This window comes from Sorex araneus, chromosome 2 (genome assembly GCF_027595985.1).
Source record: "Sorex araneus isolate mSorAra2 chromosome 2, mSorAra2.pri, whole genome shotgun sequence".
Lineage (NCBI taxonomy): Eukaryota > Metazoa > Chordata > Mammalia > Eulipotyphla > Soricidae > Sorex > Sorex araneus.
The window spans coordinates 273,088,483-273,362,220 of record NC_073303.1 but is presented as its reverse complement, the minus strand read 5'-3'; the positions used below and the strand labels follow the sequence as shown (position 1 = coordinate 273,362,220).

At 53.8% G+C, this 273,738-nt stretch overlaps 5 protein-coding genes across 6 annotated transcripts; 3 read left to right on the top strand and 2 right to left on the bottom strand.

Annotated features, from left to right (window-relative positions):
* Window positions 1-6,191: 6,191 nt before the first annotated feature.
* On the bottom strand, window positions 6,192-6,632 carry LOC129402324 (60S ribosomal protein L36a-like). The gene has a single exon (XM_055128402.1). It carries the CDS (start codon window positions 6,603-6,605, stop codon window positions 6,285-6,287), a length of 321 nt encoding a protein of 106 aa, XP_054984377.1. The 5' UTR covers window positions 6,606-6,632; the 3' UTR covers window positions 6,192-6,284.
* Window positions 6,633-9,925: 3,293 nt separating this feature from the next.
* On the top strand, window positions 9,926-28,009 carry ANKUB1 (ankyrin repeat and ubiquitin domain containing 1). Its single transcript, XM_055128217.1, has 6 exons — window positions 9,926-10,015; window positions 13,675-13,818; window positions 16,761-16,977; window positions 18,916-19,030; window positions 20,770-21,597; window positions 26,195-28,009. The coding sequence occupies exons 1-6, from the start codon at window positions 9,926-9,928 to the stop codon at window positions 26,325-26,327; spliced, it is 1,527 nt and encodes a 508-aa protein (XP_054984192.1). The 3' UTR covers window positions 26,328-28,009.
* A 3,907-nt stretch (window positions 28,010-31,916) lies between these two features.
* On the top strand, window positions 31,917-36,812 carry COMMD2 (COMM domain containing 2). Of its 2 annotated transcripts, XR_008628550.1 has the most exons (6): window positions 31,917-32,074; window positions 32,510-32,587; window positions 33,762-33,844; window positions 33,940-34,113; window positions 36,009-36,320; window positions 36,400-36,812. XR_008628550.1 is itself a non-coding variant. In XM_055127229.1 (5 exons), exons 1-5 carry the CDS (start codon window positions 32,008-32,010, stop codon window positions 36,204-36,206), a joined length of 600 nt encoding a protein of 199 aa, XP_054983204.1. In that variant the 5' UTR covers window positions 31,917-32,007; the 3' UTR covers window positions 36,207-36,812. The 2 variants fall into 2 exon arrangements, 1 of the variants encoding a protein (XP_054983204.1); XM_055127229.1 differs by having other exon boundaries at window positions 36,009-36,812.
* A 55,042-nt stretch (window positions 36,813-91,854) lies between these two features.
* Window positions 91,855-208,631, top strand: WWTR1 (WW domain containing transcription regulator 1). Its single transcript, XM_055128621.1, has 7 exons — window positions 91,855-92,199; window positions 92,700-93,136; window positions 170,786-170,922; window positions 192,343-192,545; window positions 201,736-201,869; window positions 203,495-203,607; window positions 205,224-208,631. The coding sequence occupies exons 2-7, from the start codon at window positions 92,703-92,705 to the stop codon at window positions 205,406-205,408; spliced, it is 1,206 nt and encodes a 401-aa protein (XP_054984596.1). The 5' UTR covers window positions 91,855-92,199; window positions 92,700-92,702; the 3' UTR covers window positions 205,409-208,631.
* A 4,089-nt stretch (window positions 208,632-212,720) lies between these two features.
* Window positions 212,721-225,077, bottom strand: TM4SF4 (transmembrane 4 L six family member 4). Its single transcript, XM_055128729.1, has 5 exons — window positions 224,753-225,077; window positions 223,976-224,065; window positions 216,586-216,734; window positions 214,396-214,591; window positions 212,721-213,073 (listed from the first exon to the last, which is right to left on the bottom strand). Exons 1-5 carry the CDS (start codon window positions 224,924-224,926, stop codon window positions 213,056-213,058), a joined length of 627 nt encoding a protein of 208 aa, XP_054984704.1. The 5' UTR covers window positions 224,927-225,077; the 3' UTR covers window positions 212,721-213,055.
* Between the last annotated feature and the right edge of the window lie 48,661 nt (window positions 225,078-273,738).

Sequence of the window (273,738 nt, the reverse complement as noted above, 5' to 3'; positions counted from 1 at the left end):
TAATTATTGTTTTGTTTGGGGGCAACACCTGGTGTTGTTCAGGAAGCTGGTCTAGGTTCTGTGCTCAGGGCTGCTTCCTGGTGGTTTGGGGTTACATGCAGTGCCCCAGGTTAAACACTGACGTCCTGCACGCAAGGGCTGCTCTCGGCCCATTGAACAATCTCCCTCCCACTGCCCAAGAAATTGCCTTTTTTAAAAAAGAAAACTGAAACTGGGTCTCAGAGAGGTAGTGCAGGAAGTGTGGCACTTGGTACTTGCCTTACATGTGACCAAGCCCAGTTGATCTCTGAGCATCATCAGGGGTGATTCTCAAGCACCGAGTCAGCAGCCCCTAAGCACCATTGGGTGTGACCCAGCCCCCACCCCACCCCGGGATTAACAGGGAATCTAAAACTAGACCTTAAGGGGCCAGAGCAATAGCACAGTGGGTAGGGCGTTTGCCTTGCACGCGGCCGACCCGGGTTCAATCCCCGGCATCCCATATGGTCCCCCAAGCACCACCAGGAGTAATTCCTGAGTGCAGAGCCAGGAGTAACCCCTGAGCATCGCTGGGTGTGACCCAAAAAGCAAAAAAAAATAAAAATAAAAAAATAAAATAAAACTAGACCTTAAAAGAATCAGTAATCTGGGCCGGAGAGACAGCGCAGTGGGTAGGGCGCCTGCCCTGTGTGCAGCCAACCTGGGTTAGACCCTGGATCCCGTATCATCCCCCAAGCACCACCAGAACTGATCCCTGAGCATGGAGGCAGGAGTCATCCCAGAGCATCACCGGGTGTGGCCCCCAAACAAACAAACAAATAAACAGAACCAGCATTCCTTGCAAGTCAGAGGTACCCAGTACGATAGCTAATTTCAAATGTCTAGAAAAAAGAAACTCAAAGAGACCCCTCCATGCGAAAACAGGCTGTTCCTAGGTTGCCACTAAGCAGAATCACAAGCCTGATCCTGGTCAGGTCCAGCGTCCCTAGAGTCAGAAGCCTGAGCACATATACCTCCCCTCCTCCCCCCACCTCCCCACCCATTGTATAACTGAGACTTAAACCTGAAAGCTTTGTAAAAATAAATAAATGAATAAATAAAATGTGGGAAAAAAAGAAAATTTTAAAAATAAAAATAAATAAAATATAAATAAATAAATAAATAAAATAAATAGTGAAAAAAATAAAATAAAAGTTAAATAGTGAAAAAAAAAAAAAAGAAGCCTGAGTGACCCACCATGTCCCGGTCACGGAGCGACTCTCCAGGCTACCCCTCTAGCTCGTCAGTCAGGTGGGCTGGGTCAGGCCCGGAGGGATAAAAAGGAGGCAAGACTCACTGGGAAGCCCGTTGATGCTGCGGAAGCCCCCGTGGGCTGGAGCAGGAAGGACCAGGAGCTGAGCGGAGTCGGGGACGCGGAGGGCAGAGAAAGAGCCCGACTGCCCCAGGGAGGTCAAGGAGACTTCTGCTCGCCCGTGTCTTGACCCTGGGGTCTCCCCGGGGGGACTCAGAAGGTGCTGGGGCCCCACCAGTGATTCTCAGCCCCCCAGCCAGGGCTTCGGGGAACAGGCCTGAGGTTGTGACAGTGATGGGGCCCTGGGTGCAGGATGGGGGGCTGCGGGGGGATCCTAGTGGTCCTTGGATGGGTGTCGGGAGGCTGCTCTGGTTCTGGGAATCGAACCCCGGCAGCCACGCCAGGCACGTGCCGTAACTGCTGGACTTGGAAAGACTGAGTTTGGGTGTTTAGTTTTTCTTCACTTTATTTCTGCTATGAAATTTTTACTGGTAAATGCACCCACGGGCTCTTGTCCTCCCCACCCCCCGCCCCCTGGGTGCATCTTTTGGGTTTTGTTTTTGAGCCACAAGAGGGGTGCTCAGGGGCTACCCCTGGATTACCGTTTAAGGACTGCTGCTTCTGCTCAGAGGACTGTGCTCATTGCAAGGACCAACCCTGGGTGTCCCAAGGCCACAGAAATGGGACAGTGAGTAAAGGCACTTGGGTTGTTTTTTTTTTTTTTTTTGCTTTTGTTTTTTGGGTCACACCCGGCAATGCACAGAGGTTACTCCTGGCTCTGCACTCAGGAATCACCCCTGGCGGTGCTCAGGGGACCATATGGGATGCTGGGAATCGAACCTGGGTCGGCCGTGTGCAAGGCAAACCCCCTATCCGCTGTGCTATTGCTCCAGCCCCAAGGCACTTTGTTTGCATGTAGTTGGCCCCAGTTTCATCCCTGGCACCATATCTTGCCCCCTAATACTGCCAAGAATGACTTCGAGCACTGCCAGACAAGATCCAAAGAGGCAAAAGTGAACAAAACAAAGAAACAAAACGGAAACACAAACCTGAATGTAAACAGTCATGCAAGGCCAATACTTAGTCTTTTGAACTTCTCCCTCACCCTTGGTTGGTTGGTTTTGATAAAAAATATATATTGTACGTTTGCCTTTCACGCGGCCGAACCGAGTTCAATTCCTCCGCCCCTCTCGGAGAGCCCAACAAGCTACCGAGAGTATGGAGCCCGCGTGGCAGAGCCTGGCAAGCTACCCGTGGCGTATTCGACATGCCAAGAACAGTAACAATAAGTCTTTCAATGAGAGACGTTACTGGTGCCTGCTCGAACCAATCGATGAGCAACGGGATGACAGTGATACAGTGATTGTGATTACATACATGATATATATTTCACTGTCACTGTCACTGTCACTGTCATCCCATTGCTCATCGATTGGTTCGAGCGGGCACCAGTAACGTCTCTCATTGTGAGACTTATTGTTACTGTTCTTGGCATGTCGAATACGCCACGGGTAGCTTGCCAGGCCCAATATATATATTAATATATATTTAAGAAATATATTTCTGGGGCTGGAGTGATAGCACAGCGGGTAGGGCGTTTGCCTTGCACGCGGCCGACCCGGGTTCGAATCCCAGCATCCCATATGGTCCCCTGAGCACCGCCAGGGGTAATTCCTGAGTGCATGAGCCAGGAATGACCCCTGTGCATTGCCGGGTGTGACCCAAAAAGCAAAAAAAAAAAAAAAAAAAAGAAATATATTTCTTAATATATGTATTTTTACATATAATTTCTTTCTTTTTTTTTTTTGCTTTTTGGGTCACACCCGGCGATGCACAGGGGTCACTCCTGGCTCATGCACTCAGGAATCACCCCTGGCAGTGCTCAGGGGACCATATGGGATGCTGGGATTCGAACCCGGGTCGGCCGCGTGCAAGGCAAACGCCCTACCTGCTGTGCTATCGCTCCAGCCCCTAATTTCTTAATATGTGTAAAAAAATTCTTAAATATATGTAAACAGAATTGGAGCAAAAGCACAACAGGTAGGAATTTGCCTTGCACGAGACTGACCCGGGTTTGATTTTTCCGCCCCTCTCGGAGAACCCAACAAGCTACCAATAGTATCTCACCTGCACGGCAGAGCCTGGCAAGCTCCCTGTGGCGTATTCGACATGCCAAAAAGAGTAACAACAAGTCTCACAATGGAGACGTTACTGGTGCCCGTTCGAGGAAATCGATGAGCAATGGGGAGTGACAGTGACAGTGATATAATTTAAATAGAAAGATAATGAAAACAGTAATAACTCCCATGCTGGTGAGGATATAGAATCATCAGAAATTCCATTCATAGGTGGTGGGTATGAAAAATTGTTCAGCCACTGTCAAAGGCATTTGATGTTTTCCTGAAAAACTCACCCTAGGGCTGGAGCTATAATAGCACAGCGGGTAGGGCATTTGCCTTGCAAGCGGCCGATCCAGGTTCAATTCCCAGCATCCCATATGGTCCTCCGAGCACTGCCAGGAATAATTCCTGAGTGCATGAGCCAGGAGTAATAATCCCTGTGCATTGAGTGTGACCCAAAAAGCAAAAAAGCAAAAAGCAAAAAAAAAACTACAACTCTGACCCTACATATGAGTGTAACTACATTCCTTGGTGTTTATCCAAAAGAGTTGAAAACTTGTTTTCATACAAAAAGCTGTACACAAATGTTTCTAACAGCTTTATTCATAATTGCCAAAACTTGGAAGCCACCCAAAAAGTCTTCAATTAATCAATAAATGAATAAAAAAAATCTACTTCAGCAATGAGTGCATAAATGCTGATTCATCAAAACACTAAATTATTATTTGGTGATAAAAAAAAAAAAGAGTTCCTGAGCTTCCTCTGAAATGTGACTGAGGAGCAGAGCACTCGCCTTGCATGTGTGAGGTCCTGGGTTCAAAACCTGGCATCACAAAATAAAAAATGAAACAAGAAAAAAATAAATATGTGAGCTCCGAAGCAGGGTCAGCAAGTTAGTGTCATAGTACGTGCATGAGTCCGTTGCATGCAGGAGGCCTGGCTCAAACCCCAGGACTACGTGATCCCCCAAGCATCATTGGGAGTAGCCCCAAGGCACAGATCAGGCGGTAGCCCCCTAGCACCATTAGGTGTGTCCCCCAAACAGACAAATGGGTTGTCTCGGCAAGGAAAGATGTGGAGGAAATGAAACATGAGAGCTAGGGCAGGGGGTAAGACTCTTGCCTTGCGTGTGGCTGACCTGGGTTCCTTCCCTGGAACCCTGACGATTCCCTGGACTCTGTCAGGGGTCACTCCTGACTCAGAGCCAGGCGTAGCCCCTGGGTACCACAGGGTGTGGCCCAAACCACCTCAAGCTCCAAAAACTATACATGCAGGAAAAAAACAAGGCACAGCAGTGAAGGAACCAACCTGATCCCACTGTTTCCTGTCCTGAAAAAGCCGAAACCACGGAGACCGTCAAATGCTCGGTGGTTTCCAGGGGGAAGGGGAGAGGAAGTAATGAGGAGGCCGTGGGCAGAGGCCTCTAGGACAGAGAAACTCTTCTTTTTTTTTTTTTGCTTTTTGGGTCACACCTGGCAATGCACAGGGGTTACTCCTGGCTCTGCACTCAGGAATTACCCCTGGCGGTGCTCAGGGGACCATATGGGATGCTGGGAATCGAACCCGGATCGGCTGCGTGCGAGGCAAACGCCCTACCCGCTGTGCTATCGCTCCAGCCCCAGAGAAACTCTTCTGGAGGACATGTAATGGTGCTCCGCCTCATTATACGCGTCTCGATGCATAAAATGCCCCCCCCCCAGGGAGTGCCCTAATTAAGCGGGACATCTGTACTTGGTCTCTGGGGCTCGGGCAGCCGCAGCCCTGGATTTCCCTAGTGGGGTTGGTCGTCACGTGTGGGAGCAGCGAGGGCAGGAGACCGCCACGGGCCTCCAGCTCCGCTGTGATGTGAGCCTAAAAGTGCTCTGAAGGGCTGGAGCAATAGCACAGCGGGTAGGGAGTTTGTTTGCCTTGAATGCGGTCGACCCAGGTTCGATTCCCAGCATCCCATAGGGTCCCCTGAGCACCACCAGGAGTAATTTCTGAGTGCAGAGCCAGGAATAGCCCCTGTGCATCTCTGGGTGTGACCCCCCCACCAAAAAAAGTGCTCTGAAGAGACTCATAAATCTCAAAGAGATTAAGAAGCTGCAGAAATGCCTCCACGCCTTCTCCAGATGGAGCCCCGGTGACACTGAGCTTCTACTAACATGGCCCCGGTATGCAGGACTGGACATCTCCATACCTGGGGGTGGGGGACTAGAACAGGGCAGCGCCAGCCTAGTTTCCAATTCGCCCCGGTGCCGGAAGTCACAGTAACTCAATTAAAAAATAAATATATATATAAAAAAATGCCTCCAGACCCCAAAGTCACCATCCAGTTAAAAACTTAACTCTGGGGGGCTGGAGCGATAGAACAGCGGATAGGGCATTTGCCTTGCACACAGCCGACCCGGGTTCAATTCCCAACATCCCATATGGTCCCCTGAGCACCGCCAGGAGTAATTCCTGAGCGAAGAGCCAGGAGTAATCCCTGTGCATTGCTGGGTGTGACCCCAAAATTTAAAAAATTAAAAAAAAAAACTTAACTCCAGTTGTATCGCCCCATTCAAAGTTTTAGAATTCCAGGAGCTTGAGTCTGTAAACACGACTCTACACCACTGTGATACTAGGAGTAGCGTACCGTGTTAGATGGGAGGTGAAGCGGAAGGCAACAATCTCAGTTAAGGAAATACTAACACACGGGGCTTAACCTGCAACAAACATGTTAGTAATCTCTTATACAAGGGCTTAATGAATCCAGAGTGAGATACATCTTCACACACTTCTTTTTTTTAATCAAGCAAATTTCCCCTCAGGGAGTTTATTCATGACACTACTTAATTTCCCTCCTAAAACATGGATTGTTCCATCAGTCTGTCACAGCCCAGGATTTCTGTCTTCATAATAAAAGATGAAGCTTAGGACTGGATCACTTGTCCCTTTCTCTTTTTATCGCCTCCCAGTTCAAAATGCTTGCATCTCTTAATGGCCAGCATTCTCTTAGATCCGCAGTTGGGCTCGACACATTCAAGTCTCAACACAGTCTTCTTTGTAGTTTTAGCCTTTTTCCGGAAAATCGGCTTAGTCTGACCTCCGTAACCACTCTGCTTCCCGTCATAACGACACTTTCCCTGGGCACACAGAGAATCCTTGCCCTTCTTGGACTGTGTGACTTTGTGGGGCTGATGTTTGCCACATTTCCTGCAGAAAGTCCGGCGGGTTTTCGGTACGTTCACCATGCTTGCGGCAGCGGTGTCCGAGAGGAAAGGAAGGAGCCTTCACACACTTTTTTCTAAAGAAATCTTTTTTGATCACTTATAGAGAATTATTCACAACAAGCAATATAAAATAAATCATATAGGGCTGGCTATTTGGGCTGGTTTGGGTGGTAGTTGGGAAAATTGGAATGGGGGTGGGAAGGTGCAATGGTGCTGGGATTCAGGTTGGAATATTAAATGTAATAAACCACCATAAAAAACTTTATAAAAAATGTTTAATTAAAAAAAAGAAACTGGACTTATTGGTTAACCAATAAATAATGCAAAAGCACTCTGAATATTGTCTATGAACAAATACAGTAAAACATATTGCTCTTGTTCCGAATCTCTGGCAGCTGAAGTCTCCGCCCCCCAGACACCAACGTTTCTTGTTTGCTGAGCCTATTTCTGGGGATTTTTGAGAAGTAGACAAACTATCCCATGTCCTAGCTGTAGAACATAATTTCCTGTTGCGGGGTGGATAGAGGCTTTGGGGCCACACCTGGGGGTGCTCAGAGCTTCCTCCTGGCTCTAAGCTCAGGGATCTCTCCTGGCTGGGCTCAGGGGCCCATCCGGGATGCTGGGGATTCAGCCAGGGCACACACGCAAAGCAGACACCTACTCACACTATTTCTCTGGCCCTGCAGATATAACTTTCTAAATGGTATCATGCGCACACTCAAAAATTTGCCATTCTTGGGCTGCAGCTATAGTACTGAGGGTAGGCTGCTTGCCTTACACACAGCCGACCCGGGTTTGACCCCTGGCATCCTATACCTGAGCACAGAGCCAGGAGTAACCCCTGAGCATCGCTGGCATGTCCACAAGCAAGCAGTTCAGGGCCCACTTTGTTGTTGCTTGTCCTGCTTTTGTCTGGAGACCACACGAGGCTCATGCTCCCAGCTCTGTGCTGAGGGTCACTTCCGGCAGTTCTGGGGGCTGACCCAGGGCCTGCAGCATGCAGCACATGTGCTCAAGCCATTTCCGTGAACGCTCCAGCTCTGCACCTGAATTTTTGTCACTTCATGATATTCCCCGAGGATTTTTCCATACTGGTATAGAAAAAAAATTCCTTGTCTTTTTTATAACTGTATGCCTCTAGTGCACACTACAACACCCAGAAGGAAAGAGAGAACAAAAGGGAATGCCCTGCCACAGAGGCGGGGTGGGAGGGAGTGGTGGGAGGGATACTGGGATCATTGGCGGTGGAGAATGGGCACTGGTAGAGGCATGGGCACTTGATCATTGTATGACTGAAATGCAAGCACGAAAGTTTGTAATTATGAAACTGTACCCCACAGTGATTCAGTAATAAAAAAATTTTAAAAAATAAATTAAATTAAAAAATATTTTTCTTGATAAAAATAAAATAAAATGGGTTCGAAACGTTGCCACATGCCAAGGCAATGGCTCAAAGGGCTGAGGCGTGTACCAGGCTGGAAAAAGACCCCGAGTTCAAACACGGGCTCCCTAACACGGGCTCCCTTTGTTCAGCTCAGGCTGAGCCGCAGGGATTGGTGAGCAAACGTACTGAGCACCTGCCATGTCGTGCTATGTTAAGTATTAACAAGGAAAAAAATCCAGGGGCTGGAGCCATAGTACAGAACAGGAGTTGCCTCGCATGAGGCTGACCCAGCACCCCGGGGAGTCTCCCAGCCCCGCCAGGAGTGATCCCTGAGTGCAGAGCCAGGAGTCAGCCCTGCGCACCATGGGGCATGGTCCCCAAAAAACAGGGGGAAAGGGAAAATGCGAGAGGAAGATCCTATCATAAATCAGGAGGGGGTTAGGGAGGATCCACAAGTTACACAGGTGGGAGAATGGTTGACTGAAACCAAGTCTAGTAGATTAGGGAGCTGGAAAGTAGCTTACCAAGTTCCAGTAAAATGCCTCCCCTCCACATTTCAATAATGCTGCCCAGTACCTTTATGTATCGAGTGACCTGGTTTGGTTCTTTTTCGACACACCTGGCTATGCTCAGGGCCTCCTCCCAGTTCCGAGCCCCCGGTTGTCTCTGGGAAGAGCTCAGGAGTCACAAGGTGTTGGCATCAAAGCCCGACCCTTAGCGTGCAGCGCGTGTGCGAGACCAGAGAGACAGAACAGTGGGGAGGGCACTTGCCTTGCACACGGCCGACCCGGGTCCAATCCCCAGCATTCCGAAGAGTTCCCTGAGCCTACCAGAAATGATTCCTGAGCACAGAGTCGGGAGTAACCTCTGAGCACCACCAGGTATGGCCCTAAACCCCAAATCAATCAATCAAGCAAAACAAAAAAGCATCTTTCCTACTGCCCGTGGGTATCTGTGTTAATTATTATTTACTGGGGGGCGGTGGGGGGGAGGTTCAGGCCACTCCCGGTAGTGCTCAGGAGACTGTGTGGTGCTGGGATTCGAACCAGGGTCTCCGTCTCAGGGTCAAACAGAAGGCCAGCACTTCACTCCCTGTACTATTTGCCTGACCCCAGGCGGGGAGGCGTTTCTGTGGCTGGGTTTTTGTTTTGTTTTGTGTCTGAGCCACACAGTGATGCTCAGGGCCCAGGTGGGGCCAAGGATCGAACCCAGGCCTCTTGCGTGTGTGACTCCCGCCCGTGAGCGACCGCTCAGCCTCCTGAGAGGGATCTGATGCATTGAGAAAGGCTGCAGAAGGTCACGGCCCGTTGCCAATGGCACTGAAGCGAGGCCAGCAGGGGGCGGTGGCTGAGTGGGTGGGGGGGCGGAGGGGACTGTGTTCTCCGGGACAAGCGGGAAAGCCGCAGCATGGGCTTGCACATTCCTCTGGCCTGGGTGGCGATTGTTCCCCACCCACAGCGGGATTAGAGAGGCGGCCCGGGAAACCAGTACACAGAGTTGCTATGGAAACCGGAGCGCTTCTCTCTGCGGGGAACTTTCGGTGGGGCCCTCTCCCGGCTCCCGTTTCCCTCCCGCCAGCAGCCCGGTCCAGCAGGTAAAGATTCCAGTGCCAGGAAGCCGTGAGGGGTCCCCTCACCCTGGGGGGCTGGGGGTGGCGTTTCTGGATGCCCCACGAGCAGTTAGCTCACTCCTGTCCCCCCCCCATCATCAAGGCGGCAATTTCCCTGACATGGGAGGACGCTGGCTGTGGCTGCAGGAACGTATGTTCGGAGCTGCTGCCCATGACGCTCCCCCAGGAACTCGACCCCCTCGACGGCTCTCACTCTGCCCTGGCACCCGAGGCGAGGCGAAGGGCAGCTTCCGGGCCCCCATGTTTGTCCCTCAGGGGGCTTTGCGAATTTTCCAGATCTTTGAAAACGGTTGTTTCATTTTTGTCATTCTTTTTCCCCCCTAGAAAATGAAGATTTACGTAGCCTTTGAGGGGGCTTTTGAAGCGTTTGACGTTTCCACAGATGAAACGGTAGCTGCCGTGAAGCTGATGATAAAGGTGTGTGTGAGCCTTGTCTCTGAGTCTCCGGGTGTGTGTCCATTCCGACTACGCGGAGACGTGTAGACGTATTTGTCAGGGTGAGGGACACGCCCAGTGGTGCTCAGGGATCACCCCTGGAGGGACTCAGGGGACCATAGTCAGTGCCAGGGATCAAATCCAGGTGGGCTTCAGGGCCAGAGAGATAGTCCAGTGGGGAGAGTGCTTGCCTTGCACGTGGCCTATTTGGGTTCGATCCCCAGCATCCCATAGGTACCACCAAGCACCCCCAGGAGTGATTCCTGAGTGCAGAGCCAGGAGTGACCCCTGAGCATTGCCAGGTATGTCCCCACCCCCCAGTGAGCCCATGTGGGCTGCATACAAGGCAGGCACCTTGCCTGTTTACTGTCTCTCCTGCTGATGAGATGCAACTTATTTATTTGTTTTGGTTTGGGGACAGGGCCACACCCTGTGATGCTCAGGGATCTCTCCTGGAAGGCTAGAAGGACCGTATGGGATGCTGGGGACCAAACCGGGTCAGCTATATGCAAGGCAGGCGCCTTCCCCATGGTACCTTCTCTTACCCGCCGAACCATCTCTCTGGCTTCACTGCAATGTAACTTGCACCAAACATAGGCTGTAGCGACTACTGGGAACATTTTCAGCAAACAGAAAGCTAAAGTTATTTGAGAATGTAAGTATCTACTTACAGGATAATTTGATTAAGATGATGACTAGAAGGCTGGAGTGATAGCACAGCGGATAGGGCGTTTGCCGTAAACTCGGCCAACCCAGGTTCGATTCCTTGGTCCCTCTCAAAGAGCCTGGCAAGCTACTGAGAGTATCCCACACACACGGCAGAGCCTGGCAAGCCACCCGTGGCGTATTCAATATGCCAAAAACAGTAACAACAAGACTCACAGTGGAGACGTCACTGGTGCCCGCTCGAGCAAATCGATGAACAACTGGATGACAGTGACAGTGACAGTGACAGATGACTAGAGAACACTGAGACGGGAGCGGGGGTGGGGGAAGCAAGTCAATAAATTCTCACGAAAACCAACCAACCTACCCTAAGTTGTCTTTACTAAGAATTGGTGGGGTAGGGGGTGAGGGCACACTAGCTCCCAACTGTGTGCTCAGGAGTCTCTTAGCCGATGCTTGGGGACCTGGGGACCGTGCGGTGCCAGGTGTCACACCCAGGTCTCCCATGTGCACAGTGTGTGCTCAGCCCATTGAACTCCCTCCCCCTGACCCACCTTTATTGCCTCTGTGGGTTGTGGGGCTGGGCTGTGACTCAGAGGCAGAGTGGATGGCTGGAATGGGAGCACCCAGGATTTGATCCCTGGCATCCTCCCTGCCATCCTCCCCGTCACCACCACCAAGTTTACGTGCTGCGGAGGGCAGTGAGTGTCACTGCAATTCTTCCCGCAGGGGTACACGGAGCACCAACTCTCGCCGATCACCTAGGTGGAGCACGCCAGTTGCCAGGGACACGGCTCGTTGGGGGACCAAGCCACATGAAAGAACCAAAAAGAACTGACGGGTTTGGGAGATGGCCGGGAGACTGGACACTGCCCAGGGGCACAGCCATAGTTTGGGTCCAGGAGAAATCGTCGTTCAAAGAGATGGCATCCCACTCAAAGTCGAACGAAGGGGGCCGGAGGGAGAGCACAGTGGGGAGGGTGTTTGCCTTGCATATGGCCGACCCGGGTTTGATCCCTGGCATCCCACATGGTCCCCGAGCACCACCAAGAGTGATCCCTGAGTGCAGGGCCTGGAGTAAACCCCGAGGATCGCCGGGTGTGACCCAAAAAAGTAAAAATAAGAGCGATAGCACAGCGGGTAGGGTGTATTGCCTTGCACGTGGTCAACCCGGGTTCGATTCCCAGCATCCCATATGGTCCCCTGAGCACCGCCGGGAGTAATTCCTGAGTGTAGAGCCAGGACTTAACCCCTGAGCATTGCCGGGTGTGACCCAAAAATAAATAAATAAATAAGGACTTTTAATTTAAAAAAAAAAAGAAAAAATGTCAAACTAAGACATCACCTGGGCCAGTTCCTTTTTATTTATTTTTTTTTGGGGGGGGGGAGGTGGCACACCCAGCAATGCTCAGAGGTTACTCCTGGCTCTGCACTCAGGAATCACTCCTGGTGGTGCTTGGAGGACCGTATGGGATGCTGGCATTGAATCTGGGTCGGCCACGTGCAAGGCAAATGCCCTAGCAGCTGTTCTATCATTCCAGCCTTCTTTTTACTATTATTTTTTCTTCTTGCTTTTGGGCCAAACCTAGCTGTGCTTAGAGTTTACTCCTGACTGCACTCAGGGATCACTTGTGGTGGGTTTATGGCCACGGGGATTGAGGCCAGATCTGCTGTGTGCAAAGCAAACGTCCTACGTGCTGTGCTATTGCTCCAGCCCTGGGTCCACACCTCTTAAAGTTTCTTAGGGATATTTACTATGGCGGGGGAGGGTTCAAGGCCTGCAGCACTCACTCTGCAGTACCATGTGGTCCTCAGATATCCCTGGGAGGGGCCTCAGCACATGGGGGTCACCAGGAGTAGCCCCTGAGCACTGCAGGGTGTGATGCAAAAATGAAAAAACAGGGGCTAGAGTGATAGCACAGAGGGGAGGGCATTTGCCTTGCATGTGGCCGACCCAGGTTCGATTCCCAGCATCCCATAGGGTCCCCTGAGCACTGCCAGGAGTAATTCCTGAGTACAAAGGCAGGAGTAACCCCTGAGCATCGCTGGGTGTAGCCCAAAAGAGCAAAAAACAAACAAGCAAACAAAACTGCTGTAGAATGGTAAGATTAAGTCACCCGCCTTGCGTGCAGCTAACCCTCAGCACAGAAACCCCCACCCCTGCAAAGCAGTTAAACCGTCAGGTGACTGACTTTGCTATTCACTTCAGTTCCATTCAAAGGTTTGATTCATGTTTCACAGGGGCTTGGGGGCACACTCAGCAGTGCTCAGGGCACCATGCAGTGCCAGGAATTGAACCCAGGGCTGCCCTGTGCAAAACCCTTACTCCACCCATAGACTCACCTCCTATGTCTCCCCAGCTCTCATTGCACACTTTTTAGGGTATTTCCTGGAGTAGATGCATTATCTGCGTGCATGTGTACACACAGAGACACATACATACATCTATCTCACGTGAAGAAAAGTCATATTTATTTTGAGTTTATAAAAATAAAATGGAGGGGTCAGAGTGGCAGTCCAGCGGGTAGGGTGTTTATCTTACATGCAGCCCACCCGGAGTAGATCCCTGGCATCTCCCGTGGTTCTCCGAGCAAGGCCAGGGGTAATCCTGAATGCAGAGCCAGGAGCAACCCCTGAGCTTCGCTGGATGTGGCCCCCAAACAAAACAAACAAAAAAGAAAAGAAAGGAAAAGGAAAAGGGTAGGGGAAAGGAGGGGAGAAGAGAGGAGGAGAGTGGAAGGGAAGGAGAGGGGAGGGAAAGGAAGGGAATAAGAGGGAAGGGAAGAAAAGAAAAGGGAGTTTTCTTTGCATCTTCATCCCACCCATCAACCTTTGGCGAGGTCTATAGACTCCAAACGTAAAACGGCTACTGGCACTTCTTCCCTCTGTCTCGGGTAATTTGTCAGGCTCAGTGGGGACCAGTCACAGGGGGCTGCGTTGCCGGGAGAGTCTCATCACCGCTGTTCACTGTGCAGGATCGCTTCCACATTCCTCTCTCTGAAGACAAGCGGGGCAGACGGTGCCTGGAGCTCACGCACGCAGGAGCAACCCTGCAGGACGGCTGGAGTCTCGCGGACGTGGGAATCTCCGCCTGTGCCACTCTCAAGTGCTCTGCCAAGGTATGGGCACCAGCATCACCGTTGTCCAGGAAGCCAGCCTTGCTTCAGGCAGTGCCGCAGACAATCATCACTCAGCCGCAGAAACAGGTCTCCTCCAGCCTGGCCCACGCGAGCAAGCGTGTCCACAGAAAAACCTCAAATTTCAGCCAGGGTGTCACAGACGACACAATCTCTTCTTTTTAACAGCTAAGTAGTATTTCTAGGCTAGGAGAACTCCCTCTGGGAGAACCTGGCTAGCTACGGAGAGTTTCCTGCCCACATGGGAGAGCCTCACAAACTCCCCATGGTGTATTCATATGCCAAAACCAGTAACAATGCTGGGTCTCATTCCCCTGACCCTGAAAGAGCCTCCAATGCGGCATCATTGGGAAGGACAAGTAAAGAGAGGGGCTGCTAAAATCTCAGGGCTAGGACGAATGGAGACGTTACTGAGACCACTCGAGAAATTCGACGATCAACAGGATGATGATGATGATGATGATGATGATGATGATGATGATGATGATGATGATGATGAAGTAGTATATTACTGAGTGTATTGACCGGAGCTGCTTCATCCAGTCAACCATCCCCGGGCATTTGGGTTGATCCCCTGTTTTGGCTGTTGTGAGTAATGCTGCTATGAACATGGGGGTGAGAAGGTAGGGGATTTCTTCTAGGGTGTCTGGAAGTCACACCCGGTGGTGCTCAGGGGCTAGTCCTGTCTCTATGCTCAGGGGATCCCCTGCAGGTCAGCCACATGCTCAGCAAGTGTCTTTCCCCTTGTACTATTTCTCCACTCGTCAACTTACTTTTTTTGCTTTTTGGGTCACACCCGGCGATGCCCAGGGGTTACTCCTGGCTCTGCACTCAGGAATTTCTCCTGGTGGTACTCAGGGGATCATGTGGGATGCTGGGAATCAAACCCAGGTCGGCCGCATGCAAGGCAAATGCCCTACCCGCTGTGCTATTAGTTTTGGGGGGAAATACTGATTAGGAGTGATATTGGTAGGTATGATAGTGTTCACACTTTTAGCATTTTACCATAATGGGGTATAATTAAAAACTTTCAAGTTCAATGAAAATCTTACTGATCTTAACTTTAATAAAATGTCAGTTAGAGAATTTATTATCCCTAATTTGGGGGAGAAAAACACTATTGAGAGCACGTGAGAAAGAGAGAGAAAGAGAGAGAGAGAGAGAGAGAGAGAGAGAGAGAGAGAGAGAGAAAGAGAAAGAGAAAGAGAGAGGAGGGGGGACAGAGAATTTCCTACAAAAGCCCTAAGTACTGGTTTCTGTCCTATTAGCTTCTGTGGCAGCCCAAAGTGCAAGTACGACAACCACAGCCCTTGATGGCAATGCAGTGTTCCTCGGGGAGCCTGCCCAGACCGGCTCTGAGTGGTTTGGTCCAGCTCAGGTACCCAAGAGCTGATTCCAAACTGTGCTTTCATTGCACAGTCAAGTGGATGGAAACCCAACTCGTGCCTTTCCTGCTTTGTAATTCATTATTCCATGCAATTACTTCTGCCTTCTGAGAAGCAACAAAGCCAGGTCTCAATTCCTCTGGGTGCAGCTGAGACCGACGGAGGCAAACCCAAGACTTTGGCCAGGTTCGAGAACTTGGGAAAGAAGCGAGTTTTTTTTTTCTTTGAAAAATGGATCCCTGAAATCTGAGATATTCTATTTCTTTATTTTGGGGGGGGAAGGGGGTTGTCTCTTTCTGTGTCATTACCATATCTCGCTTCCAAGTCAGGAGATGGATGACATAAAAGAACACCCTCCACCTTGGGGCTGGAGTGATAGCACAGCAGGGAGGGCATTTGCCTTGCACACAGCCAACCCAGGTTCGATTCCTAGCATCCCATAGGATCCCCTGAGCACCGCCAGGAGTAATTCCTGAGTGCATGAGCCAGGAATAACCCCTGTGCAATGCCAGGTATGACCCAAAAAGCGGAAAAAAAAAAAACCACCCCCTGAGTAACTCCTGAGCACTGTTCTGGGAGTAAAATGCTCCATCAAAGCACTGCCAGATGTGGGCCTACCCCCCAAAAATTAAGGGGTGATATACTCTGAAATGCATTTTGAAAAATTGTCCATTACACTTTCCATTGTCCCTGCATAGGAAAACTTCCCTTTCAATGGTACTGAGACACATTTGGAATAGGGAGTAGGCGGGGACAGAAGGGCCCCCAGAGGCAGCCTGTGGGGTCAGGTGCTTGCCTGGCATGCGGCTGGCCCTTGTTCCATCCTGGAGTGACCCCTGATCACATCCTCAGTGTGGCCCACACACTGCTCCCACCCAAAGAACATTCCAGAAGACGACAGAGCATGAATATTCGATGGGAAAAAAACACTCCCATAGAAATGTACCAGCTGTGGGGCCGGAGCGATAGCACAGTGGGTAGGACGTTTGCCTTGCATGCGGCCGACCCGGGTTCGATCCCCGGCATCCCATATGGTCCCCCAAGCACCGCCAGGAGTAATTCCTGAGTGCAAAGCCAGGAGTAACCCCTGAGCATCGCTGGGTGTGACCCAAAAAGCAAAAAAAAAAAAAAAGAAAGAAAAGAAATGTAGCAGCTGTTTTCTTGGGCACTCATGTCCGTGTTCTGCTAACATACAGGTCAGCTGGGTCATTCTGGCTTGATTCCACTCGTCACTAGATCCTGAAAAACATGGCTGAGTCACAGCAAAGGCCTGGGTCCCCCGGCTCCCCCGAGGCGGCTGGGCCTCTCCTGGCCTCCCTCCTTCCCGCCTGCTATGGTAGAAACTGGCCGGTGTTGGGTGGAGCAATAGGACAGTGGGGAGGGCGTCTGCCTTGCACAGGGACGACCTGGGTCCGATCCCTGGCATCCCACACGGTCTGCAGAGCACTGCCAGGAGGGATCCCAAAGAACAAAGACACCGTCCTGTGCCTTGCACCGGGCCGGACCCTGAGACACCCCCTCGTCCTGTGTCCCCCTCAGGAGGAAGGTCAGCCCGTGTTCTCCGTGTTCAACACGGTCACCAGACAGAGGATGGCCATCGTGGGGGACGCGGCCCTTGTGGACGACAGAGTGGCGCGTCTGAGGACGCTGGTGGCACTGAGATGTGGCCTTCCCGTGGGCGTCTTCTGTCTCCGGACGCCAGCCGGCCTGGAGCTGTACGACTGCAACCGCTTCCAGGACTACGGCCTGGCCCCGGGTACTGCCCTCCCCAAGGCCCCTCCTCTTCCCCCTGGTTCCGCACCCAGCCGTGACAGGGGATGGCACGGGGTGTCTCTCGGGCGTGTCTCTCGGGCCCGGAGCCGCACTGCCCACATCTCTGGGATCTGCGTTCGCAGACTCAGAACGGCCTTTACAAGGGGCTGGGGTCAGACACTGGGCCACAGCCCTCACCCTCAACTCCTTATTGTTTTGTTTTGTTTTGTTTTGCTTTTTGGGTCACACCCGGCAATGCACAGGGGTCATTCCTGGCTCATGTACTCAGGAATTACCCCTGGCGGTGTTCAGGGGACCATATGGGATGCTGGGATTCGAACTCGGGTCGGCTGCATGCAAGGCAAACGCCCTACCCGCTGTGCTATCACTCCAGCCCCCCCTCAACTCCTTATGAATTTATTCTTATTCATTTGTTTTATTGGGGGCAGGGGTGTTGGGGCTCGTGCTTGGCCCCGTCCCCACAAGGGCCTGTCTCTGCTCACCCCGGTTCCCAGGGGCCTCAATATTTCCAAGAATGAATGAAAACATAGAGTTACAAAGATGCTCAGAGGGGCCGGAACAATAGCACAGCAGGTAGGGTGTTTGCCCTTCAAGAGGTCGACCCGGGTTCAATCCCCAGCATCCCATATGGTCCCCCGAGCACCGCCAGGAGTCATTCCTGAGTTCGGTGCCAGGAGTAATTCCTGAGCATCGCTGGGTGTGACCCAAGAAGCATTAAAAAAAAAAAAAGGGACAAAAAGATGCTGAGTCAGAGTTGGAAAGAGAAAAGTTGGCTGTAGAGAGACTCCCCAACTGGAAGGGAACCAGCACAGGGCTGAGTCTGGCTTGCTTTGGCTGGGGGTTGGGCGGGGGGCGGGGGAGGGGTGGCTATAGGGAAACTGGGTCTTTGTGCTACCTCTCAGGTGACGAGGCACGGATTCCCGCTGGCTCCCCAGGCTCGCGCTGCCGGGTACCCCCCCCCACCCAGGCTCTCCTGGGCCACTCGCCTGGACGGTGCCGCGTGTCTCTGAGCTTCCTGAGCCTGGAGCTGACTCCATCATCCCGGGAAGTGACTCAGCTTCCCACTCTCGGAAAGAGCCCGGGAGTTTGCAGGGATGTGTGAGCTGGCAGGGAACTGCCAGGGGAAACTGAGGCTTCCTCCTTCCCCTGCCCTGCTTGCTGTGGGGGGCGCTTCTCTGTGGCTGCCACATGGCCGGGTCGGCCCCTCGGCCAACTGCAAGGCTGGAGCTCTGGCCTGAGTCCCCTGGGGTGGCCGCTGCAAAGCACTGACCTTAAATGCCCGTGTCCTCCCCGAGCAGACGGGAAGCAGCAGTGCTCAGAGACTCACTGGCTTTTCCTTTGTTTTTTTCCTTTTTGGGTCACACCCAGCGATGCTCAGGCGTTACTCCTGGCTCTGCACTCAGGAATGACTCCTGGCGATGCTCAGGGGACTCTATGGGATGCTGGGAATCGAACCCCAGCTTAGCTGAATGCAAGGCAAATGCCTTCCCTGCTGTGCTATTATTGTTCTGGCCCCTCACTGTCTTTTCCAAGCAGGTGGGAGCTGAGAATAGTGGCTCTGTCTACTTGCTCAAGGTCCCTTTTCCTTCGCATCTAGTTGAGTTCTGTTTGGGCACAGTTCCCCTTCAAAGTTTCATGGTCTGGGGGCCGGAAAGATAGTCCAGTGGGTAGGGCGTTCGCCTTGCACCCGGCCCAGCCGGGTTTGATTCCCATCCTCCCATATGGTCCCCCAAGCACCGCTAGAACTAATTCCTGCTGAGCTCAGAGCCAAGAGTAACCCCAGAGCATTGCCAGGCCTGCCCCTCGCCCTGCCCCACCCTGCAAAAAAAAAAAAAAGAAAGAAAGAAAGAAAAAGGAAAAAACTTCATGGTTTGCCAGGCTCGGCAGGGCACTGGCGCCTTGAGCTGCATCTGACCCACAGGCACGACCCTTCGCCTGGACGTGTGGGACGGATGGAAGGAGTTTCTGCGGGGCTGTGTCCGGGGCCAGACCCTGAAGGTGCAGCGCTACTTGTCCACGGAGGGCCCGGTGCTCAGGTGCGAGACAGCCAACACCCACTGCGTGCACGTTCTGTCGCTCCCCTGCCTGGCGCCCCGGGCCTGAGGTTCGGCCTGCAGGGGGGGTGCTCGCCCCGGGTGCTCCCAGTCACGGCCTGGGGCAGATGTTGCCAGGGTGTCTGCTCGGCAAAGGCGGGGAGGCTGTGGGCCGCGGGGTTGGGCGGCACCGCACAGGGACGGGCTCCCCACTAGACACCCCAACAGACGTGCTGAAGGGAGCAGGTTGGGCCTGGGAGGGAAACTGGGAGCACTGGAGGAGGGAAGGTCACCCGCTGCGTTGGCGCACTGCACGCCTGAAACGGCGGTCTAGGGGCAACTTCGAACATCACGGCGTTGCTAATAAAAATGAATTTTTTTTTCTTTTTGGGTCACACCCAGCGATGCACAGGGGTCACTCCTGGCTCTGCACTCAGGAATTACTCCTGGCGGTGCTCAGGGGACCCTATGGGATGCTGGGAATCGAACTCGGGTTGGCCGCATGCAAGGCAAACGCCCTCCCCGCTGTGCTATTGCTCCAGCCCCCTGGAATGTCCTTTTTTAAAAAATTCATTTTTAGGGGCTGGAGCAATAGCACAGCGGGGAGGGCGTTTGCCTTGCACGCGGCCGACCCGGGTTCGATTCCCAGCATCCCATAGGGTTCCCTGAGCACCGCCAGGAGTAATTCCTAAGTGCATGAGCCAGGAGTGACCCCTGTGCATAGCCAGGTGTGACCCAAAAAGCAAAAAAATAAATAAAAATTTTAAAAAGTAAAATAAAAAAAAAGGACATTCCAACCATCCCAGAGGCCCGGGGGACAGGCCAGCAGGCCGGCACGTGCCGTGGGTGCAGCTGACCCGGGTCTAGATCCCGGCACCCCCTAGGGCCCCAGAGCAGTCGGTCGGGCCAGGGCTTTCCTGCTCTTGATCTTTTTCCTGAGTGTGGGATTTTCCTGAGGAAGGGAACCAGCTCGAACACCGGGTGCCCAGCACAGAGACGACGCCACGCTGAGGAACGCAGCCCAGGCACGCGCGGAGAGTAAACGCCACCCTGTTTCCGGGAAGCGCTCAGTGGGGCTTAGGGGCTGCTCCTGACCAGGTGCTCCCGGGACCAAGTGGTGGCCTGGGTCAACCCCCACCCCATCTCCCGGACACAAAGTGCAGAGGTCAAGGGGCAGAGGTCAAGGAAGGCACTGGCCTTGCAAGGAAAGGGCCACCCCATCTGGCTCCACCAGGAGTGAAACCAGAGAGCAGAGCACCACAGTGTGGCCCCCAATGAAAGATGTGCTACGGGCCTCGGGCTGTTTCCTGGAAAAGGAAGGGAGTTGGGGAGGTGATGATGGGTGAGTCCTAGTAGTGTTTGTTTGGGCTTTTTGGGGGTCATACCTGTTGATGCTCTGGGTTACTCCTGCTTCTCAGGGGTCACTCCTGGCTCTGCACTCAGGAATTAGTCCTGGCAGTGCTCAGGGGACCATATGGGATGCCGGGGATCGAATCCAGGTCAGCAAAACAAACACCCTACCCATGTACTGTTATTCCTGGCCCAGTGTTTTGGGGTGTGGGGGGGGCGCTCATGGTGCCATGGATGCCCCTGGGCTCCTGCAGTAAATGTTCTTGCACCCCCTGGCGTGAGGGGCCCCGGGAAGAGTCGCTTTAGCCTGCGTGGGGAGCGTGGGGTGCAATGACCTTCTCTCTTTGCCCACTGGAGCTAACGCCCACCCCCCAATTCTTTCCCACCTGCAGGTACCAGAAGCGGGTGGCCCTGTACGTCGCCGCCTTCCACGGCCACGTGGAGCTGACCGAGTGGTCCCTGGCGCAGGGGGCGCGGCCCCACGAGGCGGTGGGCGCGCACCCCTACCGCGAGTGGTGCCAGGACGCGCTGCACGCCGACGTGTCCAAGTGCCCGGTGCACGCGGCGGCCGAGGCTGGCCAGCTGCTCATCCTCCAGGCCTTCGTGCGCTGCAGCCCGCTGGCCCTGCAGTGCCGGACGGCGGCCGGCCGCACCCCGCTGGCCCTGGCCTGCGCGCACGGCCACCTGCACTGCGCGCGCTTCCTGCTGCGGACGCTGGCCTCTACCGTGTCCTTCCCGCGGGTGGCGCTGCCCATGCGGCTCTACATCCAGGTCAAGCGCTGGCTCTGCCGGGCCCAGAGCCGCAGCCGCGGGCAGCTCCGCCGGGCCAGGCTGCGGGGGGCGCGGGTGGGCGCGACCGTGCTGGTGGACGGCTTCGCCGCGTCCCCGATGACCTCGAGGAGCTGGCGGGGGGTGGCGGGCGAGGCCGGGGCGACCCCCGGGGTGCGGCTCCCGCCTCTCCGGGTGCAGCCTGGTGCCGTCGGCCAGCGGCACCCACGGGCGGGGGTCCTGCCGCTGCCCCCCCTGCCCGCCGCCGTCTCGGACGCGCGGGGAAGGCAGCCGCGCCTCGCCCGCGCTGCCCCGCCGCCGGGGCCATTCCCAGCCGTGTCCGGGGCTCGCTGCCCGCACCCGGCCTGCTCCTCGGCGGGCCCCGACGCCCCCTGCGCGCACCGCCGGAGGACCCCGCGCGACAACGCCCGGCGCTGCCTGGAGGTGGCCAGGTACCGCGAGCGCGCGGGGTCCCCACAGCATCCCCGGCCCTGGGCCCCCTCGGATGAGGGTTTCGAGGCTGTTGGGGCTTGGGGGTCACGCCCAGCGGGGACCAGGGCTTCTTGATGCCTGGCTCTGCGCCCAGGGATGGCTCCTGGTGGGTGTGGAGGGGACCCGGGTGGGCCAAGAGCTGGTCAAGCGCCTTATCCGCCCAGTGCGCTGCGCGGTGCCGGCGCCCCAGAAACGCTGTTGTGGACCAGCCTGCAGGGCTCTTTGCCTCCCGGGGTGTTCGGGGTGGAAAGGGACCTTGGGGGTTGCATGCGCAGACCCCGGGAGGTGGCACAGGCCGTCAAAGGGCTTATCCTGCATGCTGTTCCCTTCCCCTCGATCCCCCCCACCTCCGTCACTCCTGAGCACAGGTGTAGCCCTGCAGCACCCCTGGGTGTCGCCACTACCTCCCCTTCAAAGAAAAACTTATCTGTCAGCATCAAGGCCCCCTATTTTTGGGGGGGCATAGTTAGGCACCACCCTGAGGTGCTCAGGGATCTCTCCTGGCAGGGCTGGGGGACCCTCTGGGGGTCAGGGATGGAACCCAGTCAGGGCAGGCAAACGCAAGCGGCTGTACCGTCTCTCCAGCCCTCCCCTCTCCCCGGCCTCTAAAATATAATCATCTTTGGGGGCCTGGAGCAACAGCACAGTGGGGAGGGCATTTGCCTTGCACGCGGCCGACCCCAGTTCGGTCCCCAGCATCCCATATGGTCCCCCCCATCCCCCGCATCGCCAGGAGTAATTTCTGAGTGCAGAGCCAGGAGTAACCCCTGAGCATCGCTGGGTGTGACTCAAAAAGCAAAAAAACAGAAAATCATTGTAAACATATACTGGGCCACACCCAGCAGTGCCGGGGTCTTCCATCCCACTCTGTGTTCAGAATCACCCCTGGCAGGGCTCGGAGAACCGTATAGGGTCCCTGGGGATGGAACCCAGGTCAGCGGTGGACAATGTCCACTCTACTCTCCTTCCGCCTTCTCCCCCAATGCCCCCTTTTTTTCAAAGCTCATAAGAAGCTGTTGTAATTAAAGGGGGTTGAAAGGTAGTGGGGAGACCCGTGAGTTCCATGCAGGGTGGAGAGGCAGCTCACGGGTTGGGTTCCACCAGCACAGCAAGTGGTTCCCTGAGGACGGCCTTTCGAGCACAGAGCCGGGCGGCGGGGATGAAACGAGGGACCGTCTCAGGAACGATCAGCTCACACACTGTTTGGGGACGGGTGGGCAGGACATTGATACTGATATTTCAAGTTAGCTTTTTCTTTGTCCTTTTCTTGCGGGGTAGGGACACACCCAAGGGGTGGTCTGGGGTCTCTCCCAGCTCTGGGCTAGGGGTCACTCCCAGCAGCAGCATTTGGAGGACCACCCCTAGGTGTCCTGCATGCAAGCCATGTGCTCTGCCCTTTGACCTCTTTGGTCCCTAAAAGCAAAGACAGGATCACATTTCCAGAGAGAAACAGGATTTTATACACATTCATCTGAGAAGGCAAAATTTCTTTTACTTTCTTTCATTTTTTTTTGGATTCAAAAAGGTTTTATATTCTTTAAACTAAGAACAAAATTCATAGAGTATAGATTTTACTACCCTTGTACAAAAGAAAATTTAGATTTACAACTTGTCTGCTACAGGATGCTAGAACTGGGGCTGGAGTGGCAGCACAGCAGATAGGGCGTTTGCCTTGCACGTGGCCGACCCAGGTTCGATCCCCGGCATCATCCCAGATGGTCCGCCAGGCACCACCAGGAGTAATTCCTGAGTGCAGAGCCAGGAGTAGCCCCTGAGCAATGCTAGGTTTGAGCCCTCCACCAAAGCACACAAACAAATTTAAAAAGGATGATAGCACATAGTTGATGACACCTCTGATATACAAAATTCCTTTACAAAAATGCCTTTATATACTATTCTTCTTTGTAAGATTTTTTTTCTTTTAAGTGAACCCCTGTGAGATAGACCCTTACAACGCTGTTAGGGCAGAAGGCAAAATTTCTGTCTAGCAGAGCTGAGATGTGGCAGTGTTCTGGCACTTGCCGTGCAGGTACCTGCAGCTCTGGGTTCAATTCCCTGCTCCCCGTGGTCCTCTGAGCATCCCAGGGAAAGCCATCTGCAAGGAGCTAGCTGGCAGTGGCCCCCAAGAACCAACTGTGTGCTCCCCGCACAACCCCCGATCTTACATGGATTTCAGATTGCACTGAAATCGCGATTCTGATTAGTTCTTAGGGATACTCATGGGATGTTATTGGGTGTTGATTTTCGAGGGGAGATTTGGACTGGTGAGCAAACACCTTTCTCTCAACCAGAGGGAAGCTCCTAGCCTCGGTGGTCAGAGCATCTCTCCCTGATTTCCGAGGCGCTGTCGCCACCTAGTGGTGAGACTCATTGGAGCCTTTTGGCATCCGCCTTGGGGAGATTGAAAATGTGCAGTTTCAACCTTTACCGTTGCTAATTCTCTGACTAGGATCAGCACAGAGTCTAGAAAAGGTCAGAAAATAATTAACTCAAAAGGGATACAGCCCCTCTTAGAAGCAGGCTGGAAGGCTAAGAAAAGAAGCGCGGGTTTACCTAGCCACAGACACCCCTGAAATAAGGAGTTTCTTTCCCAAGTGTCTGTGAGCTTCCAAAGTGCCCATAAGCCCAGTGTGATGCAGGCACACACACACACACACACACACACACACACACACACACACAACTGCAGACGGTCTGTGCGCTGAAGGTGGGAGCTCAGGCCGAGAAGGCTGGTCTGGGGGGCAAGGGGGGGAGGGCTGGAGACCCAGGCCAGGGGAAGGCAAGAAGTGAGTGATTTTGTTATTGTTGCTGGCAGGGAGTCGAGGCCCAGAGAACCTGGGGAGGGGCGTGTTCTGTTTCTGATTTTCACTTGGTTTGGTTTCATGGTGCCGGAGACGGGGTCCCGGGTCCCCGCATGTGAAGCAGGTGCTCTGGCCCCTGGTGACACCAGCTGTGCTGACTGTAACCAGGCAGGTGTCCTCAGGGTGCAGGTGAAGGGAGCGGGAGCAGTTGGGAGAGGAGGCGCCCAGGATGGGGTGCAGGCAAAGAGGACAAGGGAGGGTGTCTCCGAGGACGCGGGCGCTCCAGGGAGGGTCTGCAAAGGGGCCATCGGGTCCGCACCCAACGCCTTGTTGGCAGTTAGAGGAAACCGGCAGAGACCGTGGCTCCGTCGTGTGCCGCTGAGGGCCCTGACTAGTCTGAGCAGCGAGAAAGCCTGCACGTGCGTGGGAGGAAGGAGGGCCAGGGGCTGCTTCGCATGAAGGGGGCCAGAGTTTGATTCCTGACAGGGCGTGGCCCCCAGATCTCTTAGAAGGAGGGCCCCTCTGGGGGTGGGGAGGGAGCAGGCTGAGCGGGGGTGCTTGCCCGGCCGCACTGGGTGCCCTGAGCCGGGCCAGGAGTAGCGTGTGCCCAAAATTTAACAACAAAAAAAGGAATTTCCTGGGGCTGGAGCGATAGCACAGCGGGTAGGGCGTTTGCCTTGCACATGGTCAATCCGGGTTTGATTCCCAGCATCCCTTATGGTTCCCTGAGCACCTCCAGGAGTTAATTCCTGAGTGCAGAGCCAGGAGTAACCCCTGTGCATAGATGGGTGTGACGCAAAAAGCAAAAAAAACCCAAAACCAAAAAACCAAAAAACAACCCCCCCCCAAAAAAGAAGTTCCCCAAGTAACCAAGGGGCCAGGGGTAATCCCCAAGTACTGCTGTGCTCCACCCCACCCCCAGAAAGGCAGACGAGGAAGACAAGACCAGAGAGTCGAAGGTGTCTGGGGGTGCGGAGGGACCAGGAGGACTATAGTCCATCAGGGAGGGCACTAGCCTCGTGCTCGGGCAACTAGTTCCATTCCTGGCGTCCCACGAGCTCCCCCTGCTGTACTGTCACTCTGGCCCCATCTAGTTGGGGGTTCTAGGTGGGGGTTCTAAATGCACAGCCCATATGTGCCTCACAAGGACCCTATGTTTTGTTAGTCGGTGTTTTATTACCTCGTTTTACAGGGTGGGAGGTGTGGGGGGTGTGAGGGAGGGGGGTGAGTGCAGCACCCAGGGCTGCTCAGGGACTGTTCCTGGATCTGTGCTCAGGAGTGACCCCTGGTGGCCAGGAGCCATATGCAGGGCGGGGATTGAATCAGCCGGGGTTGACCAGAGTGGAGGCAATCGCCCTCACCTCCTGCACCACCCTCCCGCCCCAGGGGGCTGCTTTTAGAAAGATGATTTTCTCCTCTGTTGCATACCCACTGTCATGTCACCGGTTCATAGAAACACCCAGCAAAATCCACCCAAGGCTTTTCATCACGGGGGGTGGGGGTGGGGGTACCCTCAGCAGGGACCAGCAGAATGGCTTCATGGCCCCTGTCTTGCTTTCATTTTTTTTTTGGTTTTGGGGTCACACCCGGTGATGCACAGGGGTTATTTCTGGCTCATGCACTCAGGAATGACTCCTGGCGGTGCTCGGGGGACCATATGGGATGCTGGGATTTGAACCCGGGTCGGCTGCGTGCAAGGCAAATGCCCTACCCGCTGTGCTATTGCTCCAGCCCCTCCTGTCTTGCTTCCTTGCAGCGCCTTTAAGGAGAAGAGTTGGTTTCAGCAGCTGGAAATCGCAAGAATCCTCGCCAGGAAGAGCGTCTCTAGCCTCACGGCCCGAGGAGGAGGCCTGTCCGCACTGGAGAACCCTCTGGAAGTCGTGCTTTGAAACGTCCTGACGCTCCCGTCTGGGAGCAGACCTCACTGGGGGAAGCTGAGCCTCACTCCTCACGTTAGTGTTTCTCAGAAACAGCCCGAGCCACCGGGCGGTGGGAAGGGTGTGTGATGTCCAGCGGACTCCCATTTTTCAGATGCCATCGCCCACCTGGAAACGTAGGCAGCTCGTTTGCAGATGGGGTCTAAGGAAGGACGGCCCAGAGGCTGGGCCTGGGGCCGCTGCACCGTGCTGGGTGGAGACTTTGCACAGGAGGGCCTGGGAGACACGCACACAGAGACAGAGACAGACAGATCTAGAGAGAGAGCACAAAGGATAAGCCTCCTGTGTTGCATGTGGCCAGTCCCGGTTTGATGCCCAGGACTGCATCTTGCCTTGAGCGCCACTAGGAGTTACCCCTGAGCACAGAGCCGGGAGAATCCTCGAGCACTGCTGGGTGTTTCCAAAAGAGAGGGAGAGGGAGAAGAAAAAAACAGAAAGAGGAAGAGAAGAAAGAAAAGGGGACAAAGAAAGAGAAAACTAAAATGAGTGGAAAGGGCAGAGGTGATAATATAGCAGGGTGGGCATTTGCCTGGCATGTGGCCAGCCCAGGTTCAACCCCCAGCATCCCACATGGCCCCTGAGCACTGCCAGGAGTGATCCCTGAGTGCAGAGCCAGGAGTAACCTCTGAGCATAGCCGGGTGTGAACCCCACAAAGGAAAGAGTGGGAGAAAGAGAAAAAGAACAGAAGAGAAGAGGAGAGAAGGAAAGAGGGGGACGGGGTGGGAGGAGAGGGAAGAAAGGAGCTTACAGGACTGGGAAGGTGGAAACAAAGAGTCTATAGCAATTTTCATTTGTGTTTGTGTTCCCGGGGAACTGCATCAAGGCTTGCATCCTCATAACGCAGGAGTCGACAGATGCAGCCCAAGAATTCTGACCTGTTCCTTTCAGTCTTCCAGGACCTTTCCCCAGGACTCTTTGATCTAAAAACCTAATGCAAAGAGCCGGGGAAACAATGTCAATGATGGAGCGCAGGCTTTGCATGCAAGGGGCCTGATATCAGCCTGGCATTGTGTGCCCATCATGCAAAATCTGGGCAGGAGCCAGTCAGGAGAAACCCCTGAGCACTGCTGGGACACGCTTTCAAATGCTTAATCATCTGGGGGAGGCAGAACCGGCCCTGCCTCCTGCCCCAATGAGACCCTGAGCGGTCGCCCATGTACAGCTCCTCCGCTCCTGAACAGCCATGATCCCAGCGCCACAGAAACCAATCTCCGGGGGCTGGAGAGATAACACAGCGGGGAGGGCGTTTGCCTTGCATGCAGCCGACCCCGGTTCAAATCCCTGCATCCCTTATGGTCCCCTGAGCACGGCCAGGGGTAATTCCTGAGTGCAGAGCCAGGAGTAACCCCTGTGCATCGCCGGGTGTGACCCAAAAAGAAAAAAAATAAAAGAAAGAAAAAGAAACCAATCTTGGAATGCAGCGGCTGCTGGCAGAAATACCTCTGGACTCAATACCAGAATTCCAAAACTGGGCGGCCGCTTTCACAACAGTGCAACATCATATGCTCTCTGTTACCAACAATAGAAAACATAGAATCTAATGATGCCATTCCGACAGGTCTGACTGTTGGGGTTAAACACCAAATAATCATAGTGAGTTTCTTGTCGAAAATTGAATGTAATCAAAGTAAGGAGAGAGTAAAGTTAAAATCATCTGCCACACAGGCAGAGGGGGAGTGGGAGGGGGGTATGCAGGGGTTCTTGGTGGTGGAACATGTGCACTGGCGAAGGGATGGGTGTTTGAGCATAGTAGGACTGAGACTCGATCCTAAAAGCCCTGTAACTGTTCTCATGGTGGCTCAATTAAAAAATAAATAATAAATAAATGCTTAATCATCTATTTTTGTTCTCAGATTGCTGTGCTCCCCCATGTCTCGAGTGATGGGTGTGGTGGTGGGGGGGGATATCGTGTGTTTTCTTTTTCACTCCTGAGTTCAGCCCAGGGCCACACCTTCCTTCCGTAGCTGCTGTGAACTGTATGATTAGGGGCTTCTCCGGCAGACTTTTTGTTTCACACACCCGGCGATGCTCCAGGCTTACTCCTGGCTCTACCCACTGCCCTATCGCTTTGGCCCCTGAACACACATTTGAATTCCTTTCAATACCGAGGTGGGATTTCTGGGGAATGAGGTGAAAGTCCACTGATCACCGTGAGAAGGGACACAGGGCAGAGTGAGAGGCCGGGGCACATGGGCGGTGCTAAGGGAAGGAGCCGTGTGCACCAAAGCTGTCACTCAACAAATAATGGATTTTGGGGGGAGAAAGTTTGGGTGAGAGGTGACAAAGGGACAGAGGTGGAGTCACGGGCACTCTGGTGGCGGGGCTGTGCAGTGATCTGGCACATCAATCCTACAAGCTTAGACACATTGTAGCAGCTACTTTAGTAACAAAAGAAGCCGAGTAACACTTGTCCAGATTGGTTCTATGGTTTTTTGCTTCCGCTAAGAACCTACAAGCTTACTAGTTGCTTCACAGTCTTGCCCAATGTGGGTGTAATTGGGGCTTGAGCTGGCTCGGAGCACTAGTGGGTTTGAAACAATGTCTCACTGTGGTTTCCGCCAGCGGGGCCCTGAGGACTAATGATTTCGGATGGGCCATAAACATAGGAACCCATATGTTTCGGGGTTGGTGTCTTCTTTTATGAAATTCAAGTTGTTTGCTCATCAAAAAGAAGATCAGGTTGGGGCTGGAGATATAACTCAGAGGAAGAGCCCCGAGCACTGTTGAGTGTGCCCCCAAAACATGAAAAATGGCAGGAGAAGGCATATGATATTTGCAAACTATTGTGTTTATTTGTAAATTCACACCAGTGCTCCTTATGTCCCATATACCTACTGCTGTGTGTGTGCGTGTGGGGTCAAGGGGTTTCACATCCGACAAAGCTTAAGGGCTATTCCTGGCTCTGTGCTCTATGATCACTCCTGGTGGGTTCACAGACCCTACAGGGTGCCAGGGATAGATCCTGGGTCATCCTACAAGCAAGCACCCTGGGTACTTGCTGTACTATACTATGTATCCAGCCCAAACAACGTTATGATCTTTTACATCTGAACCACAGCAAGTGAGGAGAAAGAGTTGGGAAAGGAACCAACTTTTCAACCCACCCTCCGCCGACAAATACATTGTGGATAATGCTTTCATGGGCTATATGGCAGTTTGAAAGCATCCCTAGACCTGTCACCCTCTCCAGACTTCAGCCCGCTGTAGAGTGGCCTGAGCAGGTGGCCAAGGAGTGGCCCCCTGCAGTTAGAGGTTAAGGATGATGTAATCTATGACCACAGCTTGTTGCATTGTCTATAGGAACTCCAGTACATCGTCTGTGAATGAGAGACCATGGCTATTGCACGTAGCATTCAACGAGACAAAGTAAATAAGACAATGGAGAGAACAGCTTCTGGGCAAACCAACACTTCTCTATTATGTCAGCTGCAAGAACCCTTCCTTTTCCTAATCTCAAATAGGATCACGTAGAAAAAGCCTCTCAAAGAACTGAGTGCAGGGAGAGTTCAGAAATGTTAGCCCTTCAGAAATGTTAGCTGTTGCGGCAGAATCTCCTGACCCCACGCCAGGTAGTCTTAACCGGGGCACCTTGGAGGGGGGCGGGTTGAGTTTCCCAAGAAGAGCCCTGTCAGCCAAAAATCTCCAAAACCCAGCCACAGCCATGCTCAAGGCCACTCTCCTCACACTTGAATGAGCCTCACCCATGAAGGAACCAGCAGAGGAATCCAGGTATGTGGGACCCGGGGCTGAGATCTCCAAGCCTGCTCGAATTGGATCTGGGCCTCCTCCACCCAGATCCCCAGGTTTCCAGTAACTTGGCAGTCACACCCACAAACTGCCCCTGGCTCCATGTAATCTCACCAACTGCCAAGATCCAGAGACTATAAAACAAAGCTCCCGGAAGAGAGCAATGCAAAATCTCCTGACCCCGTGCCAGGCTGTCTTCATCAGGGCACCTCGGAGTGGGGTGGGTGAATGCGGCTGTACGACCTCTTATACTCTAGCCCACTGATGTACCTAAAGTAGCACATGTGTGTTTGGTTTTAACATACTTGCTTGTATTCTTGTATATGCGGGCTTAAATGGCCCCAGAATGAAATACAACAACCTTCACACACTTCCCTCTTATTGTGGAGGGAAGATGCTCGCTGGTGGGGTGGGTGTTTAAATATTATCTGCAATGAACTATTGTGAACTACTTTATGAAAATTAAATGTATAAAAATTGTTTTAAAAAAAGGAAAAAGAAATGTTAGCTGTTGCAACTTTTCACATAAAACTCCCAAGGGGCAGATACAATTCTAAACATCCCTCCTTCCATAACCCTGTTCATCCGGGACCCTGACAGTCACTCCATGGACTGCCTCTGGTGCCATGTAAGCTCATTAATGGGCGTGATCCAGAGACTCACAGATACATCTCAGGAGAGATCAGCAAGCTACAGAGGTACCTCAGACCCCAAAACCGCCATACAGTTAAAAGTTTAACTCAGCTATACCACCTAATTTTTTTTTTTTTTTGCTTTTTGGGTCACACCCAGCAATGCTCAGGGGTTACTCCTGGCTTTGCACTCAGGAATTACTCCTGGCAGTGCTTGGGGGACCATATGGGATGCCGGGGATCGAACCCGGGTCCGCCGCATGCAAGGCAAACGCCCTACCCGCTGTGCTATCGCTCCGGCCCCTATACCACCTAATTAAAAATTTTAGAATTCCTGGAGCAAATGTGGCCTTACGACATGTACCAGGAGTAGCACGCATTGGATAGGATTCCAAGTAGACGGTAACAATCTCAATTAAAAAAATATTAGCACACAGGCTCAACGTGTAACAACACGATAGTAATCTCTGATACAAGGGTTCCATGGCTTCAGGGTGAGAAACAACAATCTTCACACACTTTCTTCTAAGGAAGACTTTTTTGGATAATTTTTAGAAACTTATTCATAACAAGCAACACAAAATAAATTCTTTAGGGCCTGCTATTGGGGCAGGCTTGGGTAGTGGTTGGGAAAATTGGAAACGATGGTGGTGGGATTGGTATTGGAATATTGAATATGATGAATTATTATGAAAAATCTTATAAAGATAATATTAAGTTAAAAATTTAGGTATCAAAAACTTTTCAAGACTCAAATTCCATATAAAAAATAATCATTGAGGGGCTGGAGAGATAGCATAGCGGGGAGGGCATTTGCCTTGCACGCGGCCGACCCGGATTCGATTCCCAGCATCCCATATGGTCCCCTGAGCAGCGCCAGGGGTGATTCCTGAGTGCAGAGCCAGGAGTGACCCCTGTGCATCGCCGGGTGTGACCCAAAAAGCAAAAAAAAAAAAAGAAAAAAATTGAAAAAAAAATCCTTTCCCCTGGCAGGAACCCACGCCCTTGGGCGCGGGGAAAGCCTTCTGGCCGCAGCCTAGCCCACTAGGGGGCGCCAGAGTGCAGGACACCCAGAGGCCGGAACCTCAAAGCCGGGAGCCCGAGGACGCACCGGAGCCTTTTCGCTTAGGGACGCACATCCCGGAAGTGTCAGGACGGGGCGACGCGCATCCCGGAAACAGCGGGGCGGAGCCGCGCGAATCCCGGAAGCGGCGGGGCGGGTCGGCCGCAGGAAACGCGCCGAACAGCCAAGATGCTGCTGGACCTGTCGGAGGAGCACAAGGAGCACCTGGCCTTCCTGCCGCAAGTGGACAGCTCGGGTCAGGGCGCGGGGCCGGGGGCGGGCGGGGCGCGGGGCAGGGGGGAGGGTCAGCTGCAGGATCCGGGAGCGCGGAGTGGGGGCGGGTCAGAGGGCTGAAGCCAGGGGGGGCGGGTCAGGGGGCGTGGGTCAGCGGGCTGGGGTGGGGGCCTGGGTCAGGGTGCGGGTCAGTGGGCTGGGATCAGGGGGGCGGGTCAGGCCGCGTGTCAGCGGGCTGCGGGCGAGGGGCGGGTCCAGGGGGCGCGGGTCGGCGGGCTGGGGTGTGGGGCCAGGTCAGGAGGCGCGGGTCAGCGGGCTGGGGTCTGGGGCCAGGCCAGGAGGCGCGGGTCAGCGGGCTGGGGTCTGGGGCCAGGTCGGGGGGCGCGGGTCAGGGGGCTGGGGTCCGGGGCCAGGTCGGGGGACGCGGGTCGGGGCTCACTCCGTCCCCCCGTTGCAGTGGTGGCCGAGTTCGGGCGCATCGCCGTGGAGTTCCTGAGGCGGGGCTCGAACCCCAAGGTCTACGAAGGCGCGGCCAGTAAGCGGGGCTTGCGGGCTGGACGCTGCGGGGCCGTCCCCGATTGCCAGGGGCCCTGGGGGGGGGGGTTCGAAGCACCGGGAACCGGGAAGCGGGTCAGGGCGTCCGCAACTGCTGCCCCCTCCCTGCCCGGACACGCCCCTTCCTCTGCGCTTCCCCGTGCCCCACCCTTGCTTGGGGTTTCTTGGGGGGGTGGGGGGCACCGTGCGCTGCAGGGGATCCGAGCGGAGTGCGGCCTCAAAAGCCGGCGCTGGTCCCCCCACGCTCCTGCGTTTTATTTATTTTTATTTGGGGGCGTGGTTGGTAGTGATGGGCGTCCTTGGTGATGCTCGGGGCCTTACTCCTGGCGCTGTGCTCAGGGATCGCGCCTGGCAGTGCTCAGGAGACCCTACGGGTGCTGGACCTTGTGCAAGGCTGGCGCCCTGCCTGACTTTGCGTTTCGCCCTGGGCTCTGTAGCACCATGCCCCCAGCACCCCTCAGGGTCAGCAGAGTAGCTGCTAGCGGTGCCCCTGTGCCCAGCAGACAAAGGTTAGGTGGCTGTGAGGCATTTGATGGGGTCGAGGGAGCTGGAGTCTGGGCCAGGGGCGGCCCTGTCTGAGTGGTGTGCAGCGTGTCGGGCTGCCCTGCCCTGCGTGCCGCCAACCTGGATGTGACCCCTGGCACCCGTAGGGTCCCCCACTGCACCCTGAGTAAGCTGGGGACTGAGGCAAGCCGAGGGCAAGGCGGGCGCCACCCCCGCTGCACCGTCTCTGACCCCTCCACCTGCCCTTTGTGTTTGTTTGTTTTGGGAGCCTCTGCACTCGGGTCCCGCGTGGAGGGGATCAGGGACCCCAGGGGGTGCCAGGGCTCAGGCAGTGGCGGCTGCGTGCGAGGCAAGCATCCTCCCTGCTGTACTGCCGCTCTAGCCCAAACCCAGTCGTTTTAATTTTTTAATTAAAAAATTTTTTTTTTTTGCTTTTTGGGTCACACCCGGCGATGCACAGGGGTTTCTCCTGGCCCTGCACTCAGGAATTACCCCTGGCAGTGCTCAGGGGACCATATGGGATGCTGGGAATTGAACCCGGGTCGGCTGCGTGCAAGGCAAACGCCTTCCCCGCTGTGCTATCGCTCCAGCCCCAACCCAGTCGTTTCTAAGAGGAAAAGTGTCTCGGCTGCTTCTTTGCTGTTTTCCAGGGAAGCTGGGCGTGAGCAGCCAGGCGGTGCAGCATGGCGTGGAGGGGCTCACCTACCTGCTGGCCGAGAGCTCCAAGCTCATGGTGAGCCGCCGTCCCGGAGTCTGTCCCCGCCGGTGTCCGGTGTCTCGGGCCGCAGAGGCGAGCGCTGACGTGCTCTTCACCCCGACTCCTCCCAGATTTCCGAGCTGGACTTCCAGGACTCCATCTTTGTGCTGGGGTTCCCCGAGGAGCTGAACGCGCTGCTGCTGCAGCTGTACCTGGACAGCAGGAAGGAGATCAGGGCGGTCCTGAGCGAGCTGGCGCCCGCCCTCACCACCTACCACAGCCTCGAGTGGCGGCTGGATGTGCAGGTGCGCCCGCGGCCCAGGGTGCTTGCCTTCGTGCCGCTGCCTCGGCTCCATCCCCGGCAGCTCCACGGCCCCCTGAGCCCGCCAGGGCTGATCCCTGGTCTCCACCACGTGTGACCTAGAGACACCCCCAGCGGGCTGGGGCTGCCTGCCTTTGGCCCACTGGGTCTGTTCTGAACCACATGCGGTTCCCCCGGGAATGATCCCTGGGCTCAGCGTGTGCCCTGAGCACCGCCCGGAGAGCCAGCGGGCTGGGCTTGGAGGGGGCAGGGAGGGGCCAGGGAGCTGGCCTCGGGGCCAGGTCACCCCAGCACGCGTGGTGCCGCCTGCCAGCCTCACCGGGTGGCACTGCAGGCCCCGAGCGGTGCTGACCCCCCCAGAGTCCCTCCCCGGCAACACCTCAGGGGATGGGAGACTGCGCCATGCCCCCTCAGCACCCCCTCCCCCCCACCTAACCGCGCTCTGGTTTGTAGCTCAGGGCCAGGCGGGCGCCTGCGTACGTAGCTGTGCTGTCGCCTGGCCCCAGCTGCTTCGTTGCTGATCGTTTCAGAAGCTCCGCCCAGGGGTCTGTTCCTTTGCTTTGTGGCATGTCCGGGTAGTTCAGCTGGGAAGGCTTAGGCGAAGCGGGCTCGTTCCCGTGCCTTGGATTACAGACTGGGGTTCCCGGGCGGGGGGGGGGGGAAGAGAAGGACTGGAAGGAGGTGAGGGCGGGGCCTGCGCTCTGCTGCTGGGCTGCGTGGCTGGTCAGCGCTGTGACAGCCCCGTGTCCCGCCTGCTCCTGCTCTCGTCCTCTGGGGAGAGGGGCCGACCAGCCCACGCTGGCTGCCCGCACAGCAGGGGCGAGGCGAGGGGGCTGCTCGCCTCTCGGAGATCATCATCTCTCCGGTGCGGGATTGTCTTCTGACTTTGGGGCACAGTAGGCCGAAGATGTCCCCTTCTGTTCCCCCTCCTTGCATTTCGGGCTACACCTAGCTCAGTGCTCAGGGGACCACACCCCGTCCCTGCGTGCACAGCCCGCCCGCGGGCCCCACCCACGCCTTTTGGGGCGTTACTGATGTGCTTTGGGTTTTTCCGTTATGAGGAGATTTTTAAGAAAGGCTTTTGGTTTTTCTACAGTCACAGTCGAGGGGCAGGGACTTGCCCTTGTAGGTGCGAGTCCCTTGAAGGGAGGTGGGGAGGTTACAGACAGACAGACAGACAGACAGACACCTCTAGTAAGATGAGACCAGGTGTCTGGGAGCCGAGTTGTTGCAGAAGCTTCTATTGAAGAGTCGTTTCAGGTCGTGAAATGTCTGTCTCAGCTGCCCTGATACACGACTCATTTCCATTTGTTGAAATCACCGAAGCGTTTTATTTTATTTATGTGTTTATTTATTTGCTTTTTTTGGCTCTGCACTCAGGAATGACTCCTGGCGGTGCTTGGGGGACCAGATGGGATGCTGGGAATCGAACCCCGGTCGGCCGTGTGTAAGGCAAACACCCTACCCGCTGTGCTTTCGCTCCAGCCCCCAATTAAAGCATTTTAAAAAATATTGTTTTGAGCAGGGTGAGCCCGGCAGTGCCCCAGGGATGCCCTGTGGAGGGTCTCACACACTGAGCGTCCTGGAGACAGGCGGTTCCTTTCTGACCGGCTAGTGTCCTGGAGGCTGGGAATGAGGGGTACAGATTTTTCTTTTTACGGTTTTTGAGTTTCCTGAGCGGTGCTCAGGAGTTCCTTCCGACTCTGGTGCCCCGTCTCTGCGCACTTGCACCCCTTCCTCCCCAGGGACTTCTGTGTTGTCGGCGTGGGTGTCTACGGGGCTGAAACTCGGGTTTCCTCCGGGGCGAGGCTGGGGCAGCTGCACACTGCTGACCCGTGACCGTGACCGCTGTCCCCTCCTGTCCTGTTCCCTGTCCAGCTGGCCAGCCGGTGCCTGAGGCAGCAGATCCGCCCGTCGGTGACCTTGAAGCTGCACCTGACCCGGGACGGCGAGCGCAGCACCCACGTGCTGCAGATGCACCCCGCCATGCTGCTGGCCGTCCTGCGGCAGCTGGAGCAGGCGCTGGAGGAGATGCGGGGCCGGCACTGCCTCCGGGCACTGCGCAGCATCAAGTAGCCGAGACCCCGGGGGCCTGCGTGTGACCCCCATGTGTGATGCCCGGCGCCGGCCATTGTCCGATCCCTGGGGGTGATCACAGAGACCCCCAGAGGGCCCATGTGTGACCCCCATGTGTGACGCCCGGCGCCAGCCATTGTCCCATCCCTGGGGGTGACCAGAGACCCCCAGAGGGCCTGCATGTGACCCCCAGTACCAGCCATTGTCCTTCCCGGCCCTCCGCCCGATCCCTGGGGGTGACCACAGAGATTCCCCCCGAGGGCCTGCGTGTGACCCCCGTGTATGACCCCCCAGCGTCAGCCATTGTCCTTCCTGGCCCTCCGCCCAATCCCTGGGGGTGACCAAAGATTCCCCAAGAGGGCCCGTGTGTGACCCCCATGTATGATCCCCCAGCGTCAGCCATTGTCCTTCCTGGCCCTCCGCCCTGAAATTTTGACAAAAATCAGATGCTTTTTGTTTTTCAGATCTGTAAATAACACATCAGCTACTTCTGTCTTCTGTATATGTGAATAATTCTGGGGTTTAACCTCTTTTATATTTTTCTTCCTTTTATTCTTTTCTTCCTTATTAACAGACCAAAACTTGATAATAAAAGTTGCAGTGTGATCACTGGTGTTCAGTGGCTCTGGCCTTTGCTCTCCCCCCCCCCCATGCCGAGCACCCGCCTTGCAGGGGTCACGTGCACCCCCCACGTGCCAAGTGCTGTCCCCAGCACCACAGCCTGCCTGAGCCCCTCAGAAGGGGCAGCGACCCCCACTCGCCCCGAATCCCAGGAGGTGTGATTAGGTTTGGCGGCCACGGTCTTGAAGACTGGACTCAACCGATGGAGAACTTTGGAGAAGAGTTTTTATCTCCTTCACGAACTTGAAGCAGGGTCTCAGGAAGTGGATGCCTCGGCAAAGGGCACTGGGAAACGAGGCTTCCCTGCAGCTTGTGGCCATTTGAAAGCCGGCAGCTTTCAGTTCTTTTTTTTTTTTTCTTTTTGGGTCTCACCCGGCGATGCTCAGGGGTTGCTCCTGGCTCTGCACTCAGGAATCACTCCTGGCGGTGCTCAGGGGACCCTATGGGATGCTGGGAATTGAACCCGGGTTGGCCTCGTGCAAGGCAAACGCCCTCCCTGCTGTGCTCTCGCTCCAGCCCAAAGCTCTCAGTCAGATCTCTCCTGGTCACTGTAGTGGACACGGGGCTCACTGGCAGGAGTTGCAGAGCTGTGGGGCCAGGCCAGGCCCCCGCTGGGCCTCAGTCTAAATTGGTTCCTTCTCCTGGCAGAGACAAACTGGGGGTGACAGGGATGTTGTGGGGCCCCGGAGCAGCCGCGTGCGTGTCTGCAGCTGCAGGCTGATGCGCCCCAGTGGCCCTCCGTCCCATCCCGGCACCTCTGAGCCCAGGCACAGGAGGAGGGGTGCGGCTTCAGGGGGCCTGAGCGCAGGGTGGAGGCCCGACCTGCTCCCAGCACCTCCTGGTCCCCGCAGCTGCGGCCCCCAAACAGATGCACACCATGTCTGGGGGTCCGCGCCAACCTCTGAGTAGGGGTGGAGGCTGGAGAGACGGAAACAGCCACAGGGAAAAGCCGCTTCCGTTTCCCGCTCGATAGCCCTCTCTCCAGAACGTTCTGCCCGGCCAGAGAGGAGCTGGGTGGGAGAGACAGAAGCAACACGGAAAGAAGACCCGTACCCCTTTCTCACCAGCCATAGAGAGTCTTTCCTCTCACCCTGAAGTTTTCCCTTTATTTGGGGGAGGGGGAGGCAGGGGCGGGGCTGGGGGGCCCAAGCAAGTGGCCCGACAGGTTGTTTAGCTCAAGAGCCCAAAGAGGCTGTTCTGCTCATGTGAGCAGTACCTGGGCCACTGCAGCGGTGTTGGGGCCCCCCCGCACGCTGCTTGGGTGGGGGGGTCCCACAGGTGCTGCCAGGGAGCACGGCCCGCGCCCTAACCACTGAGCCATCTCAGTCCTGTTCTCTTTCCGTTCTCCAACATCCTGCACTGACTTATTTTTGCTTTGAGGGCCACACCTGGCTATGCTCCTGGCGGGGCGCTGAGCTCTCTGCAGCCCCCCAGTTCCCCTCACCCCGCCCCTCATTTGGGTCTTGGAAAGCCCTTGCTAGTTCTCTCCAAGTTTTCAAGTTCAGTTAAAAGATCCAGACGCCCCCCACGCCCCCACCCCCGGGGCCAACCCTCAGGGCGGCCCAGCCTGGACAACACTTTGCTCCCTTAACCGGTGCCTGCAGGGACGCCGGGCGGCTCCTCCCCCTCCCCCCTTCTTCAGCGGGGTCCTGCGGAGACCCAGGCCCCGGGAGGCGCAGCGAGGAGCCGTCCCCACCGTGCACTGGGCTCCGCAGGCCCCCCGAGGTGTGAGGGGACAGCAAGTGGGCTCCCTTTTTTTTTTTTTTTTAACCGTCGTGCCCGTGTTGCGGTTGTCGCCCGGCCAAGGAGGAGTGGATGCCTGTGGTTTGCAAGGAATGCGCGCGGCTCACAGGGGCAGAGCTCTCTGCCCGCTCCAAGCCCCACACCGCCTCCTGAAAATGCAGGGAATGAGGAAAACGTAAATCCGGGGCCTGCTGCCTTTCACTGGGGTAAGGCGAGCCACGAGGGCAGGGTTTCCTGGCCCGTGCTTTCACTCCAGAGAAAGGAAAGGGTTCGAGGAGCTCGGGCAGTTTAAGGGCTGCAGCTTGCAGCTTCGCTCTAGCCAGGCAGAGGGGGGACCGAAGCAGGGGGCGGGCAGTCGGCCACCTCCTCTAAAAAGGTGCAGACGCCCCTTTGAAAAAGGTGCGGAAGCTCTCTGCTCTCACACCGAACTCCGCTTTTATCTGGACCGCTGTGAGGAGGAGGTAATGATTAGACCTAAGGCTCGGTTTCTGCCTCTTGGTCTTCGCCCATGCATAAACACCCAACAGTGGGCAGGGTATTTTATTTTTTTTTGGTCCCTAGAACACTTTCTTTTCACGCTCCACCTCTCTCCAAGTCTCTCTCCCTTCTGAAAAAGCTAAAGCGTTTTTTCCTTTTTTTTTTTTCTTTTTGGGTCACACCCGGCAATGCACAGGGGTTACTCCTGGCTCTGCACTCAGGAATTACTCCTGGCGGTGCTCAGGGGACCATTTGGGATGCCGGGGATGGAACCCGGGTCGGCCGCATGTAAGGCCCATGCCCTCCCCGCTGTACGACTGCTCTGGCCCACAGCGTGGGTTTTTTGTTCCCCCGAAAGAAAGATGAGTTCCCACAGCATAAAGCCCACCCCTTGGGGTGACACCAGCCCCTCCCGCTGCCAAGATGTGATCCCGGAGGCCACAAATGTGTGCGGCCTTTCCAAAGCTGCACGAGCGTGACTCCAGACGCCAGCTAAAGTTTTCGGCATGGGCAGTTCCTCGCAGAATGTCTCCAGACTGAGAACTAAGCCGCAGCCCCATGCCCGCCCAGGAGGGGAAAGGTATTAAGGTATTTCTCTCTCTCTCTCTCTCTCTCTCTCTCTCTCTCTCTCTCTCTCTCTCTCTCTCTCTCTCTCTCTCTCTCTCTCTCTCTCTCTCTCTCTCTCTCTCTCTCTCTCTCCTCTCTCTCTCTCTTCTTCCTTGCCGGGGGTGAAGGGCGTGGTGACCGCCATATTATGACGACCACAGATGGGGTTTACAAGCTTGCAATGATCCAATATCTGGAAGAAATCTCCCTGGACTTAGTTGCTAAGGTACAGAAATCCAAAACCTCATATCTCTTCACAACAGGTCTGACTAGTGGGGTACTCCTAACAATAATAGTGAGGTTTGTGTTGAAATATTGAATGTAACCATAGTAAATAGAGAGTAAAGTGAAATTTATCAGTTACATGGCGGCGGGGGGTGTGTGCTTGGGGGTGGGATGGGAGGTGTGCTTTTTTTTTTTTTGGTGGTGGGATATGGGCACTGGTGAAGGGATGGTTGTTTCAGCATTGTATAACTGAGACTTAAGCCTGAAAGCATTGTAATTTTCCACATGGTGATTCAATAAAATAAAATTCTTAAAAAAAATAATAAATAAATAAATAAATAAAAAGAACAGGGGAAAAAAAAAGCCCACCCCTTCAAGGCGCACACCTCAGTGTTCCCGGTCTGTTCACACCTGTGGGCACCCTCGCCACGATCTAACCACAGAGTGGCCTCTGCCACTGCACAGAGGAGCCCCGACCGCCCGTTCCCGCAGCCCTTACAGGCCGAGACCACTCAGCCAAGCCCCCTGCGCTGAGCAATCCCACAATCCAGGAACCTCCCCTCGGCTTCCTCTCCCTCTGCTTCACGGTGTCAGGCTTCCTGTGGTTGCCTGCATTAGAATTTCAAACCCCTTTTTCAGGGGCCAGGGGGATTCCCAGCCTGGGCCATACCCCGTGTGGCAGCTCAGGGAATATTCCTGTCTCGGTGCTCGGGAGTCACCCCGGACAGGGCTCAGAGGTGCTGAGGTTGAGACCAGGGTAGGCGCGTGCGAGGTCGCATGTGAGGTCTTCCCTGCTGGGTTAGCTGTCCACCCCCAGACCTCCGCATGGCCGAGTTGTCTGCCGTGGTGTGGGTACGCCCTTGACTGTTACATGATTTCATTGATCATTGTTTCTGTCCTTACTATGCAATCCATCTGTCGCGTTTATGTCAGAGGGTTTATAAGAAGGCCGGAGACAGATTTAGCCATTTCTTTTGTTTTTTGGGAGGGGTCACACCCGGCGATGCACAGGGGTTACTCCTGGCTCTGCACTCAGGAATTACCCTGGCCGTGCTCAGGGGACCATTTGGGATGCTGGGATTCGAACCCGGGTCGGCCGCGTGCAAGGCAAACGCCCTACCCGCTGTGCTATCGCTCCAGCCCCTAGCCATTTATTTTCTACAGTGGTAGTTTTCTAGAATTATCTCCCCGGATACTAGTTAGAAAAATCAGAGGAGGGATTGGAGCAGAACAGAGTTTGTATGTAAGAGGGGGAGCTCCTCTGCACCCCAGCAACTGTCCCCCAAGTACCGGGCAGGGGGTAACCCCGAGTGGCCCCCAAAGCAGAAGTAAATACAATAAAACTGGCCGGTGATCTGAGTGGAGGGTGGTTTGTTAGTTTAGCCTGATTCAAGTTATGCGGGGTCAGGAGTTTGTCAGCTAAACTGTTGGAGTCTTTTAGCTGAAATTTTCCTCAAAGTAAAATTTAGGTTATGATGGTATGCTTTAAAATTTAAGTCCTTAAAGAGTTCGGTATCCTTTAAACAGCACATGGATCTCAGTAAGCATAAAATAAAAAACATGCCTACTGAGAATATCCCGTCTGCACAGCAGAGCCTGGCAAGCTACCCGTGGTGTGTTCGATATGCCAAAAACAGTAACAACAAATCTCACAACAGAGACGTTACTGGTGCCCGCTCGAGCAAATCGACGAACAGCGGGAGGGCAGTGCAGCGCAATGCTATGACTAAAATGAGGGCACTGGGGCCAGAGAAATAGTACAGTGGGGAGGGCGTTTGCCTTACACACAGCCGACCCAGGTTCAATCCCCGGCATCCCATATGGTCCCCCAAGCACTGCCAGGAGTAAGTCCTGCCTGTAGAGCCAGGAGTAACCCCTGAGCATCACCAGGTGTGACCCCAAAAAATCAAAAAATAAAATAAAATAAAGTAAAATGAGGGCATTTTATAGATTTTTGACATCAGAAAGCAATGAAGAATTTGTACTCCAGTATTCATTTTGTGTATTTTTCATGTTAAAGATAAACTATGAAGGGCTGGAGAGATAGTACAGCGGGGAGGGCATTTACTTTGCACACAGCTAACCCAGGTTCCATCTCTGGCATCCCATAGGGTCCCCCGAGCACTGCCAGGAGTGATCCCTGAGTGCAGAGCCAGATGTGGCCCCTGAGCACTGCCAGGAGTGACCCCTGACATCCACGTGTGACGCAGGGGATTCGAGCCAGGGTTACAGGAGCAGAGCAGGGGTGAGAGAAAGGCATGAGCACCTCCCCCTGTCCTTTCTCCAGCCGCAGGGCTTCAGCCCTTCTGCACACTCAGGCGCCAGCCTTGTCCCCGCAGTGCCGACAGACTGTGTGTGCTGACAGCACTGGCTCATTCCCACAGACACATTTCCGCATCCTCCCCGCGGCTCGCCCTGCGCCCGAACGCAGCGGGATTCTGATCACCATCAGGTGTCGCGCGAGAGAAACTGGGACAGAAACTTGGCTGCAGAGCCTGCCACGGCGGCCCATGGTTTGTTCTGTGCTATGGCCTCGTTTAGCCCCTCCGGAGGGTCACACCTGTGGGTTCCCAGACTCCAGCCGAATGGCTCCGTCCAACGGTTGTCTGTGGCACCCGGGTTTTTAGAGTTTGGATTTTGTTTGTTTATTTGTTTGTTTTGCTTTTTGGGTCACACCCGGCGACGCACAGGGGTCACTCCTGGCTCTGCACTCAGGAATTACCCCTGGCGGTGCTCAGGGGACCCTATGGGATGCTGGGGATCGAACCCGGGTCGGCCGTGTGCAAGGCAAACACCCTCCTCACTGTGCTATTGCTCCAGCCCCTAGAGTTTGGATTCTGACAGCGACATCCCACCCCGTGGCACGGTGTCACTGAATCATGTAACATGGGCGCTGGCCTGGCGGACGCCCTGTGCACCAGGAAAAAGAACACCCCCACCACATACACACACACCGGTCCCCCCAGCCCCCGCCCCCTGTGCAGGCACCCCCAGGGAAGCCGCCTCGCCTGCTTGAGCACTGACCTCTCGAGCTCACTCTCACTCAACGCCCTTCTGAGCATAACTTGGCTTCACACGCGAAGCTTCCCCTCGGGTGAGAGGGCGCTGACCAGGCAGCGAGTGAGAAGGCGCTGACCAGGCGGCGTGCACCAGGGCTCTGCTCGTCCCTAACGTTTCCCACCGTGAGCTCATTCACGGGCGTCCGCCAGGCCTCGGGTCCCCTGGGTGTCCAGGTTGAGAGAGACGGGGACGGGAGAAACGGCCCCAAGGCCTGGAGCGTCGGCTTTGCATGCGGGGTGGGGGGGGTTCTGGGTCCATCCCCCAGCACTGCGTGGCCCCTGGACGCCACCAGGGGGTGGCCCACAAACCGGAAAGAAATGTGAATAGATGAAACGGAAGACTGCCTTCTCCACCCCGCAGGGGCAGGGAACTCCCCAACTGGCAGGGATCGGAGATGTCACCTCTCCTGGAACCAGCCAGGCGTTCTTCCATCACCCCCACCAGACGAAGTCCCGTCCAGATAACGCCCCCCAATCCTGGCGAAAGGCCAACACGATGGCCATGCGCCCGGCCGATTGGGGTTTGGTCTTTGGCATCCCTGAGCACTGCCGGGAGTGATGCCTGAGTGCAGAGCCAGGAGTAGGCCCTGAGCAACACTGGGTGTGGCCCCCAAACAAACAAATCACTGTAGCACTGTATCACTGTAGCACTGTATCACTCTATCACTGTAGCACTGTAGCACTGTATTTACTGTATCACTGTATCACTGTAGCACTGTATTTACTGTATCACTGTAGCACTGTATCACTCTAGCACTGTATCACTGTAGCACTGTAGCACTGTATTTACTGTAGCACTGTAGCACTGTATCACTGTATCACTCTAGCACTGTATCACTGTAGCACTGTATTTACTGTATCACTGTATCACTCTAGCACTGTATCACTGTATCACTGTAGCACTGTATTTACTGTAGCACTGTAGCACTGTATCACTCTAGCACTGTATCACTGTAGCACTGTATTTACTGTATCACTGTAGCACTGTATTTACTGTATCACTGTATCACTCTAGCACTGTATCACTGTAGCATTGTAGCACTGTATTTACTGTAGCACTGTAGCACTGTAGCACTGTATCACTCTAGCACTGTAGCACTGTAGCACTGTAGCACTGTATTTACTGTACCACTCTAGCACTGTATCACTGTATCACTGTAGCACTGTATTTACTGTATCACTGTAGCACTGTATTTACTGTATCACTGTATCACTCTAGCACTGTATCACTGTAGCATTGTAGCACTGTATTTACTGTAGCACTGTAGCACTGTAGCACTGTATCACTCTAGCACTGTAGCACTGTAGCACTGTAGCACTGTATTTACTGTACCACTCTAGCACTGTATCACTGTATCACTGTAGCACTGTATTTACTGTATCACTGTATCACTCTAGCACTGTATCACTGTATCACTGTAGCACTGTATTTACTGTATCACTGTATCACTGTATCACTGTAGCACTGTCATCCCATTGTTCATGGATTTGCTGGAGCGCGCACCAGTAACGTCTCCATTGTGAGACTTGTTACTGTTTTTGGCATCTGAATACACCACGGGGAGCTTGCCAGGCTCTGTGGTGTGGGCAGGATACTCTCGGTAGCTGCCCAGGTTCTCCGAGAGGGATGGAGGAATCGAACCCGGGTCGGCCGCATGCAAGGCAAACACCTTAAAAATTAGAAACAGACTCTGGGGCTTGAGAGAGAGAGTACAGGGAGCCTGTACTACATGGCTGCTTCCAGCTCAACCCAAGCACCACTGGCCACGAGCCCTGAGCACAGAGTGAGGGAGAGAGAGGGGGGGAAGGGACGGAGAGAGGGGGGGGAGGGAGAAAGGGAGGGAGAGAGAGAGAGAGAGAGAAAGGGAGGGAGAGAGAGAGGGAGAGAGGAAGGGAGCTCGGGGGACCACATGGGATGCCGGGGTCCGAACCCAGGTTGGCTGTGTGCAAGGCAAACGCCCTGCCCGCTGGACTATCACTCCAGACCCTGTTTGTCTGTTTCACCAGGCGGGGCACGCCTAGGCGCTGCTCCAGCAAGGAGAGGCCAGGGAGGACTCGTGCTGCCAAGGATGGAACCCGGGGCGCCAGGCCACTGCTCCGTCCCTGGGCTCCCGCCTCAGCCCCAGCTCTGGCCGCTTCAGAACTCCCGTGACTGCAGAAGGCTTGCAGGGCGCAGCGGGGGCGGCTTGCAGGAAAGTCTCAGCTGAATCTGGTCACCGTCTGCCCTCAGCCCTGTTGGCGGCCCCTGGCAGGCAGCCCCGGGGCCTGGTTCCTGCAAGAAGTGCCACTCGGTTGGCGGGAGCTGGGGGGACAGGAGAGGGCCTTGCCCTCATGATGTCCAGGTCACCCGCTGCTGCCTCTGGCCACGGGGGGCCGGTAATGCCACGGTGGCCAGTGGGTGGCATTTGCTCGTGGTGACCACAGCTGAATATGCCGTGTTTCATGATACATTTCGTGTCTGCTTTGTTTTACCATAATTTAAAAAGAACCTGAGAGATAGCACAGTGGTTAAGGCGCTTGCCCTGCTTGCAGCCAGCCCGGGTTTGAATCTCCACCTCCTGCCCCCTCCCACCCCCCCCCCACCACATAAGGTCCCCTAAGCACCACCAGGGACCACTCCTGAGCACAGAGCCTCGAGTACCCTAAGAACCACTGGAAGGGGACCCCAAAAACAAAACACTGGTGAAAGAAAGAAAAGGAAAGAAGGAAGGAAGGAAGCAAGCAAGGAAGGAAGGAAGGAAGGAAGGAAGGAAGGAAGGAAGGAAGGAAGGAAACAAGGAAGGAGAGAAGGAAGCAAGGAAGGAAGGAAGGAGAGAAGGAAGCAAGGAAGGAAGGAAGGAAGGAGGGAAGAAAGGAAGGAGAGAAGGAAGGAAGGAGGGAAGGAGAGAAGGGAGGGAGGGAAGGAAGGGAGGAAGGAAGGAGGGAGGGAAGGAAGGAGGGAAGGAGAGAAGGGAGGGAGGGAGGGAGGGAGGGAGGGAGGGAGGAAGGAAGGAAGGAAGGAAGGAAGGAAGGAAGGAAGGAAGGAAGGAAGGAAGGAAGGAAGGAAGGAAGGAAGGAAGGAAGGAAGGAGGTCCAGATGAGTTAGTCAGAACAGCGAGGGAAAGGCCCGGAGAGACCCAGGGCGCGGTGCCGTGGCGAGCACGGATCTGCTCATTTGACCCTTCACCCCCAGCCCCGAGCAAGCTCCCTGACACCCCCCAGTGTGCCACTCTGGGACCACAAGAAGTGCAAACTCCCACCCCCTCTGCCATCTCGGGCTAGTGGCCACAGAGGAAAGGGGGACAGTGGTGTCCTGTGTCCCACCCTCCACTTCCTTCGCTGCCTCAGTCTTTTTTTTGATCTGAGTTCCCCGCAGGAAAAAAAAAAATCTGCATTTTCTGGAGTGATTTTTCTCCTGAGTGACTCCGGAACCCGGGTGGGGGGGAGGGGGAGGGCTGGCACAGGCGTGAAATACTCTACTTTTCATCATAGTGATTTTTGTTTGCTTGTTTGGTTTTGGCTTTTGGTTTGGGGGCCACATCTGGCGATGCTCGGGGGTCAATCCTGACTCAGGACTCAGGAATTCCTCCTGGCCGTGCTCGGGGGACTGTATGGGATGCCGGGGATCGAACAAGCTTGGACCCATGAAAGTGCCTGGAAGAAACCGCTAAGCTTCCTGCCGTGCGGTCTCTCCGCCTCTGCTTCTGTTCTGTGGCACGTGCGCCGGTCTCACTGACGTGCTGTGACCGCTCATCCTTGCTTAGATTGGCAGTCGCCGGCATAGTGACATGGCGAGGAGCACTTCTCATAGGCCTCTGTCCAGCTACTTGTCTTCTCTGAGGCACTACCTGTCCAACTCTTCTCCCCGTTTTCCGATGTTACTGTTTGCTTTTTTGTTGTTCTAACTTTGGTGAGCGCTTCCTGTATCTTGGATATGAGCTTTCGGTCACACGGGCGATGAGCAAATCTTCTTTCTGAATCTGTGGGTATCTTTTTCACTCCAACCCTTGTGTGTTTTTGTTTTGTTGTTCGTTTGGGGGCCATGCCCGACTATACTCCTGGCTCTGTGCTCAGGCATCACTCCTGGTGGGCGAGGGGGACCATATGTGGTGCTGGGGATCAAACCTGGGTCGGCTGTGAGCTAGGCTGTACCCCTTGTACAGACTGGAGAGATTGTACAGGCCGGGGAGATAGTAACCCTTCTACAGGCTGGAGAGATGGGACCCCCTGTACAGGCTAGAGAGGTCGACCACCTATATAGGCTAGAGAGATAGTACAGGCTGGAGAGATGTACCCCCTATATAGGCTAGAGAGATAGTACAGGCTGGAGAGATGTACCCCCTATATAGGCTAGAGAGATGGGACCCACTGTATGGGCTGGAGAGATGGGACCCTTTATATAGGCTAGAGAGATTGTACAGGCTGGAGATTGTACAAGCTGGAGAGATAGTACTCCCTATAAAGGCTGAAGAGATGGGACCCCTTATACAGGCTGGAGAGATGTACCCCCTGTATGGGCTGGAGAGATGGGACCCCCTGTACGGGCTGGAGAGATGGACCACCCCCTTCTCAGCCCCTACTCACTGTTAGTTTTGCAGGAGGCACTTACCTTTGAGCGTGGATACAACCCCTATGACGTGGTGATTCCCGTCCTTTCCCCAACAGGGAGAATGATATTACTTGCCTTGTGAGTGGTGAAATCAGATCTTAGAAGCATGCTTAGGAAATCTCTGGATACGGGGTCCAGAGTGATAGGACCGCAGTAAGGCGCTTGCCTTGCACGTGGCCGGCCTGGGTTTGATATGGCCCCTGAGCTCAAAGTCAAGGCTCAACCCTGAGCACCACTGGGTGTGGCCCCGAAACAAACAACAAACAAACAAGTCTGGCTACTTACAAGTTACTACAACCTTTTTTAAAAACCTGTGCTTAGTGAGGCCTTTCAAGTGTGTGCTTTTGTTTGTGCTGGCCTGGGGACCACACCCAGCGGTGGGTGCTCAGGGGCTGCTCCAGCCTTGTGGGTGGGGGTGGGTGTCCTCGCTGAGGAGGGCACCCTGCGAGGCTGGAAACTGAGGCCAGCCTCCTGCCTGCAGAGCAGGTGCTTGGGCCATTGGACGTGTGAGTTTGTCTTTGTCCCAAACCTCCAATATGTCCCCTCCCCCCGCCCCCCCCCCCCGCAACACACACACACACACACACACACACACACACACACACACACACACACACACACACACACGCCAGAGAATGGAAGTCCTGGGTTCCCAAATGGGTCCCACTGCAGTCCACACCCCTGTCCTTCCCACTTGGGGCACTAGAGGGCAGGCTTCTCAGGTTTTCACTTGATCTGGGATGCACAACTTTTTGCCCTCAGAGTTTTTATTTCTGGGTTTGCCCCAGGGCCTGGAAGAGACTTAAAAGAATAGTTCAGCGTTGCTTTTCCCGGTAATTAACGTCTTTCCTGGTGGTTTCACACGGCCACCAGAGTCAGAAAGCAAAGATTGCTCTGGAGACAGCTTCTCTTTAGCAATAGACAGGACCAAAAGAATTGTTTTCGGAAATAATCTTTGCCAACCATCTTTCCCTAATCTCCTCTCTCTGTCTGTCTCTCTTTCTCTGTGTCTTTCTCTGTCTCTCTCTGTGTCTCTGTCTCTGTCTCTGTCTCTGTCTCTGTCTCTTTCTCTCTCTCTCTTTCTCTCTCTTTCTCGTTTCTAGGCCAAAGGCAATCCAAAAATTTTTTTTCTCACTATCTAGCTTCAAAGCTAGAATAGTAGAAGTGAAACTGCTTTTCCAAGGGAAACGAGTCCCACCTAACTGCAAAGTAGAGTTTTGTTTGGGAGATAAAGCTCCCACGAAAGTTGTCGGAGGTCAGCAGGAATTTCTGGGGACCATTTTCTTCAAAGAGAAAAATGTAATTTTGGTCTTTGTAGGTGTCGCTCTTCTCTGCTATTTTTCCCCTTCAACCCCCACCCGTGATTCCTCTGTGAACACATGGGGCTGGACCCTGCGCTTTCAGAGCCCCCCGCTACCCGCCTGTTCCCTCAGCAGTACCGAGATGATCGAGCACGGCACAAGTCGGGCTCGGAGAGGCGCTGGCCTTGCGTGGAGCTGACCTCAGCCGAGCCCCTGCACAGCTCCAGGGGGGTCACTCCTGACCATGGAGCCAGGAGTAGCCCCTGAGCACGGCAGGGTGTGCCCCCCAACCCTAACCAAAATATCTATAGAAATCGAATTTGAAAGTTAAATATGATTCTTGCTTACTGAGGGGAACCGAAATCCAACCACTAATGAGCCAATGGTTCCGAGAGAGAAGCGTAAAAGGAAGAATGTTTAAATATCATTTCCCTCGTCCCCAGCGAGTTCTGCTCTGCCCTCCCTCACCACAGAATAGGGTAGAATTAGAAGCTTCAGATTGCTTCTGTTGGTCTCTTATTTATTTTTTTTTCTTTGGGGGGGAGGCACACCTGGCAGTGCTCAGGGCTGACTCCTGGTTCTGTGCTCAGAGATCACTCCTGGCAGGGCCTGGGAGACCATGTGTGGTGCCGGGAATTGAACCTGGGTCACACACGTCAAAGCAAGCCCCTTATCCGCGGTGCTATCGCTATGGCCCTGCTGTTTGCCTTTTTGTTCCTTTTATTTGATTAGGTTTCAGAGCTGAGCGACTTCAAAGCGTTAATACAACCATTTCCGGGTCTGGAGAGATAGGACTGAGGCTAAAGCCTTGTGTGACACTAACCCCAGTTTGACCCCCCGTACCATGTATGACATCCCCACCCTAGTACAGAGCCAGGTATAAGCCCTGAGCACCACCAGGAGTGACCCAGGCCCCTCAACGCCCCCCACCCCAAAGACCATTTCTCATTCCAGCATAAATAGAGAGAATTTCATGCCCTGAGTTTTGTCCACCCTTCCTTTGTAAGCCACCTTGGAACCAATATTCCTAGAAAACAGTGTTCTAAAGGTTGGCGGGGTTCCCGTTCAGAGTTCCCCTCCCCAGAAGGAAGCAAGGACGCATGTTATCCAGTTCAGCATGTTGAATTCCCAGAAAGGCAGCTGCGCCCAGTGAGAATTTGTGTATTTGTGATTCGTAGAAGTCAAAGCCAGGTAGGCAACAGATCGGGGAGGGCGCTTGCCCCTTGCACACAGCTGAGCAGGGTCACCCCATGTGGGGTTCCCTGAGCACGGGCAGGAGTGATCTCTGAGCATAGAGCCAGGAATTACCCCTGAGCATCACCAGGCATAGCCCAAGAAAACAAATAAGCCCCAGGTATGCGGGACCCCTGGCTGAGATTTCCAAGCCTGCTCAGAACGGGACTGGGCCCCTTCCCCCAGCTCCCTAGTTTTCCAGTAGCTTGGCAGTCACACCCACAAACTCCCCCCATCCCCACACCATATAATCTCATCAATGGCCAACACCCAGGGACCTATGAAATAAAACTCCAGGGCGATACAGAAGTCCCGAGCGCAACCTCTTACCCTGTAGCCCACTGATGTGCCAAAAGTAGCACACACTTGCTTGGGTTTGACATACATGCTTGGAATCTCTTACACGAGGGCTTAAGTGGCTCCAGGATGAGACACAACAATCTTCACACACTTTCCTCTTATGGCGGTAGGAAGGGGCGCGGCTGTGGGATTGGTGTTTGGATATTATTATAATGAACTATTGTGAACAACTTTGGAAATAAAATTAAAGGGGCTGGAGCGATAGCACAGCGGGTAGGGCATTTGCCTTGCATGTGGTCGACCTGGGTTCGATTCCCAGCTTCCCATATGTCCCCTGAGCACCGCCGGGGTAATTCCTGAGTGCAGAGCCAGGAGTGACCCCCGTGCATCGCCGGGTGTGAACCCAAAAGCAAAATAAATAAATAAATACAATTTAATTTAAAAAAATGGTATATGCTTGAATCATTAAAAATTAATTTTAAAAAAGAAAATAAAATTAAATGAAAAAAAAAGCAATACATGAAATAAAAATTTAAAAACTATATAACAGACATCAAAGCCAGGGGGGTGGAGACGGAACACCTGCCCACGGCGTCTGCTCCCTTGGCGCGTCTCTCCCACTTCTCCCGGGGACACTGCACTCCCGGGGAGAGAAACCACACCCCTCCGTGCCACGTGGGCAGGGGCTGAAGGGCGGAAGGAGGCACGTGGCTCCCGGGCCCCAAGGTGGGAGTCCGGCTTCCCGGAGCCACACGGGAACGGGTGAAAGAAGCTCGGAGGAGCAGCGCGGCCTTGAGAGGAAAGAATCTGCCTCTCCTTTGTCCTCGCCTTTGGAGCCAGGCCTGGAGGAGCCAGAAACCGTCCCCCGGGCTGGGCTAGGCCAGGGTTGCCCTGCCGCAGGCTCAGCCCGTGCTTTGGTGCTGGGCTTGTTTGGGGGCTGTGTCCGGGGGTGCTCAGGGCTGCCTCTGCTTCAGGGTCCATCCGGGTGGGGCTGAGTAGAGCTGGGGACCAAATCCAGGTTGGGGGCTGGAGCGATAGCACAGCAGGGAGGGCGTTTGCCTTGCAAGTGGCCGACCCGGGTTCGATCCCCGACATCCCATATGGTCCCCTGAGCACCGCCAGGAGTAATTCCTGAGTGCAGAGCCAGGAGTAACCCCTGTGCATCACCGGGTGTGACCCAAAAAGGGAGAAAAAAAGGAAAGAAAAACCCAGGTTGGCCACAGGTGAGGCGAGTGCCCTCCCTGCTGTGCCCTCCAGCCGGCACAGCCAGCCTTGAATTTCTGAGGGTGGAGGTATGACATGCTATTGGCAAGTCAGATATTTAAACCTGAGACGTCGTTTTAAATTTCCACTGAGCTCCTGGTGGTGGGGGGCGGGGGAGAAGACAGACAGATGCATACATGCATACATACATACATGCATACACACATGCATGCATATACATGCATGAATACATACATGCACGCATACATGCATGCATGCATACATACATACATGCATGCATACATGCATACATACACACATTTGGTTTGCAGCCCACATCCGGTGGTGCCGGAGGATTGGATCAAGGTTGGCCGGGGACCAAACTGGGGGTCAACCATGTGCAAGATAAATGCCCTACCCACTGCGCTATCTCCACTGTGCTCCAGGCTTATCTTTCGAGGAACAGCTATTACCTCAGCCAGGTGAAGGAGTTTGGCAGGGAGGGAGACTCTGTTCCCTGCAACCATTCACTGTTGACAACGCAACTGGAAAAAGAGGAAAATGGTGGAAATGCCTGTGAGCATTCCTCTTTTGGCTTTCGGGGTTAGACCTGGTGATGCTCAGGGGCAACTCCTGGTCTCCACTCAGGAATTACTCTGGGTGGTGCTGGGGGGACCCCGTGGGATGCCGGGGATTGAACCCGGGTCAGCTGTGTGCAAGGCAAGCGCCCTCCCCGCCGTGCCACGGCTCCAGCCCTGTCTGTGGGCATTCAGTGTGTCCCTGTGCAGTCTCCTGAGAGCAAGGAAGCTTCCAGAAACCCAGGCCTGACCGGGACGCTGAGGACGCTGACCCTTGGCAGGGCTGTGGAGCCGAAGGCGGCTGGGGGTTTGATCCCAGTCAGCCTGTGCTCTTGGCCCTCGTCTCCCCGTGCCAGAAGACGCCGCTCCAGGCCCTCCCTGGCTTCTCCGAATCTGCCACAGTGGCTGGGGGGCGGGTGGGGGGCGGGCAGGGGGCGGGCTGGCCCTTCCATCCGCATCAGAGTTCCTGAGATTTGAAAGACAGCTGGCCCGCACCGCTCAGACGCCCGCCCGCCCGCTGGGGTCAGGAAACATCTGGAAGAGAGCTGGAGTTACTGCAGGCCCGAGAGAACAATAGAAGCACGTTCATATGGAAACCTCGGGCAGGCGGGGCCCGTGCACGTACGAGTGGCCCCAGCCGGGGTTCAGCTGAGGAAAGCCGGCCAGGGGAGCCCAGGGGAGCCCAGGGGAGCCCAGGGGAGCCCAGGGGGGCCCAGGGCTTCGGCGCTGCTGCTGATAAGGCTTCGGAAAAGGAAACGCTGGATTCTCTTTGGGAGGCTTATCTTGGGGTTCCTGAGGGGCCCGCCGGCTAGTCCTACGTTGCTGCAGTGTCATGGATGAGGCGCAGAGACCGAGGCAGGGGCCGGAGAGATGGCACAGTGGGTAGGGCGCTTGCCTTGCACGTAGCCTACCTGGGTTAGATTCCCCGGGTAACACATATGGTCCCCTGAACGCCATCAGGAGTGAACCCCGAGCACAGAGCTGGGAGCAAGCCCTGAGCACGGTTCCAGGTGTGGCCTAGAAACCAAAAAGCACAGAGAGAGAGAGAGAGAGAGGGAGAGGAAGAGAGAGAGAAAGAGGGAGGGAGGGAGGGAGGGAGGGAGGGAGGGAGGGAGGGAGGGAGGGAGGGAGGGAGAGAAATATTGAGATTGTGAAAGATTGAGAGAGATTGAGAGAGAAAGATATTGAGAGAGATTGACAGAGAGGGAGAGAGATATTGAGAGAGATAGAGAGAGAGGAAGAGAGAGACTGACAGAGATTGACAGAGATCGAGAGAGAGGGTGAAAGAGAGGGAGGGAGGGAGAGAGACAGAGAGATGGGGGGAGAGAGAGAGAGAGAGAGAGAGAGGTTGAGGATTGACTGGCCTGCCCCCCCCACGCGTGTCAGGAGTGACCCTTGAGGACAGAGCTGGGCGTGAGTTCAAATCACCCCCATCTCCCTAAAAAGTCAGGGACTAGCATTTTCTTTGAGAATCGCTTCTTTGCTGTGGTTCTGTTTGGGGGGCTCAGACCAGTGGTGCTTGGTGCTCAGGGGACCGAGCCCAGGAACCCGGGAATCTGCACCTCAGCCCTTCGCTCTCCCTGGGCTGGGGGAGGGCGGGCAGGGGGCCCCAGAGTACCAAGTTGGGAGCCATCTTTGAGCACCAGTGGGTGTCACGTCGGCCTTCCCCGTCACACACAGAAATACAGGGATGGCCTTTAGGGTTCGGATCTGTCTCTTTCTATTAAAAACTTGGACACTTTGTTTTGTTTGGGATCTTTTTGGTTCTGTGTCTTGGGTGCGGAAGGGCCAGCCCCAGGTCTCAGACAAGCCAGGGGCATGTTCTACCACTGCGGGACATCCTGGGCTCAGTTCTTCCTCCCACCACACTTGGGGGGCCCCTGATGGTCTTGGCATAAGTGGGCGGGCCTTCTGAGGGTGACAATGCCTGCCTCCTTACAAGGTCCCGAGAAACCCCAGGCTCCAGTCAGCGGCACTTGGCTGCCCAAACAGCTGAGCTACAGCGTGTGCCTTTGGGACACCCCAGGGTTACGAGGCCGTCCCCGCTGTCAGCGATTTCTCAACCCAACCCCAGAGACGCTGTGTGTCTGCTTTCCCTTTCTGGACCTGCACAGGTGCGTCTGGGAAGAAAGATTTCTCCCCCAAGTGTTCCCCGAGACTTCTGCTGTGATTTGCCGTCGTTCTGCAAGAAAGGAAGCTAAATTCTACTTTGTGTGCAGTGACCGTTCAAAAACTTTGGTACATCTACACAATGGAATACTATGCAGCTGTCAGAAAGGATGAAGTCATGAACTTTGCATATAAGTGGATCAACATGGAAAGGATCATGCTGAGTGAAATGAGTCAGAAAGAAAGAGACAGACATAGAAAAATTGCACTTATATGCGGAATATAAAACAACAGAATGGGATACTAACACCCAAGAATAGTAGCAATAAGTTCCAGGAGACTTGCTCCATGGCTTGGAAGCTGACCTCACATGCTGGGGGAAAGGCAGCTCAGATAGAGAAGGGAACACCAACTAAAGTGTGGTGGAGGATCCACTCGGGATGGGAGAGGTGGGTTGAAAGCAGACTATAGATTGAACACGATGGCCACCCAGTACCTCCATTGCAAACCACAACACCCCAAAAGAAAGAGAGAACAAAAAGGAATTCCCTGTCACAGGGGCGGGGTGGGGTGGGGGGACTGGATGGGGGGTGGGAGGGACCCTGGGGCCATCGGTGGAGGAGAATGGGCACTCGTGGAGGGATGGGTACTCGAGTAATGTATGACTGTAATACAAGCATCAAAATCTGTAACTGTACCCTCATGGTGACTCATTAATAAAAACAATAATAAAATAAATAAATCAAAGTGTAGTGAAAAAAATTCTATTTTCTGGGCAGGAGAGATAGTACAGTGGGGAGGGCACTTGACTTGCACACAGCTGATTCTATTTCAATCTCCGGCACCTCGTATAGTCCCCTGAGAACCACCAGGAATGATTCCTGCTGAGCACAGAGGCAGGAAACTATATTTTCTTCCCTCTTTTTTGGTTATTTGGGCCATACCTGGCTGTGCCCAGGGATTATTCCTGGCTCTGGGCTGAGGGGGTCTTACGGGGTGAACCAGGGATTAAATTCAGGTTGGCTGTGTGCAAGGCAAGCATTCTACCCATTGCACCTTCTGTCCAGCCCCTACATTCTATTCTCAGGTACTGAAGCGGTAGTATAGCAGGGAGGGCATTTGCCCTGCATATGACCGACCTGGGTTTGATCCCCGGCATCCCATATGGTCCCCTGAACACCACCAGGAGTAATTCCTGCATGCAGCGCCAGGAATAACCCCTGAGCACTGCTGGGTGTGGCCCCCAAACAAAAAGATTCTATTTACGTAAAACATTATTTTTATACCTTATTATCATTTTATAATAGATAAAAGGGCGGTTAGGCCCCATCAGGTGGTAATCAGGGGCTACTCCTGAGTCTGCATTCTGGGGTCATTACAGACACACACACACACCCCTTACCCCGGTGGTCCTTACCCCGGTGGTCCATGCAGAGCCGGAGATCAAACTCAAACCCAGGGCCTCACAACACGCGAGGCCAGCCTGCTACCACCAGCCAGCTCCTACCCCCGGCCCTTCATTTAATATCTTTTACCTGATGGTGTTGACATTTGCTCTCATGAAAATTATCCTGGGAGCTGGAGAAAGAGTACAGGGTTAAGGAACTTCCCTGTTCCTGCCCTAATGCCAGGAGGGTTCCCGGGCACCGCCAGGAGTGACTCCTGACCACAGAGCTGGGAGTAAGTTCTTCCTGAGCACTGGTGGGTGTGGCCAGTAATAAAGCCCCCCCCCCCCGCCCGCAATTCTTTTATTTCCCTGCGTAGCCTCTTTAAAGGAAAAAAAAAAAAAAGAGAGAGGATCACTGTGAAATGCAAAGTTGCTCAAAATTGAGTTTCGGTAGTGCAAGGTCCCAACCCCTCCCCTCACCAGGGCACCCTCCCCACCACCAACTCTGTCTCTCCTCGCCTCTAGGTCTCACTGTTTTCTAGAAATGCTGCTTGATATTGGACTTAGCAAATAAAAGGAAAAAACCCACCAAAATTCTATGTCACAGAGAGAAATCCAAGAAACCAATCAGACCTCAGGAGGGGACCCCCCCAAAGCTGTCTACTGGACTGTCCCCTACTCACAGGAAAACACTCGAGGTTTACTTTTCTTTTTGGCTTTTGGGTCACACTAGCAGAGCTTTGGGATCACTCCTGGCTCTGTGCTCAGGGCTGACTCCTGGCTCTGTGCTCAGGGTTCACTCCTGGCTCTGTGCTCAAGGAATCGCACCAGGTGGTGCTCAGGGACCCATGAGCTGCTGGGATGACCCGAGGCCTCCTGACTGCAAAACACCCTCTCCAGCCCTTTAAGTGGTCTTTCTTCCCCAGCCCCACCCTGATGTTCCTAATGTAATCACCGGTTCTGAAACATGAGCTTCCTCTCTCTCTTTTTATTTTTTATCTTATTATTTTTAAAAATTTATTCTTTTATTGAATCACCATGTGGAAAGTTACAAAGCTTTCAGGTTTAAGTCTCAGTCATACAATGCTCGAACACCCATCCCTTCACCAGTGCACATATTCCACCACCAAGAATCACAGTAAACCTCCCCCCACCCCCCACCTCCCCAGCCCCCCACCCCGCCTGTGTAACTGGTAAATTTCACTTTACTTTCACTTTACTTTGATTACATTCAATATTTCAACAAAAAACTCACTATTAGTGTTTGGAGTTTCTCCCCGCTAAAGTCGGACCTGCTGAAAAGGAAGCGTTTGATAATTTGTTTTCCATTGCTGCCTCTCTCTCTTTTCAAATGAGCCAGACTTCCCTGAGAACGTTGAGGAGGCCAACTCATCTACCTTAGACTCTTTCTGTAAACGATCGATTCACTTCTCTCCCTTAGTTTAGTCAGTCGGCCGTTGTTCCTGCTTCGTGGCCAGCGGCGCTGCATGCTGGCACCCTTCGGGGTCCTTCGTCACCTTTCATGTGGCCACAGATGTAAACAACATGTGTGCCCCAGATGGGCTCTGCATGGTGACACCTGCTGTCACAAAGCCAGCGGCTTCCAGACTCGAGTGCACCTGGTCCCTGCGTTTCTGCGAGGGTCCTGGCCAGGCTGATCTGTGGCTGGTGACATGCCCCCCCTCCCCCCCCGGGAGAGAACATTCCCGCCCAGTCCCTGTCTGGAACGACACCTCCAGGGGGCTGGTGTCTCTTTTTTAATTTTAATTTTTTTATAGTTTTATTCTATTTTCTTTAAGTAGTTCACAATATTTGATTACATTTAATAGTCGAAGGACTGGAGTGATAGCACCGCAGGTAGGACGTTTGCCTTGCATGTGGTTGACCCAGGTTTGACTCCTCTGTCCCTCTCGGAGAGCCCGGCAAGCTACCGAGAGTATCCCGCCCGCATGGCAGAGCCTGGCAAGCTCCCCGTGGCATATTCGATATGCCAGAAACAGTAACAAGTCTCACAACGGAGACGTTACTGGTGCCCGCTCGAGCAAATCGATGAACAACGGGACGACAGTGCGACAGTGCTACAGTGCTAATATTCGAACCCCAATCCCACCACCATTACACCCTTCTACCACCATATTTTGGATGTTTCCCTTTCGAACCCCAAACCCTGCCCTTTCTTTCATTTTTTAACAATTAAAGCAAACGGGTTTTTTTTTTAATTTTATTGAATTACCGTGAGATAGTTACAAGCTTTCATGTTTGGGTTACAATCACACAATGATCAAACACTCATCCCTCCACCAGTGTACAATCCCCACCAGCAATATCCCTGGTGTACCCCCCCCTTCCCCACCCTCGCCAGTCTCCATGGCAGACAATATTCCCCATACTCTCTCTCTACTTTGGGGCATTAAGACTTGCAACAGAGACACTGAGAGATCATCATAGCAAACGTGTTTTTACGGGGCCAGAGATATAGGACAGAGTTTAGGGTGCGGCATAAAAATGTGGCAGGTGGCACGGCATATGGACCCCTCCCCAGCACTGCCAGGTGTGGCCACAAAGCCAAGTGTGACCCTGAGCACTGCCGGAAGGGCACCCCCCAATTTTTTTTAATGTTTTTATTTGTTTACTTATTTGGGGGGATCATCCTAAGGATGCTTGGCACAGCGTGCAGGGCCAGGGACAAACCTTGGGTGGGTCTTCCAGGCTCTGTCCTATTTCCGTGGTGAGGGGGCGACAGTCAACCAAACTTGTGCTTGGGGAGGTGGAGAAACAAGCAAGCAGGGGCCGGAGCGATGGTACAGCGGGGAGGGCGCGTGCCTTGCAGGGATAGATCCGGTTTGCTCCCCGACATCCCATATGGCCCCCGAACACCACCAGGAGTGATTCCCAAGCGCAGAGCCAGGAGCCAGCCCTGAGCATGGTGGAGTGTGGCCCCCAACAAACAAAGACACGAGAACAACAGGGGAAAGGCAGGGTTTGAGTGCACAGTCAATGCTCGGCCCCCCCCCCACCCCTTCCCCCGCTCCCACACACCTTTCTTTCTGCTTCTGGCCCACACATTGGGAGTTTTCTGGGGCTGCTCCCAGTTCTGTGCTCGGGGCTGGCTGTGGCCAGGCAGAGCTGAGGCTGGAACCCGCCCAGCTAGTTTTCCGCCTCCCCTTCCACATTCCAGCGCCTGGTTGGGGTGATGAGGTGTGACTTCTCACACTCGCCTCCTGGGGAGAGGGCCTGCCTGGTGCCCCCCTCCCCCAGCCGAGCAGAACCAGCTGCACAGCCGCAATCGTGAGGAAAGTCGCTCCAGCCCCTTGCTGGCCTCGGGCCTTGAGAGATGCCTTATCCCGCTGGTTGTTTTCCTTTGGGTTTTGTTTGGGTTTGGGCTTTGGGCCACACCCTGCGGTGCTCTGGGGTTCTTTTCTGTGGGGCTCGGGGGACCGTGAAGTACTGGGGACCAGACCCAGGCTCCCCTGTGTAGATGCCCCATCCTTCCAGCCACCCCTCTGCCGGCCTTGCTGGTGACTCGTTAGCCAGCTGCTCTGACCGTTTCTCTCTGTTCCTCGCTGGCTTGTAAGCGCTGGGTTGAAAACGGCCGCTCTGGAGTGAAATCTGGGAGCCACATGAGTTGGTCTTATTCAGGGGCCCGCTGGTGGCCGGACATTCCCTGTCCCTGGTCTCTCTTCCCATCTCCCCGGACTTTGCAGGTCTGCGGGGCAACCCTGCCACCCCGCTCGCTAATGCCAAGTGTGAGATTGAGCAACTCACCCGAGGCCACGGATCTCTCAAAAACTGCGCTCAGGCCTGGAGAGCCGGCCCGGGAGCCCAGCTGGCCCTGCGCTGACCGGCCCACACAGCCTGGTCCCCAGGCGCCACCAGGTGTAGCCCAAAACCCAGGAACAAAACAGAAGGAAGCTGGAAGGAGTAATTAGACAGAAGCAGGAGTTTGGGAATTTGCCTCCCCAGCACAGGGGTTTCTGCACTGCTCCAGGCAGCCCAGCCCAGATCAGGCCCTAACTCTGCAGACAGCGGCTCCCCGTTCCTTTGTTTGAGGGTGACACCCCGCAGTGCTTAGGGCTGACTCCTGGCTCTGCACTCAGGACCACTCCTGGGAGGGTAGGGGGGAGGGGACCACAGGGGGTGCTGGAGATTCAACCCGGATCGGCTGCGTGCAAGGCCTGCTCCCTACCCAGGGTACTATCTCTCTGCTCCCCATTTTATTTTATTTTAAATTAAAAAAATTGTTTTAATGAATCACCGTGAGGTACAGTTACAGACTTACAAACTTTCGTGCTTACGTTTCAGTCATACAATGATCTAGTACCCATCCCTCCACCAGGGCCCATTCTGCACCACCAATGTTCCCAATATCCCTCTCATTCCCTCCCCCCCTCACCCCCACCCCGCTGCGGCAGGCGCATTCCCCCCCCCCCCTCTCTCTCTCTCTCCTGTAGGGTGTTGTGGTCTGCAATGCAAGTATTAAGTGGCCATCATGTTCGGTCCATAGTCTACTTTCAGCACGCATCTCCCATCCCGAGCAGGCCCCCCAAGCATCCTTTACTTGGTGGTCTGCTCCATCTGTCTGCTCCCCACTTAAAAGGCTCCAGAGCAGAAACTCAACAGACAGAAGATCTGACTCCAATAGTTGCTCAGCTCCAGAACCAGTATCGGTCGACCCAGCAGGTGGCTTATTTAGCGTTTATAGAGTGACCCTCTTGGGCAGTGCCATGCCAGTGTTGAGGGTTGGCAAACCATACAGGCCTTTTCTCGCAACCTGGTGAAGGGGTTTTAAAATGTCGCCGGGGTGGACAGGGATATGCTAGAGGGGTGAAGGCCTTGCGTGTGGCCGACCCTCGTTCAAGCCCTAGCGTGCATGTGCTCTCCCCAACACCACGGTCGGGTGCGGCCCCACACCAAGTGTCACCAGATAAAGCACCCCGCCGGCTAGTTGGAGTGGCAGCCAGCCTGCAGAGGACGCTAGGAAGGATGACCTCAGAGGTGGGGCTTCTGAACTAAGGAGGGAGAGCGCTCGGCTAGCTGGAGCAACGCCTTGCATGCAGGAGGCCCGCTTTGACCCCCAGTCCCCCAGGGTCCCCTGAGCACAGCCAGGAGTGACCCCAGCACCAAGGCAGGCAGAGCCCCAGAGCACCGCTGGATGAGACCAACACAAACTAAAGTTGGCGCCTTCTGGGTGTAAGGAAGACAAAGAAGGGGAGTGGGGGGGGGGGGATCCCAGCTGGTGAGTGCCAGGGGACAGGGGACGATCTAGACAGAGGTAGAGGGTGGAGGGTGGCAGGAAGCGCAGGCAGTGGCCCCAGGACTGGCAGAGGCAAGTGGTCAGGCGAGCTACAGGCTCCCGCAGCCACTTGGGAACCAGCTCCCGACTGGGAGGACCACGGGATGGAGCCCAGGGACGTGGTGGTGCCGGGCGAGGGGCCAGGGGCTGTGGTGACGCATCTCCCTAGGGGCCTTTCCCTCGGTGCACTTCTAACCACATCTGGGGCACATGACTGCACACACAAGTGTGTGTGTGTGTGTGTGTGTGTGTGTGTGTGAGAGAGAGAGAGAGAGAGAGAGAGAGACAGAGACAGAGACAGAGACAGACAGACAGGCAGACAGACAGACAGACAGACAGAGACAGAGACAGAGAATGGAACAATCCAGATCCACACCCCTGCAAGGCAAGTGCTCAACCCTTGAGCTAACCACCGCCCGGGGTTCACAAGCTCTTTATTTGAGGGAGTGGGAGGGGGAGGGGGGTCACAACAGTCGGTGCTCAGGGGTTACTCCTGGCTCTGCACTCAGGAATCACTGCACTCAGGGGGACCATACGGGATGCTGGGGTCAGCTGTGTGCAAGGCAAACGCCCTCCCCGCTGTGCTCTCCTCCGGCCCCAAAGCTCATTGTTAAAGACACTCCCCGCCCTCCTGAGCCTCCCCGGACTGGGTTTATCCCAACTGGCTTTGCCCGCCCGGATCCAGCCCGCGCCCGGGAAGAGTGCCTTTCCTGGGGCGCCGACACCTGCTGCCAGGAGGAGGAACTCCAAGGCAGGTGTGGGCCTGGGCTCCTCCTGCCACCTCCGTCCCCGCCCTTCCCTGAACTGGTCTCTCACACTCTCCCCCACCCAGTATAGGGTTGGATTCAGCGCCCAGAAACGGGCTTTTACGGGGGTGACATCGAGAGCAGGGGTTGAACCCGGGTCTTCCACACGCAAAGCATGAGCTCGGGTGGTCAAGTCGCTCCTCAGCCCCAGAAATAGGGCTGTGCTACACAAGGCTTTGGTTAAAAACAAAAATTTCAGGGCTGGAGCAATAGCACAGTGGGTAGGGCGTTTGCCTTGCATGTGGCTGACCCGGGTTCTATTCCCAGCATCCCATATTGTCCGCCAAGCACCGCCAGGAGTGATTCCTGTGTTCATGAGCCAGGAGTAACTCCTGTACATTGCCGGGTGTGGCCCAAAAGGCCCAAAAAAAAAAAAATTGAAAATTTTTTTTAAAAAATTAAAAAAATATTTCAGGACCAGAGCAACAGTACTGGTCTTTTTTTCCCCAAAATTTTTATAGATATACACATAATGAAATAATACAATGCTATAGCTCCATTAATTATGATTAAATAGTTTTATTAATCATCACGGGAAAATACGTACAGCATCAACTTTTAAAAAACTTAATGAAAAAAAGTCCTTCCTGTGTTAGTCTTCTCACTTGAGAGAGATTATTATAACTGGTAGGTGCTTGCTTTGCCTACATCTGACCTGAGTTCAGCCCCTGGCACTCCATATGGTACCCAAACCCTGCCCAGAGTGATCCCTGAGTGCAGAGCCAGGAGGAAGCCCTGAGCACGTTGAGTGTGGCCTCACAAAGATATAAAAATATATAGATAGATTTCTGTCTTTTTTTCTCTCTCTTTATATATATAATATGTATGATAGTATGGGGGCTGGAGAGATCGCACAGCTGGTAGGGCATTTGCCTTGCATGCAGCTGACCTGGGTTCGATTCCTCAGTCCCTCTGGGAGAGCTGGCAAGCTATCAAGAGTATCCCACCCACATGGCAGAGCCTGGCAAGCTACCCGTGGTGTATTCGATATGCCAAAAACAGCAACAAGTCTCACAATGGAGATGTTACTGGTGCCCGCTGGTGCAAATCGATGAGCAACAGGATGACAGTGCTACAGTGATACAATGATGATAGTACTGGCTGCCAGGTTCACAGCCACTCTCCACACGCTTGGGCCGAGCCTCACCCACAAGTGAACGTATACACACCCACCCATACTCCAAGAGTATGCAGCACGTTTGATGGGGTTCAAAGTAGGAGGCAACCAATCTTAGATGCATATTTTTACAGATATATATATTACATAATATATATATTAAAGTACACAAGGTTCAACCTTTAACAACATGTTAGTGATCTCTTATAGATCTCTCATAGATCTCTTATGGAGGGCTGGAGCACAGTGGTAGGGCGTTTGCCGTGCATGTAGCTGACCCGGGTTAAATTCCCAGCATCTCATGTGGTCCCCTGAGCACCGCCAGGAGTAACCCCTGTGCATCGCCGGGTGTGACCCAAAAAGCAAAAAATAAAAAATAAGTAAATAAAAGGAAAGGGAAAAAAAAGGGTTTAATGGCCTCTCAGTGAAATACAACAATCTTCACACTCTTTCCTCTAAAGATACCTTTTTTAAATAGCATTTTCAGCAGTTTTTCATAACAAAAAATACAAAATATATTATTTTGGTTTTGCTTTGGGGCAGGGGTTGGGGTTCAGGATGGAAACATCCGAAATATGGTGGTGGGAAGGTGTCATGGTCGTGGGATTGGTGTTTGAATATTAAACGTAATCAAATATTGTGAACTACCTTATAAAATGAAAAGAACTTTAAAACAAGACACTTGCTCTGCATGCAGAGCTCTGCTCCTGAGCACTTTCTGGGAGTCGTCCCCGAGTCCGGCCAGGCGTGGCACAAATCTGCCCCCCAGTCCAGGGAATAGCGAACACCTCTGGCAGTGAACCCCCCCCTTTCTAAAAGAAAAATACAGGAATTTTTAAAATGTAATTTACCTATCTATTTTTATTGTAGCGAGGTATTACAGAATGAATAACACCTTCGAACATAATCAAGTATAGAATGTTAAATGGGGCTGGAGCGATAGCACAGTGGGTAGGGCATTTGCCTTGCACGCGGCTGACCCGGATTTGATTCCTCTGTCCCTCTGGAAGAGCCCGGCAAGCTTTCAAGAGTATTCCCCCCGAAAGGCAGAGCCTGGCAAGCTGCTGAAAAAATTCAATATGCCGGGGCTGGAGCAATAGCACAGCGGGTAGGGCTTTTGCCGGGTTTGATTCCCGGCATCCCATATGGTCCCCCGAGCACCGCCAGGAGTGATTCCTGAGTGCAGAACCAGGAGTAACCCCTGAGCATCACCGGGTGTGACCCAAAAAGCAAAAAAAAAAAAAAAGAAGAAGAAGAAGAAGAAGAAGAAGGAGGAGGAGAATCTGCCTCTTGGGGGTTGGAGCGATAGCACAGCGGGTAGGGCATTTGCCTTGCACTCGGCTGGACCGAATTTGATTCCCGGCATCCCATATGGTCCCCTGAGCACCACCAGGAGTAATTCCTGAATGAAGAGCCAGGAGTAATCCCTGTGCATAGCCGGGTGTGATCCAAAAAGCTAATTAATTAATTAATTAATTAACGAATTAATTAATTAATAAGAATCTGGCTCTCGTTTTGATGAATAAACAACGGTCCCCCATTGCCTTTGAGGATTTTAGATTCCCATTTATACTGTGGGGGAACAGGGTTGGGGCCCTTCCCAGGATGCTCAGGGACTACTCCTGTCTCTCTGCTCAGGATTGACCCCTGGTGTGGTCTGGGTTGGGGTGACCTTATGTCAGGCCACATGCAAACAAACAAAAACATTCTCCTAGGGGGGTGTGCCGAAATCCTCGGGAAGACTTCAAAGGACCTTGCAAAACTTAGAAGCCAATGATTTCACAGGGGCACGTTGGAGGGGGTCAGTGTGTCCCTCCCACCTGCCCCAAAAGAACCCCGATGGCCTCAAACCTCCAGAACCCAATCGTCCCCTCTCATGGCTGGCCTTCACAGGCTTGCCCCAAGACCCCCACGAATGAGAATGAACCCGCTGAAAAACCCAGGTGTGTGGGGCTTGTGACTGAAATCTCCAGGCTTCCGGAGTCGGGAATGGGCCCTTCTCTCATTCCCCTGTGCTTCAGCTTTCCTGGCAGTCACGCCCACCAACTGCCTCTGGGCCCATTTAAGCACAGTAGTGACCATGACCCTGGGCTGGAGCAATAGCACAGCGGGTAGGGTGCTTGCCTTGCACGTGGCCGACCCAGGTTAGATTTCTCAGTCTCTCTCAGAGAGCCCAGCAAGCTACCGCGCCCACAGGGCAGAGCCTGGCAAGCTACCCGTGGTGTATTCGATACGCCAGTAACAGTAACAACAAGTCTCACAATGGAGACGTTACTGGTGTCCGCTCAAGCAAATGGATGAACAACAGGACAATAGTGCTGCATGTAGTGAAATTACCATGACCCAGTTGCACAAATGCACCTTGGAAGAGAGCACTGTGCTGCAGAGATGGCTCCAGACCCCAAAATCACCATCCAGTTAAAAAAATTTTTTTTAACTCCAAGTCTAGCACCCTATGAAAAAAGTTTAGAATTCCAGGAGCATGTGGCCACAAAAGTGGCCTCATGACATCTCATACAATTACGCTTCTGATATACCAAAATTAGCACATCACATTTGATTAGCACTCAAGAATCAAATCCTATCAACATATTAATGATCTCTCAGCCAGGGTCTTAATGGCTCCGGATGAGATACAATAATTTTCACACACTTTCCTCTAAGGAAAACTTTTTGGATCATTTTTAGTCAATTACCCATAACAAGCAAAACAAAATAAATTAGTCAGCCTCTGCCTCTGGCTTGGGTGGTGGTGGAAAAACTCAATATAATGGTGGTGAGACTGGTGCTGGAATATTGACTGTAATCAATTACTGGGAACAACTCTTAAAAAATCACTGTCACTGTCATCCTGTTGTTCATCAATTTACTCGTGTGGGCACCAGTAACGTCTCCATTCATCCCAGCTCTGAGATTTTAGCAACCTCTTCTTACTCATCTTTCCCAACAATTGGAGGCTCTTTCAGGGTCAGGGGAATGAGACCTGTTATTGTTACTGTTTTTGGCATATTGAATACGCCACGGAGAGCTTGCTAGGCTCTGCCATGTAGGCGGGGATACTCTCGGTAGCTTGCAGAGCTCTCCAAGAGGTATATATGTGTGTGTGTGTGTGTGTGTGTATGTGTGTGTGTGTGTATTTCCCTCTCTGATTTTATGGAAAAGGGGTAGGGAGTGTCTTATGATGTGTCCAGTAATATGTTCGCCCACGCGTGAGGCTCAGCCCGAGTGTGTGGAAAGTGGCCTGGAGTGTGGCGGCAGTTGGGCAGTGGAGGTCGGCTGCTGGGGCCGGGTCCCTTGGGGCAAGGAGGGCTCTCACCTGCCCCTCTCGGGGCGCCCTGAGTGGAAACAGCTTCTGGTGAGGATCTAGTGAAAATAAAATTAAAAAAAAAAATTAAATTAAAAAACAAATTAGAAAAGAAAATTTTAAAAAATGATATCCCTAAATGAGACATTAAAACAAAGTCAAAGTTAAAAATAATAATTATAATAAACAGGGGCTGAAGTGATAGCACAGTGGGTAAGGCGTTTGCCTTGCACGTGGCCGACCCGGATTCGATTCCCAGCATCCCATATGGTGCCCTGAGCACCGCCAGGAGTAATTCCTGAGTGCAGAGCCAGGAGTAACCCCTGAGCATCGCCAGGTGTGACCCAAAAAGAAAAAATAAATAAATAAACAACCTTAGAAGCAAACTCATGGGGGGCGGGGTTGTGTTTGTATTTGTGTTGTTTTGGAAAGCCTGCGTGCTCAGCCCTGTGCTTGGATGGGGGAGGGGGTCGCAGGAAACGGGAGGTGCTGGGAATCGAACATGGGCCTCCCACGCCACGCCTGTGCTCAGCCCAACCTCCCCCGCCCAGCCCCCAGCCCACCTCTCCCTAGAGCCTGAGGTTTGCTGAGCTGGAGGGCCGGCAGGGGCCCGTCCACGTCCCGCTCTGGGCCCCACAGAGAGTGTCCAAACCCAGGCACGTCCGTCTGGCCCAGTCAGAGTCCCGCCCACCTAGACACTCGGCTGCACGGACACTGGGACCTAGTCACCTTCGAGTCCCCCCGACACCTGAGCTTGGCGCTTGCGCTCTTTCTTCTCTTCTTTCCCAGTGTTTTCTCGGGGGCAGTTGTTCCGAGGGCTCCCGAGTTAAACATTGGTGAAGTTCGTCTCGGCGTTGGGCGGAAGGTGCAAAGTCTTAACTGGGCCTGTTGGAGGGGCGAGAGGGTGGAGACAGAGTGGGGGAGGCCTCAGCTGTCCAGGGTCCCGCTCTATGGCTCCTCCTCCCGGAAGCCCCCAGCCCGGCCCTCTCCCCAGCCCCCTGGGCCCAAACTCACCCAGGGCTCCTCACTGACACTCTCTCCCCTCCTGGGTGTCCTCGGGCCTGAGTCGCGGGAGTGATGAGGGATTTCTAGGCTGGACTGGCTGTCTCGGTGCTTCTCTGGGTGCCCCCCCACCCCCCGCACCCCCACTTAAAGGAGGGGACAGGAAACTCTTCCGGTCTGGCCTTCTCGTCTCATTGACCCTGGACGTCAAAAGGAAGTCCACTTCCCCTCCCCGAACTCATTGTCTTCATCTTAAAAAGGAAAGGGTTAAAATAGATCAATTCTTTCTGTCTTTCTTTTTTTAAATGTGGGGTGAGGGCAGGCAACCCCACACCCCAGGTGTTCTCAGGGCTCACTCCTGGCAGAGCTCAGGGCACCATGTGTGGTGCCAGGGAGCAAACCAGGGTTGCCGGATGGCAGGTGTCTGTCCTACCTCCAGCCCCAAGATAGATCGTTTCTGTTTTTTTTTTTTACTTATTTATTTTTTAATTAGTGAGCCACTGTGAGGGTACAGTTACAGATTTATACATTTTTGTGCTCATATTTCCCTCGTACAAAGTTCGAGAACCCATCCCTTCACCAGTGCCCATTCTCCACCAAAAATAAACCCAGCATCCCTCCCACCCTCCCCAATCCCATCTCCCCCACCCCACCCTGCCTCTGTGGCAGGGTATTCCCTTTTGTTCTCTCTCTCCAATTGGGTGTTGTGGTTTGCAATAAAGGCGTTGAGTGGCCATTGTGTTCAGTCTCTAGTCTACATTCGGCATGCATCACCCTTCCCCCGCATGGCCTCCGACCCATTTTACTTGATGTTCCCTTCTCTAAGATAGATCATTTCTGTCATCCCTTTACACTTATCCTTTATTTCCTTTCTTGTGAAGTCCAAATGCTGAAAAAAAAAAACAAAGGTTCTGAAAACTTCAGCAGAGATATTGATCAGGTGACCCTATGTCCAAAGGGACGTGGCAGATGCTGTTTCCAGACAACTCTAAAGGAGGCAGAGCTGAATTTTGTCATAAAGTTCTTCCTTTTGGAGTTCGAGTGAAGGGACAGTGGGTGGGGAGTTTGTCTTGCATGTGGCTGACCCGGGTTCGGTCCCCAGCATCCCATATGGTCCCCTGAGCCTGTCAGGCGTGATCCCTGAGCACAGAGTTTGGAGCAAGGCCTGAGCACTGCCAGGTGTGCCCCCCAAGAAAAGCAAGCAAATACAGGAATCTCCTTTGGTTATATTTGGCTTTTATTTGTTTATTTAATTTTTTTTCTTTTTTAATCGTTTTAGGTTATACTGGTGATGCTCAGGGGTTACTCCTGGCTCTGCACTCAGGAATTACTCTTGGCGGTGCTCAGGGTTGTGCATGCATAAGGTCTTGGGTTTGATTGCAAAGCATATATATATATATGTATATATCTGTATGCCAAAAACAGTAGCAACAAAACAACAAGTCTCACAATGGAGACGTTACTGGTGCTCGCTGGAGCAAATCGATGAGCAACAGGATGACAGTGACAGTGATATATAAACACACACACCATGTACATATTATTTTGAAGGGGAAAAGGCATTTAATGTAATGCTTTAAAATGGTGAGACTAGACTCGAGGTTCCTGGGCCAAATATGTTGCCCAACCCTAAACACTTTTTGAGAAGCCAAGAACTTTGTCTTCATTCCCCTGAACACCCCGACTCTCTCTCGATCTCAGAGAGGGGCAGATTATCATCTCTGGGCGAGGCTCTTCACCCAAACAGATGGGGCCCAGCAGGTGGTACTAATCTGATCCCACTTAAGGGGGTCCAAGTCTTTCAGTTTTAAAAAAATCATTATCATTAGGCGTCAGAGTGATAGTACAGAAGGGAGGCACTTGCCTTGAACATAGCAAAGAAACTCTGTCTTGTTTGTTTGTTTGTTTGTTTTCTTTTCAGGTCACACCCGCTAATATTCAGGGCTTACTCCTGGCTCTGCACTCAGGAATTACTCCTGGTGGTGCTCCGAGGACCATATGGGATGCTGGGGATCGAACCTGGGTCATCCGCGTGCAAGGCAAACACCCTCCTCGCTGTCTTATCACTCCCGTCCCATCCCTGGTACTGTATATGGTATCCAGAGCACAGACCAGGAGCAATCCCTGAGCATAGATAGATGCGGCTCCCAAACAAAAATAAAATAAAATAAAATCCTTCCCAGTAATTGTTTTATTTGGGTAGGGGGTATTGGTTACCCCGGTGGTGCTCAGGGGCCCACGTGTGGCATACGCGGTGCTGGGGCTTCTGACCAGGGGTGCCACAACAGCCGCATGGCCAGGCAATTGCCTCCCAGGCCCCGCTTCCAGGCTGCTGGGCAGAAGGGTCCTCCCACAAACCCATGCCTGGCCTCAAGAGCCAGGCCAGCCGCAGGCTCTCCTCTCAGTAGGACGCTGCTTACTCCAGGAGGGACTTAGTAAACAGGAAGGACCCGCACTGGAGAGTTGATTCCAGAGGCAAAGGGATGGATGGGGACAAGAGTGGCCTGTCCGGGTAGCCAGCAGCCGCCTCACGCACGCCGAGCAGAAGCAGCGGGGAGATGCCGGCCAGGCCGCGCCTCGTGTTCCCCACAGCTGTCCTGTTGCTCTGGCCAGAGCTGGGAAGGGACGGGGACCAGAACCAATCCCATCCCCAGGGCAATCGAAGGCCGGGACTTTTCCTACTCTCGCATGGCTGGAATCAACCCCAAGTTCTCTGGCAGTGGGAGGTGGAGATCTCACAAATGTCTCTTTGACCGTTATCTGCGGTGTCACCTGGAAACCCGTCTCGTGTAGCTGCAGCTGGCCGCGCATCTCGGCTGTCGGAGAGCCACATCGCTGCCGAAGGTGGTGACAGTGAGGAGAGTGTTGGTGCGGTGGTGTCGGCAGCTGGTGGTTGTGGGAGCGATGGTGTTGGTGGAGATGGTGGTGGTGGGTATGGTGGTTCTTGGTAGTGAAGGTGTTGGTGGTGCGATGAAGCTATCGACTGTTGGTGGAGATGGTATTAGTGGTGTTGGCAGAGGTGGCAGTGATGGTGTTGCTGGTGGTGGAGATGGTGGTGATGGTGTTGCTGGAGACAGTGGTGGCAGGGATAATGTTGCACTGGTGACAGAGTGATGGTGTCCGTGGTGATGGTGTTGCTGGAGATACCGAGGGTGTTAGTGCTGCAGTGACGGTGTTGGTAGAGACCCTGATGGTGCCAGTGGGGCAGCAATGGTGGTGGCGGTTGATGGTGTTGGTTGGTAGTAGTGTTGGTGTTGCTTGTGCTACTGGTGGTGTTGCTGGTGATGGAGGTAGTGGTGGTTGTGATGGGGACAGGCATGATGGTGCTGTGGGCTGTGGAAACCCACCTGGAAACCTGCGTGGCTGAATCACTCTACCGCAGAGAGCCTGTAGGTTAGGAGAGTGACTGACACTGCATGGAGTTCGGAAACTACTGAGTTAGTATTAAGAACCGTCTAGGCTGGGGGCTGGGAAAAGGATGCGAAGGATTAAGGTGCACGCTTTGTAGGTCGAAGCCTGGGGCTCACCAATGGCACTACACGGTCCCACAAGCACCACTGATGTGGCCAGTTTGTCAGTTGCTCTTGGTAGTTGCTTTTGGGAGACTTGGTTGCACGTGAGACAGATTTTGAACTTTCTGGTGAAGCACGCTATCCACCGGGGACACGCCGTGCTCGGGTAACTGGCTGCTCTTTCCACAGGGCGAGCACAGCCGCGGGCCAGAACCAGCCCCACAGCAGAAGTGCCCAGACTCCCGCGGCAGGAGGTGACCCGATCTCACCATCTCGGTTCCCAGCAGCAGAGTTAGTGCCGGTTTCTGTCACTTACATAAAGGGAATTATACCCTAGAAACTCCCCCGGGTCTGCCTTTCTTGGCTCCTGCGGTCGAGGTAAGGCTTGTCCACTCCATGTTGGTAGCTGATACTGCCTGGTGCCACCTGGAGCCTCCTCATTTATTAATTCAGTCTTTTTTTTTTTTTTTTTTTTTTGCTTTTTGGGTCACACCCGGAGATGCTCAAGGGTTACTCCTGGCTCTGCACACAGGAATCACTCCTGGCGGTGCTCAGGGGACCATGTGGGATGCTGGAAATCGAACCCGGGTCGGCCGCGTGCAAGGCAAACGCCCTCCCCGCTGTGCTGTCGCTCCAGCCCTAATTCAGTCTTTTCTTGAAGGGCATCTGGGTGTCTTCAATTGGGAGTTTTTGTGCGATAAATAAGCAACTCACCAGCACCTGTTTTTGGGTGGACACATGTAATCGTTCATGTTTGGTTTCACACCCAGAAGTGGAATATCATGGCATTAAGTGAGATTATGTCTTTAGTAAGACTTAAAGACTTTAAGTAAAATTGGCTTTCCAGTGAGTCATCTTTGGCTCTTAGTGATAATGTCCCATGGCCTTGACAGTTGACATGTTGTCCATTGCCTGAACTTCTTAACAGCTACAGTCTAAAAAAAACAAGAGTGAAGCGGAAGGAGACTGAAGCCGTTCACCCCATAGAAAGTCATGACTCCTAAGAGAGACAGTAAGAGGTTAAGGTATTTGCCTTGCGTGCAGCCAACCCTGGTTTGATCCCTGGCACCCTCTATAGTCCCTCAGCACTGCCAGGGGTCACTTCTAAATACAGAACAACCCTGAGCATCCTGGGAGTGGCCCTCGTACACCCACCCTTTAAAGAACAGTCACGATCCCTTGCTCAGTTCCTTGTCCAAGTTCAGTCTGCTGGGATGCACTGGCTATAATGGTGGCCTGGCCCTCGGGAATAAGTGATACTATGAGGATTCTGTCATTTCCCAAAGGAGCTGATGGCTATTTGCTATTCAAGGCACTTCAAGGAAGACTGGGAGACACTTTTGCTATCACCGTTTGCCCACTGTTGCCAGGGGTGGAGCAGGTAAATGAATGGAGCTCACATCTGACCCGGAAATGATTCCCTGGGCCCACAGGACCAACTGGCTTCTGTAGCTCCAACTGAGGGTCGAGTTACAACAGTTACGTTTGCCGGGTGGTTCTAATCCTGCTGTCAGGGCTTCAGCTGGTGTGGTAAGAACTATCATGATGGAATGACTAGGCAGAAGCTCCTTGACTCTCCGTCCATTCTAGTAAGAGGCTGAATCAAAACCAGCATGGGGGGCTGGAGTGATAGCACAGCGGGTAGGACGTTTGCCTTGCATGCGGCCGACCTGGGTTCGAATCCCAGCATCCCATATGGTCCCCTGAGCACCACCAGGGGTAATTCCTGAGTGCATGAGCCAGGAATGACCCCTGTGCATTGTCGGGTGTGACCCAAAGGGCAAAAAAAAAAAAAAAAAAAAAAAAACCAGCATGGCCTGAGTGTCACCACTGGATAGCTAGGGGCTGGAGCCATAGCACAGTGGGTAGGGCATTTGTCTTGCACATGGTTGACCCGGGTTTGATTCCCAGCATCCCATATGGTCCCCCCAAGCACCGCCAGGAGTAATTCCTGAGTGCACGAGCCAGGAGTAACCCCTGTGCATTGCCAGGTGTGACCCCAAAAGAAAAAAAAAAAAACATTAAATAGCTGAAGAGTGCAGGCAAGTAGGTAGGCAGTTCCCGTCATCTCTCCTCTCTTGAACTCTTTTACCAGAATCACGGAAAACAACTCAGTGCAAGTTCAACCAAGTAGCCAGTGTGGCAGCGGCGTGGCCTGTCATTCCGGCAAATGACTTGCTTGCTATTCCAATGAGAAAAGTGGATCCCAAGCGATGGGTATCGGTGTGCCAGGGACAGGCGTTATTGATGGCTTTGCCCCAGGGCCCTGCTGCTTCTCCTCCACTCTGTGACAGAGAGTTCAGATATGCATCTAGAACACGGCTCCCTGGAGCCTCACACGGATCCATTACATTGGTGACCCCGTGCCGGTGGGGCTGCAGGAACAAGCAGTGGCTTGCACGCTGGAAACCTTTGCAAGAGCCATACAGGACAGGACATGGAGATAACCCCTCACAGACACAGGGACCTGCCCATGCAGGGGAGCCCTGGAGGGTTTCATCATTGGGGTACCCCGGGGCAAGGTCTTCAAAGGCGAGATGCAAAGGGCCGTGTTGGTTGGGCTGCGGGTGACGCTGGCTCCATATTCCACACCTGGGGCTGTTACTGTCGCCCCCATACTAGGTGATCCAGAAATCTGCTGTTTTGGATGCCGCCCGGAGCGAGAGGGCTTTCGACAGTGCAGTGCCAGAGAGCTGCAGGGGATCAGACACTTGCTTTTTCATGCAACTGGCACTGGTTTGATCACTTGTATCATATATGGTCTCCTGAGCACCCCCAGGAGTAAGCCCTGAGCACTGTGATGTGGGGGTGGGACCCATAGCCATCCCCCGAAAAATTTAGACAAGACTGGTTGGCTCCTTTTGTGCATGCAAAGTCCGGCATTTGTTGGCTCCTTCAGAAATGGACAGAGAGCGGGGCTGGAGTGATGGTACAGCGGGTAGGGTTTTTGCCTTGCATGTGGCCGACCCAGATTCGATTCCCAGCATCCCATATAGTCCCCTGAGCACTGCCAGGAGTAATTCCTGAGTGCAGAGCCAGGAGTAACCCCTGTGCATCGCCGGGTGTGACCCAAAAAATCAAGTAAAAATTAAAGAAATGGACAGTGACTCAGAGACCTCGTTATGGGTACAGAATGGTCAAGCCCCTCGAGGCCACTCACATTACATGTAAGGAGAGAGGAAGGCTGTCCGCACACAGACATCAACGGTCCCATGCGGTGGCCATGAACTTGGAAGGACTGGAAGAGCAGAGATGAGAAGCAGGAAGGAGCTCAGAGACAGGGAGGCAGGAATGGGGAGGAGGCATGGAGATTTCGGTGGATTTTTTCACTCACCCCGAAATATTCACCGCCAAAGAGGCACTCAACAGTCTAGTGGACAAAACGGACCAGGTCTGCCCCGCTGGCACTGCGCCCACACCACCTGGGCGCTGCTGCCCTGCACATTATACACCTGGGGTTCTCCTGGTGGTGCAAGAGCTTCGGAGACATTGCCTCAGAGGCAAAGGACAGTGCCCAAAGAAAGGGGCACCGGCTCCCCATGATTTATCATCAAGGCTCCTCTATTACGAGCAGTTCCGCTTGGCTCAGGCCTGTTCCCCTCGCTCGGAGGTGATGCTCATTGACTAAGCTGCCCCTATTGCAGTGCTCCCCTGGCTCATGGACTCCCCAGGGACACTCACAGGTCCCCGGGCCTGTGTTAAATGTCTCCTCTGTGCTACATGTCCCTGACTTGTTTCCTAGTCTGCCACTGTCCCCCACTCTCCTGAGGTTGCCCTCCCCTGTATGCAGACTGTGAAATTGGGAGTAAAGGTTGTTGGTTATTGTCTGGCGATCTGTCTGCAGCCCTGGTCTCTCAGTCAAGGGACATTTATTGACCGCCAAACGTGTTCTCCTGAGGGACCCTGTGACGCGTTTCCCGAATACAGGAAGGGAGCCAGACTTTGCATATAGATATGTTTTACTTATTTATTTATTTATTTATTTAGCATTTTTGGGGTCACACATGCTCAGAGGTTTACTCCTGGCTCTGAACTTCAGGAATCATTCCTGGTGGTACTCTGGGGACTGTAGGGGATGCCGAGGATCAAACCTGGGTCGGTCTTTGCTATCAGCCATCCCAGAACGGACACAAGGGGCTGTGGGAAGGTGATGGAGACAGGGGTTATGCCGTGGATCTAGTCCCTGCCACTTCTGATGTCCACTACCAAGGACTGAACTTCCCTCCCATATGTCCTAGTCCTAAAGAGTCAACCAGTCCCTTGGCAAATGGACTGTCGTGGTCCCTCCCAGCTGGCTACCCGCTCAGGAACGGGCGCCATTCTGGCTGGCCATGGAGGCAGCTTCCTCTCTGTCCAGAGCCACCATCAGCAACACTTTTGGGACTTTCGATGCTGGGCTGGAGAGACAGAATAGCGGGTAAGATGCTTGCCTTGTCTGTGGCAGACCACGGGGTACCGCGAGCCAGGAGTAAGCTCTGAAATCCCTAAAAACCAAAACAAAACAACCCAGAAAGGCCCAGGATATCCGACCAGTAAGTATAGAATAAGTCTAGAATTTACACTTATGAATCCTACATTTATGGAGCGTTAACTCAAGGGGCTGAGACAATGCTTTGCACGAGGGCAGCCGGGCTTCCACCCTTGGCAGTGCGCAGTCCCCCAGGCACCTGGGAAGAAACCCCCGAGCACTGAGCTGGCGCAGGCCCTGAGCACCTCGGGCTTGGGGGTGTGGGCCTCAAAATGAAAATAACCGAAAAGAAAGCGAAAGCCCCCATAACAAGGGGTCTGACCCACGGACTCCCTCTGCAGCAGGGGAGACGGAGAAATGGCCTCCCGGCTGTGGGACCTGCTGACTGGACTCCAAGCTGCAACCTCCAGCACCCGCGACCGGCCTAGAAGGCCCCGCTCAAGGTCAGGGTGCAGGCGATGCACACGGCGACCCGGATCCGTCCTCACGGGCGGCAGCCGCTCAAACTCCTTAAGGGCCCGGCCAGTGCTCGATGGGCTGGGGCACAGGCCTGTCATGCGTGGAGTCCCCCACTGGGTGTGGCCCTGGTGACGCCCCCTCCAGGCTCGAGCCACCCCACATTCCTGGGTCCCCGAGACCCATCACCAGCCCCCTGCATGGACGTCATCAGGCTGTACCTGCCTGGGGAAAGTCGTCGGCGTGACCCCTAAGTCCCCAGCACCCTCCCCCGTCCTCACTTCTCTCTCTCCTCCTTTGTTGGATCACATTGGGTTGCCCTTGCTCATCCTGTAGGGAGCTTAGGTTTATGGGGTTACTCCCTCCACAGTGCTCCCGAGGCACACCCAATTCCATCAGGCACTATGGAATTGGTTTGTTCTTTTTTTTAATTGCTTTTCTCTTTCCTTTATGTCATTTGCTTGGTTTAGTACAGACACGGGAAGATAGTTGATGCTATGCTTTCGTAACACGGGAGTTAGTTGACTCCGAAATAATATTTACTCCTGGGCATCTTACCTGAATTCAGCCTCAGTTGCTCTTACTTCCTAACATCCCCAAAAGGAGGGTCCCAGCGAGGGAGCTGGATGGACCCAGGGTAAGCTGTAAGCTAGCCTGGCGTCAGAAAGGGACACGCTAAGCGACATAAGAAGCATAATAAGGGGCTGGAGTGATAGCATAGCGGGTAGGGTGTTTGCCTTGCACGCGGCCGACCCGGGTTCAATCTCCGGCATCCCATATGGTCCCCCAAGCACTGCCAGGAGTGATCCCTGAGTGCAAAGCCAGGAGTAACCCCTGGGCATTGCTGGGTGTGACCCAAAAAGAAAAAAAAAAAGAAGCATAATAAGTTAAGAGCATGGTCATGAACAAACTGTCATGGCCCAAAAGAAGCAACTGAATAAGGACCCTGCTGGGATTAGGAAAACTAACCTGGCCTGAGAACTGTTGTCTGGGGTATATAGAGAGATGTCCTCAGGAAGAGCCAACCTTTAAGCTTAATGTATCTCTTGCTGTGCTCATACAAAATGACTAGAAGTAAATTTACTATGTTTGTTTAAAGGGATTACTAGCTGAGGGAAGGGCAGAGCAATGCACCTTAAATGGAATCCTGCCCTTGAGCAGATCTCCTAGTAATCTGGAGTGCTGAACCTCATATGAATTTTGTATTGGAGTTAATCCTCTCAGACTTCCCCTGAGGGAGGGGCTTTGCCTCTGTTTGTTGTTACGACAATGTTCAACCCCACCTATGTGTACCCCAACCCTTCATGATTTCTACATAACTAAGCTGTAAGGGGAGAGATCCAACTACGTTGGGGAGGAGAGAGAAATAAACTATCTACCAAGTAGCCTGGGGCCTGCCCTCCATTCCCCCATTCCCGTCCTTCCTCCGTCCCTCACCATGTGCCAGGGAAGGTTCTTGGCCGCACTTCATGATACTCACACTCCTTCCTTCCCTCCTTCCCTCCCTCCCTCCCTCCTTCCTTCCTTCCTTCCTTCCTTCCTTCCTTCCTTCCTTCCTTCCTTCCTTCCTTCCTTCCTTCCTTCCTTCCTTCCTTCCTTCCTTCCTTCCTTCCTTCCTTCCTTCCTTCCTTCCTTCCTTCCTCCCTCCCTCCCTCCCTCCCTCCCTCCCTCCCTCCCTCCCTCCCTCCTTCCCTCCTTCCCTCCTTCCTTCCTTCCTTCCCCTGCAGCCGAGAGACCTGCACTGCAATCCACAGACTCTCCATGACTATTCTTCTTCCTTCTTTCCATTATTTCCAGCAGTTTCCCCAACACAGGCGGTTAATGTCTCATTCCACATTGGCATCTGTTGCTGGTGGATCCAAACTGACACACATGTAGTGCTTGTTAGTCTCTCCCTCCCCCCTAAGAAGTTACCCATCTTTATATATCTGCACACATATAGATACATATTTTAATTTTTATTTTTTTAGGGGGTCACACCCGGGGTTACTCCTGGCTCTGCATGCAGGAATCACTCCTGGCAGTGCTCAGGGGACCATATGGGATGCCTAGGATCAAACCCGGGTCAGCCGCATGCAAGGCAAATGCCCTGCCCGCTGTACTATTGCTCTGGTCCCAATATATGTCTTTTTTTTTTTTTTGCTTTAGGGTCACATCCGGCGATGCACAGGGGTTACTCCTGGTTCATGCACTCAGGAATTACTCCTGGCATCGCTCAGGGGACCATATGGGATGCTGGGAATCGAACCCGAGTCGCCCGCGTGTAAGGCAAACGCCCTCCCCGCTGTGCTATTGCTCCAGACCCTCCATATATGTCTTAAATGTAATGTTTTTGCTGTTCCAGGAATCACACCTGTGACGCGTGTGCTCTGTCTGAACTGCTTTGTGAGGCCGAGACCAGAGGCAGACACCAACCTCACGAGCCCAGATACCCCTGCTGGGCCGTTTCCTTCCCTCTGCACAGGAGTTGCAGGCGTTAGAGATCTGCAGAACTTGGACCAGCCTCGCTCATCTGTGAGCAAAGGGCAAGCTTGTTTATAAAATTCCCGTCATTACTTTTCTTTTTGCCGTGTGGGGCATGGAACCCTCGGGTTTCCCCACAGGCGAGGCAAACGCTCTGCCATGGGCTACACCTGGCCCCCTGGATCCCTTGGAGGGGGTCCCCTCCCCCCTCCCCCCTTAGCCAGTTGTTGGTCTCCTTGCAAGCAGCCGAGTGCCAGTTCACATGCAAGGACCTTTGCCAGAGAATGGAAATTCCTGATTGAAGCGAGGCCCTTGTGAGCTCAGATGGGTCTGTGATAACCGAAAGAAAGAGGGTTCTTGTTTCCAGACGGCTGCCCACTGCTGCCCGGAGCTGCCGTCCACAGGCCTGGCACGGAATAAATGGGAGTGACCTTTTCCTTGGTGGGAACTGGCCGCTCACCCCCCACCCCCGCCCCGCAGATGGCCCCTTTGCAGGACCAGCGCCCTGAGGAGGGGCGGCCCCACCTGGAGGGGGGTCCTGGAGCTTCTCCCATCCCGCCTCTCCCCCAGGGAGACAGATGGACACTGCAGGGAGATCTCTGGGTGATTTTTACTGAACATGGGCCTCGGGCACCTGAACTGGGCACTGTCTCAGAGGCTGTGAGGCAGAGCCCAGAGTACCAACACGCGTGTGACTGGTCAGCGGCTCTGTGGAGGGTCGAGCACTGGCAAAAGAGCTTTGGAAAAGCGGGACTGGAGCCATAGCACAGCAGGGAAGGTGCTCGCCTTGCATACAGCCAACCTGGGTTTGATCCCCCGCGCCTGCCAGGAGAGACCCCCGAGTGCAGAGCCAGGGGAAAGCAGGGAATGGCTTCTGGGAGAAGGTTCCAGACCAGTTTCTCCAGACCAGCCTGGCCCAGAGTTCCCCGCATGCATGAAAGCTAATCCGGGCGCTATCACAGGAACAGCCCTGGACTGTTTCTTATTTCCTCGCATCTTCTTATCACCACCTTTGGATTCTCCTGCCGCTTCTCCTTTTTCGAGGGGCCCCACCCTTCCCTGCCTGGCGCCCGGGTTTCTGCATCTGCTCGAGCACCGCAGACTTGTCAGAGATCAGGTGCAAGTGCTGGCTCTGGAAGCGTGGGCCAGTGGGGCAGGAGAGACACCGGGGGGTTAAGGTGCTCGCCTGGCATGCAGTGGACCCCAGTTTGATCACCAGAGCCCCCTCTCCCCCCAAGTCCTGCCAAGAGTGAAGTCTGAGCACAGACCCAGGAGCAGACCCTGAGCACCAACATGGGTGGCTCCAAGGGAAGAAATTAAAAAAAGTGTGTGTCCAGGCCTGTTCCTGGACGACACGGCACAGCCAGGGATGATTCTGGGCTCGAGTTCAGAATGAGGAGGAGGAGCCGAGAGCGGAAGCACCTCCTTGGCTGGTTTGCTGTGTCCTTGCGCCCGGGACAGTGCTCCCTCTTCACCCGCAGCTGAGGGAAATCTGGAGATAGCCCAGGGGCTCGCCTGCAGCTGACTCAGGTTGGATCCCACATCGCATGGTTCCCTGAGCACCTCTGGGGGAGGCCCAGGTAACGCCGGCACCGCAGGGCTGGAGCAGTACCACATACTGGTCTGGTTGGCTTAGGGTCACCAGGATGGGCTCCCAGCCCCCCCAGAGCACCATCTGGGTGGGCGCCTCCCCCACCAGATAATGATAAATAAATAAATAATAATAATAATAAAAACAACAGCAGGCAGGAGTTCATCCATCAGAGGAGAGAGGCCCAAGGTTCCATCCCTGGCAACACACACACACACACACACACACACACACACACACACACACACACACACACACACAGAATTGCTGGTTGCACTTCAGTTCGGGGCCGTGATTCACATCAAAGAGGGTTATCTAATCCGAAGGTAGAGCTGCTCCTTACAGTAACGAGGAGTTGATTGCATTTTAAGTGCCGACAACTCATTTGAGATTTTATTTATTTAATGAGAGGGAGGAGATGACTAAACTTTCATTTACATTTTAGGAGCGTCCGTGCACTGACAGGCCATCTGATGGCAGGGCCCTTGTGAAATGGTCCCGGGAGACAGTGCAAGAGAGGCGCCTTTAAGGGGATCGGGAATGGCTCTGTGGCCAGAGCATCCAGGCTCGAGGCCGAGAGTTGGATCCCCAGCGCCGCCCGCCCTGCTGAGTGTGGGTGTTGTCAGCTGCATTTACCACCCATGGCAACACGACGAAGTGTGTTTTTCCAGTGCGCACCCATTTGGTCATCACGACAGCAAAGGTGTGGGGTGACTTAAAAACTACCCTTTCTTGGAGCTGGAGTGATAATACAGCAGGTAGGACATTTGCCTTGCACACAATCAACCTGAGTTCGATTCCCAGCATTCCGTATGGTCCCCCAGCACCGCCAGGAGTAATTCCTGAGTGCAGAGCCAGGAGTAATCCCTGAGCATTGCTGAGTGTGACCCAAGAAGCCTAAAAAAAAAAACCCCAAAAAATGCTTTCTTGTACATTTGTGGTGTTAATGAATGATAGAGCTAAATACCCAAGCCACAGAGGCAAAAACACTGACATCACGAGATCCAAAATTGAATAATCAGATTTAAAAGGAGACAGGCTGGGGTGAGGTGAGGGGGGCCGAGGTGGGGGGTCAGGAGAGGGAATCTGGGACCCCCGGTGGAGGGAAGTTGCTGACACTGGTGGTGGATCAGTGATGAAATATTGTATGTAAAAAACCCAACCATGATTAACTTTAGAATTCGTGGTGTTTCCATAAAATAAAATTTTGGGAAAATAAAAGAAGTAGAAAAAAGAAAAAGCCATTTCTTGGGGTGAAGAGAGAATTTGCCATGCTTTGCATGCAGGCATGCAGGAAGCCGGCCTGGGTTCTAGTCTTAGCACCAGGTATAAAAACAAAAACCAAGTAGCACAGCGGGTAGGGCGTTTGCCTTACACGAGGCCGACTTGGGTTCTATTCCCAGCATCCCATATGGTCCCCCGAACACTTCCAAGAGAAATTCCTGAGTGCAGAGCCAGGAGGAACCCCTGAGCATCGCCGGGTGTGACCCAAAAAGCAAAAAAAAAAAAAAAAGACATAATAATAAAACAAAACCCAAAACAACAAGAAAAATTGGAAAAATATATTATTTATTATTTTTATTAACTAAAATGCTAACCACTTTTAATAATGATTAGATGGAAAAATCATAGGGTACAATTAGGATTGATTCTGGGGCCATCACTACATGAGAATAAAGTCACCTCCAGGATTATTTGAACGTAAACATTTTAATTTGATCGGTTGCCTTTGTTTTGACTCTTGGGTCACGCCTTGCCGTGCTCTGGATTTACTCCTGGCTCTGCGCTCAGGGATGGCTCCTTGCTAGCTCAGTGGTCCACGTAGGATGCTGGGATCGAACTGGGGTCGGCTTAGTGCAAAGCAGATGCCTTCCCCTCCGGACGGCTGCGCTGGCCTGGCTCCGTCCGTCCTTTTGCCGTCATGTTTGGGCCACACTTGGTTGTGCTCAGGGCGTGCTCCTGGCTCAGTGTTCAAAGGTGGCTCTCTCTGGTGCTTGGGAACCGGGGCAGAGCTGGGTCCTTAACCCGGGGATCCCTCATGCAAAGCCTGCTCTCAGCCTCGGAACACCTCTAGGCCCGGGAGCAGGCACTTAAAGGGGACCGTGCGCTGTTTGTAAGCATGTGTGAGCTGGACGTGTGCTCAAGGCCTCAGCCCGTCTGGGGAGCAAGTTTTCAACTTGGGCACCCCTGCAGCCCTGCTTGGTTTCCTTGTCTTCTCACCGGGTCCAGAATACACATTTCTTGGGGGCTAGAGAGACAGTACAGCGGGTAAGATGCTCACCTTGCATGCGGTCATCCCATATGATCTCCTGAGCACTGCCCGGAGTAACTCCTGAGAGCAGAGCCAGGAGCAGCCCCCGAGCATCACTGGGCACGGCCCCCAAACCCAGCCCAACCCAAACCAGCCACCACTTGCTCAGGCGAGAGGGTGGTCTCACAGCTAGAGACGGAAAATGTCAGGCTCCCTTGTCAGTGGCTGCTGTCACCAGCGCAAATAAGGCCGGAGAGAAGCGTCTGGAACAGCTGGTGGAACCAGACCTGGCACTCATTTGGGTAGAGGGAGGAGTGGATGACATCATCCGCCAATGAGCATCCAGTCAGGTTTCTAACTCTTCCACCGTCGGCCGGAAGGGCTCCTCTGCTCCTCCACGCATTCACTCAGCGAGCATTCAAAAAGGCCCTTGTTTCTAGAATGTACTCATAACACATCATCATCATCATCATCATCATTATCCCATTGATGGTCGAATTTCTCAAACGGTCTCAGTAATGTCTCCATTCATACTTACTCTGAGATTTTAGAAGCCTCTCTCTACTCGTCCTTCCCAATGATGCAGCATTGGAGGCTCTTTCAAGGTCAGGGGAATGAGACCCAGCTTGTTACTGGTTTTGGCATATTATTACACCACGGGGCCCTTGCCAGGCTCTCCCATGTGGGCAGGAAACTCCCAGAAGTTTGCCCAGAGAACTTGGCAAGAGCACTCAAAAAGGCCCTCTTTTCTAGAATGTACCCATAACACATACTTTATTTATTTATTTATTTATTTATTTATTTATTTATTTATTTATTTGAGCTGGAGCAATAGCACAGCGGGTAGGGCATTTGCCTTGCACATGGCTGACCCGGGTTCAATTCTTCCGTCCCTCTCGGTGAGCCTGGCAAGCTACCAAGAGTATCCCGCCCATACAGCAGAGCCTGGCAAGCTCCCTGTGGCGTATTCGATATGCCAAAAACAGTAACAACAAATCTCACAAGGGAGACGTGACTGGTGCCTGCTCGAACAAATTGATGAGCAATGGGATGACAGTGATACAGTGACTGATTTATTTATTTTGTGTGTATGGTGTTTGCAATTTTTTAAAAAATATTTTTTTAATGAATCACCGCGAGACAGTTACAGACCTACAAACTTTCATGATTACATTTAATTCATACAATGTTCAAGTACCCATCCCTCCACCAGTGCCCATTCTCCACGACCGATGTTCCCAGTATCCCTCCCGCCACCCCCACCCCATTCCCCCACCACCCACTTCTGTGGCAGGCACATTCCCTTTTACTCTCTCTCTCCCTTTGGGTGTTATGATTTGCAATACAGCTAGTACGTGGCCTTTATGTGTGGTCCATAGTCTATTTTCAGCATGCATCTCCCATCCCGAGCGGGCCCTCCAACTTAGTGGTCCCTTCTCTATCCCAGCTGCTTTTTCCCCCAGAATTACACATAAAATTTACAACCCCAAACAGTGCTTATTTATTTTCTCATCACACTGAAAATGGTATTAATAATAGAGCTTGGGCTTCGGAGAGAGACTTTGCTTATCTTGGTACATATTTATGCATTTACACAGACCCAAGTACACACATGCATTTATCATGTATTTATATGTTTGGTTTTATTTATTTATTTATTTATTTATTTATTTATTGGTTTTTGGGTCACACCTGGAGATGCACAGGGGTTACTCCTGGCTCTGCACTCAGGAATTACTCCTGGCGGTGCTCAGGGGACCATATGGGATGCTAGGATTTGAACCCGGGTCGGCCGCATGCAAGGCAAACGCCCTACCCGCTGTGCTATCACTCCAGCCCCTGGTTTTATTTATTTTTATTTGTTTGCTTCTCGGGGCCACACCGGCAGTACTCAGGGGTCACTCCTGGTTCTGCATTCAGCAGTTACTCTTTGTGGAGCTCAGGGCAACATATGGGATGCTCAGGATGGAACCAGGGTCAGCTGTGCAAGGCAACCGCCCTGCCTGCTGAACTATCGCTTCGACCACAAATTTATGTGTTTATTTATTTGGGCCTCTGTGCTCAGGAGGCACAGAGCTCCCCCTACCCCCCCCCGCCCCCCCCATCAGTAATCTCGGCCAACCAGACCTGTACTTCAATTCCAGGACCGAAGATCTTAGGATTTGGTGTTGTTTTGGGGCCCTTGGGTGCCAGGATTTCCCCCAGGCCACTGTGGTGATGTTTGGGGGCCTCCAGGATTGCACCTGGCAATACTCAGGGGGGCACATGATGTCAGATCATACTGGTACTGGCTGCTTATAAGGCATATGCCTTCACTGCTGTTCTATCTCTCTGGGCCCGACTTCTACCAGCTATTTTACAAAGGTGTCTCATTTTTTAAAGCGTCCGTTTAAGCATCTTGCTGTGAGTTTACCATTTCCTCTGTTTTTGAACTGGATTGTAATGATGGTGTTCAGAGAGAGAGAGAAAGAAGAAAAGTAAACTGCCATTGAGGCAGGTGGGGTGGGGGGGTGGCAGGAGAGAGACAGGGGACATTGGTGGTGGGAAATGTTCACTGGTAGAGAAATGGGGGTTGGAACATTATATGATCGAGACCCAATCATGAACAAGTTTGTAACTGTGAGATACATCTCACTGTGATTCAATAAAAAATTTTTTTTAAATGATGGTGTCCATACATATTTGTTTCTAGTTTTTTTTTTTTTTTTGTCTAGGGCCATACTTGGTGGCACATGAAAATTGCTCCCGGAAGAGCTCAGGGAACTGTGCGGTGGTGGGTGCTGAACCCCAGGCCTCCCCCATGAAAAGGACACACCGCTGACCTCTCCCCGGTCCTCCGAGGAGGCGGCCAGTCTTTGCTAAATGTTTACAAAATGCCTCATTTCCTCCTATTGCCAATTGTGTTGCATCTGACAGCTCCTGAGCTGGTAGCTAATTTCTAAATGATATTCTATGTTGTTAAAATGTCTTTGATTTGGTTTTTCGGCCACACCCAGCAGTGCTTGGAAGTTGCTCTGGCTTCTGTGCTCCAGGGCCATTCCCAGGGGTACTCAGGAGACCGTGTGGGGCGGGACTGAACCCCGGCCTTGTTCAGTCAAAGCCTGTGCGCAACTTGTTGAGTTTTCTCTTTAGCTCGGTTGTGCAGCAGCATTTTATTTTATTTTATTTTAATTTTATTTTATTTCTCTCTCTCTCTCTCTCTCTCTCTCTCTCTCTCTCTCTCTCTCTCTCTCTCTCTCTCTCTCTCTCTCTCTCTCTTAACCATACCTGGCAATGCTCAGGGGTAATTCCTGGCTCTGCACTCAGGAATTAACTCATGGCTGTGCATAGGGGGACAATACAGGATCAGAGAGGATGCCGGGGATCGAGCCCGGGGTTGGCTGCGTGCAAGACAAGCTCGCCTTCTGGGCCACTGTACCTCTGTACAATCGCTTCAGTCTGGTGCTCAGCATTTTCCTTTGTTTGCTTTTTGAGTCACACCCGGTGATGCACAGGGGTTACTCCTGGCTCTGTACTCAGGAATTATCCCTGGCAGTGCTCAGGGGACCCTATGGGATGCTGGGAATCGAACCTGGGTTGGCCGTGTGCAAGGCAAATGCCCCTACCCGCTGTGCTATCGCTCCAGCCCCAATATGCTTCTGAATTTTGTTTTCCAATTCAAAAGATTTCCCCCTGGCGTTGGAGGATGTAGCTCAGAGCACATACTCTGTATACATAGTACCCTGGGCTCCTTTTCCAGAATCTTCCCCCCTCCAACCCACCATCCTGAAAAAAAAAAAAGAAAGATAAATGACACTCTGTACCCAGTAAAATTGACGACATTGCAGAAATTCCCTTTTAAAAATAATTTAAGCGAGGCAAGGTAGTTTTTATTGGACAAAACTTGCTGTAAAAAATGTGAGGGGAAACAATGGAAATATGTGTTCAGGGGAAAACCTGGTCCTCTGCAGCGTGGAAAGAGCGGGCAAGGAGGCAGAGACAAGCCTTCGAGACACGTATTCAGCGGGGAGCAGAGGCCCGAAGAGCGAGCCTAGGAATCTCTTTCCCTCGGACCCAGCTGCGTGGCTACAGTGAAAGATACTATCAGGTGGGGCAGCAGCACCACCATCACCGGCTCCAACATCCTCTTCCTTCAACTCCGAATTGTTCGCAGTAGCGAAGTGAAGGGAGGTGGGTAGGGGGCAGCTGCAAGGGGCCCAGTGGGTGCAGTCACCTGTCCCTGTCTCCGTGGCCTGCTGCAGACACGTGGGAAAAAACCACCCACGTGTCACGATTGCTCTGCCCAGAAGCCCGTCCACCCTTGCTCTCGAGTGTGGAAATAAAGAAGAACCCAGTGCTATTCTGGGCTTTTTTTTTTTTTTTGGCCTGGGGGTGGGGGTGGGGCACCCAGCTGCGTGGTCCGGGACCACTCGGCTCAGGGGGCCCCAGGGGATGATAGGGATTGAACCTGGGTCTGCTGCCGGCCAGGCAAAACCTTACGAAGTGTAAGAGAACCCCCCCTGGCCCCCCCCCCGCCTGTTCTTTTTCACCCCTCCTCTCGCCCAGGTCCCTGGCCTGGGTCCTCCATTCGTGGTGCGCTGCTCCGGGAATTTTCTCCCTACTGGTCCAACAGGTCCAGGCAGGTTCTGCCCGAGGGCTTCTGGGCCAGCGAACAAATGTCCCCACCCCACCAAGTTTCTGACCATTCTTGATGAGAATCAGCCACTCAGATCAAATCTGTGACTGGAAGGGTGTGTGTGTGTGTGTGTGTGTGTGTGTGTGTGTGTGTGTGTGTGTGTGTGTGTGTGTGACTGGAAGGGTGTGTGTGTGTGTGTGTGTGGTGCTGTGGAAGGGGAGGGAGATACTGTGTGTGGGGGGGGTGGGAGGGGGGGAGAAACCCTTAAGGGTTTCCTGAGGCAAAAGGGATTGGTTCAGCCTCTGGAGGGACTCGACCACAGGGGCTGGGTGGGAGCGGCTCGCTAGGCCTGAGAAAAACAAACAGAAAATGACTCCCAAAGGGCTAGCGATGCAAATCCATCAATTAATTGTCCTGGGCCCTGGGAAGGAGCCGTCTGGGCGCAGGAGGGTTGCAAGGAGGGCACACCCATGGGTGTCCAAGGAGAGCAAACCAGCGCAGGGAAGGCTCTGCGTGCCCGCTGCAGGGGTGGCCTCCCAAGCTCCTGAGAGGAAGAAGGGGTCTAGCTTGCCTGCCGTTTGCAGTTCTGTCGGGGAGGCAGAGAGAGTGAGGTGACGACGGGGCAGTGGAGTGGCTGTTCGTGGGTCCAGGGAGTGAAAAGGACCCAACCAAGCTGAATTGAGGGGCCAGAGGGGAGAGATCAGGGCAGGCGGGACAAGGACGTTTGGAGGGTGGTTCTGAGTATCGCCCGCTGAGGTGGGAGGAAGGAACAGATTCCTGGAGGTAGGGTTGTAGGGGATTCAAGGTCAGAGCGCTATGCATGGGGCAGCTCACTGGGAGGCCTGGGGTGGATAGCTTTGACCTTTATTCTGGTGGGCAGTTGCGACAAGCTTCAGAGCCAGGAGTGACATCACGGCGATGGGGGAGTCTGGAGACAGAGAAACCAGTTTGGAGGCTCCGGAACAATCTCTGGAGATAAGGTTGTGGTGTGGGAGTGGGAAAGCCAGGGAGGGCTTGAGGGACTCCGGAAGAATCAACAGCCACTGGTTGGATGGGGGCTGAGGGTGGAGGGAGGGAAGGTTCTGGAAATGGTGCGAGAGAAGATAGGACAACAGGTGTTCCCTCTGCATGGAAGGTCTCTGTGAGTAGAGCAAGAGGCTCAGAGGCCTGCAGGGGTGGGGGACTCTGAATTGATCCTCTTGTGAGGAGGCGTTTCTTCATGAGATAAGCAGGTATCACAGACCGGTACCAAGAAGCAGCTCCTGCCTCACCCCGCCCGGGAGAGGGACCGACCCAGGGCTGCCCTAGGAGCCCAAACTCAGGGCTGATTTGCGGCTACATGGAGGGATGTAGAGTATCGTGTGGAGTGAAGTCAGACTCAGAATGATCAGGCTTCAGTGGGAGGCTCGAATGGGGTGGGGGTTAAGTTAGGGAAGGGTTTGGGGAGTACAGCAGGGAGGGCCTTGGCCTTGCATGCGGCCGACCAGGTTTGATCTCTGGCATCCCATATAGTCCTCCAAGCACTGCCAGGAGTAATACCTGAGTGCAGAGCCAGAAGTTACTCCTGAGCATTGCCGGGTCATCACCCCAGAAATTACTAGGGGTAAGGGGGGGGAACACTAGGACATCAGAGGAAGGGAAAGGAAGGGAAAGGCGCCTGTCATAGGAGTGAGCTGAGGGATGGGAGGGGAACGGAAGACATTGGTAGAAGGTAGTGGATACTGGCGAAGGGATTGGTGCTGAAACATTATATGCCTGAAACTCTACCATAAATATCTTTGTAACTTGGTAATTACACGGTGATTCAATAAAAACAAACTAAAAAAAAAAAACCCTCGGGGCAGAATCTCAAAAGTAAGTGTACGTAAAGGAACTGAATACTCTCCAAGTTCAAGGCCAGTTTCTGTCTCTGCAAAATGGGGAAGGTTTAAGATTCTTCTCGGGATCTCAGGAGTCTTAGATGACAACCATCACCTGGGAGTGCCTTTATATGTGAAAGGCGTTGTGTTAAGAACTTTAAATGTGTTTTCCTATCAAATCCTTGAACGTGTAAGAAAAAAATGCAGGACCCAGTGGACTGGAGAGCGTGTCTTATCCTGTGGCAAACTGGGTCCTTGTCACTGTTGGGAGTGAGCCCTGAGCAACAAGCCAGAGATAGCCTCTGAAGACTGCTAGTTGTGGCCCTCGAACCAACAAAATCTCACCTGCGGCGGCTTATGGCAATATGCAATTGGCTCCCTTTCCCAGCCTGGGCTGGCCAAGGCTCTGGGGGTCCAGGGCCCATCCCTCTCTCTCCATCTTTTAGGTTTATTTTGCTTTGGGGACACACCTGGCTGTGCTCAAGGCTTACTCTAGGTCCTGAGCTCAGGAATCACTCCTGGCAGGTGTGGGGACCCTACTGGGTGCTGGGAATTGAGCCTGGGTCAGCTACATGCAAGGCAAACACCTTGCCCACTGTACTATTGCTCCGGCCCTCCCCACCTCTCTTGGCCTCTCCCAGGGGTCCTTAGGGAAGCGGTTCGTTCAGTCCTTGAGATGTCCCAGTGCAGAAACTTCATGCCTAGGGAGAAAGGACCCGTGCCTCCACTGCAGTTTAATCTAAGGGAATCCAAGTCCAAATCGAAGCGGAAGGCGCTCCCTAGGGTGTGGCTAACAGCCCGGGGTGTGTGGAAGGGCAGAGGGGGAGCAGAGGAGCCCTCGTGTCTCCAGCGTGTGACCCCATTACCTGGGAGGGAGGGAGGCAGGTTTGCCGGTTAGGGTAGAGGTTGGAGCAGGCACTTTGAGGCTTGGTGCCAAATCACGGAGCAGCAGGAAATGGCATCTAGCGTGTCCACCAGAATCCCGGGTCCCTCCTTCTGAGAGCTGAGTGGCATGCCCCAGGGGACTCCTCGAGAGGGGGATGCTCAATGGACCACACAGCCTCACTCGTGTGCGAAGCCCCAGCCCACTCGAGGTCAGTGTTTTTAAACCACGCACTGTCGCTCCGAGGTTTGGTGGCAGTCCTGGGGCGGGGAGGGGTCCCCTCTTTTATTACTCTCTGAAATGGCCAATTTCTTCCTCAACCGTCCATGCTTCTGCCTTCCATTTTCCAGCTCTCGCAGTCGGGTAAGAATGAGATTTCTGGGTCGGGCACCCCCTGATTCTCAGGGCCCATTTGCTCTTGCGGTGACCCTGAACAGAGCAGGCCTTGCTGCCCGGGTGAGGACCTTCAGGGAGGGCTGGCCTCGAGCTCCTTCATACGTGGGGGCGATGCGACAGCAGCCCTGGGGTCCGTAAGTCAGTTCCACAACAAATATCCTCTTGCCCACAGCATGGCTACTTTTGAGGGCAGAGGACAGAGTCAGGAGGGTCCCTGCTTCCCTCTGCTGGCCCTCTGGGCAGAGGACTTTCTGCAGAGGAAATCTGGGGTTCTAGAATCTTCTGTAACGATCCACGTCTGTTTAGCTGTGGCCTGCCTTCTCCCAGGCTAGTCCGAGTTTTCAGTCTGGGGAGTTCACTTAGAATACCTCTTCCGGGGCTGGAGCAATAGCACAGCGGGTAGGGTGTTTGCCTTGCAAGCGGCAGACCCGGGTTCGAATCCCAGCATCCCATATGGTCCCTTGAGCACCGCCAGGGATAATTCCTGAGTGCATGAGCCAGGAAGGACTCCTGTGCATCGCCAGGTGTGACCCAAAAAGAAAAAAAAAAAAAGAATACCTCTTCCAATATGGATACCTTTTTTTTTTTTTTTGAGGTGGGGGAGTCCAGGATTGACCCCAGGTCTCATGCATGCAAGAAAGGCATTTTGGCACTGTCTTATCCCTGATGACCCAGGTAACGGCCACCCTTCACATGGGTGGGCTCTGTCCTGTGCCAGGGACAGTTTCCCAATACTGTGCTTTCAAGAGACCTGTGGGGTGTCCCTGTCTTTCCTATAAACCTTTCTCTTTCAAGGCTACTGCGGATTTTTTTTGGGGGGTGTCTGGGGCCACACCTGTGGTTCTCCCCCACCCCCCAGTGGAGCTGGGGAACAAACTGGGCATGGCTGTGGCTGTGTGTGCCACGCAAGCCCCGCGTTTGCTCTCTGGCCCTGATTTAAATTTTGACTTGTATTTTACCCCTTTCTTCACGGCTTTGTTTTTGTTTTGTGGACACACCCCAGGGAGCTGGGGGTAGTGGGTGGGTGGAGAGGGGGAACCACGAGATGCCAGGGATCGAATCCAGGGTTCCTGCTGCCTCAAAGCATGCGGTCCAGCCTTCAGAGCCATTTCTCCGCCCCGCACCCTTAAAACAAGTAAGTTAAAAATACACAAAAATGTTGAGGCTCGCTCCCCGCACGCACGCCTCGCATCTGTTGCACGCCACGCAACTGTTTCGTTTAACAGCCGTCTGCGGGGGGCGGGGGGGCGGCTGGGTGCGGGTCCTGGGCTGCGCTCACCTTCCTCCTCCGACTAGCTCCTGAGCTTTGATTCGTGGCCAGCTGGAGCACCGCGCCGCGGGGAGGGCCGGCGGCACCTCCGCCCCGCAGCCGTCTCGCCAGCTCCTGGGGGGGACGGGGCCCCCGCCCGCGCGGCCGCTGGAAGGGTGGGCGGTGTGCCCGGGGTCACGGGCACACCCTCTCGGGCTCCCCGTCACCTGCTCGGGCGCTCGGGAGGGCGCCCGGGACATTCCAAGGCCGCCCACGGGCCAGGTCGGGGTGGGCGAGGGCGCGCCCCTGCCCGTGCCCGCCTGGCGTCGGGGCAGCGTCTCCCGACGGAGAGGGAACGGGGGCACGGCTGGACGGTGCCCAGGTGCTGCGCTGCTCCCAGTCTCGCGGCGGCTGGGCACTTTCTGGGCACGGTGCGCGCCCGGGCGGCCCGGCCGCCTCCTGGCCTGACCAAATATGGGCACAAGCGCTCGGCCGCCTCGCGTGGACAGACCGCACCCGGGGGGCAGGGGCGCGCGGGGCCCGGCGCCCCCCGGCCCTTCCCTCGGCTTCCCCCCCCCCCCCCCGCGCCCGCCGGCCCGGGTTTCGGTCCACAACGCCTGGATGGAACAGGCTCTAGCCTCTTTTCCTTTGATCCCGCCCCAAGTCCGTGGTAAACGCAAAGGAATGCAGAGCCGGGGCTCCGCGGGAGAGGTCCGCGCCCCCGGGACGCGCGGGTGGGGGGCGCGGTACCCGGCCGGCCCCGGAGGTGCGGGGAGAGTTGGAGGAGGAGGAGGGGGAAGAGGAGGAAGAGGAGGGGGAGGAGGAGGACAAGGGGGAGGAGGGGGAAGGGAGGGACAGGGGGGCTGGGGCCAGGGGGAGGAGGGACCGGAGGAGGAGAGGAGGAGGGGGAGGAGGAAGAGGAGGGGCGAGCGGGGCCCGGCCGGCTCGGGCCGGGGCGGTCCTGCATAATTGGGCATCTGGGCTGTCGGGCCCGCCCCGTCCCCGGGAGTGGGAGTTTGCTCCGACTTTGTTTATGGGACAGTCCGGGAGCCGCGGCCGCCGCGCTCGTCGCCTGCGTCTCGTCTCGGCTCCCCGCGCGAGCGCCGGACGCGGGCCCGGGGGCATGTGAGAGGCCGAGCCCCTCGGCTGCCAGGCACCCCTCGGCGTCGGGCGCGGTCCCCGGGCGCGGCCCCCCCAGCCCTGCCGGCCGCCAGCGGCCTCCGCGCGCCCCCTCAGCGCCCGCCCGACCCGACGGCCACTTCCCGCGGCGCCCAGACCCGGCCCCGCCGCGCGCCCAGGTAGTGGGTCCGGCTGGACACTCGGTGGGGGTGCGGGGGGGTGCGGGCGGGGGGCGGGCTGCGGCTTGGACAGTGGCCCTCGGCCCTCGGCCACCGAGCAGCTCCGTGTGGCGTGCAGATAGTGGCCCGCGCGCTTCTTCCTCCTCCCCCCGTCCTTCCTCCTCCCCCGTCCTCCTCCTCCTCCTCCTCCTCCTCCTCCTCCTCCTCCTCCTCCTCCTCCTCCTCCTCCTCCTCCTCCTCCTCCTCCTCCTCCTCCTCCTCCTCCTCCACCACCACCACCTCCTCCTTCTCCTCCTCCTCCCGGTAACTTCACCGCTTCTAGAAAGTTGCATAATTCTCCCGGCAAGGAGGGACCGGTCCCCCGTGGGCTGGCCGTGCCGCGGCGCCCGTCGGCGGACCCGTGTCCGGCCCGCTCCCCAAGGGCCCCCGGCGCGCGCCCCCCGCGCTCCCTCCCGCCGCCCACCCCGAGGCCCACCCGCTCGCCCCTTCTCCCCCTGCAGAAGATGAATCCCGCCTCGGCCCCGCCGCCGCCGCCGCCGCCCGGGCAGCAAGTGATCCACGTCACGCAGGACCTGGACACGGACCTGGAGGCGCTCTTCAACTCGGTCATGAACCCCAAGCCCAGCTCGTGGCGGAAGAAGATCCTGCCCGAGTCCTTCTTCAAGGAGCCCGACTCGGGCTCGCACTCGCGCCAGTCCAGCACCGACTCGTCGGGCGGCGGCCCGGGCCCGCGGCTGGCCGGCTCGGGCGCGCAGCACGTCCGCTCGCACTCGTCGCCCGCGTCCCTGCAGCTGGGCCCCGGAGCGGGCACGGCGGGCAGCCCCGCGCAGCAGCACGCGCACCTCCGCCAGCAGTCCTACGACGTGACGGATGAGCTGCCGCTGCCCCCCGGCTGGGAGATGACCTTCACGACCACCGGGCAGCGGTACTTCCTCAAGTGAGTGCTCCCCGAGCCGTGGGAGGGGCGGGCAGGGTGGCCTGTCGCGGTGCTGAGGCTGGGTGGGAGGGGGGGGGTGTCCGTGCGTGTCCTGGGTGAAGGCGGTGCAGGGGATCAATCAGGTCCGCTGAGGTTCTTGTCTGCCAGGAGGAAATGTTTGACGCAGGGGAAAAGCTGGGGGGCGGTTGCCCTGGGTGGTGGGGGAACACGTTAGTGACTTTTCAGCCGCAGGGCAAAGGTTTGGGGGTCGCTGTCCCGCGTGGTCGGAGAATATTAAGTGACTTGAGAAGTGTGGATACGGGCACACCTTTCTGCCTTCCTCGGCACAGCCCCCAAGCCCAGGGGCATTGAGGGCAGGGAGACAGCAAGGTTCGAACAAGTTCTGAGACTTGGGGGCCCCCAGGGACCCCGGGAGGGCCTGTAGTCGCCGTGTGAGAGCGCAGCCTGCCGTGTTGGCCGGTGCACCCAGCCGGTGACGTAATGAGCTCACAGACACTGATGTAATGCGCCGCCGTGTGCAGGAGTTGCCCAGGGCCGGGCACATCAATGGTGTGGAAATGGGGTCAGGAGTTTTATTATGTCACACTTGGTGGCCGAAAATACCATCAAATCAGGAGCCTCCCTTGCCATTCTTTCCCTCATCCGGCGCTGCTGCCTTTTGATATCATTAGGTTTTGTTGTTGTTGTGTCGGGGATCAACCCTCAGGCCTCGCGCATACAAGGCAAATAAATACCCAACCGCCGGGCTATGTTCCTGGCCCCGTACACTTGATTTGGACTGGACAGCAGACTGGATCCACAGCTGTAAGGAGATTGTTCCGCTCTCCACTGTGTTGTGATCCAGGAGGAGGATGCAGTTCTTGGGGGTGGGGGGAGGAGAGAGAGAGAGAGAGAGAGAGAGAGAGAGAGAGAGAGAGAGAGAGAAGAGAGAGAGAGAGAGAGAGAGAGAGAGAGAGAGAGAGAGAGAATATTATTGTGGTCAACGATCTCTTTTTAGGGAGGGGGAGAAAGGGAAGAAACACACCTGGCAGTGCTCAGGGCTTACTCCCGGCTCTGTGCTCAGGGATCATTCCTGGTGGTGTTCACTGAAACTTACGCAGTGGTGCAGGGATCAAACCGGGTTGGCTGTGTACAAAGCAAGGACTTTACCCTCTGTACTATCTCCCTGGCCCCCATGGCACTTCAGGGGTCAGTACTTCCCGCACTGGCTTGAAGATCAAGGTCCCTAAGGGATAAGTTTTCTAAGAAGTTGCCTTAGGATTCTTTTTCAAGCCTTTGACAGAAGAGCCTTTAAAGTGACTGGGCTAGGCTTTGTCTAACAGTTATATTCAGAGCGGGAGAGCTTTCCAGTGCTGTTCCTGGAGGCCCGAGTTCTTTCTCTGGTACCACATGGCCCCCTGAGCACCACCGGATGTGTTCCAAAACAGAAACAAAAGTGAGTGATCTTCAGATGTTAAGTACTATTGGTAATATCCAATTGACCCTTGCTTCGGGCAGCCCTCTGACAAAGATCTCATTGATGGAGATTGGGTGAATATCTTTGATACGTGCTGGACTAATGCTTCCCTTCCCATCCCAGAGCTGTTGGCGTCAGGTGTGAGAAGGGTTTCTTTCTTTTGCTTCCCGGTTGGTGCCATGCTGAAATGCTCTTGTCTGGAAATGGACCAGTGGGTCCTTTTATATCACATCTCTGGTCTTGGTTAGTGAAGGGTGCTTGACCTCGGTGCTTTGACTTCTGAATGGTCAGTGGGACTTAGGTATGAGATGTAATAACATGATGTTTTTCTAGAAGGTGATACTGTCCTAGAGGATGATGTTGGTTTCTATGTTACGTTAACGTTACAAAATAGCATCTTATATTTGGGTAAACGCAGGAACATTTTTATAGGTTTGTTTTTGAGTGTAGAGGATTCAACCCAAGGCCTCACACCTGCTGCCAGCTCCCTATCCAGCCTGAAAAGGCAGTTTTGAATATGATATTGTTCACAGAAATAGACTTAGAAAGGCGGGGGCATAGTTCAGTGGTTACACCTGCCTTAGAAGTGTGAGGTCTTGACTTATCTTGGCACCAGGGGGTAAAAAAAAGATGTAGTAATAAAATACAGAAAAAACTCACTATATTTGTGATCATTTTAAGGGAGAGAGGAATCTCCACTGATGTCTAATGCTTTTTTGGGGGCACGGGGGTCATACCCGGGCGATGCTCAGGGGTTATTCCTGGCTCTGCACTCTGGAATCACTCCTGGTGGTGCTCGGGGGGAATATGGGATGCTGGGGATTGAACCCGGGTTGGCCGTGTACAGGCAATTGCCCTCCCTGCTGTTCTATTGCTCTGGCCCCTGATGTCTAATATTTGAAAAAAAAAAAAAAACAACCCCAACAATTGGTGGGGGGGATGCCAGGGATGAAAATCTGCACCTCATACCAGCAAGGCATGTGCCGCCAAGGTACATCAAACCCCTCTAATTTTTCCCTGTTTTGGGGGGCCACACCCAGTAGGGTTGAGGAATTACTCCCAAATCAGTACTTAGGGGTCATTTCTGGCAGTGCTCAGGGACCATATGTGCTAGAGGTGGAACCACACATTTGTGCTATCTCCACAGTCCCAGCGAACTTAAAACCACATTTATGAACACACACACACACACACACACACACACACACATACACACACACAGAGGCGATATAGGATCAAACTGTCTGTGGTTATTAAAACTATGAAACGAGAGCTGGGCTTGGCTCATATGTAAGGAAGGCTTGGGAAAGAATCTCTCCTCCCCGCAAATGAAAACAAAACAAAACATTTCTTTCATACACATGTTTTGGATGATTGGGGTAGGTCAGAACTCTGCCAAAGAAACAATGGAAGCCGAGATGGAAGTCGGCCTGGAGTGGAGAGAAAGTTGGCGCTCTTTCTCCCTGCCCATCCCCCTCAACTCACCCGCTCCCCGACCCAAGCAGAAGCTTCTTCATGTCACTGGGCTGGCCGGGGATGCCAACAGCTGAACACATACACGGGGAATTAGTAAGCTAGCCCGAGCAGAGATTAGCCCTGGAACCTTTTTGGCCCACTGGCGAAGGAAATTTAAGAAATTAAGTCATCGCGACTATTGTCTCGCTGGATAAGCGATCTGCCAAGTTCTCCGAGTTTCTCCTGGAGCTTTATGTAAAGCTGGAATAAGGTTATTCTCATCGGTCACAGTTGATCACGCAGCCTCAAAAGGCAGTGCATGTGGGTGCGGTAAACAGAAGCTTGAAACAAAGAAGGCCTCTCACCCGCGTTCATTTTCATGAAGTGCACTCAATTCTTTGCACCCTGTTCTGTGGAGGGGGCCAACCATAGAATCCAAAAATACCCCCCTCCTTTTTTTTTTTTGCAGGCGTGGTGTTTGAGCTCAGCGGTGCTCAGGGTTTACTCCTGGTTCTGTGTCAGGGAATCACACCTGGGGGTGTTCAGGGGACTCTGTGGTACCCGGGAGGGAACTGGGTTGGTCACATGCAAGGCAAACACCCCAAATCCCTGTATTTTCTCACCTCCCCATTTCTTGGGGGCCCACCCGGCGCTTCCCAGGACTTACTCCTGACCCTGCACTCAGGGACCTCTCCTGGTGGGCCCGGTGAGGCATATGTGGTGTGGGTGCTCGACCTTGGGTCAACCTCTTTTTTTTTTTGCTTTTTGGCCACACCTGGCGATGCTCAGGGGTTATTCCTGGCTCTGCACTCCGAAATTACTCCTATCGGTGCTTGGGAGACCATACGGCAAGCCAGAGGTCGAACCCGGGTTGGCCGTGTGCAAGGCAAATTCCCTCTCTGCTGTCCCATCTCTCCATGTACAGGCAATTGCCCTCCCTGCTGTTCTCCCAGCAGCGCGTCTGGGCCCAGGGCTTTGTGAATAAGTAACCGGGTCTCCGAGGACTGGCACGGGCTGTTTCCTTCAGGCCGGGGCCGAGGGACGGTCAGTAATTTCACCGTGAACCCTGGACGGTCCTCCCACGGTGGCTGTTCACTGCGGGAGCCGTTTGTCTGTCCCTTCTGCCCCTTTTCTCCCTGGTGGTCACTTCCTGAGGGGAACAATGAGCTCGGTGGGAGACAAGAGCGCGGCCTGGTTCAGCTTGCGAGAGTTTCTGTCATGTTCCCGGGCGGGCTTGGTGGCAGGTGGGTGACCTCATTGCTGGCTGGTACCCGGTGAAGGGCACCTTGCAGGCCCCCGTCCCTTTCCTGTGGGCACACATTCCTTCCGGGGCCCGGGGCGCTGCCGACGGGGTCAGGTGTTGGAGTACGTGTCCTGGTCAGGACTTCCTGTGCCCGCTCGCCCGAAAAGCTCAGAAACGAGGCTGGGCGTGGAGGTCCCGGACATGTGGCCACGGCCACGCTGGCTCCGAACACGGATTGAAGTAGCGTTAAAAAAAAAAATTCTGGTTATAAACGAAGCAGGTGTTTAGTGTAACCACAGAAAGCTATTGAGAAGGAAACGACTCAGCTTTAGCAGAATTTCTCACCTTTCCTGGTTTTTCTGCATTCTTTTTGTGGTTGTTTTGGGTGGGTGTTAGTTGCCTGGTTGATGCTCAGTCTTGACTCCTGACTCTGTGCTCTGGACTTGCTCTTTTTTTTTTTTTTTTTTTTTTTTTTTTTGGTTTTTGGGTCACACCCGGCGATGCACAGGGGTTACTCCTGGCTCTGCACTCAGGAATTACTCCTGGCGGTGCTCAGGGGACCATATGGGATGCTGGGAATCGAATCCGGGTCGGCCGCGTGCAAGGCAAATGCCCTACCCGCTGTGCTATTGCTCCAGCCCCTGGACTTGCTCTTGGTGGTGCTTGGGGAACCGTATGCCCTGCTGGCAGTCAAACCTCGGCCCCCTGGCCTACATGTAAGCGTTAGCTTTTGTCTGTTGGTCTATCTCTCCAGCCCCTCTACACACATTTTATTTAACTTTATTTATTCTGGGGTCCACACCCGGAAATTTTCAGGGCATACTCCCAGCTCTGTGCTCAGGGATCACTCCTGGAAGTGCTCAGGGCACCAAATTGAGTGCCAGGGCTTGGACCCAGTTTGGCTGTGTGCCTGGCAAATGCCTTCCCCACGGTCCTATTGCTCCCGTCTCTCTACAGACATTCTTGGGGTTTAATTGATTATCAAGTTTTTATTTCCGGTGGTTCGAGGGATCAAGTCCAGGGCCTCCTACATGTCAGGCAGGTGCCACCCGACTTAGGCAGATTCTGGGCCCAGAATAACACTCAGAAATGTTATTATATAAAAAAAAAAGGGGGGGTGCCAGAGTGATAGCACAGCGGGTAGGGCGTTTGCCTTGCATATGGCTGACCTGGGTTCGATCCCCAGCATCCCATATGGTCCCCTGAGCACTGCTAGGTGTAATTCCTGAGTGCAGAGCCAGGAGTAACCCCTGAGCATCGCCTGGTGTGACCCAAAAAGGAAAAAAAAAGTGATTATTTTTTATTTATTCAGGGTCTGTGACTTAGAGTCCTGGCAATAGTGGTGTTTTTTGTGTTGTTACACCACATCTACCATCAGAGTGTCAGTGTCGCTCCGACATCCATTAGTCTGTTTGGGGGCCACACCTGGTGGTCCTCACAGCTTACTCCTGGTTCTGTGCTCAGGGATTCATCATACTGGTGCTTGGGGGGTCATACTTGGTGTGGAGGATTGGAATTGGGATTAACTGTGCGCAAGGCAAGCACCTTCCCTCCTGTGCTCTCTTCCTGGACCCCTTCCTGTGTCTGTAGCCCTCAGTACCTGTCCTTCTCCCTTTGACACACTTCTCTGTGTGACCCACACCAATTCTATCCACGTGTCAGGGAACTTCAGGATTTCCTCCTTTTACAGTGCTGAGTGCTATTCCATTGTATTTTTTTGGGGGGAGATGGTCCACACCCAGCAGTGTTCAGGGCTTACTCCCGGCTTTGTGCTCAGAGGTCACTCCTGGGGTGCTGGGACTGAACGGGGTGCCAGAAACCCAACAAGAGTCGGCCACGTGCAAGGTAAGCACCTTCTCCTGCACCCTCACTCCGCCCTCCAAGTGCCTTTCCTATATTGACACAGCCCTTCCTCGGGCTACATGGGGTTTGTGGCTCTGATAAGCCCAGCAAAGTCATCCTAAGTGGCAAATGTCCTCAGTGGAAAATGCGTGTGCGTGCACTTACCTACCCAGTAGCACAGTTTCCCCCTTTAACTTGAAACCTCACAGCCTTCCCGTTGGTCTACAGTGGGGCAGAGTTGTCCGGCACCAAGTGATCAAGCACTGAGTATCCCGGGCACAGGTGGGGATTTGTCGGCTAGATGGAATTTGAAGACACAGAGCACGATATCAATCCCCCCTTCATGCTATTAGTCCCCCTCCATGCTACCAATCCCCCCTCCACAGTATCAGTCTCTCCTCCACGCTATTAATCCCCCTCCACACTATCGACTCCCCCTTCCACGACATCACCCTCCCCCCAACACTGCCCAGGGCCCAGGTCGAGTGTAGTGTGTCGCCCTGTGACCCGCCCACTGGCCAGTTCTTCAGTGCCTTCCCGTGTCGTGGGAACGGCATTCACCCGAGAAAGGATCAGAATCCAGAATTTCAAAACCAAACAGAATCTTGGGGCCAGAGTTACAGTGCAGCAGACAGGGCACTTGCCTTGCATGCAGCCAACCCAGGTTTCATCCCCACATCCCGTATGACGCCCTGAGTCTGCCAGGAGTCGGGAGTGCTCCCTGAGCACCGCTGGATATGGCCCTTCAGAACAGAAAAGCCAAACAGAATCCAAAGTTGAAGCCCCATTGCCCCAGGATTGCTTTTGCAACCGTGTCAACTCAGGAAATTGCCAGGAGTGGGCCAGAGAGATAGTCAGGGGTCAGGGACTCACCTTGCTTAGGACTCAGAGTGTCCAGCACAGCCCGGAGTGACCCCTGCACGCAGGACCAGGTGGGAGCCCTGAGCACTGCTGGGGGTGACTCCCCCCACACAAGCAAAAACCCACAAAAAGTTTTAGTCAAAGTAGGAGTCGGGTCTGTCTGTGCCTTTTGCCTTTATTATGATCTACCTTTCTTCTAGACGGTCCATCTGATCTGATACCGTTCTGCCAGATCTCTTCCTGTGTTTTGTTTCTTGTTTTTAATTTTTGGCTTTTTGGGTCATATCCAGTGATGCTCAGGAATTACTTCTGGCTCTGCACTCAGGAATTGCTCCTGGTGGTGCTCAGGGGATTTACACCTGGGTCAGCCTGTGCAAGGCAAGTATCTTGAGGCCTGTGCTATCTCTCCAGCCCATGGACTCTAGTTTTTAAAACAGTGTTTTCCTGAGGAAATGATAACAAGTAGCTTTTATGAAGGGTCCTTTGTCGTTTGGAGAATATTGGCGGTGGTTTCAGTTTTTGTGTTCAGAAATCCGGGAGAGTGATACCTGTTTCCTGAGAGGATTAGGGAAGACAGCGTGTTTTTTGTTTGTCTTTTTGGACCACTCCAGAGGTGTTAGGGCTTCCTCCTGGCTCCGCACCTGTGGGTGCTTGGGGGAACCATATGGGATGCTGGGGATCGAACCCAGGTTGGCGGTGTGCAAGGCAAACACCCTCCCCGCTGCACTATTGCTCTGGCCCTGGACAGTATAGTCACAGAGCTGGTGGACTTTTCAGTCCAGGATGCTTTGTCTCCCCTCGGCTTGTCTCTAACCACACACGTGCTGTCCTCATGGCCAGGATCTGTGGGCAGAAGCCGGGACGCAAAGAAAGCTGATCTCAACTCTTGATTATAACTCTGACTTTCTTTCTTTCTTTCTTTCTTTCTTTCTTTCTTTCTTTCTTTCTTTCTTTCTTTCTTTCTTTCTTTCTTTCTTTCTTTCTTTCTTTCTTTCTTTCTTTCTTTCTTTCTCTCTCTCTCTCTCTCTCTCTCTCTCCCTCCCTCCCTCCCTCCCTCCCTCCCTCCCTTCTTTCCTTCCTTCCTTCCTTCCTTTTTTTTTTTTTGACTTTTTGAGTCATACCCGGCGATGCTCAGGGCTTACTCCTGGCTCTGCACTCAGGAATCACCCCTGATGGTGCTTGGGGGACCATATGGGATGCGGGGGATCCAACTCAGGTCGGCCGTGTGCAAGGCACACACCCTCTCAGCTGTACCATGGCTCCAGCCGAAGCTTCGGCTGTCAGTAACAAACTATCTGACGCTGAAAGCCAGTTCTTAAAATCAACACCGAGAGCGATTCTTCAAAGCTTAAATAAGGCTCCTACTTGGGGTGTCCTTTGGTTTCAGGCTTACGGGGCAGAGATTCTGAGCCCCTCTTTTAGCTTATTTGTTTCTTGCATTTTTGGGGTCACACCTGGGGAGATGCTCAGGGTCGACTCTTGGGTCTGCTCAGGAGAGATCGCTGGTGGTGTTTGGGGTGGTGGTTCTGAGGCTTGAACTGGGGTTGACCCCATCCATGCGAGGCGAGTACATTAATTGCCTGTGTTACCATCTGTCCAGCCCTGAACTGCCCCCCCCCTCTTGTTTTGGTTTTGGTCTACACCTGGCTGTGCTCAGGGCTTCCTCCTGGCTCTGTGTTCAGGGGTCACTCCTGGTGGAGCTCAGGGGACCATGCACGGGCCAGGGGTCAAATCTGGTGGGCTGCATGCAAGGCAAACATCAGCCCACTGTACCGTCTCTCCAGCCCCCTGGGCCCCTCTCTTCACAGAGGGGAAAGCTGGCTTATAGTTACTAGCTGGGCAGACTGAGGGGGTGAGAGGGGATGGCTGGAGAAGGGGGCTGAAGAGGGGAGGTCACTGATGTTGGCTGATGACCCATTTCACGCCGGAAAGGCAGGAAATGAGTCAGTGTTGCCCAGAGAGATGGCCCAGAATCACCTTTACGGAGGGAAACCTCCTGGCTGCGTGCGTGTCTATACTCGAACCCTCACAGTGACCCCACACTCAGGTGCAGGTTTGGGATTTCATCTCCTTGTTGAGGAAACTCACCATGACCTTCAAGAGGCGAATCAAATGGCCGAGGGTCACGTAAAAGGTGGGTGGCAGAGATGGGCTTTGAATCAGGCGATTCTCCAGGCTGGGCTCCCGCCGCGGGACCCGGCTGTCTCACGCCAATTAGGGCCCCTAACGAGGCCCCGTAATGAGGTATCCCTGGAGATCAGATAACTCCCGAGTGCTGGACGGGCGCGTTGGTGTCTGAAGTCAGGTTGCGTCCAATTAAGGGCGCTCAGTGTCGGGGAGGCGATGGAACAAAAACCACCAGCCCAGCCGGGGACGGGAGGTCTCGCCACGGCGCCTGTTTCTGTCTGTTCTCGTGAAGATTTCCACCACGCCCAGGCCTGTGTTGGACAGGGAACTCAGACGGACTGGGAGGGAGGGTGACCTACTTGCTCTTGAGAGTGGATGACGGGGCCGGAGAGATGGTTCAGGCGGGAAGGTTCTTGCTTTGCAATGGACTGACCCTGATTTGATCCCCAGCATGGCGTATGGTCCCCTGAGCATCACCAGGAGTGATCTCTGAGCACTGATCCAGGAGTCATCCCAGAGCACTGTTGTGTGGAGTGAAAAAACCAAGACAAGAGTGGATGGCTAAGGACTTGTTGAGAGATAATATTAGGCATTTCAAGGAGGAGAAGGAGCATTGTATTTGGGCCCCACCCGACTGTGCTCAGGCCTCACTTCTGGCTCTGTGCTCAGGAGTGACCCCTGGCTGTGCTCGAACCCAGGCCGGGGGTGTGTAAGGCAAGTACCGTACCTGCTGTACTCTCCCTTTGGTTTCTAGAAATAAATTATTTAAGGCACACTTGGTGGTGCTCAGGGACGAGGCCCAACTCTACTTGGGAGTCACTCTTGGCAGTGCTCGGGGCATCCACCCTGGCCTCCAGCATGCCAGGAGGGTCAGTTCACTGAGGGTCAGTGTTCCTGGGCCCTGCAGGGACGGGGGCAGTTTTGACAAGCCATCACCATGGGACCAGCCTGAGGCAGCTTTGAATCTTAACTTTTACTGTCGATCCATCGAATTAAAATGCTTGTAGAAATTACAACCTTTTAAAACATCAACCCTGCTTCCCCCTCCCATTAAATACCTGGCCAGAGCAGGTGACAGAGGCAAAGAGTGTCAGACCGTTCCATGGGGCCGTTTTTGGTTTAAAAGGGTGAACTGGGGTTCGAGGCATGCTCAGCGAGCTGGCGTGCAGGCGCACGGGCTGTGTGTGTCGAGGGCCAGGTGTGATCCCCCATACCACATGACCCCCTGTCTCCGCAGGGAGACCCCTGGGCACTGAGCCAGGAGTAGGTCCTGAGCATGTTCTGGCTGTGGCCCCCAAACTGAAAGACAGACAAAAAGGAAAGAAAACCACGAATTACAGTGCAGTGTGATAGCATCAGAATCCTGATTTGATTTTATTTAATTTTTGCTTGGGGGGGTGGGCTACAGCCAGCTGTGCTCAGGGATGACTCCTGACTCTGTGCTCAGGGATGACTCCTGGCTGACTGTGCTCAGGGCACCCTCCGTGGTGCCTTGGACTGAACGGAGATGGGCTGTGTGCAAGTCAAGTTCCCTATTGCTCTGCTCGCTCTCTGAGCCAGGCCTGGCTTTATTGGGAAGTGTGTGTGTGTGTGTGTGTGTGTGTGTGTGTGTCTGATAGAAGGATGCACTGGAGCACTGGAGCACTGTCGTCCCGTTGTTCATCGATTTGCTTGAGCGGGCACCAGTAACGTCTCCATTGTGAGACTTGTTACTGTTTTTGGTATATCAAATACACCATGGGTAGCTTGCCTGGCTCTGCTGTGTGGGCGGGATACTCTCGGTAGCTTGCCAGGCTCTCTGAGAGACCGAAGGAATCGAACCTGGGTCGGCCGTGTGTGAGGCAAACGCCCTGCTGTGCTGTCGCTCCAGACCAACTGAAATAGTTGCAATGGTCATTTCTGGGAAATGGGGGCCAGGCAACAACTATTGACTGTTGCCTGGCCCCCATTTTTTTGTTTGTTTTTCTTTGTTTTGATTTTTGTGTCACACCCGACGATGCTCAGGGCCCACTCCTGGCTTTGCACTCAGGCATTACTCCTAGTGCTGCTGGGGGACCTTATGGGATGCTGGGGATCGAATCCGGGTCGGCGGCATGCAGGGTCAACACCTTCCCCGCTGGGCTAACCCTCATGCCTTTTTCTCTACCTTTAGGCATAAGACCCCTGCCCACCTTCTCCTAGGTGCAGGAGGCTTTCCCCAGGTGCCAGCCTAGAGGGCCCCTGGCCTGAGCCCTGTGCCCAGCCAGCATATGCCTCTTGGATGATTATCCTATTCGGGCCTCATTCTCGGAGGTGTTTTTGTGTGTGTGTGTGTGTGTGTGTGTGTGTGTGTGTGTGTGTGTGTGTCGGGGGGGGGGGGCGTTGAGCAGCAGTCCTACAAGAGTCGTCTTCGGAATTTGCCTTTCCCGAGGGTCCCCTGGAGTCCTCCGGGAGCCTCCGAGTGGGGAAGGGGAGTTCACGCCTGTGGCTCTGTGAACGTTTCAGACCCTGAGCTCCTGGGCTTGAGTGCAGGGGTGAGGAGGGTTCAGAGGAGCCTGGGTCCAGGTGTTTGGACAAGCACAGAGCCTTGGAAAAATGGGAAGAATGTGGGCAGAGAGCCAGGAGAGTTAGCAGGAAAGGGGTGGCAAGAGAGATGAAGGCAGGTATGCGTGTGCGTGTGCGGTGGGTGGAGGAGACCTCAGACCCTCCACGGACGGGCCCGCCCTGCCCCCCCAATGACTCTGCCTTAATTGGGGGCCCCACCACGCCGGGCCTTGCCCCTGGTCGCGGGAAACCAGCCGTGCCTGCCCGGTGGCCGCCTGCCAGGTGCTTCGGGAATGAAGCCTCCCTGACTAGCCAGTCTGCAGTGACAGACGGTTCCCGGCCTCCCTCCCTCCCTCCCTTCCTCCCTCCCTCTCTCCCTCCCTCCCTCCCTCCCTTCCTTCCTTCTTTCCTTTCCTCTCTCTTCTTTCTTTCTTTCTTTCTTTCTTTCTTTCTTTCTTTCTTTCTTTCTTTCTTTCTTTCTTTCTTTCTTTCTTTCTTTCTTTCTTTCTTTCTTTCTTCCTTCCTTCCTTCCTCTCTCTATTTCCTCCTTCTCTCTTTTCTTTTTTATTTTCAGGCCATACCTGATGATGCTCAGGGGTTACTCCTGGTTCTGTGTTCAGGAATTACTCCTGGCACTGCTTAGGGGACCATATGGGATGCCAGGGATTGAACCCGGGTTGGCTGCATGCAAGGCAAATGCCCTACTGCTACCTGCTATATTGTTGCTTCAATTTTCCTTCCTTCCTTCCTTCCTTCCTTCCTTCCTTCCTTCCTTCCTTCCTTCCTTCCTTCCTTCCTTCCTTCCTTCCTTCCTTCCTTCCTTCCTTCCTTCCTCCCTCCCTCCCTCTCTTCCTCCCTCCCTCCCTCCCTCCCTCCCTCCCTCCCTCCCTCCCTCCCCTTTCTCTCTACTTCTTTCTCTCTCCCTCTCTCTTTTCCCTCTCTCCCTTTCTTCTTTCTTTCCTCCTTTTCTTTTTTGTTTTGGGTCACACCTGTCAGTGCTCAGGGCTCACCCCTGGCTCTGTGCTCATGGATCACTCCCGGTGGTGCCAGGCTACCACATGCAGTGCTGGGACTAAACACGGTGCAAGGCCAGCACCTTAACCCCTGTGCTCTCTCTCTCTCTCGCCCATACGTAAAAAACAAAAATTCATCCCTACTGATGAAGACAGTGTCTGACTGTCTTTTTATTATTTAAAACGAATGTATGCTCAAACACCACTGTAGGAAAAGACAAGGAAATGGGACCCTCGTCTTCCTGGGTCCCCGTTTGGAGCCGGCCGGTGTGAGAGCTTCTCCGGTCACCCTCTGTACCAAGGGTGACCAAGCCTTGCTGCCTTGCTTACTCTCATCCCGCTTGTCTGTGTCTCTCGGGCATCTGCCGACCCACCTGCCCAGTCCATCTTCCTGCACATCCTGCCGTGTTCTGACTTCCCCAGGGGCTCCTGGGGCAGCTCCGGGTGGTTCTCAGCCAGCGGTGCTGGTGGTTCAGTGCTGACGCCCGCGGACGGAGGCTGTTGCGTCCCGTGGTGCCCTGGCTCTAGCAGTGTGTGGGCGCCCAGGTGGGACTGGGGCGGGAGTGGGGTCGGGCACAGACAGGCCACCCGTCTTGGCAGCCGTCCTCTCTCCCTGCCCCCACACTCACCCCTGCCCTTGTGTAGGGGTGAAGCCTGGTTTGGTCCTCGTGCTGCCTTCCCGGGCTGGGGCCTGGGGTCCCGTGGGACGAGTCTGTTCCTGGAACTGTGTGGTGCCCGCACGGAGACCGCCAGCGCAGCCGGCCCAGCGAGAGCTCGAAATGCCTTTTCTCTGAAGGCGTGTGGGTCTCACTTGGAATGCTTGAGGATTACTCCCAGTACAGTGCTCGAAGGTCATTCCCACTTACTGTGCTCGGACTTATCCCAGGGCCTCCTTTATACGGAGCATGTGCTCCAGGCCTCTGAGCCACCTACCAGGTCACTTTTAGAAACATTTATAGCCAGTAACACGCCGTGATGTCTCCACACGTGATCCGGGTGCTTGTTTTGTGGAATAGGCTAGCTTGGGTGTGCCAGGCTTAATTTGGTGAGTCATGTATGGCCCGAGCAATCAGACCAGGCATAAGTCTTGATGGACTGAAAATAATAACAGCGGCCCTTCAGCAGGGCTGGTTTGAAAAGCGCTTCTCTGCTTGTCTGTCTGCCCATCCCTCATCTGCCTATCCACCTACCCATCCATCCATCCATCCATCCATCCATCCATCCATCCATCCATCCATCCATCCATCCTTCCATCCACCTGTTTTTTTTCAATCTATTGTTTTCCTCTTTTCCCACTTTTTTTTTTTTTGTTTTGCTTTTTTTGGGTCACACCTGGTGATGCTCAGGGGTGATTCCTGGCTTATGCATTCAGGAATTACTCCTGGCAGAGCTCAGGGGACCCAATGGGATGCTGGGGATCGAACCCAGGTCAGCCGTGTGCAAGGCAAACGTCCTGCCCACTGTACTAATGCTCTGCCCCCCCATCATTCTTAAACTTTATTGTTTTAATATCACCATGGAGTACACCAACCCTCCCATACTCTGCATGAACCCAGGAGACTGGGGGCCAGGGGTGGGCTAGTGGGAGAACCCTGACCTGTGTGAGTCTCTGGATTCCATCCCCAGCACCAACCCTGCAGAAAGCTAACAAACCAGCACCCCCAATAGCCCCCCCCCCAAAAAAAAAAAACCAACTCTAAGATGTTGAATGAGTCTCAGTGGAAACAAGTTCCATGACACAGGGGCTGCATCTAATCTATTTTTGGTACATAGTACATTTTATTTATTTTATTTTTTTGGCTTTTTGGGTCACACCCAGTGATGCACAGGGGCTACTCCTGGCTCTGCACTCAGGAATTACCCCTGGTAGTGCTCAGGGGACCATATGGGATGCTGGGAATAGAACCCGGGTCAGCCGCATGCAAGGCAAACGCCCTCCCTGCTGTGCTATCGCTCCAGCCCCCTTAGTGCATTTTATATCTTTGTGATTCTTACACGTATTGTGTGAGGGTGAGTGTAATTATTTTAAAAATATGCTTTGGCACACTTCAGCTGTGGACACTGTATGCAAATCCAATTTCAGTTCTTTTTCTGTGACTAATGTACTTGTCAGGATCGCTGGCATGAGATTCCGGAATCAAAACATGGTGAAGGGGGTGCGGAGGTGTGTGAGGGGAGGAATTCACGCTGGATTGGTTAGTAGAAAGACGTATTCCTTTGTGGTGCTTTTATGCAAATATTAAGACATTGAATATTTGTGATTCTCAGTTGGGAGGGGGGGACACCTAGCAGTGCTCAGGGCTTATTCCTGGCTCTGTGTTCAAGGATCACTCCTGGTCGGCTTGGGGACCATTAGGGAGCCTGGGATCAAATTTGACTTGGGGTGCATGCAAGGGCCTTATCCACTGTACTATCACTCCTGCCCTGTGAATATTTCCTTTGAAGAAATGACTCGTGTGTGTGTGTGTGTCTGTGTGTATTTGGGTCACACCCGGTGATCATGCTCAGGGCTTACTCCTAGTCTGCACTCAGGAATCACTCCTAGCAGGTTTGGGGGACCATATGGAAGCCAGGGATCAAACTCAGGTGGACCAGGTGCATGGTGAGCACCTTACCTATTGTTCTCTCTCTCTGGTTTCAATTTTTTTTTTTTTTAATCTGGTGCCATACCCGGAGCAATAGCACAGCGGTAGGGCGGTCGCCTTTCATGTGGCTGGCCCGTGTTCGATTCCTCCGTCCCTCTCAGAGAGCCCGGCAAGCTACGGAGAATATCGCACCCGCACGGCAGAGCCTGGCAAGCTACCCGTGTGTATTGGATATGCCAAAAACAGTAACAATAAGTCTCTCAATGAGAGACGTTACTGGTGCCCGCTCGAACAAATTGATGAGCAACGGGATGACAGTGACCCGGCTGTGCTCAGGACTTCCTCCTGGCTCTGCACTCAGGGAATCATTCCTAGTGTGCTCGAGGGACCCCATGAGGTGACGGGTATTGAACTGCATGCGAAGCAGGCTCCTTACCCTCTGTACCATTTCTCTGGCCCCCTGAAAAACGATTCTTGTGCTCAGTGCTCAAAGCGGAGGACACAGATGAAGGGTGTGTGGCTCCATGTTGGGGAGTGAGCCCCGCGTGTGTGAGGCCTGGGCCAGTGCCAGCACCCACTGAACCAAACCAAACCAAAAGTAAGAATGGGATCACTGAAAAAACAAACAGTCAAACATAAAACAGGTCTAACTTTTTTTTTTTTTTTTTTTTTTTACTTTTTGAGTCACACCTGGCGATGCACAGGGGTTACTCCTGGCTCTGCACGAAGGAATCACTCCTGGCAGTGCTCAGGGGACCATACAGGATGCTGGGAATCGAACCCGGGTCGGCTGTGTGCAAGGCAAATGCCCTCCCCTCTGTGCTATCGCTCCAGCCCCAGGTCTAACTTTTTACTGATTTTATTTTTAATTTATTTAACTTATGATGATGGTAAAGTTGATACTATCATACTGTGTTTTGTCCCAGTTAAACCACATTCATGTGTGAGCCATTGGTGGCATGCACTGGCATGAAAAAACATTTTTTTCCTCCTGCCATGCCAGGGATCAACCCCAGGGCTTCCTGTGCCAAGACTCTATCCCTCGAGCTACATCCTCAGCCCTGTTTTGTTTTTCAAAGTTTGTGGCTTTCCCCTCTCCCCCCCACACTACAAACTTATTAAAAAATGAAAGCTCAACTCAAGGCTAAAGAGTTAAAAGTAGGGGCCAAGCGATAGTCCAATGGGGAGGGAACTCACCTTGCACACGGCCGACCTTGATTCGATCCCTGGCATCCCGTATGGTCCCCAAACACCACCAGGAATGATTCCTGAGTGCAGGAGTAAACCCTGAGCATCACTGGGTGTGATCCCTCCTCCCCCCAAAAAGAAGATAAAAGAGAAAAGCAAAAATGGTTTTCATCTGTGCCCCTTATGGAGTCGTGTGATTTTGTGATTTAGGAAAGAAACCCACAAAGATTCTGCTGTGGGGATGGATGGGGAGCAGGGCTCGAAGGTTTTGTTTTTAATTTTTTTTATGCTTCCCCTCTCCCCAGCAAGCTGTCAGGTTTTGCTTTGATAAACCTAAAGTGGGTAGCACTTTCTTTTTCTTTTCTTTTCTTTTCTTTTCCTTTCTGTTCCTTTCCTCTTTCTTTCTTTCTTTCTTTCTTTCTTTCTTTCTTTCTTTCTTTCTTTCTTTCTTTCTTTCTTTCTTTCTTTCTTTCTCTCTCTCTCTCTCTTTCTTTCTTTCTTTCTTTCTTTCTTTCTTTCTTTCTTTCTTTCTTCTCTTCTTTCTTTCTTTCTTTCTTTCTCTCTCTCTCTCTTTCTTTCTTTCTTTCTTTCTTTCTTTCTTTCTTTCTTTCTTTCTTTCTTTCTTTCTTTCTTTCTTTCTTTCTTTCTTTCTTTCTTTCTTTCTTTCTTTCTTTCTTTCTTTCCCTTTTGGGTCACACTTGGTGATGCTCAGGGGTTGCTCCCAGCTCTGCACTCAGGAATTTCTCCTGGCAGTGCTTAGGGGACCCTATGGGATGCCAGAGATCGACTCTGGGTCAGCCGTGCTGGGTAAGCACCCTACTTGCTGGACTCAGGGCTCAGAGTTTAGGGGTCGCTCCTCAAATGTTCTGGAATGAAGGCCTGAGAGTTATGTCAGCCCTGGGATGGTGCTGGACATGCACCCTTTGCAGGGGGTTGAGGGTCTCGGGACAGGAGTCAGTAGAGATGGTGGCCCGGGGGTTGCAGAGATGAGCTGAAGGAAGATTGGCAGGTTTCTGACTGCAAAAGTGTGAACTGGGTTTGGGGGCGTGGGGGTCATCCACATCACATTGCTCGTGATAGGGGCAGTGCCAGGGAGCAAACACTGGCCCTCACATATCCAGGTAGCCCCACACCCGCTCCACAGGGGGGGTCCGGAGAAAATGTACAACATAATGATTTTGAGGTGACTTAAAGGTATCCGCTAAGGAAGGCTGGAGAGAGTGTGCAGGGGATAAAAGCACTTGCCTCACACACATCCATCCTGGGTTCGATCCCCGGCACCACATAAGATCTCCTGAGCCCCACCAGGAGTGATCCCTGAGTGCCGGGTGTAACCCCCAGACCCAAACCAAACCAGGTGGAACATCCGTCGTTTTCATCTCTCTCTGTGTAACTGTGTTTGTCTCTAAACATCCATAGCTGTGTCTATAACTGTGCGTTACTATATGACTCTAGAGATGGTTTTAGTCCTGGCGTGGGTGAAGCATTTTCCTTCCATCGAAGAGGAGGTCCTGATTGGCCAAGTGAAGCTGGAGAGATACCGGGAAAACCCCAGAAGCGACGGCAGGAGATGCAGGGAAGGGCCATTTGGGGCCGGAGAGTCAGCCCCAAGGGCTCAGCACGGGCCCTGCATGCGGGGAGCCTGGGGCCTGGGCTTCGTCCTCAGCTCACGCTCCCTAGAGCTCTGTCTGCAGTGCTCCCCAGCCCCAAGTCAAAGCAGGCAGAGTTGTCCCCGTGTGTGCTTCTGTGTGTCCAGGAAGAAACGCGTGTGGTTTTTCCGTGAAGACCCCTTTCTTTCCCCGGGGCCTGCAGACCTCCCCCTGGGGACTAGTGCCTGCAGAGATAACGCAGACCCCCAGGGACTCAGTTAGATGGAGACGGGGCGCGCTCCTGGCGCTCACACACGCTTCGCAGGAGCGAGGCTCTCTCCCAGCTCCGACGACGTGCCGTGCTGTCGGGTCATTGCAACGTCCTGTTTCGTCAGGTTCTGAAATGAGTGTCTTCTAACTGACCGGGAGACGTGAGGAGCAGGGGTAAAAGCGTCCCTGTCACGTCTTCTCCCGTCACCTGTCCGGAGCCACGGGGCACCCTCTCGGCGTGCTCACGGTGGGAACTCCTGGTCAGCGTGCGGGGCTCGTGCCTGTTGTTTGCTGGGCTGTGTCCTGCGTCATCGTGGCCGTGGAACGAGCCGGCTGTGTCTGGACGGTCTCGGCTGCAGTGGGGCGGTGGGGGGTGGGGGTCTTCCGGGAAGTGCTTTCAGGGCACCTTGGCCTTGGGTGCTCCCTTTGCTGGCGTTGATTTGGACACCGGGCGCGGGTGCCCTCTCTCTCCCCGGCACGGCCCTGCTGACTTCAGGCGGGCTGGAGCTTGACTTCTGACGTGCTTTGGAGCCAGAGCTGGTTCTGCAGTGCTCGGCCCCCTCTGGACTGTCCTAATTTGGAGGCCGTGGGGGCCGGGGATCCGGTGAGGGATTTGTTTGAACCTGTGCGTTTAGGAGGAAGGATTAAGAATCGTAAAAGAGGCAATAAATTTCAGCGCTGCTTATAAAATTACTTAGGCTTTCTGAAGACACATTCTTTAATTGTCCCCATGTTTACAGGCCCTGGGGTTTCTTTTTTTTTCTGTTAAAAAAAATTTTTTTTTTTTGGTACTACGTGAAATATATACAGATAGGACTTTTGGACAGACACAACATGATTTTGGCTATTTGTGCTTTTTATTTTATGAATTTACTTTTTTAGGGTTTTGTGGCCACACCGACTTATGCTCAGGGCTTACTCTTTATCTATCTATCTATCTATCTATCTATCTATCTATCTATCTATCTATCTATCTATCTATCTATCTATTTTTTTAATTGAGTCACCGTGAGAACACTTGCAGGGCTTTTAGGATTGAGTCTCAGTCCTACTATGCTCAAACACCCATCCCTTCACCAGTGCACATGTTCCACCACCAATAACCCCTGCATACCCCCCTCCCACTCCCCCTCTGCCTGTGTGGCAGATGATTTTCACTTTACTCTTTCCTTACTTTGATTACATTCAATTTTCAACAGGAAACTCACTATCATTATTTGGAGTTTTCCCCCCAACAGTCAGACCTGTCGGAATGGCATCATTAGAGTGTATGTTTTCTATTGTTGGTAACAAAGAGCATATAATGTTGCATGGTCTCAAAGCAGCCGTCAGGGCTTACTCTTGGCGCCACATTCAGGCATCACTCCCAGAAGTGCCTGGAAGACCAGATGGGGTGCCAGGATCAAACCGGGGTTGGTCATATACATGACGAGGCCTCATAAATCTCGATTGTAGGAAAACACAAGAAAAACACGAGGGAAAGGAAAAAGACAAAACGGGAAAAGAAGAAGGGGTCCTTTGCTGGGACCAGACAGATGGCTCAAAGGGCTGTGTGTGTGTGTGTGTGTGTGTGTGTGTGTGTGTGTGTGTGGGCTCACTTTGACCTGACGCTGCACTCTGCTAGGTGCAGCCTAAATTCTCAAAAAGGAGAAAAGAAAAAGCACAGGGACAGTTTCTGAGTATCTTAAGGTTAAGAACTATACTTTGGTTTTTAATTTTTTTTTTTTTTTTTTTTTACGTTTTGGGTCACACCTGGTGATGCTCAGGGGTGACTCCTGGCTCTGCACTCAGGAGTCATTCTTGGCGGTGCTCCGGGATCTAACCTGGGTCGGCCAGGTGCAAGGCAAATGCCTACCCACTGTGCTATCACTCCAGGCCCCATGTGTAGTTTTGTTGTTGGCGGAATCGAATCTCACCCATGTCAGGCAAGCACTCTAGGGGTCCAAAAACCCCAACCTACCAGTCAAACAAACAGAACCCCAAGGGGCTGAGTGCACATTTCATGTGTAGGAGTCCTGGGTTCGATTCAGGCATACTTGGCCCCTAACCCCCCCTGGCTGAGGCCCTGAAACCAACCGAGCAAACCAACACAAGTCTTTCCCTGTGACTTTGGGGAGGTTCTTGTGATTTTGTATCTGGTCTGAGCGGGGCCGAGCTTTGGCAAGCCCTGTCGATACCGCCTTTGGGTAAGAACGGAGGTGGCTGGGGGGGACGGGCTGAACCTTACCCAGCCCACACAGAGAAGCCTTTGTTTGTAATGTTTGCCCGGAGATTACGTTTTAATAACTATTGAGTAGCGGGTGATTATTAACAGATAATTAGCAGTCGGGCGGAGTGGGGGCCACCAGGGACGATGTGGAGTGTTGGTCAGGAGACTTTTTTTGCTGTGAGGTGCCAGGGATCAAACTCTGGGTCTCACGCCTCCGAGGGACGTGCTTTGCTTCTTTCTCAGGCATGTTACTCCCCCAAAGAAAGAATTTTATTTGTCTGTGTGGATTAGTTTGGGGGCCCCACCCTTTGGGGCCACAAGGCTTACTGCTGCCTCTGTTGCTCAGGTATCACTCCGGGTGGGGCTTAGGGGCCCAGTTGTGGAGCTGGGGATGGAGCCAGAGTTGGCTGTGTGTGTGTGTGTGTGTGTGTGTGTGTGTGTGCAAAAAGAGACTGTGCAAGCCCAGTGTCTCTTTTTCATTATTTCCATTAATTTTTAATTTTTTTAATTGAATCACCATGAGAGACAGTTACATGCTTTCATGTTTGAGTTTCAATCAAACAATGATCAAACACCCAACCCTCCACCAGTGCACATTCCCCACCACCAATCTCCCCAGCATACCTCCCCCCTTTCTCACCCTCCCCCTGCCTCCATGGCAGACAATCTCCCCCATACTCTCTCTCTACTTTGGGGCATGATGGTTTGTAGTACAGACACTGAGAGGCCGTCACGTTTGGTCCTTTCTCTACTTTCAGCACACATCTCCCATCCCGAGATATCCCTCCAACCAGCACTGACTCAGTGATCCCGTCTCTATTCCAGCTGCCTTCCCCCTCCACTCGTGAGGCGGCCTTCCAACTATGGAAGCCCGTGTCTTAAGTCCTCAACTGTCTCTCCGCCCTCTTGCCAAGAAAGGGTTTTAAAATTTAGGGGGAGAATTTGAAGCTTGTGCCGCAAGTGTTTCTCCTCAGAGAAAGAGCCGCATGGTCTTTTACCTTTAGAGGTAGCACAGGGTTTTTTTTTTTTTTTTTTCAGAGTTGGGGCCCTGAAACCCCTGGTGGGCCACAAAGAGCCAAACAGAGTCTTTTTTTGGGTCACACCCGGTGCTTGGAGACTATGTGCAGGGCCGGGATTCAAACCCGGATCACGACTGCAGCCACTTGCTAGCGTGGCTCCGTAACCTCTGTGCTCGCTCCAGCCTTTCAGTATTAACGCCAGTGCCGGGAGTCAAAGCCTGTTCCCCGTCTCCTCACTCAGCCTCTCACGGGCCAGCGCGGTCTGCTGGTTGTGTCAAGGACTCAGGTTTTTCCGGTTGCACGTGCACCGGAATGGAATGTCCGTCTCAGCGTGAGTGTGAGGGGTCTGGCTCATTCAAGGAGCGTGCCCCTATCTCCCTGTCGAGCCGAGCGTCCGTAGCAAGTTGAGTTTGAAGAGTTCTTCTGGGACCTGGTAAACATCGTGGTGGCGGGTACGTGTCTCTGGGCAGTCTAGTTTGAAGAGCAGCTGAAAAGGTGCATTATCCACCTCCCGGGAAGGTGGCGGCTAGGCCCCGGGCGGGCAGTAGCTCCAGTGACAGCGCAAGATCATATTCACGGACACTTATTAGAAAAGGGTTTTCAAACAATGTCTGTCTTGTCCAGTGAGAGTCACGTGTGCCAAGAGTAAAACAAAAAAAAAGTTGTGTTGTAGGCCAGGATAAAAGGACACTGCATGATAAATAACACCGAATACCATTCCAATATAAGGTTTCCTTTGTAGAATGTAAATACGAACTTCTAAATGAGTGCTTTAGAACTCATTTTACCAGCCGGGGCTAGGGGAGGTGTTTTGAAGAACTGGGGGTGCATACTTTGCAGCCCGGCAGGGTACCCCAAGCTCTGCTCTGGGTGATACAACAGGCAGAGAGGAATCCCCACAGTGGCTGTGCCCCCTCACCCTAGTGCATAAAATGATTATGAGTTTGCATATGTATAGCCCTAGACTACTACGGTGAGTGATATCTGCACAGCACACGAGAGGTGGATACATCTCGGCTGGCACTGTTTTTAATGGGAGTGCAGAAAACACGATTTTAATTAATTAATTAATTAATTATTTTTTCGAACCCCTGTTTTCCCTAGGAAAACGCTATTTTAAAAATGATGACAGCTCAAAAATAGTTCTTGGGCATTAAGCAAAAACATTTCATCAAGCAAAACAGTAACCTCAGTTAGTTTCTAAGACGACGACACTACATCTCTGTTTCAAACCGGTTTCATCCTAACCTTTATCCATAGATTTTTGCTTCTGTTTTGAGTGGTTTGGGAACAGAGAGAGGGATGACATGAAGTCTAGAAACTTTAGGTCCTGCTGGGGGACCAGGGGAGAGAACCAGACACGTAGGTCGGAAAGGAATTCCACTTCCCGGCTTTTGTGTTTGCCGTGTGGGCCACGCCCAGTGGTGCTCAGGGGCCACTCGGTCCGGCTCATTGCTCGGGGAGCCTGCTGGGAGGTGCTGGGGGAAGGTTATGTGGTGCGGGGACCACCTGAAGCTTCTCTGTGCTCGCCCATGTGCTCCTGCCTGCTGAGCTTCTCCCCGGCCCTCAGGGATTTTGGGAGAAAGAACATAGTCCGAGCACCCAGTGAGCCTGAGTAAAGGGGCGCCACGAGCAGGTGCGCCTGAGCCTCGGAACAAACTTAAAGGTCACTTTTTTGGGGGGACGGTGGGAAAGAACAGGATGGATTGAACAGGCACCCAGAAAGATAAGGGTTATAGAAGTCCTTGAGACCTTCACAGATGTCCTTTGCGATAGGCCTAAGAAAATAATTGCCCGAGTTGTTATAGGCAGGCAGATGGGTGACTATTATTTATTTATTTAGGAATTTTGGGTCCCACTGAGCAATACTCAGAGCTTGCTCCTGGCTCTGTGCTCAGGGATCACTCCTGGGGGTGGGTTGTGGGGGGGCGGATAAGGGGTGCTGGGGTCAAACGGGGGTCAACCATGTGCAAGACAAGCATCCTAGCCAATGTACTATCTCTTCAATTAATTACTGTCTCCCGATTAATTTTACTTTAAAACCTTTGTTTAGGAGACCAGAGTCATAGTCCAGCGGGTAGCACGCTTGCCTTGCGTGCGACCAACCCAGGTTCAATTCCTGCCATCCCATAGGGTCCCCTGAGCACCGCCAGGAGTGATTCCTGAGTGCAGAGCCGGGAGTCGCCCCTGAGCCCTGCACGGTATGGCCCCCAAACCAAAACAAAGACCGAAACACCCAGACACAACCATTATTTTAGAAGCCGGCTTCCCCCAGTGTCCACTGAGCAGAACCAAGAAGACGGTTCTTGTTTGTGTGTTTCTGGGCAACCCTGTTGGTGCGTGTCAGAGGCGTGTCTGCTCCCGGGTGGGGGTGAGGAGTCGGGGGAGGGGGTGGGGCATACAGTATTGGGGGTCCCACCCAGGCTTTCCTGTGCAAAGCCTGAGCCCATCAGCCCTCGGCGCTTTCTTCCCACGCAGTGAAGACGCGGAGCGTGTGTTGGGGCCACACCTGCGGGTGCAGACCAGACCCGGGCCTCCTGCCTGCAAGCGTCGGCTCAGCCTGTGGAACTACCTTCCCACCTCCCGGGGAAGCCGTATGAAGAGGGGCTCCTGGCGGTCCCCCTGCAGCTGCTTGTCCAGGGCTGACTCGGCCCAGGTGCCGGGGAGCTGCCGTGCAGAGAGCGGGCGGAGGCTGCTGCTCGCTTTGGCCTCGTGGATGCAGGAGCGGGGCGTGAGCGATGCTGCCGCCCTTCCCAGGGCCCGGAGGGACCCCCGGGGCTGCTTCCTGCTCTAGGCCGCCTTCGGGGGAACTTAAAAACCTGTTTGTTTCGCCGTCCTCCAGCTGGGCTTTCCCTTAAGGGGGTTCTTACAGGACAAGTGCGCCTTTGTCCGAGGCCACGTTTGATGCTCCGGGGTCTGGCTCGACTCTCGGGGGTGAATTGTATGGAAACGATTAGAGGTGAAGGAAGCGCCATGTGCTCGTGTTTCGGCGTGCAGACTCGTGGCAAGGATTCTTTTTTAAAATGTACACAGAGAAGAGTGGAGGGAGAAAAACCAGGGCGAGGGAGAGAAGGAGGCACGCACAGAGCGCAGGCGCAGGAGAAGGAGACACGTTTTCACCTTGCGGTAGGTGCAAAGGCCCGCATGCCGTCGGGCTTCCTGTAGAGTCTTCACAGAGAGAAGTCCGCGTCCTTCCCTGTGCTGGGCCGTGGATTCCTCTCTGCAGCTTCCCTGCCTCTCTGGCCTTGGGGAGAAGTAATACTGCAGGGACCTGGGGGGCGCGTGGGACCCTGGTCTGGGAGGGGCCCGCCTGATTTGTTGAGGCCCTTCTCCAGTTTCCCACCCTCGAGGTGCCCGGTAATTCCTACCAGTGGCTCGTCTCTGTCCTGGTCTGGGGTCCTTTCTCCCTCTGTTGGCTTGGTCTGTTTAGATGCTGCCAACTCATGACCAAAGTCTTCCTGACACCCCCCTCACCCCACTCCAAGGTTCACATCCCTGTATCTTTATGGCAGTGTGGCCATTCATCTTTCCTATCACCATCACGATCACAAAATCCCGTTAATCATTGATTTCTTGAGTGGGCTCAGTAACCTCTCCATTTGTCCTTTCCCTGAGATCTTAGAAGTCTCTCTCGACTCGGTCCTCCCAATGATGTCACACTGGAGGCTCTTTCAGGGTCAGGGGAATGGGATCCAGCTTGTTACTGGATTTAGCATATGAATACACCATGGGGAGCTTTCAGGGCTGTCCCATGTGGGCAGGAAACTCTCAGAAGGGGGAGAAGTAGGCTACAAGATATCTGGGAGCTCGCTTTTAAGTCTCTGGATGTTGGCCATTGATGGGATTACACACACCTGGGTTCCTCTGCCGGTACCTTCATGTGTGAGGCCCGTCCATCATCTTTCCTAGTATGCATTAAATGTTGCAGAAGTCTCGGGTAAAGTTTTCTTTTTTTAGGGGGGAGCAAGCATGGCAGAGCCTGGCAAGCTCCCTGTGGTGTATTTGATATGCCAAAAGCAGTAACAATAACAGGTCTCATTCCCCTGACCCTGAAAGAAGCCTCCAATTGTTGGGAAAGACGAGTAAGGAGAGGCTGCTAAAATCCCAGGGCTGGGATGAAAGGAGATGTTACTGGTGCCTACTCGAGTAAATCGATGAACAGACAAGGAGATGACAGTGATACAGTGATGCAGTGACAAGGGGGAGTGGAGACCACAGCTGACAGTGCTCAGGGCTGACTCCTGGCTCTACACTCAGGGATCACTCCTGGCAGGCTGGGGGGGGCCCTCTGGGATGTTGGGGGTTGACTTCATGCTCACCCTACTATCTCGTGGACCCCTGTGATGGTACATTCAGAAAATGTTTTAATGGTGCAGGGATGGGGAGCTTTTCCTTATCGTTTATTCGTTTGTCTTGGTGTCTGGGTGTCCTGGCAGTGCTCAGAGTTGCCCTGTGCTCAGGAGTCACCCCTGGCAGTGCTGAGTGGATCTCTAGGGGGTGCCCGAGGTTCCAACTGGACGGGCTGCATGCAAGCCGAGCTCCTTACCTCCTGCGTTCTGGCCTCTTATATATGTGGTGTCGACGTGGTTTTGGGGGGACGCACACCCAGCAGTGCTGGGCTGCTTCTGTGAGGCTTGGAGCTCGCTGGAGCTGGGGATCGAACCCAGCCTGCAAAACTCTGCCCGCAGAGAACCCACAGAATGGGAAAGAATATTTACCCAACACCCATCTGATAAGGAATTAATATCCAGGATATACAAGACACTAGGAGAATTGTATAAGAAAAAAAACCCTCCAAACCATCAAAAAATGGTGAGAAGAAATGAACAGAAGCTTCCTCAAAAAAGAAATACAAATGGCCAAAAGGTACATGAAAAAATGCTCCACATCCCTAGTCATCAGGGAGATGCAAATCAAAACAACAATGAGATATCATCTCACACCACAGAGATTGGCACACATTCAAAAGAACAAAAGTGGGGCTGGAGCGATAGCACAGCAGGGAGGGTGTTTGCCTTGCACGCGGCCGACCCGGGTTCAATCCCCAGCATCCCATATGGTCCCCTGAGCACTGCCAGGGGTGATTCCTGAGTGCAGAGCCAGGAGTAACCCCTGTGCATTGCCAGGTGTGACCCAAAGAGCAAAAAAAAAAAAAAAAAAAGAACAAAAGCAACCAGTGCTGGCATGGATGTGGGGAAAAAGGGATGCTCCTTCACTGTTGGTGGGAATGCCGACTGGTCCAGCCTTTTTGGAAAACAATGTGGACAGTCCTTAAAAAACTAGAAATTGAGCTTCCATATGACCCCACAATACCACTTCTGGGAATATATCCTGAGGATGCGAAAAAGCACAGTAGAAACGACATCTGTACCTGTATGTTCATTGCAGCACTGTTCACAATAGCCAAATTCTGTAAACAACTCGAGTGCCCTAGAACAGATGACTGGTTAAAGAAACTTTGTACATCTACAAAATGGAATACTATGCAGCTGTTACGAGAGATGAAGTCATGAAGTTTGCTTATAAGTGGATAGACATGGAGAGTATCATGCTAAGTGAAATGAGTCAGAAGAAGAGGGACAGATATGGAAGGACTGCACTCATTTGTGGAATATAAAATAACATAACATGAGACTGACACCCAAGGACAGTAGATATAAGGGTCAAGAAGATTGCTCCATAGCTGGAAGCCTGCCTCGAGAGCGGGTGGGGAGAGGTCAGCAGGAATAGAGAAGGGATCACTAAGAATATGATGGTTGGAGGAATCTGTCAGGATGGGAGTTGTGTGCTGAAAATCATAATGGGTCCCTTCAAAAGTCAACTGTCAGGGCTGGAGCAATAGCACAGCAGGTGGGGCGTTTGCCTTGCACGTGGCTGACCCGGGTTCAATTCCCAGCATCCCATATGGTCCCCTGAGCACCGCCAGGAGTAATTCCTGAGTGCAGAGCCAGGAGTAACCCCTGTGCATCGCCGGGTGTGACCCAAAAAGCCAAAGCTCATAGTACAAGTGTGCTTTGCACGCGGAAGCCCTGGGTTTGACCCCCAGCACCGCAGGGCTGGGAATGACCCCCGAGCACCATTGGATAATGGCCCAAATCTCCTTCCAAAACACAATCTTCAACTGCCACTGTTCTCTTGACAGATATGCTCATCTGAGGCTCACGTAAACCTGGATTATTGTTTCAAAATCTTGCTCCTTCTGGTCCAAGGGGGCGTCCAGCCCTGCCGCTTCTCAGATCTGAGAAGATGTGATATTGAACCCTCATCCGTGTGAACCTCAGGAGCAGCGGGGGTTCAAGAAGCCCAAACCACATTTAAAACATAAAAAATTGGGGCTGGAGCGATAGCCGGTGATAGCACAGCGGGGAGGGTGTTTGCCTTGCACGCGGCCAACCCGGGTTCAATTCCCAGCATCCCATATGGTCCCCTGAGCACTGCCAGGAGTAATTCCTGAGTGCAGAGCCGGGAGGAACCCCGGAGCACACGCCAGCTGACAGGATTGATCCCCAGCACCCAGCTGGCTCCTCAACCCTGCCAGGAGTGCTCCCTTAGTAGGCAGGAGCGAGCCGTGAGCATTGCTAGGTGCAGCCCAAAACAACAAAATTTTTAAGAAAAACAAACAAAACGACACATGTATGTGTGTGTGTGTGCATAGTTTTGTGTGTGTAGTTTTGTGTGTATGTGTGTATAGTTGTGTATGTGTGCATGTGTCTCTGTGTGTGAATGTGTAGTTTTGTGTGTGTGTAGTTGTGTATAGTTGAGTGTGTGTAGTTTTGTGTGTGTAATTGTGTGTGTATAGTTGTATGTGTGTAGTTTTATGTGTGTATAGTTGTATGTGTGAATAGGTGTGTGTGTGTGTGTGTGTGTGTGTGTGTGTACGGGCTGTGTGGCCATCCCTCCGGCAGGGCGGTGGATACCCAACACCATCACAGCCACCTCAAGGTTGGGGCCTGCCTTGGTCTCTGCCGCCCAGGAGAGCAGAGTCTTCTTCCCTCTCTGGAGCGCGGGAGCCCGCCCAGAAGGTTCTGGCAATGCGGGGGTCCTGGCGGGCTCTGAGGTGTGGGGGCCAGGCCTGGTGGGCTTCCCGTGACGAGGCCTCGGTCGGTGACAGCCGGGAAGTTGGGGCCCCTGGTGCTGGGGTCTGAGGCGGTTCCTGGAAAGGGCAGCGCGGGGGTGGCCTGTGGGGCTTGACCCCGGGACTCCGGGTCACTCGGGCACAGGCTCCGGGGCCGGCCCACAGCAGCCCCCGGCCTGTTGCTCAGCTGTCCATTGTGCTCGGGCGGGGAGAGGGGGGCCGTTGTCCTGCACCCTGGCCCCCGGCCCCGGGAGCACCGAGTCTCAAGGTTGGAGGCGCGTCTTTTGCTTCCTGGAACTCGGGGGTGAGGGAGGGGGCGAAGAGTAGGCTGGGTGGGGGTGGGGGGTCTCCATGCTGCTGTCCCCGGCTCTTTCGCAGACGCCGTGACAGGACGGACACGTGTGCCTGGGACCAGACGGCTGCCAGGACGCCCCTCCGGCCCCTCCCGGGCGCGGTGCCCCAAGTCCCCGTGTCCGTGGCCGTCGCCCCACGTTGCTCTGCCGCAGCCGCGTGTGTGGGCCCCGCTTCCTCCCGGGGGTCCTGCACCCCAGGCCGGGCATGGCTGCCCTTCCTGGGGAGCACCCACCCCCGCTTCCTCTCGCTTCCCGGTTCCCGCTCCTGCCTGCTTTCTGGCCTTGGCCTCGGACCCGCACCCCCTGGGAGCCACTGCATAGCTCTCCTGTCCTGCCGCCTCAGAACTCTCTGGCATCCCGGCAGTGCTGCCCCTTCGCCTTTTCTGGTGAAGGACCTTGCTGTTATTTATGCCTCTTCGGCAGGGCCTGGTGCGAATGGAATTCTCTCCTGCCGGCGTTGGGCGCCCCTCTCCGCCCCAGTCCACTGCTGTCCCCCCCTCCCCCCCACGGACATCTCAGCCCCCAGCGGCTTCTCTCTCCCCCTGGGGTCTAAGCGTTTTACAAGCTGGATTATGGCTCAGCCCCCGGCCCCCTCCCATCTTTTTTTTTTTCCGCCTTCTTTTATTGGGTCACACCCGGCAATGCTCAGGGGTTACTCCTGGCCCTGCACTCAGGAATTACTCCTGGCAGTGCTTCGGGGGACCCTATGGGATGCTGGGAATCGAACCCGGGTTGGCTGCGTGCAAGGCAAACGCCCTCCCCGCTGTGCTGTCGCTCCAGCCCCTCCCCCCATCTTTTTAAGCAGCTTTGTATGATTACCAAACATGCTGCCCCCACTTAAAGTTTACGGAAATTTTTATTTTATGACAGTCACAGATAATGACCGTGGCAAATTCCAGAAGCTTTCATAGAGAGAATCCTTTACTATGGTGGTTAGCACAGTCACATGCACACACCCTCCCCCTTTCCCAGCCACCACTAACATCCTTGAGGGCTTTATCGGGCTTTATCATTTGCCTTCTCAGGACATTTGGTATCAGTGGGATCATCTGTTAGATGGTCTTTTGTGACTGGTTTCTTTTACTTGCCCTAGGATTTTAAGGTTCTCTGTGTTTAGCAGCTGTCAGTCCTCTGTGCCTCTTTATGGCCGTGTAATATTCCACCGATGGCCAGAAGCTACTTTCTTCTCTTCATTCCAATTAGAAGGACAGCTGGTCATTTCCAGCCTAGTTCATTTTTTGTGGAAATGCCGCTTCCCTGCAGGGAATACTAGCCAGCAGCAGTTTCCATTCCCTTTGCTATTTTAAGGAATCCGGGCCTGAGGGCTGGGTTTGCCTCTTCAGGTGGGTGGGTTGTTTGCCCAGTGGTTATGGCTGGCTGCAGGGAGCCGTCGAGGGATTATCTGAGCTCTGTGGCCAGACACTTGGGCCTGGGCCACGCCTCTGCCTCTCAGTGGCCTTGCATAAGCACTGCAGCACGTCCAGTGTCCTCCGTCGAGTGGAAACTCCCCTGCCCGCCTGCTTCCTTAGGTCAGAGTTGCACTCGGGGCGGTGGAGCCCGGGCTGACTCGCCCTGCACAGAGCAAGCCCGCGCTGGCTGTAATTTTGTTTGTTTATATTTTGGGGTCACACCCAGCGTTGCTCAGGGCCTACTCCAGCTTCTGTGCTCAGGGATCGCTCAGGGGCTCCGGGGATCGGGGATCGTACTGGGTGCCAGGGATTGAACTTGAGTTGCCCGCATGCAAGACTGGTGCCCTGCCCACTGTGCTACCTCTCTGGCCCCTCACTATAAACCGTTGGAGAAAGCAGGACTGGGGAGCTAGGACAGGGGCTAAGGATGGTGCCTGTATGCAGCCAGCCGTGCCTCAGTCTCCAGCATCTCAGAGGCTTCCCTGAGCACCACTACGAGTGATCCCTGAGCACACAGCAAGGAGTAAGCCCTGATCATGTCCTGGGAGGGCTGGGTGTAACCCAATACTCACTGACCCCCAGTTCTTTGGTTTGTTCTTGTTTTTGTTTTTGGCTGTGCTCAGGACGTACTCCCGGCTCTGTGCTCAGGGACCAGTCCCGGCGGGGTCGGGCGACCGTGCAGGGTGCTGGGGATTTGAACCTGGGTTGGCCACGTGCCAGGCAAGCTACTTGCTGTACTGCCTCTGCCATTGCTCACCCCCAGTGTTTTGTTCTTATTTATTTAGTTTTGGCTTTGCGGGGTCACACCTGAGCTCCTGGCTCTGTGCTCAGGGGACCCTCTGGGACACCAGGGATTGAACCCAGGTTGTCTGTGCGCAAGGCAGACGCCCTCCCCACTGTGCTATGCCTCTGCCCCGCCCAATTGTTTCTAAAGAAAACATGACACTAGGCCAGGGAGGTGGCTCCAAGGCCGGGACAGGTGTACCGCGGGCAGGAGGTTTAGGTTCTGTCCTTCGCAACGCCTGGTCCTCCGAGCACTGCTGGGAGTAGCTCCTGAGCGCCGCTGGGTGTGACTCCCCACCCCAAAACACCAGCAGCAAAGGCAGAAAAGCAAACATGTCAGAATGAAGCTACACCGAGTGCTTAAGGCTGTCGCTTTTCATGAGTGGCCTTTCATAAATGACGATCCCGGGCCCAGCACCGTTCCAGGCCAATGTCCAGAATGGGCCAAACCTCCCCGTGTTGGCTCATCGAGGGCCCCTGCTGTGCTCTTGACTCGTCTTCCTCCTCTGTCTAGATTTCTGCTCTTGGTCTGTTCACGTGGGGCCGTGCGGCTGCTTGGTCTGAGACACCGTCCCTCTGGGGAGAGGATATCAACGAACGGGTGTCCCAGGCAGCGTGCTGGGGCTCCCTCTGATAGCTCACTGCGAGGGGCCCCAGGTCACGCCGTGGCATCAGAGGCTAAGATTTTTCTGCTGTTGGACATCTCTTGACCATTTGGGGTTTGTGTGTGAAGCTCGAGAATGCGTGTTAGGGGTAAGAGGGAGAATAAGGGGAGTGACATGACTTTGTCGGGAATGCAGTGTTCCTTAGACTGTCACTGACTCGGCTGGTAGTGAGACGATTCTGGGAAACCACATATTTTTTGTTTTTCTGTTTGTTTTTTCTTTTTGGCTCACACCTGGCATTGCACAGGGGTTACTCCTGGCTCATGCACTCAGGAATTACTCCTGGCGGTGCTCGGGGGGGACCATATGGGGTGTTGGGAATTGAACCCGGGTTGGCCACATGCAAGGCAAACACCCTACCCGCTATTGCTCCAGCCTGAAACTACATTTTCTGTTTTTATTTTTCATTTATTTATTTATTTATTTATTTTTTTGCTTTATGGTCACGCCTGGCAATGCACAGGGGTTACTCCTAGCTCCGTACTTAGGAATCACCCCTGGCGGTGCTCAGAGGACCATATGGGATGCTGGGAATCGAACCCGGGTCAGCTGCGTGCAAGGCAAATTCTCTACCCGCTGTACTATTGCTCCAGCCCCACACATTTTTTGTTTTTAATATACATAATTTTATTTTAATGTAGTAAAAAACCACAATTGTTGATACAGTTCTAGAATTAAAATTGATTTGATAACAAAGTTGCGATATCAAAATCAATTTATGTGAGCCTGGTTCTATCGGATTGCAGGCTTGTTCAGTCTGTGTCGAAGAGTTTCTTAGCCTGTTAGTGGCTTTAGGTGGTGTTGCATGTCCGTGTAATGGGCCGCGCAATGCAGACACCCCAGGATCTGTGGTCTGGGACAAAGAATTGACTTGCCTGCTGGGGAGAGAGCCCCAGGCTAGGGTCTGACGCCAGATCTGCCCCCATAGTAGAACCACAAATATGTTTCCTTGTGCACAGGAAGTGGGTTTTAGAGTTAGAAACATAGGAGCTGCAGAGGAGGGGAAAAAAATCCATTATTTCCCTCAGCCCCGTTTCCCCGATGCCCCATTGAACTCGTGGGAGGTGGAGGAACTGGGTGGTGGGGATGGGTACCTGGGCTCCCCCTCCCCCTCCCCCCCACTATCGAAACCCAGTCAGCAGTGGGGAGCAAGTCGCCGTCACCAGCCGGGCATGGTGATGGGCCTTGCGTGGGAGAGCCCCACAAAAGGACATTTGTTTCCGGGGGACCCGGCACCCCCCTTTCTCTTCCATCATCTGACCTTTCCGCCTCGGACTGTGACTCTTGTCGGACTCAACCGGAGCTTAGGAACAAGGGAAGAATGAGCGAGGAAATGAAGCTGGCTGCGCACAAAGGCTCCCAGGGCAAAGGCAGATGGACGTGGCCCCCCAGCTGACGTCAGGGCCCCGGCGCCCGCCTCTGACCCCAAGAAAGGAGAGTCGGCACCTCCGATCGGCGGGCGCCTTTCATGACCGGGAGCACGGGGACACGGCTTCCTGCTGGTCCCACTGGCAGCCTGACAAGGCACCAGGGCCTGGGCGCATGACTGGCCAAGGCTCCTTCTCTCTTCCTGTGACGCCGGGAGTGACCAAGAGGGCTTGGCGCCATGGCCACGTTTGGCGCCCAGCTGCCTGGGACACTGGACTGGGCTGGCCCAGGCTGGTCCGGAGGAAGAGCCAGGAGAAATCCTCATCCCCTGCCCCGAACTGAGGCCCGTGTCCCTGGGAGGCGGCCTGGAGACCTCAGCGACCTCTCCACGTCGGAAACGCTTATTTTCAGCGGTTGGTCTGAGACTAGCTGCTGAGTTGGGGGTGGCCCTTTCTGGCGACTGCTGGAAGCACCGTGAAAGACTCTCATGTGGCCCGCTTTTATCTTAGGGTCACTGCTCCTAATTATGGTTCCTTTGGATGAGTGATGAGGATCGCCGGGGAACCTGTTTTGGACTTGAATCTTCTTCAAGTTTATGGAGCATTGTTATATGATTGTGCTTTATCTTTTTAAAAGTGCATGTGTGTTTTTATTGGGCTGGGGTGGTGGCGCAAAGGAACAGGACTCATGTTCTGCAGAAGATGCAGGTTTGGCTCCCAGAGCACCCCCAGGAGCCACGGGTAGTTCCGGATCACCCGTGTGTGTGTGTGTGTGTGTGTGTGTGTGTGTGTGTGTGTGTGTGTGTGTGTGTGTGTGGCCCCCAAACTAAGAAATAAAAGCAAAAGAGGGGGCTGGAGTGATAGCACAGCGGGTAGGGCGTTTGCCTTGCACACGGCCAACCCGAGTTCAAATCCCAGCATCCCATATGGTCCCCCGAGCACCGCCAGGAGTAATTCCTGAGTGCAGAGCCAGGAGTAACCCCTGAGCATCACTGGGTGTGACCCAAAAAAAAGCAAAAAAAAAAAAAAAGAAATAAAAGCAAAAGAGAAATAGGAAGAGAAGAAGGACTGAACTTTGGAAGATCCTTGAAGTACTTCTCTGTGAGGATAGAACTCTAAATAAGTAGGTGGTGAGTACAGATAACGTTTCTGTCCTTTTGTGCAACCAAGGGTCTTGACTGAAAGATCAAAGGCATATTTTCGTGCAATTGAGAAAGCAGTGAGATTATTTTTTTCTAGACCACATTATTTATTTAGTTTTCTTTTGGGGGGCAGGCACACAACGCATGCTTCAGGGATGGGGGTTGCTCCCAGTGGTGCCTGGGGGACAATGAAGTGCCAAGAATCAAAAACATTATTTATTTAAACAGGTGCCTCTGGCCTTACTAGATTTCAGACTTGAAAGTGGTGGAGGCCCTTTTTTTCCTTGAAGACTGGGCTGCACAGAAAAGAAAAGGCTTTTTCTTTTTTTTTTTTTTTTTTTTTTTTTTTTGGCATTTTGGGTCAGACCTGGCGATACTCAGGGGCTACTCCTGGCTCTGCACTCAGGAATTACTCCTGGTGGTGCTCAGGGGAACACATGGGATGCCGGGAATCGAATCCAGGTCTGCATGTGCTAGGCAAAATCCCTACTCACTGTACTATTGCTCTGGCCCGAAAATGCATTTTCTTTACTTTCTTAAAAATAATTTGGCCGACGTTGCTGCCAGAACTTCAGTGGGTCATTGGATCTTCAGATCAGAACATTTTCATGTGCTTCTCTGAAACCACTGAAGTTTAGTCCTTTCCAGACCTCTGAACGGCCAGCTGTGTACTTATCTGGGAACCCATTTGGTCTGTCCTTCCAGTGGACAGACAGACAAGCCTCCTCTTCCCCCCAACCCCAGGAACCTACCAATAGACCCCGAAGAGTGCAAAATTAGGAGCTGGAGTTTGAGTTCACTGGGCATCATTAGTTGCTATCGGGCTGCTTCTTGCCTGAGTCAGGACTCACTCCGGGCAGTGCTTGGTGGCCCTCAGCCTGCTGGAGATGGAGCTTGGGTCAGCCACATGCGAGGCAAATGCCTTAACACTGTGTCTCTCCCAGCCTAGCTGGACTGATTCGGGCATTCTGGTTGGACCCCCAGCCTCTTGGCATTTCAACGGGAGACTTCACTGAAAGAAGCCCTTTCAAGCTTCCTCATTTTAAGTGGAACAGAAAGGCATTTCCCACCATCAGGAGCAATGCCTCTTGCATTCGTTGCTCAGAATCTAGTCAGAGCTAAGTACCCGACTTGGCGCCTTGCAGAGCTGAGAAGCCAGAGCAGGTGTTTCAAGGCGGGGGGGGAGTTAGACTGTGTTCAGGAGGGAAGGAGAACACACGATGGGTATCAGATATGCACCCCAGGTAGGGCTGCTCGGAAAGGCTCAGTGGTACAGTCAGAGAGTAGAGCAGGGAGGGCGTTTACCTTGCTCATCTGGGTTCGATCCCTGGAGTCCCTTTTGGTCCCCTAAGCAACGCCGGGAGTGGCACCTGAGTGCAGGGCCAGAAGTAACCCCCGAGCACCACCAGATGTGCCCACCCCCCACCCCCCTCTGAGTCCCCCCTGGAAAATGCACTGGGGTCCAGGCGGGGGCTAGACTCAGTGGCGCAGAGCACGAGGCTTTCGATGTGAGGTCCTGGTGTGATCCCCAGCATGGCAGATTCCAAACAGAAACCAAAGCCCTGAAGCCCGCAGGGTTTCATGTGCAAAATTAGGAGCTGGACATGGGCCCGTGCCAAGGCGACGGCCATTGGTGTGACGTTCAGATTTCCCTGGGTATCCCTCATGTGATCTGCGTTTCCAGCCGCAAGTCCTAGGAAAGCTCCTCTGTCTCACTGTGCCTGTCTTCTTCGCCTCTCCCTCACTTGGCCCGTGATGCTTTTCTTCCTTTTCTTCTCCTTTTTATTATTATTATCTTTTGGCTTTAGGGTGCTGCCGGGGAGTGGCAGGGCGGGGAGGTCACTATACAGCAGGCGCTGAGAGAGGGCAGGGCGTCCGCGAGGTACTGGCTGAGCAGCTGCTGATTGCCTGGGGACAGAGGAGGTGTCGGCTACCTGGTCACTGTAGGCCGAGGTTGGGAAACGCCTTGTTTTGGATACTATTCTTGGATACATCCTGTGTTCTAAGTGTTTCCTTCGACCAATCACTCAGCCAGGGCGAGGTACCAGCTGTCGCCCTTTTGAGTCTGTAATGGGCACAGTCTTCTAGTGCCTTCTCTAGAAATTTGCCAAAAAAAAAACACCAAAAAACCAAAGAATTTCACCTCTCACCATTTATGCTTTGTCTACATTTAGCTTAAAATTAAAAAAAATTTTATTGGGGGGAGGGTGGCGCTGGATCACAGCTGGCAGTAGTCGGGGCCTCTCCATGGCTTGCTGGTGGGCGTCTCCCACGGGCAGAGTTTGTGCTCTGGCACTTGGGACTCTCCCTCCAGCCCCTGCCTTTGACTTGATTCTATTTTTGTCATTTTATTTTGGGGGCCACACTTGGTTGTGCTCAGGTCTTACTCCTCACTGTGTTCAGGGTCACTCCTGGTGGTGCTGAGGTCCTATCTGTGGTGCCAGGACCTAGCCAGGGTCTACGGAAGATAAGGGAAATGCCTTGCCCTCTGTCCTAGAGCTCCCCCCCCCTGCTTTTGGCTTCTTAATGCAAGTTATTTAATTCAGGGGCGATAGTGCAGCGGTAGGGCACTCGCCTTGCATGAGGCCGACCTGGGTTCGATTCCTCCATCCCTCTCGGAGAGCTCGGCAAGCTACCGAGAGTATCTCGCCCGTACGGCAGAGCCTGACAAGCTACCTGTGGGGTATTCGATATGCCAAAAACAGTAACAACAAGTCTCACAATAAAACGTTACTGGTGCCTGTTCGAGCAAATCGAAGAAGCATATTGGTTCTGATCTTTAACCTTCCCCCCACCACCGAACTCTGGAATATCCGATTGTATACCGATATTCTCTCTGACTTCAACTTAACTTAATTTTGCATACTGACTTACTTCGTTGAGATGGACTTGAGGGATGAAAAGCCATTAAAAAAGCATGATCAGGGACCAGAGAAATAACGCAGGGCTTCAGGCAGTTGCCTGGCTGTGGTTGACTCTCATTGGATCCCCCGTACCCCGGCTCCCTCCAGCCCTGCAGGGGTGACCCAGGAGGACAGGGCATGGGGTAGCCCTAGTGTGCCTGCAGGTGTGACCCCAACCTCCAGCCCTCTCCACAACAGACAGAGGCAGTTATGGCTGTTGTGGAGGTGCCTCCAAAGGGCATATCAAGATCATGAGGCATGTCGAGGCTGCTTCTCCAAGTGGTCCCCTTGATGCAGTGCTGGCTGCCTGGTGGTCTCTGTGGGCCCTTAGATGGTTCTAGAAGTGAATACCGACAGCTGACACAGTGATGACTTCGCTCCCAGTTGTTTCCTGCTGAACTATCTTCACATTCACCGTCGCCCCCACGGCGGCCTGTGTCCCTGGACCCTGGGCTCCCTGAGAAGTCCCTCGTGATGTTTTCATTTCTCGGGCCCCACGCAAAAGCCTGTTGTTGTCGTCAGGAGTGACGAGGCCCTTGCAGGCGTGATTCGCCTGCCCTTGCGACACGGCCGGGGCTGGGAATGGTTTCCGCGTGCGGCCCGGATCCGTGAGCCGAGCGGGGCGGTGCTGGGGCAGTGACTAAGGAGCTGGCGCTGGCTTGAGTCAGGGCTGAGCGAGGAGCCGGGAAGGTCTCACGCCTTCCTCAGGAGGAAGTGCCTGTTTGCGTGTGGCTCTGACTCCTGCGTCATTACAGACAGACAGAGGCAGTTACGGCTGTTGTGGAGGTGGGGGATGCAGGATGGCGGGGGGGGGGGAGAGAAAGATGGTACAGCGGGTGCCTCGCCTGCATTCACCCCCAGTTAGACTCCCAGCGCTGCATGTGGTACCTCCAGCACCGCCAGGTGTGATCCCTGAGTACAGTACCCCCCCCCCCCAACAAACACACAAGGGCAGAGCACGATGTCTTCCAAACAGTTCCTTTCATGGAGGTGTGCACGGAAATAATGGGATGAATTTTTCTGATTTTCATCTGAAATGGAATGAGCGGTTTCTTTCTCCTTTACCGAGCACTGGTGAATAGAGTCAGAATGTCTGTTACATACCATATTGATTGTTGTGGGGTACAGCGGGCCAGAGGGGGACACGCACAGGGTCAGCCATGGTGCTGGCGGGGGACTGACCCAGCTGTGTCTCCAGCCCACGCCACTGAGGGTTTGCAGGGCGGCAGCAAACTTCCCCCCAGGGGTGTCTCATTTTACCTGGAGGTCCCCCACACACCTGGGGGAAGGGGAGGGGCACGGGGTGGGGACGTGGCTGAAGGACAGCATGTGTCCAGCATGCAGTTCTTTTCCCTTTGGTTTTGGGGCCACACCTGCTGTGCTTGGGAGAGCTCCGTGTGTCTGCTTTCAAATCTAGTGACTATATTACACACACACACACACACACACACACACACACACATATATATATATGTATATATATATATATATATATCACTGTCACTGTTATACTGTCATTCTGTTGCTCATCAGTTTGCTCCAGCGGGCATCAGTAATATCTCCATTGTGAGACTTGTTGTTACTGTTCTTGGCATATCGAATATGGCACGGGGAGCTTTCCAGGCTCTGCTGTGTAGGCGAGATACTCTCGGTAGCTTGCCGGGCTCTCCGAGAGGGACAGAAGAATTGAACCCGGGAAGGCTGCATGCAAGGCAAATGCCCTACCACTGTGCTATTGCTCCAGCCCATATACACACACACACACACACACACACACACACACACACACACACACCACTTTGTGTGTGTGTGTTAGTGACTATACATAATACACTACTTCGAGTGTGTAAAACTGCATTTGCTTTCAAATCCAGTGACTATATTTACACTACTTTGTGTGTGTGTGGGGGGGTGGGGAGAGGTGCTGGGATCGAACCCAGGTGGAAACTGTCTGTAAGGCATGTGTGTCCACGACACCACATCCCAGCCCCGATGTCACTGCCCCGCTGTGTCCCCTCTGGGCTGTTCCCGTTCTCCCCTCCAGCTGACGGGAGTGTGCCCCAGGATCGGGTCCCGCGGGATTTGCCCCCTTGCTGTATCTGCGTGAGTGCGGCCAGAGGCTGCAGTGCGCCAGAATCCCCTGGTTGGGAAGGAGAAAAATGCAGATTCCCCGTGGGAGCCACCCCGGAGCTGGGGTGTCCGAGATCAGAGAACAGGAAGAGACGCTCCCAGCCCACGCACTGCACACCCTCGCCTGTGGGAGGAGGTTCCGCCCGGGGCCCTCTCGGGGGCCGTGGGTGTGCGTTAGGCCAAGCGCGTGAACTGAGCAGGGCCGGGAGCAGTTCTTCAGGAGGTCGACAAGGTTTGTAGAAGCGGTTTCTCCCCTGGGCCAGGAGCAGCCCAGACGTCCACGACCATCACCGAGGGCACCAAGAACCTGTGCAAACTTTGAGACTGGGCTCACATACACACAGAGGCGCGAGAAGGTCGAATGCTTGGTCGTGAGTCCAGCCTGGCTGGGAAATGTGTGCGGGAACGTCGTGCAGTGACCGTAGATCTGGGCCAAGTTGAAGCTCAGAAGGAGGAGGAAGCTTGTGCTTTGCTACAGGAGCCCTAGGCTTGATCCTGAGCACTTGACCAGGAGTAATCCCAAGCATGACCAAGTGTGCTCCCCTGCAAAAAAAAAAAAAATTTTTTTTGGAATGTGACCCATCACAGATCTTGTATTAGCCTGACTCCTGCTCTCCCGGACAGAGTGTCTGATTTTCATTCCCGCCTTTTATCCTTTGTCTTCTATTTCTGTTCTGGTGCTTTTTTTGGTTTTTGTTTGTTTATTGTTTTTAGTGGTGCTCAGGGCTAACTCCTGGCTCTGCACTTAGGGCTCGCTCCTGACAGTGCTCAGGGGGACGTTCTGGGGTGCCGGGGGTATCAAAAGGGGTTGGCTGTATGCCAGGCAGGAGCCTGAATCCCTGTACAGTTTCTCCGCTCCCTGCTGTGAAATGCTTTTAGATTTAGGAGTGGCCCCTGGTTCCGTGGAATGGCACCTCCAGAGGGCTGGAAACGCTGGCTGCGATCTCCAAATAGCCTGGCCCCAGGGCGGCCCCCGAACCCTCAAGTCTGCACCTCCCTCTCCGCGCGGCCCTGTCCCCACAGGCCTGCTGCCGCCACCGCTTCTGTTGGGCACCGTGGTTTCCTGAGTCCTTCCAATAACATCACTGCAGTGTGAGAGAAGTCACAGAAGGGGCCTTTCACAAAGCCCGCGGTGATGAGAATTCCCGTCTGGAATTTTCGAAAACAGACAAGGAAGACGCCAGTGTCAGGAGCTCACAACCTGGGAACAAGGAGCGTTTCTTCCCCGGCGAGTCTCCGAGCGCCTGGGGTTAGGTTATTATTATTGTTATTTTTATTATTATTTTGCCCTTTCAAAGCCTGTATTTAGTGCCTCCAGGAGCGGCTCCAGGAGGCCAGGGCTGAGAGAAGCGTGTCCCTGGGTGTCCCTTCCAGGTCCGAGCAGAAGACGGGCTGCAGGCTGTGGTCCGTTCAGCAGAGGTCCGTCTGGGGAGTGCCACGGGGGTGCTCTTCGGGGTCCCGCAGATGCCTGGGAGCTTCCCTCCTCTCTTTCTTGGCAGCACAAGGAAAGGACTTGATGTCCCGCTGGGGTGTTTGGGGCCAGGATGTGGCTCCATGGACAGCCCATGCCCTGCATTTCGGCTGGGGGCGGGGGTGAGTGTTTGAGCTGACCCTCGGGGTAGGGAAAGATTCTCTGGACAAAAATGACCCGGACACTGGTCTCCATAGAAACGGCATCTACCTGGTTGCACTGGTCATTCCCTTTTGTGGTGTGGACACACTGGCTGTGATTTGGGTTGGGGCCACCGTGGTACATGCCAGCATCGTGTGTTAAAAGAAAGCTTTGAGGCTCTGGAGTGATAGTGCAGTCGGTGGGGTGGTGGCCTTGCACGTGGCCAATGGCCCGGGTTTGATCCCTGGCACCCATGTGAGCCCCTGAGCACTGCCTGGAGTGAGCCCTGAGTGCAGAGCCAGAACTAAGCTCTGAGCACCATCAAAGACCCCCCCCCAAAAAAAAAAAAAGATAAAATAAAGAGTGGGCCAGAGTGATAATTCAGCCAGGGTGTTTTCCTTGTATGGAGCTGACCCAGGTTCGATCCCCGGCATCCCATATGGTCCCCCGAGGAGTAATTTCTGAGTGCAGAGCCAGGAGTAACCCCTGAGCACTGCCAAGTGTGATCCCAGAAGCAAAATAAATAAAATAAAATAAAATAAATAAAAAAGCAGAAATCTTTTATTTTTATTTATTTATTTATTTATTGATTGATTGCTTTTTGGGTCACATCCGGCGATGCACAAGGGGTTATTCCTGGCTCTGCACTCAGGAATTACCCCTGGCGGTGCTCAGGGGACCATATGGGATGCTGGGAATCGAACTCGGGTCGGCCATGTGCAAGGCAAACGCCCTACCCGCTGTGCTATTGCTCCAGCCCAAAAGCAGAAATCTTTTAGGCTAGGGGTGTAACTTGGTGGATGAGCACATGCCTTGTTTGTAGGGTGCCCTGGGTTCAATCCCTTACCAGACATACATGCGTGCATACACACCACACACACACACACACACACACACACACACACACACACACACTACTAAAGCAAGTGTTTCATGGAGGTAGGATATGGATGAGAGCAGTGGTGTCAGATCCTGTTTTTGAAGGATTTTCCTGAGAGAACTTGGACCTGAGTGTGAGGGTGATACTCAGTTATCACTCAGTTATACTCAGATGCTCAGTCCCCGAGTATCCTTCATCCTTGCCTCGCCGGCTGAGCTCTGTTTTTCGTTAGATTTCCTGTTCTCTCGGAAGCTAAATCCCCGTGTGTTAGTTAAGGGGCTGGAGGGGGCTTAGCGGGCTGAAGGCACGCTGGAGGTGTGGGTTTGACTCCCAGCTCTGCATGGGGTGTGCTGGCACCTGGGTGTGACTCCGTGAGCACTGGCAGGAGAGCCCGGAGTGGACCCTGAGCCGCGCTGGGCATGGCCCCCAAACCAAACCAGAAAGAAAGAAGCTGAAAGGGCCGCCTGGCCCGGCTCAGGACGCCCCGTGGCCCGAGTGTGCTTCCCTTGGGGCCCCTCGTCACGGCTTAAAGAAGCCAAGTGACCTTTGGCCCTCTCGTGAGGAGGCGGCGCGGGTTCTAGCTGGGACGTCTGGGTTCTGGGAACGGAGGGTCCCTGGCTCATCACCGCCTGTTTCAGTGTCTGCTTCCTCATCCGTAAACGGGTGGGAGCCGCTGTGCTGGCCAGGAGAGCCTCTTTCTCTACAGCCCGAGGCCAGGACGGTGGAACCCTGAACCTCTGCTCCTCTGGTAGCCTCCAGGTTTAGGGGTGTGTGGGGTGATGGGGGAGTGGCACACTGGCTGTGCCCAGGGCTTACTCCTGGCTCTGTGCTCAGGGTTCACTCCTGGCAGTGCTTGTGCGGGGGCGGGGTCCCTGTGGGATGTTGGATCGGACCCAGGTTAGCCTTACCCATTGGACCACCCAGCCCCAGGATCCCCAATTTGGGAAACAGTTGAGATCTCAGCCCCCCTGAGGTCAGACTGTTGGTAGGACAGGGTCTTCCGCTAGGCCTGTCCTGAGGATTCTGCAGGTGGCCAAGTAGGTCATCTGCTCCGGCCACCGCGGTAAGCCAGGGCCTGTCCCCGTGGCTCTCAGTCCAGCCTTGTAGCTGGACTCTAGGCGGCCACTGCAGACCCCCGTCTTGCAGGCACCCCGGGGCTGGGCCTCCTGGGCCTCTCGGGAGCCCCTCCAGGAGCCTGGGCCCGGGTGAGACCCGGCGCCTGGCTGAGACATGGTTCCGGCTCAGGGGTGTGGCGGGAGGGGACTCTTCTCTCCCAGAAAGCTGCCAGCGGCCCGGCCGGGCCCAGCCTGTGCTGTGCTGTGGTGTGTGTCTCGGCAGAAGGGCAGGTTTACTCTGGACTTCCCCAGCTGGCCAGCCGCCCGGAGGGCTCTGGGTGTCACCGAGATGTCACTTGCTTGGTGGCGGCGTTGTTGGCTGCATTTCCTTCTGCTGGAGTCCAGGGGAGCCCAGCGGGAGGAGGCCAAGAAAGCTGGGGGGGTGGCGGTCCCTGGCCTCCCCACTGGGGGTCCCCGTACCCTTCCAGCCTGGCTCCGGAGGTCTAAAGAGGTGCTAAGCCCCCCCAAGGCGCGGGGTGCGGTGGGTGCCGTGTTTGGGCTTCTCCTGGGCCCTGGCGGAGGGTCTCTGCTCTGTGTTTGGGTGGCCGGGTGGGCCGCACCCCACTTCTCTCTGTGGCTCTGTGAGCTCCGATGTGTCGGGGGCCACAGCGTGGTGCTTTGAGGGGTCCGGGTGCCTTCCAGGAGGCCTTCATCGGGCCCCACACCTGGACGGCCGTTTTCTGAGCGAGGGGCCTCATGGGAGGGGTCAGGCCGCCCCCCATCTCGGTGGAGATGAGTCACCCGAGTCAGGGAATCCCTAAAAAAGCTGCTGGGGGTTGGGAAGGCAGGAAGGAAGGGGGTGTCTGGGGAAGGGGAAAGGAAGTGAAGCCCCCCCGCCCCCCCCCCCCGGGCCTTTGCAACCTGAGCTGGAGCTGTGGGAGTGGGTAGGGCTGAGAGGAGGAGGGGGGAAATAGGGCAGGACCCCTCCCCTGTCCCCCGCCACCCCAGCCCTGCGTGCGTGTTGGGGACACTCGGGGCGCCTGTGGAATATTCCCGGTGGGTTTGATGAGGGGATGTCTCTCCCGAGGGTATTGACTCAGGCAGGACGCTTCCTTTTGCAGCCAGGATGGCCTCCACCAGCCCAATATTGTTCTCGGGCTCGCTGTGTTTTGTTTTGTTATCTTGCATAAACAGAGAGAGGCTGATTCATTTTTCTAGAAAAACAGGATGCACTAAAATACTGTGAGTGACAATAAAACAGACATGCGCACGTACAATAATATTTATGGAGGGGCCGGGCGGTCTGCGCAGGGGACACGTCCGCCGTGTGGCTCTCCACCCCCATCGCCCCTCTCCCCTGCACCCCGCACACTCGCCTGCTTTTCTGGAGGCCTCGGCCAGGTTCCTTGGGGTCTCGCGTCACTGCATGTCTCCTGGGCGGGCCCGGCGGGGGATGAGGAAGCCTGCAGGGCGAGAGACAGCCCGGAGAGCCCGAGAGAGCACGGGGAAGGCTCTTGTCTGGCCTGGCTCTTGCTCGGCCTTCCCTCGTTGGTCCCGGAGCACTTCCAGGAGTGATTCCTGAGCACAGAACTCAGGAGTAAACCTTTAACACCACCAAGTATGCACCCACCTCTCAAAAAAAAAAACCCCAACAAAATGACACCATTGACAAATAGCAGCGAGGTGGGGTGGGGGCTGGGGGGTGGGGGACTGGGGGTGGTCTTGACTCCACCTTTGGAGGGCTGTGACTTACCGACTCACTGATGGGACCAATATTGTGATTGTGTTTTTTTTGTGTTGCTGTTTTACTCTATTTTTCGGCTTTTGGAGCCACAGCTGGTGACTCTCAGTGGTCACTCTGGGTCCTCCCTTGGCGGTCACTCCCAGCGGGGGGCTCAGGAGACCTGTGGTGCTGGGGCTGGAGCCCAGGGCTCCAGCATGGGAAGCTTGAGCTCCACCCCCTTATAGAAATTTGTTTGTTTTGGGGGCTGGGGGTCCACCCTGGGGCTTCCCAGTCAGAGCATGTGCTGTGTCCCCGAGCTTTATCTCCAGCAACTGAGTGATTTGAGGGGGGTGCGAGGGGGTAGGAGGAGGGCTGTGCCCAGCAGTGCTGACGTTCTGGGAGCCTCTCCTCGCAGCACTGGGCTCGGTGTGTGGGTCTGAAGCTTAGTGCTCGGTGCCGTGCTGTTGGGTGCTCAGGGCCCCCAGGCCTTCCTCACGGTGCTGGGGACCTCGTGCAGGGGTGTCACTGGCCTCCGGTGTGGGCAAGGCGCGTGCCCAGGCTTCGTGCTGTCTCCTGAGCGCCTTGCGGGGAAGGTCCAAGAAGGTATTTGCGTTACGGAAATGCCCCGTCGCACATCAAAGGCTCGGGAATGACGTCATGGGTGCTTCACGTAGCCACGTCACGCCGCTTGGTCTGTGCTCCGCCGCCCTGTGTGTCCATCGCCTTTCTTTTGAAAATGGTATTAAACTTTTTTACTTTATGGGTCGCACCCGGTGGTGCTCAGGGGTTACTCCTGGCTCTGCACTCAGGAATTACTCCCAGCAGTGCTCAGGGGACCATATAGGGTCAGCCACATGTGAGGCAAACACGATCACTCTGGCCTTGAAAATGGTTTAAAATTTGTAATGATTTGGGGCTGGAGCAATAGCACAGCGGGTAGGGTGTTAGCCTTGCACGTGGCCGACCCACCTGGGATATTGGTTTGATTCCCAATATCCCATCTGGTCCCCTGAGCACCTCCAGGAGTAATTCCTGAGGGAATGAGCCAGGAGTAACCCCTGTGCATCGCCAGGTGTGACCCAAAAGCAAAATAAATAAATAAACAAAAATTAGTAATGATTTGTGTGCTAGTTATTTTAAGTGTTTAATTGAAGTTTCACGGATTTACCAGTGATTTTTTTTTTTAGTACAATACTGATTTTGGGACAACAGGCTTGCACCTTGCTATGGTTATAATGTTCCCTGCACCACATATTTAGTGTTAACGATAAGATTGAGCCCCTCTTGCCTAGTTCACTTTTTTAAAATTTATTTTTGGCCACACCTTGATTTACTTGGAGGACCAGGCAGTGTTGGGGAATGTACCTCGGGTCCTTCATACATAGCACATACATTAGTCCTTTGAGCGATTTCCCTGGCCCTAGAAGTGCTTAAGTGAGTTTTTAAGAGTTTGAGAAAATAGGGCCAGAGTGACAGTACAGTGGGTAGCACTCTTGCTTGCATGTGGTCGACCTAGTTCTATCCTGGCATCCCACATGCTGCCCGGGGCCTGCAAGCTGGGAGTAATCCCTGAGCATTTCCAGGTGAACCCCCACGCCCAAAAGAAGGGGAAAAACAGTTGAAGAGAAACGGTTGAAAAATGACAGACAGCACTAGTTTGAGCCCGGTATCCACAGCTGAGTTTAGGTGTTTCTGCATTAAATCAGGAGCCATTTACAAATATTAGGTTCAAGAGTGCCACTTTGCATGTACAAAGTATTGTTTATTTCACAGAGCTGTGGCTTCACATTTGGTCTACATTAAATCAGCACTTAGGTGCATTACAAAGCGTTTTAGTGTGTGTGTGTGTGGGGGGGGGGTGCGGGCACACCTGGCAATGCTTTGGGGTGACTCCTGGCTCTGCACTTAGGAAGGAATTGCTCCTGGTGGTACTCAGGGGACCATATGGGATGCCCGGGATGGAACCTGGGTCCACTGTATGCAAGGCAAACGCCCTCCCTGCTGTACTATGGCACAAAGCGTTATATATATATTTTATTTCAAACCTGCCCCAATACCAGCTGAGAAAGTGTCATGGCTTCTCCTGTCCCACCAGTTAAGTGGTCCTGTCACCCTTATTGTCACTTCCCCTTTTCAAAGGTGTGTGTGTTGTTTGCAAAAGACTCTGGGTCTGAATGTTCTGAATGGCCTATTTAATTCTGGAAAAGGCAGAGACACTTACACTGCGTTAAATGAAAGATGTTTAATCCTCAATGCCCCAGAGAAGAAAGTATACCAGTGAAACCTCTCAGAAGAAAAGAGTAAAAGCTGATGTTTGAGAGAAGTTCAGAAAGATCTTCTCGAGGCATATAAGCAAGAACAAAATTTGGAAGTATTGAAATGCACTAGGGTCTCTAGGAGAATTTCCTTCCTTCCTTCCTTCCTTCCTTCCTTCCTTCCTTCCTTCCTTCCTTCCTTCCTTCCTTCCTTCCTTCCTTCCTTCCTTCCTTCCTTCCACTCTTTCTTTCTCTTTCTCCTTTCTTTCTCCTTTTTTCCCTTTCTTTCCTCCTTTCTTTCTTTTTAACTTTCCTCTGGCCCTTTTTCCAGATGAACAAACACACAGAAGCAAATTCATGTTTAGTCAGCGCCTTCAAAATGATTTTTTCACTGTAATAAAAAAAAAAAAAAGGCTTGCTTTGATCCTGCGACTCTCTCCCCTCACCTACAAAGTACTGCCTTGTCAGCCCTAACCTCGGAAAATCCCACGGCTGGGGTCTGTGGAAATAACTTCACGGGCTGTCTGTCCCCGTCCGTCCACTTACATCATGAACCCAGCTGGTAGGCGCCTCCAGTTACAAATGGCCTCTCTTCCTTTTAATAGCACATTTGAAGAAACCTAATGTTAGTTTAAGGCGAGTAAACAGCCTCCATGTTGTATAAATAAAGCATTCTTTGAGTTGTAAATAGTAGTTGCTCTGAGGAGTGGAAGGCTGGCCGGGACCCGCCACCAAAGAGGGACAAAGCTGCCGCCAGCCAGGAAGAGAGGACGAGGGGTAGGGAAGGATAGACGAGTAGAACCTTCTAGAAGGACATGGCGTGATCTACTGCAGCCACCGTGCGCTCTCTGCTCATCCCTGGCTGACCGTCACCCCCACACCCTCCTCTCTGAGCCTCAGGGGGACAGCGTCACTCGGAGAGCAAGAAGGCTGAGCCTGGCCCTCAAGGCACGGGTGTCAGGAGGGTCAAAGGTCCGAGGAGCCAGGTGGGCTGTGCCCAAGACTCGGCTTGGGAGAATCACTCCCAGTCGTGCCTGCGGACCAGGTGGAGTGTCGGGGATGGAAGCCGGGTTGCACGCACGGGAGGCGAGTGCCTGAGTGCCTTACCCACTGTACCATCTCTCCGGCCCCCGTTTGTCCGTTGCTTTGGAAGAAAATAGCTTTCCAGAGGAAGAGAACAAAGTTCTAAGAGCGACGCCTGAAGTCTTCACTTTTATGTTCCCTCTCAGGCTTCATTCTTATTTATTTATTTAAAAAAATTATTTATTATTTTTTTAACTATGTTCTTGTTTATTTTTATATTTTTTACGTTTGGCCTTGCTGAGCTTTTCGGCTCTCTTTGCCCTCCTGTGCCGGCGCCCTTGGTGGCCACACTGAACCTGTCCAGTGACATTCTCTGGATCCGGAGCGGGGACCCGGGCCAGACCCGAGCCGGGAACGCAGCCTGGCTTCTCATTCCCCGGGATGGGAGGGAGATGAAGACCTTGGAAAAGGAAGGCTATTATTTCCTCTGTGGAAACTTTTATCTTTGTTTTCCGTGTGAGTGGCAAAAACAATAGTTTGCCGTGGAGTTTCAATAATCAAAGAAGAGGAAATAGCTTCAGCGTGATGGCAGCTGGCTGGCAGGCTGGGGCTGGCTCTTGGGGAAGATAAAGCTTCAACCGTCTCCCGTGCCAGCCCCGCTGAGTCTCCTGTCAAAGAAGAGCCAGCTCTGATCCTAGGTCGATGTGGGGGGACCCGGGGTACCGCTCGCGTCTCTCCAGCTCCGCTGGCCGGGCCCACGGTCAGCCTGGGTGGGGTCTAATCACAGGAGAGGGACTGTAGCACAAAGCAGTTGTTTCTTTGGTTTTTTTTTTTTTTTTTTTTGCTTTTTGGGTCACACCCGGCGATGCACAGGGGTTACTCCTGGCTCTGCACTCAGGAATCACCCCTGGCGGTGCTCAGGGGACCATATGGGATGCTGGGATTCAAACTCGGGTCGGCTGAGTGCAAGGCAAACGCCCTCCCCGCTGTGCTATCGCTCCAGCTCGTGTTTCTTTGTTTTTCGGGGCCATATGCAATGGTGCAGAGGATGGACTTGTGGCTCTGCGCTCCAGGGTCACTCCTGGCCGGGCTCCGGGACCATATGGGGGCCCTGGGGGTGGAACCCAGGTTGGCTGCTTGCAAGGCAACCCTCCCTGCCGCCTAGTGCTCCTGCCTCATTGCTGTAAAACTCTGTGCCACAGGCTGGAGTGACAGTCCCGTGGGGAAGGCACCTGACTTGCAGGCAGAGGACCCGGCCGGGCTTCACTCATGATTCCCTGAGCTCTGCCAGAAATAGCCCCCGGGCACCTGAGTGTGGTGCGACCCCCTGCCCTGCCCACCCCTCGAAGAGATCTTCTCAAACATTGTGCCTTGACACCCACGGTCTGGATTTCAAGATGCCTCAAAATAGTCTTCTTGGGGCTGGAGCGATAGCACAGCGGGGAGGGCGTTTGCCTTGCACGCGGCCGACCCAGGTTCGATTCCCAGCATCCCATATGGTCCCTTGAGCACCGCCAAGGGTAATTCCTGAGTACAGAGCCAGGAGTAACCCCTGTGCATTGCTGGGAGTGACCCAAAAAGCAAAAAAAAAAAAAAAAGTCTTCTTATTTTAGTTTTGTTAACATTATTTGAAAGTGAAAACCTATTCTTAGCTTGCCGGCTGCACCAGAACGGTGTTGGTGATAGGCAGAGGGAAGAGAATTGTGTGTGTGTGTGTGTGGGGGGGGGGGCTTCAATATTAGCTGCGCCTTTCGTAGGCTTGGGCTAGATTCCTTTGTGTTTGTACTGTTGGGGCCACACCTGGCGGAGCAGTGGGGGCATTGGGTTGGGAGGACCCTGTGCTAGCCCAGGGCCATAGCACTGTTGCCAGACCCCATCCCCCGCCTGTAGGCGAGACTCACACAGATTTGGGTGGGACTCACTCAGATCTGCAGGTTGATGCTGACCGTCTAGACCCTTGCTCTCTTGTGCTTCCTTTGGGGAAGGATGCATCCATCCTTTGGGGAAAATTCATTATTTATAAGGAAACAAAGATGCTCTAACTTGAGCGGATTTGCTGGTGATGGTGAGTGGACGGGTTGTTGGGTGATTGGTTTAGAGCCATTCCATGATCCCGGTAGAAGCAATGATGTATTTTCTAGAGGTGGTGGTGGTGTGGGTGGTTTGTGGTTTGGCCCTCTCCTGGCTCTGTGCCTTGGGCTTGCTCCTGGTGGTGCCAAGGACTCAACTGGCTGCAGCAAGGCCAGTGCCTTCAGCCCGGTACTCTCTCTCCGGCTCCGAAAGAATTTCCTCCATTGTGGAACAGAAGGATAGTCTTTCTTTAGGGTGGTGAAACAGTGTATTAATTATACACTTAAAGTATGATAAACACGTGGTTAATTAGACATTAAAATACCGGATATCAGTTCTTGTAGTTACTGTTGATCCTTCCTTATACCTTTATTCATTCGTGGAGCACATTTTGTCCTGAGCAGCTCCTTTCTCCCAGACACTGGTGCAGGTATTGAGGACTGAACACAGCGTCTGTTATACTGGGGAAGGGGATAGATGGGGCAGCCCCCTCCCCGCCGCAGTTACTTGTCACAGGGGTTTGGCTGATGCGCCTCCTGCTTTCCATCCAGTTTTGCTGGGTGTCAGTTCTCTCCTGGGAAATGCCAGGTTCTGAGGGATCCGGGCAAACCTTCCTCACGATGTTCTTTTGCAGGTGTGAACCATCCTAGTCACCGCTAGCGGGTTCCTCACTGACCACGCGTCCCCTCTTTTTCCTTCGCGTGTCCAGTTTGGGGAAGCACCTCAGTCAGCTTCCAGCTTTTGGGGGCGTCGGTTAGAAGGAGTCAGGAGTCCTTGAGGAGAGCCAGGCCCCCTCCATGGGAGCCACAGCCCCACCTCCTGAGTAATATTCTTTTCTCTCCATGGACAAGACCTGGGTCGGGTCATGTGGGGCGTCGGGATGAAGGGCCGGTGGCCCGCTGAGCATGCCCGGTTATGCCCGGTGCCTGCAAACATCCCAGGTGCCACCCTCCACCCCCCCCTCGCCCCCAGGATGCAGCCCCTCAGACCCCCACTATCTCTCCAGCCCCCCGTGCACTCGGCTATTCTGTGCTGGGCGGAAGCCCCTTCCCTCCAAACGTTCCCGTGACCCCCTGGGCTCCGGGACTCTGGGCGGGGGGCAGGCAGCCCCCGGTGCTTCCCTTCCTGTGTGGGCCCCACCTCGGCGCCCGCTTCCTCCTGCCACCTGTGCTGGCACCTGCCTCGGGCCTGCCCGCGTGTCTGATCCGGGCGCCTCCTCCGGCCTGGGCAGGAAAGTGCCGCCCGCGGGGAGCCGGGAGCCTGACATCTGTCCCTGCGTGGCCGGGGCCGGGGGCAGCTGCTCAGCGCGCGGGCCAGGGTGGGTGGGGCCGGGCCGGGCCTGGGGATTAAGCGGCCCTGGAAGCAGCAACTGGGCCCGGACAGCACCTGCCCGGGAGGCCCGGCCGCGCCCCACCCCCTCCCTCCTCTTCCTGCGGCGGCTGCTCTGTGGCCCCCCCCGGAGCACCTCTGGGTGGTGGTTCAGGACGGACGCCAAGTCTCGGGGAGTCCCTGCCAAGCCCCGTGGAGGGGCGCCCCTTCCCCGTCCCGTCTGGGGGTGTCCTTGCAGGCCGGAGCAGCCGTCCAGGGCCGGAGCGTGAAAGGAGTAGGAGCGGCCCAGAGCTGGCCTGCACGCTGTCCTCCCGGGCTCAGCACTGCCCAGGGACCCCGAGCACAGAGGCAGGAGTCCACTCTGAGCACCGCCGGGGGTAGCCCCCAGACCGCAGCATTTGCAGAGGAATCTCCAAAGCAGACAGACTCCCCAGACCCAGAGTCCGGCCCCCAGTAGCCGTGTTGTGAGCGCAGGGAGTTGGGCGTTTTTCTGCCTTTCGGATGGATTCCCTGCCGCAGCCGTCCGCCTGGGCCCTCAGCTCTGGCAGCGAGGTGCCGACAGTGGACGGGCGGGCTTGTGAGGGGCGCCCTGCGCCTCCTCTCCCCTCGCTGACACGGCCGCCTAATCCCGGCATTAGCAGCAGAGACCTTCAGTGGGATCTGCATTTCCCGGGACGCGGACAAAGGCAGCCCGTCACGCAGAGCCACCGAGGGGAGCAGAGACATGGGGTCACCGTCAGATTTCGCCAGTGGGCAATTGCCCGCTGCTGGCGGCTCAGCCACTTCAGGGTGGCTGAGAAGGGAAGGTTTGTGCGGCGGGGAGAGGGCAGGGGCCGGAGAATAGAGAGGCAAGACAGCTTCTTCGAGTGGAAGGCCTGTGGCGGGACGTCCTTTGCCGTGTGTGCGAGTTCAAAATCACCTTTCCTTCCTTCCTTCTTTTCTTTCTTTCTTTCTTTCTTTCTTTCTTTCTTTCTTTCTTTCTTTCTTTCTTTCTTTCTTTCTTTCTTTCTTTCTTTCTTTCTTCTTCTTCCCCCTCTTTTCTTTCCTCTCTTCCTTCCTTCCTTCCTTCCTTCCTTCCTTCCTTCCTTCCTTCCTTCCTTCCTTCCTTCCTTCCTTCCTTCCTTCCTTCCTTCCTTCCTTCCGTCTTTCTTTTCTTTCTTTCTTTTCTTTCTTTCTTTCTTTCTTTCTTTCTTTCTTTCTTTCTTTCTTTCTTTCTTTCTTTCTTTCTTTCTTTCTTTCTTTCTTTCTTTCTTCCTTCCTTCCTTCCTTCCTTCCTTCCTTCCTTCCATGCTACCATTTCCCCCCGGCATGTGAGGTTCGCACAGCCTGGATTCTTCATAAATCTTCATTAGGACGTCAGAATTCCTTGCAAGAAGGCTGGCGTCCATCTGCATTCCTCTGTACGCTGGTTAACAAAGCCCCTTTCTGTATCCACACAGCTTGATTTCAGCCGTGACCTCCATTTTCCTTTTCTTGCTTCATAGAATCTAGTTACTGGGCTGGACTTGGTAAATCATTTCTCGAGGACCTGAGGGCCAGCCGGGAAGCATTCGTGAGGCGGGGACTGTTGGTGAGCCAAGGAGGCTGGGGACAGAGAAAGCGGCAGGTCACAAGGACACATGCCTGAGAGCAGGCTGAGAGCTCTTCTGGTCAGGTTTAAACATTCTGGCCCCCTGGGGCCGGAGCGATAGTACAGTGGGGAGGACGCTTGCCCTTGTACGTAGCCAGCCCGGGTTGGTCCCCAGCATCCCAAATGGCCTCCCGAGCACCACCAGGAGTAATTCCTAAGTGTGGGCAGAGCCGGAGTAACCCCCTCGCATCACCGGCTATGGCCCTCAAACAAACAAAAAAGTCAAACAAACGAAAAATTCTGACCCCCCAGTGAAAGTTCTGCAGTTTGAAAATAGGAGCTCCAAGGCTGTGGGCCCCAAACCCAAAGAAGAATTGCGTTTAAAGCCTTGAGTTATAGGAAACGTGGCTATAATGATCCTTGCTCCTGTTATTAGCATTTCTTCATTCCTTTAGGGAATCAGATATTCAAGACCCGCGTTCTCCTGCTGAACCACATTCCCTGCTTTTGTACTATTGCTATTATTCTTCTTCCTATTTTTAGTGTTGGGGCCACACCCAGCAGCGCTCTGGCCTTACTCCTGGCCCTGTGCATTGGGCTCACTCCTGGCGGGCTCAGGGGATCCTGGGGGGTGCCAGGGATTAAACCTACTTGGCTGCGTGCAAGTCCAGCGCCTTACCTGCTGGGCTCTCTCTCTGGCCAGCCTCTGGCATCCAGCTGTTCTTCTCAGTTATTTGAATATTGTCACAGCTGCTTTAAATAGGACCGAAAGTAGGCGCTTTGGGGGGACTCAGCACCCTGTAATACGCATGTCGTGGTGCTTGCATACCCAAGGATGTCATGTTCCTGCCACGGCCAGTGCATTGCACCCTGGGGGCTGCGGGCCGAGCCAGCCTGTGTATGGCCCAGCCCCGTGGGCGCATGGCCTTTTTTTGTGGTTGCTTCTTCTGGAAGATGCGCTTGCAGCCTTGACATGCAGACGGATTTGTACCTGAGCGTGTGTTTTTCTGAGGTCGCAAGATTTCTTTTTTGCACCCTGGAGGGTTTTGCTGGGCGAGGAAGAGTCGTTTTCCAGGAAGCTCCCACATAGCTGGCCAAGGTGCTCGGGCAGTCAGCTGGTGAGGAAGATCTTCCCCGGGGGGTCTCTGCGATGGGGGGACTCCTGATAGCCGGCCAGCGGGCGCCGTGTGTTTCTTAGGCAGGAGCCCGTGGCCGCACTCATTCTGTTGGACTAACAGGTGAAACACGGATTTCAAACGGGAACGTGCCTCGCTCAAGGCGACTTGATTTGAACTTCTCTCGTGGGCACCCACTGGGTGCTTTGCCCGGTGCGGGGGAGGTGTTTCTATCCCCAGGGAGCGAAGGGAGGTGCCTAGTGTATGGGCTGCCGTCACTCCTCTGTTCCAGGGTCCCAGGGACAGGATTGGGGGTACCCAGATCCTTCTTGAAGCGATACTTGTATTGGGGACAAGTGAGTCAGCCCTCTATCCTGTTCCTCTTGACGCTCTGAGTTTATTGAGATATTAATTGTATGATTTAATTTATTATTATTTTTTTAAGCACACCAGGTAATGCTCAGGGATTACTCCCAGCTCTGGCTGGGGCGACCGTGCAGTGCCGGGGAATCTGAGCCGGGCCTCCTGCACGTGCAGCTTATGTTCAGTTTGCTATCTCTCTGGCCTGGGTGCAACTTCGCGTTACAATTTAAGCAAAATCGAAGGGGCCGGAGATGTGCTTCAGTGGTTAGAGCCTCTGCCTTGTATAGGTGAGGTTCTGAGTTTGATGCCCGGCACAGCAAGATAAAAAAAAAAAGAACAGAACATCACCCCAGACCTGATGTCCTGAGATGCTGACTGTGTTAGTGTGTGGGATGTTGTCCTCCCGTTGTATGTACTCAAGGGGTTTTGTCTTGGTGAGTCGTGTCCCGGGGAGCGGAGCCGTGTGGGCGGGCCGTCTCTCTCGGGCCCGGCGGCAGCCACGGGCCAGCAAACACCGTTTCTTTATTTTGGAAAGGTTTTGCCCGGGCAGAGACTTGCTCTTTTAACCGAATCCTGCTTTCCATCTGTTTGGGATGGCAACGGACCACGTTTCCCAAACACTGCCCGTCTGGCAGGATTTCCTGCGCACGGACCCCAGCGAGACCGGCCCCGGTCAGCTCAGGCTTTTTTTTTTTTCCCCCCCTGAACTTCAGTGACTGACCTGGTTATTTGTTGTCTGTGTTCTGCCACGGGAACCAAGGAGCTGCTCCTTGCGAAATGGAGCAGAGGGTTCCAAGTAGGGCCCATTTGCTAATCAGACCCATTGTTTCTCTAGCCCCTTCCCTTGGATGGGTCCAGTCTCCTCTTCAGTAACCAGCTGGGAATCGACAAGTGAGCCCTGTGCAGAGTGACGGGAAGGTGCCAGGTTCGATTCCCAGCATCCCATATGGTCCCCTGAGCACTCCCAGGGGTAATTCCTAAGTGTAGAGCCAGGAGTAACCCCGGAGCATCTCCGGGTGTGACCCAAAAAGCAAAAAAACAAAACAAAAAAACACCCAAAACTCAACAACAAACAACCCCCCAAAGTGACGGGGAGGTGTTGGGGGAGGTTGGGGGGTATCCAGCCCAGGGCCTCGTGCGACCCTGTCAGATCCACTCAGCCATATCCCGGGCCACCTCGTTGACGTTATGATGCCCAGGATCCCTCATGCTTGGCACAGTGCTTGCATGTTTGGTCGTGGGGGTTGCTGAGGGTCATGCTGTCAGCGGCGTCACTGGGCACGTTACGAGGGGAGGTGCCGTGAGCTGTGCATCACCCGAGGGTGTCCCAGGAGCCACTTCCTTGGTTCCGGTACTTCACATCCTTGAGGGAGGCAGGGCTGCTTTGTGACGGCACCGTGGCCGAGGACGCACTCAAAACCTTCCGGGCCAGAGCCTGAGTCCTGGGCCAGCCCCAGCCCCGGCCCCCAGACCCCAGGCCCCCCATCCCCTCCAACAAGGTTGCTGTGGGACGTCCCGGTCCCAGCAGCATTGAGATCCTTTGTCTCTCCCGACTGACCTCCCAGCCTCAGCCAGTGGGGGATGGTGCAAAATGCATCGGTCACCTGGAGTTCATTTCACAGCACAAGCATCTGTCATTGTTCGTTGTCACCTGTCGTGTCAGCCTCCATAGACAGTGACCTGTCCTTCCTTAGAGTGACCAACAAGGCCTGTGCAGTAGGACAGCAGGTGGATGCTTGCTTTGCACCTGTCCGACTAGGGCTCAAGCCCGGCATCTTGGGTGGTCTCCAGGGCCCTCCGAACCCCAGAGCATCACCAGGCATGGCCGCCAAACAGGCAAACAAACAAACAAAAAACCCCAAATAATAAGATCACTAATTTTTCACCCTGTAGGAACAAGTGAATGACAGATCTCAGGGTTGCCCCAGTGGCTTGTTGGCTGTGCTTGACCTCAAAGGCGGGGGGGCAGAGAGAGAATCGGGGGTCAAGTGCAAACTCTGGTCTTGGGAGCTGACCACTACTGGGTGTGGCCCCCACACCACCTGCCCCCCAAATTAGAAGGTGGAGAGGAACAACGTTCTCTAACCATGGGCGTTTGAGGAGCGCCAGGGCTTGCACCCAGAGGACGCAGTTCTTCTGCCTCGGGCCCTCGCCCTGCTGGAGGGTGGGTTGACAGGGTGTCAGGTGTGACTCCAGTGCTGACAGATGTCACTTCGGCATGCAGCAGTGACACCAGCACGTGCACAAGGACGTCACATTGCACGGCTGCCATATATTATATCCTCGGTATGTGACAACTGTACACGTAGTATATTAAATATATATATAATATATATATAACATATAGCCTTGGTGTGCATGGACTTTGTGTCTGTCTTTTTTAATCTTTAATTTTATTATTACTTTTTTTTTTTAATGTTGGGCCACAGCCAGAGGTGCTCAGAGCCTCCTCCTGGCTCTGTGCTCCAAACTCACGGCCATAGAGGATCATATGTGATGCTGAGGTTCGAAGCCAGGCTGGCTGCTGCACGGCAAACCCCTTCCCCAGTGGGCTCTCTGTCTGGCCTGGCTTTCAAAACCTTCTCGTGGGTTTTGGACTCTACCCAGCAATGAGTGGGGCCAGCACGTGGTGTTAGGTATAAATCTGTGTCCCCACAGGGCACTTGCAGTAGAGCCTTGGACATTCTCCCTGGCCCCGGGAGCTTTCATTTGCTTAGGTTTGGGGAGTGGCCATTGGAGGTGTCTGGGCGCTGGCCTGTTCTGTTCTGGGGGGTCCCGCCCGCCCACGGTGCTGGGCCCCCCGGACACACACTCATCTCTTGTGTCCTAGGCTGAGATTTCAGTCGTCGGGTTAGAGGCCAGCTTGCTGACGGGCCGTATGTCTCGTATGTGCCGTTGGCGACTAATAATAAACCCACTTACTCATCGAGTGAGGTGTCGGCTGCCTACAGGCTTTCTGTAACCGGAGCAGCTGGCGGACACCTGCGTTCCTTTGGGCATGCTGCCTGTAACGTGAGATGTGGTGTCCGGTGCTGGGGAGAGCTGGGCCGAGTGCCCCCCCAACACCCCCGCCATCAGATGCAGCTCTAGGTGAAACGCCCTGACGAGACTCCTCCTCATCTTCAGAGCAATCCCGGGGTCTGCCTTTGGGAGGGTGACTGTCAGGTCCAACAGAAAGAGTGGCTTTTCCTCCCAGGGGCTCTGAAATCAGTGCTGGCCGGAGAGATGGCCCAGGGGGCAGTGGGCGGGGGCTTTGCAGGCTGGAAGCCCCCATGCCATCTCCAGCACTATGGGGGCCCCCTGGACGCTGCTGGCAGTGACCACCGAGCATAGAGCTGGGAGTCGCTCCTGAGCACTGTCAGGTGTGACTCAAGAAAATACAAGCAAGCAAGCAAGCAAACGGAAACACATGTGCAGGGTTGAAGAGAGCATCGGACATTTGCCTTGCAGACAGCCGAGCCCCCTGGCTGCATAGAGCCCCCTGAATGTGGCCAGGAGTGACCCCTGTGCATAGCCGGGACCCAAACTCTGAGAGAGGCGGGGGGCGGGGAGAGAGAGAGAGAGAGGGAGGGAGAGGGAGAGAGAGAGAGAGAGGGAGGGAGTGAGAGGGAGAGAGAGAGAGAGAGGGAGGGAGAGGGAAGAGGGAGAGAGAGAGAGAAAGAGGGAGGGAGTGAGAGGGAGGGAGAGGGAGAGAGAGAGAGAGAAAGAGGGAGAGAGAGGGAGAGAGAGAGAGAGGGAGGGAGAGGGAGAGAGAGAGAGAGAAAGAGGGAGAGAGAGAGAGGGAGGGAGAGAGAGAGAGAGAGGGAGAGAGAGAGAGAGAGAGAGAGAGAGAGAGAGAGAGAGAGAGAGAGAGAGAATCTTGGGTGTCACTCATATACCAAAAAAAAAAAAATTATCAGCCTTAGATTTATTCTCCACCTCCCCCTTTCCCTCCTTGAGAGCGGGCCAGAGTAGTCTCTGATTCCTCTAAAATTACTTATTTTGCTTTAAGAAAAAAAAAACCAAAAAATCCGGAGGCCGCGCTGCTGGCTGCCTCCTCCTCTGCGTTTATCTCCTTGCGGAAGTCTGGGGAGAAAGCCTGCCAGTCTGGACGCCGAGAAGGGAAATGTGGAAAACAGAAATGATTCTCACCCCAGGATTCTGAAATCAGCTTCGAGGTGCAAAGCGCAAAGCAAAGGTCCTTTTCCTGAGCTCAGGTCACCTCAGGTGGAGCTGGTCCTCTCGCTGACGCTTCAGCACTGGACTCTCCTCCTTTGGGGGGGGGGGGCGCTGTCTGGGACACCCCTTGGCAGTGCTCAGCGGCTGCTCCCTGCTCCTCGCTTGGAGGTCACTGCTGGCCGAGCTCAGGGACCCTGCGGAACTGGGCAGGGAATCCAGACTTCCTGTGTGCACTGCATCTTCTCGGCCCGTTGCGCTGTCTTGTGGGCCCAAAAATTCAGATTCCAAGTATCCTTCCCCTCCCGCCCCCACTCAAGGGACATTAAAAAAAGAAACATGAAGACAAATTTTGGAGTGTTTGGCCTTGGTGCTAAGCTTGCATCCAAATTTCTACACTCGGGGCTGGAGCAATAGCACAGCGGGGAGGGCGTTTGCCTCGCATGCTGGCCGATCCCTAGCATCCCATAGGGTCCCCTGAGCACTGCCAGGAGTAGTTCCTGAGTGCAGAGCCAGGAGTAACCCCTGAGCATCACCAGGTGTGACCCAAAAAGCAGAAAAAAAAAACCCCAAAAACCAAATTTCTATAGTCTTGGGCCAGGGAAGCAATCTGAGTATTGAGTGCATGCTTTGCACACAGCTCTGCAATGGTTCTCTGAGCACTGAGATAGGAGTAACCCTGGAGCACCCCTGGATGTGGCCCCCATAATCAAGCTAAAATCACAAAAAAAGGTGGTAACCCCCCAAGTTCCTATGCTTCAAAGGCAGTGTTTCTTATTTTACTTGAATTGAAGCACAGTGGTTTATAGTATTGTTACTGGTGGGGTTTCTTTTCTTCTTTTCCTTTTGGTTGGGGGGGGCCATGTCTGGTGATCTTCAGGGGTCACCCCTGGCTCTGCACTCAGGAACTGCTCCTGGCGGTCTTGGGGGACTTTATGGGATGCCGGGGATTGAACCTGGGTCAGCCGCATGCAAGGCAAACACCGTATCGGCCGTCCCATCCCGGGGGCCCCTGTTACTGGTCGGGTCTGATGGGTACAATGTCCCAGTGTCACCCCACTGCCAGCGTGCCCGCGTCCTCCAGCCCTGCTCTCCCGCTCTCCCAGACCCCCACCCCGCCCACCCTCGTGCCCCGCTGGGGGAAGCGCAGGGCTGTAGCCTAGACCTTTAGATTCGGTTGCGCTGACTGTCCCTTATTCCTTACTGCGGCTCCTTCAGTCCCACCTGGGAAGGGGAGATCACTCAGGACTGTCTCTCTCCGTGTGTTTCTCTCTCCTGCACCCCGCGGTGTGGGCGCGTGGAGACTTTGAGAAACCTCAGTGGGGCAGAGGTTAGTGTGCCCATGTGCCCCCCGGGGCAAGTTTCAAGCCTTTTGCCCTCCTTGGCCTCTTCATCAGTGAAAGATGATGATGATGTTTGACTTTGCTCGCTTCCCAGCGCAAACCACTCTGTTATTAGCATTCCAACCGTGATTAGTACACGGTGCCAGTCACACACACGGAGGTGTTATTAATAGCAGTGCAGAGCGATAGTATTAGAAACTCTGCAAATTATTATTGTGACACCCCCTGGTAATGACTAACATTCAGTGACGAGCCGATAGACAGTCTCCAGGCTTAGCCAGTCACGGCTCTCGGTACCTTGTGTTTTAGAGCAGCTGTGTGGGGCACGGAGGAACAGAGAGCTTTGTGGGCTGGAGCACATGCTATGTCCCATCCCTGGCCTTGCTTGGCCCCTGAGCACTGCCAGGACTATCTCCGGAGCACTGAGCAGGGAGTAGCCCCATCTCTAGTGACGTCCCGTTGATAGATGGTTGGGTGAGAAGCGGCGGCGTGTGAAAATGCAGCATGAGGGTGAAACCAGTCAGAAGGAAGAAGACAGGTAGCGGGACAGCCAAACCGACCACAGACCCAACACAGTGAAAAGAGCCGGTGCCTGCTGGGGAGAGAACACAGGCTCCCGAGGGGAGGAAGTAGGCTGGATTTGTGGCTGTTTGGGGGGCATAATTCATCCAATGTAGACGCAGAAATAAATACCCCCATCAGAACAACAGGAAAGAAAAACCGTCTGGGCCCCGAAGGACCCCATAACTGGCCTCAGTGCAGCCAAATTTCAAATCTGGTTACAGGGGGAAAAAAAAAAACGTGGAGCAGGTGGTCTGCATATGGGGGTCCGGGTTGGGGCCCCAGCACAGCTTGTCCTCTCAGCACCCTTGGACCACCCTCGCCCAGAGGCAGGGCTAGTGCCTGAGCATCGCCCTGTGTGGGCTCAGACTCCTCCCCACCGTTCGACGTGAGCCGGGGAGAGTGAGAGTGTTGCTGTAGCCTGAGCACGTGCAAGAGGCCCGGGGTCCATCCCTGGCACCTTATGGGCCCCCCAAGGACCACCAGCAGTGACCGAAGCCAGAGGCCAGGAGCGGCCCCTGAGCACCTCAAGCTGTGGCCCCAAGCCCACAGGGAAAGTAACTTCGAAGGGGGCCCTTCCTCCCGGGAGACTAACCTTAGCAGGCACGCACGCGGGTGCGAAGTACGCCAGTTGTGAGTGCTCCCAGAATAAGCCACGGTTGCGTGAAGAGCTCTCAGGAAACACATGTTCCCTGTTCCTCCAGGGAGCCCCTTTCTGGTGTTTCCTGGGCACTTGCATATCCCCCCGCCCCAGCCCCCCGCAACGGGCCACCACCGTCCTGCTGTCCAGCGCCCTGTTCCCTTGTGCCGCGGGCCAGGGTCAATACGTGTCTTCGCGTTAGGAATCAGGAGGCGTTGGCGGTGCTGAGCGGTCTATATTTCCACACACAGTCATTCCCACAGGAGCCTGGTCCCCAGTGGCTGCCTCGGCCTCGGAGCGCCGGGATCGCATCCAAAGCTGGAAAGGTTAAGTTATCAATAGGACTCAAAAGGCATTTTGTTTCCCTTCGTGTGAATGGCTGAGTGTTTTTTAAGTGCACGCCTAGGCTAACAATGCAGGCAGTCAATTAAAGGGGAGCTTAGCAAGGCATTCTTTGAGTTCTCAGGGTGCACCGGGGTCTGCTGAGTTGGGGGGGGGCAAGAGCAACTCTTTTCACCCAAGGAAATGATTGTAATTAGCAACTCTCAGCGGAGAATCAACAGGCCAATACTTCTGAGCTCTTCTGGCTTGCGAGCAAGGGATGAAAGGAGTGTGCAGTTAAAAGGAGCCAGGGGGCCCATGTACCGTCAGTTAGATGCGTTGCAGTTATGCCGGGGTGGGGGCCCTTCGGGTGATTGGGTTGTATATCTCATGGTTTGAAAAGTGAGCCTTTTTTAGGGGGGGAGAGGGAGAAACAGAGGGAGAGAGAAAGAGAGACAGAGGAGGGAAAGAGAGAGAGGGCAAGAAAGGGAGAGAGGGGCTGGAGTGATAGCACAGCGGGTAGGGCGTTTGCCTTGCACGCAGCCGACCCGGGTTCAAATTCCAGCATCTCATATGGTCCCCTGAGCACCGCCAGGGGTGATTCCTGAGTGCATGAGCCAGGAGTGACCCCTGTGCATTGCCGGATGTGACCCAAAAAGCAAAAAAAAAAAAAAAAAAAGAAAGGGAGAGAGGGAAAAGGAGAGAGAGAGAGAGAGAGAGAGAGAGAGAGAGAGAGAGAGAGAGAGAGAGAGAGCAGCCCTACTTCTATCCCTGGCACCACGTAGGGTCCCCTCAGGTCAGCCAGGAGTGACCCCCGAGTACAGGGCGTGGGAGCCCAAAGGTCTCCTGGGCTTTTAGATCCAAAGAATCAGACTTCGCCACTGCCCATGGGTGCCTTGCTCATTGGTCCCCCTACTGGGGAGATCTGGAGACCCCCTCGGGTAGGTTCTGCGATGCCCCAGTTTGCCCCCCCGGGGGTCCAGCTCTCTGCCTCTGGGGGTGTAGCTCTAGCGTGGAGTGTAACGCTGTCCCGGGACGGTCCCTGTGACCTGCCCCAGTGGCCCCAGTGGCAGTGGGACCTGCTAAAGTTAGAACAGGAGCCCGGACAGCTGGGGGTGCCGTGCTGGGACTCACAGCTGCGGCCAGCGGGGCGCGGGCAGGCTCCGCCCACTGCCACTTGGTGACAGCTGTGGCCGGAGCCCAGGGCAGCGGCCTCTCGGAATAGCCACCCCCGCGCTCGGGGGCTGCAAGAAGGAAGAAGGTGGAGAGCTCCTGCCTGCTCCACTCACGTTGTTTATTCACTGATTTTTGTGGTGGTGGGAATAGAACTTAGAAGGTCAAGTGCTTTCTGCTGACTTGGTTCGGCTTTTTTTTTTTTTTTTGGCTTTTTGGGTCACACCCGGCGATACACAGGGGTTATTCCTGGCTCATGCACTCAGGAATCACACCCAGCGGTGCTCGGGGGACCATAGGGGATGCTGGGAATCGAACCCGGGTCAGCTGCGTGCAAGGCAAACGCCCTACCCGCTGTGCTATCGCTCCGGCCCCTTGGTTCAGCTTTTAAATTTGAACGTGTATATATGCGTGAAATATGTATGCACACATATACGCACATGCATATATTTATACATAAGGGTTTTGGTCATACAGTGCTCAGGGCTGACTCTGTGCTCGGGAGGTCACATGCAATGGCGGGATCAAACTGTGTTGGCCATGTACAAGGCAAACACCGGCCCCCCTCTTCTTGTTAACCGGGTAAAAGAAGACCCCAAGTTTAGGGCCCGAGAGATGCTTCAAAGGGTGGGTGCAGGCTCTGCATGCAGGAAGTCTGGATTCGGTCCCCAGCACCTCCTGGTCCCCCTGAGCACTGCCAGGAGCCAACCCTGAGCACAGAATTTGGAGTAGCATGTGGGCACTGCTTGGTCTCCTGCCCTGTCTGTCTCCAGCCCCCAGCACCCTGCACCCCACACCCCACACGTGGGATTTCCAGCTTTGCTGTTTGGAAGTGCCTGATACGAGGTGGGTGGCGTGGGGGAGAGGGAGGGAGGGGGTCGCCCCCCCAGACTTTGAGTGTCCCCTGGCTTTACCCGCCTTTACTTCCGGGATGCGCCTGTGCCTGGTGGACGGGGTAGGAGGTACAGTTAGCCAGGACCCCCTGCATGGCACGCGACTCGAACCCCACCCTCACCCCCACCCGACAAGGCAGTCGAGGAGCTGTATTGGCCTGGCTTGGGATCTGCCCCCCAGCCTGAGGGCGGAGTCGGCAGGGGGCCCTGGGGGCCTGGGAGTGAAGGCTGGACAGGGAGCGTCAGTCACCGTCACTGTCACCGAGAGAAACCTCAGGGAAGACAGGCAGGGAAGCGCAGGAGTTTGCTTTTCATGAAGAGGGGAGAGAAGAGGTCATGTGTTCTTCCATCTTTTTTTTTTTTTCTTTCCCCTTTTGAGTCACATCCACTGTTGCTCAGGGGTTTCTCCTGGCTCTGCACTCAGAAATTACTCCTGGCGGTGCTCGGGGACCACATGGGGTCCTCGGATCGAACCCGGGCCAGCCGTGTGCCAGGCAAACACCCTACCCGCTGTGCTACCACTCTGGCCCGCAGCAACGGTCTCTCCGGAGAAGAGAGCCCGGGAGCTGAAGGCAGGCACCCCGAGTGGGGATGCGGGAAGCCCCCGAGGGGAATGTACACTGTTTGCTTTTTGCCAAGTTGGGTTTATTGGGGTTTTCCATAAGCCTTGGGGCTTCTCTCTCCCCAGACTTGTGAGGGCGTGGACCAAGGAAAGGGCTTTGCATGTCGGTGGTGGGGGGGTCTTCTTTCATGTCTTCCCAGGGTCTTCGGTTCCTGCCGAGGTTTCTCCTCTGCCGAGGGGTGTCCCGCCTACTCTGGGTCCGTGCTGGCCACTGTCACGGGCAAACCCCAACTTCTGCTTCTCCAAAGATGTTCTGCCTTTATGCCTTGGGGCTGATTTAGGGGGGCGGCAGAGTGACTTCTCCCCACACTGATGACCAGAGCCCCCATCTCCCTGCCTGCCTCCCGCGTGATTGCCCCCAGAAGGCTCCAGGGATGTGCACCATCCACACATCTGTAGCATAGGTTCCTTTGTGCCCAGTTTGTCTTAACTCGGCTTCAGGCGGGCCCAGAGCAGGCGTGATCCCTGAGCACAGCCAGGAGCAATCCCTGAGAATAGCAGGCGTGATCCCGGAGCACCAAGCAGGAGTATACTATCACCGCCATGACACTTTGTATTTTTATTTTATTTTTATGTTTGGGGCCACACTCGGCCGGGGGTCACTCCAGGCTCTGTGCTCAGGAATTAACTCCTGGTGGTGCTCAGGGGGCCACTCGGGATGCCGCGGATTGAGCCTAGGTTGACTGTGTGCAAGGCCAAAGCCCGCCCCGCTGTGCCGTCACTCCTGCCCTGTCGCGACTCTTCTTCCCGTGATGGGATGGGTCTGATTAAAACCAGACAGTGAGGACATAGGGAGAGGGCACCGACCTTTGCATACGGGGGCCTTAGGTCCGAGCCCTGGCACTGCGTGGTCCCCGCAAGCACTGCTGGGAAACGCCTGAGCATCACGGCATGACCCAGGCCCACCCCGATGCAGGCTGTGAGGATGGTGCTTCTGGCAGGGTTCATTCTCAGGGACGCAGGAGAAACGGGGTGGGGGGGTCTGTGGGTGGCCCTAGCCAGACTGTGCCTCCTCTTTCCTTCCCTGCTGGCAGGCGGCTGTCCACCCCGGCCCCTCGGGGTCACAGAGGGCCTTCGGTCAGGGCAGGCCTCAGACTGACCTCATCCCTCACCTGAGGGGTGGGTGGAGTCTGCACTGCTCTGACTTCGTTTATTCATCTGTTTGGATCACACCTAGCAGTGCTCCTCCTGGCTCTGTCTTGCCAGGCAGTGCCGGGATGTGGGGTGGGGGGGCCATGGCCAAATCCAGGTCCCCCGCCCCTGCCTGCAATGTGTGTGCTCAGCCCTCCGAGCTCTCTCCCTCAGCTTCCGGGACTAAAGGAGATGGCGTTAATAAATGTGCATGTGAGCGTTCCGTGCAGGCAATTTCGAAGCTGTAAAATGCTCCTTAAGTGTCTGCTGTGATTATGAGACAGGCACGACTTGGTGGTGACTACCATGGGTGACTAATCGGAGTCGCTATTACCGTGCCTGGTTACTTGTTCATTAACGTTAACATTACTGGTTCCTGCATATTCAAGTGGTTCATTTATTCAGCAGCTTCCGATGTGTTGGAGTTTTCTGCGAGCCAGGGGAGAGCTCTCGCCAGCTGGTGGCGGGTGGGTCCTCAAGTTCAGTCAACCAACTAACTGAGTGAATCAAACAGGAAGGAACCACTCCATTTTTATTCATTTTACTTACTTATCTATTTATTCCTTTTGTTTGGGGGCCACACCCGGTGATGCCCAGGGCTTACTCAGGAATCACTCCTGGCAGTGTTTGGGTGACCACATGGGATGCCGGGGATCGAACCCTAGTTGGGCACATGCAAGACAGACGCCCTACCTGCTGGACTATCGCGTGAGCCCCTGATTTATTTTATTGTTGTTGCTTGTAATATTTTCACCGTTTCGGGTTGTTGTTGTTGTACTTTGGGGGCCACACCCAGTGATGCTCAGGGCATACTCCTGGCTCTGTGCTCCGGGTTCACTCTTGGCAGTGCTCAGTGTCCATTTCTGGCTCTGTGCTGTGGGATCACTCTTGGTGGTGCTGGTGACAGTGTGTGTGTGTGTGTGTGTGTGTGTGTGTGTGTGTGTGCACGTACGGGCGGGGGGCACGCATATGTGGTGCCAAGGTCAAACTGGAGTGGGCCGAGTGCAAGGTGAGCTCTGTGTCTCTGGGCCTCTCTTTCGGTCCCTCTTCTTCTGTTTTCCTGCCCCCTGCCCCTCCAGTGCTGGCGTCCTGGCTTCCCTCTGACCGGCGGATGGCCCTGTGTCCGCTCTCCTTCCATTTCCACACCCTTGGAGACGTCTCCTGGGTCGGACACTTCTAAGTGTGTCCTGTCAGGAAACCCCGTTTCCTGCACCAGTGAAGCACTCCACTTCCTTCTTCCCCCTGCCCTGAGTCCTGGGAGCCAGTGAGGGGCCGGACAGGATGTGAAGGGGGCCGTGGGCGAAGGGACCCTGCCTGTCACACTAAATCTAACCCAGCATTGGAAAGGACTAGATCGGGACCGTGGGGAGTCTGGAGTGAACAATACAGTACATAGATGTGTGTGTGCATGTGCGTGTGCGTGTGCGTGTGTGTGCACGCGTGTGTGCATACATGTGTGCGTGCGTGCATGCGTGTGTGTGTGGGGGGGTTTCTCCCTTTAATAACAAAGGAAAAGGGCAGGGGTGAAGCAAAGGTAGCAGGCGTGTTGTGTCTGTGGGGTCGCCCACTTACTCTCCTTTCCTAAGAGCCCTCAGAGATGCCTCCAGATCTTTCTGGCTCCAGGGGTGGGTCGTGGGGCGTTAGGGAGTCTTGGAGGCCGGTGGCAGGCAGAGAGGCGGCCCAGCGGGGCCCGTGGAGTGGGGGGTTGCCTGCTGTGGCCGCGTTGCTCTTCCTCTCTCTTCCCCAAGCAGCTGCCAGAGGCGTCCTCCAGGGTTGCCTAATTACAGAATTTCCCCTGATCCTCTTGATCCCTTCCTTTCAGGGCCCCCTGCCTCCATGGGGGACCCTCCTGGGGCATTACCTTGGCGCCATTTCCATCTCGCTGGCAGAGGGGTGGACAAATCTTGCACCCAACCCTGGAGAGCTGGGGGATTCTTCTCCGAGACTGTAATTAGTAGGTTCCCATGTGGAATGTGGGTTTTTTTTTCTCTCTCTCTCTTTTTTTCAATCTAAGCAGGAAGTGGGTTCATGGGGGGTAGGGAAAGGGATTCAGGACAGCTCTCTCATTTTCTTTTATTTCTGATTTAAAAAAAAAATGCTTATTTAGGCCTGGAGAGGTTGTAGAGCAGGTAAAGGCCTTGCACTTGACCCAGCTTCCATTCCTGGCACCATCTGTGCATCCCTGAGCACATAGTCAGGAGTGATCCCTGAGCACAGAACCAAGAGTAACTGGGGAACTTTACTATTCTAGATAATAAAGGAAGTCACAAGAGGTGAGTGATGCCTGCTTCCTGCTCGTTATCTGTGGGCGCAGGTGGGACTCGGTCTGCAGTGGAGGCAACATCTTTGTGTTTGAGCAAACTCGGAGCTTGTAGCCGTCTGTCGGGTGTGCAGACACCGTGTCTGGCTCCCTTTACACCTGGGGTTCCGGCCGCAGCGCCGAGGACCTGGGTTTGACCCCCGGCACCCCCTATGGCCCCATCCCCATGGTGCCAGGAGTGATCTGAGCACAGAGCCAAGAAGTGCGTCCTGAGCCTGCCAAGGGGCCCCGGAGCACAGGGGAGGGATGCCGGGGGCCCCTGAGGACAGCGTGTCTGAGGTCTGCGGGATGTTGCCTTGGGCACAGTCCGTACTTTCCTCTAGAATTAGAATTGCTTTGACTCTTTTTGTAAAAATGGGGGGTATCCTAGTCATGCCAGGGCGACTTCTGGCTCTGAGTTTAGGCCTCTGCTCGGTGGGGTTCAGGGGACCGTGGGTGCTGGGGGTGACCCAGGCCGCCTGCCCCCAAGCACGAGCTCAGCCCGCAGAGCTGTCTCCTGGCCTGCGACTGGCCATCAGGTGGGTGTGGCAGGCCAGGGGAAGGCAGGGCCGCTAGCCACCGAGTGTGAGTGTGTATGTCTGTGTGTGTGTGTGTGAGCGTGTGAGTGTTGAGTGTGTGAGTGTATGAGTGTGGGTGTATGAGCATGTGTGTGAGTATGTGTATGTATATGAGTGTGTGTGAGTGTGTGAGTGCGTGTGAGTGCGTGAGTGCGTGTGAGTGTTGAGTGTGTGAGTGTATGAGTGTGTGAGTGTATGAGCATGTGTGTGAGTATATGTGTATGTGTGTGAGTATGTGTATGTATATGAGTATGTGTATGTGAGTGTGTGTAAGTGGGTGTGTATGTGAGTGTGAGTGTATGTGTGTGAATGGGTATATGTGAATGTGTGTGAGTGGGTGTGTATGTGAATGTGTGTATGGGTGTGAGTGGGTATATGTGAGTGTGTGAGTGGGTGTGAGTGTGAGTATGTGTGAATGGGTGCATGTGAGTGTATGTGTGTGAGTGTGTGTATGTGTATGTGTGTGCATGTGTGTGAGTGTGTATGTGTGTGTGTGCGTATGTGTATGAGTGTGCGTGAGTGTGCGTGTGCGCATGCGCACGTGCTTCAGGGGCCTGTTGTAGCGACCTCAGGACTGCCCTTCCTCTCGCTGGCAGTGGGGACCAGGGTTTGTACTTTGGCTCCTGCCCCTGCTCTGTGCTCCGGGAGTCACTCCTGGCGGTGCTCAGGGAACCATGTGTGTGACAGAGAAGGAAACTGGGTCAGCGCGGGCAAGGCCAGGCCTCACTCCTCGCGAGCTTTCCAGTCCGAGGAGGGTTGTTTGCTGGGTGAGAGACACCGCGTGCGCCCGGGCCTCAGGAGGAGACGCGGGCCGCCCTGCTCACTCCGTCGGTGCATGCGGGCAGGCGCTGCCCATGTTCCCTTTAAGAACAGCTGAGAAAACAGCATGTGGGAGCACGTGTGGGGCCGAGAGCCTGGAAAAACAAAGCTCAGAGTATCTCAGCCTTCAGCCGAGCCCGCTGCCTCCAGACAAACCCCAGAGTTTCCGAACCGATGGTGCGATTAAAGCTGTTCGGCAGATGGCAGATGCAGTTGATACTGGGTGCGTGCGTGCATGTGTCTGTGCATGTCTGTGCATGTCTGCGTGCCTCTGTGTGCACATTTGAGTGTGTGCGCATGCGTGGGTGTGCATGTGTACGTGTGTGTGTGCCAATGCGCACATGTTCGCATGTGTGTGCGCGCATGTGTGTATGAGTGTTCCTTTGTGCGTGTGTGAGTGCATGCTGGTGGGGGTGTGTGCATGCGTGAGTGTGTGTGCATGTGTACATGCGTGTGTGGGTGTGCCTGTGTGCCTATATTCACGTATGTGTGTGCGCATGTGTGTGTGTGTTCCTTTGTGCGTGTGTGAGTATGTGCTTGTGGGTGTGTGTGCGCATGTGTGAGTGTGTGTGTGAGTGGGTGTGCATGTGTGTGTATTCATGCCTGTGTAGGTGTCGTGGGTGTGCATGCTTGTGCACGTGTGTGTGTGCATGCATATATGTGTAAGTGTGCGCTTGCGTGTATCTAACAGGCAGCTGTGGAGGGGGTTGGGTCAGCTGCAGCGACAGCAGGAAGCAGCTCTGTGCTCACTTAACCCCCTTCCCGTCACGCCCTCTGCTGCTGCTTTCCTGCCTCGGCGGCCACCTCCCGGGGTTCCCCTTGCCCCGTCCCTCGGTTCACCCCGAGATGCCCCACGCACTAGCGTCCGTGATGCTGGATTCCTGCCTGGTCAAGCCAGCAGGCCTCACCACAGAGTTTGGGGGGCTGCAGTGTCCCCTCCTTGGGAACTTGACCCTACAGATAGGACCAGGTCCCACGTGGGAGGGACCGTCTGCCTTTTGTGGTTGTTGTTGTTGTTGTCTTTTTGGGTCATAACTTGTGATGCTCAGAGGTTACTCGTGGCTCTGCACTCGGGAACGACAGGAATCACTCCTGGGGGTGCTCGGGGGACCACATGGGATGCCAGGGATAGAACCCGGGTCGGCCCTGGCTCGCAGACGCCTTTCCTGCTGTCCTGTCACTTCGGTCCCAGGACTGTCTGCCTTGCTGGACCGAAACACGCGTCACGTGCCCAAGCCTGGACGACTCTCTGGGACGCAGTGGGCCAGCTCAGGGTTCTCGGTGGTAATGTTCATGCCACGCCACCGTGTTCGCTGATTCCCAAAGACGCTGCGGCCCCACTGCAGAGGCCAGTGAGCGTCAGGGAGGGGAGCTTCCCGCTTCCTGTTGCTAATCCTGAGCTTACCTTTTCCCTCTCGCTTTAAAAAAACCCTTCCTGGGCGAGGGAGCTTCTGGCAGTGCTCAGTGAGCCGGGGGTCCAGCAGTATAAGATTCTGCCACCTGGGTAGGATTGCTTGGTGCTTGTCCCCGTGGTGCTCAGCGGACACTGGGGTCACCCCCCGGGGATGCTGGCAGGGCCACGTGGCGGTGGGGATCGAACTCGGGGTCTTGTGCTCGCCAGGCAGGTGGTCTAACATTTGTGCTTTCTCCCCAGCCTGCCCCTCCTCCTTCTCCAAGTCTCTTTGTTCCCCTTCCATCCTTTTTATTGTGAAATCACAGGGAGATAAGTTAATTTTTTTTTGTCTTTGGGCCACGCCTGTGATGCTCAGGAATTACTCATGGTGGTGCTCGGGACACCATCTGGGATGCCGGGGATCGAACCTGGGTCGGCCACATGCAAGGCAAATGCCCTCCCCGCTGTGCTATCACTCCAGCCCTAGTTGAAAATAGTGTAATAGGTTTATGGATCCTGACATAGGAAGAGGGGGGAAAAAAACAACCTTCTAGCATGTTGATAACGAGCTGGATTCCAGCTCCTGCCTTCGCCCTCCCTCCCTGCTGTAGCCCCCCGAGGTAACAAAAGCCTCTTTCTTTCTCTCTTGCTTGTCTGGAGGCAGGAATGATGAGGTGAAGCCAGCCATAGCCGTGTTAGGTACTGGGGGGGCATCGACTGTCCCCCCAGGTCTTTTCCCACCAAAGGGGGTCCCGAGTCACCCCTCGTGGCTGCTTCCATAAGCCCCCTCTTCTCACTGTTCCCCCGCCCCCCCAGAAGGGGCACCTTGGTGGGGTTCCCACCTTTCCCCGCTCAGAGAGAAGGTTCTGGAGAATGCCCGGGGCGGGAACTCCCCCTGGCTGAGTCAGCCGGGACCCGGTGCAGGAATGAGTCTGCAGAAAAGTGGGAGTGGGGAGCGAGCAGCAGATGGATGGCCACAGCTGGCCGGGCGGAAGTGCCCCCGCGGGCCGTGCCCGCGCCACCGCTGCTAATTTAAACCGGTGGGGGCTCGGTGGCATGTCGCTGATGGAAGTGGAGCATTAGAGCCTGGTCGTTAAAAATACAATCCCTGCCATTCATTCGGCATTCCAGGGAACGCTGGCGTGTTTCGCATGGGCACGTGGAAGGGAGCGACCGGAAGCCTGCCCCCAGATGGTACTTTTGGTCTCCCCCTCATCTTTGAAGAGGGGATCTTCAACAACAACAACAACAACCACAACGACAAAAATCCCCCTAGTTATTGTGAGTTAATATCCCCGTCTTGTAGAGGGCGGCTATGATTCCCTGAGCCACATGCGTGCGAATCTGCCCGGAACCGTTTCCCTGTAAATTCTTTGTGGTTTTGGCGAAGGCTGGGCTTTCTCTGCCCGCTCACGGTCCTTTGTAGCCACAGTCACCTTTGTTGTCGGGCTGGGAGTGTAAGTCAAGAACGGTGGGAAGTTTGGCCGGACGAGTCCGCTAGGTTTAGGTGCGGGCCCACTTTTACAGACTCGGGTCTTTTATTCGAGTGCTTTGGGCTGGCCGGAGAGGGTGACTTTTAAGAAGGGGGCAGAAGAACAACAAAAAAACCTCAGAGCCAGTTCTAGTGTCCTGAAAAGCTGCTTTGGGGCCAAGAATCTGCCGTGCAGTGGGGATGAGAGTGCCCAGGGAGAATATTCTTTGGGTATCTCACCGGGCCGGCTGCGGTGAGACGAGGGGTGAGTGGAGGGCGCCTTCAGTGGGCCTGTCATGGGCTCGCTCTCCATTTGGGTTTTAGGGGGCTAGAGAGGAACTTTCTGGAGGGCCTGGGCAGGGGCGGAGGTGTGAGGGGCCGTCTTGGGTCTCCTGGGGAAGACCTAGCGCTGGTGCTCAGAGTTGTGACAAGGCCAGAGTCCGGTAGGAAATGTCCCTCGGGAGCAGCCAGTGTCGCCCCCCCATGCCCCCCCAAGGGCAGCCGCCGTCCAGCTCCTTCTGGCCGGGGGCAATGCCCGGGCCTGCTTTTGTGCCACCTGGCACGGGATTAGAAGCTGGCACGGCCCTGGTGTGCTGACCAGGGGTCAGAGGGACGCGGCGAGCCCCATCGAGGAATTCAGCGCCTGGCCCAGATGGGGTTCCGTCTCCGTGTGTGGTGTGGGGTGCGGGGCCTTCACAGGCGGCGGGCACGCACCTGGTCCCATCTGGGTGCTCAGGAAGGAGCCTCGGGGGACGCACCTTTAAGCGGGTTGTGACTTAATGACAACAACGTGTCGTGTCTGATTTTATTCTCTTGCAGCGGGGCGGGGACGTCCCTGGTGCTCTTGGGGGACCATGTGGTGGGAGGCCGACCCCAGGCTTCCGTCCACCCTGCTTCCAGCCTAGGGAGGTGTCCGCTGGCCCCCAGTGTCTGAAACGAGACAGCCTCAGGCCTTCGGTCGGGCTTATGGGTATGACGGGGAGGGAGTCGCGTGTGTTCCGGTCTGGCCCTGCCAGCCGTGCGTGGCACACTTGCTGATGCCCACGTGGGGCGTTGCTTCCAAACAGCTTCTGTAGGAGAGGGACAGATGCAGAATGGCGGCACTCATTTGTGGGTATTTCCTATATATATATGCACATAACACATGTTATATATACACACACTGTGACTCAACGCCGCGCCCTTAGCCCCCACCTCCCCAGATTCTGCGACTCCTGCCCCGCGCCAAGCCCGTCTCGCCCCCTTCCTGTGCTCCCGGCTGCACAGATGCCCACCCGGCCCCCCTCCCCCCGGGCTCTGTGGGGTGACTTCCCCCGAGAAGGCAGCCCCAGCAGGCTCGCCCCAGACTTCAGGCCTGTCCCTGGGCTGGGGAGTGTCCACAGCCCAGATGGCATCTTTCTGCCCTTCTTGGTTCCTCGCACTCTGCACACACCTGCACGAAGCCACCCCGGCAGGAAGCGGGTGGGAAGAGCAGGGCGTCTCTCCCGAGGCGCAAGGCGGACTGGGTGGACAGAGGGTCCCCCGAGGACCAGCTAAGCCCCCCAGCCTGCGGTGTGTGTGTGTGTGTGTGTGTGTGTGTGTGTGTGCATGCAGCCTGTGGTGTGTATGTGTGCACCCTGTGGGGGGGTGTGTGTGTATGTGTACAGCCTGTGGGGTGTATGTGTGTGCAGTTGTGGGGTGTGTATGTGTGTGTATGTATGCAGCCTGTGGGTTGTATGTGTGTGTCTAAGTGTGCAGTCGTGGTATGTGTATGTGTGTATATGTGTACAGCATGTGGTGTGTGTTTGTGTGTGCAGCCATGGTATGTATATGTGTGTGTATGTGTATAGCCTGGTGTGTGTGTGTGTGTGTGTATGCAGCCGTGGTATTCATATGTGTGTGTATGTACAGCCTGATGTGTGTGTGTGTGTAACCGTGGTATGTGTGTGTGTCTGTGTATCCGTGGTATTTGGTATGTATATGTGTGCTGCGATGGTGTGTGTATGTGTGTTTGTGTGTACAGCTGTGGTATGTGTGTGTGTGAAGCCCTTGGTATGTGTGTGTGTGTTTGTAGACGTGGCATGTGGGGTGTGTGTGTGTGTGTGTGTGTGTGTGCAGCTGTCACGTGTGTCTGTGTATTTGTGTGCAGCCTGTGTGGGGTGTGCGTGTGCAGCCCTTGGTGTGTGTGTGTGTGTGTGTGTGTGTTGTGTGTGCGTGTGCGCACGCATATGGTGCTTTCTAACCCGTGTCATGGGTGGGACCCAGGAGCAGGCTGGGGAGAGGGTGGACCCCCTAGGTCAGGCAGAGTCCATCTGGCACTCTCTGAGGGCCTGGTGGGTGGCCAGCCCAGTGTGTCCTGCTCGTGTCTCCTCCCTGGGGCCCAGGAAGCCCTGGGCTCGGCGTGCGAGGCTGGGCGGGTGAGGGGAGGGCAGTGTCCCGGGCGGGGAGTGGGTGCCTGGCCCTTTACCTACCCCCACACCTGCAGGTTTGGTGACATTTTTATTTGGGGGCTGGAGGGCCCCCGCTGGCGGAGCTCAGGGCTTTTGTCCCTCCGAGTGTTTGTGTTCTGGAGACAGTGGGAGTCACGGTTACAGCCAAGGAAACAGCCCAAGCCCTCGGCTAAGAAGCAAACCCAGACCCCCCTCGCGAGCCCGACCCCGTAAAGTCTCGGGTATCGTTTCCCTCCTTCGCCCAGGAGGGGTGTGGGACTCGCTCCTTCCAAAGCAGCTCTAAGGGGACGCGGGACCCCCGTGGCCAAGGCGGGAGTCTGCCGGGAGGGGGCCGAGCAGGGACGCCGGGGATTAGCGGGGCTCCTGGGAGCAGCCCGAGAAGGGAAGTGAGTCAGGAGCCGGGACAGGAAGCCGGGATGATTCTGCAGAGAGGGGCGGGGACGTGGGAGCCGGGATTCCAGCGTGCGGGAAAGGGAGTGTTTCGTGCTTGCGAGCCCCCCGGTGCCCGGCACCCCTGCCAGCTGCCCTCCTGCGCCCGGGGCAGGGGTGGGGGTGTGAGGGGCCGTCTTTGTCCCGCTGCTGGCTGGAGAAAGGGCCCTTCTTGTGCTGGCATCGCTGGAGCCCCTGATAAACTCACGGCGGGGGCGGGGGGGGGGGGGGCCGGGGGGACCGCTCGGGCTGGGCCTCAGGGTGCCTGGGGTCAGGCCTGTGGGAGGTGGAGGTGGACGGGCGGGACTGTCCGCGCCTGGGGGCTTTGGGCTCTCCCCAGAGTCAGGCCAGGGGGTCAGCGCGGAAGGGGAGGGGAGGGCCTTGCAGGGTCTTGCAGGGCCCCGAGCGGGCGGGGTCTGCAGGGCCCCGCGTCCTCGCTCCCGTCCCCAAGCCGAAGGCGTTTGCTGCTGGCACAGGCTCCGCCGTGGGCGTCTGGGCCCCAAGGCAGGATCTGCTGCCGCAGGGCCTTTGACTCTGCTCTGAGTGCTGCGGCCACAGCTGCAGGCCTGGCCAGTCCCCACAGGGCCCGCTTGGTGCCCCGGGAGTCCCTGGAAGCTTCCACCCGGCCCCGCTGGTCCCGCCGAGTGTAACCGACACCGCCGTTGCCTTGTTTCCTTTTGTCCGGCTCCGGGAAACGCTCACCGTCCTTTTGGCAACGGCGCCGGGTGTTTTTCTTGCTTCTCTCCTGCGATGCTCCCAACCCGGCTCACGCCTGGCACAGGAAGGCTGCGGGAAGCTGCGGTACCCAAGCCCCTCTCTGGGGCTGCTTATTGGGGGGGCAGAGCGGGGAGCGTGGCGCCCCTCCCCCCAGCCCAGGGCCTGCTCCGGTCCTATTGCTCCGGGGTCATTCCCAGCCCTGTCCGGGGCCCCCACAGGGCTCACACCCGCGTCCCGCATACACACTAGCCTTTTGCTCCCCCTTCCTCTCCTCTCCCTACTTCTAAAAATTTGTAATGAAATTTATTTGGGGGTGGCTGTCTCCCCAGCAGTGCTCAGGAGGCCCTGGGGGGCCCAGTGCATGGTTCAGTGCAAGGATCTGTGGGTTCAGTGCCCTGGTGTGAGGGATGCCCGGGCTCACCCCAAACTGGAGAGCCTCTAAGTTGGCACCCGATGACGCTTTGGGGAGCCCTGAGAATCGAATCCAGGCCAGGTGCGGGCTGGGGGGCTCAGGCCCAGCGGGACTAGCGCCAGGACCCAAGTCAAATTCGTTCCCCAAAGGCCTTCTCGAGTCACCACATCTCAGCCGTGGACGCGTCCCGCCTCGCTCTGACCTTACGGGGCGCCCCCGGGCCCTCTCCGCACGGGAGAAGCCGTTTGCCCTCAAGCGAGTCGCTCTCTCTCAGCCTCTCTCACCCCCTTCCAGTCCCCATCGAACTTTCAATTATTTTTAAAAATTTCAAAATAAATAAGTAAAGCCCTCGGAGAACTCTGAGTTGTCACTCAAGCCCGCGGTTGGTGGTAACATCCGGTCAGGCTGTTGCCCTCCATGGAGGCGTTTCTCCAGGGGCGCCGAGACGTGAAGGGGGACGCAGCTGAGAGCCCCCGGCTGCCCAGGGAGGCTCTGGCCTGGGGGTGGGGTGGAGGGGTGGGAGGGGGCCCAGTTTCCGCAGGGAAAGGCCGAGAGGCGGCTACGGTCATCCCCGATTCGGGCGCCCCGGGCCCTGGCGCAGCCCTGCCACTGTCGCTGTGGTTTTGAAACATTTCTAGAACATTCTAGAACACGTGGAGGGGCTCAACAGGCCAGGCCTGGAACAGTTCTTTTCTGCTTTGTGTGTGCAGGCCGCACTCCTGTGCTTGGGGGTCACTCCTGCTGGTGCTCGGGGAGGCCCTGGGTGGGGTCAGGGGTCACACCTGGGTCGGCCCCCTGCAAGGCCAGCGCCCTCTCTGCTGGACGCTTGCGCCAGATCTTTGAAGCCGCTTCTGTGAGCGGAGCTCCTGGGCTCGGCTGGGTAGGGGAGACTCCTGAGGCGGCCATGGAGGCCCGAGGAAGGCCGGAGAACACATGCCTTTCCCCGCGTGCGTCTTCGTGCATCGCTTCACGCTCGGTTGGCGGTCGTAGCTGGAGTCCAGTGTGCGTACCGGCCTCAGCCCCCGCCCCACCCCCACCCCAGGGTCCCCCACCCGGCAGGCCACCCCCCGCCCGCCCCTCCTTCCACACCGTTCCCTTTGCCCACCCCGAACCACCACACTTTGTACCCTCTCTGAGTTATTTTCGTGTGTCTTGAATATGCTGGTTTTGAAAAGGAAAAGGCAATAAACTCTAACAAAGGGAACTTCACAAAGGGGACCAGGAAGGAAGCTGTGATGTGATTTGCACCGAAAAGGAGGCAGAGGGGGTGGGACCAGCTCCTCCGGTCCTGCTGCTGCTGCTCAGTGCTGGGGTCTGAGTTGGACCCCAAGTCTGACTCTGTCCTCTCCCTCAGAATCTTTCTTCTCTCTCCCCTGAAAATGGGCAGGAGAGATGTACAGGGCGGAAGGCGCGTGGCTTGCACACAGCTGACCGGGAGCTTTGGATCCCCGGCACCATATGGGTCTCCTGAGCCCTGCCAGGAGTGATCCCTGAGCACAGAGCCGGGAGTCAGCCCTGAGCCCTGCCAGGGGCCGCCCCAGTCAGAACCTGGCACTTGGACCAGGTAGATACACAGGCGAATAAGTACTCGCTTTGCCGGTGGCTGGTCCCAGTTCAGTCCCTGGCACTGCATGGCCCGCTGAGCACTGCTAGAAGAGTCTCCCGAGCACAGAGCTGGGAGTAAGCCCTGCCTGAGCACTGCTGGGCGTGACCCCAAACACAGCCTGGCTAAGGGAGCGGTGGGTGGGGGGAGGTCCCAGGCGCAGGGAACGTGGGTTCCTTATGGGGGTGCAGAGGAAGTGCCTGGGATTTCTCTGACTGCTACGGGCGGGAGAGACCCCCTAGCTGCGGGGACAGCTGAGCCCCCGGCCTGTGTTCCCAGGTCCCCGGGCCGAGCCCCGCGGTGGGTGAGCTTGACCTTGAACGGAGCCTGGCCTTGCCTTGGGAGGAACACACCGCACGGTGGGGTCAGCCCCGGGCGGCTGGGCCCGTCCCGCAGAGCCGTCCCCTGGGGAGGCCATCCCGGTGCGACAATTAAATCTGTCATTCTTCTCCTTTCAGTCACATAGAAAAAATCACCACCTGGCAAGACCCCAGGAAGGCGATGAATCAGCCCCTGAACCACATGAGCCTGCACCCGGCCGCCGCGCCCGCCCCGGCAGCCCCGAGGCCCATGGCTGTGTCGCAGCCCAACCTGGGTAAGTCCCTCGCCCCGCTCGCACCCAGGCCCGGTTGGGCGCCCTTCTCGCCGGGCTGCGTCCTTTGTGGCCCGCATTCTCTTTCCTGACCTTTCGCTGCCCGGTAGGAGACGAGGCCCAGCAGGGGAGTCTGAGGCCCAGTAGGGGAGACTGAGGCCCAGCAGGGGAGGCTGAGGCCCAGCAGGGGAGACTGAGGCCCAGTAGGGGAGACTGAGGCCCAGCAGGGGAGACTGAGGCCCAGTAGGGGAGACTGAGGCCCAGGGGGAGAGACGAGGCCCAGGGGGAGGGACTGAGGCCCAACAGGGGAGACTGAGGCCCAGCAGGGGAGACTGAGGCCCAGCGGGAGAGACTGAGGCCCAGTAGGGGAGACTGAGGCCCAGTAGGAGAGACTGAGGCCCAGTAGGAGAGACTGAGGCCCAGTAGGGGAGACTGAGGCCCAGTAGGGGAGACTGAGGCCCAGCAGGAGAGACAAGGCCCAGTAGGGGAGACTGAGGCCCAGGGGGAGAGACGAGGCCCAGTAGGGGAGACTGAGGCCCAGTAGGGGAGACTGAGGCCCAGCAGGGGAGACTGAGGCCCAGTAGGGGAGACTGAGGCCCAGGGGGAGAGACGAGGCCCAGTAGGAGAGACTGAGGGCCAGTAGGGGAGACTGAGGCCCAGTAGGGGAGACTGAGGCCCAGTAGGGGAGACTGAGGCCCAGCAGGAGAGACAAGGCCCAGTAGGGGAGACTGAGGCCCAGGGGGAGAGACGAGGCCCAGTAGGGGAGACTGAGGCCCAGTAGGGGAGACTGAGGCCCAGCAGGGGAGACTGAGGCCCAGTAGGGGAGACTGAGGCCCAGCAGGAGAGGCCGCGGCCTGGGTTCCCCCGCCTCCATTATCTCAGCTTCCCCTGACTCTGTTGTTCCCACGAGGTGCTCGGGGACCGTGTGGTGCTGGGGATGGAACCGGGGCCAGTCGCGTGCAGTGTCACCCCTCCAGCCCTTGACTGCATCTGTGGAAGGCCCTTTGGCCTCCCAGCCCTCCTGGTCCGGGCGCAGAGTCCTTGGCTCCCTTTCCTGGCTCTGTCCCGCCGGTGCAGGGACCTTGCAGCCCCCCTCCTCTTTCTTTAAATTCAGACCACCCTGGGGTGCTCCTAGGGCCACGCGGTGTCAGGGCTTGAACCCCGGCCTTCTGCGTGCCAGACCTGCACCCCAGCCCTTTGGGCACCCCCCGGGCCCCCTCAGAGCCCGTTCCCACCTCCAGGGGGCGACGCTTCGCAGAGTCAGGCCGCCTGTGACCCGCAGGGCCGGCCCTGACCCGACCCAGCTCGCAGAGCAGTGCTCTCACCCGGACACTGCGTTTCCAGGTGCCAAGAATCTTCCTTTGGCGCGCTCAGGAACGAGTAGGGTAAAGACGGAAGCCTTTGGGGCCAGAGCGACAGCATGGCGGGTAGGGGCCTGTGTCGGCCCAGGTTTGATCCTTCCGCGGTGCCCCGAGTCTGCCCCGACTGACCCCGCAGCATAGAGCCAGGAGTGAGCGCCGAGCACCTCCCGGCGTAACCCCCAAACTGGAAGCCTTCTCCCGGGCCACTCTCCCCTCGAGTGTGGCTCAGCCCGGAGAATGACCCAGGTAGGGCCAAGTAAGTGTCATGCTTCTTTATCAATATCAAATATCAATATTAAACATCGGGTATCGATATCAAATATCTTCCCAGATGGTCCGGACCCACCATTTTTCTTCTTATTTTAATTAATACTTTATTAATTTTTTTTGGGGGGGCACACCCAGCTGTGCTTCTTACCGCCTCGGGGGGGGGGGGGATCAGTCCTGGCCGGGTCCAGGGCAGCAGGGGTGCGGGAATCCCGCCCGAGCACCCTTCCCCGGCCACGGCAACACGTAGGGGTGTAGACTCGTCTCCACCCGCTGGGAAGGGCCTGGCATTTTCCTTATCTGGAGGGCAGATCGGGGCCCGGTTCCAGGGCGTCCTCGTCGGGGACAGAGCAAAGCTTCCTGTGACGCCTGAGCCCAGGACAGCACGCGTGGGTGTCGCCACGGCACCTCCTCTCTCGTCCTTCCCGCCGCTCAGTCTTACTGAAAACTCAGAGCCGGGGCCCGGGCAACAGCACAGCGGGGAGGAGGGCGTTTGCCTTGCACACGGCCGGCCCGGGTTCGATCCCTGACATCCCAGACGGTCTCCTGAGCACCCCCAGGAGTGACCCCTGAGCATCTTCGGGGGTGACCCCGAAAGCCAAGTAAATAAAATAAAATCTCTCAGAGCCACTCACGGGTGAATGCAGGTGGGGGTCTCCTGGGCTCAGACCCCGGAGACACCCCGAGACCTGCCCCCACAGAGCCGAGAGCGTGGGGCCGAGAGGTGGGGCCACCAGTGAGTCCACGTGCCAAGGCCTGGGGCGGGTCCCAGGGCGGCACAGACCGGGCAGCGTCCAGGCCTCCTGAGCAGTTCTCTGCACAACAAGCAAAACCCGGAGCCCTTTCTCGAAGGGCCTGTCTGTGTTCCTCAGTGCCTCAATGGCCGCTTGTGTTTCTGGAAATGTGCGTGCGTGCGTGCGTGCGTGCGTGTGTGTGTGTGTGTGTGTGTGTGTATGTGTGTGTGTTCTGTACATATTCTTTCTTGGGAGTCAGGGCTGCTTAGGGGTGACTCCTGGCTCTGTGCTCACGAGTCACCCCTGGTGGTGCTCAGGAGACCTTTGTCGTGCCAGGCATCAAACTGAGGCCACCAAGGGCCAGGCAGGTGCCTTCCCCTTGTATGGTCTCTCCAGCCTGTGTGTCTCTCTGCACTTGCCTTTTGTGCTTCTGGTGGACTCCTAACGTGGTGCTCCCTCCGTCTGGAGAGCTCTGTGTCGTAGCCCAGCACATTTGGAGGCGGTTAGTTTAACTGACGGGCTGCCTCGGAGGCTATTATTCAGGCGTCGCCAGGGCGTTGCTAGGGACACACCAGTGTGAATATCCTCATTCAGGCTCTTTTGTGTACTTTCCTTTGTTTAAAAAAGTTGTGCAACAGGTAGGAAGTGGAGACGACAGAAACCTTCACTGGGCCAGGGAGGTGGGTCAGCACTGGGGAATTAGAGGAGACCCAGGTACTACCACACAACACACACACACACACACACACACACACACACACACACGTTCCATTCCTAGTTCCAACACACCACACACACACGCACATGCACCCAGGGTTCCATTCCCAGTTCCAACACACCACACACACACATGTTCCATCCCCAGTTCTGACACACACCATACACACACACGCACACACATACACACATGTTCCATTCCCAGCTCCAGCACACCACACACAACAACAGACATAACACATAATACACAAGGATCTATCCCCTGCTCCTACACACACATACACACATATGTTCCATTCCCAGCTCCAACACACCACACACACATACACAACATATAACACATGAGGTCCTGCCCCTAGCTCCAACACACACACTTGCACACATGGTTCCATTCCCAACTCCAGCACACGCGCACACACACACACACACACGCCTCCCAACACACCACACACTCAGGTACAGCACACACAAGATTCCATCACCAGCTCCAACACAGACACAGACAATACACAAACACACATATTTACACCCCCCCACACAGGGTTCCATTCCCAACACCAGCACACACACACACACACACACACACACACACACACACATGCCTCCCAACACACCACACACTCAGGTACAGCACACACAAGATTCCATCACCAGCTCTAACACAGACACAGACAATACACAAACACACATATTTACACCCCCCCACACACACAGGGTTCCATTCCCAACACCAGCACACACACACACACACTTGCGGTCGGATCTAGTTAAGGAAGTGGACCTCAGTGTCTGTGGCAGGTTTGCCTCTGACTGAGCCCCATTCGCCCCTCTCAGTTTTAATCCATCAGGGGAGACACTTCGGGCCTGGCGTGGGGGCACGCCCCAGAGATCCTGCCGGTGTCCCCAGACCCAGTGTCCCCAGCTGTGTGGCTAGCCTGCAGGGAACCTGGGACTGCCCAAAGGATGACCCCGTCGGATCAATTAGTTGGATCCATGTTCTAGTAACAAACGATTTACTGAAATGTTTCATTTCCAGTCCTAGCGCTGCCAGTAGTGTATACTCTGTGGCTTGACAGTGCTCAGGGTGACTCCTGGCTCTGTGCTCAGGGATCACTTCTGGTGCTGCATTGGGGGACCAGCTGGGGTGCGGAGGATAGAACCCAGGTCAGCCAGATAGATGCAAGGCTGCTACCCTCGCTCCGGCCCCCTGCAGTATGTAATCTTGATGGTCAGTCTTTCTCCCTCCAACCTCTCTCTCTGACTGAGCCCTTGCTCTCAGTCCGTGAGACTCACACCTCCACAGTCGAGAACTCGCAGCACCTCTAACTGGGCTGAGAAGATGACTCGAAGGCTGAGACACGTTTTGAGCCGCCCTGGATTGATCCAGGCACCACAGGGCCCCCAGACCTGCTGAGAGCGAGCCCACCCAGACACAGCAATAATTAGCAGATGGTGCGATTGCCGCCTTGCCTGGACACTTCTCCGTGTTGCTGTGCTGTGTTCAGAAACAACTGGGTACACTCAGGGTGAACCCTTTGTAATTGGGGCTTGGTGCTCTCTGTGGGGAAGGCCCATGAAAGCAGGAGTCGGAGCGTCAGAATTTGAATTCTGGCTCTGCCCGTTGCTAGCTTGGTGACTGTTGAATTACAATGAAATTGCGTTTCCATTACTCGCTGTGTAAAAATGAGGATTATTAATAGTGTGAGATTATGTGAATTACTTGTGAAAGAAATGTTTTATTTTCTATTTTAATTACAAAAAGTTTGTCTTTTTATTTATCATGTATTTTAAAAGTTTGTTATGTTTTTTAATTTATTATGTATTTTAAAAACGTATTCTGTCCTAATATTTCAAGACAAACTTTTAGAAAGACCGTTGTTTGTTCTAAACTCTCAAGGGAGAAGGGAAGCCAGAACTCTTGCTTTCGGCGAGGAGAGCGCCCTCTGGTGGAAATGGTGCACCCTCCCCACCCCACAACGCTATGCCAGAAACAAACTCCTTAAAACGTTTTCCGTAGAACTCTTCCTGAAATGGGGCTTGCAAATTAAACTGTTTTCAGGGGAAGGGGCCAGGGCAGACCTCTCCAGGTGTTCTGGAGAGAGCACCTGTCAGGGGCACCCCTCCCTCCAGCTTCTCTCTGCAGGTTGACAGAGTTCTTGTGTGTCGAAGCTCAGACACATGCATGCATGCATACAGCAGACACACATGCATGCATAGACATACATGCAGACATACACAGGCACATATGCAGACACACAGAGACACAGACACAGACACATGCAAGCGTAGATACACGTATGCAGACAGACACACAGACATACACACACAGCAGACACTCGCATGCACACACATGCACACATACACATGCATGCATATAAACACACATGAAGACATACATAGATACAGCAGACATACATGAATGCACACGTATAGACACACAAATAGACACACAGACACACTGGAGGCACACGTGCATGCACACATACTGAAACACATAGACACACACATGCAGATATACACAGACACACACTCATAGACATACACATGCAGACATACACAGACACACACATGCATGCACATATACAGATACATGTACACACAGATGCACACACAGACAGACACAGACAACATGCAGATATACACAGACACACATACATCACATACATGCACACATACAGACTCACGCACATACAGACATCTGAAACTCTGCTCTCTTTACAGCCAGGTTCTGGCGGGGGGGGGGGTGGTTCTCTGGCATGGGAGGAGAGGAGGGCGGTGGGCAGGGCAGGTCCAGCTCGCTGCGGGGGTCTCGTGGTGATTTTGGAGGCAGACCCTGTCCCTGCCGTCCCGCTGGGCCTTACAGGCATTTGGGCACAGAGCCCCTTTCCAGACGGGGGCTGCTCGAGCTGGTGTGGGCGGTGCTTCGGGTGCCATCTGGCCCGGCTGTGCCTCTGAGTCATCACCGGGGGGACACTTGTGTGATCTGGGGTCCAGGTTATTGCCGCCTGTCGACTGAAGCCCCAGTGGCAAGTGTGGACCCCTAGGAGCGTGGCTTGCTAAGAGCAGTCCCTCTGCTCCTGTGTGGACCCCTAGGAGCGTGGCTTGCCAAGAGCAGGCCCTTTGCTCCTGTGTAGACCCCTAGGAGTGTGGCTTGCTAAGAGCAGGCCCTCTGCTCCGGGGGGGCGTAGCTCTCTTTCCGGGGCGCCAGGGGCCCCAGGAGGAAAGACTCACCGGGCGGAAGTCAAGGCAGGGCTTTCTGCACACTTCCCCTCGGCCCGCCCCAGAGTGTCCCACTTGCATCCATCTCTAGATATTTCTTTTCAGTGTTTACTGAATTCCTGCTAGAGCTGACCTTTTACCATATGAATCTGAAGATTTATTTTAAAAGTAGATTTTTTTAAAATGCCATCTCTGGAGCCCCGGGAAAGGCTGGGGGCGTTTTCTAGTTCTTGTGGGCCAGCTGCCACAGGCTTGCCCCCCAAGCTGCCAGCCCTGGGGAGATGCAGCAGTCCAAGTGGCCACTGCTCTGTGGACCCGGGAGCGGCAGGAGGACGGTCACTCTGTCCCAGGTCCCCCTGGACCACTGCTCGTGGCACCTGTCTTTGATCTCTGCTCTGGGTCTCGGGGTGACGTCCTTAGCCCAGGTGTGACCGGCACCTCCCCGACCCGCTCCACACAGCCAAAATGGATTTCTTTTTCCTTTCTGGAATTCTAAATTCGTTCCCCCCGGCCGGCCCCTCACAGATGCCGCCCTCCAGGGCCAGCTGCCGTGCAGGGCTGGGATCGGGAACATGTGCCAGGGCGAGTCAGCAAAATTCTCTCTCCCGAGCAAAGCCAGGAAACTCCAGGCTCCCTGAGCGTCTCCTCATGTGGTGCTGGGCGCCGGAAAAAAGAAAGGAGCTGAGCCATGTTCGAGGGGCAGCAGTCATCGTTCCCAAATGGGCTTTTAGAGAAAAACGTTTATGCACTATAGGAAACGTTCATCTTCCAAACCATGAGAAAAGCATTAAAAAAAAAAAAAAACCAATAGACAAAAAAAAAAAAATCCCAGTGTCCTAATATCACGCATCCATGTTCGCTCCTCTGCGTCTTCCGTGTCCAGCCCAAACGTGGCCAAGTTCAGGAATCCGGCCCCGTGGCCGTCACTCAGGCCCATCAGGAACGGCTTTCCCGCCTCACAAGCCAGCTCTTCCCCTGCCGCCCCCACCGGTAGTTTTGGCTTAGCTGTTCTTGTTGGAAAGGAAGATGAACTTAGGGCGACAAGGAAAACAATCCCAGGTCGAGTCAGTGCAAGGGCGCACCAGAGCTGTCAGCCCCCGAGTCTCCCAGAAACACTCGGCAGAGCTACTGCTGGGATGTACAAGCTTCTTAAAACTCAGTGTCCCCGCGAGAGCTTTCTGATGGCGCTGATTCTTACCATTCCTGATTTTGTTGGTTTGTTTGGGGGCCACCCCCGGCGATGCTCGGGACTTTCTCCTGACTCTGCACCACTCAGGAATCACTCCTGGCGATGTTCAGGGACCCTCTGAGATGCCAGGGATTGAGCCAGGGTCAGCCACGTACAGGGCCAGCGCCGTCTCCTCTGTGCTGTCACTCCAGCCTCACGGTATTAAGTTTTTTTTTGTTTTTTTTGTTTTGCATCACCCAGCAATGCTCAGGAGTTACTCCTTCCTGGCTCTGCATTCAGAGATTACTCTTGGCGGTGCTCGGAGGACCATATGGGATACTGGGAATCGAACCCGGGTCGGCCGTGTACAAGGCAAATGCCCTACCCACTGTACTATAACTCCAGGCCCTCATGGTATTAAGTCTGTACCCGAAGTCTGTGCGAATCAATCAATAACAGATCTCGCCCCCCCCCTCCCACCCCTGTGCTGGAGACGTGGGCTCCTTCCGGGTTCTTCGTGATGGTGTCCCAGGGTTCCCAGACACTGCTTGTGCTCAGACCCACGTGCCCGGCGCCCTACACTCCCCGGATCTCTCTCCAGAGCGGGGCTTCCAGACTTGAAGAGAAGCTGCCTCCCAGCGCTGCTTGGAGCATCTCCTGAGAGAGGTGACCGGGTTCTCCCCTGCTCTGTTTCTGCTGCTTTTCTCTTACTCCCGCGGGACCCTCGCGCAGGGCCACTCCTTCTGAGGACCCCACTGCTCCTGCCTGGGGTGCATCTCAGACGTTCGTGGGACCTTCCGTCTGTTAGTTTTGGGGGCCACGTTGGCATGGCTCAGGGATCACTTCCTGGTGGTGCTCGGGGGAGCCCGGGAGGTGCTGGGGGTGGAACCGAGGTCAGCTGCGTGCAAGGTAACACCTTCCCCACTGTGCTATCTCTCTGGCCCCACAAGGAAAACTTTCCTCAGTTGTTTAAATAAGTCACTCTTTCTTTTGAAATGATAGTCTACGCACAGGGCCAGCATTACCGAGAACTTCCACGTCCCTCTGCCCAGGACTGGCCTTTGTTAATCATTTATAAACTGCCACACTAGCTTCTCTCTCTGGGTCTGAATTTATATCTTTCTCTTTTGGGTCAGTCTGTTTTGGGATCACAGACTGTGCAGAGGGGCCACTTTTGCTTGGTGCTTGGGGATGCTCCAGGCAGCGCTGGGGACCTTGCAGCATAGGGGATTGAACCTGGGTCTCACCCACTTGCTCAGCCATCGAGTTGTCCCTGGATGTAGTGGGATTTTATGTTTGTTTGTTGGTTGGTTTTTTTTGGGGGGGGGGGGAATCACACCTGGCGATGCACAGGGGTTACTCCTGGCTCTGCACTCAGGAATCACTCCTGGCAGTGCTCGAGGGACCCTAGGGGATGCTGGGAATCGAACCCGGGTCGGCCGTGTGCAAGGCAAATGCCCTCCCTGCTGTGCTGTCGCTCCAGCCCCTGGCAGTAGTGCTTTAAGATCACTCTTGCCCCCCTCCAGGAGGCTCCCGTCCCCTCGCCTCTGCACGCATTCCTCCCTGCTTGCTCAGAGCCTCCTGCCCCTAATTTGGCTCCTGACCCGCCTGGCCCTCTCCCCTGGATTAGACTCTCCCGGGGGCCGGGAACTCGCCTCTGGTTCTTCCCTATCGGCCACATCTAGAAACGCTGTTTTGCACCTGCCCACGGCCCTGCAGAGACTTGGTGACCCCGGAGGTGAACGAACCGTAAGAAAACCAGGAAGAGGGAAAAAAAAAAACTTTCCTGGTTTCCCCTCTAGATATCACCAGTATTGATTAGTTACTGGGACACTTAATAAACATTTTTTTTTTCAAAGTTGACTTTAGGCACCAGTTTCGGGAAATGGTGGATGTTCTCAGGCTCGATAAAACGCAGGGGTGGGAGCGATAGTATAGCGGGGAGGGCTTTTGCCTTGCACGCGGCCGACCTGGGTTCGAGCCCCGGCATCCCATATGGTCCGCCGAGACCGCTGTTGGGCCCGAGTTTCAAATCCCCAATTGCGGAGAGAAGTCCACACACACGATCATGCAAAAGCAAAGGGACGTGATTGCTAGCGTGAGCTGGGGTCCGAGTCTCACCCAGTGCAGTGGAGTCCTGACAAGGGCCCCGACTCCAAATCACAAGCAGTGTATCTAGGGTTCAGTTAAGAAGCAGTCTGTATACTGGTCTATGTTTAGCATCGGCTCTGTTACAACAGTGCTCAGCAATTAGACAACGGTTGGTAACAGTCTCTAAGGAGGGTGCAGTGACTCCTCATGACCGGCCAGACCCAGCTGCCCCGTTCCTTATCTCGGCAAATGACTCCACTGGGAGTTTACCAGCAACTGCAAGTCCTGCTTTGGGGAAACAGAAACTGAGGCCCCGCTGAGACTTACTGTTGGCTGCCGCTTGCCACAGCATCAGTTCCGCCCGCACACCACCAGGAGAGATTCCTGAGTGCAGAGCCAGGAGGAACCCCTGAACATTGCTGTGTGTGACCCAGAAAGCAAAGAGAGGAAACAAAAACAAACCCAAAGCCCCACAGGTAGGGGTGGAGAGACGGTACAATGCCCCGTCTTCAGCCTTGACCGCCAGCACCACCTGGGCACCTGGGTGGGCCCACCTAGCACCCCTCCCCCAATGCATATAGACACAAGTGCCCCAGATGATGGTGCTGATTTGTGTGCCACACCTGGAAGTGCTCAGGGCTCACTCCTCGCTCTGTGCTCAGGGATGGCTCAGGTGTCTCTGGGCCTGGGCTGACCACGTGCAAGGTTAGCATCTTACCTGCTGCACTCTCTCTTCGGCCCCAAATACTCTAAATTAGATGTGTGATTTTTTTTTTGTTTATTTGTTGTTTGGGGAGTCACAGCCGGCAGTGCTCAGGGCTGAGTCCCTGGGCGGGGCTCAGCGGATCATATGCAGTCCTGAGGATCGGACTCTGGTCAGTCACTCGAAAGGCAAGTGCCCTTCCCGCTGGACTCCCTCTCCAGCCCCAGAGACGGGTTTTCCCGGGCTGGCTAACGAGTCCTAAGGAACCGCATCATGTGGCTGGCGCTGTTCATTTGCTGGCCGAACACGTGAGTGTGACTCGAAGTGCCGTTTCCGTGGGGCCTGGTGAGGCTGATTTTTTTTTTTTTCACATAATTGCGTGGCTTTTCCATAAGCCACGCCAAGCGCCCCAACTGTCCCCCGGACGCCCATGGAAGGGGTCCCTTCAGAACGGGGATGAAAGGGCGGGAAAAGGACTCCCGAGGGTGATTCTGCCACCCAGTGCTTGGTCCCTTCCCCCAGCCATGCCAGGAGCAACCCCTGAGCACCCAGCCCTTTCCAGAACAAACAAAAAAATACACGGTACGTCTGGTCAGGCGCTTGCCTTGCATGCAGCCTGCCCTGGTTCGACCCCTGGTACTTCCTTGGGCTCCCAGGGAGAGACCCTGGAGCACAGAGCCGGGACTTAGCCCCCAGCCCAAGAGAAAAGAAAAAGACAAAGCACATTGCCGTAGTGAAGGGAGAGGTGAGGAGGTGACCACTCTCCTTCGCTCTTGGCGGGGCCTCCGCGTGACTTCGCTTTCTGGCCTTTCCTTTGGGCCGGGCCGGACTCACTTCACACCGGGAGTGACTTACAGGTCGCCCAGGAAAACCAGCCAGAAAAAAGTACAATAAACCGTCTGCTGACTAGTGAAAACAAACGGGTGAGTCAGAGTTTCCATTTCCTGCTGGGGTGAAAGTGTCCCCATTGTCTGGAGATCACAAAGCAGTTTGGGGGTGGGGGCGGGGGGGGGGGGTTGCGGCTCCTGCCAGGCCGGGCCGAGGAATTACTTTCAGAAGCACGAGGCTGACTTTGGGTGGTGCTGGGGCTGCCTGCCTGAGCAGGACCATCCTGGCTGCTTCGGGAGGGAGGAAGAGGGTTTCTCCACGAGGGTGCGGCCCAGAAGAAGCCACAAGCTGAAAGGGTGCGATTTGATTTTTTAGCATATTTTTAAATATGCTAATGAAGGACTGGAGCGATAGCACAGCGGGTAGGGCATTTGCCTTGCATGCGGCCGACCCGGGTTCGATTCCTCCACCCCTCTCCGAGAGCCCGGCAAGCTACCGAGAGTATCCCGCCCACATGGCAGAGTCTGGCAAGCTCCCCATGGCGTATTCGGTATGCCAAAAACAGTCACAACAAGTCTCACAATGGAGACGTTACTGTTGCCCGCTCGAGCAAATCGATGAGCAACGGGGACGACAGTGCTGATGAAAATTTAACCCCCCACCCCCCGTCCACTCCCCTCCTTCCCGGAAGGTATGCACCCCACACCGAACTACATCCCCAGTCCTCGACACCCTTTTAAAGCCCATGGAATATGCATTTGTGCTGGGGCAAGTGCTCAGAGAGCATGGAATGTTCTAGCATGTCCATCTGCTCTACTCCGAGAGCAGAAAGTCCCCATTGCTCAGGCCACACCGGCTTGCTGTGCGGGCAGGTGGACGGGTCAGCTGGTCAGACGCCTCCCCTGGGCCGGAGGAGGCCGGCCAAGACAGAGCCCAGGAGAGAAACCTGGTGCTCCCCAGAAAGCCACGCCCCTCCCTGGTCCAACTCGGGGGCTCCTTCCTGGATGAAGCCTCCCACCCAAAGCAGCCAGGATGGTCCTTTCAGGCTGGGGTCAAGCGTGGTCAAGGTGTGGGGGGTTCGGGGGTCTGCCTGCTCCTCCTCCTCCAGGAGGGCCGCCGAGACGTTCCTTGCAGCCTGGCGTGGGGTAGAGGCTCGTGTGAAGGTGGGAGGCAGCGTCGGGGTCTAACACTTCCCAGGCTTTGGGCAGCCGGTGCAGCCTGGAGGGGAAAGCTGCCTTTTTAAAAGTTTAATTTCATTTTTTTTTTTTTTTTTTTTTTTTGCTGACTCGTTGGCGCGCTCGTACTGTTTCTGGGAAACGAGAGAGACCGGCGGGTTGGCAGGGCCGAGAGGAGGCGGCGTCCCCCCGCCCCCCGCCCTCGGGGCTGCTGGAGGCGGCGGCTGCTGCCCACATCTGCTTCCCATCAGACGGGGCTGCGTGACACCTGGCGAGGCCCAAAGCAGCAGGGCCGGGCCGGGCTGGCCCCAGACCAGACGGCGGAGGCTGCATGCAGGCCAGATGGCGGGGGCCGCGCTCAGAGCAGACGGCGGAGGCTGCCCCCGGACCAGATGGTGGACGCCCAGGGCCGCTTCCCGAAAACTGGCGGCCCGGAGGTCTGACGCGGCCCCTGCCAGCGCCGCCACACTCGCCTCTGTGGAAGCTTCCGGAATTCGGGCACGGCGGCGGGGCTTGAGGAGAGAGAGTTCACCGCCTTTCCTGTCACTTTTTCTTGTTTTCCTTTTGCCTTTTTGTCTTTTTTTGGGGTCACACCCAGGGAGGCTCAGAGGCTCCCCCTGGCTCTGCACTCAGGAATCACTCCTGGTGGTGCTCCGGGGGACCCTATGGGATGCCGGGGATTGAACCCGGGTTGGCCGCCTGCAAGGCGAACGCCCTCCCCGCTGTGCTATCTATTGCTCCGGCCCCCACTTTTTCTTATTTTTTTATCGAAGGAGGGCAGAAAAAAATCTTTATGCTTTAGTCTGTCAAAGCAGATCATCCAAGAATCCACGGTCTGTCGATTCCGTGATTTTGTAATGGGAGGTTAATTAAAATTAGCCCACGCTTGGGGGCTGGAGCGATAGCACAGCGGGTAGGGCTTTTGCCTTGCACTCGGCCAACCCGGGTTCGATTCCCAGCATCCCATAGGGTCTCCCAAGCACCGCCAGAAGTAATTCCTGAGTGCAAAGCCAGGAAGTAACCCCTGTGCATTGCTGGGTGTGACCCAAAAAGCAAAAAAAAAAAAAAAAAAAAAAACTATACATTTGTTTGGGGCTGGAGCGGTAGCACAGCAGGTAGGGCGTTTGCCTTGCACACGGCCAACCCAGGTTCTATTCCCAGCATCTCATATGGTCCCCTGAGCACTGCCAGGAGTGATTCCTGCGTGCAGAGCCAGGAGTGATCCATGTGCATCGCCGGGTGTGACGCAAAAGGCAAAAAAAACCCCCCACAAAACAAACAAACAAAAAAATTAGCCCACGCTAGACCTTTTGTGAAATGGAAGAAGGAAAATCTTGTTTTTTTTTTTTCTTTTTTTTCCTTAAAAGCTTCCTCAGGGCGCAGCCAGTCGGGTGCCCGCCTTGAGCAAGTTGCACGCCAGGGCTTGGTCCCGACACTCCACAGGGCCCCCCCGACCCCACCAGGAGTGACCCCTGAGCACAGAGCCCAGAGTGAGTCGCAAAACCTGCTGGCGTGGCTCAAACACAACAACCTATTTTATTTTTGATTTACAAATTCCTCTTTCCCCTTCGTTCCTGGCTGAGGGCTTGGGGCGCTCGCGCGTGGCCGTGCGCCGGGCTGGGGACACCACAGGGGCGGTGGGTGGCAGCAGAGCCACCGGGACCCACACGGCAAAGCCTCCCCGTGTCACCTCTGCCCCGGTGGTGCTGGGTGGCAGGGCAGGGACCAGGGGGTGCAGGTGGCAGCGTCGCCTTCTTCTCTCCGCCCTCCCCAGCTCGGCCTCCCGGTGCTGTCGAAAGCCCCGGGGCGTTCCCAACCCCCTCCTCTCTAAAGTGAGGGGACCGGCCTCAGCCTTCCGTGTGGCCTGGGGTCCCCAGCCTTGCTGCCGGGTCTGTGAGCAGACACCAAGGCCTGTGCGTAGACCGCAGACGTCGCGGAAAGCTGCAGCCTTAACCCCCGCAGCCTCCCCGAGATCCACCGTTTTTTCCAGTTATACCTTTTTGAGAGTCGCGTCGTTTTTACCTTGTGGAGAGGGGGTTGGGGTTCACTCCTGCCAGGACTCGGGGTCCTGGGGGAGCTGGGAACGGCTCCCTCCCTGTGTGCCAGCTTCCTGGCCCGGGTTTCGCTTTAGGGACCACCGAGAGCTAGTTCCCCTATGTTCCCCCCGTCTTGCTTTTTACATTGTGTATGTTTTGGGGTTTGGGGCTATACCTGGTGGTGCTCAAGGGTTACTCCTGGTTCTGTGCTCAGGGGTGATGCCTGGCGGGGCTGGGGTCCCAGGGATCTAACCCAAGTCAGCCGTGTGTACGGCAAGTGCCCTGGTCGTAGATCTTTCTGGCCCGTCTCTCCTCTTCTTGACACCTTGCGTTTGTTTCTGCTCTCTCGCCTGCTGGCGCATGCTGTCCGCTGTCCGCTGTCCACTGTCCACTGTCCACTGTCCACGGCTCGCCTCAGCGTCACCCGCTGGCTCTTCCCGTTCCAGGAGTCCCTGCATGAGTCGCCCCTTGCTTCTCCCATCTCCTGGGGTTCTTGGGAATCCTGTGGGTCTCCGAACTATTGGGAAATCACCCTGTGCCGTGATTTTCCAAGTCAGGATGGGAGGGGGGGTTGGGAGGACCACAGAAGGGGAGACACGTTACTCATGGGCCCCCACCCCACCCCGTGCCCCCAAAGCGGACTCCCCCTGCAGCCCACCCAGTGCCAACCGAACACAGCGACACAGGCAGGGAGAGACGTTCCTCAGCGGCAGCTCCAAGAAGTTTCTGGAATTCTTCCCCTCAGGACAGGCATCTCTGCCTCTCTGTGTCTCTGTTCAGTCCCTGGCTCTCGCTGCTGTCCAGCTGCGGACAGGGCAGGCGGCAGGGGACGCTCTCTCTGTGGACTGGAAGAGTGGGGGTGGGGGTCGGGGTGAATAGAGGGTCCCGGCTCCCTCGTGGAATCGCCCCTCTGGCACGCTGACAAAACCACGTTTGTTCGTTGGCTTAGTTGGTCGGTTTCTGGGTCACACGGGGCGGTGCTCAGGGTTTACTCCTGGATCTGTGCTCAGGGATCATTTTTGATGGGACTCGTGGGGTGGGTGGGGTGGGGAGGGGGAAACCACAGGGGGTGCCAGACGGAGGAGCAATTCCTGACAGGCTCCGGGCACCCTGTGCCTCGTTCCCTCTCCTGGCTGAGGGAGAAGGCTTGGAAGAGGGACGGGTCATCCCTGTGTCCTTGCAGCCACGGGCACCCTCGGTCCCCTTCCACTATCTCCTCAGAGAGCCGGCCCTGGGTGGGCCGAGGGTGGGTGTGGGGGGGAACGGAACCTTGGCATTTGTTTTTCCTCTCTTGACTCTGTGTGTGTGTGTGTGTGTGTGTGTGTGTGTGAGAGAGAGAGAGAGAGAGACAGAGAGAGAGAGACAGAGACAGAGAGAGACAGAGAGAGAGACAGAGAGACGGAGAGAGACAGAGACAGGAAGAGAGACAGAGAGAGACAGAAAGAGAGACGGAGAGAGACAGAGACAGAGAGACAGAAAGAGAGACAGACAGACAGAGACAGAAAGAGAAACAGAGAAAAACCGCGCGGCCGCGGCAGCAGCCGCGCGACCTAATGTCATCTTAGTATCAGCAATATGTAATGGTTCCTTCTTAATGGGTCGGACTTTTGTGGGAGATCCTAACAAGAATAGTAAGTCTTTTGCTGAAATATTGAAGGCAATCAAAGTGGTAGCCATCTCTCTAGACTGAACTAAGCTATATCCCCACGCCGGCTGAGAAGAAATATCCTTCTTTCTCGGGAAGAAACGCGGCGTGGTGTCAAACATAGTGTGATGTCCATTAAGCAAACAGACCTGGTGGCGTGGGAATGGGATATAAGGGGAAAAATTATGTACATGGAACAGCGGGACGCTGGTGGAATCTCGAGCTGGAGCCGATACCAGCGCAAGACCTTTGGTTCCAGAAACTGCTTGTAGACACTCTACTAGTCTATCAACTAAGCCAGAGCCCCACGCCGGCTGATGACGGGAAATAACCATCCTCTTCGTTTTTTTTTTCCCTTTGTCAGACAGCGTGGCGATTACTAAACAGGCGTGAACTCGGTGGCGCGGGGCAAGGGGGAAAAAGAAAAGTTATGTAACAAACAGCGGGACTTAATATCTCTATATTCTTAGCAATGGAGAACTATCAAATGCTTCCTTGGCAATAGGACTGTCTTTTTCTTTTTTGGGGGAAACCCCAGCAACGGTAGTGAGTTGTGTGTTGAAACATGGAATGTAATTGAGATAAAGTGTAAACGAAGTGAAACTTATCACGTACAAGGGTGGGGACTGGGGAGGTGGGAGGGGGCGGCAGATATACTGGGGGGGTTGGTGATGGAAGATGGGCACTGGTGAAGGGAAGGGTGTTTGAGTATTGTATAACTGACATAATCCTGAGAACTATGTAACCCTCCACTTGGTGATTCAATTAAAAAAAATTAAAAAAAATAAAATAAAACTTTCATAAGTAAAAAAAAAAGAGAGACGGAGAGAGACAGAGACAGAGAGACAGAGACAGAGAGACAAAGACAGAGAGAGACAGACAGAGACAGAGAGACAGAAAGAGAGACGGAGAGAGACAGAGACAGAGAGAGAGACAGAAAGAGAGATGGAGAGACAGAGACAGACAGAGACAGAGAGACAGAAAGAGAGACAGACAGACAGAGACAGAAAGAGAGATGGAGAGAGACAGAGACAGAGAGACAGAGAGAGACAGAGACAGACAGAGACAGAGAGACAGAGATAGACAGAGACAGAGACAGAGAGATAGAGAGAGACAGAGAGACAGAAAGAGACGGAGAGAGAGAGACAGACAGAGACAGAGAGAGACAGAAAGAGAGATGGAGAGAGACAGAGACAGAAAGAGAGACAGAGACAGAGACAGAGAGAGACAGAAAGAGAGACGGAGAGAGACAGAGACACAAGGAGACAGGGGTGCGGAGAGAGAGGAGAGAGGAGAGGGGAGAGAGAGGAGAGAGACAGACAGAACAGACAGACGCCCGGAGGCCTGTCTTAGTGCTGAGGGACGCCAGCCTAGGACGAGCCGCAGCCACTGCCGCTCTCCAGGCCAAGAAGACGCTCGTCAAACATTCCAGGAGGCACGCCCGGCCCCTGGCCTGCCCCCCCCCCCCCCCCCGCGTCTGCAGCTCCGGGCTCGAGGCGCTGCCAGAGCCCCACAGGTTGGGGGCGCCACCCCAGGAAATGCCTCCCCCGGCCCCACTCGCGTCCACGCGCCCGGGATGAGCCTGGTGCCCCGACCCGAGGGAGGCGGCCTGGCCTTGAGCTCGCCCCGGGCCTCTGGGGGACGGGGGCCGCGGGGGCGGGGGGGCGGCCCCGCCGTGTGCACCCACTTCTGGGCCGGGCTCCGGCTCGAACCCAGACGTGGCCGGTGCTGTCGCGTGAGTCAGGCCCGGGAAATGTCTCTGGCCGGTTGTGAGCCGCCGGGGTCCTCCCGACTCCCCAGACGCCGCCAGAAGCCAAGCCGGGAGGGGGGGGGCGGGGGGATCAAACACAGGGGTGGGGCGTGGACCAGCGAGGAGGAGCCGCAAACAAGGGGAAACAATGTAACGTGGGCTTAAGCTTCAGCCCCCACCGCCGCCCTGCAGGAGGTCTTCTGCCGGGCGCCCTCCCCTCCCCTCCCCTCCCCTCCCCTCCCCTCAGGAGACCGGCCCGACCACCGGTGTCTTCTGCCTGCCAGGCTCTGCCCGGCCTGGGTGCGTGCCCGCGGGATGCTCGGGATACTTGGGCTGTTGTTTTTCTTTTTTTAATTGTTGGCTTGTTTTTTGGTATTTTTTCTTTTTTAATTTGTTTTGACTGAACTATTGTTCCCTCCCTGGAATATTCTGGAATATGGTCCCGGGAGCTGTTGTCCCTCCCCGCAGGGCCTTGCCTGCCTCTTCCCTGAGCCCCTGCTCTCTGCTGGCCAGTCGGTCCCAAGTCCCTTGAGCCAGGTTTTGAATGGAATCACAGTGAGATACAGAGTCGCAAAGCTGTTCATGGCTGGGTGTCAGTCACGCAGTGTTCCAGCACCCGTCCCTCCAGCAGTGAACATTTCCCAGCACCGGGGTCCTCAGTTTCCCTCCCACCACCCAGCTCCCAGTCCACCTTCATGGTACATACTTCCCTCCCTCCCTCCCTCCCTCCCTCCTTCCTCCCCCCCCCTTTCTCTCTCTCTCTCTCTGCCTGTCTCTTTCACACACACACACACACACACACACACACACACACACACACACACACACACACACACACACACACACCCTTACTTACCCTGGCTTCCTTTTCTCTTCCCTTCCGATAGCCGCGGATTGAACGTCATGTTTCAGTTCTTTCCTACTTTTATGCTTTTGTCTATGTTCCACATGAGTAATAAATACATACAAGGGAACTTCAAACCACACCGACGGTAACAGGAAGCTCAGGGGACCACGTGCCGTGCTCGGGCTCCGACCCGGCCGGCATGGGTGAGGTGACCGTCTCGATCCCTGCACCGTCTCTCCAGCCCCTGGCTTCTGTCTGTTGCTCTAGATGTTCTGGATAGATTGTCGCTGTGCCGGGATCGAACCCAGGCTCCCGCATGCCTGTGTGCCGGGACCTCGGGCCACCTCGTGGTCCCCCTTGGGCTCGCTGTCCCCTGTGTGTTTCCTAGAGACTGCTCACGGCGGCCTCTGCAGGGATCGTCACCCGTTGCCCTAGTCGCATCAGCTCCCTCCGGACCGGGCTGATGGAGCCCTTCCACTGGACAGTACTGCCCTCTGAGCCCTCCGGAGGCTCGCTCGTTGGCGTGCGGGCGTCAGACAGGCACCGTCTCCCTCCCCTCGCGCCCCCTCTGGGGGTGCCCCTGGGAGAGCTCAGTCTGGGCCACCCCATCCAAGTGGAGTGCAGGAAGCGGAAGGCTGGAGTCCAGAGACTCGCCAGGGTGGGGGCGGGGAGAGCTCCACTCCAGGCCGGGACCCGCCGGGAGTCACACGGGCTGAGCAGGATCTGGTGCCGTGGGGTTGAGTAACAGCGTGCCGTGGACAGAGTGTCTGGACACTGGGGCCAGTTGCCTGGTCTTGCCGGGTCTGCACAGTCCTGCTGTGGTTTGGGGCCAATAGGCACCAGACCCAAATCTTCTTCTAAATGCCTGTTTACTCGCTTCTCTCTCTTCCTGCTTCTTTCCTTCCTTCCTTCCTTCCTTCCTTCCTTCCTTCCTTCCTTCCTTCCTTCCTTCCTTCCTTCCTTCCTTCCTTCCTTCCTTCTTCCCTTCCTTCCTTCTTCCCTTCCTTCTTCCCTTCCTTCCTTCCTTCCTTCCTTCCTTCCTTCCTTCCTTCCTTCCTTCCTTCCTTCCTTCCTTCCTTCCTTCTTTCCCTCCCTCCTCTTGCATCCACCCTCAGTGCCTTCTTTCCTCTCTACTGTTCCATGTTTGGGATGAAAACTGAGGTCAGGAATAATCCCTGAGTACCACCAGGTGTGACCCCACCAAAAAAAGTTAGCTATGAAACCTGTTTCCACAAAATGTCTACAACAAACTAAAGATCCAAAACATTTCCCTTGGGATTTTAAATAGTATGGTAATAATTTTTATCTTTTAACAATAGTGATACCAAATACAGTAAAAATTGAGCTCTCATAAATGAATCACGTATGTATGATTATAAGTCGTTGCCTTTGGCCCTGATGTAAGACCATGTGGAATTAAAAACGATGGTTTTCTGTATTATGTATGGACTCTTGCCCAGCCAGAACTTAAGCACGTTTTTCTGATAAACTGAAGGGGGGGAAAACATTTTAAAATGTTAGTTTTGATGGGAATACGAACTATAAAAATCACAAAACAATTTTAGAGTTGTTTCATAAAGATAAGCACTGCTTGCTAGTATTTTAAATGCTGTTAAATGCAGATAAATATATAAAAAAATACAGTCTACACCCTTCCTAGCCCCTTATCCAGCCACCCTGCGGTCAGCATTTTAATATACTTTCTTTCTCGCGGACATTTTACCTCTATAAAAATGGAACCTTTGGGCCGAGCAAAGCAGGGAGGGCCTTTGCCTTGTATGCGGCCGACCTGAGTTCTAATCCCCGGCACCCCATGTGGCTCCCCAAGCACTGCCAGGAGTGATTCCTGAGTGCAGAGCCAGGAGTCACCCCTGAGCATCGCTGGGTGTGACCCAAAAGAAAAAGAGAACCTTTATTCCCCCCCCCCCCAGTCTGGTTCCGAGTTAGTTCATGCTCTGTGCTGGGCTTGGGGCGGCTTTTTAGACCAACCAGCATCTGTATCACTTTTTGAGTGATGTTGATTGTGCTGTTTTCCGTGTTGCTTACAGCCACTTGCCCATCCTAGATATTCTAGGCCTCTGTCTGAGTTGGCAGGGTGTCATATATATCCCCCCTAATGTTGTGTGTGGGCTGGAGCGATAGCATAGTGGGTAGGGCGTTTGCCTTGCACAGGGCCAACCCGGGTTCGATTCCTCCGTCCCTCTTGGAGAGCCCAGCAAGCTACTGAGAGTATCCCACCCGCACGGCAGAGCCTGGCAAGCTCCCCGTGGCATATTCAGTATTCCAAAAACAGTAACAACAAGTCTCACAATGGAGACGTTACTGGTGCCCGCTCGAGCAAATTGATGAGCAATGGGATGACAGTGATACAATGCTAATGTGTGTGTGTGTGTGTGTGTGTGTGTTGTGGGCTGGGTGTTGGGTCATACTTGGCTCTTCCCAGGGCTTACTCCTGGCTCTGTGCTCAGGTATCAGTCCTGGAGGGCCACCAGGGGCCAAAAGTATTGTCAGGAGTTGAACCCAAAGCAAGTGCCTTGGGCCCCGGGGACCCCCAATTCTGCCGTGAGCATGCAGGGGACGCACCCACCGGAACCCCACCAGGCGCTCAGAGGCTGTAGCCTTGCCCTTCCGAGGAAGGGCTCATGCTGCCCTCTGGACTCGGGGAAGAGCAGACCCCCGGGTTCAGAGCAGGAACCAAAGCCGAGGCTGGATCAGACAGGAGAGCCCGGTGCCCGCGTCCTCGGTGGCGGAATCGAGGTGCTCGGGGAGGGACGATGCGTGGGCAGGCCCGGGCAGGTATCCCCGGAGTCCGGCGTCCTCACAGTCCCCGCGGAAGGCCTCGTCGCGGGCCCTGGGCTGACCCAGCGTCCCTCCTCCCCCAGTGCTTGGCCACCAGCAGCAGCAGCAGATGGCCGCCAGCTCCCTGGGCCCACAGAGCCACCCGGCGCAGAACCCGCCCGCCGGACTCCTGGCCCTGCCCAACGCGCTGACCACACAGCAGCAGCAGCAGCAGAAGCTGCGGCTCCAGCGGATCCAGATGGAGCGGGAGAGGATCCGGATGCGCCAGGAGGAGCTGCTGAGGCAGGTAGGGCCTCGTGGGCACGGGGGGAGGGGGGGAGGGGTGAGGTTGGGAGGGAGGGCTGAGGCCTGGAGGGCGGGGTGAGGACGGGAGGGAGGGCTGAGGTCGGGAGGGAGGGCTGAGGTTGGAAGGGAGGGCTGAGGCCTGGAGGGAGGGCTGAGGCCGGGAGGGAGGGCTGAGGCCCGGAGGGAGGGCTGAGGCCCGGAGGGAGGGCTGAGGCCGGGAGGGAGGGCTGAGGTTGGAAGGGAGGGCTGAGGCCTGGAGGGAGGGCTGAGGTCGGGGGGGAGGGCTGAGGCCGGGAGGGAGGGCTGAGGTCGGGAGGGGGGCTGAGGCCGGGAGGGAACGCTGAGGTCAGGAGGGGGGCTGAGGCCGGGAGGGAAGGCTGAGGCCGGGAGGGAGGGCGCGATGCCCACTGGTCTTCCCGAAGCCTGGGAGCAGGATTCCGTTTCTCCGGCTCGCATTGTCCCTCCCCTCCCCAGCCCACCTGGAGAGCGGGACTCTCCGGGGGCCAGCTGAGGTGCCCCCTGGGGACGGCCACTGCCTATGCTCAGGGGTGAAGCGGCCACTTTCCTAGGCCAACCCCAGCGAGTGGCGGAGAAGCGATGGGTTTCCTGTGAGCCGCTGCCTTCCGGCGTGTTATTCCCAGGCGTGGCGGCTGGAACCCAGATCAGTATTGTTGGGTCCCAGTACAGCCGCGGGGGCGTGGCCAGGCCCGGCAGGGCTGAGGTGGGCGCTGGGGTGGAGTCACGTAGTGGGTCCTCACGGTGAGCGGACCGGGAAGGAGGGTCGGAGGTGATGTTGCTCAGGTGCAGAGCGCCGGGGGAGGTGCCAGGGGAGTGAGCCGGGGGTGGGGGGGACGGTGTGGCGTCTGCCCCGGGCAGTGACCTCTGGCGATTTCCCTGCCGCGTGGGTTTATCCCCTGAGCAAATGCTTCTAGTGGCAGGAAGTCGAAGTTGCTGGCGGTCCATGATCTTGGAAACGCCAGGAGTCGCTTCTACCATATTGTCTCAGTCAAAACCGCCACCGAGGTACATCCCCGCCCCCCCCTCGAGAGAGGGCGGAGGGTGGCTTTGGGGCAGAAGGGACCTCGGATCTGCCACCCCCTGCCAGCCGCCACGGAGCACGAAAAAAGGGGTTGGTGCGCTTGAAGTTGAATGAGGAAAGGGGGATGGTTTGCTCGTGGGTGCTGATGGCAGGGTCTTTGATACGCCTGGGTGCAGATCATTCGCCTTTGTGGGTGCTCCACATCCATTGATTCCTTCATTGATTCATTCAGCAGCACGCTGCTCTGTGTCATCTCTGGCCCACACTTCACTTATTGCTACACTTCAGAGGAAAGTAAATGAATCCAAGAAGATCCTAGAGGGGCCAGAGAGACGGCTCAGTGGTTAGGGTTGCTGCAGCCCTGGGTTCCATCCCTAGCCTCTCGTATCATCCCCTGAATCCCGCCAGAGTGATTCCTGAGCACAGAGCCAGGAGGAAGCCCTGAGTATCGTTGGGTATTACCCCAAAACCAAAAGAGGAAAAAAAAAAGATTCATGAAGGAGGACCCCCCCTTTTTTTTTAATGTGCAAGAGTAGAACTCGTTCCTTAGCGTTGGCTAAACCAGTTATTGTCAGGTCTCCTAGCGGTGTTCTATTCTGGGAGGAGAGCGTTAGTTTATTATTCTAATTCTTCAGACTTTGCTTTATGACTCACAAAGAGTAAGACCCGTGAAAAGCTCCACTTCCCCAGTTGAAGGAAATGAGCCTTTTTAACTGTCCCAGACGGCACCTGGGCCCAGGAGGAGTGAGAAAACACGTTTTCTCCTTTGAGCGCCGTCTGATGCTTTCAGAAAGATCCATTGCCTTCCCTACACGAATCATGCATTTCTCACCAGTTGAAAGAGAGAAGGTAGCGATAAGGGGAGGCTTCAAATACAAAAAAATTAGAACAATTCCTCAGACATGAATGGATAGACACTGTGCTTTATCGTCCAGTTGAAAGTCCTGTAACTCGAAGGCGCACCCCCTTATGCCATAACCAGGGTTCTGCCTTTCACCCTGGGGATTGTTGTCTAACGTGGTGGCTCTGTGATCTGTGCCCGGAGACCTTATGAGATCAGGGATCGAACCCAGGTGGGCCACGTGCAAGGCAAATGCCCTCCCTGCTGTGTTGCTTTGGCCACATCTGCTGCTTTTCCAGAGACCGTATCCTGTCTCTGGGCAGGAAATCACTGTGTTATTTTCTGTCTTTGAGTAGTAATCCTATTTAGAGTAACTTATCTTTTCTTTTTTGCTTTTGGGTCATAGTCAGCGATCCTCAGGGGTTACTCCTGGCTCTGCACTCAGGAATTACTCCTGGCGGTGATCAGGGGACCCTATGGGATGCCGGGGATTGAACCTGGGTTGGCTGTGTGCAAGGCAAACGCCCTCCCCACTGTGCTATCACTCCGGCCCCTATCTGCGTGTATTTTGGTTTTGAAAAGTGCAGGACTGGAGACACAGAACAGCGGGTAAGGCGTATCCCTTGCACTGTCCGACTCTGGCTCAGTCCCCAGCACCACTGAATGGTCGCTGAGCACCTCTAGGAGTGCTCCCTGAGCAGAAAGCCAGGAGTAAGCTGTCAGCACCTGGGCGGCCCCCCAACAAGGCAAACATCCAGGGCAAGAGAGATGATACGGGGAATCAGGTGCTTCCCTTGCATGTGACAGACCCCGGCTTGATCCTGGGCGCCCATACGGTCCCCTGAGCACAGAGTCAGGAGTAACCCCTGAGCACTACAGGGGGGAATAAATAATACAGTGAGGTGTAAGGCTCAGTGGTAGAATACGTGCGTTGGACCTGGGGCTGGTGATCAGTCTCTAGTGCCAGCCCCCGCCTGCCCAACAGTTGGAAGCAGCTGGCACCGTTGTTCTGTTCTCTTCTCCGTGACAGCTCGGAGAGTCACTCGTTCCTTCTGTTTACTGCAGAACTTGTGCTGTTGGTGCTGGACGCCTCTGGCCTCGGAGCTTGCAAACTTGCTTCTGTTTGGGGCCGTACCCTCTTGTGCTGGGGGCTACTGCAGGCTCCATGCCTGGGGGACCCCGCGGGCCTGTTGGACTAGCCCCCCGGCCTTGTCAGCTCTCTCAGTAGGGCTGGATACAAATCCTAAGGTGCCCTGAGCCCTCCTAGAGAGCCGTGCCGGGCAGCCGGGAGAGCCATTCCTCGGGTGGAAGCAGATCATGGCTGCCAAAGGCGGGTGCTTTGGGTCTATTATTTATTTTGTTGTTTTGTTTGGGGGCCACACCCAGCAGAGCTCTGAGCTTGCTCCTGACAGTGCTCAGGAGTCACTTCCGGCACTACTCTCGGGGGACTGAGGTGGTGTCGGGGACTGAACCAGGGTCAGCCACATGCAAGACGAGCACCGGATCCCCTATCCCCGATCTCCGAGGCCTCTCATTTAGTCATGAAGCCGGTGGGTGTAGGGGAGCGGTTTTCCGGAAGGTTCTAGCTTGGAAGACCTCCTGTTAGCCCCGCATCCCTGCCTGCCCGGCGTGGCTGGTGAATCTTCCTCTCTTCCGGCTTCATGAGCCGGCAGTGTTTATTTGTTCCCAGAGGGCACGTTTGCATCTTTTCCCAACGAAATGGAAAATTTGAGTAACCGGGTAAGAGACCCAGCGTGAGCCAGTGACTTCTGGGCGGAGTCAGCTTTGCTCTGAGGTCCCCTTCCCCACAGGGGCCGTGTTGTGCAGAAGCCTCCCGGCCCAGCAATTAGCACATGTCCCCCTTCCTCTGTCCGCACCATCCCACATTCCTGCAGAACCAGCCTGGGCCAGAAGTGCTGACTCAGCCTGACCCTGGGAACCTGAACGACAGAGACCGGGAGCCTTGGGCCCGAGGCCTGGAATTCTGGCCGGTCAGGTCACGCCTGCCTTGCTCTTGGGGCTGGCCAGCTGGCCGCATCCTCCACCCCATTCCGGGTCCAGGGCCCCAGGGCAGGGACGCACTCGGCAGGAAGGTGCTGAGATGGGAAGACAACAGCTCCTCCGAGGCTCACCGGTGCCCAGCAGGCCCCTTGCTGCTGTGAGGTGACAGCGACCCGCAAAACTCAGGCTCAGGGTTAGGTGCGCTTCTGAGTGCAGGTGGACTGGGACAGCAGCCCGTCCAGTGAGCCACTCACAGATACAGGTAGCAGCCAAGCACACTCACTCACACACACACACACACACACACACACACACACACACACACACACACACACACACACACACACACACACACACACACACACACACACACACACACACACACACACACACACACACACACACCCCTAGCATCCCACGCCTGTTTTCCGTCAGCATTTCATTTCCCTACAAGTTCTAGGAAGAACTGGGTGTCGCAGCTGTTCGGGGATGCTCGTGTTATGGAGGACTAAGAACAGTTTGATCATGGCCGACCTGGGTTCAGTCCCTGGCACCCCATGTTGTCCCTCGCCCGAGTCCTGTCAGGAGCAAGTCTCTGAGCACAGAGCCAGGAGTAGTCAGCCTGGAACACTGAGCAGTTGGCTCATTTTCTCTCTTCTTGGCGCAAGGACCCTCTGGGGCTGAAGATACGGTCCAGAGGTCGGAGCGTTTGCCCTGGCCCTCCGCCAAGCCTGGTTCTGGCCCGTGCTCCACATATGGTCCCCTAAGCCCGGCACGGGGTCCCTCCTGAGCAAAGAGCATTGCCAGGTGTAACTCCCCAAGCCCCCCAAAAAAGAATTAGAAAGGACCCCCTTAAAAACTGTTAGCAATAGAAACGCCTTTTTACTTTTAATTTCTATTAGTGAATCACCGTGGGGTGCAGTTACAAACTTATGAACTTTCATGTTTGTATTTGGTTTACATCTCTCCACCGGTGCCTATTCTCCCCCACCAATGTTCCCAGTATCCCTCCCCCCACCCCCACCCCAACCCCCACCACCCCACCCTGCCTCTGCGGCAGGGCATTCCCTTTTGTTCTCTCTCCTGTTGGATGTTGTAGTTTGCAATAGAGGCATTGAGTGGCCGTCATGTTCAGTCTATAGTCTACTTTCGGTACTTGGCTTTCAGCCCGAGTGGGTCCTCCCAGCATCCTCTACTCGGTGTTCCTGTCTCAACTGCCTTTCCCCCCAGCGTGTGAGGCCAGTTTCCAAGCTGTGGGGCAGACCTCCTGGTCCTTCTCTCTACTACTCTTGGGTGTCGAAACGCCTTTTTAAAATGGAGGCTTCCCCAGTTTACGCCAAGGGACAGCCACTTTTGGGGAGTTTGGGGGTCACACCGCAAGTGTTGAGGGCTGACTCCTGACTCTGGCGGTGCTCAGGGGACCGTATTCGGTGCTGCTGGCCCTTGACACCCCCCACCCCAGCCTGTCGCCCCTGCCCCCCCCTTTGGATGTTAGCCAGCCGCCAAGGGCAGAATGCATCCTGCCGTCCCTTTTGAAGTCGCAGGGGAAGAGGTAAATTATAACGTTTCCTTTTGTTCTGGGAAGGGACAACAGAGATGACAGGAGAGCAGAGGCTTGAGAGAGACGCCCAAAGGGGCCAGGGATGCTAATTAGGGCCTCCCAGTGTCTCCCTAGGGTCCTCTCCCAGCTCTTCCCCTGAGACCCCAGGCAGCTGCACAGGAGATGAGCCCCTTCAGACTCCCAGCCCCTGGCCACCTGAGCAGGAGTCGGAGAATCTCTTGGCACAGAGTTGAAAGGGAGTTGGCACTGGCTTCCCCTCCCCGCTCTAAGGGCGGTAAATAAATCAATCAGCATTTGGGCTCTGGAGACCCCCGGGGTTTTGGCAGACAAGGCGAGTGGCTCCATAGCAAATCACTATTTTAATGCTCAGATTGTTTCATTCTGCCTCTCTCTCTCTCTCTCTCTCTCTCTCTCTCTCTCTCTCTCTCTCTCTCTTTTGTTCTCCTCGCCCCGCCCTTTGTAATTAAAACAATCCCACTTTCCCTGGGTGTGGGTCCCAGCCCACACACGAGCACGCAGAAGAGGCAGAAGAGACTGTCATGGGGCCCAGCCCCGCCCCCCACCCCAGGCCAGGGTCACGGCCAAGGGCCAGGAGGCCAGAGTCCTCACCTTCTGGATATCAATTCCTTGGCCGGCTGCGCCCAGGGGGGATCGTGGAGCTTCCAGACTCCACCTGCAAATCAGCATCTCTCCGTCCTTTCCACCCGCCCCCTTCCCCACTGTCTGCCCCATCACTGTGATTCTAATGACTCAGTTTGGGGCGTTCAGGGGGTGACCACGGATTCTGCCCAGAGATCCCCAAGCCCTTCTTTTACAAGTCTCTCCACCCCCGCCCCCCTCCTTGGTAAGAGAGAGAAAGTAAAGTTGGGGTGGAGGAGGGGGGGGAGAGTCGAGTGGGGGAGGAGGGGGGAGTGGTCAGGGGAGAAGGGGAAGGGGGAGAAGTGCAGAGAGGTGAGGGGAGGGGGATGGGGAGGGAAGGGGGGAAGTGAGCAGAGGAGGAGGGGAGGGTGCAGGGGTTAGGGGAGAGGGGTGGGGGGAGGTGAAGGGGGAAGTGGTCAGAGGAGGAGGAGGAGGAAGAGGAGGAGGTGGAGGAGGAGGAAGAGGAGAAAGAAGAGGAGGAGGAGGGGGAGGAGGAAGAGGAGAAAGAGGAGGAGGAGGAAGAGGAGAAAGAGGAGGAGGAGGAGGGGGAGGAGGAAGAGGAGAAAGAGGAGGAGGAGGAGAGAGCGGGCAGGGGTGAGGCGGTGAGGGGAGGGCGCAGGGGTGAGGGGGGAGCCAGCTAGAGGAAGGGCTGCCCTTTCCACTTCATAGCTGGGGAACAAACAGGCGCTGATGAATGCAGAGAAAGAAGGAAAATAAAGTCTCAGTCCTGCAGCCAGCAGGAGAGGAAGGTCGGGAGAGCAGGTCAGGTGACGCCCAGCCTCTCCGGCCCTTGCCGTGGCACCGGGACAGGCGGCTCAGTGCCCTGTGCCTCAGTGGCCCCGTCTGCCAAACGGAGATTTCTGGGTGGTCCCGAGAATGGAGTGGAACAGCCCCGGGGTGTGAGGAGGCACGGGGTCAGGGGAAGGCTGGCGCTGTGGTCAGTGCTGCCCCCTGCAGGCTGCTCTCTCACTGCACTTTTTGGAAGGAATAACCCAGAGCAACCCCTCCTCCCCTCCCTCCCAGCAAACAAATAAAAGCAAAATAATAAACTACAAGAGAGTCTAATTTACCGTTCAGAGTGATTCGATGTCCCTGAACACCCACTTGGTGTATTCTTTCTCCTGTGACACATGAGAACTGAAAGCTTGTTGTGCACGCCCCCTTCAGGCCAAACGTGGTATTGCTCCTTGGCGTGAGGGGCTCAAGTCTTCTTCAGAAGGGACAGAGTGGGGTCCTTGAGCTTAAAACGGAGGGAGCAGAGGCATGTTGCAGCGACCTGCTTTCCCAGTAGAAGAGCAGTTTTGCCCTCAGCCACCCATGTATTCTTTCAAAACAAAAATCTATATTGTGTCTGTCTGCAGTATGCCCGAAGTCAGGTCACTGAAGGGAATGTTTAGAACTGTTCATTTCATATCCAGTTTCTGGTGATCTCATAAACATTTTTCTTTCCTTGTGTATGTTTTATTTATTTATTTTTGAAATTCTATTTATTTATTTATTTATTTGCTTTTTGGGTCACACCTGGCAATGCACAGGGGTTACTCCTGCCTCTGCACTCAGGAATCATTCCTGGTGGTGCTCAGGGGACCATATGGGATGCTGGGAATCGAACCTGGGTTGACCACGTGCAAGGCAAACGCCCTACCCTCTGTGCTATCGCTCCAGCCCCCCTTGTGTATATTTTAACAAGCAACCACTTTGTATCATTATGTAGTGAAATATATGTCATGCATTTTATATTTTAGCCAATCATGTTCCTAAAAATGAACCTTTAAATTTTGTTTTTTTCACTTATTTTTATTATTATTTTTGCGTTTTGGGTCACACCCGGTGGTGCACAGGGGTTGCTATGGCTCCAGCCCCTTCACTTATTTTTTTAAAAATTGACCTCACTTTATTTTGAGAGGTTTGGGAGCCACCCCAGGCAGTGCTCAGTGGTGCCGTTCGCATCTTAAGACTTACTAACCTTCCTGGGTTAAGTCTTCTGATCATCCACGGTCTTGGTGATCACACTTCGACCAGGTGCTCTTTGCTGCTTTGGTATTTGTTTTGGCTCTTCATTAGTTGCACAGTTTTTTTTGTTTGTTTGTTTTTGCTTTTTGGGTCTCACCCGACAATTTACAGGGATTACTCCTGGCTCTGCACTCAGGAATTACTCCTGGCAGTGCTCAGGGGACCATATGGAATGCTGGGAATCGAACCTGGGTCAGCCACGTGCAAGGCAAACGCCCTACCTGCTGTGCTATCGCTCCAGCCCTAGCACAGTTTTTTTTTTTTTTTTTAATCAGGTCTTGCCCCCTTTGTAGGAGCCGAGCTCCCCTTGCAGCACAGTGAGCCCTGGGAACCCGCGTTTTTTTAGCTGATGACTTCACCAGGACTTGTCTAGACTGTCTCAAACCCAGCGTGTCAGAGCTGGAGCCACGTAGCAGAGATTCTGTGACTGAGAGCCTGGGAGTTCTGTTCGCAGGGGTAGCCGTGGCTTTGGGGGTTGAGGGTCCCGAAGACCAGTGCTTTCAGCCTGGAAGGTGGGAAGGCGCCCCCCCTTGGCCCCGGAAGGAGCTTGCTTCAGGTGGGGGTGCGGCACCAACACATCCGGGAAGATCTCTTTCCCGAGCGGAGAGATTTGGGGTCTGGCCTCGCTTGGCTTCCCTGGAGGTTGCACCTGGACAAAGTCTCTTCAGTCGCTACGTGTATAGTTTTGGGGGTGGACACTTGGCAAAGGAAAGCTGGCTCGGGACAGAGGGCGACCTGCGGGTCTTTCTTCCTGCGAGTTGATTCCCAAGTGGTTCTCGCATCGGACCTGCGCCACTGCGAGTCAGCCAGAAACAACGCGTCAACTAGAAAACAAACACAAACTTGGTGACCGGGTCTTGACCTCAAGACCCTTGAGATCCACTTAAACCATCACGATGGGTGGGGTGGACGCCCCCGCGGCTTCCGTCTCCAAGGGGCTCCAGAGAGGAGGAACTCCACCAACTCCTGACCTTCTGGAGACCAACCCACAGTGCTTGGCCTCAGTTGGTGAAGGGTTGTCACGGGAACGTGCTTTGCTCCGGTCCTGGGCGAGGGGGGCGTGTCACCAGGGCCCGGGCCTCCCCCTCTCTCCGCAGGAGGAGGCTCTCTGCAGGCAGCTGCCCATGAAGCCTGAGATGCTGGCCACGGTGCAGAACATCGTCAGCCCTCCGGCCATGACCCCCGACATGAGATCCATCACCAACAATAGCTCCGATCCCTTCCTCAATGGGTAAGTGGGCGCTTGGGAGGGCTGGGGGGTTGGGGGGCAGCTGGGGGGGGGGCGGCAGAGGAACAGAAAGTTGGGGAGGGGGCGTCTCCCTCTTTTTCTTTTCAGTGGGGACCTTTGTCCGGTGAGGGGTGTGGTCTGGGGGGGCATGTGTAGGATAGAGCCGAAGCTCACACGTAAGGCAGAACCCCTGAAACTTATCAAAGGGCATTGACTCACTCATGGGACTTCATTGTTTACTCACTGGAGCACTGTGGCACTGTCACCCCATTGCTCGTCAATTTGCTCGAGCGGGCACCAGTCACGTCCCATTGTGAGACTCGTTGTTACTGTTTTTGGCATATCCAATACGCCACAGGGAGCTTGCCAGGCTCTGCCCTGCAGGCAAGATATTTCTGGTACCTTGCTGGGCTCTCCGAGAGGGACGGAGGAATCGAACCCGGGTTGGCCGCATGCAAGGCAAACGCCCTCCCCGCTGTGCTATCGCTCCAGCCCCAGTGTTTATTAACTTTCTAAAATTGGTAACATGACGTGCAGTAAAGCCACTGGGCAGCCATCAGAAAATGGGAACAGGCTGATCATTTCAACATCTCCCTGTTGCCGTATTCGGAAGAGTCTCGGCAGTCGGCCCCTACCCCGAGATGAGCACGTTGACGCTAGCGCTGGGATTTGTAGTAGTGAAACCACACCAAGTGTGAGCCATCGCCATCGGGGGTGCATGCCGAGTCCACCTGTGCGAGGGTATTGAGGCAAACCAGAGAAGCAAACAATTCAGAGACGATGTTTCCAGGGAAGTGGGGGCGGGTCCTTAGCTGAGTCCATGGGTTACTCGGTGTCCTGGGTGTGAGGATTATACTGTGGCTAGGTGTGAGGCTAGTGGGGCAGGTGGAGGGCTGGGTACCTGAGAACGCTCTGCTTTCCCTCTTCTCCCCGAGATTGTTTCACCACGGTGGGGCGGGGGGGGGAGTCATTGAAACAAAGAAGTGAAATTTTTTTTTCTTTTTGGGTCACACCTGGTGATGCACAGAGGTGACTCCTGGCTCTGCACTCAGGAATTACTCCTGGCGGTGCTGGGGGGACCCTATGGGATGCTGGGAATCGAACCTGGGTTGGCTGCATGCAAGGCAAACGCCCTACCCCCTGTACTATCGCTCCAGCCCCTGCACTTTTTTTTAGTTTTTGCCTTTTTTGGGGGCCACACCCGGCAATGCTCAGGGGTTACTCCTGGCTCTGCACTCAGGAGTCACTCCTGGTGGTGCGCGGGGGACCCTATGGGATGCCGGGGATTGAACTCGGGTCTGTTCCGGCCCCTGGATTGTACATTTTTATAGGTTGCCGGAGCACGGGTTCACAGTGCCGTCTCTGCTTCAGGGGTCCAGATTCACACAGATCCCCCCAAGCCTGACCTCTGAGGTCCCCCCGCTCCTCCCCCTTCTGCTCCCAGTCATGTGCAGCCCGAATTGAGGCCTTTGCCCAGGTCGAAGCTGCTCTGTGACTTCACTTTGACCCTCCACTCCCTGCCCTGTCCCTTTGGGTGCCTCCCATCTCCTGCCCCTGTCCTTGGGAGGGACGTTTCCTCGATGGCCCGGATGGCCCGTGCTGAGACCTGTCCTTCTCTGCCTCTGCAGGGGGGCCTACCACTCGCGGGAGCAGAGCGCGGACAGTGGCCTGGGCCTGGGCTGCTACAGCGTGCCCGCCACCCCCGAGGACTTCCTCAGCAACGTGGACGAGATGGACACAGGTGGGCACTGTCCCGGGTCCCTGGAGAGGCCGCCTGCCTCGCCCTCCTTCCCTGGGGGCGCCTGTCGCCCACCAGCCCCTTCTTCTCAGAACATGCAGGACTGGCTGACCCTGTTGGGGACATCAGCAGTCACAGGGTCTGGTGCAGGGCTGGGGCTGGGGATCTGGGCAGCCTGGACAAGGTGGGGTGTCCCCCTTGCCGTGTGCACTCGGTCCTGTGGAGCCTTTCCAGGGCTCCCCGGGTGGGGGGCGGGAGGGAGCACGGGGGCAGGGAAGCCGAGTGCAGCCTGCTCAGAGGCACGGGAATAGCCGTGGGCCATGAGTGAGGGGAGCGGAGGGAGACCCCGGGGCCGGGTGGGAGGGGGTCCTTCCTCCTGGAGTGATTCTGCAGCCCTGGCACCTGTGTTATCTGGGCCCACAGCCGGTGGTGCTCAGGGCTGACTCCTGGCTCTGCACTCAGGAATCAGGCCTGGCGGGGCTCAGGGGACCACGGGTGGTGCCGGGGATCGAACCCAGATCAGTCGTGTGCAAGGCAGGCGCCCTACATGCTGTACTAGCTGCCAGTCCCCCATCATGTCTTTTAGGAGTTAGAGAGAGAGACAGAGAGAGACAGAGACAGAGACACAGAGACAGAGACACACACAGTGAGAGAGACAGTGAGAGAGAGAAAGACAGAGAGACACAGAGAGAGAGACACAGAGAAAGAGAGCGAGCGGGAGAGAGACAGACAGAGACAGAGACACAGAGACACAAACAGTGAGAGAGAGACAGAGAGAGAGAGACTGAGAGACAGAGAGAGACTGAGAGACAGAGAGAGAGAGAGAGAGAGAGAGAGAGAGAGAGAGAGAGAGAGAGAGAGAGAGAGAGAGAGAGCTGGGCTGAGTTAACATGGAAGCCCCCGTTCTGTCCCTGACACCACATGGTCTCCAGGCACTGCTGGTGTGGCCCTAATACCCGAAACAAATGGGAAGTTCCTAGGAACGAGAGAGCCCCGGGAACTAGAGAAGACCTGTCCGGGGTCAGTCACCCTGTGCTCCGAGCCTGCCCTGGGGGGCGCAGCCCGCGGTCAGACACGGTGCTTCCTCCAGCGCCTTCGGGCCACTTTCTTGGACCCGGGCTGCCCAGAGACATGTAAGAGTGTCCGGGCGTCTCTGCGGCTCTCCTGCGGGACCCTTCCCCTCCGCTGGCAGGGGCTGAAAGTTTGCAGACTGGAGTGTTTGCGACCTGCCGTCGAGAGGGGCTTCATTTTTAACCCCGAGTGGGAGGGTCAGAGCTAGTCAGGCGACCCCGTGGGCCGTATCTCGGAGATCTTTAGCAAGAGGAAACCCAGCAGGGGCCGGAGAGGGAGCCCCGAGTTCAGGAGCTTCCCGTGAGCTGCCCGCCAGGGCTCCACCCTGCCCCTGCACCTCTTGCTGCACCCCCACTGGGAAGCACCACCACCGTCCCCTCTGCACATGGCAGCTCGAACCCAGGCCCAGGGAGGTGCATGCTTCCCCGGGAGCCACGGGTTCGAGCTCCCCCTAACGCTCCCATGACAGCTCCCATGCACCCCGCGGGTAGCCTTTCCCCCCCCAACCAAGCAAACCGCTGAAGGGGGCCCCTCGGATGCTTCTCTAGGAGACAGCGCGGCCCCGACGGCCATGAGCATGAACCCGCAGCAGAACCGCTTCCCCGACTTCCTTGACTGTCTCCCGGGCACGAACGTGGACCTCGGCACCTTGGAATCCGAAGACCTGATCCCGCTCTTCAACGACGTCGAGTCGGCTCTGAACAAAAGCGAACCGTTTCTCACCTGGCTGTAAGCCGCGCCCTCACCCTGGGCCCCTGGGACACTCCTCGGAGCAGAGCTGAGGCTGCAGGTGACCCCCTCCCCGCCTCCCTGCCTCCTGCTCCGGCCTCTGCCCTGATGGACACTCACTTCAGCGGGAGTGAACGGACCTGGCCTTCCCTCACGCTGCAGACCTGTGGGCCCGGGGCCGGGTGAGGCGGGGCTGGTCCAGCAAAGCCAGTTTAGCTCTCGCCGCCCCAGGGGTCAGCGTCCTGGGTCCTAGTGGAATCTGTCTGCCAGTTGATCAGAACCCACCCGATTTCCCAAGGGGGCGTGTATGTGTGTGTGTGGGGGGGGCGTGGGGGGAGGCTCAGTCCAGGGAATGAACACGACCCCCGACCGACTGGTTATCCGGAAGCTGTTCGTGCCAGTGTAGTACCAAACGCTTTGAAACATATTGAACTTGAGCTTCAAAAACAAAAAACAAAAAACACAAAAAAACCAAAAAACAAAGAACAAAACCTCTGTGCGGATGGCACGACTCGGCTCTGGGGACGCCTGGCTGGCTTGCCAGGTCCTGGTGGTGACTGTTCTGTTCCTACCCAGCCACACGGCGTTCTGTCAAAATCTTTATTTTTGAACATTTTTATTGCAGAGTTTACTTCTCTCCTCCCCAGTAGGAGGGAAGCGGGGTCGTCTGGGCCCATCACCCAATGCCACAGAACTCCGGAAAGAGACCCATTTGGGGACCCTCTCCGAGCCTCCCCCCCCTACCAAATTCTTACAAAGGGCAAGTTGGATCTCTAACGGACCACCTCTTAGGATGGGAGATTTCGGGCACCGTCATTTTGCCGAGAACACCAGGGCTGCCGAGTTTGGGTTTTTTTTTCTTTGTTACCCACCTGGGGAAACTCTGGGTTTGTTTGTCTTGGGAAACGGTTCTGTGAGCATGAGAGCAGCGGTTCCGTCTGCCGCCTGCATTTCGCCTTTGCTTCTCGAAACCCTGGAACCGGGCTGGGTCTGCTTTCGAGATTTCAAATGCAGCGAAAATCATCTCCTCTAGGAGAGTGTGTGAAGGATGGAGCTGATCTCTGACTGGTGTGGAAACGCCCGCCGGGGCGTCTGACGTCAGCCAAACCCATTCCTCCGTATATTCTGCTAACCCCCTTTGCTACCGTGGGTATACAGAGGCATGAACTAGTACTCAATACCTCTTATGTAACCAAAAAAAAAAAACAAAAAACAAAACCCAAAAAAAACACATTAAAAAAAAATTAACTTTGAAGGACTGAGAGGGAACACCCGTGGGGGTCCCCGGGCCTGCAGCCTGCCTGCATTGCCGATGACGTCCTGAGCGTTTCACGGTGGGAACTGACATTATTTATGATCTATGAATTTCCTATCTCTTTGAAATCGCACCCTTCAGGTCTCCGGGAGGAAACTCTCCATTCCCTGGGCTCCGGCTTCCCGGGGTGGGGGTGGGGGGTCCGAGGGCAGGTCCCCACGCAGGGACAGGCGCGGGATCCCCTGGCGGGTGGAAGAAGGCAAGTGTGGAGGGCCGAGGTGGAGGTGAGTGGGTCGGGTTCGAGGCCAGGAGGTTCTACTGGAGAAGGGGACGTGGGTGAGAGCCAGGAGCTGGGAGGGGGAGCCAGGCCCTGTCGGGAGGAAAAGCGCTTCAGTGCACTTTATGGGGGAGGGGCGAGAGCATCCGTCAGCTGGGGCCTCCCCCAACGCCCAGAGATGCTCGTGGTGCCCTGGCTCCCTTCCCAGTGCTCCGGGAGAAGTGGACGGATGTGTGTGTCTGTCACTACTACACTGAAGAGAGCACTCTTTCTTTTTCTCTTTGGTTAGTCGTCATTGCAGAAAGCCGCAAAACTTTTTACAAAACAGAGAGCAATCCAAAGAACCGAGGCGTTCTTTCTGGTTCCTTCTAAGGAAAGAAAAAAACAAACAAACAAAAAAAAAGGAAACACGAAACAACAGCAACTGAGACCTAACAACTGAGCAGTGTTACTGTATTTTTAAAAAGATATTTTTATAGATGTGTTTTCAGGGTGTATAAGAGAAACAGCTATCCCCCTGTTTTTGTTTTTGTTTTTTTAATAGTTAAAACCTGGACGATTTGTATTTTTGATTTTTTTTTATAATTTCCTAGTAAGCTGTGGCATTAGAAAATACTAGAAAAAAAATTTAGTGAAATTAGTTGGCACATTTATTAATGAATATAACAAATATTTTTTTTTTCATGATAAAATGTGGACCCAGAGGAAGTGTTTACTAATAGACAAAGCCAGATATAAATTGTTTGTTTTCAGGGCCATCAACAATGGCCTTTGTGAACAAACACTAAAGTTAGAAATTTCAAGTTTTAAAAAAAAAAACTTTTTAAAAGGTTTATAAAAGGTTTATCCTAATATCAGAAGTATTAAACCCCTGCAGAAATCTTAATAAGGTGCTATTTATATTATATTTCTTACTATAGAGCATCTTCCTGGAGAGTTCGTCTATTTAGTTTGAAATCAGTCAATTCCACTATTTTATCCCTTCTTTTTATCTTATTTAAGATGCCTATGAAAAATTAAAATAATTCTAGATCTGGAGAGACGGTAGTTTGGGGACGGCTCCTGCCCTGCCCTGACATCACCCCTGGTCCTCCAGCCCCGCCAGGAGTGAGCCCTGAGCATTGCTGGGGGTAGGCCCTAAACTATAAATTAATGAATAATAATTTCAGAGACTTGTCTTTCAAGGTCCCCCCCCCCCCCCCCCCCGCCCTGCCCCTGATAAAGTACTTTTTCTCGAATACATTGCCAAGTACCTATTCGCAGCCTGCACAAGCGAAGCCCTGGTTAGCGGCTCACTGTAGTACTTAGGGTGTGAGGTGGTCGTGTGGCGGATGGCACAGGACAGAGCGTCGCCCGCGCGGAGTAGGGAGCGCTCCGCGGAGGCAGCGAGCTGGCGCGTGTGTTCGCTCTGAGGGAGTTGCCCCGGAAGCGGAGGCTGTTCCGAGGGAAGGGGAAGGGGAGCCGGGGGAGCGGGAGTGGACGGAGGCCGTTTCCCTAACACACTGCTGCAGCTAACCCGAGCAGATGTCCCTCTCCATGTCACCTGACACACGCGTGTGCGTGCGTGTGTGCGCGTGTGGGTGTGGGCATTTGGAGAGGGGACGTCCCGTCGGTCCCACCCGACCTCTGCCCTGCATTTGGGGCTGGTTTTGACTCCGCTGTCTCTGTAAGAGAAATAAACGCAATTGGATCCCCGCTGGGCGTCTCTGTCTGTTCCTGCCTGTGTGATCCTTCCTGTGACGCCGTGGGTGGTCGGGGCCGCTCCTGGCAGGCGGCCAGAGAGGGGGTTCCACACGCAGCCTCGGGGCCAGCGTGGAGTCTGCTTTCCACCTGGGTCGAAGTCACCAGCTGTGATTCATTCCCTCCCTCCCTCCCTGTCTCCTCCCTCCCTCCCTATCTCCTCCCTCCCTCCCTATCTCCTCCCTCCCTCCCTGTCTCCTTCCTTCCTCCTCCCTCCCTCCCTTCCTCCCTCCCTCCCTCCCTCCCTCCCTCCCTCCCTCCCTCCCTATCTCCTCCCTCCCTCCCTCCCTGTCTCCTTCCTTCCTCCTCCCTCCCTCCCTTCCTCCCTCCCTCCCTCCCTCCCTCCCTATCTCCCTATCTCCTCCCTCCCTCCCTGTCTCCTTCCTTCCTCCTTCCTCCCTTCCTCCCTCCCTCCCTCCCTCCCTCCCTCCCTCCCTGTCTCCCTCCTTCCTTCCTTTTTTCCTTCCTTCCTTCCTTCCTTTCTTTCTTTCTTTCTTTCTTTCTTTCTTTCTTTCTTTCTTTCTTTCTTTCTTTCTTTCTTTCTTTCTTTCTTTCTTTCTTTCTTTCTTTTTTCTTTCTTTCTTTCTCTTCCTTCCTTCCTCCCTCCCTCCCTCCCTCCCTCCCTTCCTCCCTTCCTCCCTCCCTCCCTTCCTTCCTTCCTTCCTCCTTCCTTCCTTCCTTCCTTCCTTCCTTCCTTCCTTCCTTCCTTCCTTCCTTCCTTCCTTCCTTCCTTCCTTCCTTCCTCCCTTCTTTCTTTCCTTTCCTTTTCTTTCTTATGTTTGGGTCACACCATCAGTGCTCAGGACTTACTGCTGGTTCTGTGTTCAGGGGTTGCTCCTGGCGGTGCTAAGGGCACCATACGGGGAACTGTGTGGTGACCACGAGTGCACCCCCACATGTCTATCCCCTCAGCCCCCATGCTGGGGCCGGACTGGGGGCTTCGCGCACACAAGGCGTGTGCCTCACCGCTCAAACCCACACATAGCCCTGCCCCCTCCTGTTTTGTATTTGGGGGGGTGTCTTTTTCTTTCTTTATTTTTTGCACCACAGTAGTTTATGATAGAAAGTAGCCGGGGTCCTACACATGGACAGACAGGAAGACACAACACTCTGTGTGTGTGTGTGTGTGTGTGTGTGTGTGTGTGTTGGGGGGGGCGTGGGGCTAGACCAGGAGCTGCTCCACGGACCGCTGGACGGCCGGGTCTGCTGCCTCAGCTGGGAGCCCTCTGTGACGGTGACGGAGCGGGCGATGACGGGCCGGACACCCCGCGGGCCCTGCCCAGCCCTGCCTGGAGCGCACTGACACGCAGGGCGCGGTCTCGTCCTCACACGGCGGCGGGAGGTGCAGGACGGTCCCCAGCACGACGGACCCCGAGACGCCTCTGTGGGCGTTTGGGTGCCGCACGGGCTCCTTGCCGCAGCTGCTGTGGTTCGTGACCGCCGGACAAGACCCGGGAGTGTCTCAGTGAGGCGGCGTCTCTGAGGGGCTCAGCTCTCGGGCTCACGGCGGCGGCGGCATGGCTGGGTCCCGCGGCCGCGCCACACCCCCGGAGCTCGGCCGCCCGCCCACTCGCAGTCCACTCCCGTCACTCTTAAGCTGCGTCACCGTGAGCCACAGCCCACAGCTGTCCGTGCCCTGGCAGTGCCACTCAGGGCCGAGCCTTGGCCTCTCTCGGCCACCCGAACCCAGACTCATGTCTAGGGTTCCCGTCCTCGGGGCGGGCTCCGGACGTGTGGTTTGGGGTGACTCCCGGAATCTCATGGGCCGGTCATGACTGAGCCAGCACTCACCCCCCCCCCCAGGCTGTGTGGCTGCTCCCCTCCCTGGCCCCCAGGATATTCCCAAGGGGCCACAGTGGAAAGTGGCTTAAATGGGGACCTCAGGGGGGCCAGAGCGACAGCACAGCGGGGAGGGTGTTCACCCTGCACGCGGCTGACCTGGGTTCAATCCCCGGCATCCCATAGGGACCCCAAGCACCGCCAGCAGTGAATCCTGAGAGCAGAGCCAGGAGGGACCCCTGAGCATCGCTGGGTGTGACCCAAAAGGCAAAAAGGGGGCAGGAGGGGGAAGCTCACACCAGACCGGTTAGGGGAGAGGCCCCCATGGGAAGGAGACCAGTTAGATGGGGGTCATGGCAGGGAAAAGATGGAAAACCAGCAGCCTAAAGGGAATCATGTCTGTGCATGTGTATGTGTGTGAACATGTTTGCTCAAATGTGTCTGCATATGTGTGTATGTGTGCATATGTGTACATCCATGCATGCATATGTGTATGTGTGCCCATGTGCATGTCCATGCATGCATATGTGTATTTTGCATGTGTGAGCATGTGTGAGTGTTTGAATGTCCATGTGTGCATGTGTGTATGGAGTCTGTGTGTGTGAGCATGTAATGTGTGTGCACGTGTGTCTATGTGTATGTATGTGTATTCTTGTCCGAGCAGTTGTGTGTGAGCATGTGTGCATATGCGTGTATATGTGAGCATGTATGTGTGTGCATGTTTGAGCATGTGTGAGCATGTATGCATGTGTGTTGCAGTTAAGGTCCCCCTCCGAGACCCCCCGGGTCTGCCCTCTCCCTGTTCACTCTCCAGGCCTCCAGATTGATCTTGGCTCTGGCTGCAGCACAGGGAAGGTGGCAGGTCACTGTCCCGTCCTCACTGCCTGCAGCCAGCCCTCAGGAGGGGATTAGAAGTGGCTTTATTGGTGATTATGCAGACCTCACCTTCCCTGCCTACCTGCTGGCGTGTGACTCCCTCTGCTGTGCTCGGGCGACAGACCCCACAGCCCCTTGCTGCAGCCCCAGGTGCTTGGACGGAGGCCCCGGGCTGGGCTGGTGATCGAGCCCCCCCTGCCCCCCGCAGGCTCTGAGTCTCATCCAAGCCACCGCCCCACGTTCCGATCCGATGGCGGGCTGGGAGCAGAGGATGGCAGTCACTCGTCTCCCGTGTCCCCTCGGTGCTCAGTGAGCCCCACGCTTGATCCCGGGGGGCTTCACCTCCAGGTGTGCGCGTGGGGCAGGACTGGCCTCCCAGGAGCCGAGTGTGGGCAGGATGGCCGAGGCTGCCGCCTGACACGGCTGGAGCCGGGCACCTCGCTCCGGACGGCTGTGGCGCCGAGACCCACGCCCAGCTCAGGAAGTGAGGTTTCTGCCTTGGTGTACGGCGCGGCCTCTGATAAGCCGCCGCCTTCACCTCAGGCTGTCGGCTGGCGACGCTTGCCCAGGCGGCTGCTTGAATCACCGGCGGGAAAGAGTAAAGAAGGGGCCAGTCGTTCACCCGTGCCTTGCTTTTATTGATTTACTTATTTTGATGGTGCCGGGAATCGCACCCAGAACCTCACACATGCAAAGCAAGTGCTCTAACCCATTCACAGTCCTGTTCAATCTATTGCCTCTCTGTACGCGCGTGCATACACACACACACACACACACACACACACACAAACATGTACACATTTTTTTTCTTTTTTACTTTCTGGGTCACACCCAGTGATGCACAGGGGTTACTCCTGGCTCATGCGCTCAGAAATTACTCCTGGCGGTGCTTGGGGGACCCTATGGGATGCTGGGGATCGAACCCGAGGTGGCCACGTGGAAGACAAACACCCTCCCCACTGTGCTATCGCTCCAGCCCCCCACATACACTTTTGAATGGGGTTTTGGGTCGCTTCTGGCAGTGCTCAGGGATCACTCCTGGTTCTGTGCTCAGGGGATCACTCCCGGGAGCACTCAGGGGACTAAGCCAGGCTCAGCCCATGCCAGGCAAGCCAGCATCCGAACCCTGTACCGGTCCCCATCATTCTGGTGACAACACCTCGGAATCGCCAGCACCCGAACCCTGTACCTGTACCGGTCCCCATCATCCTGGTGACACCACCTTAGCACACCAGGGACGTCTTCGTGAGTGACGGCAGGGCCCAAACGCAGGCCGCAAGGAATCCCGCGGTGTTTTACCAAAAGGCATCACACATCAGTGATTCATGATACACCCCTCATAAGCACCACCCCCGGCACACACATTCATAAATATCACAAACTCGGGCCTCAGTTTCTCACTTTTAATGTGCTTTCTCCCTGTGTCAGGCAGAACTCGCCAAGGTATAAACATCTTTATTTACAAAGAGGCACAGCCCCGTGTGACCGGGAGTATCCCCAACGGGAGGAGAACTCGAGACGGCAGCTGAAACTCTGCTCTTCGCTTCAGAAGAGAAGCTCATCCGGCAGACGCTTCGCCGCCTCGCCTCTGCCCGGTGGCCACACCAGCTGCGCCTTTCACCGGAGAGGAACGTGGCGTCAGCACAGTGGGGACGCCGTGGGCAGGAGAGTCCGGCCCCCCACTGGCCTCCGTGGGCAGCCCCCGGGGCAGCTGTTCGTGGGGTTTACACGGGTCCGTCGTCCTGGGGGGAGGAAAGGTCACTTGTTAAGGTGCGTCCTGACTCTCTCTCCCGGCCCCCTCATTCCCGGACTCTTCGCGCCTCGGCCATTCCTCTCAGGAGCAAAATGCCCAGACAGGCAGCCTGGCGTGGGAGCTTTACTGCTGGGTAGGGGGCCACACCTGGTGGTGCTCAGGGTCACTCCTGGCTCTGTGCTCGGGGCTCACTCCTGGCTCTGTGCTCGGGGCTCACTCCTGGCTCTGTGCTCAGGCTCACTCCTGGCTCTGTGCTCGGGGCTCCCTCCTGGCTCTGTGCTCAGGGTCACTCCTGGCTCTGTGCTCGGGGCTCACTCCTGGCTCTGTGCTCAGGGGTCACTCCTGGATCTGTGCTCAGGGCTGACTCCTGGCTCTGTGCTCAGCGCTCACTCCTGGCTCTGCGCTTGAGGCTGACTCCTGGCTCTGTACTTAGGAATCACTCCTTGCTCTGTGCTCAGGGCTCACTCCTGGCTCTGTGCTTTGGGCTGACTCCTGACTCTGTGCTCAGGACTGACTCCTGGATCTGTGCTCAGGGCTCACTTCTGACTCTACTTAGGAATCACTCCTGGCTCTGTACTTAGCAATCACTCTCGGTAGTGCCCAGGGGCCCGTACACAGTGTCAGGGATGGAACCGGGTCAGCCATCTGCCAGGCAAGCGCCTTCCCCACTGTCCTCTCTTGGGATCTGTGACGCCGGGGTCGGACCCCAGCCTTCAGGCCGCTCCCTTTTCCATGTGGCAGCTGGAATCTGCCTCTCGAGTGGGACCCTGTTCTGCAGGGCCCCGGGGTGGGGGCTCGGGACGACTGTGAAAGACCCCCAGAGGTGCAGAAGAGGTGAGTGGGCTGACAGCAGCACCCATGGGCTCTCCTGGCCACCGGGCGCCCCTGGGCTGCTGGGAACCAGCATCCACCGCTCAGCTCCTTACGGGGCGGTGTGTGTGTGTGTGTGTGCGTGTGCGTGTGCATGTGTGTGTGTGTGCGTGTGTGCGTCCATTTATGCACTATTTGTGCGCCGCTATTTCCTTTTTAAAAGTCACGATTTTCCTTCTTCCTGTTCATTTGCTTCTTCCTCGGTTTTATTTCATGTCGCCCTGTGTTCTGTCCTAGCTGACTGCCCGGAGCACACAGCTTCCGGGGGGGGCAAACGGCTCCCCCAGGGAAGAAACAGCTGGGACTGTTCAGCCCCTGGTGCTGCCCTGCTCACCCCCCCCCTGCCCTGGGTAGACACCCCCCTCCCGCCCTGCAGACACCCCCTCCCGTGCCCGCAGCCCCCCCTCCGTGCAGAATCGGAGGACAGAGGCCCCAACTCACCCCACAGCAGCAGCAACAGCGACAGTCCCCACACAGGGTGCCCAGGAGGCCGTTGACCACCTGGATGGCACAGAGGAACATCTGGATGCCCCCGATGACCAGCAGGATGGAGAAGAGGGTCAGGTTCCAGGGGATGATGTTCTCAGGTTTCAGGCACTTGGACCATAAGTCCTTGCCACCACCACCGAGGTAGTTCCTGGGGGGAGGGAGAGACACGGGTCCAAAGAACGATCCCTCTGCGGGGGGCTGACGCGGCCCTGCCCAGCCCAGTTCCCCCTCGCGGCAGAAACGCCTACGGCCAGCTGGGCAGAGCCCTCCCTCCCGACAGACAGACAGACAGACAGACCAGCATCTCGGCCGGCCCGTGGGGCTGGGTGGGGGTGTTGCTGTAAGGAGCTGGAGCTTGGGTGGAGGGCCTGGTGGATCTCCTACGCCTCGGGTGGGTGAAGGTCCACCCTGCAATGCGACAACATTGTCAAGGAATAGCAACTCCCCGAATGGGGAAGTGCCAGACACAAGCTCCCTACGCAGAAGAATCCGGTTATTTGGAAGCCACCTAAGATGTTCTTCAATCTGTGCTATCTGTGCCCCCCGGGGGATCACCAGGTGACCACATTATTGGGGGTTGCAAGGGCTGTCTAGATGCAGCTTTAGGCTGGAGCGATAGCACAGCGGGTAGGGCGTTTGCCTTGCACGTGTCAGACCCGGGTTCGATTCCCAGCATCCCATAGGGTCCCCCGAGTGCCGCCAGGAGTAATTCCTCAGTGCATGAGCCAGGAGGAACCCCTGTGCATCGCCGGGTGTGACCCGAAAAGAGAAAAAAAAAAGATGCAGTATTTCCCCGGCAGCTTGCAGACGCTCACGCTCTGAGAAGGGCCTGGAGTTCGCACGCACGGCGGCGGCGTGCCAGCACCCCCTGGTGGCGAGGCTGGAGAAGCGCTCGCAGGGCAGCTGGAGGGGCGCGGGGAGACGGGCGTGCCGCCTTGAGCGCTGCTCCAGGCCCTGAACCTCTGCGAGGTGCAAGTTTAGGGCGCGGAGAGATTCAGCGGGTCTTGGAAGGCCCTGCCCAGTGCTCTCAGCAGCCACCTCCTCCAGGACGGACTCCGCCAGGCTCCTCTTACCCCCACCCCCTGTGAGCCCCGCAAAGAAACAGGTATGTGAGCCCCGCACCTGGGAGCGCGCCCCCTGGCGGACAGTTTGATGAAGGGCACGCACCGGAGTCTGACGCATGACCCCGACGGAGCAGGACCCAGAGCATCAAATGTGTTGTGACCTGCGTGTGTCACCCCGGGGCGGGGGAGCCCCAGCGACCGAGGGGAGGGAGGAAGTGGGGGAAGCAGCTGTGGGAAGTCGGGGGAGGCTCGAACAGCCCCACGCACGGACCAAGACGCAGGCTCAGCGCGTGCTTTGTTTGCAACGAGGCTTGATGCCCTCTCTGGCACCACCCGGTCCCCAGACCGTCATCGAGAGTGACCCCAAAATTTTAAATGGGGAACCAGAGAGACAGGGCTAAGGGGCATGCCTTGCGTGCTACTGACCCCGTCTGGTCCCCTCTACCACACAGTTCTCCGAGCGCCACTGGATGTGGCCTTGGAGCCCTCTGAGCACTGCTGGGAGGGCAGGGGTACTCCCGAGCACTGCAGGGCCACACCCCCAGGTCCTGCTCAGTGGCCGAGAACCACCCTGGGAGTGCTCCTTCGGGAGGAAGAGGAGGTGGAGGACTAGAAGGAAGAGGAGGAAGAGGAGGTGGAGGACTAGAAGGAAGAGGAGGAGGAGGAGGAGGAGGAGGAGGAGGAGGAGGAGGAGGAGGAGGAGGAGGAGGAGGAGGAGGAGGAGGAGGAGGAAGTGTCTGAAAAGTCTCTACAGCGGCCGGACAGATAGGGCGTTTGCCTTGCATGCAGCTGACCCGGGTTCGACCCCCGGCATCCCATATGATGCCCTGCACACACCAGGCGGATTCCTGAGTGCAGAGCCACGAGGAAGTGCTGAGCGCTGCTGGATGTGGCCCCGACCCCCAAAAAAGGGGGCAAAAGCAGAAGAGAAAAAGGGGCCGAGAAGCGAATAGCGGCAGGCGGTCCCCGTCTGCGGAGAGGGGACGGAAGACGCCGCGGGGGTCCCCCAGCGCCCGCGGCTCCCGCGGCGGGAGACCGTGCGCCCCCGTGCGGCGGCCGCGGGCACTGCGGCGCTCACCCGTCCGTGAAGGGGTACGTCCACTGGGTCCCGTTCGTGCCCATGGCCACGAGGCACTTGGGGCCTCTGTTGATGGCCACGGCGGAGACGGAGAAGGAGTATCCGGCGCCCAGGAAGCCGATCACAGCGAACAGGGTGGAGGAGAGCATCTGAAAGCCAAGAGACGCGTCACGCTCTGCACGCCCGTCCCCCTGCCCCGAGCCCGCGCGTGGACAGCGGCCACTCGGTGGAGTCCACGGGCCTCTGGGGGCCCCTGATCGCGGCCCCTGATCGCGGCCCAGAGGTCCCCGGAGGGCGGGCGGGGGTGAGATTTGTTGGGAGACCCGGTTGTAAGTCGGGCGTGTTGGAACGAAGCGTTTGGGAAGGGGACTGGAAGTGCCATGGTCCATGCTGAGTGTTGGGTATTTTTTTTTTTGGTGGGGTTGGGGACTCCCTAGCAGTGCTCATGGGCCTGGGGGTTGCAGAGTTGCTCAGGCGCTGAGGTGAAGGGGTCTGCCAGGGCCCGGGGGTGCTGGGGGGGTCAGGGGTCTGCAGCGTGGGGCCTGAGCACCAAGCAATCTTCCGCCCAAGGAAACGTCTCCTCAGCGCTCCTCGATATGATCTGTTGATTTGGGGGCGCCACTCCTGGAGGTGTCCAGGGGCTCTCCTTGGTTCGGTGCTCAGGGGTCATGCCTGGTGGTGCCTGAGAGACACTATGGGGTGCTGGGGACGGAACCTGGACCACCTGCATGCAAGGCGAGTGCTCTGGCCTGTAGACCACCCCATGCCACTTAGGGCAAGGGTGCGCCCAGCTGTGCTCAGGGCTTGCTCCGGCTCTGTGCTCGGGCTGGTCCTGACGGGGCTATGGGGTACCGGGGATCGAACCCAGATTGGTACATACGAGGCCGGGCACCTTCCCCGCCATCCTATCTCTCCGGTCCCCCATGGGAGGCGGTGTTTTTAGGTGTCTTTTTTTTTTTTGCTTTGTTTTTTGGGTCACACCCAGTGACGCATAGGGGTCACTCCTGGCAGTGCTCGGGGGACTATATGGGATGCCGGGGATCGAATCTGGGTCAGCAGCATGCAAGGCAAATGCCCTACCTGCTGTACTATAGCTCCAGCCCCTGGAATGCATTTTTCTTTTTTATTTCCTTTTTTTCTCTTTTTTTTTTTTTAGGTCACAACTGGTGATGCACAGGGGTTACTCCGGGCTCTGCACTCAGGAGTTACCCCTGGCAGTGCTCAGGGGACCGTATGGGATGCTGGGAATCAAACCCAGGTCGGCTGCGTGCAAGGCAAACGCCCTACCCACTGTGCTATAGCTCCAGCCCCTGGAGTGCATTTTTCAGCTGTGTATGAACAGGCATAGATGTTCAAGTCAAATAGACTTTCTCTACAGAGTAGCAGGGATTTGCTGGCACGTTGCTGTTGGTTAATGATAAAGTGCCTAGAGAGCTAGTACCGCAGGCAAGGCTCTGCCTCGGATGGACTCCATCCCGGTCCAATCCCCGGCACCCCATGTGGTCCCCAAGTGCAGAACCAGGAGGAAGCTCTGAGCACTGCCAGGTGTGGCCACGCCCTTTCCTCCCCAAACTATTGATTGTTAATGCTAAGAATAAGATCATGCATCAGAATGTGTTTTGGTCTGGGGCGGGGAGAGGGAAACCCATGATTCCGCACTGGGGGTGTCGGGGGGCCCTGCCCACTGCTGGGGGTCCCCGGGGGTCTCGGGCACCTCAAGGTCCAAGCAGCTGTGAGTCCTCATGCCCTGTGGGTCCACCAGCCGGTGGCGTTGCTTGGAAGTGCCCCAGGCCCCCTCCAAACGCTTTCTGGTCTGATCGTACGGGTTGCCCCCGAGTGTCTCCTCCTTCTTCCGTCCCTCCCTCCCTCATTCCTTCCTTCCCTCTTTCTTTCCCTTCTTTCCCTCCCTCCTCCCTTCCTGCGACTGCAGGTCTCAGGGGAAAGGCAGCGCTAGGGGGCGCTGCAGGGAGAGAGCAACGGCTGACGGGGGCCCTGAGTTCGCTCGGTCCCCGGCACCCCGTGGGGAACACCCCGGCCCCCACCAGGGCAGGGGAGCCCCCGGTCCTGCGAGGTGTGCGCCCAGCACAGAAACAGAGAAGAGTTCTTGGGTTCATGTGTCGGGGAGCCGACGGCAAACACCAGTGGGGCTCCACGGCACAGCACCCGACATATGTGTGTGTGTGTATGTAAGTGTGTGTGAATGTGTGTGAGTGCGTGAGTGTGTGAATGATATGAGTGTGCATGTGAATGTGCATGTGAGTGTGCATGTGAGTGTGTGAGTGTGTGAGTATGTGAATGAGTGTGTGTGAGTATGTGAATGAGTGTGTGAGTGTGTCTGTGTATGAATATGTGAATGAATGTGAGTATGTGTATATGAGTGTGTGTGGTGTAAGTGTGTATGAGTGCGTGTGACTGTGTGTGTGAGTATCTGAGTGTGTGTGTGGGTATGAGTGTGCATGACTGTAGGTGTGTGAGTGGGTATGAGTGCGTGACTGTAGGTGTGTGCGTGGGTATGAGTGTGCGTGACTGTAGGTGTGTGCGTGGGTATGAGTGCGTGTGACTGTGTGTGTGAGTATCTGAGTGTGTGTGTGGGTATGAGTGTGCGTGACTGTAGGTGTGTGCATGTGTGTGAGTGTGCATGACTGTAGGTGTGGGCGTGTGTATGAGTGTGCATGACTGTAGGTGTGTGCGTGTGTGAGTGTGCGTGACTGTAGGTGTGTGCGTGGGTATGAGTGTGCGTGACTGTAGTGTGTGCGTGGGTATGAGTGTGCGTGACTGTAGTGTGTGCGTGGGTATGAGTGTGCGTGACTGTAGGTGTGTGCGTGTGTGAGTGTGCGTGACTGTAGGTGTGTGCGTGTGTATGAGTGTGTGTGACTGTAGGTGTGTGAGTGGGTATGAGTGTGTGTGAGTGTGACTGTGTGTGACTGTGTGTGAGTATCTGAGTGTGCGTGTGTATGAGTGTGTGACTGTAGGTGTGTGAGTGGGTATGAGTGTGTGTGTGTCCACTTACTCGCCTGGGTTCTCTCCCCCAAACTGCAAGCCAAAGGAAAGAGCCAAGGTAGCCACCGGGCGGCAGTCACGCAAGCACAGGGGAAGCCAGTGCTGTTGTGGGAAGATCAAAGACCCGGGGGATCCGACCGAATCCCAGGCCTGGGCACAGGCGCGGGCGAGCCCGGGGCGGGGAAGGCGCTTGCCGTGCCACAGCCTTGCCAGGCTCGAGCCCGGCTGCCCGTAGGGTCCCCCGAGCCCCGCCAGGAGCCAGGGAAGCCCTGAGCACCCGGTGTGGCCCGAAGGCAGCGAAGACAGAAGACAGAAGAGTCATGGACAGAGAGGCCATGGGGTGCCTGTGTGTGAGTGTGAGTGTGCGAGTGTGTGAGTGTGAGTGTGTACCTGTGTGTGAGTGTGTGAGCATGTGTGTGAGTGTGCGCCTGTGTGTGCCTGTGTGTGAGTGTGAGTGTGAGTGTGCACATGTGTTTGAGTGTGAGTGTGCGCGTGTGTGTGAGTGTGCGTGTGCGCATGTGTACAAGTGTGTGAGTGTGCGTGTGCGAGTGTGAGTGTGTGAGTTTGTGAGTGTGCAGGTGTGTGTGAGTATGAGTGTGAATCTGTGTGAGTGTGCGCATGTGAGTGTGAGTGTGCATGTGTGTGAGTGTGTGCCTGTGTGTGAGTGTGAGTGTGCGCCTGTGTGTGAGTGTGAGTGTGTGAGTTTGTGAGTGTGCGCATATGAGTGTGAGTGTGTGCATGTGTGTGAGTGTGTGCCTGTGTGTGAGTGTGAGTGAGTTTGTGAGTGTGCGCATATGAGTGTGAGTGTGTGCATGTGTGTGAGTGTGCGCCTGTGTGTGAGTGTGAGTGAGTTTGTGAGTGTGCGCATATGAGTGTGAGTGTGCGCCTGTGTGTGACTGTGCGTGTGTGAGTGTGAGTGTGTGTTTGTGAGTGTGCAAGTGTGTGTGAGTGTGAGTGTGCACCTGTGTGTGAATGTCAGTGTGCGGGGTCTGAGCCGTGCACTTCCCCTTGCTGCAGGCCTCGTGTCCCACAGCACCGGCACCCACGCCTGCGGAAGGCCAGCCCGCCCGCTGCTGACTAAGGCCCAAGCACCCCCAAGCCTCTGCCTGACCCCAGTCCTGTGAGTTCCCATGACACCTGTAGGCAGGCCCCGTCGATGTCATTGTCAGCTCTGATGGGCTTATCAGCCTCCCTTGTTCCTCCCACAGCCAGGAGGGACGGGACCCAAGCCAACAGGCCGGCCGGGGACGTACGTGCCTGGCTCACCGTGGGGTCCCTGAGCACTGTTTGGGAAGACCCCCCCCCCCGTCCCACCATCATAGACAAGCAGGGTCAGCTGGGGAAATAGGGTGCTGACCCATGGGCTGGGCCCCGCTCCCACCCCGGCATCCCCGCTCTACTGGGTGCTGCTGGGCGCACCCCCCCACTCCCCAAACCCCAACTACTCCAAGTCACACAGAGTGATCTCAAAGTGCACAGCACACACACACACACACACACACACACACACACACACACACACACGCTCTCTCTCTCTCTCTCTGTCCCTCGCCCTCCCTCCCTCCCTGGAGTTGAAAGCAACAGCCCCTCTATCCTCTGCCTTCCCGGCTCTCTCCCTCTCGGGTTCCAGCCAGCCTGATGGAAGGAAAATCGCAGGGACTTGGGTCGGGCCCGGGCTGGGCACGGGAGTCTGAGCGCCAGGGACATTTTCCCATAGGACGGAAGGGACCGGACTCCCCGCCCTGCCGGGCTCGGGGGGCAGGGCCCGCTGTCTAGAGTGGGGGGCAGAAGCTGCACCCCGGAGCTCAGTCCCTGTTTTCGGAACTAGGGGCTGTGGGCGGGAGAGAAGTTCCAGGCACCATCAGGGCTGACCCTGGGGGCCCCGGCCCCCCAGCAGCCCCAGCGTCAAGCCGTGCATCTACAGAATTAGGCTGAGCTGCTGGGGGCAGAGAGGGAGAGAGAGAGAGAGAGAGAGACAGAGAGAGAGAGAGACAGAGACAGACAGAGAGACAGAAACAGAAACAGAGACAAAGGCAGGAGGGGACTGAAAAAAAAAAAGAAACAAAGGAAGAAGGGAAAGGAAAGCGCAGAAGTAGAGAAGGAAGGAGGAAAGACAGTGGAAAAAAGAGGAAAAAAGGAAGAAAGGAAGGGAGGGAAAAGGGGGTATGGAAGGAAGAAAGAGAAAGAAAAGAAACAAAGGAACAAAGAAACAGAAAGAAAGGGTTAGAGAAAGAAAAAGAGAGAGAGGAAGGAAGGAAGGAGGGAAGGAAGGAAGGAAGGAAGGAAGGAAGGAAGGAAGGAAGGAAGGAAGGATGGAAGGAAGGAAGGAAGGAAGGGAGGAAGGGAGGAAGGGAGGAAGGGAGGGAGGGAGGGAGGGAGGGAGGGAGGGAGGGAGGGAGGGAGGAAGGAAGGAAGGGAGGAAGGGAGGAAGAAAGGGAGGAAGGAAGGAAGGAAGGAAGGAAGGAAGGAAGGAAGGAAGGAAGGAAGGAAGGAAGGAAGGAAGGAAGGAAGGAAGGAAGGAAGGAAGGAAGGAAGGAAGGAAGGAAGGAAGGAAGGAAGGGGAAAAGAGCCTAGATTCATTTCCAACCTTTTTTGGAAAACAAAAAACCCAGTAACTCTGATTGGACGGGCCTGAGTGGTGAGCCCAGGGCCCGGCACTGGCCTTGCATGCGGCCGACTCGGCCCCAGTTCAGTTCCCAGCCCCTGCGCCCCTCCAGGGGCCCCTGGGTGCGGCGACCTTGACCGAGCGCCTGGGTGTGTCCGCTTCCCCTTGTGGACTCTCTGGGGTGGGGACTGATAAAGGAGAGTCCGGGGCTAACCCATCCCTCTGCGGGGCGGCTGGGGCGGGTCCCTGGCCCGTGGGGGTGGCATCATCCTCTGCTCTGTGGCAAGGGCACCGGGTGTGGCTCCACCTGCCCCCCGGGACGAGGAGGCAGCTCAGGGCTCTCGGCGAGTGCCGGTCGCTGGTGGACGAACAAGCCTCGGGGACACGGGGGCCAGCGGCTCCGTCCCAGCCTCAGCGGCCCCCGCCCCACTTCCTTTAAGTCCCCGCCCGTTTTTTTCCCCTCAGCGTTTGGAGTGAAGAGCTGCCCACACAGCCCACGTCCCCAGTGCCCGAGGGTCCTCGGGCCCAGCCCTCCCCGGGAAGGGAAAAGCTTCCTGTCCGCGGGAAGAGGGGGGGCTGCATCTCCCACACCCAGGACCCTTCCCGAGGCCTTTCCCCGTGCAGAGCTGACCCGAGAAACGAGCCTGAAATTTCCGCCTTCTGGAAGATTCTGGCTCGTTCCTGTGGGGGGCTCCTTCCCCTCCGCCCCCCGGCTGCTGTGTCTCCCCGGGGGTCGAGCCTGGAGGTGCGGGTGACCAGCTGCCCGGCCTCCTGTCCCGTCTCTCCTGCCCCTCCAGGAAAGGGAAGCCCGAGGCCAGAGCGGCTGAAGGGGGGGAGGGCGGAGTGAACACCCCGGGGTCCCCTTTGTCCTCCCTCAGCTGTCCTGCCCAGGTGTGGCCTTGCTGGGCCAGAGACGCCGATGATCGGGGTCAGGGGGCGTTTGGGTGTCCAAGGAAGTGGACACACACCCCCGCACATCTTCACCAGCGTTTCTCACCTGGGGGTGTGTTTGCCTCCCTGGGGACTCCTGGAACATTCCATGGAGCCCACCCGGGAAACTGTGTAAACGGGACGTGGGGGAGCATGACCCAGGTGAGGGGTCACGGGAGTGGAGCTCAGCCAGAAGGAGCTGAGCAACAGGCTGGTTCACGGGCTCAGGCAGCCCCCAGCTCTGCGGCGCCCTGGACGGGCCCCTGACGGCCAGGCCCTGAGTAGGACCCGAGGGATAGTCCCCTCTCCCAGACACACGCCAGCGACAAGCCCAGCCGGCGGGCGGGGGCCACGTTGCAGCAGGAGGGCCTTGGCCTTGCAGGGGCTGACCCGGGTTCTATTCCTGACAGCCCCTGGGGTCCCTGCGGCCCGCCGGGAGTCCGCCCTGTGTGCAGGGCCAGGAGGAAGCCCCTCGCACCGCCGGGTGTGGCCCCCAAACAGAACAAAACGAAGCCCGCCTGGACCCTGCCAGGGTGCCCCGAGCCCTGCCAGGCTGACTCCAGGCCTGTTCCCCCACCTGGCGGAGCTTCGGGGCTGGGGGCAGCCTCCCCGCACCCCTGGGGTCATCTCCCGCACCCCTGGGGGCTCAGGGCGCCTGGGGTCAGCCTCCCCGCACCCCTGGGGTCAGCCTCCCCGCACCCCTGGGGTCAGTCTCCCCCCACCCCTGGGGGCTCAGAGTGCCTGGGGGCAGCCTCCCCGCACCCCTGGGGGCTCAGAGTGCCTGGGGACAGTCCCCCCACCCCTGGGGGCTGGAGCACCTGACCCCCCACCCGGCAGCCCCCCACCCCCACTCACCGCGAAGCGCTTCCCGCAGCTCTCGTTCCCGCAGCAGCCGCAGCAGTCATTGTTTTTCAGGCCCAGGAAGACCAGTGCGGGGAAGATCATCTGCAACCGAGAAGCAGCTCAGGGCTGGAAGGGGCAGAAGGGGGCGGGGGGGGGGGGGCCTGCCCGGGGCCTGGGGACTGGGCCACCCTGCACCCACCCAGCCCCGCTGCTCCCGGGCCAGACGCAAGCCCCGGAGCCCCCGAGGAGACGGCTGGGGTGCACCAGGCGGAGACGGTGTCGGCAGGAGAACGGGCTCAGCGGAGACCCTGCTCCTTGGGAACTGGGGCTCGGGGGACGCTGCCCACCCCCCGCCCCCCCGCACTGTCCGTCAGAAGGAAAGATTCAGGCGCCTCCATCCCACACAAGGCAGAGAGAGGGTGGACATGAGTGAGGCGGCAGGCCGAGGCTGGGGTGGACATGACCTTGTCCGGGAGGGGACAGGCTCGGATGGTGCAATGCTCAGGCCTCGCCACCGACTTTCCGCCCACTCATAAGGTCACTTCAAATCGTGCCATTGTGAGGATTGGGCGGGGGTGTGCACACCTGGGGGTGCTCAGGGCTGACTCCAGGCTCTGTGCTCAGGCATCACAGCCAGCGGGGTTCAAGGGACCCTGGGGGGGTGCCCGGGATCGAACTGGGAAGGACCATGGGCAAAGGAACTCCCAGACTCTATCTCTCCCACCTCAGGAGCTGTGGGGGTCCAAGGTTGGGGTGGGAAGCCAGCCGGGGGGGGGGTCACATACTCACCAGCACCCCACTGCCCAAGATGCCTCCGAAGTACCAGACCTCCTCGGACAGGTTGTCATTATTGTCCAGCACCTTTCCCCCCGGGAAAAACAGGAGGACGTTGGCCAGGAAGCCGCCCACGGCCAGGGGGATGAGGGCCCAGCCCAGGCACTTGGCACAGGAGCCCGTGCACATCTCGGGACGGGTGGGAGAGATCCGGGATCCAGCAGCCTCCCCGGCCTCCTTCACGAGGTGACTTCAGGCCCCCTTGACCTGGGCGTCCTGGGAGTGACCGGTTGATCTCCTGTCCAGCCCGCAGTGGTGAGTGGGGACGGCAGGGCACACACAGGCAGGCGTGTCTCGAGTCAGGCGGGGCCGAGGCATGGACATTTATATACCCTCTCTGACCTGAAGTCCGTTTTTTTTTCTTTTTTTTTTCTCTGTCAATGAGATTACACTCAGATCATTTTTTGCCATGGAGACCAATAACCCCTGTTAATCATCCACCAGCACCAAGGCGAGCCTCGTTATTAATTAGGGGCAGGACAGGAGCAAAGAGCGCCCAGGACTCCTGCGCCTGTCGGCTGGCCAGACCCCTGCCCGAGTTAAGGAGCACCCCTGACGCGCCTCCCCTTGCTCTGCACACATCAGGGGGCCATGGCGGCACTTGCCACTCAAATCAGCTCTCCGGCACCCTCTCCTGTGTCCCTGTCTTTCTCAGGGCCTCAGGGCTGCTCAAGGTCACCCTCACCAGCCCTGGGTGCCTCCCTATGGAAATCAGACCCCAGGGGGCTGATACTCAGCCTGCAGGAAGCTTTTCAAGCAAGATATTCAAAGCTCTCTCCTTTTTTTATTGATCGATCTTTCCATCTCTGTACCTGTGACTTGGGGGTTTGTCTCCTTTCTTATCTGGAGTGATCGAATTTGCAAAGATAAACAAACAAACAAACAAACAAATAAATAATACACTTTTTCCAATTGGCTTGTCCAGTTTTATCTTCCACATAAGGAAACCGCTGAGCTGGAGAGACAGCACAGGGGTTAAGGCACTTGCTGACCCCTGTTTGACCCGGATGCCACCTATGGTTCCCCCAGCACCTCCAGGAGAGATCTCTGAGCACAGAGCCAGGAGGAGCCTATGCACGGCTGGCTGTGAACCAAAAACCAAAAGGAAAGGAAAGAGGACAGGAGGGGAAAACCCCTACCTTCAGCGTGCACAAAAGGAAAATTGGTGCTGGGTGGAGGAGAGGAAAGATACAGATGGATGAGATGGAGCCACGGGAAGTGGTGTAGATGGGGGAAGAGATGGATAGATGAGATGGAGTCACGGGAAGTGGTGCAGACGGGGAAGACACTGGAAGATGAGGTGGAGCCAAGGGAAGTGGTGTAGACGGGGGAAGACACAGGAGGATGAGATGGAGCCACGGGAAGTGGTGCAGATGGGGAAGACACGGATAGATGAGATGGAGCCACTGGAATTGGTGCAGACTTTGGAGAAAGAGCAGCTTGTTAAGGAATGAATTTCCTGGAGTCCAGGGAAGTGGTGCCATGGTCTTGCAGATGTGAGTCCAAGAGTTTGATCCCCAACATGGCCCCCCTCTCTGAGTGCCATCCTGGCTATATGGCCACTGGGTATTGGCATCCTACCTCCTCAACATACCTGTGACCCAGGACAGGGCAGTGATGGCAACTATAGCCAGGGGGGAAAGCATAATCCTAAGAAGCGTCCAATCGTGACTGTGTGTGTGTGTGTGTGTGTGTGTGTGTGTGTGTGTGTGTGTGTGAAGAAGAGGGCTTATAAGTGAAGGGGTGGCAGGGGAGGCAGTACAGAGAAGAGACCACTATGGCAAGGAGAGCTGGAAATGGTCACTCTGGACAAGAACGGAGTGCTGGAAAGTGGTAAAGGGACAGATGTGGTAACCTTTCAGCACCTGTATTACAAACCGTGATGCAGAGAGAGAGAGAGAGAGAGAGAGGGGGGGGGGAGGGAGAGAGAGAGAGGGAGAGAGGGAGGGAGAGAGATAGAGGGAGATAGGGAGAGGGGGGAAGAGAGAGAGGGAGGGAGAGAGAAAGAGGGAGAGAGGGAGGGAGAGAGGGAGAGAAAGAGGGAGAGAGAGGGAGAGAGGGAGGGTGAGAGAGGGAGAGATGGAGGGAGAGAGAGGGAGAGAGAGGGAGAGAGGGAGAGAGGGAGGGAGAGAGAGATAGGGGAGATGGGGGGAGAGAGGGAGAGAGGGGGGGGAGAGAGAGGGAGAGAGGGAGAGACAGAGGGGGGAGAGAGGGAGAGAGATATTGTGTGCCATAGAGAACAGCTTTTTTTGGGGGGGGGGTGCTGGAGCAAACTGGAACCGGGACGTCAATGGTGGGAAGTGGACACTGGTGAGGGGAAGGGTGTTGGAACACTGTATGCCTGACAGACTGGAACCCAACCATGAACAACTTTCTGTGTATCTCGTGGTGATTCAATTAAAAGAAAGGAAAAGAAAAGAAAAGGCCTCTCTCTCGTGGGAAAGGTGCAGGGGTTTTGCTCCTGCCAGGATACTTCTTACTAAGGGGCTTTCTGCCACTTCAGGTGTCCGCTGTGTCTGTCCAGCCTTCACGGCCAAGCAGTGACCACCTGGTATCTCCTACGTAACTTAAGCCCGAAGGACAGATGGGATGGGCTGGGGGGCTGCTTGCTCTTTGCTGAGACCCTCCAGGTGGAAATCTGGAACATAAGATGGAATCGAGAGGGAGTTGAGCTTCTGCCACAAAACAAGTGTCATCATCCTGGCCCCAGGGAGACGGTGGGCCTCGGGGACCCCAGGCCAGGGAAACTAGAGACGTGATTCCAGAGAGTTCGGGCTGGGCGGTGGTACTGTGAGCTGTCAATGAGCAGAGAAGCAGAGAGTGCACGTAGGGATGCTTTATTTCCCTATTGCAGTTTAATTTTTTTTTTTTTTGGTTTTTGGGTCACACCCGGCGATGCACAGGGGTTACTCCTGGCTCTTCACTCAGGAATTACCCCTGGCGGTGGTCAGGGGACCATATGGGATGCTGGGATTAGAACCCGGGTCGGCCGCGTGCAAGGCAAACGCCCTACCCGCTGTGCTATTGCTCCAGCCCCGCAGTTTAATTTTTTAAATATTATTATTCGATTGTGGAGCCACATCAGCTGTGCTCAGGGCTTCCGTCTGGCTCTGCACGCAGGGCTCACTCCTGATGGGGCTTGGAGAACCGCAGGTGGTGCCAGGAATCGAACCCAGATCACCTGCACGAAGGGCCAGCGCCTGCCTTCTTCCCTGTGCTATTCCTCTGGCCTCTACTTTTCATTTTATGGTTTACTGATTTAATGCATTTATGTTGGGGTTCATGACGTTCCAGGCTCCTCCTGGGTCTGTGCTTGGGGATTGTCCCCGAAGGTTCCTGGGGACAGTGGCCAGGAGGGATCCGGGCCTCCCACAGGACAAGTGTGTCCAGGGAATTCTCTCCCTGCTCTCACCCTCTGACTTTCTTTTCTTCTGGTTGTTGTTGTTGTGGGGGGGGAGGGGGACTCACGCCTGGTGATGCTCCGGGCTTATTCTTGGTGAGCTCGAGGGACCATACGTGGTAGCTGGGCTCGCCACATACAAGGCAAACAGCTGACCTGCCGTCCTCCTGCCCAGGGTTTGGAGGGATTGATGGGAATATCCCTGGACCCTGCTTCATGACTCTGGAACCTGCTACCTTGCTTTGATTCAAAGAGACTCTGAAGATTCTTGGCATTTGGACAGGCTTGAATGAACGCCCAAGCCCTCACATGATTGGAATTGATCGTCACACTTGAAGAGATATTATCTGGGCATCAAACTGGCATTGGCAGCATTCGGGGCCAGCCCCTGAGCCCCCGTGCTAGCTCTCTGCCCCCTATTTAGTTCTTTTCTCAGGTCAGTTCTTATTTTTATTTAAATTATTTTTGCTTTGTTTTGGTTTTGGGTCACACTTGGCGATTCTCAGGGATGACTCCTGGCTCTGCACTCAGGAATCACTCCTGGCGGTGCTCAGGGGACTATATGGGATGATGGGGATTGAACCCAGGTCAGCCGCATGCAAGGCAGATGCCCTCCCCGCTGTGCTATTGCTCCGGCCCCTCAGGTCGGTTTTTAGTGAGCTACTGTCATCTACCAGAGTATCTGAAGTGATTGTTTTCTACATGGCATGAAGCTACCTCTCAGTCCCTGCACCAGCGTTACGGTCAGACCCTGCAGACCCCTGCCCCCCAGGGAGCAGGGACAGGGGGCTCTGAGAGGTGAAGTTCATGGACAAGACTCTTCCAGCACAACAAGGGGTGGACGAGGGATTTTCCAAGCCAGGCTCTGTGCATCCCACCCCCAGGCCATGGTTATCCCTTACAGATCTTTCCCTCCTAGAACTATCAACTGGAGCGTTAGCACAGTGGGTAGGGCATTTGTCTTGCACGAGGCCGAGCCGGATTCGATCCCTCTGTCCCTCTCGGAGAGCCCGGCAAACGACCTAGAGTATCCCACTCACATGGCAGAGCCTGGTGAGCTCCCTGTGGCGTATTAGATATGCCAAAAACAGTAACAAAGTCTCACAATGGAGACGCTACTGGTGCCCGCTTGAGCAAATCAATGAACAATGGGACGACAGTGCTACAGACAGGAATAAAAGAAGAAACCACCCTGGAGATATTGAATTGTCTGATGCTGTACGTGGCATCTGTGCTCAGACAGGAAGTGAGCTTGCTTCCTTCGGAACGACAATGCTCTCCCGGGTTTGGGTTGGGGGAATAATACCCCTCCCTATCCCTGAGGCTGGTGCTTGGGGAACCACGCAGTGCTAGGGACTCAACCTCCCGTCTCTGGTATGTCAAGAGGAGGAAGAATTGATTAGTTCCTTCCAGAACCAGCTGGCAAGCTATCTTTCCAACCCTAACTTATTTTAAATATAAAATTTTGGACGGTGCCACAGATATTTTTTTGGGGGGTGTGACAAGAGGCTTTTGGAGGCTTTCTCTCTTCTCGAAGCTTCCTTCTTTCACACGGGAATTTTTTTGCCCCTTTTTGCCTGGCAGGATGAACTCTCTTCCCGTGCACAATAGCAGTCTTTTTGGCCAAAGAGACTTCATCGAGTCTAGGCCCTGAGATGGCCTTTCTTCATGTATACTGTGAAAGTAGAAATTCTCATCTTGGGCTGGAGTGATAGCACAGCGGGGAGGGCGTTTGTCTTGCACGCGGCCGGCCCGGGTTCGATCCCCAGCATCCCATATGGTCCTCTGAGCACTGCCAGGAGTAATTCCTGAGTGCAGAGCCAGGAGTAACCTCTGTGCATCGCCAGGTGTGACCCAAAAAGCAAAAAAAAAAAAAAAATTCTCATCTCAAGAGTTGCCTTTACCTTACACTTATGGTCCATTCCAAGATGCTAATGCAGTCTTAGATCAGCCGGGATGCTGGAACATCCAGCAGTTTGACAGAAGGCAAAAACGTTATTAATTAATTCACTTCCAGTGTAGACAGCTTTTCTACCGAGGGTAGCTTATTCTGTGGAAAACAACACAAACCGGACATTCATTCTCAAGTAGTGAAGGAGTTTCACACCGACTGTTTTCAGGGCTGCCCAAGACACTGAAATAATTCAATTTCTTTCTTTTTCCAAAGGTCATAAATGTTAGTCTTGGTTATTATTTTTTTCCCGAGGGGCTGGGACGTTGGACTACACTCCACAGTGCTCTGGGCTTATTCTGTGTTCAGGGATCACTCCTGGTGATGCTCTGGGACCAGATGCAGTGCTAGGGATCAAACCAGGTTTCGACGCTTGCGAACGCCAGCGTCGGAGAACCCATTGCTCTCTGGCTTGGGTGCAAAAATGTTTTATTTAAGTTGACCGGGGGTAGAGCTGCGAAAGTCAGCTCTGCAGGCAAGCAGGAAGAAGGTGCAGGAAAGTAGTAAATGCCACCACCTCCCTGCCCCAGCTGTCATCCGACACACAGAAAGGTGCCCCTTCACGGACACCCCCATGGGGCTGTGGATCCGGAAGTAGACAGAGGTCAGGGGTCAGTGATCTCAGACACCACCCTGGGGTTGGGGCCAAGATCCTGGAGGGTCTAGACAGCTTTACTGTGATTTTAAAATTAACCTCTCTGCACTTTTCTGCTTCTAGAAGGTTCCATCGTGGTGTCTGAATAACTGGCTAGCACAACGCTCAATACCTGGACTTTTCAGACAAGCAACTGGGCTTGCTAATCAGCACTGTGAGTAAACAGAGAAAGTTGGGGGTATGGGTGAGCCCCTTTCTTTTATCAGTTCGGACTTTGGGAATCTTGCATGAGACAGATGCCCAAGGGCCCATTTCCTGTGCGTGGAAAGGGCAGCCTGCAGCCAGCCAGCCTTCTGGGATGCTCTGACCCACTGGGCCGGCACCTGGAGGATGACTCACTCACCTGCTACTCTATTCCTGGCCCTGCATCGAACAGGAAGGGGGACAGTGCGTGTGGAGGTGAGGGAGAGGTGGGGGGGAGGGGAGGTTTGGAGAAACTGACCCTCAGGCTGACGGGCCGGCCACCTGCTCAAAGACACCGCAAGAACATTCCCTGCGATTCTGGGCCACACCGGATGTGCGTTATCTCTGATCCCCACCGACGGGTCCGGTCCTGGAGGCAGAGCCCTGAGAAGGAAGAGGACATGGCAGCCATGGAAGGGACGGAGAGAGACAGTGGGGGTCCTCGGGGGACAGGGGGAAGGAGTGAGCCTGGTGGACGGGGTCTAGGACCTCACCTGCCTATCTGAGGGTGATCCTAGAAGCTCAGACAGCAGGAAATTTTGGGTTCCTCCCCGTGAGGCAGCTATTCCCACCAGAGCTCAGAGTCCAGGACCAGGAGGGGCTTCCGGTGCCACGGATCGATCAGCTGCTGGGGACACACACGCCCAGGACTCAGGGGACATTGACTGCCAGCTTGGAGCTGGAACGGATGAAGGCCGGTGAATTCCGCGCCGGGCTATGAATCAGGAAGTGCTGGACGGTCCCTCCTTCTCTGTCCCCCACTCTGCCAGGTGCTTTCCTGAGGGCCCAGTGAGCCGGGCTGGCTCTGGCTTCCAGGGTGCTGCAGCCCCTCACCCACAGGTGCTGGCGAGAGGCAGAACCAGCAATAGGCTCCTGAGTTGTCACACGGACACTCCCGTTTGTCCCTCAGGGAGAGGACGAGAGGCCATGACATGTTCACACATCAGTGTCCATTTCCCGCTTGCTTCAATTTTGGCGACAATGATTTGTAGGCCAGAGAGCGGGGACAGTGGGTAAAACACTTGTCGTCACGTGGCCAACACGGCATACGGTCCCCTGAGCACTGTCAAAGTGGTTTCTGGGCACGGGCCCAGAGACCAGCCCCCCGGGTACAGCGGGGCGTGGCTTAGCTCCACCTCCCCAAAAGATATTTTTCAAAAGAAGGAGAAAATCATAGAAAATGTCGGTGGAGACAGTATGAGCAAGAACAAAAGCTATTTTACAAAAAAGCATAATAATGTGGATTTAGGTAACAAGGCAATGTGTTTGGGGTTTTGTACGTCTAAAGCAAAGGTCACTGAGCATCTCTGGTGGTATGTAAATTGGTCAGCCATTATGGAAAGAAGCACGGAGAGGCCTCGGAACCTAAAAATAGAAATTCCCACACAGTCCACCTATATCGTTGCTATTTACCCAAAGGGGAAAAAATCCCACTATGTTGAAGAAATATATTGTCACATCCCCTGAGTCCCTGCCCACTGCCCTACCCTACCCCAACATTCACTGCAGCTTTCCAACAGCCAGAGTTGGAAACTACAGGACGTATCCTTGAGAGATGGCAGATGAGTCGATGAAGACCACATGGTCTGTGTCCATGATGGAGTGCTACTCACTTGTCAACGAAAAGGAAAGAAAAGAAAACCCTGCCATTGGCAGCAACATGGATGCACCTGGAAGGTGCCACATTTAGAGAAATAAAGACAGACACTGTGTTTATAAGATCTGATTCTTATGTGGATGCAGGGAAATCAAACAAACAAGTATAGTAAATGCACTTCTGAAAAGAAAATGAAATAAAAATAAACTCTCAAAAAGATTAATGACAGGTTACCAAAGGGGACAAGGGAGGGGTGAGCCCTCTACCCCCCTGAAAGTCAAACAAAAGGGTTTAACTTTACAGTCAGAGATGAAATGGGACTTTTGGTGGTGAGTTTCATGCAGAACGGAGATGTTGACTGATAAGGAGGCATAGCTGAAATGGACAATATTACAACGCAATGCAACTTCTATAAAAATGCAGTGTTTCTTCGATGACATTAAACAGCCGGATTTGATGCTCAGAGCAAGGGTCCTGGTATCCAGATGCCTACTAAGGCAGCGCCCACAGCCAGGACATCAAGAGCAGGTCTTTGGTTTTCTTTGCCATTTCTGCAATGAGGTCTGTCAAAGTCTTCTTTGATAGGTTCTAGGGGGTCCCCTATGATATAAAGAGAGGGGGGCACTCTGCTGAAGCATGAGTCCCCCAGGCCACTGATTCGAGGGAAAGAAGGAATTTTCTACTGGAACAATGAGCTCTGTTGCCTCCAGATTGGCCTCTTCCTGACTCGGCCTTCCTGGGAAGGATGTCCTGGGAAAGACTGGACTCCCGGGAGACCTCAGCCTGCAGAGCAGAGGACAGGGGTCCACTCCCAGTCATGTGTGTCTCCTGAATCCAACCAGCATTTCCAGGTGCCTGCCAGAGTACTTGCTCCACATCCAGTGCTTGGGGTCACTAGCTCAGTTCATCCCCGGAGTCATCCTGTAAGGCAGAAACTTCAGGGATGGTCCCTCATTTGGAGGTGACGAAACCAAACAACGAGGAAACGTTGGTCTGGGTATCTATCGCTGAATCTTCAACCGCCTTAAAAAAACTTTTTTTTTTTTTCAGAATTGGGAATTGAACCCAGGTCTCATGCATGCAAGGCATGTGCTTTATCCCTGAGCCACACACCTGGCTTGAAAAGTTGGTATTTCAAACAGCCACCGTTGCATTATGACCGCATGGGCCCGGAATCTGGGAGGGGACATCCCGAATTCTTCTGCCTTGGATGGAAGAAGAACAACTTGCTCTCGTGCAGGAAGTGGGATATCCCACTGCAAGTCTGGGGCCCCAGGGGTGCCTTGCCTGTCCCCGGGGGTCTCCTGGACTCTCAGCAGCAAGGCAGTTAAATTTCACAGGGTGACTCAGAGTGGCTAAAACTGGGACTGAGTCACTTCTCTTGCTCTGAGTTGAGGAAAGGGCATAAACATTAGCTCCCAGGAGCAGAATCAAAACTTAGTGCTGTCTGGGGCCTGTCCTTATTGGAGGGGGAGATTTGGACCCAATGACTAGTGTGGCAGGGCCAAGCCTGTTTTAACCCCAGCGGGCTATCTATTCTTTCACCAAGCAAGGAGGGCTGCCAGGAAGAAAGGGCCTTTCTCAACCCAGGTGAGATGGAATAGCCCGAACGGGTCCTGCTGGTCTGCACGAGTGGAACACTTTCTGAATTGGGATTTGGACCCGGGGTGCGGCAGGCACCAGCGTCACCCCTCCTATCAGTGTCGAGTTTTTTTCAAAGCCAGAATGGGCCAAGGCAAGCACCTCCCGCCTCGTGACTCACAGGGGTTCCCAGGATTCTCCGGGACACCAGTCTCAGGACAAAAGGGCACAGTTTGACCCCCAGCATTTCAGAGCCGGGAGCGGATCGGCCAGCCCGCGGGACCTGCCCAGATATTGATTTCTGAAGCATTTTTTTCCTGTAGCTCCAGCTGTAAGGGAAGTGTTGATTTGGAGCTGAAACGACTCCACTCCCCACCGTGCCCTGCTGTCTCTGAGCGGCTCGGGACACTGATGGAGTCCAAAGTTATGATCTTGGAGGACAAAATTTGCCGTAACCTTTTGTGACTACACAACGAACTTGATGGCGTTTTATGAAATTGTTACTATTTTGGTCCTGGCCTAGACCCAGTATCTTCCCAATTCAGAGTACTGTTTGTTTGGTGTTTTGCCTTTTGGCAGTGCAAGGGTCAAACCTAGGGAGCGGTTGGGCGTTCGCCTTTCACGCAGCCAACCTGAGTTCGATTCCTCCGCCCCTCTCGGAGAGCCCGGCAAGCTACCGAGAGTATCGAGCCCGCGTGGCAGAGCCTGGCAAGCTCCCCGTGCGTATTGGATATGCCAAAAACAGTAACAATAAGTCTCTCAATGAGAGACGTTACTGGTGCCCGCTCGAGCAAATTGATGAGCAACGGGATGACAGTGACACAGACAGTGACCACTGAGCTACCTGTCTGCCTCCTTTGCTCAATTATTTAAAAAGTGTTTCCCCAGTCACTTATTAAAAAATGAATCACCGTCCCATCCACTTTTGCTTTAAAAAAGAACTTACAAGCACATTACAAAACAATGACCAAAAAGTAAACAGAACGAGAAAAATTCAATAGCTGGCATAAACTTCCCTGAATTCTTTTCCTTCTCCTCTTTCCCACTTCCTCCTCTTTTTACCTTTTTGGATCACAGTCGGTGATGCTCAGGGGTTCCTCCTGGCTCCGCACTCAGGAATTACTGGGCTACCATATGAGAAGCTGGGGATCGACTCCAGGTCGGCTGGGTGCAAGGCAAACACCCTCCCCACTAGACTATCGCTCTGGCTCCCTCTTCCTTTTTCTTTTTGTTTTTAGGCCACACTTAGCAGTGCTCAGGCTGACTCGTGGCTCTGTGCTCAGGGATCGGTCCTGGTAGGGCTGAGGGTGGACAGTGTGTGGTGCCGGGATTGAAACCGGGCTAGCTGTCTGCGAGTGCTTTCTCTGCCGGGCTACCTCTCCGTTCCAGAAGGAGGTGGTTCTTCCAGCGAGAGTCCACTCGGAATTCACACTGACGTGATCCTGTGGTGAGATCAGAGGGAGAGGGACAGGCACGGAACGATCTCGCTCACCTGTGAGATATAGAGAAATAGAGCAGGGGAAACAAACGCCCAGAGGAATAGAAACGAGGAGTGTGAGGACGGGTCTTCGGCAGAAAGCGAGCCACTGAAGTGAGGGAGGGAAGGGGCCAGTAGGTCAGGGAAGGGGTCACCAGGCCAGTGGGGAGAGGAAAGTGGCTGCCATCGAGGCGGGCTGGAGCATGGGACAGAAACTGGGGACACGGCTGGAGGGAAGTGGACACCGGGGAAGGGATTGGTGTGGGAACATTGTACAACGGACACCCCGTCAGAAATCATTTCGTGAGTCCGTAGTGCCCTCAGGAATCACTCCTGGCGGGCTCGGGGGACAACACGGGCTGGTGGGGAAGCAGGTTGGCAAATGCCTACCCACTGCCCGGTGCCCCCAGCCCTGCCTGGCTGTGTCCTTAGATCTGATTCATCACCCTGCTCCCCTGTTCCCCCCACCCCCGATTTTTTTTTTTTTTTGAACACAAACAGTGCCTTCTCGTTCCTGGAAATCCTTGTTTTAGACGGTGGGGACTGGCCAAACCCAAGCAGCTGGACCAGATACAAGGCCAACACCAGTTCCTTTGGGAATAAATGTGTTTTCTGGGTCCGAGCGACCGTCTGGCCCGGCTGACCTCCTCTGGAGAGGTGTTTTTTCTTTTCTCTTTTTTTTTTTTAATTAATTAATTAATTTTTTTTGAGGATACAGTTACAGATTTATACATTTTTGTGCTCATGTTTCCCTCATACGAAGTTTGAGAACCTGCTGTGCTATCATTCCGGCCCTCTACCACACACGTTTTATCCTTATTTCTATCCACTGTTATTCCTTTTCCCACCTTCACCAGTGCCCATTCTCCACCACCAGTAAACCCAGCATCCCTCCCACCCTCCCCAATCCCATCTCCCCCCACCCCACCCTGCCACTGTGGCAGGGCATTCCCTTCTGTTCTCTCTCTCTAATTAGGCGGTGTGGTTTGCAATAAGGGTGTTGAGTGGCCATTGTGTTCAGTCTCTAGTCTACATTCAGCCCGAATCACCCTTCCCCCGGGGAGAGGTGTTTTTTCACCCAAGGGTTCCAGATGTCCTCAGCGACGTTTCTCCTGAGTCAGCACCGTGCTGCTGATTGGGCAGCGGGTCAGCACTGAGTCGCCCATCCCCTGGTGTTATTCCCTGGACCCGCCAAGCCCTGGGCAGCTGGCTCCTCCCCAACTCTGCCCAATGCCAGCCTGTGTGCTGAAGAGCTGTGTGTTCTCCCCACGGGGACATAACGATGCCTCTTTGCAGGGACCTCCCTCACGTCACGCTGAGACCTCAGGGTGGAGCTGAGCAGCTGCTGTGGAGAGCACTCTTCATTCTCAAGTGGAGCGAGGCAGAGTGCTGGGGTCTGCCATGTTTACCCCAGTGCTTCCTTTCTGCCCCACTTTTTTTTTTGGTCACACCCAGTGATGCTCAGGGGTTACTCCTGGCTCTGCACTCAGGAATTACTCCTGGCGGTGCTTGGGGGACCATATGGGATGCCAGGAATCGAACCTGGGTCAGCCACATGTAAAGCAAACGCCCTCCCCGCTGTGCTATCATTCTGGCCCTCTACCACACACATGCTTTTTTTTTTTTAAATTCTCTTTATTGAGCACTGTGCAGTCAAAATATAATGTAAGCTATTTTTGTAATTTTATTTTATTATTTTTTATTATTTATTTATTTTTAATTAGTGAATCACCGTGAGGGTACAGTTACAGATTTACTCAGTTTTGTGCTCATGTTTCCCTCATACAAAGTTCGAGAACCCATCCCTTCACCAGTGCCCATTCTCCACCACCAGTAAACCCAGCATCCCTCCCACCCTCCCCAATCCCATCTCCCCCCACCCCGCCCCGCCACTGTGGCAGGGCATTTCCTTTTGTTCTCTCTCTCTAATTAGGTGTTTACCACACACATGCTTTATCCTTATTTCTATCCACTGTTATTCCTTTTCCCACCTAGAGTCAGATTTTCTCCCCCAGTCCTGATTTCTCCTCCCCTCACCCCCGCCTCCGAACGCGGTCGTCCTCTGGGAAGGCAGCGTCCACCCCTGGAATTCTCTCCGAGAGTTTGTACTTCCACTTAGTACTGAACTCAATTCCCTGCCTCTCCTTACATGCTCACTTCTCATCTTCCTTCCCCATATATATTTTTTTGTGGGGCCACTCTATGTTCAACGTCCAGCTCTATGTTTTTTTTGGGGGGTGTCCTGGTGGTGCCTGGGGCCCTCATGGCACTGGGGATCAAATATGAACCTTCTTTTTTTTTTTTTTGCTTTTTTGTTGAATCACTGTGAGGTAGACTTCCTCACAGACATCTTCCTCACAGACATCTTCTACTATTCATAACGAGCAATACAAAATCAATTACCTAGCACCTGCCTGTGCGGCAGGCTTGAGTGGAAGTGGGAATCTTTGAAATCGTGGCTGTGGGAAGTGTCAGGGGGGTGGGATTGGTGTTGACGTGTTGAATGTAATCAATGACTGTGAACAACTTAGTGAGAATAAAATTTAAAAAGTGAAAAAAGGAAAATTAGAGGGATGACAATGCAATTAGATGCTAAATCAATACTAGTTTATTGGTTGCTATGTTTACTAACCTACGTAAATAGAGAAAGTAAAATAATCTAATACAAAAAAAATATCTGGGCCTCCTGCATACAAAGCTTGAGCTTTACCCATTGAGCTACCTCTCCAGCTCTTTAAAATTTTTATTAATGAAGTTAAAAATGCTCCATCATGGGGCTGGAGAGATAGCAAAGCGGGTAGGGCGTTTGCCTTGCACGCGGCTGACCCGAGTTCAAATCCCAGCATCCCAAATAGTCCCCTGAGCACGGCCAGGGGTAATTCCTGAGTGCAAAGCCAGGAGTAACCCCTGTACATCGCCAGGTGTGACCCAAAAAACAAACAAACAAAAATGCTTCATCAAATTAAAAGACCTGCAGTGGACTTCCATGGGCCCATCGGCTAAGAGTCACCAAGTTTCCCAGGGGTGACGTCTTTCTTGGAGAAATCGGCCCTCTGTCCCCAACCCCTTCTCTATCCACTCCTCTACTTCTTGGCTTTCTCTTAGGATCGAACCCCTGTCCCCACGTTCTGACTGTCTCTGCTACCCCGGGCTGTCTCAGTGCATTAGTGAAAGGTCCCCTTTCTGCATTCTGCAGCGTTCCAGGCCCTGGGAGGCTGTCCCCGCCCCACTGCTGGGTGTCCCCGGGGTCATCTGCGGAGAGATGATAAAAGTCAACACACTGGAACGGTCTGGCTCACATCTGCCAACCCCACGGCCCTATCAAGATTTTCGTATCTCCTCTGCACCAGCACTGCAGAGGGGACACTCCCTGAGGACAGCGATTGTGTCTTCTCTGAGGCTGGGTTCCTGCCGGTACCAAGCACGGAGCTTGCCGGCCAGGCTCCATAAAGTATCAGCTGATAAGGGCTATGGTGATGAGGATGATAAGGCTGGCCGCTCCCGGGCAGCTGTAAAACCAGGCTGTGGCAAATGCCAAGTGGGAGGAGCTACAGAGCTCAGCTTCTTTTATTGGACCAACCATAGAGCTGGTTACTTAGGCCTCTCTTATATTTTGCATGTCATGTTGGTTGTGTTTGCAAGTGTATGCGTGCACATGTGTGTGATGGAAGCCAGAACCTCACGCGTGAAAGTGGTGTATTTGACTGATAAGTCACATTCCTGGCTCTGTGTTTTGTTTTTTCATAGTTAAGTTAGCGCTCAGAAATGCCCACCAAGGCTTCTTCACTACCCCATTAAGAACTACTCAAGTGTCCGGGTGTAACTGGCGTGATGGAGTTAGTGACGGGGCATAGGGGAGGGTGGGAGGGAGAGAAGAGACCCTTCTGCTTCATTTAAACACGTTTCCTCCAAGTACCGCCACCCCCCTGCAAATAATACCCTGAAAAGCGGCATCATGCTGAACATGTTCTGGAAAAGTGTGTAATCACTATTTTAGAGCCTGAACTGATATATAAAGGACCCATCTGCCACCTTCTCTCTCGTCTGTGGCTGGATCAAACAATGCCAGGCAAGTGCCCTCACTTTTTGTCCTTGTTCTGCAGCCCAGGAGTTTTTTCTTCTTTTGGCTTTTGGGCCACACCCGGCAGTGCTCAGGACTTGCCCTCACCCTGTGCTCAGGGATAACTCTGGGAGGGCTCAGGGGGTCATCTGTGGTACCTGGGGCACCAAGCCCGGGTCGGCTGCATGCAGGGCCAGCATCCTGCCCACTGTACCATCTCTGGCCCCATCCAGCCCAGGATTTCCTAAGTGTTTATCTGTGTGTGTTTGTTTCCTTTGAGTCACCAGTGGTGCTCAAGGGACCGTGCAGGCCAGACACGGACCCCGGGCCTCGCCTGTGCTCTCCTCACCTAGGAACTCCTTTAGCTTCACCAGGCACTGGCAAACCCCAGATGGAACTTGGGTGTGCACAGCTAAGTCCTGGCTTAGATGCTCTGCAGTGGACACGGCCAGCCTTCGACATACGCTCCTAGCGCCGCTCTCCAAACCCCAGCGAGGTGGCCAGCCATGAATGGTGACAGAGGAGGTATTTTCAAACGCATCTACAGAAGCTGTGGACCATCACAGAGCCGGCAAGAGGTGGAACCAGAACGAGAGGAAATGCTCTCGGACCCCCGGCCGGGGCCCGGCTGCTGCACGAGGGACCGAGAGGGGCCAGAGTCACTCAGCTGCCCTGGGTGCTGCCACAGCTGGTCGGGGCTCCCTACCCCATCCCCGCTCCCCACCTCCGAAGCTCACCCGAGGGCCTTCACCGAGGCTTGGCTCCGTGCTGGGGTGGGGGAGACCGTCCTCTGACGTGAGGGTTTCAAACGTCCTTCCCACTCGGCTTCTCCACACCTGCGTGAGTCCTGTCAGCCGCCTGTTCCTGCTCCCCAGGCCGGCTTCTGGCACGTCTGAAGTGTCCCCAGACCATCCCTGCTGCCGAGGGCAGACGCTCTTTCTTTCGGAAGTCACGGACAGCGGGATCTTCTCTGCTTCGAGAGCGTTTATCCCACGTCTGACTTGAGGGTTTCTCCTGCCCACAGTCTTTTGAAGTGGTTAGAGTTATAAGGACTTCTTATCTGTGTGTGCGTGTCTGTGTGTGTATGTGTGTGTATATGTGTCTGTGTGTCTATGTGTATGTGTGTGTCTGTGTGTCTTTGTGTGTATGTGTCGATGTCTCTGTGTGTATGTGCATGTCTATGTGTATGTATGTACGTATGTGTGTATGTGTCTGTGTGTGTCTGTGTCTGTGTGTATGTGTGTGTCTGTGTGTATATGTGTGTCTTGTGTGTCTGTGTATGTGTGTCTGTGTGTCTGTGTATATGTCTGTGTGTGTCTGTGTGTATGTGTCTGTGTATATGTCTGTGTGTCTGTGTATATGTCTGTGTGTATGTATGTGTGTATGTGTCTGTGTGTGTATGTGTGTATGTGTGTGTCTGTGCGTATGTGTGTGTGTCTGTGTGTCTGTGTATATGTCTGTGTGTGTATGTGTCTGTGTGTATGTGTGTCTGTGTATATGTATGTGTGTGTCTGTGTGTCTGTGTGTATGTCTGTATGTGTGTGTGTGTGTGTGTGTGTATGTGATCCTTAGTGGATGTGAGTGGCCGGGGTTAGGGATTTCTCGTTGCTCGGCCTTACGGGGTGGGAGTGTGGTGCCGTGGGTGGGAGCATACAGCGGGGATGGGCCTCAGGGCCCTGTTTGTCCCAGACATGGGCTCCAGCCCCTTGTGTTATCCCCTGGGCTCCGATCTCTATGGTCTTTGGGGTGGTGGTGTTGAAACTCCCACATCGGGCGACCCCCAGTGATTCTCAGCCAACTGGTTGGTGGGTCGGTGCAACAGCTGGAGAATGAGTTGCTGCTCAGCCCTGTGGTTCTGGGGCCACCAGGGTCACTGCAGGATACTTGGGGCCTCTTGGGCTGTCCCTGGGGATGCCTGCGGAGCTGGGCATGGAGCGAGGGTCGGACACTTATGAAGCACTAAGCCCTGTGCCATCTACCCGACACCGAACCTGACACTTTTGTTTGGGGGCCTGCTCAGGGCTTCCCCTGGCTCTGTGCTCGGGGACCATGCAGGGCTTGGGGGGACCCTCTGCAGTGCTGGGGGTTGAACCAAGGTTAGCGTGTGCAGGGTAAGTGACTTTCCTCTGCTCGCTCCCAGGCCTCCAATCTACTTTTTGCTTTGAGTTATTTCTCCTAGTATGTAACGGATTTCCGGGTAGAACTTTCCCTTAAAGATGCACACCTAAATGTGACTTAAAGAGCCAAAAATGAAGTCTGGCCTCTGAACGTTTCCTCTCTTTAATGTGATGGAAGGGATCTAACGTGTGAAACCCGCCCTCCTGAGCGTAGGTTCCTTGCCGCCCTGTTCAGTTTCCGGCGCATGGCCGTAGGCGTTCTCAACGTTTGCTTCCGTCCAGCAATCAAGGAGCTCTCACAAGCACGATGAATTACTGGCACGTTTACCCGAGGAGCTGTAAAGACAGGTTCGCGCCGTGGCTTCTGGTGGGCCGTCAGTGGGGAGAGCGTGGAGGGCTGTAGGACAGACCTGCTTCAGTGCAGAGTGTGCAGGTCACACTGTCAACCTTTCTGTCCTTTGTTACGGGGCCACGCCTGATGGTGCTCGGGGGCAAATTCCTGGCTCTGTGCTCAGGGGTCACTCCTGGCGGTGTCCCCTCGAGGGACCATGCAGTGCCGGGGACCAGATCCAGCCTTCCCGCATGCAAAGTCTGTATTCAGTTCATGGAGTTTCTCTCCACGTCTTTCAATTTTTTTTTTTCTTTTTGGGTCACACCCGGCGATGCATAGGGGTTACTCCTGGCTCTACACTCAGGAATTACCCCTGGTGGTGCTCAGGGGACCATATGGGATGCTGGGAATCGAACCCGGGTTGGCCACGTGCAAGGCAAACGCCCTACCCGCTGTGCTATTGCTCCAGCCCCTCAATTTTTAAAAATTGGTGAAGTTCTTTGGCACTGCTCAAGGGTGACTGCTGGCTCTGTGCTGGGGGACCGTAGACAGTGCTGTGACCAGATGGTGGACTTCCTGCAGGCAAAGCCCATGCTCTGTCCTTTGAATGGTGTCCCCTCTCCAGATTGTACCTTTTTTTTGGGTGGGGGGCACAGTCTCTGTGCTCAGGGATCACTCCTGGCAGGGCTCAGGGGACCATATGTGTTGTCAGGGATCAAACTTGGGTCAAGCGATGACGTAGAGGGATTGGTCCCAAAGATCCCCATCTCAATGGGTAGAGACAGGTAAAGGAATGTTCTAGAACACCTGTCAGATCCGCCTCCATCTTGTTGAACTTTTAACTTTGGGAAAACTTTCCGCTGGCTGGCAGCAGCTGTTTCCAGCGCGGCCCGGCCTCCTCCCAGAACTGCTCGGAGCTCATTTTTTTCCCATTCCTAAGAAACCAAGGTCAGTTTGACTGGAAGCCAAAGAACTATAAATAATATAATCTATAACAATCCCGATTTGTGATAAACAAGGCTGCAGTCCTCTCCCTTCTTTCCATTTCTCCAGCCTCTCCTTGGACCAGCCCCTCGACCAAGACACAGTTGGGCTTGGACCCGCAGGTCTGTGGATTTGCAGATCCCAGACCCCAGGAAAAATGCAGTGATTTTGCTTTGTTTGCCTCTGTGCGTTTCTTGCTCTGTCCGATGCAGCAGCGCTGGCCCAGGGTGGGAACCGGGGGACTGCTGAGGGGGCCTGGCGGGGTGGTTGTACTCTCCTCTCTGTGGTCTAGGTGTGTCTGAGGCCTTCCACGATGCATAATACAGTGGCGAGGGGGGCAGGGCTGGCAAGTGCCCGGCCCAGAGTCGATCCCGGACACCGAGTGGTCCTCTGAAAATCACCAAGCACAGCTCTGCGGACCCCCTGGAGCACCACTGGGGGTAGCCCAGGAGGCCCCCGCACTGTCCGGGGTGGCCTGATATCCTCTGGCTCACCAGGCTGTCAGCTCAGTACTGATCACCAGGGCCTTGAGCTGAGCTGACAGCCCAGTCAGCTGAGAACCACTTATGGGCCTCTCGGAACTCCTGAGCACTGCTTGGGAGACTCCCTCACAACCCGCCCCCCCCCCCCACCACACTCATAGTTCCAAGGGTTCCAGGATGTGGCTCAAAGAGTACCTGCTCCCCATGTGTGAGACTCTGGGTTCTGTCCCTGACCCTGACCCCCACACCCCACAGAAGAATTGAAGGGAGGACATAATAAACATAATTAAGATTTGGAATAATCTTCTTTGAAATGTCCTGTTAATGCCACTCTTTTGACCTTCTGTATCTCACCAGTGTTTTCTTAGTGGCACAAAAACAGTTAATTATTTGCTAAATTTTTTATTTACTTTTTTGATATCCAAAAGAAATTTTTCTATTGATGACAGTAAGAGTCTATGAAATGTATTTCTTCATTATTAAGAATTGTCTATAGAACGGACACTGCATTAGCCGACATGAGACTTAGAAATCTCTATCAGAACCCTTGGGTAACCCGGCAAATTTTCAATGAGCATTAATTTTTGATTATTATTTTAAAGTAAGAATAATTTATTATGCTACATAAATTTCTGGTACACAGACATAACTACATTATGAGTAGGAATGCATACATATATCAATATGTGCTATTATGCTTATGCAGGGGTCTTTATTATGGCAAGACTACATGTTTTAGGGGTTTAATTTTAGAACTCTTCAAAATGTATGCTCTAAAGCCTGAGCAATTATACAATGTGCAGGACACTTGCCTTGCCTGCAGCCAGCCATGGTTCAATAAATCCCTGACACTCCACATGGTCCAACAAGCTCTGACAGGAGTGATCCCTCAGACAAAACAAAAACAAAAACAAGAAATCCCCAACTTCTCCCCTTCCCCCCCCAAAATTACCCCACATAGTTAAGACTATGTTCTAGAGTCAGAGATAGGGAGACCCAGATGAGATTGGCCCATTTGGGGTGGCCTGGCTGTAGATGAGTCAGAGACCCAGAAAGTCAGCGTTATCTGGCCCAACCGACTAGTACCCTGCTGACTGGGTCTTGGCGCTGGGGGGAGTGAAACCAAGGCCACACACTTAATTTTGGCCCCTAGACTCCACAGGCCATGTTACACACATTCTTCCATCTTTTCCAAGGCCACACAAACTCAGCACTTAATCTTGGCCCCTACACTCCATGGGCCATGTTACACACATTCTTCCATCTTTTCCGTCTCTACTTTTTAGCGGGAGCACACCTAGCTGTGGGCAGGGCTTTCTTCTGGCTCTGGGCTCACTCCTGATGGAATTCAGGGGACCATATAGGTGCAGAGGTGCAAACCTGGATCAGCTCCAGGTGAGTAAGCCTAACCACTGTACTATCTTTCTGGCCCTCTTTCTCATCTCCTCAAGCTACTTTTCACCATATTGGGAGAGAGCACTCAGCCAGCTGCAGCACTTGCCTTGCATGCAGAAAGCCCAGGTTCTGTCTCCCAAGAGTACTGAGAGTAATCCCCAATACTGAGCCAAGAGTATCCCCTAAGTACTACTGCGTAAACTACACAGACACACACACACACACACACACACACACACAATTTTACTATCATCGAAAGTTTCAAAAGAATTTTTGTTTGTTTGTTTTGAGGAAATAACTGGAAGTGCTCAGGGATTTCTCCTGGCACTGCACTTAAGGGTCACTCATGACAGAGTGTTTGGGGGACCATGTGCAATGTTGGGGATCAAACCAGAATTAGCCACATGTAAGAACAAGTGCCCTGCCCAGTATACTATCGCTCTGGCCTCTCAAAAACTATTTTTTTTTTTTGCTTTTTGGGTCACACCCAGCGATGCTCAGGGGTTACTCCTGGCTTTGCACACAGGAATTACTCCTGGCAGTGCTTGGGGGACCATATGGGATGCCGGGGATCGAACCCAGGTCGGCCACGTGCAAGGCAAACGCCCTACCCACTGTGCTATCACTCCGGCCCTCAAAAACTATTTTTAAACAATTGTGTGCCCTTGGATCTCAGTCAGCATGCAGACCAAGGGAGGAATGTTTGATTTATACAGGTTAGAATGGAAAAACACCAACTCACATTTGAAATATATTTGCAAATAAAAACTAAAAAGCACATAATGGGGGCCTGTGCACATATTTCATATCTTAAAATGAAATTCTTTCAAAGTTTCCATTTGCTTTTGATTTTGTGCTCCACCCACTAGTTTTGGGCTATTCCAGGGATCATTTTTGAGGATGCTCAGGGGACCATATATCCCAAGCAGGGTTCCCACATGTAAAGCCTGTGCTTCAACCTGTCGAGTAGAGTCTCCAGTCCTCTAACTTTCTTTCCTTCGTCTCCCCTATAACATTCACAAACATGCACAAACATACACAAACACACACATACACATTTGGTTAAATTGGACTCTGAATTTAAATCACATGTGTTTTTCCTTGAAACATTTCACTTTTTACTTCCTAGTGGACTAATCCTCCTTTTTATAGACCTCTATCTTTATTCATATCCCCTATACTATCTCTCCAGCCCTGGGAAAATATTTTTTTGAGCACTAATACTTAGGACCACCTAAAGTGGGTCTACAGATAAAGTCAGACATAAAGCAGGCCTCCCTGTGGCAGGGGGGAGAGTTGACCAACATATAAGACATGGAAATGGAGATGAAGAAGAAGGAATGATGAAAAATCAAATAGAACAGGGAGATGTTGAATAATGGTGTCCTGATCACATGTCCAGCTCCCTCAATATGTCTTTTTCATTGATGAAGAAATATCTTGACTTCTTGGGTTCTTGATATTTTAAGATTTTTTTTGGGGGGGTCACACCTGGCGTTGCACAGGGGTTACTCCTGGCTCATGCACTCAGGAATTACTCCTGGCTGTGCTCAGGGGACCATATGGGATGCTGGGGATCATATGGGATGCTGGGAATTGAACTCAGATTGGCCATGTGCAAGGCAAATGCCCTACCCACTGTCCTATCACTCCAGCCCCAGTTCTTGATATTTTAATTAATTAATTTGCCTAGAGACCTGATTCTATTGTTTGTTTGAGTACCTAGTGGTATTCAAGGACTATTCCTGGTCTTGTTCAGGGGACCATGTGGTGCTGGGCATTGAATCTGGTTCCCCTGAAGGCGTAGCCTGAACCCCATCTCATCAGGACATGTCCCTGGGTATTTGAAGCCAAGCTGAAGTCTCCCTCTTGGTGTTTTTGTCAACTCTTTTCAGTCTCATTGACTTGACCTGGATACACTTAGGCTTTTTTCCTGTAAGGCAGATTTGAAAGCGCCAGGAAGGAATAAATGAAACGGACAGAGAAGAGGGTTCGTACAGATATTCAGCACCGCTGAGATTTCAAATGGGGCAGCAAATGTCCTTTCTTCCTGTGAAACTTGCTCAGAGGGAAGAAAGGCAAACTTTCTGGAAAGGTCTCCAAAGGCAAAGCATCTGTGCTGATCATCAAGGTCTGGACTTTGTTCAAAATCCAATTATGTGCGTCCTGAGGCTTAATGGAGATGCAGGCCCAATACCCGCCCGTCTCTCTCCATGGGACTACTGCAGGCGTCAGTGGTTAAGAGGCCACTCACACCTTCCTGCCTCAAGGAAAGTTCTAGGCTAGTCAACAGGACCACCAACATCTTAGCCAAAGATTTTAAGTAATTAACTTTCCTTGATGTTATTATCTCTATTTTATTTTTCTGTTGATGTTGAGTTAAATTATAACCTGGTATGTTTCAGGTGGACATAACTAAAAATCATTGTGTGTGTGTGTGTGTGTGTGTGTGTGTGTGTGTAGACCACACCAAGTATGCTACTGGAAATCCAATCCACTAAGGGCCATATATCTACCCCTTGCATCTCCCCCCATTAACTAACTTCCTCCCATCTTTCCTTCTGGCAACCTTGAATTGATCTTGGAGCCTAAAAGTTTATTTTTGCTTTATTAAGTTCTCTATTTGTTTGGCCACACACCAGTGAAATCAAGTGGCATTTGTCTTTCTCTCACTGACTTATCTCACACAGAGTGACACCTTCTATGTCCATCCATGACGCGAATGGCAGAATTTCTTGCCTTATTTGTTCTAAGATAAGGAGTAGCCCACTGGGCAAATCAACCGCATCTTCTTTATTAACTTATTGATGAGCACCTAGGTCAGTTTCAATTTTAGTTTTTTAAACATAATGCTGCAATAGACATGGAATATCTCTTTATATGTTTAGATTTTTTGATAAATACTCAAATTAAAGTAACCAAACTGTGTGAAATTTCTATTTAAAATATTTTTGCAGTGTCAATTCTCTTGTTCAGTGTCAGGTGGAAAGCACATCTTCACTGAGTCACATTCCAAGCCATATTTTTAATTTTTTGAGAAATCTTCATACCCTTTTGATTCTCTTTTTCCGTATTGATTTTTATAATGGTTAGAAGAATGATCTTAAAATGAGAGTTATAAGCATCCACTGTCATTTGAAGAAACAGCAGCAACATCAAATCAAAGAAATATCCATAAATATTTCATCTTGTGCAAAGTAACTTCATAGTGCCAGAGACATTTCTTTCTTCAAACTGCAAATTGAGACCCATTAGAGGGTCATAAAACCAATATAAAAGTATTTAATTTTTAAAATGAGATAAAATGGTAAACATTGGAGAACATCTCAGTAAAAGTAAGGGTTGTTCTTAGAATTTTGAATTCGGTAAGGGGCATATCTGGTGTGTACTTGGGAGCATATTCCTTATTGAGTATAACATATTTCTACCTATAGGTCCTGTGACGGGGAAGACATTTCAGAAAATTGCCCTCATTCACTGAATGAATCCATTGCGATGTAGCCCGGGTTACTGCATCACTGTCACTGTCATCCCGTTGCTCATCGATTTGCTCGAGTGGGCACCAGTAACGTCTCCATAGTGAGACTTGTTCTTACTGTTTTTGTCATATCGAATAAACCACTGGGTAGCTTGCCAGGCTCTGCCGTGCAGGCAAGATACTCTAGATAGCTTGCTGGGCTCTCCAAGAGAGGCGGAGGAATCGAACCCGGGTTGGCCATGTACAAGGCAAACGCCCTACCGCTAGGCTATCGGATGGAACCAGAGTTGGATGCATACAAGACAAACACGTAACCCCTGTACATTCCCTCTGGCCCCTGGCTGCTCATTTTTTGTTTGTTTGTTTTGGATCACACCCAGCTGTGCTCAGGGCTGACTCCTGGCTCTGCTCAGGGATTGTTCCTGGCAGGACTCCTTGGGGAGCCTTTGCAGTGCCAGAAGCTGAACCTGGGAGGTCCATGCTCGAGGCACGCATCTTCCCTGCCGGACTATCACTCGGGCTCCAGGCTGCTAATTTTTTCATCTAAGTGTGTAATAGCACTCTCTACCACTGACCTCAGCTTTCTGGGATTCCAGCTGTCTTTTGACACTGTCCCTGAGCTGGACCTATAGTTACCCCATGATGTGACAACCTCCCCCCACCATGGAAACTTGGGAAAAAGCTAATTTGTTCAATTATATAGATGCTGCCATGGTCTCTGTCTGAAAAATACTGACAAGTGCAAATACGGTGATCTCTGAGTGCCGTGTCTTACATGGGGCAGAAGAAGATGTCTTTCAAAAGACGCCTGTTTCTGTACCGTCAAGAGTGCCTATGGGCGTGGGTAAGGGTTCCGTATTTGGGGAAGGTGGAGAAAGACTTATGTTACGGAACTGTATCTTTCAAACTGAAAATCAGTGCCACTAACCATTGCACATGCCCAGAATATCCTCAGGCGTGCTTATGCACTTCAGTTGCGTTTTTTGTAAAGTGCATACTCTCTCTGTCTCTCTGTCTCTGTCTCTGTCTCTGTCTCTGTCTGTCTGTCTGTCTGTCTCTCTCTCATACACACACATTTACACAGAAATATAGACATGTTGAAATCTTTCCAGGGTAGAACGGAAGTGGGAGGGGTGTGAGAGGAGCAAGGCTGGTCACGAGTTGATAATAGTTAAAACTAGGGAATGGACATACCAAAGCCAATTAGAGTCTTGGCCTTTTGCATAATTACAAAGAACACTAGAAAGATTTCTAGACCCCAGAAAGGCCCGTTTGCCTTCCCAGCTGAGGAGTACCCCAGCCACACCAGGTCTTATCTGGATCTGTTGAGAATCACAGATTTGGAATTCAGTAGAGAATTCCAGAGTTATGTGTGGGTGTGCAGGTGAGGCCGGATAGGCTTTTGAAAGATGTTGTCCAAAGGGGGTCAGAAAGTTCAGGAGATTTTAAGCCAAAGGACACAACAGTAGCATCCAATGAGTGGGGTTGGGCAGGCAAGTATGAAGCAACTGGAAGGAATCTGACATGCAGGAATGCAGCAAAGGGGTTTGGAATAGGAAGTAGGAGTTGAAAACTAGAATTATTGCTTTAGCAGAGCCTAGAGTGCTTTTCTGCTATGGTAGCGAAGATTTTTTTTTTAAAAAAAAAACACCATGGTTTACAAAGTTGTTCATAACACAGTTGCTATGGGCTTTCAATGTTCCAACACCAATTCCTTCCACCTGAGTGACCTTTCTCCACCATTGTCCTCATTTCCCCACCACACCCAGCCTGCCCCTTAGCAGGCGCAAAATAAATTGTTTTCTTTTTTTTTTTCTTGTATTTTCCCCCCTGTGTTTCTTGTTACGACGAAATGGCTAAAAGAATGATCAAAAATACTTCAGTAAAAGAAGATTTGTGAAAATTGACATAGCCCACTACGAGGTTATCAAGTCCTTGTCTGAGGATTTACTAAGCTGCTCATCCCTAGTTGAGTCTTCTGTGTTATTGGCTTTGGTTGTTGGATTTAGTTGGCTGCTATGTTACTTTCCCATCTAATTTGGTGTGCACCTACTGGAATTTCAATACCCTGGGATATGGAAATATGTGGCCACCCAATCCAGAGATTTCAGGATCTGTAGATCTGGGATGAGTCTGCAGAGATTCTTAGTGAAGCTGTCGGGCGTAGAAAATGGAGCATGGGTGTGACCGCTAGAGCTTCAACAAGCAGGGACTCGACCTGCCCCCTCCTGAGGGAGCCTCGGAGTTTGCAATTGTGAGACCAGTGTGCCCGTGAATTTTAGCTGCTTGGCTTGCATCTCCTTGTAGTGAGGGTTCTTAAAGATGATTTTGTCGATACTGTGTGAACCATAGAATCGAATCATTTCCTTTGTTTCAAATCACTGGGCCATCCCCAGTGATTCTTAGAGCTTAGTGCTGGCTCTGTGCTTAAGGTCACTTTATGGTAGTGCATAAAGGGACGAAAGGGGTACACATTAGGTATGCATAGGGGCCCATATGCAGTGTCAGGGATTAAACCCAGGTCAGCCACTTACGAAGCAACTGCATTGTCCACGATACTATCTCTCTGGCCTCTCCTCTTTTGGAAGGAACACACCCAGCAGTGTTCAGGATTTACACCTAGCTCTGCATGGCTCACTCTTGGAGGATTTGGGGAATTAGATGGGGTGCCAGGGATCGAACCTGTGTTGGCTATGTACAAGGCAAGTGTCCTACCTGCTGTACTATCACTCTAGTCCTTTTTTATCCCCAAAAGTTGCGTATCTATAAAAAACACAAAAATTTTATGCACAATTCAGATAAAGGCTTAATGTTCAAGAGAGATAAAGAACCCAACAGCAATAAAACCACAATAATTCCATCTAAAATGTGCAGAGATGAATAAACATGTTTATGAAGATGACATAGATATAACAGGAAGGCATATAAAGTATTCATTATTAATTATTATTAGGAAAATGCAAATCAAATCATTAATGAGATATCATATCTCAGGAGCTAGAATGGCTCATTCTCCATATCTGCCGGGAGTGACCCTGTGCAGGTCCAAAAGTATGCCCTGAGCATCACCAGGTGTGGCAAAAAACAAAGAAATAAATCAGACTGGAAACAGCCAGTGCTGACAGGGATTAGGTGAAAAAATAATATTTATTCATTGTCGGTGGGAATGGTATCTGGTTTAGCCAATAAAGAAAACAGTATGGAGACTTCTCAAAAGAGTAAAACTGGAGTTTCCATTTTATCCAACAAGTCCACCTCTTGGTAGCTACCCCCCAAACACAAAACATTAACTCAAGAGCTATGTGCACACCTGTGTATATTATAGCACCAAGTGGGTAATGAGGGGAACCAAAGGGGCACGGGTTGTTGGTGAAGGGTGTTGGTGGTGGTGAAGGATGGTAACTGTGAATGTCAGAATCATAAATGTTAGCACAACTGTAAGCGTGTGGCCTAAATTACAATAGTTTTAAAAAACACAGTTCTCAAACTTCTTCCCATGTTAATGGTGTTTAACCTTCTTTTAGGCTTGAGTAGTCCAGGAAAGAGGGTGTCTTTCATTTATTCAAAGACTATTTCGTAATAGCAGTTTGAAACACAGACCGACGTGCTGCAGATATGGTACCCAACCATGTAGTTCAGGAAGGTGGGCATTCACCAACCCTCTCTTCACTATCGCATTGCATACTAAGGTAAGTACTCCAGAGGAGATCAAGTAGCTGTGCTTGATACCACCTGCTGTATTCCAGGTGGGAGAATGAGTTTTTCAAAAATGAGTTTTTCAAAAATAAATGAGTGGCGGGGGCTCTCTCCCGCCACATGCGTTTGGTGGTCATGAGTTGCTTCCCCACCCTGGCCTGATGCTCCCACCAACAGACATATGAAGTAAGGAGCAGGGCCGCCAGGCTGGTTGGTGATCAGTTGCCGTTTATTCCATTCTCCCCACGCATGTGTTCCAGTCCCACGGGGCGCCCCATAACTGTCTCACATTGCCCCTCGTTCCCTCTCCTCCTGTCCCCCATGCTCGTCTCTCCACGCCCAGTCCCAGCCTTAGTTTATTCCCAACTTCCAAGCATAGGGGGCAATAACTACACCTAGGTACTACCTGGCACAATCAACGTATGTAAAGCTCTTCCTTCTAGGAAGCTCTTCCAAGACAAAGATCTGCTAGGAGATCCACTCAAGGGTAGAACGTCATCTAAGGACATACTTCTTTCCTTAGTTCATAAACAATCATTTTAGATTTACTTCTTAGTAATCTTTCTAGTCATTTTGTATGGACACAGTAAGAGATATATTAATCTTCTAAAGTGACTCCCTTGGGGACATCTTGCAATAGGTCCCAGACTACAGTTCTCAGGCCAGATTAGTCCCTCCTAACTCTAGCAGGGTCCTTGTCCAGTCACTTTTCTTTGGGTCATGACAGAATTCGCCCAGGACCATGCTCTTTAGCTTATTATAAGTGTTATGGCACTTGGCCTGTCCCGTTTTGATGCCAGTGTAGCTTATAGCTTGTCCTGGGTCCAGCCAGTCCCTTTGTTGGGACCCTGCTTTTGGGGTGCTAGGAACTAAGAGTGACTGAGGCTCAAGTCAAGTAAACATGACAGATGCCCAGGAGTAAACGTTATTTGGAGTCAATTAACTCCCAAGTTACAAAAGCAAAGCATTAACTGTCTTCCCATGTCTATACAAAAAGGACATTGCTCTAAAGTAAACCATGCAAAAGACATAAGGGAAAGAGAAGAGCAATATTTCACTTACAAATACAAAGCCAGAGATCTCTGAAGAACTATACTTTACAAGTCACAGGTTCTGGTTAGGGGAAATGAGTTGATCAACAGAGAAAGCAGAGCACAGAGAAGTTAAAGATAAACACAGAGGAATGGGAGTGCCTTGGGAGCACTGTGAATGGTGTAACCCAATAAACCTAAGCTTCCTGAGGCAAGGGAGAAAGGACAAACCAATGTTATCCTACAAGCAGGGTGCTCAGAACCCAGGAAAGTGTATCACTGCAGGCACGCTGTAAGTCCAAGGATCTGCCGGCATCGGGTGAGAGTCAGGGGATCAGAGGGCTTGACTTTGGGGCCAGAGCCATAGTAGGTTAGGGCGCATAGTGGGTAGGGCGCTTGCCTTGCAAGCAGTTGACCCAGGTTTGATCCCTGGCATCCTGTACGGTCCCCCAAGCACTGCCAGTTTTGGTCCCCCAAGCACACCACTCCCCAATTCCTGAGTGCAAAGCCATGAGCGACCCCTGCGCATCACCGGGTGTGAGCCCCCCTCAAAAAAAAAGGCTCAACTTCTATTCTGAAGGCAAAATGGTTGAATGCAAAGTGGATGTGGGATGGGGATGGAATATGTGGGGTAAGGGGGGATCAAGACAGTACAATTATTTTAGAAAACAGGAAAGTGTTAAGACTTCAGCATGCTCACTGCAATTGCCTTTCACTGCAGGATCATTTTCAGTGGTAGGAACTCGGAAAACTGAGGCCAATGTTGAAAGAAGCCCTTCAGACACTCGAATAAAAAATTTCCAGCTAAAAAGACCAAGCAAGTCTTATATTATGAGTTTATAGCCACATGGAATTTGAATCTCATTTCTTTTTCTTTCCTTTTCTTTTTCTCTTTTTGAGGGGTAGGATATTTGGGCCTCACTCCGCAGTGCTCAGGAGTTACTCTTGCCTCTCTTGTGCTCAGGGATCACTCCTGCAGGGCTCGGAGGATCACATGTAGTGCTGGGGATTGAGCTTGGGTTGGATGTGCCTTTCCCACTGTACTATCTCTCTGGTTTTATTTATTTATTTAATTATTACTGTTATTATTTTTTGCTTTTTAGTTCACACCTGGTGATACTCAAGGGTTATTCCTGGCTCTGCATTCATGAATAATTCCTCCTAGTGTTGTTCGGGGGACCATATGGGATGCCAAGGATTGAACTCGGGTCAGCCATGTGCAAGGCAAACACCCTACCTGCTGTATTATCGCTCCAGCCTATTCACTGTGGTTTTAGAAAGGAGGAAGTAGGGAACATTAGCGGGATAAGCTGGGTGTCTTGAATGCTTGCATGATGATATGGAAATGACCAAGGTCAGGAAAATGCTGTATTGACAGGCATTTACAGCGAGCCACGGCCAGGAGCATCACCTGACAGATGCTATGCAGTGTCCGTCTCAAAACAACCACTCAGAGTCGGTGATTGAATTATACCCACTTTAGAGATGCAAAAGTGAAGGCTGCCATATTGCTGGAAGGCAGGTCCAGTGAACGGATCTCTTTGATTTTGACATCAGAATTCTTCTCCAGGAGGAAACGCCGCAGTAGACAGCGTGAATGGTGCTGAGCAATTGCTGTGGACAGAGCAGCAGCTTCTTAGCAGCTGTCCTTCAGAGCCTGGGCTGATTCTGAGATCTGTTTCCCCGGTGCAGGAACGAAAGATGGGGAGAGATGCGAGCATGGGATACACTGGGCCGTGGTTATGTTGGCGTATGTTCGACCCTGGCTGTGCTGAAAATGCCCACGGGTCCTGGCTTCCCCAACCCGCCTGGCTGCCCCCTACTCCCCACAGAAATGGTCTTTAGCATTCTGCAGCACCCAGGGCTGAGCTGCAGGACATTCCAGCAATTGAACAAGTACTAAACTGTGCCCAGACCCTGGGAGAGACCAAGAGGAGCAACTGTGCACTGTGGGGACGGGAGAAGGAGTGAGGAAACCCACCCACTCCTTCTGAGCGTCCTCCTGGAAGGAGGCCACATTCCCAAATGCGGCTCCCCAGCTCCACACTCTCGCCCCCACCCCCACCCGCCAAGGTTCCAATGGCCACCAGGGGCTTCCCCTGCAGGAGGAAAAGCATCTCCAGGAAAAAACTTCATTACTATTAACTTGCTTTTGAGGCCAGGAGCTCAGTTTTGCAATATGGACAACTCAACATTCACCAATACAGAATTATATTTTTTTATCAGCCTTCAGAACTCTCAGAAAGAAGCTTGTTGATCTTTTTTTTTATTTTATTTTAAAAAATTTTATTGAATCACCAAGAGATAGTTACAAGCTTTCATGTTTGGTGTACAATCTCACAATGATCAAACACCCATCCCTCCACCAGTGCACGTTCCCCACCACCAATATCCCGGGTATAACCCCCCTTTCCCACCCTCCCCCTGCCTCCATGACAGACAATATTCCCCATACTCTCTCTCTACTTTGGGGCATTATGGTTTGCAACACAGACACTGAGAGGTCATCATGTTTGGTCCATTATCTACTTTCGGCATGCATCTCCCATCCCAACTGGTTCCTCCGGCCATCATTTTCTTAGTGATCCTTTCTCTATTTCATCTGCCTTCTCCCCTCCACTCATGAAGCAAGCTTCCAGCTATGGGGCATTCCCCCTGGCCCTTGTATCTACTGTCCTTGGGTGTCAGCCTCATGTGATGCTACCCTACACTCCACAAATGAGTGCAGTCCCTCTATGTCTGTCCCTCTCTTTCTGACTCATTTCACTTAGCATGATACTCTCCATGTTTATCCATTTATAAGCAAATTTCATGACTTCATCTCTCCTAACAGCTGCATAGTATTCCATTGTGTAGATGTGCCAAAGTTTCTTTAGCTTGTTGACTATCTTTAAAACGTCCCTAAGGCCTAAGGCATCTCCTTCTTCCTGGGGTCATTTCCTGACCTTTTCCCTTGGAAGGGCATAGGATTTAGGAAAGAAAAATACAGAAAGACTCTGCTTCTTTTTCATTTTTCTTTTTGGGTCACACCCAGCGACGCTCAGGGGGTTTGTTACTCCTGGCTCTGCACTCAGGAATTACTCCTGGCGGTGCTTGGGGGACCATATGGGACACCAGGGATCGAACCCAGGTCAGCCACGTGCAAGGCAAACTCCCTCCCCGCTGTACTATCGCTCTGGCCCCGGCTCTGCCTCTTAGGGCCTGGGAAATGTCCTCAAGAAGTAGTTTTCAAAGGAACTCAATGCATGTAGACTAAATTAAGTAATGCATGAGGGCATCAGGAAAGAGAAGTAGAACTACCATGAAAGGGCGGAGGACAGCGCTGGGGGTCAGGTGAGCTCCGTGGAGGGTTGCTCATGTCTGGCACTGGCTTCATCGCAGAGACGGGGGGCAGAGAAAGCGAGAGAAAACACAAGAGCAGGTCTTTTGTGCCTAATCGCAGAAGGGCAATAGCCTGCTTTTGCCATATTCTCTTGGTTAGAGTGATTCCGTCGGGTCCACACATGGGCAAGGCATTACACACAGGCTTGAACCTCAGGAGGCAGGGGTCCTTGGGATCTGGGTTAGAGGCTGCCTGCCACAGACTCCAGCTGCTCTGGACATCGTGCACCTAGGAATGGGGGCCCCATGGACACTTGCTGATGAATGATTCCACTGTCTTCCCTAGAAGTTGTAAATATCACAGAACCGCGACCCAGATAAAACAGTTATGGTTGCTCTGTGAGCTTGAAATTACCTCGCCAGTGTTATTGTGAGGTCTTTGTTCTGTTCTGCTGGGGGACGATGGGTTTGGGCCACATCCAGGGGGGCTCAAGTGTAAGATAACATTGCTTTGTCCTTTCTCCCTTGCCACAAGGAGCTTAGGTTTATCAGGTCACACCCATCAAAGTGCTCCCAAGTCACTCCCAATTCTTTTGTTCATCTGTAACCACTTCTCCATGGTTCCCTAACCAGTTAATCAGCTTTCACCCCTAATCAGACTGTTAATTTGTAAGGTCAGATCTTTCTAGGACACTAAACTTGTAAGTTTATATTGCCTTTCTCCTCTCCTTGTGTCTTTTGAATAGTTTAGTTTAAAGCAATGTCCTTTTTGTACAGATACAGGAAGACAGTTAATATTATACATTGTAACTTGGGATTTAATTGGGCTTTGAATATTATTTATTCCTGGGCATCTGCATTCTCGACTTAAGCCTCAATTGTCCTTAGTTCCTAGCACCCCAAAAGAGGGGTCCCGATGAGGGACTGAAAGGACCCAGGGGCAAGCTGTGAGCTACAGTGGCATCGAAATGGGCCAGGCCAAAGTGCCACAACTCTTAACTATAAGTTAAGAGCTTGGTCATGGACAAATGCTGTCATGATCCAAAAGTAATGATGAGATAAGGACCCTGCTAAGGATAGGAAAGACTAATCTGGCCTGAGCACTGTAGTCTGAGATTGAGATGGCTCCAGGAGAGCAATTCTATAAGTTCAATATATCTCTTATTGTGTCCATACAAAATGACTAATATTATGAATGTATGCTTGTTGGACTAAGGAAAGGAGAAATGCACCCCTACATGGTATTTTGCCCTTAGGCGGGTCATCTTGCTGTATGAGAATCTGTCCTAGAAGCAGCATCCCCCGAGGGAAAGAACTTTAACCCTATTGATTGTGACCACACCTATGTGTAAGCCCCAACCCCTCATGCTTTGGGATTTAACTAGGCTCCAAGAATGGGTGGGGGATCCAGATCCAGATCCAGAGCGAGAAGGAGAATGAAGGAGCATGGGGGAGGGAGAAGCAGGAGGAGAATCAGAGGAGAATGGAGATGGGAACGGAATAAACTGCAACTGACACCAACCAGCCTCATTCCTTCCTTCGCCTGACCATCATCATCGACCTCCCCGGGATGGGGGAAACTGTGTGAGACTACCGAACGAGGGCGGCGGGAGAGATAGAGCACTGCTGCCGCTTTTTGGTGATTACACATCTGGCGTCCCTAAGTGGGCTACTCCTGGCTACCCCTGGCTCTGTGCTCAGAGTTACTTATGGCAATTATAGGGAAACCATATGTGGTGCCAGGGATTGAACTAGAGTGGTTCTTATCCTGTTCCGTGTCTTTCATCCTTCATTGTGAAGTTTTAAATTTTTCATTGAATCCAACGATTATGAAAAATAGATCCTTATGGTTTTAGCTTGTTTTTCTCAGTGATAAATGATATGAAACAAACTTTTATGTACTTATTGTATGTCTTCCTTCATGAGCTGCTATTTGAGTCATGTACCCATTTGTCATTCAGTTGTTTTTCTTTGAATTATAGAAATCTTTTGCAAATTCAAGGCTCATGTTGCATAATGTGTGTATATCTGTACAAATTATAATATTAATACATTTATGTGCCCATGTATTTGTTTGAGAACATTTAAACACCAGAGCCTTCAAGTTATTAGCAGGTGATTATAGGACTGTTCTCTAGTTTAGGTTTATACCCTGAAGATAGCCCCTGAATGGCAGAGAAGATTCTAGTCTAAAGTAAGTGGGGAGTTATCTCTGGGCTGCTAATGCAGCCAGAGGTCAGGTGTTGAAGGCCATTCATCAATGATGTTTCTGACTCATGGGCCTCTATCAGGCAAATTACTCTCGGTCATGGTTTACTCCCCTATAAAACAGCAGTATCAAGCCCAAGGGTCTGACTAAATGCCCGTGTCTGAAATTCCTTAATTTGAGATTGAGTAAGCTAATTCATGTGGAGATTAACAGGTAGTTAGGCTTGGTTGATTTGGTTTTTATTTCTTGTTTTAATCATCCTTATGCCACAGAGCATTTTGTATTCTTGCACAATGATGATTCGAGTCTTAGTCATCCTTCACAAAGACATCACTGGGTAGAATGATGTGGAAGGGGAAGAGGAGGAGGGAGGGATATGGTGGGAGGGGTCTCCAAGGAGCAATGTGATTCAAGTAGGTCACAGAATCAGTCAGAGCTGACAGGGGGTCACTGGACTGACCCGGAAGTCTTAGTTTCCCACAGGAAGCTACCTTTGCCTTCTTGGAACCTGTTAGCAGCTCCCGCTGAGAGACTGATGAGGTTGTTTAGCTATTCCTGTCAACTGTTTTCCTGAACTGTGAAATGGGGGAGGGGCTCTGGAACACCTCCCTTTTATACCATCCTCTCCTGAACCCAGGCACAGTATACAATCGAGAAATCAAAGACTAAATTCAGTCACCATTTTTTTTTTGGTTTTGTTTTGTTTTTTGGGTCACACCCAGTGATGCTCAGGGGTTACTCCTGACTTCTGCATTCAGTAATTACTCCTGGCAGTGCTCGGGGTATCACATGGGATGCCAGGGATTTAACTTGGGTCGGCAGTGTGCAAGGCAAATGCCCTACCCACTGTACTATTGCTTAGGCCCACAGTCACCATTTTTTTAATAATAAAAAAAAATGAAACCTAAGTGTTTCCATCTATTGTACCTTTTAGAATCATCTCCCTTTCTTCTTACACCTGCCCTGGCCCCTCACCATGGTCCCTCTCAACTGCCTTTCTCCACCCTTCCTCTCCTCCCACCTAGAACCTCAGCAACGTCCAACAAATCCCTGCTCCTTACCAAGTGGCAGTTACTGAATGCGTGTCAAATAGCTAGTTGTGTTGTTATACTGATCCCAAGTCTCCGTCCACCAAAACAACAATATCATCAGCATTTTATTGGTTTTTTTACTATACCTCAATCATTGTTTTACATGTTTGGTGTGAATTACATCACTGACCTAACACAACAACCCTCTGAGGTAGATGCTTGATATAAAGAGAAGCAGAGGATGGAAGGATGCTCCAGGTCTTACTTTTCAGAGGTGATAGCTTGGGATTCCAGCTCAGGTGGGTTGATTCGGAGTATTTTTGTTTTGTTTTTAAGAGTTTTTCATTTTTTTTTCATTTTTTTTTAATCGAATCACCATGTGGAAAGTTACAAAGCTTTCAGGCTTAAGTCTCAGTTACATAATGCTCGAACACCCATCCCTTCACCAGTGCATATATTCCACCACCAAGAACCATGGTAAACCTCCCCCCATCCCCTGCCCCCCACCCCGCCTGTGTAGCTGATAAATTTCACTTTACTTTCTCTTTACTTTGATTACATACAAACAAAAAAACTCACTCTTATTGTTTGGAGTTTCCCCTCACCAGAGTCGGACCTTCTGGAAAGGAAGCATTTGATAATTTGTTTTCCATTGCTGAGAATGAAGAGATACGAGGTTGTGTGGCCACAATAGCGGCCACGAGGTTCTAGATTTCTGTATTTTAGTATTTTAGTGACTAAGTCCAGAGGGCTTTCTGCCAGAGGTTGCATCATTGGTAGCTCGTACCTCTCAGCTACTTTATATTCCATATATGAGTACAATCTTTCTGTGTCTGTCTCTTTCTTTCTGACTCATTTCACTCAACATGATACTTTCCATGTTGATCCACTTATATGCAAATTACATGACTTCATGCTTTCTAACAGCTGCATATTATTCCACTGTGTAGATGTACCAAAGTTTTTTTAGCCACTCATCTGTTCTCGGGCATTTGGTTTTTTTCCAGATTCTGGCTATTGTAAACTGTGCTGCAATGAACATACAGGTGCAGATGTCATTTTGACTATACTTTTTTGCTTCTCTGGGGTATATTCCCAGGAGTGGTATTGCTGGGTCAAATGGAAGCTCAATTTCTAATTTTTTGAGAATCGACCATATTGTTTTCCAAAAGGGCTGAACCAGTCGACATTCCCACCAGCAGTGTAGGAGGGTTCCTTTCTCCCCACATCCATGCCAACAGCGGTTGTTTTTGTTCTTTTGGATGTGAGCCAGTCTCTGTGGTGTGAGGTGGTATCTCATAGTTGTTTTGATCTGCATCTCTCTGATGATTAGTGATGAAGAGCATTTTTTCATGTGCCTTTTAGCCATTCGTATTTCTTCCTTGAGAAAGTTTCTGTTCATTTCTTCGCCCCATTTTTTGATGGGTTGAATGTTTTCTTTTTGTAGAGGTCAACCAGTGCCTTGTATACCCTTGATATCAACCCCTTATTGGATGGGTATTGGGTGAATGTCCTTTCCCATTCTGTGGATTGCCTTTGTATTCTGGTCACTGTATCTTTTGCAGTACAGACGTTTCTTAATTTAATATAGTCCCATTTGTTTATCTGTTTCCACTTCGTTGGTCAGTGGCATGTCATCTTTGAAGATACCTTTATCTTCAATATCGTGGAGGGTTTTGCCAACCTTGTCTTCATGGATAGGAAGACTTAACATTGTCAAAATGGCAATACTCCCCAAAGCACTATACAGATTCAATGCGATCCCTATAAGGATACCCATGAAATTCTTCAAAGAAATTGATCAAACACTCCTGAAATTCATATGGAACAATAGACGCCCACGAATAGCTAAAGCAATTCTTAGGAAAAAGACGATGGGAAGCATCACCCTCCCCAACTTCAAACTTGACTACAAAGCAGTAACAATTAAAACAGCATGGTACTGAAACAAAGACAGAGGCACTGATCAATGGAACAGGGTGAAATATCCCTACATGCAACCCCAAATATATGATCATCTGATCCTTGATAAGGGGGCAAGAAATGTGAAGTGGAACAAGGAAAGCCTCTTCAACAAATGGTGCTGGCATGACTGGACAGCCACATGCAAAAAAATGGGCTTAGATATCGACCTAACACCATGCACAAAAGTCTGATTCTGGAGTCTTGAGTCACTGAAGTAATACCATTGTTTTCCCTCAGTGATGCCTTGAATTTTCTCTTAACACTCCTCTGTGTGCCAGTAGGGCACATAAGTGGCTGTGTGCCGTGAATGAGAATGAAGTTGTGATTAGACTCAGCTCCCATCAGAATGTGTCCTGGTGCATTATCCCTGACAGGATTTGCTTTTTTTTGTTTTTTTTTTTGAGGGGGGGGTCACACCCGGCAATACACAAGGGTTACTCCTGGTTCATGCACTCAGGAAGTACTCCTGGAGGTGCTCAGGGGACATATGGGATGCTGGGAATCGAACCAGGTTGGCTGCGTGCAAGGCAAACACCTTACCTGCTGTGCTATCGCTCCTGCCTCAGGATTTGCTTTAATGGGCAACAGTTTAGCCCAATCCTTCCGTACCACCTGGTCTGTCCCAGGAGCTGCCACAGAAGCGGACTATGGTGGTCTGCCCTCCTTTCTGATGTCTGCTCTATATTCCAGTTTCTGTTTGATGACCTAGATTTCCTTATGAGAACAGACGTGTGTGCGCATCTGTGCACATGTGTCTGTGTACGAGTGAGTGAGACTCTAGCCACTCTACCCCATGGAGTCCCTAGAGAGTTTCTGGAATCCAAGTTGGGAGCTCAGGGACCAGCCAATGGGAGCATCGAGCTAAGCTACCTCTGGTCCCCAGAGCTTGGTGGGATTCTGGTTACCACCTTTGGCCCCTCCATATGCAACAATTGGTGTTTTTCATGGCTAGTGAGACCTTTCTCTCCTCCCTGAAGTTCCTTCTCCTCCTGGTTACAAACATCATCTTTCCCAAGACTTCCAGGTACTAAATCCTGGCCAAAATACGGTGTTTCGGTGTTTCTGAATATGTGAGTCTGAGTGACACACACACCCAGTCTAGAGTTTGGCCATGCCATAGTGGATACTCAGTCCTGTCCTCCTTCAATCGATTGCTAGAAATAGGAGCCCCTAACACCCCAGGATACCTAGCAGAATTGGTCACCGGTGACAGGTTGACTCTTGTACCTGGAGGAGGTGACAAGACACCTCTTTACGACCACTCATCATGTTTTGAGGATCTGCTGATGTTATAGGTCCCTTATTACGCAGTTTCCCATAACCTTTGTCCCACTCTTGATTCTTTGAAAGACTTTCTATTTCCATCAGAGATAAGGACCCAGGACAAGTGCACTGGTAACCCAAGTGCTATTTCTGAAAGAGCTTATAAAGTCATCCGATTAGAACTCAGTCCACAGGAGAACTTAAAAGGGAAAGTAGATGAGGAGCAGATTGGGGCCAGTGGGTCAAGTGTCTGTCTTGCTTGCATGGGACCGGGGTTCAATCCCTGGGCCCACCAAAAAGAAAAAAAAATCATGATAAGAACAATGTTTCTACGTGTGATTAAATTAGGAGCTAGGCATGTGTGGTCTTGATGGGCTATGGGATGTTGTTGCCCCAGCCGCGAGAGCAGAGTGGTTCCCTTCATACGAGTCAAGGCAAGAGGGATGAAAGCTCTGACCAATGGCTTGTTGCACCATCCAGTGTGGATCCAGAGCCAGAGAACACAAAGTGGGAGTTAACTTTCTGCAAGAGTTACTTCTGACCACATAACGTTTTATTTCTACTTTAAATTTTTTTTGTGCCACACTTGTTGATTTTCTGGGCTTACTCCCGACTCTGTGCTCAGAGATCACTCCTGGCAGGGCTTGGGGAGCCCTATGTGGTATTGGAGATCAAATCTTGGTGGGCTTTGTGCAAGGCAAACAGAAGCTCGAGAGATAGAACAGGAGCTGAGGCATTTGCCTTGCACGCGACAAACCCTGGTTTAGTCCTGAGCATCACATGTTCTCAGAGCCGGAAGCAGTGCCCCAAGCACCTCAGGTTGGGATCAAATGCCTCCACAAAGGAAAAGAAACCCTGTGAAGGGAACACTAAGAACAAAATTCATTCCCCGCTCCTTCTGCCCTAGGGAACTCAGATGGAGATCACCACTCTTTTCCTCTGCAAATCTTCGGAGAGGCAGGGAGTATTTGTGACAACAGCTTGGCCTATGAATACACGGGCAGTGGCACTGGAGTAGATCATCATGGAGCTCTCGTTGCTGCTAAAAGTAAGGCAAGCCTACCACCAGTGCAGGGTGACTAGCTAGCAGGGAGCGAATCATCTCTCTGTTCTCCAGTAAAAGCTAATTGCTGCCTTCTCTTCAATCGCTCGCTTAGGTTTATAGTCTTCTCTTATGGCTCAAGGTTAGATGTCAAAATCCAAGGGACTCGGCTGGCAGAATGTTCCACATGGAATAAGATTGTTTTAATGGCTCTCTGCCCAGACGAGACCCCGAGCGGCCGCACAAGAACAGCTCCTCTGTTCCTGAACGCCCATGATCCCGGAGGCCCACTAACTACTTTCGGCACCCAGCGGCTTCTTGCAGAAATGCCTCTACACTATGAACTAAGCTACGGTCCCACGCCGCCCCGGGAGGGGAAAGTTTTCTCTCTCTCTGCCTTTCCTTTCGGCAGCGGCGTGGAGACTCCCATCTTATAAGGCCCACTAAACAGAGGTACAAGCTTGCAGTGATGGGACTTCTGGCAGAAATTTCTCCAGACTTTATTACTAAAATAACAGAAATCAAAACCGCACAGCCGCAATAGTGGCTGCATGACCTCATATGGTCTTCATTCTCAGCAATGGAAAACAAATTATCAAACGATGCCTTTTCGGCAGGTCCGATTGTTGGGAGAAAATTCCAAATAATAATAGTGAGTTTTCTGTTGAAATATTGAATGTAATCAAAGTAAAGAGAGAGTAAATTGAAAATCGTCAGTCACACAGGCGAAGGGTAGGGTGGGATGGGAGGTATACTGGGGTTCCTGGTGGTGGAACATGTGCACTGGTGAAGGGATGGGTGTTTGATCATTGTATGACTGAGACTTAAATCTGAAAGCTTTGTAACTTTTCTCATGGTGATTCAATTTTTTTTAAAAAAAGATCATTTTAATGGAAAATACTTTCCAAACAGAGATGAACCAGATAAATATGTCTAATACAAGGGCAGGGGAGGGGGAACCACACATAGCAGTTTTCAGACCCCTGAGTCTAAGCCAAGACTTTCATTTGGATATTGGCTTATTACTAATTACTTTGCATAAGAGCATTTGCTCTTGGTGGGAGGGAAGCTGGTACTGTTTGTTTGTTTGTTTGTTTTAGGGACACACCTGGCTGTGTTCAGGGCTTACTTCTGGCTTTGCACTCAGGGATCACTTCTGGCAGTGCTCAGATGATCATATGTGTTGCTGGGGATCAGACCCCCTGTTGGCCACTTGCCAGGCAAGTGCACAACTCACTATACTAATACCTACTACTTCTAAATGTTAGATTCATCCAGAAATAATAGCAATGAAAAATCTAGCATAAAACTAATTTTTTTCTGATGATCTCCAATAAAACATGTTCATGGTAGAAACACCGAAAATACAACAAAGGGGTAAACAAGTGTCACTCAGATAGAAGTCCTTCCTTAGCGGAGAGCCATGTCTTTTCCTAGACTAAAGGGCATGGATGTTACAAGATTTTTCTGAAAAGGGCTCTTGAATACTTTAGGCATTATGAGATAGAGGTCTTCTCTGTTGTAGCTTCTGTTACAACAATTGTAGATAATATATGAATGGATGAGCATAAGAGCATTCTAATAAAACTTTATTATGGACACTAAAAGTTGAATTTTATGCAAATTTCACGTCATAAAAAGTTATATGATTTTGATCTTAACCCAGTTGTCACTATTTCTTTAGGGTTCCTTATGGGTCACATCTGGTGGTACTCAGGTTCTGCTTTTGGCTCTCATCTCAGGGATCTGGATCAAACTTGGGGCAAGGAAAGTACCTTAACCAACCCCTGGACCCCAGCTGGCAACACTTGATGCACTTACTGTCATAAAAGTCACTCTTTTTCTTTTCTTTTTTGACATTTGTTTGATTTTATTTGGGGAGATCACTTTATTAGTTTGTTTTGTTCTTTTGTAAGCCTCAATCGGCAGTGCTCAGGAGTTATTCCTGGCTCTGTGCTCAGGGATCCCTTGTGGCAAGGACTCAGGAGACCAGATGCAGAACCAGGGAGGGTTGGATACACACAAGGCAAGTGCCTTACCCTCTGCTCTATTTCTTTGGCCCCAGCTTTTTGAGATAACACTAGTTTACATGATGGCATCTACTTTAGGGACTGAGTTTCATGTCTCTTCAAAGTATATGTTCTCAGTTAATACTCCCCACCCAAGTCCTATTAATCTTTTCCCATAATACTTTGGAAGGTATTGTGGAATACTTCCAATACTCCTTCCCTTGATCCTTCTTTCTCCCTCCTTATTTTCTAACCACAGTTTGTGGTCAGGGTCTATGGATTTGTTTCTGTGGTTTTGTCCGTTCCAGAACTTTCCTTTTCTCTATCCTATATATGAATTAGATCTGCATCTGGATTATTTTTTCTCCATTTTATTTAAGCATTGTGGTTTACAAAGTTGTTCATAATGATTTGTTACAGGCACTCAGTATTCCAACACCAGTCCCACCACCACTGTCACCTTCCCTCTAACCACAGCCTCCATATCCCAACCACCCCTCAAACCTGCCTTCACAGCAGGCCGGTAATAATTTATTTTACATTGCTTGTTACCACGAAATGGCTAAAGGGACGATCAAAAAATATTTCTGTGAAGAGAATTTGTGAAAATCTCACCATGGGGACATTAAGTCCTCGTCTGAGGGCTTATTGAGCTGTTGTTGCAAATTAAGCTAAGCTTTATTTAAACATTTTGTGTTAATGTTTTTTGTTAGCTGAGTTGGTTGGCTTCTAGGTTACATCCTGTCCAATCTGGTGTGCTACTACTAGGATTTCAGTGTAGTAGAGGTTGGAGATGTCACTCTAGAAAATCCAGAATAGTTCACTGGACAGAATATTTAACTGAATGTGGCTGCCAGGGCTTCCAGAGGTGCAGGGAGGTGGGGGAAGTTTGCCCAATCCTAGTCCAAGAAGGTCTGGAGTTTTCAGCTAAAAAACCCCATATACCTGAAATTTCTGGCAGACTAGATTCTCTATGGAGCTCAGTCTTGAGGTGTGGAGTCCAGCTGGAGACACTGCGGTGACTTTGGGAGGTGAGAGTGGCTGCTGGGACTTTGGTAGGGCAGGAGCTGGCCCACATCCCTCCCAAGATGGCCCCGGAGGTCTCAAGCAGGAACCAGTATCCGAGAAAGTTTTGTGGCTAGTTGATATCTTTTGAGGTTTATTTATGAGTCTCTGGACCAAGGTTGGTAGATGAGCTTATGTGGTGGCAGTTGCTGGGGCTACCTTATTCTTGCTGTTTCCATTTGTGTTGTCACAGAAATATTTTTTCTTTAAAGATAAATTTAGTTACTATAGCTGGGGGTACCTGTTTACAAGTAGTGTTGATGTGTGCAGTTTTTATGTACATGGTTACCTCATCCACATACAACTGAAGTGTCCAAGATCCTTGACCTATTGAGGCCTTTATCTTCAGGATGATGCACAGGGCTTGCCCCATTGAGGTCTTTATCTTTAGAATGATGCTCAGGGCTTGACCCATTAAGGTATTTATCTTCACAATGATGCTCAGGGCTTGCCAGAGATGTTAAACTGAGATCTCAGGAGGCTATCCGAAGTGAATAAACCTTTATGCATGCATTACTTCAGCTTCTTTTTAAATACGAAGACAATGAAGACTATTGAATTCCCTTGACCAGTTATTTGCATTAGTCACATAGCCCCTGAGTGTCTCTAAACATGAATCAGAAGGAAACATATCACTTCCTAATCAAAAAATATAGTAATTCCCAAACACTTAAACGTGGAGCTGCTCAGACTGCATCAAGGGTCTGCAGGAGTTCTCTGTTATTTCTTACAAATGCAGAGGAAATCAAGAAAAATTTCCGTCCAAGAAAAAATACACTTAAGCTAAAGAAAATCAAATTTTCTAGAAACCACATCCTGCTTTTGGAGGAGACCAGGAAACAAGCTTTCATTCTAAATGACATTTAAAAATGTTCCATTACTGCAACTAAGTGTGTGACATTCATTTTTTGCAACAACGGCCACAACAACAAAGAGAGGGGAAGGAAAGGAAACAAAAGCCTCACTGGAAGTTCGTGTCTATCTACCTATTTATTTTTCATTTGTGGATTTGGGGGGTCATACTCAGGTATCACTCCTAGCTCTGTGCTCAGGGATAACTTTTGGTGGTGTTTGGGGAACCATAGATGCTGTTGAGCGTTGAACCAGGGTCAGCCACATGTAAGGCAAGAACCTTAACCTCTGTTCTATCTCTCACACCCAGAAGTTATTTAATGCTTGACTAAAAATCCAAAGCTTGTAAGAGTTACCCCAATAGAGGCTAAAACTCCCAATACAGTACTAGAAAGTTTTGTCACCAAATAGGAGTAAGTGTGGCATAGAAATTGTAAATCACAGCCCTTGACTAAGTCAGTTGCAAGGAAACTGTAAAGCTAACTCTTGAAATTAGGGTCAAACTCAGTTCATTAAGCCACCTCTAGGACTCTTAGAGGTGATAAGGAAGTCTTGGGACTGTTTCCACCGAGGGCAGTCTGGTCACTGTGTTATTCACTGCAATGGAACACCCAGTGAGCATGTGGCAGAGGGAAAGAAAGACAACTTCTCCAGCCACATACACATGCAATTATGTTTACACCAGAGTCCACCACCATTGCAAGCTGCCTGTCATGAAAAGAAAATACCCACTGTGGGTGAGGATGCATGAGCCTGTATGGATCTGAGAATGATCTCGCCAAGTTTGGAACTATAGACTGAAACAACATGGACGATTCCAACCTTAGTGAGAGAGTCTGACAGTTTTCTAGGGTCTAGACTATGGACCGAAGAATTGCTTGATTTATGGAGTCATTGATTAAGTGGTTCATTTATCATCCAACATTGAACACAGCCCATTGAACCTTGTCCGGGGCTATGGCGTGGATCAAGTTAGAGCACTTCCTAAAAGGACAACAGGGAAGCAGTTGAAGTGCTGGCTCTTAAAGGGGTCAGCATGCATGCACTTGCCCAATCGAGCCTTCAAGAGTGGTAAGGTGGGATCAGTGACCCAGAGATGTCTTTGTTTCCTCACAGCATTTGAGAAATGATCTGATTGTTTTTTCTGCTATAAATCACCAGTGACTAGAAGGATATTTTGTGTCTGGACAGAGTGAGGTAGTTGACTCAATGGAGTGTCGAGTGATTAAATCTGAAGGAAAATCAGAGCTAATAAAGAGAGGGAATTAGTTGATGCCCAGCTAGTCAGTAAGATCAAGTCAAAACCTGTAAGTCATGTTTTGTTTTGTTTTTAACCACTGAGACACATTGTTGGCCCCAAGAATACTTTCAGATGCTTTTGTTAACATGTCTGTGAATGACTCATACTACTGGAAAACATTTTATGAAAAAGTCAGAAATTAGTGGTTGTTTAGAAAGTCTACTCTGCTTAATAAACCACTTTACATTTCTGTGGCTTCAAACAAGACATAATTCTTCATAGCGAATTTACAGGGTCAAGAACATAAAGATTTATTGTTGGGGCTATCTTGGGGAAGTAGAATCTGCCACATAGTCCCGTGGCAGGTTCATAGGTTGGTATTTTTCAGACACTGGAAACATTGTTGGTTGTTGACCTACTCATACTTTGGAAACCTGCCCACAATGTCCTTTGCATCCTGGGAAAACCTCTCAGCCTCTGGAAACTTCCCATTTCTCTGGACAACTGTGGAGAGAAGGTTGAATGAGACAGTCTGCAAGGTGCTTGTCTAGCCCACATCCTATGATTGAAATAGGCACTATATAAGGTGATAATGGTCTACAATACGCTTTTGCAGAGTCCTTCAAGGTTAGGAAAATATGTAGCAATATCAGGAAGACAGTATAAATTGGTGTCTTAGGTTTGTATAGCCTCTGAAAAACTCAGTGGTTTGCAGCTGCTCTAAATTGATAGAATATAGATTAGGAAATAAGATAGTCTATAATGGACACTTTCCAATTCTAAAAGCTGAACTCCAGGTAAAAACTCGTATCTAGAGATTAAGAAACAGTCCAACTACAGTATAATCAAATTTTTCAGAGAGGGAGGACAAGAACAACAATATTCTGTACTTCTTACTGCAACCTGTTTTGCTAAGGGAAGGTAAGGAACCAGAGAGAGAACAACTAATTAGAAACATTAGTCAAGCTGTTTTGGAAATCTGTGGAGGTTTCTCAAGACACTAAACATAGACTTATTGCATGATTCAGCAATTCCACTCCTACGTAGTTACCAGAAAAATTATATTTAAAAAACCCAGGAATTTGGAAAGATCTGTGTAGTAAACTTTGGCTCACTTTAGCACTATTTACAATAGGCAGAATACAACCTAAGTGCCAAAATGATGGATACGAGGATAAAGATGTAGCTACATACACAATGGGATATTGTTCAGATAGAAAAAAAGCTAAGAACTCCTCTTATGCTTCATCAAGGGTGGAAATGGAGGATGCATTCATATAAACTGAAACAAATCAGAGAAAGAAAGACAAATTCAGATAACGTCATTCATATGAACAATGTGGAACTCATAGGAAATAGAGCAAGGGAACCACCAAATCCAACACAAAACCAACCTTTGATCCCAACACAGAATTGGGGTTACCATACAGTGTGGTTGTAGGGGCACACAGGGGTGTCCAAGAGATGGTGCTCGGGGATTTCAGCTCTTTGACGGGATGCGTGGTATGTGATAACTTCTAAATCAATGTAGAAAAGTTCTCTCAAGTACAATGACATAATCCAGGATGGCTTCAATGAAAACCCAAACCCTACAAACCAATAAAAACATTCCCATGTTAAAGAAAATCAGGAGCATTCTGTTTAGGTATGTCTGCTGCAGAGAAAAGTCAAAATAGTGAGAAGCTTAGAAATGAGAGATAATGTGTAGGATAACATAGCCTCAGTAGTTTAGGTTTATTGGGTTACTCCCATTACAGTGCTCCTATTCCTCTTTGTTTATTTGTAGCTTCTTTCTTGGTGTTCTGTTGACTTGTAAATAATGTTTTTCTCTTCTCCTTGAGTCCTTTGCATAGTTTATTCAGAGCAAGTCCTTTTTGTATGGACACAGGAAGACTTAACAAATGTTATGCTTTTGTAACCTGGGAGTCATTTGACTCTACATGATATTTTCCTCCAGGGCATCTGTTCTCTTGACCTAAGCCTCAGCTGCCCTTACTTCCTAGCACCCCCAAAGCACGGTCCCGACGTGGGACAAGAAGGACCCAGGGCAAGCGGTGAGTTGTGTGCTACCCTGGCATCGAGATGGGCCTGGCCAAAGTGCCTAATGCTTAACTATAAGTTAAGAGCTTGATCATGGACAAATGCTGTCATGATCCAAACAGTGATAACTAGATTTGGACCCTGCTAGGGTGAGGAATGACTAATCTGGCCTGAGCGCTGTAGTCTGAGATGAGGTGACCCCCGGAGAGCAATTCTAAAAGTTTTATGCATCTCTTGCTATGCCCATACAAAATGATTAATATTGTGAATGCTTATATGTTTACTGGACAAGGAGAGGAGAAACACAACCATGGGATTTCATCCTTGGATGGGTCCTGCTGAAAGCGTATCTGTGCTAGAGAATAGGTGTTCTGCTAGTGTTATTGAACCTTTTGTGCCTAGCATTTTATTTTATGGTTAAAATCTGTTCTAAACAAAAAGGGGGGAGATGTTGGAATATTTCCCCTTCTCCAGCTGCCTTCTGGAGTTTTGTCAGAAACCTTTTGTCACAGAAACCTAGCTGATCTTTGACCCGCAGATCTAAGGTGCTAGCCTAGTCTTTGAGATGTAAATTTCAGGTGCTGTCTAGTTTGTAGTTGTCATGTAGATTTCTTGCTGCAGCCCAGCCTGGTCTTTGGGATGTAAATCCGAGTGCTTTCAGCCCAAAGAAGGCTTCGGTTTTGGTTTTGTATCTTGTTTCCGAGGGCCAGACCCACTGAGAGAGAGATCAGGAGAGAAGTAGGAGGAGGAGAGAGAGAAGCCAGAAAGAGGCAGCAGTTGAGCAGTAGATCCAGAGAGAGGCCGGAGCTGGGAGTGCGGGAGATGAGAAAGATGAAAGATTGAATAAACGGTAACTAATCAGCAACTAGCTTGGTCCTCGTTCTTCCTTCGCCTGTCCTTCACCACCGGCCGTCCCGATCCAGCCCACACACTGCGGTTCCAGAGCACCGAACGCGGGTGGTGAGACAGAGCCGCCCGGAGAGCCCGCGAGTGCTCACCCCCCCTCGGCGTGCTTTAGTTTTTTACAGCTGGCGTCCCTGGGTTTACAATAATGTGTGGTGAAAGAGAAGGGACTGTGGGCTCGGGCAATTAAGGGGGACATATTGTCATGAAAAATGTCAAGGCAAATCATCTGCTGAGAAAGACGAGTGACCCACCTACCCACTAACATCTTAGTGGGAAGTGGCAGGAGACCTCCAGGCCAAGTAGAGACTGGACACCCCACTGGATGACTCTGAAGATGTTTTACTTTAATTTTATTATTTTTAAAAAATTATTAAATTTTAAACATTATTTTTAAAATTACAGTTTAGGCAATGCGGCTATAGAAGTGTTAAAGTTTATGGTAGTGATATGCAAAGTTACTGCTCTTCACCACCACCAAAGTGCCCAAGACCCTCAAACCTCTGTATTTGTGCCACTTCATTCGCTGACCTTCATTCCCTTTTCCAGTTTCATCCACTTCAGCATATTCATCAGTTCTGTAATCTAGGGCCAAAGGTTTGCCACCATTTGATACAATCTGTTCCCGTCTTTTTTTCCTCTCTGAACACCACAGATGCGTAAGATAATCTGGTGTTTGTCCCTTTTGCTCTGGCTTATTTCACTTAACAGGATCACATCCGGTTCTACTCATGCTGTGGAAGATGACAGGACTTCATCTTTTCTTAACAGTTGCATAGTATTCCATTGTGTATAGAGACCTCAGATTTTTTATTTATTCACCTGTCTTTGGACATTTGGGTTGTTTCCATATCCTGGCTATTGTACTAAGTTCTCTGCAGTTTTAACAAAATATTTTGTTATAGGGGGTGGTATTGGACCACACCCAGCAGTGCTTAGAGCTTACTCCTAGCTCTTTGCTTACACATCATTCCTAGTGGCACTCAGGGGACCACATGTGGTGCCAGCGGTTGAACTTGGCTCGGCCACATGCAAAGCAAATGTTATACCTGCTGTTTTATCTGACCCTTCAGGGTTTTATACCCCAGCTCTCTTCCTTCAAAGTTTTCCTTCAATGATATTCCAAGTTCCCTATAAGTGCTAAACCTTTAACTAAACAATGCAGAGGAAAAGGACATGCCTTATCTCTAGCTAAGATTTGTGCACTTCTCCTGGAAAACACATTCTATTTTTAAACTGGAAAATGGTCAATAGTCAGTGAATATAGTACTGAAAAAAGGAAAAGGTTAATCATTTATAAACTTATGAAAAATGTTCAACCACACTGGTAGTAAATGCAAAGTCAAATAACAGTGCAATGACACTTTCCATTTATTACATTTGTGAAGATAAGAAGAAGAAGAACATGCAACACGGATGAAGGTGCAGTGAACCGTGAGTTTCCAATATGGTTAGCAAAATGTAAATTTGTTTAGGCTTTTCCAAAACCAGTTCAACAATGGACCGCCGACACTTTAAAAATGTCTAGGTTAGGATGGTGAGCGAGCTTGTAGAGGGGTCAAAGCACTTGCTTTGCACGTGGC

Excerpts from the sequence above, each read along its gene's own strand:
- LOC129402324 (XM_055128402.1), bottom strand. The coding sequence starts at position 6,605 with ATGGTGAACGTACCGAAAACCCGCCGGACTTTCTGCAGGAAATGTGGC.
- ANKUB1 (XM_055128217.1), top strand. The coding sequence starts at position 9,926 with ATGAAGATTTACGTAGCCTTTGAGGGGGCTTTTGAAGCGTTTGACGTT. Across the intron at positions 13,819-16,760 it reads CTCTCAAGTGCTCTGCCAAG|GAGGAAGGTCAGCCCGTGTT; the intron begins GTATGGGCACCA and ends TGTCCCCCTCAG. Across the intron at positions 21,598-26,194 it reads CGCTGCCTGGAGGTGGCCAG|CGCCTTTAAGGAGAAGAGTT; the intron begins GTACCGCGAGCG and ends GCTTCCTTGCAG.
- COMMD2 (XM_055127229.1), top strand. The coding sequence starts at position 32,008 with ATGCTGCTGGACCTGTCGGAGGAGCACAAGGAGCACCTGGCCTTCCTG. Across the intron at positions 32,075-32,509 it reads GCCGCAAGTGGACAGCTCGG|TGGTGGCCGAGTTCGGGCGC; the intron begins GTCAGGGCGCGG and ends CCCCCGTTGCAG. Across the intron at positions 32,588-33,761 it reads GGTCTACGAAGGCGCGGCCA|GGAAGCTGGGCGTGAGCAGC; the intron begins GTAAGCGGGGCT and ends GCTGTTTTCCAG.
- WWTR1 (XM_055128621.1), top strand. The coding sequence starts at position 92,703 with ATGAATCCCGCCTCGGCCCCGCCGCCGCCGCCGCCGCCCGGGCAGCAA. Across the intron at positions 192,546-201,735 it reads AGGAGGAGCTGCTGAGGCAG|GAGGAGGCTCTCTGCAGGCA; the intron begins GTAGGGCCTCGT and ends CTCTCTCCGCAG. Across the intron at positions 203,608-205,223 it reads CGTGGACGAGATGGACACAG|GAGACAGCGCGGCCCCGACG; the intron begins GTGGGCACTGTC and ends ATGCTTCTCTAG.
- TM4SF4 (XM_055128729.1), bottom strand. The coding sequence starts at position 224,926 with ATGTGCACGGGCTCCTGTGCCAAGTGCCTGGGCTGGGCCCTCATCCCC. Across the intron at positions 224,066-224,752 it reads TCTTGGGCAGTGGGGTGCTG|ATGATCTTCCCCGCACTGGT; the intron begins GTGAGTATGTGA and ends TCTCGGTTGCAG. Across the intron at positions 214,592-216,585 it reads ACGTACCCCTTCACGGACGG|GAACTACCTCGGTGGTGGTG; the intron begins GTGAGCGCCGCA and ends CCCTCCCCCCAG.